This window comes from Marmota flaviventris, chromosome 1, assembly GCF_047511675.1.
Source record: "Marmota flaviventris isolate mMarFla1 chromosome 1, mMarFla1.hap1, whole genome shotgun sequence".
NCBI lineage: Eukaryota > Metazoa > Chordata > Mammalia > Rodentia > Sciuridae > Marmota > Marmota flaviventris.
Window position 1 is genome coordinate 17,625,159 of NC_092498.1, and position 288,358 is coordinate 17,913,516.

Below are 288,358 nucleotides of genomic sequence, written 5' to 3' on the forward strand. Positions count from 1 at the left end.
GGATTTTATGTTAAGGTCGGGCAATTTGATGGTATGGAGTTTAGTATATCTTAGCTTCTTTGGGGGTTGCTCAAATGCAGGAGGATATTAACAAGAGAATAGACAGGAGTACTTGGGGGTGGTTAAGGGCTTAGGCGGACTACAGACTGTCTCGTAATATTCATCTATTTGCATTTAGTAAATTACACATAATCGGAGTGGTCATGCTTGGGAGGAAAGATAGGGAAAAGGTAAGGAAGCAAACCAAGAAAGAGAGGGGAGAGAAGAAAGAAAGAGAAAAAAAATAGAAAAGAAAAAGAAGAAATGATAAAAAAAATAATAAAATAAAGTAAAATAAAAATTACAATTAAAAAAAAAAAGCACTGTTAGGCTTCTATTTTCTTCGCTTCCAGTAGGTGGAGCTGTGCCTTCTGGACCAAGATTTTGCCCTCGGGCTGTAGGAAACAATCCTTATGAGGCCGCTCCTTCCTCCCCCACCTGGTATCTCTCAAATCCTGTTCACTTAGGTTTATTCCTGGCCTCTAGTCTCCTTGCTTCTCCCGCCAGACAGGCCTTCCCCACTGTGATACCTCTCCGCAGTTCAAGCTACACTCTGGGCCTGCAGTTTCCTGGATGTGGAGCATGGCTATTGGGAACCAGCCCCCTATTGTTTCGATTCCCTCCGATAGCCACTCCTCCGGGAGCTGGCAAGACAGGTTTCGTTTTTGTCGCTGATGGGAGTGGGGAGTTGGAGGTCAGGTGCCTTTACCTTTCCCCACGCCTCTATTCACGCTCACTCTGATAATCATGCCCCCGGAAAGCCGGGGAGAGATTTTATGTGATTTCCTCGCTGTATGGGAGAAGGGCTAAATGTCACACACCTGTTTTATCGCTGAACTTGCTGTGATGGTGTCGGATCTGTCGGAAACTGGCAATGGTGACGTCAGCTCTCCAAGATGGTGACCACTGGCTTCCTCGGTGGGGTGTCCAGTGTGGAGGGCAGATCTGGACTGTTTCTCTCCCCTGTCTCAAACCCAGAACTCAGCCTGGAGCACTGTGAGGGCACAGTTGGCAGGACCCCACAGAATCCGTAGCACTGTTTCTCTGCGTGGCTGGCACGTCGGCGCGCAGGCTGCGGCTGCGGGGCGGGCCGTTGATCAATCAGCCTGAATCTCCAGGCACAGGGTTCACTCACGATTGAGCAGCAGTAAATGATCCTCGGGTGTAGAAATCCTTCTCTAGGTTTCAGTGCACCCCAATTTTGCTGGAAATTCCTAACAAGATAGCTTCTGGCCGATCTAACCTCGCTAATCACCTGCGCAGTGACACGGTACATGGGGGTGAAGCACTCTATTCGCCGCCATCTTCCTCTATGTGCCATTCTGATCATAGTGAGATGAAATCTCAGTGTGGTTTTAAATTGCATTTCTCTAATTGCTAGGGATGTTAAACATTTTTTTCTGATATTTGTTGACCATTCATATTTCTTCTGTGAAGTGTCTGTTCAGTTTTTTTTGTCATTTATTGATTGGGCTATTTTTTTTTCTGGTGTTAAGTGTTTATAGTTTTATATATATATATATATATATATATATATATATATATCTCCTGGAGATTAATGCTTTATCTGAGGTGCAGATGGCAAAAATTTTTTCTCATTCTGTAGACTCTCTTTTCATGTCCTTGATTGTTTTCTTTGCAATAAAAAAGCTTTTTAGTTTGATACACAGTCCCATTTATTGATTCTTGATTTTATTTTGTTATGCACCCAGCTATATGGGTAATGACTAAACAGACTCCATTTTATCCTGAGACTCCAGATCATATAAGAAATGCTTCTCCCATGGGAAAACCCCACCTCTACACTTGCTTAGCATAGCATATTAGCCACACAAAATGATAATTTTTTTCTTCTATTCTTACACACTGTACTTGTGCAATGTACCCTAATTATATAGAATGCTAATGTTTGCCTAGATGTTAGTAATCATTCTTTAACTTACACTCAACTGGGGTCATTTTGGCCCCCAACTGCTTATGACTTTATATCTTAGGATGTTTGTTTGTGGTTTTGAAACATAGCAACAACCGCTTATGCTTTACCTGTGGTATAAAAGGTGTATGCTAACCCTGGAGGGGGACAAAGGGTGTAGACTTGCAGCCTGCTACTTGCCCACCAGTTGATGAATCTGGAGCACTGGCTGGTGAATAAATGTTTCATGTCCTGCTTCAAGACTGACCTGGTGATTTATTACAATCTTGCCATAACATTTTCTTGCACTTTAGGAGTCTTATTGAGGAATCCAGTTCCTAAGCTGACATGATAGAAATTTAGGCCTACTTTTTCTTCTATTAGGTGCAGGGTCTCTGATATAATGCCTATGTCCTCGATACACTTGGAGTTGAATTTTTTTGAGGGGTGAAAGATAGGGGTCTATTTTCATTTTATTATATATGAATTTTCAGTTTTGCCAGTACTATTTGTTGAATAGGCTTTTCTCCAATGTATGTTTATGGCACCTTTGTCTAATGTGAGATAATTACATTTGTGTGGGTTTGCCTCTATGTCTTCTATTCTGTACCATTGGTCTTCATGTCTGTTTTGGTGCCAGTATCATGTTGGTTTTGTTACTATAGATCTTTGTATAATTTAAGGTCTATTATCATGATGCCTCCTGCTTCAGTTTTCTTGCTGAGGATTGCTTCGGCTATTATGGGCCTCTTATTTTTCCAAATAAATTTCATGACTGCTTTTTCTATTCATATGAAGAACATCATCAGAACCTTAACAGGTATTGCATTACATGTGTATAGTACTTTTGGTAGTATAGGCATTTTGATGATAATAATTCTGCCTATCCAAGAACATGAGAGATGGGATATCTTTTCATGTACTAAGAACTACTTTAGTTTCTTTTTTTCTTTCTTTCCTTCTTTCCTCCCTCCCTTGGGGGCATTTAACCACTGAGCCACATCCTCAGCACCCCTCTTTTTAAAAAAATATAGATAGATTTTATTCATAGACAGCTGTTCATAGGCTATATTTTTAAGTTACATTCATACCTGACAATTTCTATGGGTAAAACAGTACCTAAACCATACAAAAGAATTAAATATATCAATATGTGTCACAGAATTGTATAAATAGCATAACTGATGGGCACACCAGGGGTGACCTGGTTGACTCACTATTGACTCCATTTTCAGGAAGACACATGCAACAGGGGAACTAGATTATAAACACCATTGGTAAACTCAGCTCTTAAATCATTCCCTCCTATCTTCAAAAATATTACAAAAATAAAATAATGCCAGTTTCTAATTTTTACAATTAATAGAGAAAAAACATGTGTGATTACTTTTCCTTTTCTACCTGTCCCCTTGCCCCCCGCCCCCCCCCCCCCCCCCCACACACACACCCCAGGGTCTTACTGTGTTGTTCAGAATGGCCTTAAACTCCTGGATTCACATGATTCTCCTCAGTTTCACAAGGGGCTAGGACAACACAGATCACCATTCCTATCCCTTCCTTATACTTAATCAATTGCTTCAGTTCAGCAAAATTTATGAGCCACTTGAAACACCACTGAATCCCTTTATATATAGCCAAGCTCTGACTCTTGATGCTCAGTCCCAGAAAAACAAAATGGATATCAATATGTTGCTTCCTTAGGGAGGACTAGGGAGAGAAATAAACAAAATCTTTATTCTACTACCAAACAAACTTTTGTGGATTGTTTCGTCTTTTTCTCATTTCCTTTTTTATCCTTTTCTTCTGTTTCAACTTTCCTCCGTCTCTTTTTAATCCCTCATTTTTATTCCAAGTGCTTTGCTTCTCTTTTTGGTCTTTTAAAAAATATTTATTCTAATTTGTTATATATGGCAGCAGAATGCATTTTCATTCATAGTACACATATAGAGCACACATTTTCATGTCTCTGGTTGTACACAAAGTAGAGTCACACCATTCGTGTCTTCATATGTGTACGTAGGGTAATGATGCCCATCTCATTCCACCATCTTTCCTACTCACCTGCCCTCTCCCTTCATCTCTTCCCTTTCCTTATCTAGAGTTCCTCCATTCCTCCCATGATTCCCTCCATCCCCATTAAAGATCAGCATCCACATAACAGAGAGAACATTTGGCATTTGTTTTTTGGGGATTGGCTTACTTCACTTAGCATAATATTCTCCAACTCCACCATTTACCTGCAAATACCATGATTTTATTCTCTTTTTTTTTGCTTAGTAATATCCCATTGTGTGTGTGTGTGTGTGTATATATATATATATATATATATATATATATATATATATATCACAGTTTCTTTATCCATTCATCTACTAAAGGGCATCTAGGTTGGCTCCACAATTTAGCTATTGTAAATTGTGCTACTATAAACATTGATGTGGCTTTGTCATTATAGTATGCTATTTTTGAGTCTTTTGGACATAAACTGAGGAGTGGGACAGCTGGGTCAAATGGTGGGTCCATTCCAAGTTTTCCAAGGAATTTCCATACTGCTTTCCATATTGGTTGTACCAATTTGCAGCCCCACCAGCAAGGTATGAGTGTGCCTTTCTCCCCCATCCTTGCCAACACTTATTGTTGTTTGTATTCTTAGTAGCTATCATTCTGACTGTAGTTTTGATTTTCATTTCTCTAATTGCTAGATATGTTGAACATTTTATCATATATTTGTTGATTGATTGTATATTATCTTCTGAGAAGTGTCTGTTCTGTTCCTTGGCCATTTACTGACTGGATTATTTGTTTTTGTGGTGTTAAAAGTTTTGAGTGCTTTATATATCCTAGAGATTAGTGCTCTATCTGATGTGCAAGTAGTAAAAATTTGCTCCCATTCTGGAGGCTCTCTCTTCACCTCACTGATTGTTTCTTTTGCTGAGAAGAAGCTTTTTAGTTTGAATCCATCCCATTTATTGGTTTTTAATTTTATTTCTTGGGCTAAAATGGTGTTATTATGGAAGTCAGGGCCTAATCAGATATGATGAAGATTTGGGCCTACTTTTTCTTCTTTTAGGCACAGTGTCTCTGATTTAATTCCTTTAACAACTTTGAGTTGAGTTTTGTGCATGATGATAGGGGTTTAATTTCGTTTTGTTACATGTGGATTTCCAGTTTTCCCAGCACCATTTGTTGAAGAGGCTTATCTTTTCTCCAATATATGTTTTTGGCACTTTGTCTAATATGAGATAATTATATTTATGTGGATTTGTCTCTGGGTTCTCTATTCTGTACCATTGGTGTACAAGTCTATTGTGGCACTGATACCATGCTGTTTTTGTTACTATTGCTCTGTAGTAGTATAATTTAAGGTCTGGTATAGTGATCCTACCTACTTCACTCTCCTTGCTAAGGATTGCTTTAGCTATTCTGGGTCTCTTAGTTTTCCAGATGAATTTCATGACTGCTTTTTTTTTATTTCTATGAGTAATGTTGTTGATATTTTGATTGGAATTGCATTAAATCTGTATAGTACTTTTGGAAGTAGAGTCATTTTGACAATATTAATTCTGCTATCCAAGAAGAAGGGAGATCTTTCCATATTCTACAGTCTTCTTTAATTTCTTTCTTTGGAATTCTTAATTTTCATTGTAGAGGTCTTCCACCTCTTGTGTTAAGTTGATGCCTATGGGTTTTATTTTATTTTATTTTATTGTTTTGAGGCTATTATGAATGGGGTGGTTTTCCTAGTTTCTCTTTCAGAGGATTTGTCACTGATTTATAGAAATGACTTTGATTTGTAAGTGTTGATTTTATATCCTGCTACTTTGATAAATTCATTTATTAGTTCTAGAAGTTTTCTGGTGGAATTTTTTGGATATTTTAGATATAGAATCCTATTGTCAGCAAATAGTGATATTTTGAGTTCTTATTTTCCTATCCATATCCCTTTAGTTTCTTTCATCTCTCTAATTGCTCTGGACAGTGTTTCAAGAACTATGTTAAATAAAAGTGGTGAAAGAGAGCACCCCTCTCTTGTTCCAGTTTTTAGATAAAATGCTTTCGATTTTTCTCCATTTAGAATGATGTTACCCTGGGCTCAGAGCCATTTTTTTGTATTTTATTTAGAGACAGAGTTGCACTGATTTGCTTAATGCCTTGCAATTTTTGAGGTTGACTTTGAACTTGTGATCCTTCTGCCTCAGCTTCCTGAGCTGCTGGGATTATAGTTGTGTGCCACCTCTTTCTTTAGTGTTCTGTAGTTTTCATTGCAGAGGTCTTTCACCTCTTTTGTTAGATTGATTCCAAAATATTTTTTTTTATTTGAAGCTATTGTGAATAGGATAGGTTTCCTAATTTCTCATTCAGTTGATTCATCATGGATGTATAGGAACACAATTGGTATATGGGTTTTATTTTTATATCCTACCACTTGGCCAAATTTATTTATTAGTTCTAGAAATTTTCTGGTGGAGATTTATGCATCTTCTAAATATAGAATCATGTCATGAGCAAATAGGGATAGTTTGAGTTTTTCTTTTGCTATTTATATCCCTTTAACTTCTTTCTTTTATCTAATTTCTCTTGTTAGAATTTCAAGAACTATATTGAATAGAAGAAGTGAAAGAGGGCATCCCTGCCTTGTTCCAGTTTTTAGAGGTAATGCTTTCAACTTTTCTCCATTTAGAATGATAGTTTTATTATGTATAGATTTTATAATGTTGAGGTATATTCCTACTATCCCTCATTTTTCTAGTATTTTGAACCTGAATTGATGTTCTATTTTGTCAAATGCTTTTTTCTGCATCTGTTGAGATAATCATGTGATTCTTGTCTTTAAGTCTATTGATGTGAGGAATTACATTTATTTCCATATGTTGAACCAAACTTGAATCCCTGGGATGAACCCTACTTTATTATGGTGCGGTATCTTTTAAACAATTTTTGTATGCAATTTACCAGTATTTTATTTAAAAATTTTGCATCTATGTTCATCAGGGATGTTGATCTTTATTTTTTATTTTATTTATTTTTTGTTGTATCTTTGTCTGGTTTTGGTATCAGGGTGATACTAGCTTCATAGAATGATTTTGGAAGGGTTTCCTCCTTTTCTATTTCATGGAATAATTTGAGGAGGATTAGTGTTAGTTCTTTAAAAGTCTGGTATAACTGAGCTGAGAATTTCTCTGATCCTGGGTTTTTCTTTGTTGGTAGGCTTTTGATGGCATCGTCAATTCCATTCCTTGAAATTGATCTATGTAAATTTCTATGTGCTCCAGATTCAATTTGAGTGGTCATATATCTCTAGAAATTTGTCAATATCTTCAAGATTGTCTATTTTGTAAGAAAAAAATTTCAAAATAGATTCTGATTATCATGTGTATTTCAGTAGTGGCTGCTGTGTTATTTCCTTTTTCATTGCAAATTTTAGTAATTTTTTTCTCTTTCCTTTTTAGCTTGACTAAAAGTTTTTCAGTTTTATTGATTTTTTTTCAAAAACCCAACTTTTGGTCTTGTTTATTTTTAAAAATTGTTTCTTTTGCTTCAATTTCACTGACTTCAGCTCAGAGTTTAATTATTTCCTATCTTCAACTGCTTTTGTTGGTTTATTCTTCTTTTTGTATGGCTTTGAGATGTAATGTTTACTTGTTGACTTTATGTTCCTTTAATGAATGAGCTCAATGCAATGAACTTTCCTCTTAGCACTGCCTTGATATTGTCCCAGAAATTTTGATATGTTGTATTACTATCCTCATTTATGTCTAAATATTTTTTATTTTATTCCTGATTTCTTCTGCTATCCATTTGTCATTTAGTGGCATTTTATTTAGTCTCCAGGTGTTAGAGTAGCTTCTATTTTTTATTTTATTGTTAATTTCTAATTTCATTCCATTATGATCTAATAGGATAAACAATATCTCTATTTTTTTTATTTGCTTAAATTTGCTTTGTAGCCTCAGATATGGTGTATTTTAGAGAAAGATCCATGTGCTGCTGAGAAGAAAGTATATTCAGTTATTGAGGGATGAAATATTCTATATATATCTGTTAAGTCTAAATTATTAATTTTATTTTTAGTTCTATAGCTTCTTTATTTAGTTTTTGTTTGGAGGATCTATCCAATAGTGAGAGAGGTGTGTTAAAGTCACCCAGTATAATTATATTGTGGTCTATTTGCTTCTTGAAATTGAGAAGGGTTTGTTTTATGTAAATTCTCCATTGTTTGGGGCATAAATATTTACTATTGTTATGTCTTTTTGTCTTATTGATGTATAATTAAGCTTATTATAAGCAGCATGATATGTCCTTCTTTGACCCTTTTGAATAATATTGGCTGAAGTCCACTTTGTCTAATATGAGGATAGAACCCCTTGATTGTTTATGAGATCCATGTGAATGATATGTGTTTTCTCGTTCTTTTATCTTCAGTCTGTAGATTACTTTGCCTAGAAAGTGAGTCTCTTGGAGACAGAATATTATTAGGTCTTGTTTTTAATCCAACTTGTTAATCTATGCCTTTTTATTCATGAGTTTTGGCCATTTACATTCAGAGTTATTATTGAGATATGGTTTTTATTCACCATATTTTTATTTATTTCTGGTTTTTAATTTGAATTATTTTCTCCATTGATTCACTCTTCTTTTAGTGTAGTTCCTCCCTTTGCTGGTTTTCACTTTTATTTTCCATTTTTTCTTCATGAAATATCTTATTGAGTATGTTTATGTAGTGCAGGCTTCCCAGTTGTGAATTCTTCTAACTTTTGTTTATTGTGCAAAGTTTTCATCATCAATTCTAAAATTTATTTTTTCTTGGTATAGCATTCTTGGCTGGTATCCATTTTCTTTCAGAGCTTGCTATATATTATTTGAAGACCTCCTATCTTTGAGGGTCTAGGCTGAGAGATCAGCTGAGATCCAAATTGTTTTCCCTCTAAATGTTACCTGTAATTTTTCTATGACAGTCTTTAGCATTTTATCCTTATTCTGTATGTTAGTCATTTTCATAATAATGTGTCTTGGTGTGGGTCTGTTGTAATTTTGTATATTTGGGGTCCTGTAAGCCTCCTGTATTTGATTTTCATCTAATTCTTTAGGTTTGGGAAACTTTCTATTATTCTATTGAAAAGATTTTTCATTCCTTTTATTTGTATCTCTGAGCCTTCATGTATCCCATTAAATATTACATTTGGACTTTTCAGGTTATCCCACATATCTTTGAAGTTCTGTTCATGGTCTCCTACTGTCCTTTCTCCATGGTCAACTTTGTTTTCAAGATAATATACCTTATCTTCATTGCCTGAAATTCTGTCTTTGAAATGATCTGGTATGTTTGTGATGGTTTCAATTGAAGTTTTTATTTGGTTTATCTTCATTTTGAGGATTTCTGCTTGTTTGTTTTTTTCAGAATCTCTGTCTCTTTATTGAAGTGATCTTTCACTTCCTATATTATCTCTCTGATTTCACTCCTTTTACCATCTTTTATTTTTTTTTCACCTCAGTTTAACTGTGTACATTCTTAACTTCTTCTCTGACATTTCTTCCACTGTAGTGTTAATGGGTTATGTTATTGGAGTATTTTGGTTTGTTTCCAGCAATTTTTCCTTGCTTTTTCATGCAGTTTGTGTGTCTACCCATCTAACAGTATGGATCTGAGGCAGTAGAATTTCTATCCTGTGGACTTATAGTGTTCTGAATGGTTTCCAGTACCTCAATTCCTGAGGAGCTACCTGTTTGCTTTCTTGGTTTCACACCATGGAGTAGCCAGGAAAGCAACCTCCGCTATTCTGCCAATGAAAATCCTACATTCTTGACATGTGTGTTGTACACCTGTCCAGCTCATCCTTCAGTCCACTTCATACTGATATCTCAGTTCTTACACAGAATTGAGAAGGACATTATTAGTAGCTTCCCCCAGCTTTAGTTTAAGTAAGACTTGGATTCTTCCTGGGGATATGATCACAGAATTGTGCTAACACATTCTTGCTAATCATTTTGATGAGGCAGTGCAATTAAAATATATGAAATTCTCCAAGAGAAAAGCAATTTGAAATAACCAGGGGCATACATTTATAAATGCAAGAAATAAAATTATTAGGAAGAAAAGATTGAAGTATGGCAAGAGATAGGTTGCTATAATACTGTTGCTGTACATAAATTTATGGCATATGAAATCTCTAAAACTAACAAAAATAATGAATTATTTTTTCATTTATTTCACTTTTAATTTGTGCATTATACTTGTACTTGTTGACATAATTTATTGTTACATATTCATACATACACACTAAATCACAATATAATTTGGCCAAAATCAGTCACCAACATTTCCCTCTAAAATAATGAATTATTGAGGAAAAATCTCACTGAAAAAAAATAGAACAAAATTCTTAGGAAAAGTTACATGGATACCTATTTTTCTTGATGGAAAGAAATATTTGCTATAATTGGTGTTGGTGAAAATTAAATATTATTTTATGTGTGTGTGTGAGGGAGTATGTGAAGTCCTTTTCAAGGGAAATATAAAGTTGTTGACCAAATAATGGTAGGAAACATTTAATGATAAAAGAAATTTAATACCTTGATGTTTCCATAGTTTTATTGAAATATCATTCATATAAAATGAAATTCTCCCATGTTAGGTATGTAGTTAGATGAGCTTCATTTCAGTAAAGGAAGACAATCCTATAATTAAAATCTTACATCAGAATATAGAACTATTTGGTGTAGGTGAACCAGAAATAGACAGGAAGATAAGCAAGGGTCAGATCCAGAGAATGGGAGAATTAAAATGTTACTTCCTTCAGAGACCTTTTTCCAGCATTATCAAGATAACTTGCAAAGGCAAAACACTCTCACTTCTTGGGATGCTACAATACCAGCGATGGTCCCCTTTTCCCACCAGGGAAAAGTCTACGTTACCTCTTTTTAAATAAACCATGCTTTATATGCTTGCCTCAGCATGCTTCTCTAATGTTATACTTCAACATATGAGGGAGCAGAACTTGTCATCGATAACCAGTGTTATCATAGAAATTTCATGGATACCCTTTACCAGGTGACAGAAGTTATCTTGCTATGCTAGTTTGCTGAAGATTTCATGGAAGAAATAAAAGTTGAAATTGGTCTAATGCATTTCTTCATCCATTGGGAGTGTGTGTGTTTGTGTGTATAGGTATATATAATTTTTATATATTGTTAAATTTAATTTGTTTAAATTTTCGTTAGAATTTTGACATTTATACTAATAAGGGATTTTCTCTTTCCTATTCTAATATCTTTAGTTTTGGCATCAAGATAATCTTGTGTTTATAAATGACTTTCTAGGTAAGGATTGAATGTTTGTTTCCCACAAAAACCATCTATTGAGGTCCTAGGTCTGAATTTGTCAATATTTAGAAATGGGACCTTTGCAAGGTAAGTAGGGCTAGATGAGGTCATGAGGGTTGGGGTGCTCATAAATCAGTGTTCTCATAACAAGAGACAGAAGAGAGCTTGCTTATTTTCTTTCTTTTCTCTGCAAAATGCACAAAGGGTTCCCTATGAGCACAAGGAAAGATGGTGGTGACCTACAATTGAGAAGAGAGTTCAGAACGAAGCCTGTCTTTCTGGCACCTTGATCTTGCATTCCTACCCTCCAGAACTGTGAGAAATAAATGTCTGTTGTTTAAGCAACCTGTCTCTGGTAGTTTGTTGTGGCAGCCAAACCAAGTCAAGGAGAAAGTATTCTTTCTATTTCCATCTCTAAGAATCCATGTAGAGTGGGTACTGTTTCTTCCTGAAGTGTTTGGTTGAATTCCCTACTAAAGTTTTCTAGGTTTGGAGTTTCCCTTATAAGAAGGCTTTTTACTACAAATTTAACATCTTTAATAGATATTGGAATATTATTAATTTATAAATGAATATTTGAAGTTTATGTCTCACAAGAAATTTATCCATTTCATCTAAATGGATGATTTTATGGTCTTAAAGTTGTAAAAATGTGATATTCATTAGCTTCCTTCTAACATTTGCCAAATCTGCAGTGACATCATCTCCCTCATTCATGATGCATACAATTGGTTTCCCCTCATTTTCTTCTGATAAGTACGGCTGAAGGCTTATCAAATTTATTACTCTCTCTAAGAAATTGATTTTGGCTTCATTGATTTTTCTTACTTTTTTCTGGTTTCTAGTTTATCGTTGCCACTCCGGATTTTATATTATTTTTACCTCTTGATGGGTTTAATTTACTCTCCTTTTTTGAGTTTCTCAAGATAGAGGTGAGGTTACTGATTTGATATCTTCCTTCTAATCTCCTTCAAGTATTCAGTGACATAAATCCTCCCCACTAGTAAGTATGACGTTAGTGGTATCTCAGAAATTTCAGCATTTATGTTTTAATTTTTGTTTCTTTCAAAATATTCCTCTAATTTTTCTTTTGATTATTTCCTTTTTCCCTGGTTCTTTTTTTCTTAATTTTTAATTTGCTTTAATTAGTTATACATGACAGTAGAATGTATTTATCCACTTTGATATATCATACATAGATGGGATATAATTTCTTACTTTTCTGAGTGTACATGTTGCAGAATCATACTGGTCATGTAGTCACATAGATACATGTAGTGGTAATGTTTGTTTCACTCTACTATCTTTCCTATCCTCACATACCCTCCCCTCCCCTCTCATCACTTCCCTCTATCTAATCTAAGGTAACCCTATACTTCCCCAGTGCCCCCTGCCTTATTGTGAATTACCATCCACGTATTAGAGAAAACATTCAGTCTTTGGTTTTACTTATTCCTGTTAGCATGATATTCACTGACAAATGCCATAATTTCACTCTTCTTTAAAGCTGAGTAATATTCCACATTTTCTTTATCTATTCATCTATTGAAGGACACCTAGGTTGGTTCCATAGTCACCTATTGTGAATTGAGCAGGTATGAACATTGATGTGGCTGTGTCACTATGGTATATTGATTTTTAAGTCCTTTGGGTATAAACCAAGGAGTGGGATAACTGGGTCAAATGGTGGTTCTGTTCCCAGTTTTCTGAGGAATCTCCATATTGTTTTCCATAGTGGTTGCACCAATTTGCAGTCCCACCAGCGATGTACAGTATACCTTTCACCACATCCTTGCCAACATTTATTGTTCCCTGTATTCTTGATGATTGCCATTATGACAGGAGTGAGATGAAATCTTTGTGTAGTTTTGATTTTCATTTCTCTAAATACTAGAGATGTTGAACACTTTTTCATATATTTGTTGATTGATTGTATTTCTTTTTCTGTGAAATGTCGGTTCAGTTCCTTAGCTCATATATTGATTGGGTTATTTGTTTTATTTGGTGTTAAGTTTTTTGAGTTCTTTATATATCCTAGAGATTAATACTTGTTTGGAGGTGCGTGTGGTAAAGATTTTGTCCCAATCTATATGCTCTTTCCTCACATTATTGATTGTTTCCTTTGCTGAGAAGCTTTTTTAATTTGAATCCATCCCACTTATCGATTCTTGATTTTACTTCTTGTGCTTTAGGAATCTTGTTAAGGAAGTCAGATCCTAGGCTGATGTAGTGAAGATTTGGGCCTATTTTTTCTTCTATTAGGCACAGGGTCTCTGTTCTAATACCTAAGTCTTTGATCTACTTTGAGTTGATTTTTGTGCAGGGTGAAAGACAGAGGTTTAATTTCATTTTACTACATAGGATTTCCAGTTTGGCCAGCACCATTTGTTGGATAGGCTATCTTTTCTCCAGCGAATGTTTTTGGCAACTTTGTCTAGTATGAGATAACCATATTTATGTGGGTTTGTCTCTGTGTTCTCTATTCTGTATAATTGGTCTACAAGTCTACTTTAGTGCCAATACCATGATTACTTCTTTTACCGATATATTATTTAGTTTTCAAAATTTCAGGATTTTTTTCAATATCTTAATGTTATTGATTTCTAATTTTCTTTATCTCAGAGAATGTATACCGTATAAATTGAATGCTTTATAATTTATGAATAAAAGATCCATGTTCATTAATGTTTGGTGGGTTCTTGAAAAAGTTTGTGTATTCTCCTGTTATTGGGTGTTATGTTTGCTATGATTTTAATGTGGTTTTAGTTTGTCCCTCAAGGTGGCCTAGTCTTTAGCATGGCATTGTTAAAAGGTGGTTGGACCTTTAAGAGATAGGCCCTTGTGGGAGGTCCTCGAGGCAAATGTCCTCAAAACTGGCGTGCTTCTCCTGGGACTCTGGATAGTTCTCCTGAGAGGATAGTTATAAAAAGTGAGCCTGACCTTGAGTCATCTAACTTCCCTTCTTGCCATGTAATCTCTTCTTTTTGCATATGTTCTCACCATGAAGCCATCCGTCATGAGGTCTTCCCCAGAGTTGAGCCAAAGCCAGTGTCATACCTTGGAACCTCCAGAACCATGAGTTAATAAACTTTTTCTTATAATTTATTCAGGCTCAGGTATTTTCTTATAGCAACAAAAAATGAACTACCAGAGGGTTTTATAACTGTCAATTGAATTAGTTGTTTGCATTGCTCAAGTCTTCTATGTCATTAATTATTTTCTGTTTGTATTTATGTCAATTGTAATGGGACACATTAAAATATCTGATGATAATTGTAGATTTGTTTATTTTTCTTTGAAGTTCTATCAGTTTTTGCATCATATATTTTGAAGCTGTTATGAGGTGCATAAATTCTTAAAACTGTTAGTTTCAACTCATGATATTAGCTCATAATTTTCCTTTTTACCCCTGGTAATCTTTGATCTGAAATATGTTTTATCTGATATTTATAGCCTTTTGACTTTCACTTGATTAGGGTGAGCGTGGCTCAGCATTTTCATACTCTTACTTATAACCTGTTTTTGTCCTTTATTTGAAGTGTATCTTTTGCAAGAATCATATTATTTAGCCTTGCTTTTTATTCTGTTCTGACAATCTCTAAAAAATTGACATGGTTAAGGCTACATAGCTAAGGTGATTATTTATAAAATCATATTATAAATACATTTTTTTTACAATTTGCATTTTTAAAATTTATCTCAAGTAAATTTTATTTTTTCTCTTTAATGGATTTTGACTGGACTTCATTAATATTTTTATTATTCATTTTCTCTTTAATTGGTTTGTTGACTATAATTTAGTTTGTTATATTAGTGTTTAGTTTATATCATGGATTTGCCACAACCTATCTTCAAATGACATTCATTTCTGTATAAGGATCTCATAATAATACATTTATATTTCTCCATACCTGTTCTTTGTACTCTTATAAAGTCATTTATTTTACATTGACGTGTGATATAAAACCCAAACTGCATTATTATTATTTTTGTAAAGACTATTATTTTAAAGATGATATTTTAAAAATTATTTTAAAAATCTTACCTTCTGATCATTCAGTTGTCTTTCTGACCCTTTTCTTTTGCAGATCCATAGTTTCATCTACTCTCATTTATAATTCATTTTTTTGCCCCCAATTTTCCTTCAATGCTCCTGTGGCGTGGACCTGCTATGATGAATTCTTTTAAATATTTTAACTATAAAAATATTTATTTTATATTAAATTTTAAAATATATTTTGGCTGAGGATGGAATTTTAATTGATTTTTTTCCCAGTATATTAAAAATATTTTATCTTTTTACTTACATTATTTCCAATGGCACATCTGCTATCATTCTTTTCTTTTTAAGAAATTATATTTTTAAAAAAACATTTTTTAGTTGTCAATGGACCTTTATTTTATTTATTTATGTACAGTGCTTATAATCAAACCCAGTTGCCTCACATATGCTAGGCAAGTGCTCTACCACTGAGCCACAACTCCAGCTCCTTGTGAAGATTTTTAAAATGTCTTCCTAAATTTTCTTGTGGTTAGGAGGTTTTGAGTGTCTTGAATCTATAATTTATTGTTTTCATCAACTCAGTGTAAGTTCCCCTCATTCATGAGAAAATTTCACCCAGTGTCTCATAAATCATCAGATTCTCCAGTCTTGTTGGGGTGGGGCGGGGGAACAGGCATTCTTTGCCCTGTATGAAATGGGACACTCTTAACTCTTAGCCTTTTCAATGGTTTTCAGTGATTCCTTTCCCTGGCCACAGTAAAGTTGACTCACATGCATGTGCTGGTCAGTGCCCAGTTGAAGAGTGAAGGGGGCACACTATAGCTCTCCTTTCTGTGTTTGTATGTCCTGAAAATTTTCTTTGGACTCAGTTCTGCCTGTTCAGCTCAGCTCAGCAAGTCAAATAGGATTTTCCTGTGCTCTCCTACCTGTGCCAAAGCAAGGGAGTCTCTGAAGGTAATACTGTGTGACAATCAGTGGGCTCACTTTATATGTTTGATCTCCCCAGTAATACTGTCCTTTATTACCTGGTGTGCAGGATCTTGCAAAGTGAGAGGTTAGAATCCAAACCTTTTACTCCAACTTGACCTTCATACTCTGAATTTTGTTGAATTTCTGACTGGATAGGCTCAAATTATTAAGACTTTTTGAATGGGTCAGGATCTGATGTTAACTATAAGAAAAGGATAGGGGACCAGGAATTCCAAGTATTGAAGTAGAAAGACACAAGGATATTAAGATCATGAGATGCATGATACAATGTCACAAACAGAACTCGAGCTGTGTTCTTGTAATGTGTATGTATTTTAATTAAGCATTTGGTGACATTTGTTTTCCATAGAAAAGGAATCACAAATATGACTTGCAATCAAGAAAAATAATTTCTGCATTACTTTGGTGAGTAACGACATCAAGGCATTTTCAATGTGGAAATAGCACAAAGTAGGGAACTTACATTGACTCCTGATATGTCAATCTTTTGAAAAGCTCTTCATAGAGGGGTAGGGCTAGTTCATTCAATTCTAGGTATATATGCAGGGTGGTTGGAAGGGACAAACCTGATGACTAATTATCCAATAGCTTGTACATCTTGACTTTCTATAACTTAGAAGTAACATAAGGTGCCCTTTACTTTCCATGTGATTGAGAATATTTTTATTTCTATTGATGATGCAATAGATAGTGTGCAAGATTTAAATATAGTTGTGATGAACAGATGGAACTGTTTGGTTATGAGTTTGTAATGACCAAAACAGTGCAATTTGAGTCCTAACTTGACTTAACCATCAGAACTGAAACGCAACTATGTGTGAGTTCATGTAAGCAGAGTGAGGGACTAGACTTTCTTCTCTTCATATTTTAGTTTTAGTTAAACATAAATCTGGGGGAAATATGGGGAAAAGAACCAAACCTAGAAAATCTTCCCAATTATAGGGATACCCTATTATGGTAATCAGCCACCTCCTAATTTCCATATTAATCATGGCCACTCTCCTTTCAATCAAAATTTATTAGTGACTCTACTCAAAAGATCATTGCCAAAAATATTAAGAAGGATAATATGCCCAATCTTAATTTTTTGAAAAACAAAATTTCGCATTTAAAGTTCAGTTAAAACGTGACATGTTTCCACTGGGTGCAATGGCACATGCTGGTAATCCCAGCAGCTCAGGAGGCTGAGACAAGAGGATCTCGAGTCGAAAGCCAGCCTCAGCAATGGCAAGGTACTAAGTAACTCAGTGAGACCCTGTCTCTAAATAAAATACAAAATAGGACTGGGAATGTAGGTTAGTGGTTGAGTGCCCCTGAGTTCAATCCCTGGTACAAAAAAAAAAAAAAAAAAAAAAAAAATATATATATATATATATATATATATATATATATATATGTATGTATATATACACAGATGTATACATACATATTTACATATATACCCCTCCAATAATAATTTGCACTTAAAACTTTATTTAGTGACTTCTGTTTCTCAGAGGAGTACAGATTAAGTTAGCTTCTTAAGCATAAGTAATTGGAGTATGACATAACATAAACAGAAAACCAAAGTTATTTGTCCTTATCAGCACCTGATTTAAGTTTTATATATACTGTCAAGTCCAATTGTGCATTTTTAAAAATATTTTTCTTTAGTTGTAGATGGACACAATGACTTTGTTTTATTTACTTATTTTTATGTGGTATTGAGGATCAAACTCAGTGCCTCACACATGCTAGGCGAGCACTCGACCACTGAGTCACAACCCCAACTTTGTGCATTTGTATGTGTAATTAATAATATTGAAAATATAAACTTTTAGGTTTTTTTCACTTATCATTATATATTTGATATTTCCCATGCTGTTATATATTGTTGCAACTCCTTGTAATTTTTAGTGAATAGTGGTCCGTTGTTGATATTCTGTTATTGATAGGGCTATCTCTTAATACTTAGCATTGGGTTGTTTTTTCAAATCTTAAAGGTTGCATATAAGTTAGAGTGAGTGTCTTCATGTCACTGAATTCTTTAAGATTTTTTTCTAATATTTCCTATCCTTTGACTTCCTAGTCTTTGTCTAATAGCTTAGTGTAACATAAACTATAAGAACAAAGATCCTTTGTTTTACATGTGACCCTTACAAATACCCCCACAGTTGACCTTCCCAGCCTCATCTTCTGGATATCTCTTCCTTAACATTCTATTCGTCTCTCATCAGACTTTTCACTGTCTTTATATAGCTCTGGGCTTGGTGAAATCATACTATGGAATGCCATGCAATGGTAAGGAACAATGAATGATTATCTATCTATCTATCTATGTATCTATCTATCTACCCATACATTCATCCTTCCATCCATTTATCTCAAAAAGGTAACATTAAATGAGAAGAATAAATGAATTCAATGACATATTCTAGTACAATTAATGAAAAGGAAAAATCAAATAATAATGATTAATTTTTATCACAAGTAAGAACTCTTAAGAAAAATTATTGTAAACTTGGAGATAAGGAAAAAGATTATAATCTGACTTTCATGATTGTGCTGTGCTAATGAACCTGTGTCAGGACCTTCTGACTCTAAGTACATATAATTTCACTTGACTTACCATTGATTAGAGCAGGCATTTCACAACTTTTTAAAATTAGGTGTTAATTTATAACAAACTGATTAAATAAAATGTTTGTTTTTTTTTTCCAGAAAGAAGATAAGTCTAAAGATAAAGACTTTCCTCCTACAAGATGAACCTGTTTAGAATTTAACTAAGGAAGTAGCATTGTTTAATTTTATCATACCCATTTGGACCAGCTTTTTCACTAATCATTAAAAGATTAATAACATAGGGCTGGGCTTGTGGCTCAATGGTAGAGCATTTGCCTTGCATATGTGAGACACTGGATTCAGCACTACATAAAAATGAGTAAACTAAAGGTATTGTGCCCATCTACAACTAAAAAATAAAATAAAAATGATTAATGATATAAATGATAATTTTATTTACATTTATTTCAACATACACAAAAACATACATAAAATATTTAAGAAATAATACCATCAATTACTACTTTACATCTATCTTTAGAACATATGTTTATAAAATATATAAAATATTAGAATGTGCTTCTGTTAGTAGATGAAAATAGCAAGCAAGCAAACAACAACAAAAAACCTGATTAAAATACTTTCCAGGCTACTAATTTCCCAAAAGTATTCCACAGAATAATAATTCCTAAAGGTAAAGTACCCTATTACCAAAATTAGAGCTACTTTAGAGAACTAGTTTAGAGCCTGTATGATATTTTGCATGTCAAATGAATAACTATTGAATAAAACTAGATTGCAAACAACTGTTAATTTCATGTTATAGAATATTTTAAAAACAATTTAGTTCAGGACTTTTTTGTTTGTTTTAGTTTTGCATTCCTTTACATAATGATTTTGGGACCATGTTTTGGGAAACAAGACAATGATGAATTATTCAACCATTTTAGCATGATAGTAATATGACATTTATTCAAAACAATGTATAGTTAAGTATTCCTTTCCAGTCATGGTGAAGTAGCTTGCATCATATTAACACTCCTATAGAAAAATGAATATACACTCTGATCTAAATATTTTATTCAACTTTTTAAAGGCAAGCACAGAATAAAAGCAGGCAGAAACCAGCGGGGGGTCACCTTGAAGGCGATGTAGTGTGTCAGATGATCTTCACAGGTCATTGCTTTTTGCTTGAGGGTCCTCCCAATTGCCTTAGAATGGGATTAATTAGAACTGCAAGAGAAGACCATCACCTCACTGCCTGGACAGAAGATGTAGTTTTTGGCTCCCAGAGTAACTGGGAAATAAGGAGGAAAATCTGGAAAAGTAAGGAGCCATGTTAAAATGCAGGTAAACTCCCTATACAAGACTTTAGTGCACGCATGAGGGAGACAGACGCCAACAAGCTCAGAAAAAGCAACATAAGTCTACATGACCAAATAGAGATTTCAGTTGCTGATGACCTCAAGGGAATCAGCCAGGAGATGTCTCCAGCCAACTTAACTGCCAGCTAGAACAAAAGCCGATACTTCAAAGATTTAAAAACAAAAAAAAATCTGGGCTCTCTCTACAATGCATAACACTAACTGCATGTATATCTGGAATGTTCAGTAGTCTGTAAAATTGCCAAATATGTGAAGTAGAAGACAAAATGTAACCTATATTACAGAGAAAACATAGATGGTAGTAACCAAAGATGAGAACACACAGGTATTAGAACAGCTGACTAGGATTTTGATGCACGTATTATAGACAGGGCAAGGACATAAAACTGAAAATGGTATTAACGCATAAGCAAATTGCAATGTCAACAATGAAATTAAAACCAGATGAAAAGGAATTTCCATGTGGAAATTCTAGACCATAAATTTATAATATCAATATCTAAAATAAATTTACACTTCATATAGGTTAATGACAGGTTTCCAATTGTGGGTTTCTGTTTTGGCAATTGGTAAAAGATAATATATGGGATCTTAATAGCATGAGAGAAAAGAGGAGGAATACTTTTTTTTTTTTTTTTGGATTTTCTCTTTTTTGTTGTTTTTATCTTTTTTTTGTATGTGTGTGTGGGGGGGTTGTGTTTGTTTTGTTTTGGTAGCAGGGATGTGACCTAGGGACTCTTAACCACTGAGACACATCCTCAACCATTTTTTGTTTTGTTTTGTTTTTTTATTTTAAGATGTGGTCTTGCTAAGTTGCTTAGGGCCTCCCTTGTTGCTGAGGCTGGCTTGAATCTGAGATCCTCCTGCATTGGCCCTGCAAGTCACTGGGATCACAGGTATGTGCCACCACATCTGGCAAGGCATAGATTTTGAAGCGCAGATCATAATTAGACACTGAATATCCAAGAGAAGTTTCTAATAGGGGAATGAGTTATGGATCAAAATCTCAGGAAGAAGCCAGCATTCAAATTACAGACTGGAGAACTGGCCATTTTCTATCTAGACAGTGCTTGAATTCATAAAAACCAACAGTCACCCAGAGAATGTTTGCCATTTGAAAATAGAAAGATGGAAGATAGAAAGTTGAATAACACCAACTTCATGTGTATTTGTATTATTTAAAATATTAAAGTTATGCTTTAGAAATGATTTGTTGTAACTCTATTGACTTATAGTCAAAGTAACAAGATTCTTTTCTGCCTCATATTTCTGTTATAATTTATAATATTTATTTTCTGTTCCAATTACAAAGATCCCTGTAATGTTAGCCTTGGTTTTCCTTTGCCTACGTTTGACCTTCACCACTGATCTTCTTAGCATAGTTTCTACATTCATCTTAAAGTTACCTGCAGTTAATTCTTAACTAGTTGTTGCTGGTTTTGTGTTTCTTTTTTTTTTTTTTTTGGTTCATGGATGTGCATTTCTTTAGAACTTGTATATGCAGAACAGCCTACTACTGCTGCTCTTCTTTAGTGACAGGGTGGTTCAAGATGGAACACTTGGACCCACTGTTTTACGGCTGAGGAACGTTTGCTGTCCTGACCTTTCCCTCTTTGGAAATGATTGACGTTTCGTCAGGACACCTATTAGAGTTCTTTCTTTTAGGAACTCAGTACTGTTTCTGGACGATGTCTTTTTAAGGCGCTTTCTCTATTGAGGTATTCCTGGTACTTTATGGGACCTTTCATTTAATAAGCAAGCTTCCTTTTATTTCAAGAAATTAATCACTATACTCTTTCTCCTTTTAAGTGGTTCTGTTCTCTTCAGTAAAACCATGTATACTTTCTTTATGTGACCTCCATTTCTCTCCTTTTATATTTCTTTTCTATTTTACTTTCATTATGCTATTTTTCATATTCTTAACTGGTCCTTAAGTAATTGATTTTTTAAATTCCCTCTACTAATGTGATTCCATTTCCATAACAAGGATTTTAAATTTCTGTGCCTTCTGTTACTGTGACAGAATACCTGAGATAAATAAACTCTTAAAGAGGAAAATTTTATTTTGGCTGAAAATTTCATAGGTTTTAGTCCATGGTCACAGTAATTCATGGTGGGAGTGTGTGGCAGAGAAGGACTCTCCATCTCATAGCAACTTGGAAGCAAATGAAAGGAAGAAGAGGGTCGTCCAGGTTCCAATAGCCCCTTCACAGGTACATGCCCAATGACCTAACTTCCTCAATTACCCCCCATCTCCTAAAGTTTCCATCATCTGCCAATAGCACCACAGGCTGGGGACCACTTTTAGCTCATGGGTCTGTGAGGGAACATTCAAGACCCAAACTACAGTAATCTATTTCATTTTTTCCCCTAGATCTTTAGAAGTTAATTTTTTTTTAATTTGAGAGTTTGCACATATTTCTTATATGACTCAATAACTGTTCTGCTTCCCTAAGAATGAAAGATTTAACCCTGTAGACCCCTAACATTTAATAAGTATCATAATTTTCCCTCTACATCCTTTGAAGAAAAAAATTCTTTTATTTCTTAATTCTAAACTTTTCCTCTTGTTTCAATATCTCAAAATGTTTTGACTTACAAAAAAACTCCTAGTCTTTATTTTTCAGGAGCATAGGGACATATTTAATTTGGGTAGCATATTTCTTTTTTTTTCTTGTGATCCCAGTGGGGCCAAGATCATCATATTTTAACTTTCCGTGACTTTACATGGAGACCATTCTTTGAAGGAAACAGACATAGAAGTTCAGTGTAGAGCAAAGGAAAATGCAGGCATTTTATATCTTCCTGTATTGTCTCTGGACACACTTTCATTCATTTTGTTCCAGATACATGCCCTGTTACAAGCTGGAGAGAATGCCTCCTGACTTGCAGTGAATCTTTCTATGACAGGTATTTCATGTGAATATTTAGAATTGATTTATCATCAGTGGACCAATATAGCAAACTCAGACTTTCTGGAATCACTATTTTTTTCTACATATGGTTTCAGTATTAGCACACACACACATACACACACACACACACGTGTGTGTATGTGTGTGTGTGTGTGTGTGTGTGTGTATATATATATATATATATATATATAAATTTAATTTCTTTATAAAGATGTGATAGCAGTAAGTTTCTGTGTTTGTTTCTCTGCTTTCTTTGCCCATGCATTATGTCAGTAATGACTCAATAACTGTTCTGCTTCTCTAAAGAATGAAAGATTTAACCCTGTAGACCCCTAACATTTAATAAGTATCATAATTTTCCCTCTACATCCTTTGAAGGAAAAAAGAAATGCAAGATGCCTATTTGTTGTTGTTTTTTTTTCTTTCCAGGAAAATAGTTTCATGTATTCCTCAGATGAAAACAAAAATCTCAGGTTGATGTCCCTGCCTCTAGAGCTTTTAGTGGTTGTTTATCTCAAAATCTACTGCTTTTCTGGGTTTGCTTTCATCAGAGTGGCAGAGCTGTTCAGACCTGGTCTTGCTGACTCATGCTAAGGAATCTCACACACAATGTGAAAGCTGAATGCCGACTTAGTAAATTCTATTGGGAATTATGACTTGAAGGGACACAGTGTTGGTATCTCCCAAGCTGGTGAATTTTTCCTTGCAAGCAATTGATAGAAGATAATTTGGTGAGCCTGAATTGGAATAAAATGGGACTATTGTGATGTTGAGGATGTTTACTGGTTCAGGACTAAGACCTTGATGCTTCCATCTCTACAATCAGACCCATCTATCAGGAGGAGGGAATCTATAATTGAGTGGGGGGCTCCAGCACACACAGAAAAGGAACAATCTTAGTCGTTGATCACATCCAATTCTTTGTTTCCATATGTTTCAGCAGGTCAAAAGGAACAACACATTTTAAAATTTAGCACACACCATAAACATCATTATAATTTCTTTCTTTCCCTCCCACCATCCCTCCCTTACTGCGTGTATATTTGTATTATTTAAAATATTAAAACTATGCTTTAAAAATGATTTGTTGTAAATCTATTGACTTATAGTCAAAGTAACAAGATTCTTTTCTTCCTCATATTTCTGTTATGATTTATAATTTATAATTTATAATTCTGTTCCTATTACAAAGATCCCTGCAATTTTAGCCTTGGTTTTACCCTCCCTCCCTCTCTCCCTCCTTCCCTTCCTTCTTCCCTTCTTTATTTCCTTCCTTTCTTCCTTCTTTCCTTCCTTCCTTCCTTTCTTCTAGGCACGTGACAAGATTATTCTTCCCCACCCTGTTGAAGTTAGGTATTATCACACAATTTACTTTGGTGGAATACTTGAGAGTGGAAGTCACTAAGAGCCAGCATGTGGACTACAGTGTTCTCTTTATCCTACCAAATTGATTACAGAGGACTCCATGAGCCTGTGTGTCTAAGTGAGGACAGTTTGGAGAAAAGCTTCTGCCAACCCCAAATCATAAGCACAATGTAAATTTTTTTGTTTGTTTTTTGTTTAAACCACTAACATTTGGAGATTGTTGGCTACTGTGGCAAAGCTGGCTCATGCTGACTCGTACTTTTGACGTGGGGCACTATGAAACAACCTTGAACAGGTATTCTTCTTCTTCTTTTACATGAGCCTCCTTGGCTATATCTGAATTGGACATCAGCAATGAGTTACGTGGCTGTGTTAGTCAGCTTTTTATTACTGTGGCAAAATACCTGAGAAAACCAACTGTGTATTTGGTTCAAGACATTTCAGCCAGCTGGCTGGGAGCTGTGGTAAAGGAGAGCAGTGTGGCAGAAGGGTGTGGAGGAGCAAAATCGGTCACCTCTCGGCAGTCAGGAGGGAGAGAGAGGAAGGGGTCCGGTGCAGGTCCCCAGTGATCTACTTCTTCCAATATGTCTTACTTTCACATTCTCTATCACCTCCCAATAATGCCATCATATTATTGATCTGTCCCTCGATCAATCCACTGATGGGGTCACAGCCCTCATGATCCAATCACTTTCCCAAAGCCCTAGCTCTAAACTTGGCTGCTTTGAAGATCAAAGCTTCATTACATGAGACTTTGGAGGATATTTCGTATCCAAATGGTAACAATGGTAGGCAGCAAGAAACATCGAATATAGACTGAGAAGATGTGGATCTGTTACACAGTGGCTCAATACTTGGTAAAAGGGACAACTACAGCAAGTTAGCAGGCAAGATGAGCCCCTCGTACAGGATCAAGGTATTCATAGGTAAGCAGAGAGAGAGATGGGGGGAAAAAAGAGAGATAGCAAAGAAATATTTGAGATGAAAAAAAAAATATGACTCAAAAGAAACTTAGGTGTGGCCATTGCTCATAGAGCTGGTTGCAATAAAATAGAGAAGCAAAAATATGTTGGAGAGAATTGTGCTGTCAAAAAAATCAACAGCCTGGATTAAAATAGACTATGACTATCTGAGTCTTAAAAAGATCCTGGGGCTCTCAACCATCTCTAGGCAAGAAGTGAGCCGAGAGATGCTCAAGTTCCAAGAAGAACATCTTGCTGATGTCCAATTCAGATACAGCCAAGGAGGCTCGTGTAAAAAAAGAAGAACCATGTGAGGCGTGGATTCAGAGAAAAATTGGACAAGTTAGTTATTCCCAAGAAGAATCAGGGCCTGTTCAAAAATCATTCCCCCCAAATTTTGCCAGGGGAGATTTTTCAAAATGTATTTTCAGAAACTTTTCAGAATTGCTGCGCATAGGTCTTTGTTATGTGGGACCAGAGCATGTTGTGCAATTCCCATTTGTCCTCTTTCAGAATATCTGCTGCAGTTTTCTGTCCTGGATTCACTATTATATATTGAATTTTGGAAGATTTTGCAGGTCTTCACGTCAGGAAGATTTACATCTAGGTGTGATATCAAGATACTGAGCAAACCCATCCACCTTCCTTAGATATCTTGGGTTTTGAAATGAATGCTATGACAGGAATGGACTTTTGAACTGCTTCCCCTGATAGAAGGGAAGGTCGAACTTTGCATGTGGATAGGAGAGAGAACTAAATGCTTTCTTACCAGAAATGTGGACTGGGGTAACATGAGAACTACTCACAATCTTTCACTTATTTTCCATCTGCTAACCTGAGACTGATGCAATTCTTCTGTCTTTTGATGTTAGCAATGGCCATTCAGCTTTGCTTTTGTTGGTGAAATACAGTAGATAATGATAAGTGTGACTGCCAGAAGAAAAGTCTTTAAGAGCCAGTGCATGCTTTGTTATTTTCCTCCCTCCCTGGTGACTGGCAATTTCCCAGATGGTCAAAGCTCTTTTAATGTGAGTCCCTGTGTGACTGATGTGAGATGAAAATGTATCGTGAGCAATAAAGAAAACTATAATATTTCAGTCACTGAAATATTGGGAGTGCTTTTGCTATGGTAGCAATATAATCTCCCTGAATGATACAGCCCCAAACTGATAAAATAAAACAAAATATATAGTACAGTCCATTTTCCTCATGATTTCTAAGTCCTAAACAAAATATTAGCAAAGGAATCTCAATATTCACCAAAGATGTATCATAAAGAAGCTTAATGCATTCAAGGAATTCAGTGATGCTTTAGTAAAAGGAAACATAAATGTAATTCGTTGCATTAAGAAATTAAAGAAAAAGCCATATGTTCATATCAGTAGATGCCAAAAATTGATAATATTGTTTCACAGTAAAACTCTCAATAGACTGGAAATAGAAATATATCTGTATAACTTGATAAAACAGCAAAGAATCCCTAAAATATGCAGAATTATAAATGGGAAACACTGAAATTATAGATTATAGATGTTTAGAATTAGAAATAACACAGAGATTCTTATTTTCAACACTTCTATTTATCACTCTATTAGAAGCCCTAAATGGTTGAATAAGTAATTTAGATTATAAAGATTATGAAGAAAAAATAAGTATTTTAATTGCACATATAGTTATTTGCATAGGAAATTTAAAAGTATGTAGAGGTAATTCAGGAAAGTTCAACAAGGTTGCCAGACAAATATCAATTTAGTTACCAGCAGCAAACAATTTTTTTTTAAATTTTTTATTGTTGGTTGTTCAAAACATTACAAATTTCTTGACATATCATATTCCACACTTTGATTCAAGTGAGTTATGAACTCCCACCTTCACCCCATACACAGGTTGCAGAATCACATCAGTTACACATCCATTCAATTTTTAATAAGCACAGCAACAAATAAAAAGATATTACCAACATGTGCAGTTTTTATGTTTTGTGTATTAGTTAAATTTCAAAAAGAATATGACCATTTATAATAGCAATAATAATTATGAACTATGAATAAATACACTAATTGTGTTTGAAATGTATATATTAAAATTGTAAAACTTTATGAAAAAATGCTAACATATTTAAAGAGGAGGAGAGGCAGCATGTGTTAGTGAATAATAAGACCTGGTATTGTGATGATGAGAATATCCCCAAATTGATCTACAGGTTAAATTTAGCTTCAATTAGAACTTCAACAAGAACATTTTTTGAAAATTGCTCATTTGATCATGAAATATTTATGGGTGCCCAATGGGACCTCTGTCGTCAAAATAGGCAGCAAAAGTTTGAAGACAGAGAGACAGACTGTAACACAGACATTATAGAACAATAAGGAGGAAAATGAACTATTGGAACATGGGTAATTAATGAATGTAAGTGTAAACTCAATATCAGATATACCCATAAATGGAAAGGAGATACATTTCAGAGGAACGTTATAAAGCAAAAGAGAAATGGAGTCCTGATTGGTCCAGTGGCTATTCATATGGGAAAAAATGAAACTAGATCCTGTTGAGTGGCATACTGAAGATTAGTCTCAAAGGACAAAACCATCTAAGATCAAAAATGTAATTTAAGGGGCTGGGGTTGTGGCTCAGTGGCAGAGCACTTGCCTAGCACGTGTGAGACATTGGGTTCGGCTCTCATAATCACATATAAATAAACAAAGACCCATTGACAACTAAAAAAAACTTAAAAAAAACATAATGTAATACTTCTAGAAAAAATGCTTGAGCCAATTAAATAATGTATAAAAATTGTTAACTATAAGAGAAACAAAATTGTAAATTAGATCACATTAATTAAGGAAGGAATTCTCTCAATCAAAAAGCATCTTTAAAAAAGGTAAAATGCAAGTTACAGATTGGAAACTATTCTCATGAATAAAGTTAATGAAGAATTATTATCAATAATAGTAAATTAGTATCAATAATGCTAACAATATACTCAGGTGCAAGAAGTGCTGATGTGCTAAAAAATAAGTGATCCTAGAAATATGGCAACAGAAATGAGTGAATGAAATAAAAAGAAAAAGAACCCTTATAAATCACTAAACTCAAGACAGGAAACTTATCTTCAGGAGATTCAATGATCAATAAATAAAAATCACAACCTTAACAACAATTAATATACAAGTTGTCATCAAAATTAAGAAGTCTGAAAATATCAGGTTACAAAAATCATCAATGAGATCTCCTTAGATGTCAGTTGTTATTATGATCCACCTGGAAAAACTGTGTCTCACTTTTAAAGCAAAACACACATATCCCCCTACTCAGTGCCTGTGCTCTGCTGTACCTGCCCAGGAGAATTTTAGATTATATGCAGCAGGGTATGTGTATAAGAACTCGTAGCTGCCCTGCACAGAGTAGCAAAAACCTAATAAAAACAGGTTAAAGAAAATAAGGGTGATTTTTTATCCTAATGGAAGAGTGCATAGCACTGGAAATGAATGAACAATGACACGGATGGGTTTCACCTGTTTTATTCTGAGTGAAGAAAGCAAGCTCTCAAAGACATCATATGAGGTCCTTTCTGTCAACTTGCCAACCTCGTCACAAAACAACGTGTGCGTGTAAATTATAATACACAAAAATACTAAAAGCTGATGAACTCAAAATCCAGGTTGAAAGAGAGATAAGGAGATGAGCGATGGCAGGAACTGATAAGTAGATAAACACTATGGACGACACTTTAGTCCTTGGTGTAGACAGTGCATTTGAGATTTTTTTTTTCTTTTTTGTGGTGCTGGGGATTGAACTGAGGGCCTTGTGCATGCACAAAGCAAGCACTCCACCAACTGAACTATATCCCCAGCCACTAGACAGTGCATTTGAAACACTACAGATGACAATTTAGTCCTTGGTGTAGACAGTGCATTTGTAGATATTATGACTAACAAATAAAAAGTAAATTTGTACAAATAAAATGAAGAGGACTGACTCTCCATGGACCACGGACAATACACAATGAGCAAGAACTGTTTGATTTAATTCTGTGTATCTGTTTAATAAGTAACAACATATTATACAGAATATCTTATGTAAAATATTTATAATCAACATAAAATAGTCAATTCCTACAAGGTTTAAAGAGTAGGATTCTTTCCAATTCCCTTCACTCTCTTTCCTACTGCCCAAGGCATCAAAAGTAGTATCCTTTTTTTTTCTTTTTACCATGTCTCTTCCCCATTATCCATCTTTTTCTCTCCTTACAAAATTGTGCTAGTTCTCTCCTCTTGTTCATCTTCCCTTCCATTCTCTTTGTCCTTATGGGTTAGCACTATTTTTTAAAGTTCTTCTATTATCCTTTTGTTGGTCTTTTCAGAAGGTGAATTAAGTTTCTACCTCTTTCTGTGGCTTTCAACCAAGTATATCGAAATCATGTTTAGGAAATACCAAGCCAGTCCCTGCTTTTAAGGACCTTAGAATACATCTTTCATAGACTTTTCTTATTGTGTACATGTATTTAAAATATAAGTGGCAGTGTAAATGCAAAATCAACCTTTTATTTATAAGAAAAAAATAAACCAATGTAGTATCGGATGCATTTTCAACATTCAGAAGAGTGAATAATTCTGTCAGATTTAAAGATGCATTAAATATATGTACATGAATGCTAAAAAATAAATATAGGCACAGAAAGCTATACAATAAAAAGAAGCCTGTGATAATAAGCTTCCTGGCTCAATTACAAAGACTATTACTGTGGTTATAAGGTCATTAATATTGAAGGCTTATAAACAGAGTACTTTGATGTAAGCGTATTTTTTAACTGGAATCATCGTTGGTGTGGATTTAGTGGTTGAAATAAAGACATAAGTTCTCATATTTCATTATAGGAGAAAAATGAAAAATCATTATAGTCTTGTGGGTTATTTAAAGATAAGGATATAGATACTAAAAGTTTCTATAAGCTCTCTCAAGAAAAAGAATATTTGAGAGCATTAGGCTAAGTGAAATTCGTCAGACCCAGAAAGTCAAAGGTCCTATGTGTTCTCTCATGTGTGGAAACTAGAGAGGACAGAGGATGAAAAATGGGGGTAGGGAGAATATCTCATGAAAATGGAAGGGGGACCAGTAAATAACAGGAAGGGGACCAGGGCAGGGAGAAGGAGGTACCATGGGGTGAAGTTGACTGGATGGGGGTATGTGCACATGTAGGAATACATAACAACAAATCCCACTGTCAGACACCATAACAACACATCAATAAAAATAGATGCAGAATACCTGACATGTGAGGAAGGCACTGGAAAAACAAAACAGAGTTTAGTGCCCAATTTGTTTATGTGTTTATTTTAGTAAAACCTCCACTTGTGTCTTGCCACGGCTTGCAAGCCAGAGTCTCTTTTAGAGACTTTGCTCTCAGGAAGTTTTCATTTTCAGGGTTTTGCAAAATTCTCACAGTTGCCCAACATGCTGACTGCAGGGCTCATGCCTTTACTTCCTGAATCTAAAGTTAATGGCTATTGACTGGCCAACTGAGAACAAGGAGCAATGAGAGGTGGTTGTAAGATAGTTATTTCCACATGAAGAGGATGTGGAAACAGAACCAGAAATAATCCCCAAATGACTTCAGATATAACAAACCTGCATGGATACAGAGAAATAGACCCATGTGCAATACAATGTAAACAAGTGAATGTTAGAAAACCGTGCTCTTTGACTTATTATTTTGTGTTTAACTGCATATTACTTAAACAGATATACAATAAACTTTAAAAATAAGCTTACAAACCATAAAGGACTTATTTTATCTATATTTACATATCAGAAATTCACACACAATGAACATGCATATACGTACAGAGAGGACCATTTCTATGCACAAATATCCACACTCAAAGGAGTCTGCATAGTCCCCACATACAAATATATGCATGTTTCATGTGCACTGGTGGTTAAATATGATGGGGAAAATAGACTTCACATTGCATATCAGTTTGAAGTTGTATTCAGAGAGGTGGACAGATGGATAGACATTAATTTTTAACTTCTATATACAACAAAATATATGTATGAATGCCATGAGGCTAATACACACACACATATACACATACACACACACATACACACACACATACACTCACACATATACACACACACATACACTCACACATATATGCATACACACAAATACAGAAATAGAGAATTGTGTTTTGCCTTCAAGATCACTAAATTATGAATACTCATGGATGTGGAATGATAAGTAGGCATGGGGTGAATGATCAATAGATGAAATGAGGAGAAATCTACACCAAAAAGCAGTAGGGCAGGAGGGAGTGAAATCAGTAAGACATACAGAAAACAGTGTGTTATAAGATTTTCAGGGTAACCTCAGAAATTAGAATTGTTCTGTGTACAAAATTACCTTTCATCTGTGCAGATATTAATATATTCTTTTTTTTCTCTATCTCTATTGACTTTTTCAGCTTATAAAAACATGTGACCCCCAATCTAGGAAGTTGTGAAATAACAATCATCACTTCCGCAACGATAATTGGCATCAGTCTGGTGTAGTCCAGCCTGGGATTTCCTTCAAAGGAATCAAGCTAACCGTGTAGAACTTTGCAAAACCAAAGTGTGAATTTGCAGCCCCCGAAGGTCTAAGCCTAGAATGTGAGGTTCAAGGCAGACATTATCAGAAAGATCCAGGGTCCACCTTTCATGGTGGTTATTTACAGTGCCCTCTCACTGGCACATCAGTATATTGCTCCTTTTTCATTCTTTTGCTCTCTTGACAGAGAATATCTGCAATCATCTGTGATATAGACATGGCCCAGTGTACACAATGGGGCTGACAAACCCAAACACACAGAAATAAATCCTGCATCCACAGTCCTGTTCCGCAGGCTCCAGATAATGGTTGTACTTTGTCTCTTAATCCATAGTATTTGAAGTGGAATTGACCTAAAATGTGCCTATTAAATTCAGCAGGCAGAACTTCACAAGGCATTGGTGCCCTGAAGCATCCACATCTCTTTTTTCCTGAAGCACTTTCAGAGGGTTATGAGTCACCGTCAGCATGAGTGATATTACAACTGCAACTAGAAGTTATTTAAATGAAAACAATACGTGCACTTTGGATAAACCAGTAGTTTTTAATGTCAACTCTTGGAGGATATTTTGTGGAAGCAATTTTGGTTGTCATAATATTTTAGAAGGGGTTAAGAATATTAGACAGACATTCAAATAGCAAAGAAATGTGTGCTGATAGCAGGAAACAATTCTATGTACATGGGAGGAACTATTTCAAGGTTGCCAACTATTTAAGAAAAATAAAATTACCACAGAAATATTATTTATGGGATTGTCTTCACTATTTCAAACCTCCTTATTACTCAACATTTTTAACCATTTAATTCAGTGGTTCCGTATGTGACTGAAAATCTCCGTCTGGTTCATTATGTCTACTTAATTCAATCTTCACATTGTGAAATGCAAATTATTTTGCTTTACAAATTAATTTTCTTTTGATAGGCTTTCATTATCCAAAGATGGCAATTTCAACTTGTTAAAGCCCACCAAATATGTTTAAATACATGAATTCATAATATAATTTTTAAAAGCTTGATTGACTGCTTCTAATGGAGAGTGGGAAAATAACTCATTATCTTGAAAATTGTAAATAAAACAAAATAGTAAAGTGTTTATCTTCCTTTGTTATATGAACTGTGGCATTGTGTGACTAAACTGTAGATTAAAGAAAACATTTCTTTGTAAAATTATTTTAATTATAAAAACTAATCATAAAATTGCATGATCACAATTTTTCAACCCCAATTAATCATTGGACATAAGCATTGAACCTCAATAGCTGCTGCTATCATGAACAGTGAACAATCAGATACCCTGTGACACAAAGAACACAACATGCACAGTTTGGGTAAAGTTACTACAAAGGAGAGTGGCCAACTCCTGAATCTGACTGACAGTTTACCAGAAATTGGACATGCTTAGCAGAAAAAATGTGGACGTACACACGACTTAGCACAATCTCAACCAAATGTCAGCTGAATTTTTAATTGATAAAAGTTTTACAATATGGAAATTCAGAGCACAAAGAATAGAGAGGACATTCTTACAAAGAACAAAGTTTGAGAACTTACACCACATGACTTCAAGATTCACCTTAATCAAGAAACACAAGTCAGTATAACAGAACTGGTATTCCCCCAAACAGACTCACTCCTATACTTTCAGTTAACTTCCACAATGTTTCAACAACTCATGCTGCAGGTATGAACATCCATAAAGTAAAAAGTGCAATGGGAACAATATGTCATGTGTGTGTGTCATATACAGAGTTGATCAGATCATAACACAACTGTAAAAGACAACACTATCAAATTACGTGAAGATAGTAAGGAAAACCGTGCCACTTTGGGGTGAGGAAATATCTTAGCTACTAAGCTCCAAAGTATAAGTCATTAAAAAAAAAGATTAATTATACTTCAATAAAGTTAAGGTAACTGAGGCCATGCCCAGAGGAGATCTCCTGGCACAGCAGTGACTTCTGTGGCAGCCCAGAAAGATGACCTTCAGGTGACCTCAGGCTGGCAGCAGTTGAATCAGAGGCGGAAAATTGTGAATGAAACCACCATTTGACTCTGCTATCCCACTTCTTGCTTTATATCTAAAGGACTTAAAATCAGCATACTATAGTGACACAGCCACATCATTAGTTATAGAAGCTCAATTCACAATAGCTAGACTATAGAACCAATCTAGGTGTCCCTCAATAGATGAATACATAAAGAAAACGTGGTATTATAAAGTCAATGGAATATTACTCAGCTTTAAAGAAGAGTAAGTTATGGCATTTGCCAGTAAATGGTTGGAGTTGGAATACATCATGCTAAGCAAAATAAGCCAATTCCATAAAACTAAAGGTGGGATGTTTTCTCTAGTATACAGATACTACTTCACAATAAGGCGGGGGGCACTAGGGAAGAATATTGTTACCTAAGATTAGTAGAAGGGAGTGATGGGAGGGGAGGGGAGGGAATGTGGGTATAGAATATATAGTAGAATGAAACAGCCATTATTACTGTATGTATATATGTGACTGTATGACAAATAGGATTCTGCAACATGTAAACTCAGAAAAATGAGAAATTATATCCCATCTATGTATATCAAAGTGCATAAATACATTCTACTGTCATGTAATACTAATTAAAACAAATAAAAAAACTTAAAAAAATAAAGTTAAGGCCACTAAAATTCCAGAAGCATTAAGAAATTGAAAAGGCAAACTACAGACTTAGAGAAAATATCCATCACGTTTATGTTTAATTTGAAACCAGAATAAATAATTTTTAAAACTTTCTAAGAAGAATTCACATATTCAACAACAACAACAAAGTTGGACAAATATTTCTTGATTCACAAGATACAAAGAGACAACAGGTACAAGATGCTTAATATCTCGGTCACTAGGTAAATGTCAATTAAAACTACAGAACAATAAGTTTATGTAAAATGATTATTATCAAATCAGTAAATCAGTAAAATGATTATTATCAAAAATCTAACAAAGTCTAGTGTTGGAGAGAAGCTGGTGCTCTTGAAACTCTCAGATCATTGGTGGAATGCAAAGTGTTGTGGCTACATTAAAGACAGGCATGTTCTTAAAATTTAACCACATACTTGCACAGAACCCAAAAATCCTACTTCGAGATATTTATCTCAGTGGAATAAATCATATACCTACACAAAGACTTGCACACAAGTATTCATAGCACCTATAATCATAGTGGACCAAAACTGGGGAAAATTTCCATGAAGAGCTAAATAATTATTAAGTTATAATGTAATATTATTCAGCAGTGAATAATTTAATAATATTTCACATTATTCAATAATGAGTAATACTGAAACTAAGAAAATGGAAGAAATTGTTGATTGGAATAATTATTTGGAAGAGTCTTAAATGATGCTTCATTAAAGAAGCTAGACATAAAATAGCTCAAATTGTTTGCATTGGCATGAAATAACTGAAGAGACAAAACACATTTACAGTGAGAGGAAGCCAGTCAGTGGCTCCTTTGGGCTGTTGGTGGGGACCAGAACAACAGCAGGAGAGCAAGAAAGAAGGGTTTGGAGCCTAATGACATTTGATTATTTTATTAATTGAATGTATTTTTAAACTGATATGTTAAAACAGAAAATTGTACATATCAATGGGGTACCACATGACATAATGATACTTGTACCCATTGTAGAATGTCAAAAGAGATTAAATATATCTGTTTCCTCAAACATTCATCATTTCTTGGGATTGGTGATTTAGCTCAGTGGCAGAGTGCTCACCTAGCATGCACAAGGTCCTGGTTTCAATCCTTGGCCCTTAAAAAAATCAATTCTTTATGGAAAAAGTATTCAAAATCCTTTATTCTAGTTTTTTGAAATACACAGTCAATATTGTTACCTGTAGCCCCCCTACTGTGCAATAGCACACCAGAAAATCTTGTTTTTATCTAACTGTAACTTTGTACCCATTGATCAAGCTTCCCCATACTTTCCTCTCTCCTGTTTCCCCAGCCTCTGGTAAGCTCCTTTCTATTCACATAAGGGTGAGATCAAAAGGTACTTACTTGATTTTTCTATTCCTGGCTTATGTCACTTAACCTGAGGATCCCATGTTCTATCCATGTTGGAGCAATTGACAGGATCTCATGTCCATGGATGAAGAGCATTCCACTGTGTATTTGTACCACATTTCCTTTATCTATTCATCCATTCACAGATGCTTGGCTATTTCCATATCTTGGCAATTATGAACAGTGCTGCAATAAACATGGAGTGTGGATGTTAAAACAATTTAAACTCTTTGATTTTAAAACAATTTAAACTACTTTAAATTAATTGTTCTAATTAGTTATACATGACAACAGAATGCATTTAAATTTATTGTACACAAATGGAGTACAAGTTTTCATTTCTCTGGTTGTAAATGATGCAGAGTCACACTGTTCATGCAATCATACATGTGTATAGTGTAATAATGTCTGTCTCATTCCACCAACTTTCCCACCACCATACCCCCATCCATTCCCCTCACTCTCCTCTGCCCAATCAAATGTTCCTCCATTCCTCCCATGTCCCCCCCCCCCATTATAGATAAGCATCCACTTATAAGAGAAGACATTCTGCTTTAGGTTTTTTGGGATTGGCTTATTTTGCTTAGAATGATATTCTCCAACTTCATCCATTTACTGGCAAATGCCATAAATTCATTCTTCTTTAAGGCTGAGTAATATTCCATTGTGTAAATATACCACTGTTTGTTTATCCATTTATCTATTAAAGAACACCTAGGGTGGTTCCATAGTTTAGCTATTGTGAATTGAACTGCTATAAACATTGATGTGGCTACATTACTGTAGTATGCTGATTTTAAGTTCTTTGGGTATAAATGGAGGAGTGGGATAGCTGGGTCAAATGATGATTCCATTCCAAGTTTTCTGAGGAATCTCCATACTACTTTCCTTAGTGGTTGCACCAATTTTCAGTCTCACCAGCAATGTATGAAATAGACCTTTCCCCCCACATCCTTGCTAACATTTATTGTTACCTGTATTCTTGATGATTGCCATTCTGACAAGAGTGAGATGTTGATTTGCATTTCTCTAACTGCTAGAGATGTTGAACACTTTTTCATATATTTGTTGATCAATTGTATTTCTTCTTCTGTGAGTATCTGTTCAGTTCCTTAGCCCATTTACTGACTGGGTTATTTGGTTTTTTTGGTGTTAAGTTTTTTGAGTTCTTTATATATCCTAGAGATTAATGCTTTATCTGAGGTGCACGTGGTGAAGATTTTCTCTCAATCTGTAGACTCTCTCCTCACCTTATTGATTGTTTCATTTTCTGATAAGAAACTTTTTAGTTTGAATCTATGCCATTTATTGATTCTTGATTTTATTTCTTATACCTTAGGAGTCTTATTAAGGAAGTCAGATCCTAGGCCAACATGGTGAAGATTTGGGCCTACTTTTTCTTTTATTAGATGCAGGGCCTCTATTCTAGTGCCTAAGTCTTTGATAAACTTTGATTTTTGTGAGTTAATTTTTGTTCAGGGTGAGAGATAGAGGTTTAATTTCATTTTACTACATATGACTTCCACTTTTGTCAGCACCATTTTTTTAATAAGTTATTTTTTCTCCAGTGAATATTTTTGGCTCCTTTGTCTAGTATGACGTCAGTGCATTTATGTGGATTTTTTTCTGTGTCCTCTTTCTATACTATTGTTCTACAAGTCCATTTTGGTGCCAATACCATGCAGTTTTTGTTGCTATAGCTCTATAGTATAGTTTAAGGTCTGGTATTGTGATGCTTCCTGCTTCACTTTTCTTGCTAAGGATTGCTTTAGCTATTCTGGGTCTCTTGTTTTTCCAAATAAATTTCATGATTGCTTTTTCTATATCTATGAAGAATGTCATTGGGATTTTAGTTGGAATTGCATTAAATCTGTATAATGCTTTTGGTAGTATGGCCATTTTGACAATATTAATTCTGCCTATCCAGGAGCATGGGAGATCTTTCTATCTTCTGAGGTTTTCTTCAATTTATGTCTTCAGTGTTCTGTAGTTCTCGTTGTAGAGGTCTTTCACCTCTTTTGTTAGATTGATTTCCAGGGTTTTGTTTGTTTTTGTTTGAGGCTATTGTGAATGGGGTAGATTTTCTAATTTCTCATTCAGTGGATTCGTCACTGATGTAAAGAAATGTACTTGATTCATGGGTATTGATTTTATATCCTGCTACTTTGCTGAATTCTTTTATTAGTTTTAGAAGTCTTTTGGTAGAATTTTTTGAATCCTCTAAGTATAGAATCATGTCTTTAGCAAATAGTGACAGTTTGAGTTCTTCATTTCCTATCCATATCCTTTTAATTTCTTTCATCTATCTAATTGCTCTGGCTAGAGTTTCAAGAACTATGTTAAATAGGAGTTGTGACAGAGAGCATCCCTGTCTTGTTCTAGGTTTTAGAGGGAATACTTTCAATTTTTCTCCATTTGGAATGATGTTGGCCTTGGGTTTAGCATAGATAGCTTTTACAATGTTGAGATATGTTCCTGTTATCCATAGTTTTCCTAGTGTTTTGAACATAAAAGGGTGTTGTATTTTGTCAAATGGTTTTTCCCCATCTATTGAGATGATAATATTATTCTTATCTTAAAGACCATTGATGTGATGAATTACATCTCTTAATTTCTATATGTTGAACCAAACTTGCATCCCTGGGATGAACCCCACTTATCATGGTGCACTATCTGTTTAGTATGTTTTTGTATTTGATTTGCCAGAATTTTATTGAGAATGTTTGCATCTATGTTCATTTGAGATATTGGGCTGAAGTTTTCTTTCTTTGATGTGTCTTTGTCGGGTTTTGGAATCAGGGTGATATTGACCACATAGAATGAGCTTGGAAATGTTTTCTCTTTTTCTATTTCATGGAATAATTTGAGGAGTATTGGTATTAATTCTTCTTTGAAGGTTTTGTAGAACTCAGGTGTATATTCATCTGGTCCTGGGGTTTTCTTAGTTGGTAGGCTTCTGATGGCATCTTCTATTACCTTGCTTGAAATTGATGTGTTTAACTTGTGTATATCATCCTGATTCAGTTTGGGCAAATCATATGACTCTAGAAATTTGTCGATATCTTTCATATTTTCTATTTTATTAGAGTACAAATTTTCAAAATACTTTCTATCTTCTGTATTTCAATACTGTCCATCTTGATATTTCCTTTTTCATCCCAAATTTTAGTAATTTGAGTTTTCTCTCTCCTTCTCTTCATTAGCATGGCTAAAGATTAATCAATTTTATTTTATTTTTTCAAAGAACCAGGTTTTCATTTTGTCAATTTTTTCAGTTGTTTCTTTTGTTTCAATTTCATTGATTTCAGTTATATTTTAATGATTTCTTTCCTTCTACTAATTTTGGCGTTGGTTTGTTCTTCTTTTTCTAGGTCTTTGAGATGCAATGTTAGGTCACTTACTAGTTGACTTTTTTCTTCTTTTAATAAATGAACTCAATGAAACGAACTTTCCTCTTTGCACTGCTTTCATAGTGTCCCAGAGATTTTGATTTGTTGTACTGGTGTTCTCATTTACCTGTAAAATTTTTTTTATCTCCTCCTTTATGTCTTCTGCTATCTATTTTTCATTCAATAGAATTATTCAGTCTCCAGGTGTTGGAGTATCTTCCTTTTTTAAAATTTTATCATTGATTTCTAATTTCGTTCCATTATGATCTAATAGAATGCAAGGTAGAATCTCTACCTTTTTGTATTTGCTAAGAATTTCTTTGTGGCATAACATATGGTCTATTTTTTAAAAATAGGCCTTCTTTAGAAGGATCCATGTGCTGCTGAGAAGAAAATGTATTTGGTCATTGATGGATGAATATAAGTCTATTAAGTATAAGTTATTGATTATATTATTGAGTTCTATAGTTTCTTTGTTTAGTTTTTGTTTGGGAGATCTATCCAGTGGTGAGAGACGTGTGTGAAAGTCACCAGTATTATTATGTTGTGATCTATTTGATTTTTGAAATTGAGAAGGGTTTGTTTGGGGCATATATTTATGATTATTATGTCTTCTTGATGTTATGATTCCCTTAATTATTATGAAATGTCATTTTTTAAAAATCCTTTGTGACGAACTTTGGCTTGAATCCACTTTATCTTATTTGAGGATGGAAACCCCTGCTTGTTTATGCAATTTATTTATGTTTTTTCCCATCCTTCCATCTTCAGTATGTGCATGTCTTTTCTATGAGACTAGTCTATTGATGGCACCATATTTTGAGGTCTTTTTTTTAAAAAAAAAAAATCCAGTCTGCCTGTCTATTCTTTTGATTGACACATTTAGGCCATTAACATTCAAAGCTATTATTAAGACATGGTTTATTTCCCGTCACTTTGGTTTATTTTTTGTTTGACTTGGTTTCTCCTTTGATTGGCTTTTCCTTTACTGTAGTTCTTCCCTTTGATGATTTTCATTGTTGTTTTTCATTTTCTCCTCATGGAATTTTTTGCTGTGGATGTTCTATAGTGCACGCTTTCTGGTTATATATTCTTTTAACTTTAGTTTATTATGGAAGGTTTTTATTTTGTCATCAAATCTGAAGTTTAATTTTGCTGAATGTAAGATTCTTGGTTCTTGGGCTGGGGATGTGGCTGAAGCGGTAGCGCCCTCACCTGGCATTAACGGGGCACTGGGTTCGATCCTCAGCACCACATACAAATAAAATAAAGATGTTGTGTCCACTGAAAACTAAAAAAATAAATATTAAAAAATTCTTTCTCTCAAAAAAAAATTCTTGGTTCTTATTCGTTGTCTTTCAGAGCTTGGTATATGTTGTTCCAGAACCTCCTAGCTTTAAGGGTCTGAGTTGAGAAATCTGCTGTTATCTAAATTGGTTTTATACTTTTCTCTTTGCTCTTTAATATTCTATGCTTACTCTATATGCTAGGCATTTTCATTATAATGTGACTTTATGTAGAACTTTTGTGAATTTCTACATTTGGTGTCATGTAAACAAGTTGTATTTGATTTTCCATTTCATTTTTCAGATTTGGAAAATTTTATGATATTATTTCATTGAATAGATTGTTCATTCCTTTGATTTCTATCTCTTTGCTTTAGTCTATCCTGATAATTCTTAAATTTGATCTTTTCATGTGATCCCATAATTCTTGGAAGTTCTATTCATGGTTTCTTACCATCTTCACCATGTGGTCAACTTTATTTTCAAGATTACATATTTTGTCTTCATTGTTTGGGGTTCTTTCTTCTAAGTGATGTAGTCTGTTGGTGATGTTTCTAATGAGTTTTTAATTTGGTTTATTTCCATTTCAAGGATTTCTGTTTATTTTTATTCTATTTTATTTTTCAGAATCTCTATCTCTTTATTGAAGGTATCTTTTACTGTCTGCATTTGCTTTTATCTCTTTATTGACGTGATCTTTTGCTGCCTACACTTGCTCTGTCTATATCACCCTTTACTTTGTAGATCTTTCTAATTGTGTACATTCTGAACTTCTTCACTGACACTTCATCTACTGTGTTGTCAATGGATTCTATTATTATAGCATGTTGGTTGGTTTGGGCACTTTCTTCCTTTGTTATTTCATGCTGTCATGTGTCTTCCCCTCTAGCCATGCAGATCCTACTTTTTTAAATTATTAGTTACACATGACAGTACAATGATCTTGATATATCATACATTTGAATGAAATGGGGTATAATTTCTCATTTTTCTGAGTGTACAGGTTGCAGAATCACATTGGTCATGCAGTCACATATATACATACAGCAATACTAGTGTCTACAGTTTCTGCCCTATTGACTTATAGTGTCCCTGAAGGTTTCCAAAACCTTGCCTTTAAGAGGAAGATCAATATTAAAAGCACCTAGTGTGAATAATATGCAGCCTTAAACCAGATAGCTCCTGTGAAGACACTTACAGTTTTGTCACAATAAACAGAAGGATGTGTTAAATGATTATCTACAATATAAACAATAGATTTGTGAAAGGGCCTAGGGTTTTTAATGGTGAACAAAGAGAGAATGGGAAGTGTAAGATGAGATGTTTATGAGGCAGGGGAACATGGAGGTATGCGGAAGAAAAGAGAGAATGAGATTCCAGGGAGACAGATAAGTGAGAGGAAATATGTAGAGAGAGAATTTTTTAAAAAATTAAAAAGAAAAATGTAAAAATAAAATTATATACAACAAGATCATATTATACTATTCAGACATCTCAGTTTTTAGTAGCCTGGTGCAGGGAAAGTACTTGGGTTCACAAATGTTGAGGGTGTGAGGTGGGAAAAGAAAGAAAGAAAAATCTTGAAGGAAAATTGGACGGTTATTTGTGTTGGAGTTCAATATCTTCCCTGCTTCTCTTTTCCTCCAATATGCAGGGTTGTCTAAAGTTTGCTGGTATCTCCACCCTCAGGATGGTGAAGGTTTATAGGGTGAGAGGGTTAATCCTGGTAGTGGGACTCCTGGTTAATCCTGGTAGTGGAACTCCAGGGTATAGCAATTTCTGGTCCCCATTGAAAGAATAACCCCAGGAATTTCCTTTGGGGTCCACTCATGTGATGTAGGAGCCTGGTCTTAGCCCCTTACATTGCCTGTGGACCCCACAATACCTGGTCTCTAACTGTATCTCTCTTGCTCCCACCTTTTCAACTTCCTAATCAGGAACCTCTCTCTCTGGAGGTCCTGAGGGTTGAGTGCTGGGACTTACTGTCATGGAAAGCTGTTATATATTGGGCAGATTACACCAGTCGTTGAGACCTGTGGGCCAGCCACATAGCTGCAAGCACCAGGCCAGGTTGGTGGCTAGGGGTTGAGTTGGGAAACTGGAAATTGGGGCAGAGGGCCTTGTGGATTGCCAAACCAGTGAGACCAGGTGATTGGTGAATGCAGATAGGAGAGGGAGATGGGGACCAGGCTGGTGTCAGGTCTCAGCAAGTGCTGCCCAAGTTGTCCCTGGGCACCCAGTTGATGCTGAGCTGGTTGGCTAGGCAAGCCAGGATCAAGATGTCCTTACTCCCTCTTCCAACCTACTGACTCTGTGCAAGGCTCTCTCCTGCCTCTGCAGCAAGATGGTGGCTATTAGTACACCTAACAGGGCAACCTCAGATGTAATCAAGCCTGCAGGGACCTTGGTGATGGTCTACCAGGCCCTGGCTTTTGTCCCTAGATGGAAGTGGCCATGGCCCTAGTTGGTGAGGGTGGCAGCTGCTAACCTGAACATAACTTGGTGTTGGGCTTCCGGGCCTAGCTGATGTCCCAAGATGGAAGCTGACACAACTAAATATGGCAATGGTAGCAGCAGAGGTAATCCAAGATGGTGGTGGAGGTGTCTCAAGATGAAGGGGACTATTTTCAGACACGGGGCAGTGAGGGCTGGGCGGGCTGTGCAGTGGTATTGGGCAGTCTGTTCACAGATGTAGCACTGTGGTGGGTAGTGCTGTGGAGGCAGCTGCCTCCAGGCCCTGTCCCATGTCCCAAGGTGGAGGCTACCACATTGAGGGGACTATGGCAGCGGCTGCAGTGTCCTAAGATGGAGGTAGCCAGGGGAGCCCTGCGTTGGTAGATGGGGAGTCTGGTGTGGGGGTCTGGAGTGGCTGCAGTGGGGGTGGGAGTCCTTGATTTATATTATTAAGACAGGAAATGATTCAGCTTCTTTTTTATATCCTGGATATTATAAATAAATAAGTTACGACCCCTGGATCTAATTTTTTGAAACACCTAATAACAATTATTGATTGCTTAGTATTTATCCAGTGATGAGCTAAATGACCAAGAGATTTGTATAACATTAGTTTATCCTCATAACAATCTTTTTGATTTGGTAGCATTATTCTCACTTTATATTTAAGAAAACTGGAGCTCATGAATATTAAATAGCTAGGCCAAGTTCTCTTATTTAGTAAACATAGAGTAGGCAATCAGTTCCATCTCTGTTTATCTTCAGAGAGGATTGAATTATCATCCCTTGACCTTCTGGTTCTTAACCTTGAGCTTCTACATCTTGTTTTTTTTTTTTTTTTTTTTTTTAATTATTTTTGGAAACCACGAATGCTTCACCACTGAGCCACATTCCAGCCCTTTTAATGTTTTATATTAAGACAGGGTCTTACTAATGAGGCTTAGGGCCTCATTAAATTGCTGAGATTGGCTTTGAAACTGTAATCCTCCTGCCTCAGCCTCCCAAGCTGCTGGTATTACAGGTGTGCACCATTGCACGTTACTACATCTTAGTTCTTACAAGGACCTTAAGCAAGGACCTTAGGTTACTATGCTTTTAGTTTAGGTTAGTTTGTTTTCTGCACATCCATTCAATAAAAGTTACTGAGTGGGTCTTATGGAGGAGAAAAGAGAGTATATGAAAAAATACAGCAATGATATTAAAAATAATATCCAACTGCTTATTTTTTCCCCTATATTTCTTACTTTTTTACATTTGTAGCAAGATTGTTACATTCCTTTTGCAACTTAGTTGTTTGTTTGAATCAAAAAGTGGAGGGCTTACTATACCTTTGCAAAGCATCAGTCTTCCTGTATCTATTTTGAGTCTCACACTTTTGAGTTATGCAGCATAATTTTGATGTGGAAAGACAGGTGGGAGAGAATGCAAAGCTAGAGAGGAGGCAGTCCATATAAAGTTGGTGTCACAATCAAACTGTGTCCATGGTAGTGACAAGATATCACTCACAACTTGCTGTTGTTGACTGGCAAGTTTGCCGGCAGATCCTCCATCTACTTATCATCAAACTTTGCTAAAGTGTATGGCTTTTGTTAGCACAAAAGATTTCTAAACATTGATGTGGTCTTTACCATGTGGTTATTACCAACCAGTGGTTAACCCTATCTTTTAAGTCTGAGTCAAAACTTACCTCCTTCCAAAATATTTCTCCAAGCAACCAACCCCTTCTGAATCCTTTATTTAGCATGACCCAGGATTTAAGAAATAATCTTTTATATTGTTGACATCAAAATGCTTACTGATTTTGTTTTGTTTTCTTCAGGCTGTGTTTTGCCTTTTATTAATATTATCTATAATACTAGAATTCAGCCAACAATTTAATCACTGCAGAAATTTATTTATATGTATATATACACACAGATATGTGTGTACATGCATATATGAATCACATACATTTCAGAAAAAGTGTTATATATTTATGTGTATAGAATAGTCCATATATGATAAATAGTATATATACATATTTATTTATGTGTGTGTGTGTGTTTTAACTTAGACTATATGCAGACTGTTAGATTCCTTCTACAATCTTGCCTTTCTTTCCTTTCTATGTCACCTCTTGATCTGTGACGGATGGCTGGGTTTTGCTGCCTTAAATCCCAAACCACAACAGAAAGGATTGCCTCACTACACGGCCAAATGGCTCAATGTGTCAATGCCATTATAAATATTTCATAACTTCCGATGTGTACATACATTTCTACTCCTTGCCTTTTTTTAGTAACCTCTAAAATATCTACATGGTTCTCTTTGGGGCAATTTTTCTCCCATTTTCAATTTTCTCTCCTACTGTTTACCTACATATTATGAGATTTTTTTTTCCCCCTCCAGAAAATTGCTTCTGTGTACAAGATCCTGCTATCTTGGGCAAAACGGTCAGAAAGTACAAGCTGCAATCTGGTCCTTTCTAAGGGGAGATCTAATTACCCAGCTGGCACCAGAGAATACAAACATTTTTACTCTGGACAGTGCTTATCTATTTTTTGCAAGTGCATCACTTTGGAAAGCTACTTGCTCAGCTAATCTGTAACTGTCATGGAAATGTAATTTCTCCCTCCTTCAAACCAATAACAGGCACCTGGTAAGACTGCAGTATGCACCCATGCATTCAAGTCTCACTGTTGCCATGGAAACCTACAAAACCCAGGTGCAAGGTTCCCAGCCCCCTGCCACATTCCTTTTACTAATCTTTACTGGACTTGTGTGTCCTTGCTGTGAATTGCAACAACTCTGCAACTGACTTCTCTGCCATTCTTTTCCTTGTCAATGGCAGAGGACAGGGTGTGGGTCTGAGATGTGGAATTTCCTCGGTGCCTCGTCCAGTGCCTTAAATTTAAAGGACTCTTGAAGTTTATGGATTCAATCAAATTGAATTAAGAGCTTATTGTCTCAGTCAGTTTAAGTTTTGTGATATCTAGAACTTGCTTATCACGAGCTTCCTCAACAGAATGACTAAGAGCTTGTTGAGTGAATGCAGTATTTAAACCACCAATGTAGATATTTTCAAATTAAACTTGAATTTTCATCCGTCTCTTAAATCTTAACATTTTAAGTCTATACAACTTAGAAATGAGGGAAAGTGTACTAATACTTATTGAGCAATGGTTAAATATAAATTTTCATTTCCCTGGGAATGAAATGTTATTATCTATAACTTACAGCCACCAAACACAAAGACAAAATGTGGAATAACTTTTCAGAGATCACACAACTAGTAAATGAGAGAGTGCTTTTTAAAGCCATATATCAGGTGTTCCCTTATTTTCCTTTAGGTTTGCTTATATGCATATAAATATTGAGATCTTCAGTCTGAAAATATTTCAGGTCAGTGATAACACTTTCCTGTCACTCAGACATCAAGAACACACAATTATGCAGAACTTTGTCTAAAAAAGAGTAATTGAAAGGCAAAACATATGATTAAAAAGAAAGCCAAGTGATAAGTAATTGTCACAGTGAGAAAAGCCATTTTTGAATATTCTGTTTTATCTGGGTTGGAGTATAAGTGAATGGTTGGGATCATTGGTTGGGGCTATTATATCCAACAAGCAGCCAAAGTCTTGAACGGACGATACCAAAGTGGGAGGTATCCAGACAACTAAACATGGAGAGGTAGGGAGATAGAATAAAATGCTAATCAAATAACTAGAAGTGCCTATCCTCCGAGAGATTTTAGATTAAGGATGAAGAACTCCAAATAACTCATAAGTCTTCAAAATTGTTATTTCATCACAGCAAAGTATAAGAAATATTTTTAACAATGATTGCTCCAAAAATGGGCACACTGGGTGGCAAAAATTATAGGATTCTGGTGAGAATAACCTTTTAAAAAGCAGATTTCTCCTTTCTTTTTTTTTTTTTTTTGATCAACTATTTATTGTGCCTATCTTAAAGATAACACATGTGCCAGAAAGAGGAGAATCATAACAATGGAAAACTTACATACAGTTCCTCTTGTAGTCAGGCTAGAATTAGATTGGAGAAAATAAATATTGAAAAACACATCACTAAAGTAAACATAAAATTATAATAGCTCCCATTAGGGGGAAGTTCAAGATATTATGAGAGACTGTGTATTTGTTTGAAAGTTTAAGGTATTTATATCAAGACTTTAGTGAAGTATATGGCTTTACCAAAAACAATTTAAGAAAGAATTCCAAGCCAAAGGAACAGCATGAATTTGGAAAAAAGGAATGAAAAGATAAGCATATAAACACAAAATCACATGAATTTATTTACTTTCTCCAGATTCTTTGGAAACAATGCAGTTAACACTTCAATTTATTCTATTTTATGTCTTGTCTAATTTAATTAAATCTACTTTAATGAAGTCAATGACTTCATTAAGGGTCAAAGACTTCCATATACTATTAGGAAAATAAGATTGAAAGGGAGAATTCTTTTGGAATGGGGAATGTTCTCCAATGGCTCAGGAAACCCAATGTAAATATACAAGTTTCAGAGGGTGAGCATCAGCAATGTTATGTTCAAGTTAACAGAGACATGTGTTTCTCCAGGAACTCCATGGTTTCTCTATTTCTATCCTCTCTAAATCCTTTTCCAAAGTTTGTACTAGATGGAAAAAAGGTCAGTAGAGGAAAGGGAACGGGGACAGGGAGGAGGGTAGGGAAAACAGAAGTACTGGGGACTGAATTAGAGTAAACTGTATTCCATGTTTGTATAATTATGTCAACATGAGCTCTAATGTTATGCATAACTGAAATGAACTAATGATGTTTGTATTAGAGAATCATCAATGAATCCTTGTCTCTCTGTTTCTCTCTCTTTCTCTCTCACACACATACATAGATTGTTTTTATTGCAATAATTTATCAGGCAGTTCAAAAATTGTTCCTCTCTTGCCTTTAGAGGAAGAATTTCTATATTTGTTTTGTTTCCTTCCAGCTGTATGAAGAAATGAATAATTGAGGGCTAGGAATGTGATTCAGTGGTAGAGCACTTGTCTAGCATGCTCAAAGTCCTGGGTTGAGTCCCCAGAACCATACACCACACACACACACACACACACACACACACACACACACACACACAAATGGAATTCAGGAAGTAAATAATTCATGAAAGATAATTTCATCACAATTGATTTAATAGTCTAAATAATCAACCAATATTCTTAAATAACTTCTGGCAGTACATTATGATCTAGTAGGAACTTCTGTCTTTTGGGATGTGCTCGAGTGCCCTGACCAAACCTATACTAGATATAACTTTAAAATGCATCAATGATCTAGAATACTGGTGAGAAGCCCCAAACTAAGAAGAATAAAAACCTATTAGGTAAGTGTATGCCACACCTAGTGAACTTGAATTTTAGTTTCCATGATTCCAAATTAATGGAGAATGAAGGACAAAATATAGTATACTTAGGTGGGTGTCCTAGTTAAAACTCCTAATTAGAATTGGAACTTCAAACTACTATACCCTCAGGAAAAGAGTAAGTGAACCTGATTCCTGAGAGCGCTGCAGTGAAAATTAATGCCCCAAATTAGGCAGTTAGTGGAGAAGAAAAAAAATCATTTGTGCATATTCACAGCCATAAAGGTTTACAGCTACAAGTAACACATAAGTCATGAATTCAGTTTGGGTAAAGATTCTCTGAATGAAATTATCCACTAGTGTCAAAAAACTACCATACATAACTTTTGAAAAATATGTTGATATAGTAAAAATATTATTGAACATATAAGGGAATGTAGCATAAAGAAGCACAGCAGTCCTCCAAAAAAAAAAAAAAAAAAAAAAAAAAAAAAAAACCTTGAGAAATCAAACTTGCAAACTGAAATAAGTAGACATGGAATAATGAAGATGTATGCTTAAAGTAGTTAATGAAATGCAAATAATTTCAAAATCTCAGTATTAAGAGATTGTAAAATAAAGAAAGAAATAGATTAAGAACAAACTTCTAGAACTAAAAATACAGAATAACTAAACAGAATGGAAGATAGGTTTTAATAACATGTCAGACACAACTAAAGAGAGGAATAATAAAATGGAAGATAAGTTTGAAGATATGGTCCCCAAAGACAAAGAAATGGAAACAAGAAAGAAAATAATATGTGACAATGGGTATAGAGTAAGGTCTAATATGCCTTTTCATCAGAGTTGCAGGAAAGAGAGAGAAAGAATTTGCTGAGGCATTTATCTGAAAATCGAACATTTTCTACAACTTAGGAAAGATACCAAATCACATAATAAAGGCTCAAGATAAATCTCAAGCCATATAAAAATTAAACTAGAAAGTACATTGAAAGCAAATGGTTGATGTAAGAATTAAATATAGTCGTAAAGAGCATAAAAAAGAATAGTCATCAATTTGAATGCTAATTTTAAATAAAAGTAGAAGTCTGAAGAAAGTAGGATGAAGTAATATCTGTAGTATACTGAGAAGAAAAAGATCATATAACCAGTGGAAAAAATACTTAAGCAAAGAAAATAAAATTTTAATCAAGGAAATGATGATTGTGCAACCTAAAGACCAATTCTGAAAGCAAGAAAGAAAGAAAGAAAGAAAGAAAGAAAGAAAGAAAGAAAAAATAATATTATATATATATATATATATATATATATATATATATATATATATATCTCCACACAAAAGGATAGAAATCTAAATATACTAGTAGTTACCATACATACAGGTGGACCAGATTCATCTTCTTCACAGCATATCCTATATACCATGGTTGTAAACAGTTTTATACCTCAAAAACTGCCAATTATTTTCTTCTAGTTTTAAAAACACACCCCAGTCAACCTTTCCTCTTAATACTCTGCTGCTGTCCATGTTGTGAACACCATCACCTTGCCACACGCTAAGCTCCAGCCTCAGCCTCATCTCAGTTGAGTCATTATTAGCATTTAGCTAGCTATTAATCCCCCGTTGAAGCTTATTTTAATCTGACTTCTAGATGTTAGAATCACACATTTGTTATTGCATTTGTTTGTTTTGAACAAGTAGCTACTCCATTATGGGTTATCTGGCCTCTTGGTATTGGATTGGGAGCCTGTTAAAACTTTTTCTTTTCTACTTTTACTGCATTGAAGACCTTATCTAGTTTAATGAATTTAAAGTTCATATATATGCTGATGTCTTCCAATTTATATTTTGAATTAGAACCTTCTTTCAGAGACCTGACACAATATTCAGTTGCTCTTGCTTAGTATACACGTTTCACCAATCAGCAGTTAGGTTTACCTTTGCCCTGTGGGATCTCCTGCATGCCAACACACAGAGTAAACCCTCTTTCATTGGAAGGCCATATTTTGCAAACAAGAAAGTGGAAGTAAGGGTGAAATCTATTAAATAAGCTTAATAATCACATTATTTTCATAAATAATATTAATAACAGACATGAAACAGGATAGGTGATGCTCATTCACAAAGTAAATCAAGAAAAGTAAATTTAAGAATGCATATAAAAGTCACACCAGTACAAAATCACTTGAACTGGCCCCCAAATTTTTATAATGTAACTTGATGATTTTAGTTATATCAGGTTAAAATATGAAAAAATAAGTTACATGCTCATATACATGCATCTGTCTGTCTGTACATTTTTCTTGGTGTTCATACATTAAATTTTCAGCACAAGTACACAATTTATAACAGGAATTTCTTCTTAGACATGAGAGAACTGAGTGAGATTTCTGAGCTCACCTGGGACTTCAGTTCAATAGAACATTAAAAGTAAAAATGATTGAAATGATAACTTGTTTTGAAGAATGGAAAATGAATAGAATGGAGATAATAAGCTCTATCTGATTTTATGATGCTAGTATAATATTAATTGTGAAGTATAAGACAGTTTAAGAATATTGTCATTATTTTCAAATAATAGAAGTACCATTATCACTATAGGAAACCAAAGATAATCTATGAAGTCTCATCAGAAATAGTAGAGGAATTCAGAGAACTGCATGAATATAAAAATAAAATACAAAAAAAACTACAATCTTAAACATGAACAGGAACCATCAAAAGTAACAAAAGGTAATTCCCAATTACAACATAAATTACAGGACAGATACATTAATGTAACAAATTATATCATAAATTTCATGGTTCATTTTATATATATATATATATATATATATGAGCTACAATCTGTGTAGTTCTGAAGCTTTAGCACTGTTGAAGTAGACAAAAGCAAATTAGATGCCTCATGTAGCAGTATTAGTGTTTATACCGAATTGACACAAAACTAAAGCAGAACAAAATTACAAAAAAATAGTAAGTCATCACAGACTTAGAGATGACATTTGTATTCATGAATAACCCAAAACGGCTAACATTTAAATATGATTAAAATAGTTCATATAGATTAATAAGGAAAGAGGAACAAAACAATAGAGAGTGTGTAAAATGTGAATTGGTACTTCAAAGGAAAACAACACTTTGTTTAATGATTGTATGAAAATATTTCAATTTCACTCTTAATGAGAGACATATGAAAATTTGCGTAACAAAAAGTTTCTCATTATGCAAAAATTTGCAATTTAAAATATCCAGACGAATCTAAATGGTTTTATAAAAACACATATTTATTCATGGTATAAAGGTGTGCATGGATACAATAAAGATGAATTAAACATGGTTAGGCATTGAGGGAGAAACAACCCTGGGGAATTCACAACAGGTTTAGTGGAATTTATAGATATATTTCTAGACTGGTTAATGGTTAGGTAGATATTTATAATGTTCTTCTTCCTTTTTTTCATATTTTTAACTTCTCATGAAAAAGTGACATCAGCAGAAAAATCACTTGACCTTGCCTCCAAATTTTCATGACTTAAAATTAAGTAAACATATTTGTTCATGAAAAGAACATCATTTGTGTTTTCCTGCATCATGATTATGGAGCACTTTTTCTTTTCTATCTGTAGTTCTGATCTATTGTGAATATGCATGAGCCCATTTGTAAGATTTATTTGGATACATTGTAAAGCGAGAACGTCCATTATGTCAGGAAAGTAAATATTTTTTATATCTAGTGCATTTCTCTGTAAAGAATTGTCCTCAGTGCTTTGTGGATTGGAATGCAGATGTACGCCATCATTATACATGGTGATTACCTTTTCAATAACTGATTTATGCCAAGTTTTTAAGCAATTAATTTTAAATAGTGTTTTTTTTTCAGAATGGTGCTAAAATTATGTCCTTGTGATGCAGAGTTATTTTAAACTAATATTCTATTGAAGTAGAAGAAATTTAATGCAATATATCCTTGCCCTACTCCACATCATTTTTTTCTTAAAGAAATTTCAGATTTTAATTGTCAACTAGTCCCATAATTGGGCAAGGTCTAATTTATATAATAAAACCCATAACACTCTTAACTTCTCTGTTCCTGGATTAAACTTCCATTACTGACACTAGAAGTGTTTCCAGGGGAACATAACTTCAGGAAGGGCATCTGGGTTGGCTTTCTGACTGACACTTTAGTCATGCATGACCCTGTTGCTAATAAGATGTGGGACATTGACAGCTCTTGGCACAGGGTCATAAAATAGCTACTTATAGTCACCTACCAACAAGGGCCAATAAATGGCAAGGCTTTGTGTAACCAAGTAGTTAATGCCATAGAATTTTCAGTAAAGGAAAAATAAGTATTTAAAATCTCTGGGGTTTCTTAGTTGCTTCTAAATGCACTATAGAATTGAAAGAAACAAACTGATGATGATTGTACTGAATAGTCTCAGATCTCTTAAATAAATTTGAGTTTGTAGCTAAAAATTTTCCCACAAGAGATCTCGAGGCAAAGATAGCTTAACTAGTAAATATTACCAAACATTTAAGAACACAAATAGCATTTCTTGTCAACTGTTTCTAGAAAAACAGAAAAAGCAGCAAGCCTTCCCAACTCATACTATTACTCCTGCTATAGGAGGATACCAAACCAGACAAAGTCGTTATAAAAACAGAAAACCTTAAACCAGTATGCTTCTGAACACAGATTGTGAACAAGCTTTTACCAAATTAAGTCCAATCATATGTAAAATACTATAGCACATGGTCAGGGGAGGCTTATTTCAATAATGTGTTTGCTTTAATATGCAAAATTCAAACATTATAATTCAAAATATTAAGCTAAACTAAATGGAGTTAAAATTATCTTTATTATAATAAATATTGGTGAGAAGACCTAACATCTCTTTTTGATAAAAACTCTCAGAAACAAAACAAAACAAAAACAGTGGCAACAACGAAAAAAAACTAAAGGCAGAAGGAAACGTCCTCACCCTGATAAAAATAATCTAGGAAAATGCTATTCCTAATATTATTGGTGCAGAAAAAACAAATATTTTCCCTTTAAGATAAAGAACAAATCAAAATGGACATTCTCACTATTTATATTTCATCTTATGGTGAAGTTTCTTGCTAGTGAATCCAGGCTAGAAAAAGAAATAAATTGCATCTAGGAACAAGGAAAAATCTCTCTTTTCCATTGTCCATGGTTATTTAGTAGAGAAGTATGATGAAGTATAATGAAAAGCTTGCTACACTAATAAAAGAGTTTGGAAAATCAATATGTAAACATCAATAGCATTTATATTGACTGTGAACAAACTTGGAATTTAATAAAAATATAACCTTCAAAATAACAGAAAAAATATGATAGACATAGGGGACGATCTAACAAAAAACATGAGATGTCTATGCACACAACATTACAATGTACAGCTGAGAAACTAAAGAGGACTTTATGAAATGGAAAGATACCCTGGCCCATGGGTCAGGAGATTCATGCATTATTAACATATTAGTTATCTTCCCATGTATCTATAGATTTATCACAGAATGAACCAAACCCCTGCCTACATTTTGCTGTTTGTGCAGTTGAGAAACATGCTAAAATTCACATGGACATACAAAGCACTTAGAACACTAAAAGCAAAAAAAAAAAAAACAAAAAACCTTCAAAAAAAGAGAATAAGTTGGGGGATATAATAGTATCTTTTTTCAAGGCTTATTTTAAAGCTGTAGACAACAAGAACATGTGTTATTGGTACAAACATAGAAAAATAGAACAAAATAGAGAGCCAAGAAATACACCCACGTGAACATGTGTAACTGATTTACAAAAATGATGCCAAAGCAATTCAGTAAAGAAAGATTATTCTTTTCAATAAGTGTTTTGAGGGCAATTAGATACTCATACCTGAAAGAGAAATGGCTTCTATCCATCTCTCTTGCCATATACAAAATCAATTCAAATGAGATCATGGAACTAAATGTAAAATTGAAACATAATAAGGCATAAGGGGGAAAAACCTTATTAACATTAGGAAATATTTTTATTAGATATAACCCCCAAATCACAATATGTGATAGGACAAATTCAGTGGACTTCATAAAATTTAAGCACCAATGCTTTTCAAGGTACACTTAAGAAAATAAAAATTCATTCACTGAATGGGAGGGAATACTTACAATCATGCATTTTATAACAGAGTTGTATTAGGAATATAGAAAGATCGCTCAAAACTCAAAAATAGACTTCCAGTTTGGGGAAGATGGGGAAGATTTTCCTTTTCTTCCCATTATGTACAACCCTAGCCCTAGATGCTATGTCTAAAACCAACATCAGAAGACTCTGAACTGGAAATAATGAGGCACAGGAGCTGGGTATCTTGGGATCTAAGGAGCAACACAGTTTAATTCTTTGGGTTTTCTTTTTGCCTTGATTAGTATGCCCATACTTAAACTGATTAAATGATTTTTTTTTAAAAAAATTCCAAGATAATTCAGCAAAGAAAATGATCATTTCAACAAGTGTTGGTGGACAGTAACAAAATACCAGCCCCTGCCTTTTCACTGTGCTCTTACAGAGAACTTCTGGAAAGAAAACTTCTACCTGCACCCAGCTGTAATAACTTCTCCCCAGGATGCCATCAATGCAGAACTAGTGGAGAGTAAATATTTGTGTCTACTCAGCAGGATCAAGGGCACATCATCCATCAGGCATCAGTAGAGACCACATAGGGAAGGGTGGACTTGGAAAAAGGGATGTTAGAAGACGCCTAGTGGAGACTTGAGACTTCAGGGCAGCCATAAGGACATCCTCTGTATTAGGGGAGGGTAGGTGAGAATACTGATAAGGCCCCTTTCTTAGGCAGATTGGTATCAGCAGGAATGTAGAGTGCAGACTGGTCCCACACCCGCAATCCACAGAGACAAGAAACCCATCCACCCTAAGTGTCCACAGAGGCTGAGGAGACTGCTGATGTCCATCCCCATCTGGCAGGAAGTTGTTATAGGAGGGATGAGAAAACAGGAGATTTGATGCATAAAATAAATAAACTCAAATAAAGACCAGGGTCTTCTAATATCAAACTCCAATAATTCAGGTTTCAAGTGAAAATCACTTGTTTGTCCAAAGAAGCAAGATAATCAATTTGAATGAGGAAAGACAATCAATCACAGATACCAATACTGAAGAGATGTTAGGTTTGTCTAACAAGGGTTTAAAAGTGACCAACACAAAAATGTTTACTTAAACAATTACAAATATTTTGGAAACAAATGAAAAAATAGATAGTCTCAGGAAATAAATAGAAGAAGTAAAGAAAAACTAAGTAGGAATTTTATAACTAAAAATGAATAAGAAGTGACCATACCTAATATTGACAAGGAAGTAGAGAACTTGTAACTCTCATACATTGGTTATGGATAAATAAAATAACAAAACCACTTTGAAAAACAATTTATTTGTTTAAAAAGTTAAACATGCCTACCATATCAGTCTGTTCCCTTCCTAGATAATTACTAAGAGAAATAAAAACACATGTCCATACAAAGTTTTAAACACAAATGTTGTTAGCTGCTTTAAGTGGACTAGCCAATACTAGAAATAATACAAATGCCTATCAACATGTGAATGGATAAGCAAACGATTGTATGTCCATACAGTGAAATATTACTCAGCATTAAAAATTGTTTATTGATACATACTGCAACATAGATAGACTTAAGATGATTATTTTATGATAAAAGAAGCTGAACAAAAACTGGCAATACTGTTTGTTTTTATTTGTATAAAATCTGGAGAATGCAATGTCATACAAAGATCAAAGGCTTTTGGGGATAGGGGAATGAAGGAGTAAAAGAAGGAGGTGCTGCAAAGTAGCCAGGAGAAACTTTGCAGGTTGATGTATATGTGCACAGTCTTGATGTGGTGATAGTTTCACAGGCGCACTCATATTTCAAAACATCAGTTTGTAAATTTAAATACATGTAATTTATTATATGTCAACCACACCTTAATAAAACTGTTAACTATTTATATGGCTACAAAAGCCTCAATTTTTAAACTGAGCCATTTCTGATTAAATAAATTTCTTTTCTCTTTCTTATAGCCTTAGTAGAAATCTGATGGGACTTCCAATTTGAAATTATTCTATTATTTATAGACTTCTGCATATCAATGAATTAATTAATGTTTTCTTTTTATTCCAGGGATTCTTCTGCATATCTATTTTAAAGTTCCACTTAGATTTAACACTTTACCAAAATCAAAACTTCCTAAAGAGGCCATTGTAAATTAACATCATCTTGGTCATTAAAATTCCTTCTTTTGTAGATTTTGACAACTGTCATGGCCATAATGAGAAAACATTAAAAAACTCAGCTTGATTTTGCAGAGGACAAGAATAAAAAGAAGTTTTGATCTTTCAAATTAGAGAAATCCATATTGGCATAAACAAAGCAAAAATAGGAGATTTCCATTTTATGAATGGAAGGACAAATATGAATGACTTTCACCCCTATGTTTCCAAATGTCAAAATTATTAGAAGCATCAGTATAAACACACACAGACAATACATTTTTATCAACCAAATTCCCAGGCATCTGTCAGCTGACAGAGAATAAACCCCTGCTGTCCACCACCTGTTAGAGATCTCCAGATGGTCAGACTATAGAATCAAAGCCCAGGTTACTTACTTTTGCCATCTGGGGAAACAAACAATCTGCTGTGCACCAATAAGGCCATAATCAGAAACAAACTTAACTAAGAAATCTATGTAGCATGCTACAGCTGAAGTATTGAATTATTACCGAGGTGAGAGCCAAGGGAGACTGAGCCCCGCAAAGTGTACAGATTAGACTTCAGGGTCCACAACTTTATTGGCTACAATTGTATGATTCAGGCCAATCATTTTTCAGGGGAAATTTCAGACATGATTTATCAACTCAGAAATATTGAGGGAACAGAAATATTGAATTATTTAATGAATGTGATTAATTTACTTATGTATGTGAAGGAAGTTTGACTGCTCTCAATAATCTAAGTCAACAAAGAATTCACAGGAGAAAGTGGAAAGGGGGAGAGAAAGACTGGGAAGAGTGTTTTGTTTTTACAGATCTTATCTGAAGATAAGAGAGAGATTAGCTCTTGAGCAGGCTGATGAGAGTCCTCTAAAGAGGCTACTGTGGCTCTTCATGGATTCTTCAAAAAGGCTCAGGCATTAAGCCAGAGCATGTGCAGAAGATGGGGGAAGATACAGTTGAGACTTCTACCTTGAAGAGTTGGAAGGTGAGAGCCATTCTTTTTAGTCAATGAAATTAAGACATAATGATCAGCTAAAGCCTGGGTCATTCGGTGGATCTCATGAGCGAAGTATAGGAAAAAAATTGATCAGAAAAAGAACATGAGAAATAATCATACATGGTTAAAAAGTGCGTTCACTACTGGAATGTCATAGAATTAGAGAAAAGTTCCAAATAAAATGACATTTTAAAAAATACAAGTAAAGTTTGTTTTTCTTAGCATTCACTGGGAAGTCTGCATCTTTCCATTGGCTTAATTTGACATGCTATTTTTTAAAAAAATACCAAATGTGTAGATCATGCAAATACCCAGTGCTATTCTTCACATCTTCCCACCTTCCTCTCCCCAACCCTTCTCTCTGCAGGTGTTCTGTGGGCATCCTGCATCAGCTCTCCCTTAATATTGACTCTTAATTAAATGTCATTTTGTGATGTCCTTTTTCCTTTTATTTGTAAGCCTACTTGAATAAGTATTATAGAAAACTGACAACTAAGATCAAAAAGAACAAAAATGTGTTCCTATTTTCAGGCTTTAATTTTACCCTTTGAGGCAGTGGCTGTTATTATTTTCTTGTTATCTTTCTCAAATCAGCTTGGAACATATATGTGGATAGGTGTGTGTGTGTGTGTGTGTGTGAGAGAGAGAGAGAGAGAGAGAGAGAGAGAGAGAGAGAGAGAGAGAGAAATTTATATGTGTGAATGAACATAAACACTCCTATTAATAACATATGCAACAGGATACAAATATATAATGTTTGGCATTATCCAGGTGGAGGTGGGGGATGGGGAGATGTAGCTCAAATTACAACGTTTCAGGTAGGCAGGATGGATAAGTTTGGGAGATGCTATTGTAGAACAGGGTGACTATAGTGAATAATGTATTTATGTACTTGGTTTTCAGGATAACATTATGTCAAGTGATGTGTGTGCTAATTAGCTTGATTTAACCATTTCACAACAATTTCATAATGAATACATATATAGACATTTCACAGTAAATATATACAATTTCTATTTTTTAGTGTAGAAGTTTTTTAATTTTTTATTTATATATGATAGCAGAATACATTACAATTCTTATTACATATATAGAGCACAATTTTTCATACATCTGGTTGTATACATAGTATAGTCACACCAATTCATGTCTTCATACATGTGCTTTGGGATAATAATGATCATCACATTCCACCATCATTAATAACCCCATGCCCTCTCCCTTCCCCTCCAAACCCTCTGCCCTATCTAGAATTCATCTATTCCTCCCATGTTCCCACTCCCTGTCCAGCTATGAATCAGCCTCCTTATATCAAAGAAAACATTCAGTATTTGGTTTTTTGGGATTGGCTAACTTCACTAGCATTATCTTCTCTAACTCCATCCATTTACCTACAAATGCCATGATTTTTTTCTCTTTTATTGCCGAGTAATATTCCATTGTTTATATATGCCACATTTTTTTATCCATTCATCTATTGAAGGGAATCTAGGTTGGTTCTACAGTTTAGCTATTGTGAATTGTGCTTCTATAAACATTGATGTGACTGACCCTGTAGAATGCTGTTTTTAAATCTTTTGGGTATAGACTTAGGAGAGGGATAGCTGGGTCAAATAGATCAGTTTTCTAAGAAATCTCCATACTGCTTTCCATATTGGCTGCACCAATTTGCAGTCCCACCAGCAGTGTAAATATATACAATTTCATTTGTCAACTATATGTTTATACGTGTGTGTGTGTGTGTGTGTGTGCATGCCTGTGTGTATAAATCTCATTGTGACATAGGGAGCACAATAAAACCCTTAATCAACTGAAATTCAGGGTTGCATCATTGGGGTTTGTTTTAGTCATTTTTTTTTTTTTTTTTTTTGCTGCTGTAACTAAAAGACCTGACAAGAACAAGTTTAGAGGAGGAAAAGTTTATTTTGGGGGCTCACAGTCTCAAAGGTCTCTATTCATAGGCAGCAGGATGCATTCCCTGGGGCTCCCCGTGAGGCAGGACATCATGGCAGGAGAGTGTGGTAGAAGGAAGCAGCTCACATGATGACCAGACAGCAGAGAGAGGCTCCACTTGCCAGATACAAAGTATAGACCCCAAAGGTGCATCCCCAGTATTGGGGTTCCCCTCAGTGGAATAGGCTGTCTGAGAAATAAAAGCTAAGAAAAACAGAATGAAGAAAAAACCACAGGACACAGAGAATATTTGCAAAAAGCAGGGGTGGGATGGTCTAGCCAATTATATGGATCAAGCTTCTAGACTAATGGAAAAATGGAGCCTGCACCTGCTTTATCTATATCTGGAAACATCACAGGCCTTCATGGAATATACTTCACCAAAAAAAGTTAGATGTGTCCAGTTCCCAATATGTTACACCCATCTCCGGGGCCACCATAAGAGGTCTTCCTAGCAGAGCAAAGACAAAGGTCATGTGCTTTGGGAAATCTGTTGTATGGGAGAACCATGGATAGTTCCCAAGGTTAAAACCTGAAATCTTCCTGGCTTCATGCAGAGAGAGAAGATCCTCATGTGTTTTATTGTTTGTTTGTTTTGGTTTTTGTTTTGTTTTGTTTTAATTAGTTATACATGACAGTAGAATGCATTCATGCACTTTGATATATCATACATAGATGAGATATGATTTCTCATTTTTCTGTGTGTACATGTTGCAGAACCATATTGGTCATGGATTCACATATACACAAAAACTAATATTGTCTGCTTCATTCTACTATCTTTCATATCCCCATATCCACACCCCTCCCCTCCCTTCACTTCCCTCTATTAATCTAAGGTAACATTATTCTTCTCTAGTCCTGTTCCCCCACCTTATTGTGAATTAGCATCCGCATATTTGAGAAAACATTCCACTTTGGTTTTTTGGTATTGGCTTATTATTTTAGCATGATATTCTCCAATTCTATCCATTTACTGGCAAATGCCATAATTTCATTCTTCTTTAAGGCTGAGTAATATTCGATTGACTATAAATACCACATTTTCTTTATCCATTCATCTATTAAAGAACGCCTAGGTTGTTTCCATAGTTTAGCTACTGTGAATTGAACTGCTATAAACATTGATGTGGCTGCATTACTGTAGTATGCTGATTTTAACTTCTTTGGGTATAAATGGAAGAGTGGGATAGCTGGGTCAAATGATGGTTCCATCTCAAGTTTTCTGAGGAATCACCATACCCCTTTCCATAGTGTTTATACCAATTTGCAGTCCCACCAGCAATGTATGGAGTGCACCTTTCCCCCCACATCCTCATCAACATTTATTGTATTCTTGATGGTTGCCATTCTGACAGGAGTGAGAGGAAATCTTTGTTTAGTTTTGATTTGCATTTTTCTAATCGCTAGAGATGTTGAACACTTTTTCATATATTTGTTGATCAATTGCATTTCTTCTTCTGTGAAGTGTCTGCTAAGTTCGTTAGACCATTTATTGATTCCTTTGTTTTTTTGGTGTTAAGTTTTTTGAATTCTTTGTATATCCTAGAGATTAATACTTTCTTGGAGGTGCATATAGTAAAATTTTTCTCCCAATCTGTAGGCTCTCTCCTCACATTGTTGATTGTTTCATTTGCTGAGAAGAAGCTTTTTAAATTTGAATCCATCCCATTTATTGATTCTTGATTTTACTTCTTGTGCTTTAGGACTCTTTTTAAAGAAGTCAGATCCTAAGCCAACATGGTGAAGATTTGGGCCTACTTTTTCTTCTATTAGGCTAAGGGTCTCTGTTCTAGTGCCTAAGTCTTTGACCCACTTTGAGTTAATTTTTGTGCAGGGTGAGAGAGTTTTAAGTTTTAATTTCATTTTGCTACATATGGATTTCCCATTTTGCCAGCACCATTTGTTGAATAGGCTCTCTTTTCTCCAGCAAATGATTTTGGCACCTTTGTCTAGTATGACATAACTGAATTTATGTGGGTTTGTCTCTGTGTCCTCTGTTTTGTACCATTAGTGTACAAGTGTATTTTGGTGCCAATACCCTACAGTTTTTGTTACTATAGCTCTGTAGTATAGTTTGAGGTCTGGCATTTTTATGCCTCCTGCTTCACTTTTTTTTTTTTTTTTTTTGCTCAGGGTTGCTTTAGCTATTGTGTGTCTCTTATTTTCCCAAATAAATTTTATGGTTGCTTTTTCTATGTCTATGAAGAATGTCATAGGGACTTTAATTGGAATTGCATTAAATCTGTATAACACTTTGGTAGTATGGCCATTTTGACAATATTAATTCTGCCTATCCAGGAGCATGGGAGATCTTTTCATCAACTTATTTCTTTAGTGTTCTATGGTTTTCATTGTAGTGGTATTTCACATCTTTTGTTAGATTAAGTCCCAGGTATTTTATTTTATTTTTTGAGTCTCTTGTGAATGAGGTAGTTTTCCTAATTTCTCTTTCAGTGGATTCATCGTTGATGTATAGGAATGTATTTGACTTATGGGTGTTGATTTTATATCCTGCTACTTTGCTGAATTCATTTATTAGTTCTAGAAGTCTTCTGGTGGAATTTTTTGGATCTTCTAGTTATAGAATCATGTCATCAGCAAATAGCGATAGTATGAGTTCTTCTTTTCATATTTGTATCCCTTTAATTTCTTTCTTTTGTCTTATTGCTCTGGCAACAGTTTCAAGAATGATGTTGAATAGAAGTGGTGAAAGAGGACATCCTTGTCTTATTCCAGTTCTTAGAGGGAATTCTTTCATTTTTTCCCCCATTTAGAATAATGTTGGCCTTGGGTTTAGCATAGATAGCTTTTACAATGTTGAGGTATGTTTCTACTCTCCCTAGTTTTTCTAGTGTTTTGAACATGAAGGTATCTGTATTTTGTCAAATGCTTTTTCTGCATCTATTGAGATGATCATATGCTTCTTGTTTTTAAGTTTATTAATATGATGAGTTATGTTCATTGATTTCCGTATGTTGAACTAACCTTGCATGACTGGGATGAACTCCACTTGCTCATGGTGCACTATCTTTTTAATATTTTTTTGTATGTGATTTGCCAGAATTTTATTGAAAATTTTTGCATCTATGTGTTTTTCATGGATGGCTCCCTGCACCCAGTGACTCACCTCTTTAGCCACAGGCTACTTGCCTTCAGTTACCACTCAGTTAATCCCTATCAGGGGATTAATTCACTAATTGGACTAAGGCTTTCACAACCAAATCATTCCTTATCCAAACCTTCCTGCACTGTCACACACATGAGCTTTTGGGGGACACCTCACCTCCCAACCATAGCAGGATTATTAAGAAAATACTATGAGCAAGATGAGACTGATAAGCCTTCAGAGAGCAGGAGGTTAACATTCCTTGGTCACTATTGAGGTTTTTCACTGCCTTGTTGTCAGTTTTCAGTTTCCACTGAAATTTCTAAAAGAATATTCTTAATCTACCGGCCAGCAAAACTATTTACTAAAGCAGCGGGTACTCCTGCCATCTCTCTGGCTTCCATTTTGCCCACATGGTTTCACCTGTTTAGCTGAGAAAACACAGAGGCTGTGGGTACCTACTCCCCTGTGTCCCCTGATTAGAGTTGACTACCTTTTCTGTACCAGGAAACTTTCTTTTCACATTTTCCTTCCCCAAATAAGAACTTTAGTCCATTTGCATTTGGGCTAGTGGAAGGAGGGCAGTTGGTAAATTGATTGCCAATCAAGTTATCCAAATTATATTTCCCCAGGGCTCTTTATTACTGTTACTGTTATTTCTAACTCATAAAGGTTATTATTTCATATCAGTAAATAGAGATAGGCCTTGCTCTTTTTAAGGGCCATTTAGTTTCTCCATTGTACACCTGCAGCATGGGCAGCCAGCCAGATGAATTCTTTTTACTTTCCAGACAACCTTTCTAAGGATGATCAATAATGCAGATGCTTTCTAATGGTGCCAATTTCTCCAGGGCAGGGCTGGTTTTTAATATGCTCTGTGCACTTTGGCTGGAAATTCATGGGAGCGCTTCCACTGTGCTAAATGCAGAGCATCAACAGGCCATGCCTGTGTCAAAACTTATTTTATGTCCTCTGTCTCCCTGTTCCTATCTGGGCTGTTTTATCTCAGGTCTGTTCTTATAGCTGCCATCTTCAGACATCTTTTCACCACTCACTAGAATTAAGTTCATCTTTTTTAGACATCATTTATGTATCTCCTCTGACTTTGTAAACATTATTTTCAATATTTTCCTATGAATGTATTTATTAAAAGATTCAATTTTATAAATACTTATATGTCAAAGTGTCTTTTTTCTCCTCACACTTAATTAGTAGTTTGTTTGGATATAGGAATCTAGATGGAAAGTAGATTTCTCCCAGAATGTTTAAAGTACAATTCTATTATTGTTTCAGGTATGATCAGTTGGCATGTTTGTTTTATATTTTTCATTATTTTTAAAATCATATATATATATATAACCAAAATACTACTTGTGAATAATAGTTTAAAATATATAATTTTAATGGCGCTAGCAAAAAGAGTCTCCCCCTTCTCCATTCCTGTCAGCTCAATTCCTATTCTCCACAGTCAGCTACTTCCAATGCTGTTACTTGCTTTTTACTAATATTTATAGAAATATTCTCACACTGGACAGCCTCAGGAGGCCTTTGTGTCCATGAGGAACAGGGGAAACACTTCAGTTAGAACAGGGCTGCTGTGCTCATGATGGTGATCAGGCATTACTCAGAGAATAAACTGCAACAACTTCCAGTTAAAGTGCTGGCTCCCATGGAGATATTTGTTAATAGAAGATGCCAAGTAACAAATATGCTTACTCTGACTTGTTTAAAAAATGCAATACACTGACTTACAAAAAATAAGAGACCAGAACATCCTAGTCACACTCAAATCTACATGCTTAGATTTCCATCTTTTTCAAAACCACAGCAGTAACAAGCTCCTTCCTTTGTCCCATTATTCCCCTTATTGATTTATCTTAGTGTTAGTCTGCTATCTGCATGATCCTGTGCTTTTCCCATTTATTTTTGGTACTAATTTAAGCTCACTAATTTCAATTCTTATACTACCATACATCATTTAACTCTTTTTACTGAGTATCTTTAAAGCATATGCAAGCCAACTCATACTTCTATAATCAAAATTATACCCCAAATATATTGTTTATTTTTTATTATGTCCTATAGACACTAGTTACTATTGAATTATACTATATGTTGTTGTTGTTTGTTTGTTTGTTTGTTTTTTTCACAGCTTCTTTCGTCAATTATGCCAGTCCTGGTTGAACTCTTATATTTTCAAAAATTTCCTTCCTAACTTCCCAAACAGCAGGGCAGCAGAACCATAACTAGTGATATGGAGGAAAGCATATATCATGGAGATTTGATCTTCTGCTGTTGTAGGAGATCAAATATCTGTGAACGGCTGTGGTATTTGGAGTTCGTGGTGGTGCTGAATCACTGTGGGACAGAAAGGTGTGCAGAAACCCTGGGAGAAAGCTGAGTGAGAAGTATGAGATGTCTGGGAGTAACTAGAACTCATGAGGAAAAATTGTAACCTACAAGGACAAAGTGGATCTCATGGAGACAACCTTAAACTTGTATCTGATTCTAATCACCTCCCTACTCAATGACCTATCACCTTGCAGATATGCCCAGGCCAGGACTTGAAATTTTAAAGAGGAGATTCTATACAAACTGGAGTTTCTGTGGCCCAGCTAACAAGAGCCGCCCAGAGATCAGTGGAAACATGTGAGCTGCAGTTGCATTTGATACCTTACATTGACGCCACCTCTTGCCCAAGACAAGAGAGGAAGGGAATTCTGGGAAACATAATCTCAGTTTAACTTAATTGACAGTAAACACGGACCATGGGCACACAGAGATAAAACAAAACAAAAGACTGGATCCATGAAACAAGAACACAATGTAAAAGAAAAAAGTAAATTCAAAAAACTTATTCATGCTCTCTTTGAAATTGGTGTGAACCTACACTTAAAGGACATCTAAATTTGGCCCTAAGCCACATTTCAGTATTCAGTTGTCACAAACAGTTAGTGAGAACTGTAATAGAAAACTCATCAAAGAATTTGTGAAAAATAAAGAACTTCAGAAAAATTTAAATGTTATGGCAGATCTTTATAATTTAATGTAAGTTTATGAATTTTTGATGTGAAACTCTCTAATAGAATGGATCAAAAAGACAGAAAAAAATAGGATATAAAAAATTAGATATTTACTTTAAGTGAGGATTTCTAAACAATGCAATTTTTTTAGAGAGAGAACAGAAAAAATTGAAAGGAAGAAATCTTTGAACTACAGAAGAAAGCAACCACAGATCACATTAATGTTCAAGACTTCACATCCTCTACAGAGACAGGGAGCTTTGTGTATAAGAAATTTATGAATGATAGAAATGTAGCATTTTATCAATTAATATAACTTCATAAAACTCTAAAGAGTCATAACTTCATACTTGGCCCAAAAGATACAAAGTCTAGAGTGCAAATGAAATATCAAAGTCACGATCTGTGTGGCACTGGTCATACAAGAATGGCCACAGCAATCAAACACAGAAATAAAAAAAAAACAACCTATGCACCAATCTCCAGCAGAGAGAGATGCAGGGACTCTTATATAAGTGCATCAGGACCTCTTGCTTTTGATCTCAATGTCTCATAAACCATTGCTCTTCATTAGCCTCATGTCTCCTAGGATTCCAGCCACCCACTGAATTCCATGCATTTCAAAGTCAGTACCTGGTGTTGATTCCAATCTTCTTAGAGTATCTTCTGTGGGGTGATATTCTTTCAGACTAATTTCCCAATTGGTATCCCCTGCAGCCTCTTGGAACACTTATCACCATGCCCAGTGAATCAGACCCCTCCCAAATCTTAGAGCATATTAACACAGGTTATTTCAGAAATTGGCTCAGACTCATTGCTAGAATTTTATGTGAACTGTTTATACCAACAGTTATATTTCAGAATTTGGGATATATAACTCATAAACTCATGCCTAGATTCTCATTTATGACTTATATGGTAATGGCTACTAATTTCTGGCCCCCTAGTCAATGGGGGAAGCATCAAAGGTTTCAAGGGAAATAAGAAAGAAAAACAAGTATATTTAACTAGTTTCCCATAAAATTAAACGTACCTGATTTAAAGATTCTAAATAATTCTTCATAATATTTTGTCATGTTTTCCTTTGTTTTATGAAATGATAGAAGTAGTAGTTGATGATTTTACTGAACAGATCTTATTTGGCCAAATTAGTTTCTACCCCTAAAAAAGAAAAAAAGCAAATTAGTTACCATCATCATTTTGCAAATATTGAAATGAAAACACTGCTGACAATTGATTCAAATCATTGTGACAGGAAAAGCCATTTCTCTCAGTATATTACACTGTAGACTTCACTGTTACTTTCAAAACCACATAAATTAATTCTAAATATGCATCAATATTGGAAATTTAATTGAATGAAAAAAGTATATATGAAACAACTAGAATTTTGTTGGAACTTCTCATTGTTTAGCTTTATAATGTCTGTGAAAGTTTTTATCTTAATTATCAGGTTGTATTTTATCTCATTAGTTAGATGCGTGGGAGACGGAACCAGAGAGACATCCAGCTGTCAGTATCGGGCTCTGCCTGTTCATCAGGTTTATTTCACATGAATCTTTAGCAAATTAGAAACAGCAGTGACATAGGATTGCTTTCACATATTTGAGTACAGAATATCTGTCCCATTTGAGGGCCTTCCGTTTACATGAAGTATATATTTTTAAAACTAGTATAGATTCCTTTAGCAGCTTGCCTCTTTCCTGGTAGACAAATTATAGATATTTCTTAAATGAATAATTGAAATTTTGGTATGTGCCAATATACCAGCTAGCAAATGGATTAGAGAAAAAGTAAGAATGGCATTTTAACAGTGTAAAATCGGAAGGGGTGAAATTATAGGATTATTTCCCTATGTAAATAGAATATCAGGCATCATTTACCCTCGACTAAAATATACAGCTCTTCCTGTACTTAAATAATTGGAAGACATAGCAGCATAGGCTCATTTTTCTCCATATTTACATATTTCACCCAGAACCCTGTTGGAAATTCTTTTAAGAATTCCAGTTTTCCAGCAATGATTTTCCAAGCCCACAGTTTCTGCTCACACACGTTATAAATACTTTTAATGTCAAGCTCTAATCCTGAGCTAGATGACAATTTTACATCTCTAATCATGAGTCAGATGGAGGCATTTCACACGCCTGTGAGGCAGCAGTGGGTGTCCAAGCTGTTTAGCTTACTGATCCTTCAGCATTTATCTTCTTATGGAAATTTTGCAAAGCATAAAAATGCCAAAAAAGCTGACCTTTAGGTCTAGCGTGGTGATCTCTGACCTCAGATCTGACAATCATTCATGGGGAAGATTATGGTATGAATTGCTAGAGGCTTTCAAAAGACTCGCAACGTGATGAGTCCCTAAACCTTTTTCCTAGTTTCATGATGAGAAAGACAAGAAGGCATTTTTTCCAGGAGAAATTTCACAGCACCCCTAAAGTGCCAACACTTTAATTAGAACAATATTTCAAGTGTCAGTGGATAAGACTACTAAATAAAGCTGAAGGATAAGCTGATGGAGGTGAGAAAGTCCTTGAAGGCACTTCAAGCTCCATGGAGAAGGAGGAAATGTGTGCTATACATCATAGAGGAGACAACAATTAGATATAATTTATACCTCGAGATCTCAGTGTAATCAGATGTCATCGGATTTTCTCACTAATGGACTTGTGTTTTGTTTCCAAAGATCGTGTTGATGATACATTGCATTTCTTTAGAGACAGTGGAATGTTTAGTTTCTTTCTTTCACACATGACCACTCTCTGTACTGTATTTCTGCTGAATTTGACCTAGCCCATAGACAGGGAAGAAATATTCTCTCTGCTCTCTCTGGAACACCCATTCCTCTTTCCTCTCTGCTCCTTCACCAGACTAACCCTTACATGCTTTTTATGATTCAACTTAAATCTCCTCCACAAAGTCTCTACATGGTCCAGGAACACTGACATTGCTGTCCTTTCTCAAAAATACCACAACCCCTTGTGTTCCTTCGTGACATACCACTTGAGGATCTGTACCCCTTGATTTATTTGAGTTTCTACCAGGAAGCTACAAAGTTCTGTGTTGTTGTAGTTAAAAGCTTCAGTTCCACAGCTAATATATACCTGCATAATTAGCTTTACAGCGAGCTCTGTGGCCTTGGGTAGATGATTGAACCTCTTTGTGCGTTAATTCTTCATCTGCTGAATGGAAATGATAGTAATGATCGTTTTGCAGTTTTGCCATGATGATATAGTTTGGTAATGCATATAAAGAACTTAGAAGGTGCTTGGCAGAGAAACAGCCTGAAAGGTTTTTACTCCTGTCACTGTTATTTTCCATGGCAAGGATATGCTTTCTATCTATTATCTGATTCGTAGTAGGAGTAGAAACATATTGCATAAATAAGAAACGTTTATTTCCTATTTCCCATTCAGTAACTATGAAAGTTGTTTTATTTTTTAAAAGTCATTTTAAATTTAAAAAAAGAACTAGAAATAGGAAAACAAACAAAACCTTTCACTTCTGCTCTTAGTAAATGTGATAGTAAAATAGATTCTATCTTTATAGAGGTAAGATACTTACTTCAGATAAATCTTGCAAAATCCTCAATGCAGCAAAGACCTTTTCCAGGAAAAAAAACTATAACCAAGAACTCTGGTGGCATAGACAGGTTTTAATATATTAATAGTCCAATATCTTATTTCGTCTGAATTACTGATGGTTTCACAATAACAATATATCCAGATTCAAATATGCTGTATCATTTTAGAATATCTAGTATTTTAGATTTTCTATCTGCATGAATCAATTACTTCTTCTTAACACGAGAATCTGCTTGTCCACCCTAGGCAAGAAATCCTGAATCTGTGAGTCATTACTTTGAAGGTGCTTTGTAAATCAGTAATTATATACAACCGTGAACAATCATACCTGTTTGGGAGGAAAATTGTTTCCAAGCAAAAGAGAAACAAAAGAAAAATAGCATTTCTCATAGCATTCCTTGTCAGTATTTTTTGTTTCCTATTGGTTATTACATTAAATCTCAGATTCACCACCTGGCTTCCAAAGCCATGATGATAATGAAAATTATAGCACCTTGAATTTATATACTGCTTTGTCATTTACGATGTGTTTTCAACAATAGCCAATTCATTTCTCCTGCACCTTCTATCCTGGATGAAAACAAACCAATAGAATTCCAAAATTATCCTTTCAGAATTTCTTGGAATGCACCACAACAAGACACCATTAGAAAACTCAATTTACCAACACAGAACAAATTTCCTACAACCATAATCTAGAGAATGTTGGTGCTTGTCTTTAGGGTGTCAATCATATGGACATTGTATACGAGGACAGGAACTGATTTGATGTCCTTGTTATGTGTCAATTGGAAAAAATGATCAAATCTGATTTTATTGAAAACCAATAATTAGGGTACAGAACTGAGCCTCATTCTTGGCCACCTTACATGTCTCCATGACTTCTTTATTTCTCATCTGTTTCAAATGTATAGTAACTTGCTGTATTTATGTGACACCATAAACCACTTCAAGTCCCTTTTAAATAAGGCAGAGCATATATTATTAAAGTGTTTTCACATATAATATTCTATTTGATTCTTATATAAGCCCTGTGCCAAAGAGATATTACTAACCCAATTTTAACTATCCAACCATATATTTCACTATTTTCCCCCAAATTGCTAGATGTTTTATGCAAAATTTGAGACTGGCAGAGAACTATATTTGGAATTCTGTGCCCTGTAGCCCTGGATCCTACTTTGTAGAATAGATCCCAAAGCCATCTGATGCCAGCATGTGACCTGGAATCTATGCCAGCATCGTGTCTCTCCAGCACTGATTAATTTCTGTGCCTAAAAGCCGTGTGTTCTTTGTGAATGATAAGCTTGTTGCACAAACACAAGCTAACCACACTGAGTAAGTTTGGCATTAGTTTTGTACAAATCCCAGTGAGAAGGATATTTGCCAATAGGAATAAAAAATAATTGCTGCCATTTAGGCATGAATGAAATGTTTTGAGACATCTGTAGACTTTTATTACTAAAAAAAGAGAAAACATACATTTATAAAGCTGATTTCAATTTTTTTTTTCAACCAAGGATGCTTCACTGAGGAATCCTAGATTTAAGGCTTTGGAATTGGCCTGAACTTGTCCTTAGTAGCAGATGCATATAAACACAAGTAAATATAAAATCCTAAAAATCAAAACACGTTAACATGCTATTGTACTAATTCTCTTCAAAATACTCAGATTCAAAGAAAATAATGACACTATTCTGAAATGTACCAAAATGTGATTTCTGTGGTTGTAATTATAGAAACTTGAAAATTTCCAGATCAATTTTCTGCTCCTCCTCCCTTTAAGAACAGGACAAAGGAAAAAGAAATAAAATCTGTGGAGAAGCCCAAACAACCACAGGAACAATGCCATTGCAGATTGGATAACCTCAAGAATCATTGTTTTTTAGCTTTCCTTCTGGTTTTAACATAAGAAACATTCCATCTTTTTATTTTTCAAAAGGAGTTTTTTTTTTTCATATTTTTGGGAAAAGAAGGTCAAGCAAGGCCATGTGTAGATGACCAATTAGAAACAGAGATGGCAGCTGGTGGGAAACCTGGGGATCATTTCCTAGATTCTCCCACTCGGTGCCTCTGTGGCAACTCTGACAGATGGCCATGGAGCATCTGCTGGGAAACCCTGGTCCTGAGAAGCTCAGCACTCGCCCACTACTGCCCCCTCTGCCTGGGAGGAGGCTCCTTTTACCCTACGTGCACCTTTACTGAGCTCTCTTTTTGTGTTCTTGGTCCTTGGAGTATCAAAGGACAGGCACATTCTTCCTACTACAGAACAGTCCTACAAATTGGGAGAGGCTTACTGAGAGCCCCATTGTGATCCTAACTCAGACCCATGCATTTTCCTTGTCTGTTCCATACATGACTTCCAGAAGTTTCACTCATCTCATCCCTCTTCTCTGAAGAGAACCAACTTGTTTCTCTTTTCCCTAAAATGTAATTCTCCAGATAGGAGCTGGTCAGTTTAGGCTGTGGGGGAATGTGGACTTCCTGTGAGGAATTTGCACAGTATTTCCATTGGTCTGGCCTAGGACTGAAATAACATTTAACAGACACACTGACATTACTTGTGTTGGTAAGGATAATAGTTACATGTGTGCTCTAAAGTATCTAAAGATTTCTATTTAATGTCATTTTTAGCTCATTATAGTTAATTTTGCCAAATACTTGATGGAAGGATCATATGCTAAATCTAATAAAAATTTTTTCAGAACCTCGTGGAAACAACCTCTCAAACATGCTTTATTTTTGTGCTACAGATACATTATCCTGTTATAGGATATATATATATATATATATATATATATATATATATATATATATATATATATGTCTTATTCTGGATAATCTTTGTATGCCCTAAATATCCTAAATATTCCTATGTAGCTGGGGAATCTGAAATTTATATATTATCCAAACATGGTAGCAATAGTCATTTCTAACTATATTGTGTGTATAACCAGGATATTGAATGGAGACAATAATAGGGAGAAATTTTCCCTTTTTTTCCCTCATTTTCTTTTCTAAACTTACTCCAACAAATTCCTGTTTCCTTCTCGTGAACAACCCCATTGGCAATCTTTTATAGTCTTTCCAGTCATTTTAAATTAATATGCATTCACTTGAAAGCACTGTTTACTCTTACTTAAATGCCACCTCCTCTGCTGTCACTGGTGCCAGGTGGACCTCTGCCCTAGGACTTGGAGTGGGCAGAACGCTCCTTTGCTCTTCCTTAGTCCCCAGACAGGGACGGGGCATGGAGATAGCACTGTGATGGTTTGGTCCAGCTTTGGCTCCTAATTATCCAACTACATAAGTGCCTAACTCCTCTGGTGTTTAGAACTGTGATGGGGAGTTGAGGGGGGGATGTAAAGAATTATAACAAAGAGGAGACACAGACAAGGTGCAGGGGCAGGTAAGGTGGCAGATTGTCTCTTTGTCCAAGTGGCCACATTTATTTATAACAATAGGTTAAATTAGGTCATTAATATTATAACCACATTATTGTTTATAGTAGCAGTAAGGTTGCTTATTCTGCAGTTACATTTCATAGTTTCAATATGCAATGTTAAGAGCTTTGTGCTGTTCTCAAGAAGGTCCATTGTCTGAAGTTACTATTAGGTGGGCAGCACCAGAGCTTGACGAAACATTGCAGTTATCTATCAAACAAATTCTTCTATTCCCAGGAGCTATGTGCCTCAGATCAAGGTTGAAACCCTGGAGAAGAGCATGGCTGCAGTGGCCAGGCATCCCATGTCCTTGACAGGGTACTTTCCCAGTATCCAGGCATTCTGCATCTTTGCACAGAAACTTCCAAGCCACCACGCGTGCCACAATCACGGCGAGTATCAGAGACCCAATCCCAAACACAGGACTCCTACAGGGGAGGAGAGATGAAACTCTTGCCAACACTTTGCCCGACGTGGACTGCCACAGGATAGTCCTAGAAAGTGGTTGTCCACGTGCTGAATCCTCCATGGAAACCTTCACAGTTTCCTCTTCTCACTTGGAAGACCTCTATCCATCTGGACCTTTTTCTCCATGATTTCCTCATAGATCCCACCACTGGCAGAATGGCCCAGGCTCTTTTTGGCTCTCGCCTCTGCTTCTCCCTTGCTGTCTACATCTGAGGCGAAGTCATTCATTAGAGTTCTTCTAACTCTTAGCTGTGTGTGTGTGTGTGTGTGTGTGTGTGTGTGTGTGTGTTGCATTTCCCTTATCATGGGCGCTCCTTTGGATGTTGTAATGTACATGTCTCTTGATCTTCATCCGATAGCTTTTCTTGATAATTCCAGACAAACAGAAACCAACCAAATCTGTCTGATTTCCTGTTTCAATTCAGATTGGTCATAAGAATCTCTCATTGTACTCTATAAAAAAAAAAATCTAAAACTCCTTTGGTTCTGATTCATGGTTCTGAGGCCTAGAAATGTCTACAAACTCCTGTTTGCAGCGTCTCCATCACATAATTGTGGGGCAATCTGAGGATCATTGTAGCTGGAGATATTTATGCTTTACTTCTCAGGCTTTTTGTTAGATGCAGGGCAGCTTTGCCTGTTAATCTCCTTTGCTCTGTTCTGAGAATCTAGGCCAAGGCTTTTCTTCTCTGGGAACCCCTCTATCTTTCAGAGAACCACTGGTGTTCCACTCTCACTACTCACATCCCTTTTCCTTGGACTCACAGAGGAGGAGAACTAGTCTTTCTGATTGAGACACCTTGAGGGCAGTGAATACTGAAAGCCCAGTCTGCTGCAGTCTATTTTAGTGGGAGAAATAGAAGTTAGGTTTAAAGTCAGATGAGCGGCACTAACCATAATGACAGTAAACAAACATGCAAGATGAACATTTCCCTCATATCTGTGTAACCTTTTTCTGTGGTCATAAACCTCACTCTCTCCAGATGTAGATAGATCCTAAATACATATGTGGTCAGATGTTTATTGTGAGCATTCATAACAGAAAGTGAGAAGATCTCCCACTTGGATCCCCTCAATGCAGACAGCTATGACATCAATATTGATACATCCATACTCCACATCTGATTATTCCTGTTGTTACTAGCAGCCTCTCTTTATCCTTTAAATCTTCTTACAGGAAAATAATCATTTAATAATAACAGCAGTGAAAAATTGTTTGAATCATAAATTATAAATCAAACTCACCAAGCATAAGATCAAGAGTTGGAATGGGGAGTTAGAGTAAATATAAATTTAAACTTATTGATATCTGCTTTATATCCAAGAATGTAATTTTACATTGCTTATTGAGAAATGAAAATGACCTTACTACATTTCAAATACTAGATGGACCAGGATTGAAGAAAGATCAGTCAGGTAGAAATAGATATAAGGCAGGGAAGAAAACTGTATGGAGATATTTTGAGCAAATAATGCATAGACTTTATAAGTGTAAATACGAGTGTGTCCCCATTAGCCAGATCTTTCAGGGTACTTACAGATTTCACCGGGTTAGGTGTCTTACAATGATTGCTAAGTTGTGGCATCCCCATCCTTTGAAGGAATAGAAAGATTTAGGGATAATTGGGAAAATGAAAGAATTTTGATGTGATTATCTCAAGTACCTGAAAGGTGGTTGCTACCCATTCAGTTGAAGACAGTTTATGGACAGTATAGAAAAGGATACAGAAAAAAAAAAGACCTAGAACACTTTCTTTTAGATTCAGGATGTAAAGAAATATTATTGGAAAGGATAGTCAAACTCTCTGGTGTCTACTGGTGAATAGGACAGAAAGAGACTTGTTCCTGTCATTGTGTGGGTGAATAATTTCCACTTTCATTAACAGGGTTTTCTTCATCAACTTGGTCCTCTTACATTGGAACAGAATCTATTCTCTGGCCTGGACCCTTTCCCCATCAGACCCAGTGAGGGGCACACTGGTCTTTGGGGAGTGAGGTCTGCTTGAATAACCCCGAGGTGCATATGGAATGCCATTCCTTCATTCCTTAAGCTTCTTCCCTGTGCTGGTCCTTTCCTTGTGTCTGATGCAGTCTTGGCCCAAAGTGAGACTCTTGTTGTACACACAAGGAATGATTTTCGGTGTTCTGACATTCAAGACGCTATGATGTACATTCTGTCTTGTCCTGATGCCTTTCCTTTTGCTCAGAGAATTTCAACCTATCAGAAGATGGTAACTTTCCATTAGAGTGAGCAATTATCTCCAGCAAAACCCCACAATTTTGAAACAAATTTACTCTTTACAGAAAATTAGCCTAAAGCAATTTTGAAATAGCTTCAAAATTTAGGTGGAACAGTTTTCTTTTTCACTTGTATCCTGGTAATCTTATTCTGTGAACTTCTTTTTGATCTTTTTTTGTTTGTTTTAATGTATTATTAGACCTAAAGCATTAGCTGTAGCATCCTGGTATAATTAGTTTAAATGTCTGTTACCTTAAAAGAAAGTAGTATAAAAAGTAATAACCTAATTTGAGCCCTAAACTACCTTTCTTTTAAGATAAGTTCAAGACCCTGCTTAAATACAGCTTAAATATATTCTCAATGGAATATTCAAACTGGTGAATTTAAAATCACCAAACACTGAAAAAAAATCGCAATACTGGCATTTAAGCTGAATCGTGCTAATGAATAAAATTACTTATAATAAAGGATAAGAAAATTTAGATTTAAAAAATATTTCGTTTAAAGTAATTGACTTATTTTATTGCTTAGAAGAAGATGCTATTTGAAAGGCAGTTGTAGAGTTGGTCGTTACTCTGATTTGAGCCTCAAATATACACAGACTTTAAATAATTATTCACCCACAAAATGACTTGTTACTGTCTATGATATTAACTCATTCATACCAAGAGTTAATTCAATTGTTTAAATAAAGCAAATTATATCCAAGCAATTTCTTCATTCTACATGAGATGGGGACTCTGTATTTCATTTCACTGAATAAAGTTTCCTCTAAGCAATGCTATATTTCTTTCCCATGGTGGGTGAATAGGAAGCCACCCTTTTCTTTTATGCACTGATATATTATCTAACCTTATCTAGTAGATTAGATAATAAAGAATTATTCATGAATTTTCCAAGAAAGACCTAGGCTGTTATTGGTTAAACAACTAGTTCATAATTCTTTGTATCCTCAGAAATGTGCAATTTGTTGAAACTTCCTTTCTAATCCAACAGCCACCATCAAAGTTGACATGAGGATGCGACAATATCAACTCTTTGCCTTGAGTCATTGCAGAAGCAGGGGAAGCTATTTTTATTGGTGAAAGTCAACTCTAAAGTTGTGTTCATCTATCATACATTCCTGAGCAGGCATGGAAGAAGCATTCTTAATGTTTGCTCACCTTCTTGTATTCCAAGCTTGATTTCCTGAGAGGGACATATGTGACATGCCCACCATTTAATATTATTCAGTTAAGTCCTTCTGAGAAACTTGGATGGTGATGGATATATCAAATATAACCTATCCTACAGCCAGCTATACCTGCTTGAATTCCAAATTCAGGATCCTTTCTTTGTTTGTGTTTGTTTTATTTTAACCCTACACAACTCAAGACTCTGATTAAAATAAAACAAAGACAGAAGAAAAACCTCTTAGCCTTAAATGTGCCTTCATTACCCAACTGGAATGGTTTCCTAAAGGATCCCCAAAGTTTCTATAACACCATACAAAGCGTGAGTATCCCATGCTTTCACATAACCACCAACTTTATTCTTCAGGTTAAGGTCCTGTCCTAGGTTTATAACTTTGCAGTCTTGGTGCCACTCTTTCTTCCTCTTGGAAGCCTTCCATCCTTTTGGAGCCTGGGTTTAGATGATATAAAGGTGGAAAAAGAGTATATAGACTGCACATGGAGCCATTTAGCACTATTGCTGAATTCCACAACTGCAGAATCCCATCTAGTGTGAAGGTAAATACTGAATTAAGAAAACATTATTGAGTAAAGTGAATTTAGTTTTAATGAGTCAGACATCAAAATCTGTAACACCCAGAGGCTATGAGCCAATCTCAAGACATTTCTCAAGAATTCTTTATGACAAATGTCCAAATCATACAGTAGGGAGATGTTTTTCTTAAGTCTGGAAACAAATAGAATACTTCTAATGTTTTTTTTAAGTTTCTTGCTCAGATCTGCAAATAACATATTCAAAAAAATCACCATGAGATTATAACAATTCTCATCAAGAAAAAGAAGGATAAATGGAGAAAACACTTTCAAAATTTTCAGTATTTCCTTACCTTTTTGCATTCAACTGTCCATTTTCAAAATAGAGAGCTGTGTAATGATGGAGTGATAATTATAGCATGAAGATAATTGGCCAAATAAAATCTGCTAAGCACAAAGGTAATTTTAATTTCACCCTTAGATTGATTTTAAACCAGATTATAATTATAGTTTTACCAGGAAATACTAATTTATTATTCACATAGCATTTTGCATGCACAAAGCTTGACTCTCCAATTAGTGTTTTTGAGATGGAGTACTTCCACCTAACAAATATTCAAAACTGACTACAGATAGTAGCATGCTAGATAGAAAAGCCTCCTAGGCTTCATATTCACATACTCAATGCTCCTTGTATGAAATGGAAGTAAGTACAAGGATACCTGGGTTTGCCCTCTTTCAGTTGGAAGAGTAAGGATCCATGAATTATCTGGCAGTCACTGGGGATTCCAAACTGACGTGGGGAACTCATTGAAATATATGGGTCCTGAGACAGAGTAGGCATCATCTGATTTTAAATTGAATGTTGCCATTTTCTGAACTTCAGGGTAGAAAGGAGGTAAGATTACAAGGTGGCAAAGATGAATATTTTGCCTGAACACAAAGACAGATTTTGTATTATCACAACTAAGGTAGAAAAACATTCTGATTTGGAGTTCCTAGAAACACAGAAGTCTGTTATGTCTTAATAACCTTAGGTTACTGCATAAGTCATGTGTACTGAAGGGTTTCTTGGCTCATTCCTGAAGCTTGGCTCCTATCCTAGGAGAAAAGGTATCTCTGTGATGGCTGCTTCCTGTCTGGACCCAGACACACACACACACACACACACACACACAACTCTAGTCAGCCTGGCATAATAACATAGAAGATAGGGAAAATATAAAAGCTTGAAATCACACTAAATAACAAAAATGTCAGAAAAATATGAGTCACTCTTTCAGAAACAGTACACTAGAACCTGAAAGAAGGCTTACTAATGGCAATACTTCTAAGGGATCTTAGGGAAATTTTATATGTTTTATCCCAGCTTTTCCTCCTGAGTGGAATATATACTTGTGAAAAAACAGTGGAAGAAGGATATTGTATTAGTTAGCTTGAGATACTATAACAAAACCCTGGAGTAGATTGCTTTATAGTGCTGGAGCCTGGAAATCAGAGATCAGCATGCCAGCATGGTCAAGTTCTGGTGAGGGCTCTTGCTTTCTTCTTGCTGTATGCTGTGTCCTCAGAGGGCTTTTTCTTGGGATGTATGTGTGGACATCATTTCTCCATCCCTTATGACTGCATTTAGCTTTGATTTTATTTTGAAAACCTTAATGCCATATAGTTTATAGGTTAGAGCTTAATTGGATGAGTTTTGGGGGATCAAAATTAAGTAATTAAGTATATAGCAAATGTAGTGATGGTTTAATATTTAAAAGAGTGGAGTAAATTTTTATTTATTCAGCAAAAAATAAGAAAATAAAATTTACTGAAAGACATAAGAAATATGACCTTCTATATAGCTATAAATATAGTGGGTATAACTGGGTTCTCTCAGTAATCGATAGACTAAAAACTTATTACAACAAACAAAAATGCCAAAAAAACAATGTTTTCTATGAGACACATCAATACACATACATGCATGTAAACACACAGACACACATACACCTTAAAAATAGAAAGATGAGAAAATATTTGCCAGGCAAGAATGAACCAGAAGAAATCTTAAGTGGCAATATTAATCTCTAAAAAATAAAAATAATTAGCAAAGATCTTAAGTAACAAAGAAGGCTCTTCCATATTAGTACAAAGAACAATCAGAAAATGACCATATTCATAAAAAATACATACTCATGTATCCACCAACTAATGTAGGTTGAACATAATATGAAGCAATGACTGACCCAGCTATGAACTGATTTATATAAAAATATTAAGATTTCTATATCTATTAAATTACTCTTCCATTCATATATTTTTTTCAATTGTATATATTTTTTTTAAAAATCATTTTATTATTCTTGGAGTATGAATTATCTGGAGATTGTGGCACATGAATTTTATTTGCACTAGATTCTTTCTGTTATATATATTTGCATATGAGAATTTTTTGCAAAGTATTTTATACCATCTTTACCAAGTTTTAATTAAAAATGTGATGCTCCTAGTAGATAAACTAATAAAAATTTCCATCTTTCTTATGGTCTACTTTATTAGAACTACTCATTTACTCTTGGTTATCTATGGTCTCAGAAACCTTTTATTTGTGATTCCTTCCTTGATAGATATCCACATCTTGTTTTATAAGCCTTTTAAGGTTTTAATATTCTTTTGTTTGTTTGTTTGTTTTTGCTTTGAGTTTATTTTATAAATACTTATTTTGATTAAAAAAATCCTTTTTCTTTGGTTTTCAAATTAGTTTGCAACAAGTTGCCTATGTCATGCTTGAGTTTTCTTTAAATTTTTCTGTTTTTAATTTTGGTTTCCATCTTCATATGCCATCTTGAATATTTTTACTCTCTCTAGTGGTCTCTCTCTCTCCTTCTCTCTTGCCCCTCCTCTCCCTTTTCCGTATCTTCTCCTTTTCCTTTTCCTTCCTCCTTATTTCCTTCCTCCTTCCTCCTTATTCACATGGGTCCAGATAATGATAGGGATTTAGAGAGACACCTGTGTGACCTGAAGCAGTCTGGGGATCACTTTCCCCTCCTAGTGCTTATCTATCAGGGATCAGGCAGGGAAGCGTCTTAGCTGAATGTTCTTGAGCATGTCAATCTTCAGTGCTTAGGACTTTAGGTACACACTCAAAGTTACAGATGTTCCTAATCTGCCTAGCGCAATGTCATTCATGTTGATTTCATTTTACTCAGCTTTTCAAGAATATATATGAGCATGAATTATCTTACTCCAGGAAAAATGGTGAGATTTCATTGTATTTTCAAAAGGTCACAATTTACTTTTCTAGGCAATGAAATGCTTATTTTATCATTGTTTTCATTCAATATTTGATAAGATCTATCCCTGCTTCTCACTGTCTCACTTCCCACAGTAGCAATAGGAGAAGAAAGCACACCTGTGAGCACCACATTTCTGAGTTGTGTCATGTGAATAGCAACTTGCCAAGGCAGGGAATTCTTGTTCACCCTGAAAAGCCTGTAGTCTGCCTTGTTTTGCACTGATACCTATGGCTTTGCAGGAAAGCTGTAATTCTCACAGATCTCTAGTGTTGCTCTTCTGGTGATAGGGCCCTTCTCTGCTTACATCCCAACAAGTCTGATGAGCAAAACTGTCACAAAAATATTGACCATTAGTAAAAAGAAAAGAGACATAGTCACAGGCACAGAAGTTATGGATTTGTTGCACACCAAAATATTATATGGAAATCTACTGTAATACTAAAGAAAATCTAGCAGAAATAAATACTTTTCTAAGAAAATATCTTTGTCAAAATTGATCCAGACAGAAAAAAGGAAGCCTTAAATGGATCAATTTCATACAAAAGATGAAAAGGAGGTTATGATTAAGAAGTTTATGCAGAGTAGACTTCCCGCCAGGACTATCTTGCAGGAAGTGGAAATTATTCACACAGAATTGTGATGCAGTAAATTCAATGATATGTACAAGGAGGCTCTTAGGATTCTGGAATTTCAGAAACCAGGTTTTAGCCACAAAGATATTTGAAAAAACAGAGCAATTGAGGTAACCAAAGGTAAGAATTTTTTAAAGGCAAGAGTCTTTTTATTGGTGCATTATACTTAATAGTGATATTCATTTGACATAATCATGCATGCATGGGATATATTTGCTCCTTTTCATTCTCCAGTCCTTCCTCTTTCCCTCCCCACTGCTTCACCCTTTCCCCTTCTTTGACCCTACTGGTCTTCCTTCTATTTATTAGTTTATTTAATTTTAATTGTGAATTATATATAATATTGGGGTTCATTTTGACATATTTATGCAAGCATGGAATACAGTTTGATCTAATTCAGTTCCTAGTTCTTTCCCTTTACTTCTCCCCTTTCCACTATTCTACTGATCTTTCATATATTTATATATATATATATATATATATATATATATATATATATATATAGAGAGAGAGAGAGAGAGAGAGAGAGAGATGCTGTTCCACTTATTCATTCTTGATTTTATTTCTTGAGTTTCAGGAGTCTTATTAAGGAAGTTAGTGCTTGCACCAATAGGTGAGAGTGTTGAGCTTATGTTTTTAAAAAAAATGTATCACACACACACACACACACACACACACACACACACATATATATGAACGATGAAATTCAGGGTATATTCATATATGTACATAGCATAATTTGGTTAATTTAATTCTCCTGCTCCTCCCTTGTCTCATCTCTTCTCCCTCATGCTATATATCTTTCCTCTACTTCACTAATCTCCCTTCTATTTTCACGGACACCCCATTCCCCACCCCCCCTTATTTTATTCTAGCTTCTGCATATGAGAAAACATCCAAACTTGAATTTCTGAGTCTGACGTTTTTTTGTTCAGCATGATGTTCTCCAGTTTCAACCATTTATTAGCAAATGCCATAATTTCATTCTTTATGGGTGAGTAAAACTCCATTGTATGTACTCACCAAATTTTCTTTATACACTCACCTGTTTGTAGGCACCTGAGTTTGTTCCATAACTTAGCTATTATGAATTGTGCTACTATAAACATTGGTGTGTCGGTAACACTAAAGTTTTATTCTTTCACATAAATACCAAGACGTGACATAGAAGGGTCATATGGTAGTTTCATTTCTAATCTTTTGTGGGCTCTCCATACTGCTTTCCAAATTGATTGCACCAATTTTCAGTCCCACAAATAATGGGGGACTTCCCAAATATCTTTGCCAACATTTATCATTATTTGTATTCTTGATGGATTGTCATTCTAACTGGAATCAGATGACATCTCCATGTAGTTTTAATTTGCATTTTCTTGATTGCTAGGGATGATGACCAGTTTTTCATGCATTTATTGGCTATTTGTATTTCTTCTTTTGAGAAATATCTGTTTAGTTCTTTTACCCATTTATTGATTGGGTTTTTGTCTTGTTTTTTTCAGTTCTTTATATATTCTGAATATGAATCACCTTTTAGAGGAATAGCTGGCAAAGATTATCATTCTGTAGGTTCTCTCTTCATGCTCTCGTTTCTTTTGCTGTGTAGAAGTTTTTAAATTTGATGCTGTTCCACTTATTCATTCTTGATTTTATTTCTTGAGTTTCAGGAGTCTTATTAAGGAAGTCAGTGCTTGCACCAATAGGTGAGAGTGTTGAGCTTATGTTTTCTCCTAGCAGTTATGAAGTTTCTGGATAATTCCTAGGTATTCTATCCACTCTGATTTGACTTTTGTGCATGGATATAGGAATCTATCATCATTATTCTACATATGAATATCTAGTTTTCCCACAGACAGATCATCCTTTGTTTTGTATCCTAATGTTGTGGGTGGCCCTGACCTAAAGTATTGAAGGACACCTTCTTTGTTGGGGGCACTGAAACAGGCCAGGGACTTTCAGTGGCTCCCACTTATCTCAGGATGTTGCATCCCCAGTGCAGTGTACAGCTGCTCTTGAAAACTGCAAGTGAGAAAAGGGGAGAAAACGGGGTCAGTCCAAGGAGACTCAGAGAATGTCCTGTAAAAGTGAAGTTATGTGGTAGAGAAGGTCAGGACAACCTTCAGTTGCCAAACAAGAGGAAAATCATCCTTTCTCAGCCCAAGCTGTAAGCCAACAAATGGTACTAGAGATTGAACCCAGGGGCATTTAACCACTGAGCAACATCCCCAGCCCTTTTATATGTTATTTTGAGACAGAATCTTGCTAAGTTGCTTAGGGCCTCACTAAGTTGCTGAGGCTGGCTTTGAACTTGTAATCCTCCTGCATCACTCTCCCAAGCTGAGCTGCTGGGATCACAGGTGTGTACCACTGAGCCCAACTGATACAGTGGTTTTGAGATTTTTTTCCCCCAAAATGACTTTCTTGAGGTAGGTTTTTCAACATTTTTTTCAGAAGAAGAATTATTATAATTACAATAGTATCTATAGTTAAACATTATTGAACTTCTAATCTGCTTATAGTTTAGTACATTGTTAACATGGGGTGTCATCGAATATTCACAAAACTCTAAACCAGTTGTTATCATCATCTTCAGTTTCACATATGAGGAAACAAAGGATGTAGAAAAGTTAAATGCCTAACTTAAGGTGACAAAGGAGTCTGATGCTAGATCTTCTGCCTCATGCAAAGCTCTTCACCTGTATTTTTTCAATACGGGTTTCCAAGTTTCTTATGTGAACAAAATGGGACATCCTACTTATGAGTTAGATCTTTTAGACTATTCAGTTATCTGTATAATATTTTCTCTCCCATCTTCCTATTTAGGTGGATATCTAGGTCAGGTCATTGTGATTTTATTTCCCAATATTCTTTCTGACTTTTAAATATCTACATTTTATTTTATTTTATGCATGTAATTTTCAAGAGCTATCACATGACTTTACTCCTTTATTTATTTTTTTAGTTGTGGTTGGATACAGTATCATTAATTAATTAATTAATTTTTATGTGGTGCTGAGGATGGAACCCAGCACCTCACCCGTGCTAGGTGAGTGCTCTACTGCTGAGCCACAACCCCAGACCCTTATCATGTGATTTTTAAAATCACCTTCAGTGCTTGTGAAATCTCTCTGCCCCTATTGAAACAATGGTGGTGTTAACAATGGCTTGCCTTCCTAATATTGCTCCTCTTGGACCTGGTGCTTATCACCTTCAGTGATCGAATTTGACTCATGAATTATTATTAAAATTTATAATCCTAATAGGATGCAATATGCACCCAAAACAATATAACCTACAGAGGAGACCTGTATTCACAAAACACAAGAAATATCTAAATAAGTCAAATGACATAGTGATGAAATCCAGAATGTGTCAAGTTATGTTAGATAAAGACAACTGGCCCAGACTCCTTGCAATATTAATGCCAGGAAAAACAAAAGACATAATCTATATTAAATAATATATATTAAGAATTAAAAGAGACACACAAAAATGTATGTGCATGAAATCTGATTGTATTAAGGAATAAAAATGAAGGGCCAGTAAAAAATCACTTGGGGAACAGACAATTAAACTTTAGAAAGCAAATGATAACACATGGAACTGCTATTGATTTTATTAGTGGTGAAAATGGCATTATATAGGGAAAACCATTATTTTTTTATGAGATATATATTGAGTTATTTAGGAATGATGCTGCATTTGAGAGGGAGATCATTGCAGGACAGTGACCATTCAGCATTCCATTCATCTTCTTTAAGGTAAATCATTTTCAAAATGTGTAAAGGAGCTTCCCCCCCCCCCCCAAAGAGTTTATTACTCCTAAATTATTTCTTTCTCTATTTCCTTTAATGTTTAGAGGATTTCTGCAGATTCTTTATCTGCTCGGCTATTAGAGAGATAAAAGGCTGATCCTAAGGTTTGAATGTGGGTGAGGCTTGCTCACTTGGTTTAACTGTCTGGTGATTTTTTTGTAGAGGTCTCTACTGTAAATATTGTCCTGTATTTCCTCCTGGGCAGGTCCAATTCTCTAGAGAATTGTTTTTATTTATTCCTTTATTTGTTCTAATCAGTTATACATGACAGCAGAATGCTCTTTGGTTCATTGTACACAAATATAACATAATTTTTCACTTCTCTGGTTATACATGAAGTAGTGTTACCCCATTTGTGCAATCATACACGTACCTAGGGTATTGGTGTCCATCTCATTCCACTATTTTTCCTAACGTCATGCTCTCTCCCCCTCCCCCAGTCCAAAGTTCCTCCACTCATCCCATGCCCCCACCCCTGCCCCATTATGTATTAGCATCCACTTATCAGAGACAACATTGGCCTTTGGTTTTGGGGGACTGGCTTACTTACTTACTTAGCATGATATTCTCCAATTTAGAGAATTGTTTTTTGACCTGCTCTCTGGGGCTGGGTATTTACTTAAAGGTAGAGCCCTTGCCTATCATACATGAAACCCTGGGTTCAATCCCCACTATTGAAAGAAAAAGAAAAAAAAACCCTAAAGGTGATATGGGTTCTAGCAAGGAAAGGAGCTATAAACCTACATCAAATTCTAAATTTCCACTTTTGCATGCTATTCTTCCAGCACCCTGGTGCGGAGACAGACCTTCTAATTTATTCTCTTCAGAGCATAATTCTCAAGAAATGAAGAGACAGTTGTGTTTAACTGTGAGGCAGAGCAGACAAGGGGCTGAAGCAGACCTTCTTGACACACGCCTGTTGCTTGAATTCCGCCCTCACTTCTGTTCAGAGGCACTTGGCACTGTCGAGGTGTGTGACTATTTGGGATTCCCCATTGTCTCACCAGTTTTCTTATATTTGCTATTTCAATTACAACTCATCCATATGCTTTCAGCTTCCAAAAGTTTGCTGCATTTGCCTTTTTTTTTTTTTTTTTTTTTTTTTTTTTTGCTATAGATTCCTGATTGCTTTTCCTGAAAATCTTTTCAAGAATTTTAGTAGAATTTTGGGGATAAGCAAGAATATAGGTGTGTCTGTAACTCCTCAATCGCAACCAAGTTTCCCCAAAATATATGTGGATATAGAAAAACATTGAAGATAAGTTTGTGTGTGTGTGTGCGCGCGCACATGTATGTTTGCAAATTTTTGTTTGTAAAAGCTGGTATTTAGTAATCCTAGTTTTTAATGGTTTACTTTTATATGCACAGAAAATGTATGGACAGTACAAAAGTCATAATTGTACTAATAGAAATTGTCCATATTGAATTTAGGTGAACTTTAAAAAATTTATTTCTGATCTTGGTCACTAAATTCTTAAAATGGCAAATATTAGTATTGTAAAAAGAAAAACACATGTAAGTGCTACACTGAAAGAAAATAGTAGTATTTTCCTGTACATTATTGTGTTTTTTTGTGTATGTGTGTGTTACCAGAATACCAAAATTCAAAACAATTACTAAGAATATGAAATGGAATTTATGCTTTCAAATAATGCTCCCAGTTTGAACTATTTGCATGTTATTCTTTTAAAAATATTTTAGTTGTATATTGACCCAATATCCTTATTTTTATTTATTTAGCTATTTTTATGTGGTGCTGAGGATCACACCTGGTGCCTCAAACATGCTAGGAAAGTGCTCTACCACTGAGCCACAACCCCAGCCCTGCGTGTTATTCTTTAATGACAAGTCACTTCCTGTAAGCGAATGTATTTTATAGTTGCCATAAAGAAATAAATCCTTCATAACTCTGTTCAAAGATTGGATTGTTATCCCTGTCCACAATAGTCATCAGACTAGTCTTATTAGGAAGACCAACTTACTATCATTTCCAAATGAGCAATAAGCTTTCCTCCAATGCAAACCAGAGACACCAAACCAGGGTTTCTAGGTAGAATAGATGAAAGCAGTGTTGGCCTAAAGTCCATGAGACACCACTGAATCTGATTTTGAATAAATCTGCATTTATAAGGAATTCAGGAACACACTTCAGATGAAGGAAGGGAATCATGAGATCTTTATTTAAAAGCTTTCAGAGGACTTGATGGCATCCACTTCTGCTCTTTGATTATCTTCCAAAAAAGAGGCCAGTCCCAGAGGGACATGGGAGTCATGTTCACTTGGCCTCTTCTTTTTAGAGTGAGTTGGCCAGAGGCAGGCTTGTAAGGCACACAGTTTCAAGAATTCACGTTTTGAATTTCATTATATCAAATTTACATTAAAACTGGAGAATGATAGGACACTTGGTGAATTGTAAATTTCCAAAAGCAAAGGATGCTAGGAAATTGAGTTTTCAGCCAGGAAATATAGATTGTGCAGACCTGTGTCATGAATGATGTTGCTTTTTAACTTTTTGTCTTTCAAATTTTACTCCATAGGTTATTCTGAAATCCATGTTTAGACCATCTGACCTTGGATGGGGAGGAAAATTCTGATTCACAGACTTTTCAGTTGAACATCAATTTTCCTTTCCTCTATTAATGTCCTGTACTTCCTCTGAAGTCTCTGAATAAGAAGTTGATCTTTTCTTGTACCAAATTTTCTGTCAGGTTGCTAATATTTTAGCTTCCATTCTCCACTCAGGTTCCCACTCCAGGCTACCAATTCTCCCTACTTTGGAACTCTTGAAGACTTAAACCTAATCCACGTACTTGTTACTCTCCCTTAGCTGATTATGAACAGAATCCTAGAGTTGCTTTGCTTACCGAATCATTACTAAAAGTGGCAATCTCTGTCATTTAAGTTTTTTTTTTTTACTTAAACAATTTTAATTGGCATATGAAAACTGCATCTATGTTGTAATACATTACAGTTTGATATGTACACATTGTAGAATACCAAAGCTAGGATAATCAATGCATGTCCTCCTTTACATATTAATCATGTCTTCACAGCAAGAACACTTAAAATTTACTTTCCTAACAATTTTCAGGTTGCAATATATCTTATTAACAATACTCACCATGATGAACAATAGATCACATGAATTTATTCTTCTTGTGTAACTGAAGTGTTACATCCTCTGACCAATATCTCCATAATCCTCCCATCCCTTAGCCTCTGATAACCAAGTCCTACTTTCTGACTTTTTTTAGATTCCATGTACAAGTGAGATGACCAGGTATTTGTCTGTCTGTGCCTGTTTTATTTAAGGTCACATAATATCACTTGGGCTCATTTATGTTGTCATAAATTATAGCATTGCTTCTTTTTGTGAAGGTTGAAAAGTATTCTGTTGTGTGTATAGATCTCATTTTCTCTACTCATTCATCTACTGATAAATAAATCTTGAGGTTGATTCCATATCTGGGCTATTGTGGCTCGTGCTATAATGGGCATGGGAGTGCAAAACTCCTTCAACATACTGGTTCATTTTCGTAGCTATAAACCCAGAAGTGGGATTGCTGGATCAGATGGTAGTTCTATTTTAATATTTTGAGGAACCTCCACACTGTTTTCCATATGGCAACACCAATTATTCTCCCACTAACACTGCATAAGGGTTCCTTTTATTTCCTCCACATTCTGTCCAGCATTTACTAATTTTAAAAATAATAGACATTCTAACCCAGGTAAGATAGTATCTCGTTGTAGTTTTGATTGTATTTCCCTAATGGCTCATGATACTGAGCATTTTACCATATATTTGTTGGTCATTTGCTTTTCTTCTTTTGAGAAGTGTCTATTCAGATCACATTCCTGTATTTTTATGGTGTTATTTATTTTTGTTGTTAAGTTTTTTGAGTTTCTCACATATTCTGGATATTAACCCTCTGTCAAATGAATGCTTGGCAAATAGTTTCCCCTGTTCCGTCTGCTGGCTTCACTTTCTTGATTGCTTCCTTTGCTGTGCAGAAGTCATTTACTTTGATGACATTCCATTTGTCAATTTTTGCTTTTGTTTCCTGTACCTTTAGGGTCCTATCCAAAAAATCATTACCTATACCAACGTCTTGAATTGCTTGCCCTATTTCTTCTTCTGGTGGTTTTAAAGTGTCAGGACTTAGATCAATATTTGATCCATTTGGAGTTGATTTTTGTCTGAGGTGTTTTGTTTTGCTTACTATCCTGTTGTCCCAGGTCTTTTGCTCTTACAAAGTTCCAGTCTCTCTTGGTACTTTCCCGTGTTCTCCCATATTCATTCACCCTACCATGCAGTTATACACCTGTTTTTTTTTTTTGTTGTTGTTGTTGTTATTTGTCGAGGAGGAGTCTAGGCTTGATTCCCTTTACTATAATTATTCTTAACTTGAAAATTATTACTTATATCTTTTATGGAGTCTCAAAAATGGAACTGCTGGGTCAAAATATCTGCATGGTATTGATTTTAATAGATGGGCATTCATATATTCAGCAACAAATGAAAGTACCGATTATCACACAAATTTCTTGCTAATATGTATGAAAGCTATTTGTTTAATTTTTGTTATTACATTAAGTGAAAAGCAATATCTTATCACTCTTTTTATATTTTGAAGAATTAGTTACATATAATTTGAACAATAAAACCACTTATTTTAAGAGCACAGTTTGATGAATTTGCTAAATTAAGATCACTACAAAAACAAAGTCTACATAATTTCCAGTGCCCAGGGCAATATAAATGTGGGTCTTTTTGTTCAAATATAATTGTAACAAGTATTATTAATATTACATAATGTGAAATTATATTCATAATAATGCTTAATAATATTTTAAGACTTTCTAAGAAGAGACTGCAGAATATTAGATGAAATTCAGGGTTCTTCTGAACATAGGGCTTCATGGACTGCACAGGTCAAACATCAATGAAACTGACCCTACTTCTATCTCAAAAAGATTCCTTTTTGTATTAATACCATTTTTTAGTATTATTATGGCTATATTTTTACTAAGCTATGACATTTTACTATTATTGTTTGATTTGACTTCTTTCTCACTCCTCTCAGGTTCTTCTATTGCCTAACTTTGTGTTAAACACATACATGTTTTTAAATCTTTTGGTATATCAGTGACATATCTTTGTGTTATTTTTAAATGATCACTCTGGTGATTACAATATGTTCCTTTAACTTTTCAAAACATACTTCATGTTGTCTGACTTATTTTTGATAAAACATGGGGAATTTGCACCAAAAGAGCTCCACTGCCTTCCGTTTGTCATATTGTAATCTGACTGGAACATTGTATGAAACTGTAATATATACATATATTATATTTACATATCTAAAGACATGATAAACCCCAAAATACATTGTTATAATTTTCATCTAAAATGTCTTTTTAATAAATTATTAAAATAGCATTAAAACTTTCATAATTTTTTGATATCTACTAACATAGTAATTAGTTCTGACAATTTTCACTTTTTCTTCTGTTTGCTCTCTTTTCCTTCAGTCTTTTTTGTACATTCATTATAATATAGGTATTGGAGGACATGATTGCTAAGATTTGCACCTCATGTTGTTCATACATGTAGAAATGTCTATGTCACCTTAATGTTTGAAGTATAATTTAACTAGAAATAGAATTCTGTATTGACAACTATTTCTTTTTCTCAGTACTTGGAGTACACAGATGCCTCTTGTCTTATGATGGGGCGAAGTCTTGATAAACACATTATAGCTTGGATGTGAGGTGTTCCCCAAAAGCTCACATGTGAGACAATGCAAGAATGTTCAGAGGAGAAATGATTGGGTTATAAGAGTCTTAACCCAACCAGTGAATTAATCCCCTGATAGACATTAAATGAGTGGTAACTGAAGTGGTAGGGTGTGGCTGGAGGAGGTGGGGCTGAAGGGCATGGCTTTGAGATATATATATTTTATATATGGAGAGTAGAAATTCACTCTCTCTGCTTTCAAATCATCATGTGAGCTGTTTCCCTCTGCTGCACTCTTCAGCCATGATGTCCTGACTCACCATGAGCCCCAAGGAATGAAGCTGGCCTTCTATGGACTAAGAACTCTGAACCCGTGAGACCTCAAATAAACTTTTCCTCCTGTACAATTGTTATGGTTGGGTCTTTTAGTCACAGCAGTGAAAAAGCTGACTAAAAACACAAATCATAAGTCAAAAATATGTGAATTGACAACACATCTAACACACAAGACCCTCTAGACGTCATAGCTTAATAACACCACACACTGTAGAGTATGGATTGTTCATTGTCAGGATCATGGGCTAATGGGCACTGTGACTCACTGCTATTGTCCAGCACTTCAGGAGAACATCATACTCTACATCAGTAACATAGGTGAGATATCAAAATTCAAAATTCAATGTATGATTTCTACTGAACATGTATAAGTTTTATAATATTGTAAAGTTGAAAACTCAAGTTGAACAATTATAATTGGGTCCCTGCTGGTATTATTCCATTGTCTTCTAGGTCTATTATATCTGATAAGAAGTCAGCTGTTGAACATATTATGATTCCCTTGGAGGTGGTATGTTATTGTTTCCTCTTGTTTCTTATAAAAATTTCTGTTTATTCTCTGTTAATGTATTTTCCTATGCTATTTACAGAGGGCTTATCTTTAGGCTTATCCCACTAGTAGTTTGTCTCAATTCCTTAGTCTGTGAATTAAAATTTTTAAAAATATTATTGGAGGGCTGAGGTTGTGACTCAGCGGTAGAACATTCGCCTAGCACGTATTAGCCTCTGGGTTCAATCCTCATAAAAATAAATAAATAAAATAAAAGGTATTGTGTCCAACTACAACTAAAATACATAAATATTTATATATATATATATATATATATATATATATATATATATATATATATGGTTGGAAACATTTTAGGTATCATTTCCTAAAATAATCCTCTCCTGCGTGAGCTTCTGGAAATGTCATTTACATATATTGATACACTTGATATTGACCCATAAATTTGAAGCATTTAATTTTTTTTTTTCCTCATCAACCATTCCCAATTCATTATACGCATGGGTCATTTCTATTGATATACCATGATGTTTACTGATGCCTTATAATGTCTGAAATCTACTAATGATTCCATTTAGCAATTTCTATTTTTGTTATTGTATTTTTAAGGTTTACAATTTAGACTTTTTCTTCTTTATAATATTCATTTATCTCTTAAGATGTTTCTGTATTTAGGAAAATCACACTGACAATGAAACTGATAATATTTCATTATATTATTTAATATAATATTATTTATTAAAAATGTTGAATTATATTATTTAATTCGTGTATTTTCCCAAAATTATTTGGCTTTTTTCTTAGTATAAGCCACAATTGTCTATTTTTTCATGTGCAGTAAATTTTGGTTGGAAGCACGTTATTGTATGTGAAGTGTTTTATTGAACTTCATTATGGTTTTGTCTTTCTGAAGATTACATTTTTTTTGTTGTGTTAATAGACAACCTGTCTGAATAATTTGTGAGATCTGTATCTAGCACAGTGTGTAGCGGATACCTGTCACTTTTTAAAAAGAAATTTGCCTTTGACTTAGTACCTCACACATCTGATGGAAATAATGTTTTCATCTTCTGCTGCCTGAATAAGGAAGAAATTCAAAGACATAGAAAGTCTGTAAGATTCCCTAGACCTTTAATTTATTCCAGCCTCCATGGGGTCCACTGCATATGAATATAGTTTTATCAGTAGCCAGAAATGTGGAATAGCTGTTATCTCAGCTTTCAAAATCTTCCCCCTATATTAACAGCTCCAGTGACATCTGCAATAAACTTAGCCTGCCAACTTCAGTTAAAGCTAGAGGTGAAGGTGACACCCTGAAGCGAAGAGGTCACAAAATCGCATTGTTAGCAGCAGTAGGTTAATTTTCTTAATAAGCAAACCCTTCTCATTTGGTTGCCTGTATTTGATCATTTTCCCACTTCCCATGCTTGTTTTAAGATTTTTGTTTGGTTTGTGGTATTTTTCTTCAGAAAAGAAGCATATAACTTAATCCATCTAGATTAAAAAACTATTTTTTAATAATTTTTTAAAAAGTTAAAAATATTTTCTTCCTTGTCTCTGAACTCTCTCTCCATAACTTTGCACTTTTTCCTTCTAAGCTATTTGCTTTTATCTTTAAAAAAATACATAATATAATTCTTATTATTTTAAAAATTAACAATTTAACAATTTCTATCTCCATTGTAAATCTGTGTTCTGATTCAGTATTCTCTTACTGATATTGCCTTTTTTATCAAAGAAAAAATTAAAAAATAATTTTTATCTACTTTATTGTGCGTTTTTCCTTTTTTGATTTCTGAATTTCTTTTATTGTTTAAGGAGTTTCATCAATGCACTAATGGCGCTATTATATTTTTCTAAAAACTTTTTTTTTTACTTTTTAAATTAACTTCCTGATGCATTTGAAATTTATTTTTCAAAATCTTCACAAACTTTCATTTCAATTTTTGTATGTTAGCTCCATTTATATAATATTGATGTATTACCTATTGAACTGAGCTACCACATTTAATATAAATTAACTTTTTATATATATCATAACAGCCCCATAGAATGTCCCTGAGGACCTTCAGTGGAAAGACAAGCAGGAGGAGGCAGAGATGCTGTTCCTGACACTGTGTAGGCCAAGAGTACTGTGTATGTTTGTGTTGTTTTGACAGAGAAGCTTAAGAAGTTATTAAGAGAAAAAAGAAATCTCTAAATAGAAAAAAAAACCTTATAGAATAAACATATGAGGAAAGAAAATATTTTTGTTTGGCTGTAAATTGTTTGCGCTTTCTCATAAGTATTATCACCAGTAGTTGAAAAAGTTAAAAAAGTACAACGTTATGAAGACAAAGGTTACAGTTAAACTAAGGTTAATTTATTGATGAAAAATTTCAATCAATCAAGTGCAGTTTAAGGGTATAGTTTATAAAGCCTGCAGTGGTGTACCTCAGTGTCCAAGGCTTTGACATTCACTCAGTACTTGCTCATTCACTCTTCCAGGGACACTTCCAGTCCTACAAGACCCACTCATATAAGTGTCAAATACAAACGTATCAGTTTTGGTTCATTAGACTTATATTTTCTATTTTAGGTATGTTTATATAGACAAATATTTATCATTGTTACAGTTGTATATTATATTCAATACGTAATAAAGGGCAAAGCTGTTTTTTTTGCAGACTCTTTAACAAATTAAATACTATTTATATATTTTGTGTCAGAACTTTGGGATTTCCTAGGATTTCAATCTTATCATCCATAAGGATTCTTATCTCTTCTTTACTGACATTTACTCCTCATTATTAATATTCATATTTTTGAACTTTGATAATCCATTCAAAACAGTATTAAATGATAATCATGCCAGTAAGTATTCCTATCTAATCACTAATCTTATTTGTAAAACATTTCAAACAAGTATTCAAATAAGTATTATGATATTTACTTTAGGTTTCAGATTTAAAAAAAAAGTTTATCACATTTAAGTAACTTTTTTCTCATTTTTGGGATGTTTATTTAGAATGATTGTCAAAATATATTAAATGTTTTTAAGGCATTTATCAATGTAATCATATTTATTTTTCTACCATGGTTTATTGATATAAGAGATTACAGTGAATGTTTCCTGATGACAAATTATTTTTACATTGCTTGAATAAACCTTAATGGATCATGCTACTTTATTCTTTTGGTACACAATGGAAAACTATTCAGTAAGCCTCTATTTAAATTCCATGCCTCATTTTTTACAAATGAAGAAAAATATAAACAAATTGAGTCAATCTATGGGCATAGGTTAAGAGACTCAATGCTTTTAATATGGCAGCTTTTGCCCACTGGACCATTAGGTTAAATACAATATCAACATTGCAGCAGACATTTTAACTTATACTAACAAAGAAGTTCAAAACCATAAGGAGAAGGCAAAACATTTAGACAAAAAAAATTTTGAAAGGGAAAAATTTCATAAATTTTATTTTTTATTTCAAAAATTACTTTAAATCTATAATTATTAAGACAGAATTGTCCAGTCATAAGAGTCATACAAATCAATGTAACAAAATGGAGACTCCAAAAGTGAATCTTTGTATTTGTAGTCAATTGATTTTTGTCAAATATACAAGGCAATTCAGAGGATATTTTGTTTCTGGGACCACTAGATAGCCACAAGACAAAATATGCACTTTCCTCAACACATTCCATACACAAATATGGATTCAAAATGGGTCACAGATTTAACTATAAGAAAGAACACAGTCACACTTCTAGAAGAGAACAGGAGAAATTTTTGAGACCTTGGGTTAGGCAAATACAATACCAAAGCATGACCCATGAAAGAAAAATAACTGATGAATTTTACCTCATCCAAATTCAAAATTTTTGCACTTTGAGGGAAAGCATTAAGAAAACGGAAAGACAAACCATAAATTAGGGGAACATATATGCTGCACACACACACCCATGCATTTTACGTGGAATTGAATATTATAGTAAATAAGACACAATAACAAATGTTGGCAAGGGTGTGCACAGAAAAGCAACACTCATTCATTAAAAGTGAAAATGGTGTAGTAATTTGAAATATGGTGTAGTAACTTGAAAAAGTCAGACACAAGAGACCACCTATATGAATGCATTTACATGAGATGTCCCGAAAAGACAAATTGAGAAAGATGAAAAGTACATTAGTGGTTAACTGAGAACTGCAATGAGAATGGGATTAATGTAAATGGTATAAACTACTTTTTTTTCTTTTTGGTGGGGAGGTAAATTAAAATGCTCTAAAGAGATTTGATGGTTGTATCACTCAGGAAAGTTACTAAAAGCACTTGGAACAGATGGGTTTTATGATAAATAAAATATATCACAATAAAATTGCTTTAAAATGCAATGGTCATACCAACAGGTGTATTAAAAATGCTAAATATCAATAACCATCAGGGAAATTGAATTCACACTGAGATGTAACCTTACTCCAATAAGAATGTCTATTACAAAAGAGGCAAAACTAACAAGTGCTGATAAGAAAATGTGGGGGAAAAGAGACCCTCATACACTGTGGATACCCATGTAAATTAGTTCAGCCTTTTGGGAACCCAGCTTGGAGAGAGATTCCTCAAAAAAATTTTAAAATAGAGCTACCATTTGATTCGCACCATCCCAGGTCTGGGTGCACATTCAAAAGAAAGGAAATGGGTCTATTGGAGAGACACCCACATGCCCATGTTAATTGGGATGGGAAAAGAGAAGTCCATATTAACTGATGAATATATTTTTTTAAAAAATGTGAGACATTTATACCATGAAAGAATATTCAGGCAGAAAAAAAATGAAATCTTGTCATTGGCAAGAACATGGATGGGACTGGAGATCACTCTATTAAGTGAAATAAGTCAGGCACAGAAAGATAAACCACCTGTATAGTCACTCATGTGTAGAATATAAAAATACGGTTCTCACAGAAGTTGAGAGTAGAACAGTGGTTACCAGAGAGGGAGACTCCTGAAGGGCGAGAGATGGGGAAGGTTGATCATGGGTACTAAGGTACAGTTAGAGGAAAGTAAGATGTTCAGGTTGGTACTGCACACCAGGTCACTATGAACAACAGTCATATAATGTTATTTCAAAAAGCTGCAACAAAGTATTTTGGGGAATTTACACCATAAGAAGTGATAAATAAGAGATAGATCCATTTAACCTGATTTAAACATTCCACAATGTTTATGTGCATTGAAATATCAAATGGTACACTATTAATATGTATAATTTTTATTTATCTGTGCGTCAGTTAAAGCAAATTTGATTTTTAAAATACTGGCAGGCTGAGGGAGGAGGATCACAACTTCAAAGCCAATCTCAGCAACTTAGTGAGGCCCTAAACAACTTAGCAAGACTCTGTTTCTAAAAAAAATATTAAAATGGGGATGTGGTTCAGTAGTTAAATGGTCCTGAGTTCATTCCCCAGTACCAATACATAAATAAATAAATAAATAAATAAATAAATAAATAAATACTATCCACATATAAAAATTAATTTCTAGTTTCTACATTCTTGCTCATAAATTCATGTTTTACTTACTTTGATTTGTTTTTTTTTTAATTTCTTTTTTAGTTATAAATGGACACAATACCTCCATTTTATTTATTTTTATGTGGTAGTGATGATCGAATCCAGCACTTCACACATGCTGGGGAAGCACTCTGCCACTGAGCTACAACCCCAGCCCCTACTTTGATTTTTTTCCTTAGTATTTAAAGCTATTTTGTTATTTTAGGTCATTTGCCTTTACACAATAAATTTGGAAAGAAAACCCTATTAGGATTGTCATTTTGAATGCATTAAATCTTTAGATCAATTTTGGCAGAACTGACAATTCAGTGACATTGAACATTCCTAAATGATACTATGAGGCAGTTATGCTGATACCCAAACCAGACAAAGATATCACTAGGAACCTATAGAGCAATAACTCTCAAGACAATACATGAAACAACCTTTAAAATATTAAGTAGATATTCAAAGGAATATTACTCAGCTTTAAAGAAAAATGAAATTATGGCATTTTCCAGTAAATGGATAGAACTGAAGAATATCATGCTAAGTTAAATAAGTCAGTCCCCCAAAACCAAAGCCTCAATGTTTTCTCTAATATGTGGATGCTAATCCACAATAAGGAGGGGGGCACTAGGGAAGAATTAGGTAGAGATTAGGTAGAGGGGAGTGAAGGGAGGGTAGGGGGGGTATGGGGATAAGAAGGATAGTAGAATGAAACAGACACTATTACTTTATGTTTATATATGACTGCATGACCAATGTGATTCTTCAACTTGTACAATCAGAAAAATGAGATACTATACCCCATCTATGTATGTATGTTATATCAAAGTGTGTAAATGCATTCTACTGTCATGTATAACTAATTAAAATAAGTAAAAAAATATTAAGTAGATAGATAACAAAAATTCAGCAGTGGGTGAAAACAACGATACTTCATGTTAAGTAGCATATATTCAAGGAGTACTGAGCAGGTTTAATATTTCAGTTTCAATCTATGCAATTTATCATATTCACAGATTTAAAATATCTCATTAAATATTATTACATACTCATGTGAGGTTATGTAAGACTCTTCAGAGGTGAAATAATTGGGTTATGAGAGTTTTAACCTCATCAGTGCACTTATCTGCTGATAGAGATTATCTGGGCAGTAAATGTAGGCAGGGAGGGTGAGGCTGGAGAAGACAGGTCATTGGGGGCGTGGATCATTGGGGATGTATATTTTGTCTCTGATGAGTGAAACACTCTCTGCTTCCCAAGGACCATGTCCTGTGATCCTTTCCTCCACCACAGTCTTCTGCCATGATGTCGGGCATGACTGTAGGCCCAGAACAATGGAGCCAGCTGTCTATGGACTGAGGCCTCTGACACTGTGAATCCTAAATAAACTTCTCTTCTGTGTTGTATCTCATTGGGTCTTTAGGTCCCACCAAGCAGACTGGAATAATTGTATCTTGGGTGTTTAGACTTCTTCCCTCCCTTCTATATACAACTGTTGTCTTTTCCATTTTTAATGTCATTTTACTCTTTTCGATGGATTTAGAAATTTCTAGTAAATCTCTAATATTATACAGTAATTTTATTTGCATCTGGGTTTGAAACAAATTTAAACAGAATTAAAATAAATATACATAAATAAGGAGTCAATGGAAAAACATATTGCCCATTTTATCAATGGACTTAAGCTCAGATCATGGTATACACGGGACAAGTGGGCTTTCTACACAGTTTGCACAGGACACCAGAGGTTGAATTACCCACCAGTCAGAAATCACATCTTATTAGAATGAAACTGCCAAATGGAGACATGGTGAGAAGGCCTAGTTTGTAGATAGAGCAGATATCTTTGAAGGCAGCTGCCTCACAGTGCAGGATGAGGGTCTCTGAGGAAGCCACTGCTGTCCATCCATGGAATGGAAAGGGGACGAGGTCAAGCATGTCATAGCTGCATTTGGACGGACTCATAAGATTTGAAGACACAGAACTTCTCATGACATAGGGGAAAATATCTCTAAATTATTTGTAAGGAAGTAAATGATGTGTGTGTTTAAATTTTTCTTTGTTTCCTAAATTATCTATGATTGCTTTATGCTTTTCATTTCTTTCTTATTTTTCCTTTTTTCCCCTATTTGCTTAGCTGCTTCTTTCTGTCCATGTTCTTGCATTACTCTGATGTCTGTCATTCTCTATCAATCATTCATCATTCATTTCCTAGAATGAGGCAAAGAACCAGCCAATGCCTCTTGAATAGAGAGCTTCTCTTCCCACTCTGTCTGCTCCTCTTATCTTTATTTAATGATGCACAGGGAGGGAAATTCTTTTTCTTAGATTTATGTAAAGATAGCAGAGTTTAAGATCATGAACTCTCAGGGCTAAAATAGAATATCAGAGAAAATATTTAATCATATTTTAATTTTGAGCAGATCTATAGTTTACAGTTTTGAGAAGTTAAAATACACTTTCTTTTGAAAAAATCTCAATTTAGGGGTAAATAGATCTATCCATTAAAACAGGTTATTCTTACATGACAAATTAAAATAACATCAACTTTTTAGACAATTTAGAATTTATCATTTTGAACAATAGATTTCTTATTCTAGTGAATCAACTAGTAAATTTTCCTGAAGTATTCTCTCAATTCTGCAGCATATGCATGTGTGTTTAACATAGCTACAATTTTAAAATGGAGAAAATATCTAGGTGAGTGATTCTCCAAAAATATATTGCAGAAGAGTAATCCCAGGAGATAATCCTTAAAAGAAATATTTCCCTAAGCAATTTACTTTGTTTTCCTCTTGGGACTCACTCTGCATACTAACACACTTTAAGAAGCCATTAGTAAATAAACCCATATCACTTTTAAACTCCATCCTAATGGTTTACCATAATAATCTTTTACTCTTTAAAACCCTTGGATTTGTCCAGGACCCTAATGGCAAGCAGAGCATACTTTAGAAAGGTACCTGTTATGTATTAGTTAGTTATAAATGTGTGATTATTAATTATAGTACATAGAATTCAAGAGAGAGCACAGTTATTATAGTATGTTTTTGCTGAAGACAAATTTTTTAAATTTGTGCTCCTTTAGTCAAATCATGTGGGAAATGATTATCAATGACTTAAGAAAAGATATTTGCACCTGGGCTTTCCTTCAACAATTCAGGCCCTTACCCTGTGGTTGAAAATATTTGAAACTATTTAAATAATATTTCAGAATCCTCAAAAGAAAGTCATTTGCCAAAAAATGAGCAAAAGTATCTCCTTTATGCAGGAGATAAATATTTCACTGTCAAAATATGAGTAAATTTTTGCTGTTTTATACATCAGAGACATTGTTTTTAAAACATGCATCTGGAAAAAGATGACTAAACATAATAAATATATAAAATATTAAATGTTCTAGCATCAGACCAGGACAGATTGCAAAAATTCTTGTCAAAGTAGCTTGTGGCAATCCCAGTTTTATTTGGTAGAGATAACATTTAGAATGGAATTAAAGCCATCCTGCCCATTGATGTTCACATTTATTGTGAAGAAGCAATAAATGTTATTATCTTATAAATGGTTCTCACTTATAATATTTAAAACTGACCAAGGTTTTGTTTGGCTTATTAGAGTCAAGTGTCCACCAGGTTCCCTGGTTCACCCTCAGCAAGGATTCAATAGTATCATTATGAGGAGACTTTTTGCAAATAGATTCCTATACCTCTTGGGAGATGACTCTTAGAGTCCCAGGGAACAGACTAATTTAATGTAAATTGAGCTCTTTTCTGAAGACCCCTTTGGTTCAAATATTTCCCTTTTTGGAAATCTGCCTTAATATGAGTCTAAGAAGTTCTTCCAGTGTATTTTCCTAACTGCCCTACTTATAGATTCCACTGTGCTTTTCCTTGCAGTACATTCCCCTAGGCTGTGTGACGTTATGATATCTTTATGTATTTCATTTGTGACTCACCAAGAAATAAAAAGGATAATGACTTCCTAAGCATTACCGAATTCTAATCTTCACCTTCACAAACTCGTTTGAGAATTTCTGCTAGAATGAAATTCAGTCTTTCTTATTTTCCCCTCACTTTTTTTTTTCTGTTATAACTTTTGAGTTCCATTTTTTTTTTCCATACTGATGTGTTTGAAGGGCTTGGTATACCCATGAGTCTGGGGAAATCTTCATTAGAAACCTTGACTTTCCATTTCTTTTATGTCTTTCTTAACACAGAATAGAAAAATAATAGCAATGCTGATCAACTGATGTAGTCATATAGGGTAGTGGATTACCCTAAGTGATCCATTAATAGAAAGTGGATCACACAGTGGAAACATAGCATAAGAATATCAAAAGGCCCAAGGAAATTTCTTAGCATTTTGCAAATGGAAATATTCCCCAAAAGATTCCTATTAATTAATTGGGAACATCAAGTTTTATGCCAAGAGTACTAGGACAATTCAACTCTTGGAGTTGAACTTTCCTGGAAAGTCTTTGAGAAAAGTAACAAGCCCCTGTTTTATCTTGATTATTTTGTATTTTTACTTATCAGGATTTTGTTCGAGCAAAACCCATTTCTTCATGGCAACGGGAAGGTGATAAACAGAAAAAAAGAAGGACTAGAAATGAACTGATCTTCCTACTAACATCATAAAAAGATTAGATGAGCACCTTCCTCGCCCTCCCTCTCCTTTGTATTCTCTTTCTCTGTTTCCTCCTCTTATTGATTCTTCTTTTCTTCTTCTGTATTTATTTAGAATACATTTAGACTAAAAGATTCTTTCTTTGCCAGTTGGCTCCTTAGCATGAGAAGATGGACCCACTTTCCAAAGGGTGTGTGTGTGCAAATGTGTGTAAACTGTTCCTGGTTGTCATGTCCAGTAAAGATTTTAAAATCATAAAGAAAGCTTTGTAGCCATATCATTACACAATTAGAAAGCGCTATGTTTGTCCATTAGTGAACAAGTGTTTTCAGAGCACCTGTCACACCAAGATGAATAAGAAACTGGAAAAAAAGAATCAACTTCTGGGAAAGAAAAAGAAAACAAACCACAAAATACATTTTCTCACTTTGACAGTTTCTTGTGTGTGTCCGAAGATGAATTATGAACTTTACTCTTTTTGGATAGTTTTCATTATTTTCTTTCAACATTCATTTCCCTCATTAAGAAATACTTTTGTTGCTTGAGGAATTTTTAAAACAGATTTATGCATCCTCATCTCACAGTTATAAAAATCCATGTAAATGATTTTAATAGATCATTCCATGGCATATTGTAATAATTTTGTTTTCTGCTAAACAATTGAAATAAAGATCACAGAAGAACTTTTAAGCTGTTCATCATAGTTGCTATTTTTTTTTTTACTCTAAGAAATATGGTATTATAGTTTTGAACAATTTTCTTTCTTCAGAGCCTTTTAGCTCACATTCCTACACAACCTGTCTTCCATACAGTGTCATGGGGAAAAGGGAAGTGGGCACAGTGGCTCTGTAGCAGGGCTCACCACTTCTCCCTTGGATGTTCTTACCTTTGAATTGCTACAGACACTTATTGAGGTGCTCTGATAGCACACCTGTCCTGGACCTAAATCCCCAGCAAAGCCTTCATTTTCCTTTTCTAGGAAGTACCTTCTGGCACTATGTTGCAATTTAATGGTCAGGACTGAATTTTTTCATTGAGTACTGTTGGAGTGGCAGCTCCAAATGCTATAGCAACTAAAGGGACCCACACTCAGATCCATGCAGTCTCAGGACAACCCCAACCAGAAACAGCCACTGCATGCTGAATGAGTAAAGTTCTTTTGAAATAAGAAAGGACAGATACATAATTTTATTATAAAATCTAATCACTAAAATATGGTGCTCTTGAGAGTGGGTTCTAGAGGTGGGGTAATTCAGCCTCCAGCTCTTTAGATATTCAACTATAAGAAAACAAGGAGTTAAAGAAGGTCTTTACATACAAAATGTTTTTCTGGGGATAGATAGTTGAATTTCATGCTCAAGCAAACATATAAATCTATCCTGTGCCTGACAAAAATCTGGGATGCAAGGAAACTATGGAGGTCAAATAACTTTATTAAACCAGTAATAAAAATTTATGGAAAAGATAGCCAGGATCTTAACAATACCCCAAGACCAGATTCAGATAGAGATTTTGCATTCCCCATTTACCATGATTCTTATTTCTAATTTAATGTGTAGGTTCTGAAGGATTCTATAGTTCTCTAAGAAGGACAATGTAGATATGAATGCCAAGTAAAAAGGAAAACAATTTTTAAAAGCTTACCAGTGTGACACCTCAGTAGTATTGAACACACTCAATGCCTAGATTTAAATTTCTCCATGCCATTTTCCAAGAAAAGACCAGGACTCATTGGAGAAACGGAAGATTCTAGGTCTATGATATTGAGAATATAAGATAGACCTGGAACATCTTGTAGTGTTAGAAAGTAAGAGCATCCTCAAACAAAACAAATAATGGGGTAAGTCAAACTGACACAGGAACCAATTACAAAGAGCATCAATAGCCAAAGCTAAATAAGAATGATGGTACTGAATAATATTGCAAAGAATAAATATTCATGAGCATATAAAAATAAGTAACATTGATATAATCATTATTGATTTAAATAAATAATTTTTAGGTATTTTTGTTAGTAAATACCTAAAACATAGACATAAAGAAACTAAATCAATAAATAGGTAAAAAACAAAAAAAAAGGATGGATTATTCTTAAAGAAGAATTCCAAATAATATTTAATTTCCCTCCATTTTACTTTGGACCAGAGTTTGTGATTCATTTCCACAGAATTCAGAAAGTGGGAAATTCCTGGTGTGCAAACTTGACAGACATGACCTTTGCCACTTGATCAAGGTTAATGTCAGTGGTCGGTCATGTCCATATCATATGTTCTCTTAATAGCTGATGCATCAAGGGGCTGGGGTTGTGGCTCAGAGGTAGAGCACTCACCTAGCACGTGCAAGGTGCTGGGTTCCATTCTCGACACAACGTAAAAATAAATAAATAAAATAAAAGGTATAAAAAATAGTTGATGCATCAAGAGGATTTCTTATATTTGTGATACTTTTCTTCAAATCCCATAACCCTAGTTGCTATGGTTGGTTGTGTCCACCCCCAATTCTTATGTTGAAATTTAACCACCTGAGATGATGGTTCTGAACTGGGCTTCGGGTGAAGATGAGGTTTTGGGGATGAACAGCTCATGAATGGGTTGAATTCCCTTATAAAGAGGTTGCAGAGAGCTGCCTAGGCCATTGTCCCTCCCACCATGAGGACTCAGTGGGAAGGTGCCCTTCAGGAACCAGGAGATGGGCCCTCCTCACCAGACCCCAGACACTTAGTCTTAGGGTATCTTGATCGTGCATTTTTCAGCCTGTGGAACTGTGAGAAATACATCTCTGTTATTTCAGCTCATGATATTTGGCTACAGCAGCTTCAATGCACTGACATTAGTCTAATCACAAGGAAACTTCATGCAACCCCAAATGAGGTGTAGTCTACAAAGCCAACGTTATGAGTAATCTTCACAAGTGCCGATGTCAAGAAGACAAAACCATGCAAGCTTCAGGAGACTCAGGAAACACTGGGACAGAATATTGTATCCTGAATTTTTTCCTGGAACAGAAGAGGGACAGTAATGTAATATCTGAAAAAGTCTAAATTAAGTCTGTTGTTTAATTACTAGGATTGTAACAATATTAACATTTTTTATTTTGACAAAGTATTATGGTTAAATAAGATGCTAACATTTGGAACAAGTGGTTGAAGAGTTTATAGAAACTCCATAACTGTTCATCTAAAATTATTCAAAATCAGAAGCTAAAAAACTTTAAGGTAGTGTTCTTATATAAAATATTATACTGTGGTTCCAATATTAAAATAACAGCATCTCCTATAAGATGGAAAAATATTCACTCCATCCAGTAACTTGTAATCCTACCCACATCATGTCCTAAAATATGTGTTTTAAGGATAAGACTGATGTTTATAGCATTAGAAAGGATCATAACTGTGACTGTAGCAAATGATAATTAATTCTTGCTGTGTGTTAAGCCCCTCTGGGGTTTAAAAAAAAAACAGGCTGGGGCTACATCTTCAGAAATCCAGAATCCATTGTTGTTAGGTAAAACCAAGATATCATTGTTATGTCAAGGTCTTCCTTAAATGATTCTGTTATGCAGCTAGTTTTGAGACCCACTGTATCTAACCTATTGAGGCATGTATGCATTGAGATTCAAAAAAGAAATTAAAAAGAGTTAGAGAGAGAGAGAAAGAGAGAGAGAGAGAGAGAGAATAAATATTATCTTAAATCTCTAAAAGGTTCCATTGGATAATTTCATGGGGCAGCAAGTCAAATAGGATTCCACTAGTAGGCTAATCATCCATATATCATGATTGTGGGATAGATAAGAAAAACAGCAGAGATATCAGGATTGAACACAGAACTGTCTCATAAGTGCATGCTTTTTCTATCTTGAATGGAAGATAAAGAAAGAGGAAGAGGTGAGGCACAGCAGGGTGAAGGAGAAGGAAAATAAAGATCTGCCACTGATTTTGTTCAAGGCTCTCTTATTAGCCTTATGTAATCAGAGTGGCTGGCTTTCCTTTATGGCTGGCATCCCTTCCCATTAGTATTCATAGATTGCATTGTTATTGGTAAGTGACTTTCATAGCATATTAGCTATTATGCATACTAATTGAGACCCATGGAAGAGTGCTAATGTCAGAAAGAATTCACACTTGAGTTTCTGCCATTTTAAGCTGACTTCATGGCACTTCTGAATGTCAAGGACCAGAGTGCGGGAGGGGGAAGAGTAGGAGAGAGAAGGCAAGCTACAGCAATTGAAAATGAGGGAGACAGAGTGAAAGAGAGAGAGGGAAGAGAAAAATGATTTTTATGGAGGTTGGAGGTAGAGTCAGAGTTCTCCTCTGCGGTGCTTCTTAATCGGCCTGAATAGATTCTTAATAGAAGGGCAACTATCCCCTCCCTGTCTCCTCTTGTATTTTACAGTTCAGAATTTATTACTTGGCCACAGGGATTGGGAATCCTCACAGCTCAAAACACACCCTGATTTCTACCACAGACCCCAGTATGAATCAGGAAGCAGAACCTCCCAGCCACAAGTGGCTTGTGGTCTAGGGTCCCAGTGCTTTGGTCTAGGGTCCCCAGCTTCCAGAACTTTAAGAAACAGATAGCTGCTATATATTAGCCACTCAGTCTACTGTAGTTTATTTAAGCAGCCTGAACAAAGATACTGCCCAACATATATTTATTGAGCAACTGCTACATGTCAGGCCCATTGCAAGTTCATGGAGTTAGAAATGTACTAAATAGACAAATTGTTATCAATGATTAGTTTATAATCAAAACCAAATAAAAATGAGACATTCAACTCACATAATAGTTATTGATAATTTCAGAATAGTAACTTTGTTTTTCTTTAAAATGATTGTCTCTATTATCACTTCCTATATAAATAGTTATTGATAATTTCAGAATAATAACTTTGTTTTTCTTTAAAATGATTGTCTCTATTATCACTTCCTATATAAAAGGTTCCTAGTTATCAACTTCCTCATTTAGTTATTAATTCCTTCCTGGATAATCTGTGTCACCAAATATTTACAGAACTTCTGCCAGAGCATGAGGGTTCGATGAGGGCATGGGGTATGCTCTAGTTTTCTTTCTACCATCTGGCACAATGTTTATATATTGTTATATGCTAAACAAATGTGAAAAGACGGAACGTGTGCTGTATATTGGATTAATCAATATGAAAACAGGCTCTGGACCATCTCCATCAGCAGTCTGGGCTTCTGACCTTAATTAAAATTTTATGTTTGTTTTTAATCTCATCTCCACATCAGTATTTATATCCATCCTTTAAAATATATTATTTTTATGGAGTATTATCTCTAAATATACTTCCAGAGTATTCCCTGAAATCCTGCAATCGTGAAAATAATTGAGATTGATTTAGTGGGAATTTAAAAATCAAATTACGTGTAGTTTTATATCATGAGTCTCATAATAAATTTTTATTGTGCTTTGTTTGTAATTGTAGTTTTCCCCTGAGATTTATATTTTAAATATCATTTACATCTGTGTTTAAATTAAATTCTGTACATATGGTCTTTGAAAAGAAACATGCAGAACTCTGAGATATGTAAGAAGCTATCATTTCATTGGTTAATTTTTTTTTTCTAGAATTTAAAGGTAGGAACAATACTACCATTGGCCCCGATGGAGAGGTAAGGGAACAGACACTTAGCCTAATTTGAATTATAGTATCATTGTCTTCTTCTTCTTCTTCTTCTTCTTCTTTCTTCTCTTTAAAGAGTAAAGTCATTTTCAAATGGAATAATTAATATTGATCTGTTAATTAGTTAGTTCTAACTTACTAATAATTATAGGAAGTATATCATAAGGGTCTAAATAATTTTTTAATGTAGGTTTATTCCTTATATCTGAGGCAATCATTTGAAATTGTGAGCAGAATTTATATCCTGAAAACTACAGGAAAAGAAACCTTCCTTTACAGATGATATAAACACTATGGTTTTAGAGTGGGGAGGACAGAGGGAATTGGGTATTTTTTTAGATTATTTCCACATATCATTGCAGAATGTTTGGGGAGAAATGTAACAGTACTTTCCACTTTTCTGTTTGAAATAAACTCCTTTATATTAAAATTATAGTGCCTTTGAGGATCGAACCTCCTCAATAAGGTTATTGAGGACATTTATTATTAAATCCAAACACAATTGAAGTCTTCATTTTTAATTACATAATTCTCTTTCCAGGGGATTAAGCTTCTAAATTATTGTTGAAAACTGAGCATTTGAGGTTATTTGAATAAAATTATATTCTGTATTCTCTATTACTAAAGAGCTACAGAGGATTTTGATGTGAATGATGTGTCCTAAATTCTACAATATCCCTGAAAATGGTGGGTCAGGATGTCAAAAAATAAATTCATGGAACAATAGCCCCAAGAGTCATGAAGTACTAAAAGACAGGGAGAGATGAACTTGAACATGCCAATCAACATTCCTCAGTGGTTAAGCATTGTATCCAGATGGTGTCTTCTAAATGTCCTTGTTCTAGTACATTTGACCAACCCACTCCTTCAGCCCCAAAAGCCATGAAAAAGGCAATCAGGTACTATCCCCTGATTCAGAGCTTTGATTCTCAGGTAGAATTTTTGTAGAGTACTTTATGGAGCTTGTGATTTTCAGGGAAACTACACAGCATAGGTTTCTTAGCTTTTTGTCACTGTGAACAAAATGCCTGACAAGAACAATGTAGAGGATAAAAGATTTATTTTGGCTCACAGTTTCAGAGGTCCAGTCAATGGTGGGCTGGCTCTATTTTTCTGGGCCTGAGACTAGGCAGAATGTCATGGCCTAAAAGGGGGGTGGGAGAAAGCTGCTCAGCTCCTCGTAGCCAGGAAACAGAGAGCAAAGAGCCAGGAACAACATATGTAGTTTCAGGATACACACCCAATGACCAACTTCCTCCATCCATGTTGCACATACCTACAGGTACCACCATGAAACCACTCAAATTATTAATCCATTAATATGGATTAAACCACTGATGAGGTTGTAACTCTCATAATCCAATCTTCTCACTTCTGCATTGCCTAACACAAGAGCTCTTTGGGTGGCATTTTTAGATCCAAACCTTAACAATAGGAAATAGATACAAACCTGAGGTTATTTCCTGAAACACTTTGCTCCCTCCGAAAGAGGCAATGAATCCACAAAAATAATTTCATTAAAAAAAAAGCTCAGCAAAAATGATAGCATATTATTACTCTAGAATCACATGTTCTTGAAATAAGTTAGGGGATTTTTCATTCATGAAGACAGATTACAATGGCCAGTAACTGATCACTGTTTAAAACCTGTGATCTTTTCAGTTTTAGATCTTCCTTTCATATTTTATACATGAATGAGTAAATGACTAATGTAAAATGATTAGCAAACTAATAATTAAAAATAAGTTGATCTATCTTACTTTACCCTGTTTATATTTACTTTCATTCCTGTTTCTCTCAATTTTATGTGAGAAGAGGAGAACCAAAAAGAGCTTGGCTTCTTCAATTCCTCATAAACTTCAAGGTGCTTGCTCTGTCTCCCAAAAGACTTACTTCTGCTTTTTAAAGTATCGGTGAAATCTGAGTCCTTAGGATAAATTCTCCATCCCTTGAGACAGCTTAAGAAGTTTTCTGTTTCTCAAAAGAAAATAATAATCTACAACTAGGATATTGTTCTTTTCTGTAAACTGCTCCTTATTTAACCAGAGGGCTTTAACAACCGTCTGTGTCAAGGAAATCCATCAAGGTTTTAATGGGATAGAACTGCCTTTTATGCAGCACTGTAATTTATTTTCCTTAAAATGTTTTGTGCATTTGAAAACTTTAGATATGCAAATATATTCCTGAAAAACACAGAGAAATACTAAGTAGAGCAAAGAAAATAAAAACACAGCCACAATTTGACCACCCAGGGTCCATTATTAACTTGTCGATGTATTTCCAGTCCAGCTGTTATTGTTGTTAGTTGTTTCATTTCTTTTAAGCCCCTCAAGTTATATATATATATTTAAGCCCCTCAAGTTTTATATATATATATTGTTGTTGTTTGTTTGTTTTGTTTTTTTTGCTTAAGAAATCAAACATCAGTGGCTGTGTCTCGCTCTGAAGATAGCCAGCCTTCTCCCTTGAATGTGCATTGCTTACTTTACCCCAAGATATCTCTTCCTTGAGAGAATCTATGTTTTCCCTTGTATGTTGATTTGCTTTTCTAAATAAACGTGTCTCTGAAAAAAAGAAATTGCCCAAAACACCAAAGTCTCCCATGACAATCATTCCCAATTCCGACTGTTCAGTCATTGGAAGACTGTTTTTTGGTTTATTGTAGAACTTCACATATGTTTCCCATACATTTAAACATGGCAAATAAAATTATAAAATATCACTTGTGCCTGAATAGCTTATCTATAAATGTTTTATTATCCTGTGCATAGTATTTGACAACTTTTTTCATGTGTAGTTATTTAGTTTATTTCTTTAAACGTTTCCTTGAATTTCATATTTGTAGTAAATTATGCCTTTTCCACTGATAAATGTTTTGATATTAAACAATACCCACAATTATAAACAATGCAGTAATGAAACTTCTTGTGCATGCCTCTTCATACACTTATACAAGGGTCATTTAAGGTAAGTGCATTTTTACTTTAATACTTTCCAATGCACCTTGATGTTACACAGAGTCTGTGTGTCAGAGAATGGCCAGTTCTTCACCCATCTGGGTCCTTAGTACTAGAAACACAGAAAGCTAAACTCCCAAGCCCTCTTAGTGTGAACCTTCTTCCACCCATCCACATGACCTAAGACTTAAAATTCTGGATTAGTGATATCACAGAGCTAAGGAATCACTACTTAAGTCACTCTGGAAGTGAACTAAGAGAAGTCCCCACCATGCCTATGCTCTTCCATGTAACTGAGATCTACAACAATTCATGCCACCAGTAGAGATATTTACATCTTGTAGAGCAAACCAAAACCGTCACCTACACAATGTGACTTTGGTTAGTGAAAATCCTGACAGCAGGGTCAGGAAAGAGAGAGGGATACTTGCAGTAAGCTGGGAGGCGAACAACCCACAGCTCCAGGGGAAATCTGCAGAGAATTAAAACATGTTTGACAATTATTGTGATGCATTTCTAGAAAAAAAAAATGTTTTTTTTTTTTTTTTTTTTTTTTTTTTTTTTTTTTTTACAGTGCTGCATAAAAGGCAGTTCTATCCCATTAAAACCTTGATGGATTTCCTTGACACAGACAGTTGTTAAAGCCTTCTGGTTAAATAAGGAGCAGTTTATAGAAAAGAACAATATCCTAGTTGTAGATTATTATTTACTTTTGAGAAACAGAAAACTTCTCAATAGCTAGCGTGTAAGCAAGAATGCAAGGGAAGCCAAGTGGCAATTCAGGACATGGCAGGCTGAAAAAGCTGACTGATGTTAGAACCTCAAATGGAAAGAAATAACATTTTTAAGAGCTCTGAGTGGTGAAATCCCAGAATGTCTCACCTGTGTACAGTGACTTAGAACAAATATAAGACGTGATCTTTTCACCTATTTTCCCAAAGAGTTTAAACTAAGCTGCTATTTAGTAGAGAAAGCAAAGACCATGGGGTTAGAGTGGCGAAGGAAAAAAAAAATTAAAAAGCAGAATAGGTTTGTCTTTGAAGCCCCCAAAGAATGCTGGGTGTGTACTGTAGCATAGAAATGATAATCCAACAGAGCAGAAACTCTGTGCAGAAGCAATTGCAGTTTTAAAGAACAGTTTTTAATACCAGACACAAAAGTCTTTGTTCAAAGCAAAAATAAAAACATGGAAGCAAAGTGACTAATCCCTCTGCCAATACCAGAGGGTTTTGGTTGCTGTAGCTGTGCAAGTCCTGAAATCAGGTAGAATTGATTCCTCACAATTTATTCTCCTTTTTCAAAATTAGCTATTCTAGTTTCTTTTTTCCCATATAATTTTAGAATAAACTTATATGCACCTTAAAATGTCTTACTGGGATTTTCATAAGAATTATATTAATCCTTTATATAACATAAGGAAAACTGACATCTTTACAATGTTTAATCAAACTCCAGGTCATGAACATTTTATTTCTCTGTATTTAAATCTTTTTTTTTTAAGGAAAATGTTTCTTCATCATTGTTTACTTTCTAGCATAAACCCTATATATGTTTACTAGATTTACACCTAACTATAATTTTTGAGCAACTGTCAAAAGTATTATATTTCTATGTTGTGGTCCTTAAGTTTATTGGTATTCTACAGAAATACAACTGATCTCTGTGTATTTATATTATATCCTGTTACTTACTGAACTCACTTAGTGGAGGAATTTTTAGGATTTTTTGTTTGTTTGTAAATTTCTTGGGATTTTCTATGTGATTTGCATCCCTAGAAGGGAATATTTTTATCTCTTCCTTTGGAATCTGTGTACTTTTCTTTCCTTTCTTGCCTTATGCACTAGATGGTACCTCAAGCAATAAGTGACTCAGTGTAGAGGGCAGATATCCTTGGATTGGTCTTGACAACATGGAGAAACATGAGGTCTTTCAGCATGAAACATAACATTATCTGTATGGTTTTGTAGATGTTCTTTATCATGTTGAGAAAGTTCACACTATTTTTGTTTTTTCTCAATGTTTTTTCCATGAACAAGTTTTGACTTGTGTCAAATTCTTTTTCTAGTGTCACATCATCACATTATTTTTTTCTTTGTTTTTTGGCCATGGTGGATTACATGGTACATTTTTCAAATATCAAACCAGTTTTATATCCCTGAAATAAAGGCCAATGATCATAGTATGCAATTTTCTTAATTTATTGCTGAATATATTGCTAAGGATCTGTGCTCCTGTATTCTTGAAGAGTATCCTCACCTCTATTATTATTATTATTATTTTCTACTAAGGCACTTAACCACTGAGCCACATCTATAGCCTTTTTATTTTTTATTTTGAGAGAAGGTTTCATTGAGTAGCTTGAAGCCTTGCTAAATTGCTGAGTCTGGCTTTGAACTGGCAATCCCCCTGTCTCCGCCTCTCCAGCCACTGGAATTACAGGTATGCACCACCACACCTGGCACCCACCTCTTATTTATTTATCTATTTATCTATTTATTTATTTTCTGGAGGAGATTATATAGAATTGGCATTCATCATTTTAAAATGATTGATAGGATTTTTCCAGTGAAATGATCTGGCCTAGAGATTTTTTACCTTTTGGGGGGATAGATAGGTTAGAATTACTAATTCAGTTTCCTTAATAGTTGTACAGCTATTGACAGTAACTAATATTGAGTGAAATGTGGTTATTTGTGCTTTCCAAGAAGGTAGTCCGTCTTAGCTAAGTTGTCAATTTGGCAGATGTAGAGATTTCATTGCATTTTCTAGTCATCCTTGGAGATATCTGAAAACTGCATAGGTATATACCCCTTTTAGTTCCTCACATTGGAAATTTATATCTTCTCTTTTTATTTTCCCATATTTTTTAAGGTTTATCAATTTTGTTGGAGTTTCCAAACAACCAGTCAGTTGTTTCCCTGGTTTTCTCTGGGATAGACTAATACTCATTTGCAGAGTTTTATTATACATTGTCAAATTTCTCATAAAAGCAAAAATATACTAACAAGTTCACAAGCAGTCTGGAAGGAAAACTCAGACTTCTATTGAGATAAATGTTGTATTTTTAAAAGCATTGAATCATTATGATATAAAGAAGGAATCTTATTATTGCTTTAATTTGCATTTTTATTAATAATGATAACGCAAACTATTACATATTGATTAGTGTTCAATTTGTATTTCTGTTTTTGTGGGGGCTAGTTTTTCATTTCTTTGGCCAATCTTTTGTCAATCTCTTCTTTTTGGAAAATCTCTTTTTATACTAATAAATATTTTTTTAGATTACATATATGTATTTTAAATATATATATATATTGCAAATGTATATATACACCTTCATATTCATTGCAATTAAAAAGTCTATTTTTGCTTCAATCTTTGTTGAAGGGAATTTTGGAATTTAGATATTTTAAACATTTATCTCAAAGATATATGAAAATGTTTCTTTTATGATTTCTGTTTATGGTATCAAAACCTTAAGTTTCATAAAGTATCTTTTTCAGATATGTGACATACAAAACAGGGGGACAGAAAACAAAGCCATTCAATTTGCAGAGTTCATCCAATTGGCATTATATGTAAAGAATTTTTCTTTTTGAGATAAAGAAGTATCTTCTTTGAAGTGGACATTATAATATATTTTAAAGTCTCTAATCTAGTGCATTTTAAACACAATGAAATAAAGTAAAAAAAAATAAACAAATTTAGCAAGGAATATATTAAAATTAAAATTCCATTTTTTTGAAAGCTCTGGCAATGGTGCCAGAAACAGTAGAAACAAGAAGTTAGGAAACCCCAGAAATACTAGAATAGTTAAATTTTTATCACAAATTGTTTGGCATCTAATTATGAAAGACACTTTTCCAAGAAAATACTTCTAAATTTCCAAAGCAATACAATTATCATCCCTGTTTTAGATGAGGAAAATAAACATGCCTCTATGTAGAAACTAGTTTATTACCTGTATAAGATAATACCTTCAAATTCTCAAAACCCAAATTTCTTGATGATTTCATCTAATGATTTTCATTGATCTGTTCAACATTCCAATCAACACAGCTGGTAATATGTCTTTTAGATTACCAGTAAATATTTTAGGAATGGCCTACGATTTGTTTCTTTTTATTCATTTTTATTCATTATTTATGTAGAGCCTAGTGTATTCTTTATCATCTGTTGTTGGAAAATATGTTAATCTCATGTGATTTCAAGTTCTAACAGTGAGTGAATATTTCATAATAGTCCTATAAATAATCACCCGTACACTTTGTTTAAAATAACCAATGTGATTCTGCAATCTGTATATGGGGTAAAAATGGGAGTTCATAACCCACTTGAATCTAATGTATGAAATATGATATGTCAAGAGCTTTGTAATGTTTTGAACAACCAATAAAAAAAGAAAAAAAATTCTCTTTGTATTTCCTTAAAGTTTGTTCACATAGAATAACATTCAGAATGATACTTAACTTAAAAATTAAGTCCTTTATTTCTTTTCAATAATACATTTTTCATAGTAGCCAAAGAGAGCTGAAGCCATCATGGTTGGTGATTAAGTTATAGATGTCTCTTTGAGCATGAGTCCTAAGAAAATACATTAATTATGCCAGTAAATAGTCAGAAATCTTGACTAGTGCAAGAATCCCATCACTCTGTGTCTCCTTCTACCCCATTCTCTACATTGCTATGAGAACAGTACTTTAAAATCTCAGTTCTGAACATATTCCATCCCTCTTCAAAAGCCATTAACAGCTTGGGGTTATTTTGAGCATCTTTTGTACGCCTTGTCCATAATCATCTTCCAAACTTCCATCACTCTGCCTAAGTCATATGGATTATGTGATAGTGACACATGAAGATTATTGGTTCTTTGTCTTGTGAATTCAAAGACTGAGATCCACAGACATGTCTCTATAAAAGAAATGGATTGACAATTTTTCTCTAATTCCTTTGCTCTTGTTTTGGTTTAGATATGAGGGGTCCTTTAGATATGAGGGGTCCTCTAAAAGCTGATGTGTGAGACAATGCAAGAATTTTCAGAGCTGAAATGATTAGATTATGAGAGGTGTAATCTCTCTTATCAGAGTATTAATCCACTGATATAGGTTAGCTAAGCAGTAAGTGTAAATTAGAGTGTGGCTGAAGGAAGTAGGTCACTGGGGGTCTGACTTTGGGGTTTATATGTTGTCCCTGTTGAACAGAGCCTTCTCTTTGCTTCCTGGTTGCCAAGCCCTGAACTCCTTCTGTCCACCACGCCCTTCCTCCATGATGTTCTTCCTCACCTCAGGCTCAGAGCTATAGATGGAGACATCTGAAACTGTGAGCCAAAACAAACTTGTTCTGCTCTGCTTTGTTCTTGGTGATGAAAAGCTGGCTAAAATAGTCCTTCTTCTGAAATTCTGAATTTTGTAAAAAAAAAAAAAATGTTTTTAGTTGTCCATGAACCTTTATTGAATTTATTTATATGTGGTGCTGAGAATCAAATCCAGTACTTCACACATGCTAAGCAAGCTGCTCTACCATTGAGCCACAACTCCAGCTATCAAAATTCTTATTTGTTTTTAGCCCAATTGTTTAATAGGTGGAACCTTAAATTACTTTTTTTTAAAAATTCTTGGTACTGGGGATTTAACCAGGGGCACTCAACCAATGAACCACAACCCCAGCCCTTTTATTTTATTTATTTATTTATTTATTTATTTTGGAGACAAAGTCTCATTAAGTTCCTTAGGGCCTAAGTTGCTGAGGCTGGTTTGAACTTGCGATTGCCTGCCTCAGCCTTCGGAATCACTGGGATTACAGGTGTGCACCACCATGCCCAGCCTAAATTACTTTTTAAAAGTATTTCTTGGAAGGACAAAAAGAATTCCATATTTGTGTCCCAAAATCCGTCCGTTCGCTGGAGGAAAGTTTTCAAAAACTGGAAAGATTCCCTCCACACCCAGCCCATCAAGCAGTGCTCTAGAAACACCAAGCTTGGCTTCCTTCTACCCAGCACTTTAGGAATTTTAGAAATGCAGACCAGAGGGCAGGAAGCATAGCCTGCACATTCTCCATCTGGAAGACACAGAAAGTGACATGGAATGATCCAAAGGGCAGAGCTGGAGTATTCACTTATTTGCACTGAAATTTGTATTTACCTGCACCTTGTTGGCATTCTTTCCTAGAGTGCCCAGTACCACCCTGAGGCTGATTTCCAAGATATCCACCAATATGTTCTAAACATGATGAACCATTGTTTACAAAAAAACAAAATCTTTTATTTTTGTATTTGTTGTATTTTCTTAGTGCTGTAATGCTTCTTTAAGGAATATAGTTAGGAAAAGATACATCTATGGACATGGCATGTGATTGTTATTTTCCAGCTCTCTCTGGGACTTGGCACCACCAGGTCCTCTGCCCCGGATCTGAAATGTCTTTGCACACATACATGCTCCCTCAACTCTGCAGCCCACACTCCTTTGGTATGTTGAGTATTTTCCACTGTCCGTACCTCATTCCTTGTTTTTGTAAATTATTTTCCATTAAGTTCTAGTACCATCCTTTTAAAAATGTTCCTGTCTTTGTATACATAAAATGTGTCATATGAATATATTTATACAAACTTGTATAAATATATGTGAATAAATATATGCAATTTATAGGAATACTGTATATATCTAATCAAATTTAAGTGTAAATTTGGATCATCTTTAAAGACCTTATCAAAAATTACACTTGGACACTTTATGAAATATAAAACATTGCTTCCTTAAGAATATGCATTCTTAAATTATTCTAGTGTGTACATTCCACTTATTAAATAATCTTTCTATGTGATTTAGAATTCATATCCACTTAATATTGCCTTCTAAGATTTTTTTCAGTATACTTTTTATTAGGATACTTTCTTTTTTTATTGGAGCATTATCGTTAGGATCCTATGTGTTTTTTTATATTATATATGTATCTTTTCAATGAATCTTTTTTGCTTTTAAGAAGTCAGTGTTGTGGAAGCAAATAAATATATGTTTCCTTTGTCATAACAGGTTTCTAGAAATCATTATAGCTAGTATAATTTGATAACCCTCATTTGTCAGTTACATAAAATATCTAATCTATACATGGCCAAGAAATGTTATTTATCTGTTACAATTTTCTTCCTAATAGCTATATGTACACTAAGTATAAATATTAGCTTTTTTATCATGCCCAAAATTTTCAATAATTTTGTCATTCTTCTGTTCTCTCAAGCTTATGATACAGCAGAGTTTTCTCACACACTCTGTGTTCAACAAAGGTGTGGCAACCTTTCTGTTTTTGATTTTGGATCAGTAATTACTCATGACAAGTTTTTGACTGATAATAATGCATGCTCATATTCCCCTAAGGCCTTATTTAACACTGCTGTAATATGTCCAGTCTTCATGGGGGTGACCATAGACCAATGTCCTCCACAATGTAAGCAAGCTGTGAGAGAGCCCACAAGACCACAGAGGAAATCACTGTATGTTATTCAGAAATAATTGCATATGGAAACCATCATGTTCACAGAATCACTTTTTAAATTAAAGTTGTATTTTTGCTACATTTTGTTTTGATATTAAAGCATATTGTGTCATTATTCTTAGGTTTTTTGGTGTAGTTTTAAAAATCACTTTTGCTTTATGGAATGGCAATATGAACTAGAACAAAAGTTATAAACAAACCCAAGGGAACAACAATGTCTGTATTTTCCTTTCAAAATATTTATAAAAATTACTTTTAAGTACCATTAGTAAGACTTCTGCAAAAATCCCTGAAGGAGAAGAATTAAGTGAACATAGAAAAAAATAAAGCCAATTTAGAAAAAGAGCTCTATTAAACCTTTTTCATCATTTCTTTGAAAAAGAATTTCAGGATAATGTTATTCTTCTCTCCACTTGGACTACATATTTTTGGTTTTGGGTTTTGGATTTTGAGGTGCTGAGAGATTTCATATTTTTATTATTCATGTTTCATTCTTTATTTTATTCTTTATGGATTTTGTCCTGTTTAAATGTAAAATCATTCAAATTAGAGTTTTTCTGTAAGTTGACAAATGCTGTTGAGAAAAATAAGATAACTTTATTCAACCACTTGATAGCTGACCTTTAAATGATGTTATTTCTTTATTAAAAATCCAAAATAATGAGATTCAGAAAAACATAAAACAAAAATAATCTGACCAGTAATCTCAGGTGTTCTGCAAAATCGCAGATCCATGCCTGGCTTCCTTATTATAACTCAGGACCCCAGACATTTTGACCATTGCATATTCAGGGTATATATCATTTCTAAATTCCTCTAACATCCATGGGTAGAAGGGGTTATAAGCCAGAAACATGTCTAAGAGGGATTTTGGAAGAAATAGGTTGAGGCATCATCCTCTTTCCCCACCCCTCTGCTCTCAAGATGGTTGATCTGATATGAAAAACACTGTATTATGTAGCTGCCTGGTGTTGAGGCCACTATGAGGGTGTGCATCTATGCACTGGTCCTCTGTGCGGTATGACATATTTCTCTGATGTAGGCATGTTCTCTCTCCCTGACCTACTGTAATCACTGGCATTCAGTGAAGAGATGGCCTGAGATGGCTGGAAGGATGTTGGTGGAAGACACTGGCTAAAACTCCTGTGACCCTAACAACTGTAAGAAAATTCGTAGTAAACTGACCATATGCAAAGAGGAGAGAGTGACTTTTTGTTGTTTTTATTATTATTATTTTTAACATTGCTCCATTGAAACCTAGAATTCTGTAGTAAAATTCCCAGCGTTTTTGAAAGTTGTAGAAGGGTTACGCTTCTGGGGATTGTCAAGAAACACAAGGTGAGGCTTGTATGTTTATATGTATGTTTGTGTCTGTGTGCATTTTTATGTGTACATGTGTGTTTATGTGCCTGAGTATGTGTTTTATATATGTGATTGTGAGTGTGTATAAGATCAGGTTGATGAATTGCTTTTTAAGTACAAATATTTTGATTCTATCATAATTTCAAATAGAAAAATAATGAAATGATTCATTTTCTATATGCATATGAAGAGAATATGTGGCATACACCACCTATGGAAAAATATATCATGAAGGTCATGATAGAAAAATCTATATTTAAGTATCTTTTAGTGGAGATATTATAGATAAAATTCAATTAACTCTTCAAGTACATTTATCCCACAGCTATTTTGAATAGCTGGTGTTGACAGTATGAGACCCAAAGTTTTCCAAGAAAGACGATATGAGGAGCTTATTTGTCAATGTTATGGTTTGGATATGAGGTGTCCCCACAAAGCTCCTATGTAACTCAGGAATATTCAGAGGTGAAGTGATTGAACAGTGAGAGCTGTCAATCAGTCTATCCTGGTTCAAATGGACTGACTGGATGGCAACTATAGGCAGGTGGGGTGTGGCTGGAGGAGGTGGGTCCCTGGGGGTGTGCCCTGGAAGTGTTCATGCCTGCTGGACTTCCTGGCCACCAGAAGTGAGCTGCTCTCCTTTGCCATGTCCTTCTCTCATGACGTACTGCCTCATCTTGGGCTTAGAGCAATGGTCTCCACCAAGGACTATGAACTAAAGCTATGAATCATGAACCAAAATAAAGTCTTCCTCCTCTAAATTGTTTTTGTCAGGTTTTGTAGTTATAGCTACTCAAAGCTGATTAACATAGTCGGCAAGCCTCAAATTTTATGTCTAAGAAAATTTTCCCTTTCCTCTGGATTATGTTTTTTTTTCCATCAAGAGTAGAGGTCTTGCTAATTATCAGGATGCTTGGTGGAATTCTTCACGGGACTATTAAGTCAGTCAAAATGTGGTCTGCATAAGATGGCCTGAGAAGTCGCTAGAAACACAAGTTCCCAGACCTCACCTCCAAACTACTGGAGGCCTGGGAGAAAGGCTCCACAATGTGTGTTTCAGTAAGGCCCCAAGTGATTCTTTTACGTACTATTGTTGTAGAATCACTGACATGTAGTGTAATAGAATATATACTCTTAGTGAACTTACACCAACACAAACCCACAAGCTCCTGCTTCCTACACAGAGGCAGTGAGGAGCAAAGACAATGTTGAATAAATTAGAGTGAATTATGATGTTTGCTTTTTATACAAAGAGTGAAGCTATTATCTAGATTTGAATTAGCCACCTCTGCAATCCATTGTACTTCCAGACACAGACATACTGTGATTCACTTATGTCTTCCATTATTTTATTATAATTTTTAAAAAGATGCATAGTTTTGAAAAATCTTGTACTAAGACCTCAGAAGTATACCCATTTTCAGCAAGTGAATAGTTGATGAATTTATATAACTTGCTGGGTATGTGATACAAGTAGAGATGATGGATACCTTTTTTTTTTTTCCTGTGCAATTTCCCATGACCATGTGAGTGTGTTTTAGATTTTATGTAATGTGACCTATTTAATAAATACCTTGGAGTTCCACAACTTATCACACTGTGTTTCCTCCATTTGGGGCTGAAAGAAAAAAAACTGATACAAGTTATATGGTAGAAGATTATTAAGGAATAATGACAAGATGCTTTTTGTTTCAGTGTTAGCAAATATCCTGTCAAAAAGAGCATTTAACTCTTTATTGATACAGGTTTCATTCTCAAAAATGAAATGGGACTAGTTCACTGGAACAAAATGAAACCAATGGGACTTGATAGAATCCTCAGAGTGTTTTCTTTGGTGTATAGGACCCCAGTTCACCAGTGGGTGAATGGCATCATAGGGGGTAAAATATAAGAAGGATATAGACATCAAGTTTGTCACAAGTAATATAAAGAAAACTAGAATTAATTGAAAAATATCTCTACCATTGTATACCTTAGTACCTAAGGACCATAATAATAATCTTTCAAAGGCTCAGTGTTAATGCTTTTTGTATTAAAATGTAAGCATCTCCTGGGACAGCTTGCCTGATCTCAACTAATTACAACAAGATTGTGCTAATGGACCAAAGGAAATGTTCCTAGGAGAGTGTGGACCAAAGGAAATGTTCCTAGGAGAGTGGGCAGTTGAGTGTAACAGGGAGAGGAAGAGGCTGTGTGGAGAAAATGTAGGACACTTGAGAACAAGCCATCTGTTTCATAATTTCATGGGGAAACTTGCAATTTTATACTTCATTAAAAATTTTTGGTGTTTAATGTATGGGAGGCTGTATTGGAGCCCAGTTGAAAGAGTGGTTTATAAAATACAGTGCTTGTACAATTTTTTTACCTTGTTTGTCAGAATAAAAAAGATGTTCTGAAGGTCATCCTTTTCTCCCAGTATGATTATTTTTTATTTCACTAAAATCAGTTAATTTGGAAGAGAGTGAAACTTTCTGAGAACGAGTTGGGTGCAGCCTCATCAGGCAATCAGACACAAGATCAACACAGCTGTTGGGACTGCACCAGCTGGAAGATTCTCATCACAAGCCCGTCAGAGTGCAGGAGAAGAAAGCATGGTTGTCATGTGGGGTGATACCAGCAAGATTTATTAATTGACTCCTCTAAGAGATATTTAAAATCACTGCCAGGCTTCTTGAAGATTATAAAGCATTGAATTTTAATATAAGCAGGATTTGGGCTGTTCTAAAATTTCTTTCTTCAAATGCAAACACTGCTTTTCTTGAAAATGGGGCACATAAAATCTACTTTTTTTCTGAAAAAAACATACACCATACCACAAACCAAGATTTTGTGTATAATATATTTATTTGCATACAGAAATATGTATTTCTATGGTACATTTTATTATTGTATTTATAGTATGTATATATATAAGCATACAGCATATTCCAGATAGATATATTAAATATGCACACAGTTCATGCTACAGCGTGCACCCTTTTAAGAGAAGCTTTTATTGAAGGGGCATGATATTGTATATACATGCTGAAAATACACAGGTCCATCCAGCTGTGGGTGCTTTCCTAATCTATTTGCAACACCAGTACTATGGTTGTTGAAAAGGATATTATTAATCTGGATAGGGGAGGCAACTATCAGTGAACTCAATAGAAGAAAACAAGTAGACTGCATTACTAAGTAACTGTTGCCATCATGTTGAACACCCATCTGTCAAAATGTCATCTCTTCAAGACCAAAAAGCAGCGAGTGGACAAAGGGCAGAGTACGTGGGACCTCCAGCTTCCACATGTCAACCCAGAGAGCTTATTTCTTGTGACTTATTATATTGACAACTTTGTCTTACAATAGGGATCTGGGATTAAATTAAGGATGAACTGGTGAAAAGTGAATTATTTCTTTTTTCAGGAAATGTACTGGTCCTTTTCATATTCTTAATCTCATCTTCTTATAAGACCACTCTGGGATATTTACATTATTGCTACGAGGAAAGAAGCAATAAAGACTTAACAGATATGGATGTTCCCAGCAAAAGCTAAGGAGACGAATTGTATTGTCTCATTATTCTGAAAAGAAAAATGGTAGCTTTGATACAAATTGACCATATGAACTACAAATATTTTTGATGGTTAACAACTGCAACCTTCTGACTAGACTCCATGACAATCACGATCAAACATTAAGATGTTAGAAATAATGAACTATATGCATGAATTGGTGACTTTGAATACATACATAGGACCTGTGTTCCCAGTCTTTGAATCATAAATACTCCAGAGTCAGTAGAGGAATGTTTCTTATATGTTGTTGATTAATATTACTTTTATTTTCCAACAGGTGAGCAATTTGCAATAATTTTCTATAAGTGAGATATTTCTCCACTCACAGAAAGTTAACTCTAGGAATTCCTTTATAAAAAAAATGAGTTTCTTAGCCATGGCAGTATGTACATTTCAAAATAAATAAATTTAGTTTGGAGGGGATGGGAGCCTGTCCTGTGCATGGTGACCTGTTCAGCCGTATTCCTGGCCTTACCCATTAAATACAAGTGTCTTCCTCCAACTTATGGCAGCAAAAAATGTCTCTATACATTGCTCAAAATGCTAAATGTTCCCCTAGGGAAAAAAGGGCCCTGGTGGGGAGTCACCAAAATAGGCAAATCCAACAATAGTTAACATAAATTTTTGATACAGTTTCCATATTTCTCCAATCACCTTCAGTGTTCCTTCCATTTTTCTGATTCTAGTTTCCATGGTATGGCAGTCTCACTTGGATTCTTTTCTTTAATTTGGCAGTTTCTTTTTCAATGAAGTTGTGGTGGCTGGGGTGTATATCAAGAACAAAAGGAAGATGCATACAATGGCAATGGATAGTTAGATACAGTTTGACTCACATACTTTGGGTTGTTAGAGCAAACAAAACAGAAGCCCCTCATAAATCTTGGGATCCAAAGGGTTAATCCCAACTAAACTAAGTCTACATCATGGTGATACAACCAATGAAAAAGCGAACTAGTAGGAAAAGGAAACAAGGAGCCCATTGACTTGATGTTCTTTCCACTCAATTGATTTTAGCCAATGTGAAGAGATGCTATGTAAAAAACTATGTGAATTTAAAATGAAAAAGTTTACACTGAATTATTTATAGACAAAAATAATTATTTATAGACTAAAATAGCCCATATGAATGGATAATATGAAGTTACACATGAAATATTGGGTGGGGGTAGACAAATGGAATTGTTCAACCAAAGAGTTATTTTTATAAATAATGTTACCTACAATATTGTGGGCAATTTTCTTCTTATTAATTCACAACTTTTGTTGTTGCCTTTGTGCTTCTTCTTCTTCTTTTTCTTCTTCCTGTTCTCCTTCTTCAACTCTCCAAATTGATGAGAAAAGTTATATAAAATAACAGTAGTAAGTTCCAGGGTTTAAGGCTGACAAATTTGTCATGTAACTCACATGACCTACCACATCATATCGGGGCAAGATATTGTGTAGTCATGAATCATAAATGCAATATATGACATTTGAAATAAAATTTACAAATTTAATTTCTATCCATTGGGTCATCTGTATAAAATATGGTTGGAAGACTATAGAGAATAATGTAAGAAAATATATGAAAGTTTAAAATAACTAATGAAATGTGAATCAATTTATACTACACTTTTTGTGCTACAAAATAACATGTTTGTACATGGACAAGTTTCATGTAATACCAGTATAATTATTCCTGACCTGACTTTTTTATGGTCTAGAATTAGTGAGAAGAGACAGGGAATATCCACCTACATTCTTCTGTCATGTTCGGAGAGTTTGTTGGTTAACTGCTACATTTGGATCACAAAGAGTACTTCAATTCTACTAAAACCAGAGAATTTTGTGTTAAATAATCTTAGGGAAAGTTGGCAAGTTGAGGAATATGAAATATGTACTTTCAGATAAGTATTTCTGATTTTTTTCTCCTTCCAACAGGTACTAGTATAGTTACGCAACCTAATTTGATAATAATTTGAATATCCACCATGATTGGGCAATGAATTGAAGATTTGACTCTTCTGAGACTAAGTAAACTAGCCTTGTTTAGAAATCTCAATGAAAAAAGCTGCTGAAAATATCAGGAGTTTGTATTATACAAGTTAACATTTCATACTTGGGTCAGGCAGATTCAGGTTCAAACAGAAAACAACTCTAACCTTCTGTCTTCTCATCTCAAAATTCATCTGGCATCTGTACACTTTCTCCAGCTGGACTGTCCATTTTTTAATTTGAGGAAATCTCAACTTTAGGATGACTTTGATTTCTCAAGAATGTTTATGTGTTAGGGAGACTATTCTGTTAAAATAAAAGGCTACTGTAGAAGGAAATGTTCTACACATAGGATCATAAGTGAATTAAAGCCTTATAGAATTTCTGACTCCCAGGAAGGCCAAAGATGCAGTGAGGAGGGGTGAAGTGCCCGTGTTCCAGCTGTCTCTGGATGGATTGGATGAAAGTCCTACAGGTACTACCATTATGCCATGTAGAATGGACAAGTGCAAACCTAGACCATAATAAAAATAAATGGTGTCATCTAGATGGGTTTTTGTTTGTTTGCTTTGCATGGATGGAAAAAGAGACAGGTGGGGGAAAAAAAAAGCGCTGATTGTAGTGTGGTCCTCCAAATAATATCATACCAAAAGAAGAGAATCTGCTTAACACTCTGGAGACTGTTTCTGCAGCCTTTTGGATTTCTTTTCTTCACTTGCCCGTTGTATAAAGTCCATTTCTCTATACTGAAGTCTCCACATTAGTGTGTATTCTGGCATTTCGTCCTCACAGGGACACATGAGAACAAAAGGAAAGAGAAACAACAAAAATGAATAGGTTTTTCTTTTGTGCAGAGACTGACAGATTTGTAGATTCAGAAGCCCTTCTTCAAGAGAGTACGGCAGCCTAGATTGTTCCTTAAATGCACAGTTCCAACATGTCTCTTTTATTGTCTCGTTGCTCCTAAACTGACAGTGTTTATAAGGTGAAAGTTTTTTTTTTGTTTTTTTTTTCAAACTGGAGCTATGGCATGAAAAGAGGGTCACTGTGGAGCTCCTTATTTTCCATTCCATAATAAGACCATAAAGTGCAAGGGCAGAGATTTTAATAGTAGGAGCTCTTTTATCCTCTTTATACTTCCCAAGCTCCCCTGACCATTTCCCTTCTTTTCAAAGGTGTTTTACCTTGTTGCACCTATGTTCTTGTAATGACACATGAGAAGGTGTTTAAAGGTCTTCTTGAAGGTGGCATTACACAGTGCATAGCAGGCGGGGTTGATAGTACTGTTGATGTAACAGAGCCAATAACCAATGGTCCACACTGTGTTGGGGATGCATGGTGCACAGAAGGTGTTAATGAGCACCATGACATTGTATGGGGCCCAGGTGATGATGAAAGCCAACAGGATAGCCAAGATTGTCCTGGTCACTTTCTTTTCCCGGGAAGGAGGAGGCTTCTTCTTTGCAGGCTGCTTGGTCATCTTCACAATCTTGCGGGCTACAATGTTCTGTTTTTCTTCTCCGTTCTGACCAGAAGACCCAACTAGCTCCACAGTGGTATTAGTTGGCGCACAGGAGTCACCTTTTTGGGTCTTGGTGACAATTTTGATGCATGTTTGCTTCGAGTTCTCATCTTTGGAATGGCCCAAGGAAGTGGAAACTGTGTTTTCATCCTGGGTTATTTCATCATCTCTCATATTGGAAGCCACAGCACTGACCGAGGTGGAATCGTTGGAGCTCTCTTTCTCTTCCCCCTGGACGCAGTTCTCGGTCACAGCATCTCTGGTGGCCTTGCCATTCTGGATTCTGTTGTGTTCCAGGCCACCATCGTTGCCAGGCATGTTGTTATTATTTGGCTTCACTATTCTTCCTTGTACCAGACTTGGAGAAACTGGATCTTGGTTGGCCACGGGCTCCTTCTTCTCCTTCTTTATCCTGCTCTTGCTGGCTCGGGATATATGCCAATACAGCACAGTCATGATGATCACTGGCAGATAGAAGGCTGCAATGGCGGTACCAAAGGTGACGGCGGCATTGGAGAAGAACTGAATGTAGCATTCCCCATCCTCCACAGTTCTCACCCCTACAATGAACTGCCAGAAGAGAATGGCCGGAGCCCAGAGGATAAAGGACAGGACCCAAGCGGCTGCGATCATCATCCCTGCCATTTTCGTGGTCCGCTTAACGGGGTAGGTCAGAGGTTTGGTGACACAGAAGTACCTGTCAAAGCTGATGATGAGCAGATTCATGACGGAGGCATTGCTGACCACATAGTCCAAGGCTAGCCAAAGGTCACACACCACAGGTCCTAGAGGCCAGTAGCCGATCACAGTGTAGAGGGTGTACAAGTTCATGGAGAAAACACCTATGATGAGGTCAGCACAGGCCAAACTGAACAAAAAGTAGTTGTTGACTGTCTGGAGGTGGCGGTTGACTTTAATGGAAACCATGACCAGGATATTTCCAATAATAGTCACCAAGCTGAGGGATCCAGCCACAAGGACAATAAAAACCACTTCAAATGTCTTATAAGGACTGGTAATAGCCAGGCCATTATTAGAGGAGTTTGTTGAGTTATTCATTTTGTGTTCAGTAGCCAAGTAGCCAAATCAACATTTAAGCCTGCAGGGAAATAGGATAAAATTAAGAATTATAACATAAATATGATTTAAAATACTTTAGATTTCTGTCTTTTGAGTTTTACTTCCCCCTACTGCCATCTTGCTTCTCCTGCATGATCATTGTGCCTGCCTGTATGAGTTCCCCACAAAAAGGTCAAAAGCTTCGTAAGGGAGATTTAAGAGGTCCTCTCAGGGTGGCCATGAACTTGAAGGCCAAGAACATTTTGAATGTTTCCTTATAGGGATGTGAGGTAGCTATCTATGTATCATCTTTTCATCTCACGAATCAAGTAAACAGAGCATAATTCTGATAAATTGAACTAAATACACCAAAGCTACCAAAGCATCAAGGGACTTCTAGAATGTACATACAGATTAATAATCCAGTGGGAAGACAATATTATGGGAGAAAGCATGAAACTGCATGTGTGGCTTCTCCAGTCAATAGCACCTGCCTCCCTGGTAGCTCTAAGCCTTTTTCATAATTATATTAAGGAGAGGGATAGTAAAGACAACATAATGATATTTTATTAATCAATATAATTCCCCCCAAAGAACAATTTTCTTTGACCTCTGTTTTATGAGGTCAGAAAAAATTGTTCTTTGAGGGGAATTATCACCTAGCATTAAAATTTCCAATATTCCATATTGCTTATTAAATGCATATTGATATAATTGTACCAATTTTCAGAATGTTTTTTTTTTCTTTCAAACCACTATGAACTCTGTTTTTTACTGTGCTTTCTGCTAAACCTTTTGCTTTGCAGAAAATGAAACCGTGGTCCAGAAAGCTGAGAAACTGGTATCAGGTCACATTTAGAATCAGTGACAGGGATGAGACTGTGAACCTGTTTGCACAATCCTTCATTTGTTTACCTCGTACTCATCCTGTGGAGCAGCTTCACTCCATTAGGCATTGCAATATAGTCTGAGCATTCGGTGATGATGAGGACAGGGTTCCTGCTTGTGAGAGGCATGAGTTCTGGCAGCTAAGATAGCTTGGATAGAGAATTGATTATATAAGCTGTGTGCACTCTCTGCTGCCTAACCCTGTTGCACTAAAGTAAATACATCATTGCCATTTTTCCACACAATTCTGCCAAAGTCTGATGACCACCAAGTGATCTTTCATAAGGGAGAACATATGGTGGCCTTTAGGACAGAAAGTTAAGAGTTCATCAAGAAATATGTTTCCGGAGAAAAGCATCTAAGAGAAAATGTAATCCAACTTCTGCCTCTTTTTGAAAAAAAATGCTGCGAGCTGTGTGTGTCAGAAAATAAGAATACTGAGAAATTATTTGGTGTCACTTCAAAATGCAGAAATCTCTATTGATTCTAAAACCACTTATTTCCAAGTAATGGTATGAGATTTAGTGGGGGCAGTGGTTTGCTCTTGAAATTCATGTAGAAAATTTTTTAAGTAGCTTCACAGCAGAAATAGCATTTGAACAAATGGTTTATTCTGCTTAAGAGAACAAATTATCTTCAAGCATTTTAATAATAAAAACCTTAATAATAGAGTAGGATTTTGACCCTAATAGATCAGATCATAAATTCAATAGCCATAAAAATATTCAGTAAGTACTGCATGCATCATTTTTGCAGAGAAAAATAAATTAATATAGAAAAAATATTTGTAAGCACATAACAGAAAATCGCCTATTTCCCTTAATACAAAATAGTTTGGGGGGAAAAATAAAGGAAAGATAAAAGACTAACAACCTAAAACACTGAAGTACAAGTTACATTAAAAAATAAATTAAATATAAGTGACTTTTACATATAAAAGAAATATTCAACTTCATAATTTAAAAATAAAAACCCATATATATGAGGCTACAGTCTAGTTTTAAGAAAATATTTGGTGATTTCCATCAGAGGATAATGTATAACATTTACTTATAAAAGCAGGCTTTTGAAATCAACTGATTTGATTCTTTATTTGAAAGATTACAGAAAGCACTGGAAGAGTAAATAGGGGATTTGTCCTTGATTTTTTGATTCTTGTCATAATTGTTGCTAATTAATAATTATAATTATTATTATTGTAGAATTGATATTAACACAGTCATATAATCCTCACTCTGTCCTCTACTTATTTTTTTTTATTTTTTTATTTCCTCTCTTCTCACTCATCCTTCTTCTGTTTACCAGTAGCATGCATTTTTTTTCAATAGAAAAAATAATTAAAGGAAAATGTAGCCTTAGGTCTCCCAAACATGTACACCTTATAGAAATGCTAACAGCTATACAAATACACAGGGCAGATTCTATCACCCCCTTTATGTGAAGAAAATTGAAATTATAAAAAAAGGTTAAGAAACCTGTCCTTTCAGCCCAAGGCTGGTGAGCAAATGATTTACAACTAAACCTACCATCCTTCCCGGCAGGTTACTCTTTCCCCTTGAAAGAATTGTAATTCATCCAGTAACAAAGAAAACTGTTAGGCAGCAGCAAGAAGATGAACTATACCCAAAGATTTCTAGCTGATGGACTGTTATGGGGAACTTGGGATGCTTATTGAGGTAGAACACGTTGTACTAACAGAGTTAGTTACTATTTCATCCCCTAAAATTTTAGTTGTATTATTTTCTTAGTTCTGCTAATGCTCTGTGTAAAAATGGAAAACATTCTGCTTAGAAGCAGGCACAAGTATTTGAAGGGTGGCCTTCCTGTCTTCTAGTGTAAGCACAGAGTAGTTACGCATGTTCCTCCTCCATGAAAGAAAGCTTCCGTTCGTCAAGTCCATCAACCCCTCGCTGCTTCTTCTGTTTAAATTTCTACAAAAGCTTTTACTTCTAGTGTGGCACCACAGGGTGTCATTAAGGCAACAATAGTTACATCATTGATGAAACAACATAATCACAACAGACTAAATGATGAAGATGACCTTCAAAGGGCTCTGCATCTTAATATGGCAAGTGTGTAATAACCGTCCATCTGGTATTTTACAGTTTGTTTTCTGACTAAGTTCTGGAAGGGCTATGGAAACTGATGAGAAGAAAATTTTTCTGCCCTTAGTTTCTTTGCTACTTGAGTCCCTACACATAGCAGAGAGGAATGTAACTGTGATTCAATATTTTCTTCACAAAGTTATGTGTGCTAATCTCTGCTCTCATTTATTAGCTGGGTGACGCTGAACCTCTAAATCAAATTCTAAAACCTTAATTTTTTTTCTCTCAAATGGGAATAATAATCCTCCTTTTATTTCAGAGTGATGGCAAGGCTCATAGTGACATAATGCCTTTGAACCATGATCTATAAATGTTAATAGTAAAGAAATGCTAGTAATTTTCAAACCTGTCAAATGGGTATAAATTATTCACCTTTCCTAATAGCTAACAGAAAGTCATGTGTGTGTATGTGTCTTTGAACCATGTCAAGAGTGGGAAGGTGCAGGGTGTAGAGGCTGAAGTAATACTAAATTTTCATTATCAATGATGTAAATTACTAATAACACTAGTACCAACAAAAATTATGATGATAAAACATTTAAAGGATAATAACTCTTCAGAGCAACTCATAAGGTGATTGGTATTTTTATTATACACCTTTATAAATGTTAAAGATCAAAGAATTAGGTTATTTGACACTCAAACGGAAGTCACCCAACTCTAGACTATGCTAGAAGCACGGTCTAAGGACTGGTCTCAATAGTTAAAATCACTCACAAACACAGTGACCTGCCATACCTGAACCCTATGCTCAAACATCAAGTTAGTGTCTCGATGAGGAAAACTAAGTAAAGGTCATCATATCTGGTCAATATTGCATCTTTGGGTGGAGATATTCACAGCAAGATAAAAAATCAGTAAGTGGAGTTCTGCATAAGAAAATATGTGATATTTGAGATTCAAAAAATTTTACTGAAAACCCATCAAAAACTGTAATTTTTGATTTGTAAGAGAGCTGGGAATGTAGCTCAGTGAGATAAGCAAGATATGCAAAATACCCTGGTTTTGATCCCAGCACTGGAAAGATAGCTATATGCATATATCACCATGTGAGCTGATAAATAGCCCCTCACAAAAACACTCATACTGATGGCATACATTTTCTAAATACTAACAATAATGGATTTTTACGAATTGTTAAAGAGAGAATACTAATTAATTTTTTAAATATTCTGAAATAAATTCACAAGTTGATAATTAAATAAAATAAATGGGATTTTCTTCAAACCCTTCCCAGCTCAAGCAGCATGCCTAATGAACATATGAAGAACACTTACATAGGTGCATCTGTGGTATAGTAAGTTAACGACCTGTGAGTAGCCTAAGTGCTAGACTTTTTTTTTTTTTTTTGCATGTCATTTCATTTAATTCTCACAATAACCCTAACATGATTATTATTCTCTTTTCCTGTTTTATAGATGATTATAATCAGAGAGCCAGCAACTGCTGGGGCCATGATTCAAATTTAGGTCTGTGTGACTCCTAGGAATACATTATTTCCACTAATGTTCTAACATGTAATAGAAAGTAAATCACAAAAAATGTGTTCTAGAGGAATTAGAAAGTCAAGGGGAAAAATGAATCTGTGATAGGAAATCATTAAATCTGGAGGGAGATGATATGTGATCGTAAAATAAAATTTAGAACAAGAAGGGAGTTTGGAAATCAAGAGGGACTTACATAAAGTTGAATTTATAATTGCTTATATTTCTTTAACTTTTGTTTTTAAAATGTAATCTTACTGAATACACTTCTAGTTTTTGCTGCCATTTGAACACATTATTAATAGTAGCAAGATGTTCTGGATGATCTTCCTCCATCTCTTTCAGCTATTGAGATCTAAAAAGCAGCATATTCACTGAGCAAACACAGTAACAGAATCATAAGCCTTGCCAGAGTTGCCTGAAATTCCCACAAATGACAGGGCAGCAATAAGGTCATGTTAACCTTTAACTTATGGTTATTAGAACTAAACACCATCCTATGTTCTGAGACAATTAAATTTTTTTTCAATCATATTATACTTAGGTATATAGCTTTCAATATGTATGTAAAATACTATCATAAGAAACAAGAAAGATATAAATTTGATTGGCACAATGTGGCAATACAGGGAAATATCAGAGTATTGTAGAAAATAAAACTCTACCTACTCAGGGAGTAGCAGATATTGGTGGAGAGAATGCAAACATTCTCTTTCTTCTTTTTAGAATGACTTGTGGTGATCTTGTGCTATGTTATCCTTGATTAGGAAGCAAATTAAGCACATTTATTTGTAATTGCACATAATATTTATAAATAAATGTGGTATAATTCATCTGATAAGTGAGATTCTGAGTGTAATTTTTTTCACAGAAGATGTGACTTTTGAGGTATATATAATCTGTTTTTGATACTTTTAATATTCAATTAATCCCAGTAATCTGTAAACCACATTGGTACAGGTATTAAGTAGGATTCAAGATGATCAATAATCATTCACTCCTTCTATCAATAATTTGGGAGAGAAAATTTAGAAAAAAATATGGGAAGAGAGTTTTTCAAGGAAGTTTTGAGGAGCAAAACCCCTTTCTCTAAAGGAAAATTTTGTTGTATGCAGATTTTAATGTTGATACAGCTGATAATATAGATTGCTTGTATTACAATGGGCCTTGCAAATCATGAATGTCTTTAAATTTTACTGACAGGGAAAGAGGAGTCCTTGCCTGGGACTCAGGAGACATTCCAACATTCACAGATGACAATATTGACATTCTACCTTCTGACTGCTTTGACAGCCTCACACAGAAATGGAGTGAGTCTTTACATTTTTTCCCTTTTAATCAGGATTTCCTTTGAGTTGAGCTGAGCTGCATGTGATGACTTAGTCAACATTTCTAGTGCTTCTTTGTGTGCTCCTGAATCTCAGTGCAATAGCAGTTCTGGTGGGGGGTGGTGTCTGTAGGGAGGAGTAGGATCCTTGCTAAAAAATTAGGGTTGTTGCTTTTTCATTACAAAATTGCTATTGAAGTGGCCTTGTGAACTGATGACCTGATCTTCCTATGAGATCAAGAGTTGCTGGGGTGGAAGTGAAGAGGAATGGGTGCTCAGAGACACATTCTTGTCCACAAGGAATTCATAATGCAGGTAGACACAAATTGCTGAGAAACTTCCGGTTTTCTAAATCAATTCTGGATCAATTTAATGTCAGGTGCCAGGGCTAGGAATCTATGGAGGAGGTCTGCTCAGAGTGGGATGAAATAAATAGATAGATAGACACAGAAAGTTCCCTGGAAATCTTTCCTAAGATTTGAACCATTAGGTTCAGAAACATGGAACAAGAACACAGTACAAGGCTTACTCACCTACACTGAGTTTTTCATGTTATCCAAAATTATGTGTCAAAAGTATTTTGGAAGCAACCCGTGAGTTTTTCCCATTTTGGAAACTGTGGCATAGAACAGCAGACTTTACTAAATGTGCAGTAAGTAAAATATTAGGGGACAAAATAGCCACACTGCAAACAGTTTGCATTTTCCAAGGGGCACATTTATAGGGTCTGCGCATTACTATGCAGAGGCTGCACTTTGACAAAAAAAAAAAAAAAAAAAAAGAAGAAGAAGAAGAAGAAAATGCAAAAGCAAATGATAGAAGAGTGAAAATAGCTGAAACAGCAATCTGATCCTCACAGTAGTACACATGGAAGAGAATTCATGAATTTTCACAGTGTGAAAAACATCAGGATTATGCAAGGCCTTGTTATATAGTGCAAACACGTGTGCTGTGCGGCTTTGGCTGCCTGTCAAGTATAACACTATGCTTAGTGATTCTGGGACAAATCTCCACTCCATGACAGCCAAGCCATCCTTTCCCTTCTTGCGAACACAACACCACTTACCCTAAATAATATCATGACTAATGGGGAAAGAGTCGTAAACACGATTTAACTAGGATCCTGTCTTTCTTCTGACAACCATGGCACATTTTAGTCATCGGCTCGCACAACACACCTCCTGCTGGAAAGGAAAAGAGATCTGGACAATTTGAAACCAGACGAAACCTGGAAACACCCAAACTTTTGACTTTTAAAAGTCAAATTCCATCTGAGTAAGCCCTGCGGCACCTACCCTTCCCTGTGCCAGGAATTTGACAGAACTCAAGACAGATGATGAATGCATCCAAGGAGAGAGTGTAGGCTAATCAGTGCGCTCCAGAGCACACAGCCCTTGAGCTGAGGAAGCTCTCTGTCCAAAGGTTGTTCTGTCCTCCCAGGGAAGACTAGTGAAAGGGAGTGGAAACAGTTCCCACAGAGCTGCTGAAAGTTGCGTTTGATTAGGCAGCTGTATTTGAATCAAAGTCTGCATCTTTCTACCATCTTGAGGAGCTGAAAATATATAGTCGGCTTTTTTGTTTTTGTTTTATTTTTTTTTCCCCATGAAGTTGGCAGACTGCTGGTTTAATAACTCTAAATTAGTTAATTCATTGCTTTGAATTAAAAATGTGAATCAAATTTGCAGAGGCATTGAGGCTTGTTAAGACTCTGATGGAATATTCTAGAATGAAAGCTGTTGTTCTCTGTAGAAGCTGATCAATCCAAACAATGCTTCCCGCTAGGGAGTCTTTTCAATGGTACACGTGCTTTCCCTTGGAAGCTGAGCACGTGGCAACACAAGTTGGGTACAGCAGGTCAAGGACAGCTTGGGAGAAAGGAAGAAAAATCAGTTTACGAGAAGAGAGTTCAAAGAGGAAGTTACTGTGTTTTCTCTGAAGGGTAGACCAGGATACTCAGAGTAAACTAAATGGATCAGAAGTGGGAGGTGCACACAGATGTGAAATTTCTTCTTCCAAGTATAAAGAAAATAAACATTCAGATAATGCAATTTACAATAGTTAACCAGAGCCAAGAACACTTAGTGGTACGTAGCAATGTACAGTTGTTTATTTATGATACTGGGGATTGAACCCAGGGACGCTTAACCACTAAGCCAACATCACCAGTCCCCCACTCCTTATTTTTTAAATTTTGAAACTGCATCTTCCTAAAGCGCTCACTAGGTTGCCCGGGATGGCCTTGAACTTGAAACTTGAGATCCTCCTGCCTCATCCTCTGGAGTTACTGTGATTGCAGGCATGAGATATTGTGTATGATTGACATAGACATTTATTTTAAGTTGTTCTCTACTTTAGGCTGCATTGGTGAAGAAAAGAAAGAAAAAGATCATCATCAATGCAGGTGTTACTCTTCATTAAAAATCACATTTGCATGAAAAATAGATATAATTAGATTATTTTATAGATATAAGTTTACTGGCTACCTCCCATTAAGGCACATGCACCTATAAGGGTAACTTAATAGATACCCCCTAATCTGGTAGCAAAAACTATAACATAGGTACTCATAACCCAGGGAAGCAAATTTACCTCCATGAACTTTGAATCCCCTCAGTTTTCAATGACAGAAATGATACAGGCCTCATATACTTATGATTCATACCAGATTCAACGAAGCTATAAAAAAATAGTAAGGAAGTGTAGAAAGTAATGGGCAGCAAACTATTTTTATTGTTTCCAATCGAAAAAGAATGATTGTTTGCCCAGAGTCTGATTGCAGACTATTTCTAGAACTGAGTAAAATGACCACAGTGTTATCTCACTAAAACTTTAAAAATCAGGGAAGGGAGAAGATGAAAGTCTTCGCTAAATGATCAGACGGCAACTGAGATGAGGGGACATAAAAATCTGCATCAACTCATCAAAGATTTGTGAATCTGAGGCACTGATTTAGAGTTAAAATAAAGCAAGTTGGTCAGAAAGAATGAAGAGGTTTATGTGGAAAATCAGAACAGTCAACTTTACCTGCTTGAAATAAACCACTTCTTGTTGATAACTCCAGGTACATCACAACATAATTATGTGATACCTGTCATTTCACACTGCCAATCCTCTCTTCCTGCAGTCCTTTCCCTTTTGGGTCCCATCACCTTTAAAATCTATTTAACTATTTAAACATCCCTTCTCTCCTTCAGTCACAGCCTCTCCACACAGGAAAAGTATATCTCTCATGCAGACTGAGTGATAGCTCTGACAAAAGTGACACTTCTCATCCTCAGTTGTACCATCTTGGTTTGGAAATGGCATCATCCTACTTTATCTGCCTCCATCTTCACCATGTCATCTAATAAAAAGTAGCTAAAGTTTGAGCAGTTCATACATGGAGATGCTTAAATACAGTTTCCATTCCTAAATCATGCATGAGAAGGGAATATCTTCTAATGGAGAGATGACCAACAGATTGAGACTTATGCACAAATCTGGTAGGTAGGATGTTTGCCCAGAAACACCACTGTGTTCCTATTAGCAGAGCAATTTTAGTATGTATTGTTTGCTGGGAGAAGTATATGCATAGTTGGACCTCTAAGAGGATGTAGGATTCTGAGTAATTATCAAATCACTGGAAGATCTCAAGTTGGAAGGAGGCAGGAAGCTGAGGGATTTTGTCCTGGATTCTTCACCTAATCACCATGTCAGTCAAGCATGCCAGTTGAGGAGGAAGGAATGATAACACCTATGAGAAGATAAGAAAGACAATATTTCTTCTGCTAAAAGCAGGCACGTTAAGGAGAATTTCTGATGAAGGATTAGTACAAAGTGACAATATGTTACACAGAGACTTGCAAGTTCAAAACTGGACTGGTGTGCACAATTGTCCAAACATGAAGAATGGCAACCTTCTTGTTGACACTTGTGGAGGGAGACAGTAGCGAAGGTCCTGGGTACACATCTGAGGGATGGACCAGCAGAAAGTTGGCTTCTTGCTCTGTAAGAGTGAGCCATCTCTCCTTCCTGTAACTTTCACACACAGATAACTGTGAAATGTCAGTGGAATCAATAAACCTGAAAATGAGGCCTATCTTTGCTGTTTTCTGGTTGTGTGAACTTAAATACGTTGAAACCTTTTCCATTTGTGCAAGATCTAATAGTCATGGAAAATAGCATGTGCCATTCACAAATTCTTCTATATGAACTCAATATACTGGGCTCTTTGCAGGCGCTCTATAAGCACTTGCTATGACAGAGTTCATTATAATTGACAGGTGGTTCTTACAAGCAAGTAGAGCATGAAGAAAAAAAAAATAACAGAAAGGAACAAATCATACTCTTCATATTTCTCCCAAAATATAAGAAGGCAATTTGACTAATTTTTATTTTATATGAGTCAATTCTATATGAATTTTATTATTTAATTCCATTCATCTTAAGGATTCCAGAAATCGCACTATCATTCTGTGGTATCCAGGTGCTCATGCTAAAGTGGAATCATCATTCTAAACTTCAATAACAGTTCTGTGAAAATTAGCAACTACTTTTCCTAAACAAAGGGACACAGACAAGTGAGCCTCCAATCACAATTCTTGCTGTAGATTCATAAACAATTATTTTGTAATTCTAAACTGATATATTAGCTCAAAGTAGTGAATCTTGGAAAAGATAATCTTTCTGAGGTTTTTCTGAAGAAAAAACTTTAGCTGTTCACAAACACAGATCCATTCCCAAAATGAAGATTTCTTATTGACAAAGATAAAAACAGAAGAAAAATTGAATACTGCAAATGCTTAGTGCATGCTGTATGAGTAGGCATAAAAATGAATTTGTGACTTCTATTTTACAGATCACTCCGGGTGCTGCCTTCAAAGAAACAACTGAATTTAAAGTCTCATTTTAGTAGTTTTACTAATTGAAAGAAGAGGCCTGTGACAAATAGAAGTCAAGAACCTTCTTTCATCCAAAGGCCTGTTGACCTGAGTGGCTTACCTCAAGCCTTTTGTCACTTAATCATGAGAATTTCTCTTGACAATTTCATTTCCTTTATCCAAGTCCTTTTCTTTCAAATATTTATTCACTTTCTCCCTTACCATCCTAACTTCAACAAGTGCAGCATGTATGAGATGGCATCAGCTGTTTGAGAACCACAGAAAGAGGGATGACTACCTAGTCTTTCATGCCATGTTACTCTTCTGGTATGACTGTCTAGAAGGAAGAAAGGAACTTTATTTATGGATGTGGAGGCTAAAAAACATGATCTGGAAATGGTATTCCACTAGACAATGGAGATATCCTCACCATCCTAGAACCCAGGAGTCAAAACTAGTTCAGAGCTGAATTCCAGTAGCAAGACAGGAATCAGCCCTTTGGGGATAAAATGGTCCATAGCCACTAGCTGAACCCTATCTGATGGGCCACACCCAGTTCTCATGGTTGTCTTGGAGAGCAGCTGTATGCTCTTATCCCTCAGTTGGTCTTCACTCCGGTTTATGGGTGGCTAGTGGGACAGATATGCTTAGTTAAAATGTTCCAAGGATGGATTCATTTGCAGACCTCCTCATAGTCCTAGTTCTTCATGATAAAACATCCTCTGGTCTGTGTGAGCATTTAGAAATGCAACTTGTGAGCAGCTGCCTCCGTCTTTGCTCTTGTTTGGTTGCTTTCAAAGTCCATTGGAAAACTGAAACCCAGCCTGATGTTTTTCTTCTTTTCCTTTTAGTGTTGTTATTAAAATTTAAAAAATGATACTGTGAACAAAGTTGACCTCTTTCAACAGGGACTAAATAGTAAGTCACAGTGGGATGGCCCTGTCTAGGGATTGAAGAAGTAACTGAACTACAAAAAAAACCTAAAAACACATTGTGGGGGGCAGGGATGATGGGAAGAGACTTCATTACGCTTGCCAGAATGTCCAGTACATGCTCAAATTTCCAAACTGTGCTTTAAAATAAAGATTTGGGAATCACTGAACCATAACTAACTTCTGTGTTCTTAAAATGAATTGCACATTCCTTCTCAAGCAAACATAAACCCTTGAGTGGTTTACCATAAAAGACTCAATGGATTTATACACCTCAAACAATATTTTCATACACTGAGGTTAAATGAATTGGAAAATTGTGAATTACTGTCAACGAAATACACAAAGATATAAAAGACAGATTTTTTTTTTTAAAATGGTAAATAGTTCTGGTTACATTAACAGTAGTATGCAAAGTTGGATCAGTAACAAAATAAAAATGTGAACAGACTGATCCTTGATTTGTGCCTTGAGAATAAAGCAAATCAGAAAAGTGAAGTCATTTAAAATAAAAGTAGGTTAAGTGAGGCCTTTATATCTGGTTTAGGGCTGAGGATGTAGCTCGGTGGTAGAACACTTGCCTAGCATGTGTAAGGATTGGAGTTCACTTTCCACAAATGACAATGGATAAATAAAATAAGAAATATTTGGTTTAGTTGCCTTTTTAAAAAGTAAGTAGGAATTATTAAAGATAGTGAAGAGAAAAAGCATCCAAAAAACTTAAGAGCAATAGTCATCTCTGGTTAGGCAAGACCTAAAGAAAGCAAAAGAGAATGGATCTGGAGACATGGAGAGAGAAGAACCCCAGAATTAATCTCACAAACAGAAGAGAAGGGGAGAAAGATCACAGTGGGTTAAATTAGTTCCAGAGATGCCGATGAATTGCATGTTTAGGAAAATTTCCTTGAACCCTTTATTGAGGATGAAGAGGGTAGTAGTCAGAGGACTTAAAGAGAAATGGAGTCTGGGATCCCCAGGGCAATGAAGCCCACTTGAGTTAGAAACTATCAAAAGCTGTTTGTCATCAACCAAACTGGCAGTAAGAGCTCTCTCAGCAGAGTCTTGGCTCAGGTTTCAGTTTCAATGTGCCCATCTTCATTGCTTAGATTGTTGCCTCTCTGGGTTTGAGTCCCTGTGTGACCTGGTCCCTCAGCTGTGATCTTGTGAAGGATCTCAGTAGCACTTTGGAAATGCCCCACTCCAGTCTGTGCACATGAGCACTCTCCTAAAACTTTTGTTGTCTCCTAATCCTTCAAGAATAAGTTCATGTTGAGATGACCACTGCTAAGCTGGTTGTTAATTTCATAAATGAAATGATGCTCATAAAGGTATTTAAACCCAGTTCAGGCTCTGAATCCTTTATTTATAGACTTACGCAAAGGCTTAAAATTGACTCTGGCTAGGTCAGGAGGAGAAGTAAGAAGAGAATCACTTGTACAATTTGCAGAATGGCCAAACGTATGCTATATCTGTTTGAGATGTTGTTCTAATACTTTCTGTTATTTACAAAGCAGATTCTTAGATATTTTAATATTGGAAGAATGATAAAGCTTTGTCTTACTTATTCTGATCAATAACCATTGACCTGAAGTCATAACCTCTCACATTCAAATAATCACTATTTATTATTGAACTCTGTGTAAGTCTATAATAGATCAATTTGCTAATAACTGTTTCCTGTCACTAATGTTATCCAGAATTGGATCCTTTCTTGTCACATAACAGGAACATGTGTATGGGGAGGTTGGCAAACACTGTTCCTTCTGTTTACTTGTATTATGTGTAGAACAAACTGCAACAGATTATGGATGTAATCGGAGCATACATCATGACTTCTCCTTAACTATTAATCCATTTTTTTTCATGGGATGGCACCCAGGGGCACTTAAGCACTGAGACACATCCCCAACCCCTTTTAATTTTATATTTAGAGACAGAGTCTCGCTGAGTTGCTTAGGACCTCTGTGAGTTGCTGAGGCTGGCTTTGAACTTGTAATCCTCCTACCTCCTGAGCCACTGGGATTACAGTTATGCATCACTATGCCTGGTTTATCAATAGATTTTTAAAAAATTTTTAAATTTCTTTTAATTAGTTATACATTATCAATACATTTTTGAATCATTATAATGACATCATTTAATGACTCCAGTGATTTACATCTTTAGGTTACATGATGAAAAACAAGTAAATAGGTAAAAAAGGGAGGTATGAATTGTAAATAGTGTCCCTGGGCCAATTACTAATAAACTTTCCATGCAAATGGGCATCAGTCTCAAATTATTAAATTATCCAGGTGAGGATTTTCTGATGAAAACAATTGAATGAATTCGAGAATATCTCCTTGCTGTCTTTAATTTTGTGCAAGCCATCCACTGAACTGTCTTGCCTGAATGGTAGCTGCTCTTATCTTTTTCTCCTCCTGAGAATGTGTGTGTGTGTGTGTGTGTGTTTTAATTTAAGACTTCGTGAGCACTATCAGAGAGAGGATTTTGATTTGAATCTCTTTTATCTCAAAAATAAGTTGTTTAATTTTGAGAACATCTTCCTCAGGAGTTCAAGCATATTGAACTCCTATGTAGGCCCATGGCCTACCCACACTACCTCTCCAGTTCTTATGTGGATCTATCTGTTTTTAAACAGTAGTGTTGTTCTAAGCTCCTGGAAAGAGCAGGGGTCTGCGATGGTAAAATATTTGCCTTCTCATCTGGGAGGTGCTATTTAACCTCTCTGTGTTTGGTGTTTGTCCTCTGTGGCAGGGAGGACTTCTGAACTAATATCCCCTTTTGTTCTAAAATTCTAATTTTACTTTAATTCTCTTAGGACCTCCATGATGCTGACTGAGAGGTCAGAGACGATGTCACTCACGTCTCCCTTAGATCTGCATTTTTCTAAATACAATATCTCACTTACTTATGGTGAGAAAACAGCAGTCTCTCTAGTGAATCTACACTCCCCGGGCCTTGCTGCCTCACTGCAGAGCCCTGTGCTCCGTGTCAGCTAAGTCTCTTTGTCATGATCCATTCCTCCCACCCCCAATGTCCTGGTACGTCTCAGCTTCCTTCTGTGATCTTTCATCCATGCAAGCTTGGAAATTAGATTCAAATTGCTATCTGTATCTTCATTTCGCTCTCAATATTGAAAATGTACAAGCGCAAAAGAATTCTCTCAATCGATCTCCATATTTACCTACCAACTCATTAAATAGTGGCTTCAGTGCAGGGGCAGGAGATCATATATTAGAGAAGGAAAGCAATTTCGTCAGCAAGTTCATTTGTGCATTCTCTGGAATGTCAGCGCAAAGGCTCGTCCTTGGAATAAGGGTATTCTCTCACCCGGTCTCATCTCTCCGGCTGTCTGATTCCTCAATTAACTGACACCTCTGGGCCAGTGATTTCATTCTGGACGTACTTAGTGGACAGACTAGAAATAGTCATCCAATGACTTACATCCTCTTTTATAGCATCACTATAATCACTGCCTAAGTAGCCCTGCAAAGAGGGAGGGAAGTGAAGAGAAGTCTCCTGGAAAGAGTGTGTTTAAGTGATGCAATAATTTGCAAAGGGTAAGGAAGGGTATTTTGACAATTTCTACTGGAAGCCTGAAATTTGAACAAAATTCCAAAGATCAGACAAGAATAAATTGGCTCATGTATTATGTTTTGAGTTATGGAGCAGAACTCATTGCCAAGGATTATCTATATTAAGTCTCAACTAAAAATGGTGTATTTTTTCTTTTAAATTAAAAAAAAAATGAGGCTTATTTGTGATATGATTTTGTTCTGCTCCCAAACTCTTCTCCGCCTTTAAATATTAAAAAGTAGAAATGATTGCAAATGTCTTTTTCTAATTTTCAAATTAGAACTTGAGAGAAGCAAGCCAAAGGGGGAAAGAGGTAGAATCATTCGTACCTGACCCACAAACAAGAGCTCTCTCTTTAATGCCTATGTAACACATAGATTTGTGTTTTTGTTTTGTTTTTAGTTAATTTCAGGAGGCAAAACTATGAGCAGTATCTATTTGTTGTCAAATAACTTATAGCATGGTTGGGAGCACTTGTGGACTTTCGGAATTTTGTTGTCTCTCTTCCCAGGCACAAGCAGGAGCATGCAAGGACCTCACTCTCAGACACATACAATATTTTAAAAGTTTTAGATCACACAGCATGTCAATGCACTGTTTCCCTATGACCAGGCCAGAAAATGAAAGACAATCTACACTTTGGATGGTGGGTAGGCTTAGACCTGCAGAGAACCATCATAGCTTTCAGCTTTGGTCACAGAGTTGACAGACATTTGGAATTATTAAACAGTACTGATAATCTGGATTTTTATGCATATTCTCTCAATTGTTATATACTTTAGCTCAAAGCTATAAATACTGACAAAGGAACAAAATATATAGATGGACTGGGTCTGTAGGCCCATACTTCATGAACTCTGGGATTTACTACTTTACAACATTTCCAAGTAAAGATAATCATGGATATAGGTAATCTTCTAGTACATAATTTTAATGGGTACAATATTGAGTTTTGTGGACATACAATAAATTCATTAAATAATTCTCTCTTTATGGCATTTACAATTTTACACTTTAACAAATAATGGTGCAGCAAACTTCTTCACACATGTATCCTGTTTATAGATTTGGGTATGTTTTCTGAGAAGAAATTTCTGTAAATTGGCTCATTGACCAAGGTTACATAAATTGCTCTTTGCGATAGTAAAATTGCAAGAGCAATTGATAGTTCTGATATATTCCTATAACTCATAACAAAAACAATAATTATTTTTAAAACACTTCACAAATCAATATATGAGCTTATCAGTAAGGATAGTTTTAGTTATCATTTTATTGCTTTGAAATTTTTTTTTTATTTTTCATGCTATTGATCACTGATATTTTTAAAAGTCTCATGGTCATACTGACTGAGCTAGCTGGGCTCATTGGCATTTTTTTAATTTGTCTTTTTTCTTTGGACAGGGACTTTTCATACATGTGCTTTATCTGTTGATATTTAACCTTATAGTGTTATTGAAAAACAATTTGTCTATCCCAAAGAAGTAAATATTTCATGATAATTTTCTTTAACATGTATATATTTTATACTCAAACCTGTAATTTATATGGACCATATATAGAATAAGGTGTGAATATATCTAATATTGACTTTCTTCCAAATAATTTAAAAATCACCCCAGAAACATTTATGGTATAATTTACATCTTTTGCAATAATTTGCTCTACCATCTAATGAATATTTTTGTACCTCTGGGGCTATTCATGGGAGTTATGGTTTTTTCCAATTTTTTCTTGAGTGACAAATATTTAATAAATTAAATTATTGGGAAAATAAGTAATATGCAAATATGTGGTAAACAATCCAAACAAAAGGGAATTTTCTGGTTTTTTTTTTTTTTTTTTTTTTTTTGTTGTTGTTTTTTTGGTACTGGGCATTGAACTCACAGACACTCAACCACTGAGCCACATCCCCAGCCCTATTTTGTATTTTATTCAGAGACAGGGTATCACCGAGTTGCTTAACACCTCACTTTTGCTGAGGCTGTCCTTGAACTTGTGATTCTCCTGCCTCAGCCTCCCCAGACACTGGGATTACATGAGCCACACCTGTGGGAATTTTATTTTATCCTTATTCCCATTTTAAATTTCCCTTCATAGAGACTACCACAGAATACAGTTCTCTGCATCTTCTAGTCTTTTTTGTTCATCGAATATATAGAGATATATATTGTATTTTTCTATTAACCTAATGATTGAACATATTTACAATATTGGCCATTTATACTTCTTTTCCAATAATTTGTCTCTGCATAATATTTTGCCTATTTGTGGCTTGTCTATTCTATTCTGTTCTGTTCTATTCTATTCCTCTATCTGTCTCTTCTTGCACTAACAAAAAACATTTTTTCTTATTGTAATTTTATGACATATTTTAAAGTCTTAATTATATATATATATATATATGTGTGTGTGTGTGTGTGTGTGTGTGTATGATCTTATATATAAAATTTTTATACATTTGGGACTTCATATTATATTTGTTTGCGTTTTGCTAAGTTAGACCTTGTTTAGTTTTGGATACACAGTGAAGGAGTATTTTTGTCCCTGTATTTCTAATTGTGATATAGCATATGTACATAATTCAAGTAAACTACAGGGAATATGTCAAAAAAACTAAAATCATTAATTTTATGTTTGGCCACCTCTAAATAATAGTATAGGGCATATTAATATATGAAAGTTATTATTTTACAAATGACTCTTTTCCATATATAAATGAATGATATATTAATTAAAATTATTCTTATATAAAAGTATGCTCAGATGAACTTTATCTTATTTCACAGACTTCTCACCTCTGAATAAGGATTGGTGGCCACTCTCTTGCTTCTAAATTTATCCTGTATAGAACTAAAAGTTTTCCAAAACAAAGAATATAAAACATAAATCTGCATACCCCGTTTCCTATTAAGCAGACCCAATCTATACTCAATTGAGACACGTGGGTTCTACTCTCACTCATAAGTTAGTTTTTATCAAATAATTTAATATATTTACAAATTAAAAATACATATCTAATATATTTGCTTTACTCATTTAGAACCTGAAAAATAACTTAACAATTGACAGTTATTTGAATTAAGGCCACAATGCTGAGTTTGTTTTTTGTTGTTATAAAGCAGAGAAGGAACTTTAGAAAGTAAATGTTTTACAACAAAATAAATACAAATACAAAATAAAAACAAAATAAAATAAATACCTCTATGTTAAAACTGATGTGGCTTATGTCGTGTGGCCCAGTGAGGGGAAGCTGTGAGGTGGAAATAATACTTTTAAGGCAAAGACATAATATTGATGATTCTGTTACAAAGCCAGAACAACTCAAAAATAACTCTTATGTGGAATAGCCACTAAATGTCAGTAAGCATGGGTCCAAAATACATTACTGACTTTTCTGAATTACCATTGATGTCTGAGCTCTGACACTTTTGATTATAAAATGACAGCTTTATTTTTGCTTTAGAATGTCCCCTGATTCTTCCCAAGGTCTGTCACATTATGATGCAGAGGTCAGGGACAGGGTTGGATCAAGGGAGCAGGTACACTCAGGCAGAGAGCCTTTGCAAGAGCAAGGTCTTGATTTCACCTTCCACAATTAGTCTCCTGTCTTTGGCTGGTATGACTACACTCACACACCAGCGAGCAACCTTTAAACAAAACAGTAGAAACACGGTCACACGGCTTTTTCTTTTAGTATTGTATATAGGAGCTAATTAACTAAAGCTTTTCACTGGGTGGCTGTGACCTCTATGTGACTGAATTTGTGAGTGGTTTCTGCTTTGGGAAAGAAAATGGTATCAAAGGCATTGGGAATCTGTATTTTGTCCGTAGCATACTTTTTCTTTCTGCTGTGGGATTGGCTTCTTTGATCAGAGAAAGCAGAAATGAGTGCCTAGGCTAATGTATTTGAAAGCTTTTCTTTCTTGATGATACAGGGTCAAAACCATGCACCTGCCCCATTCCATGTTCTTCCTAGCCTGAGCTGATCTTTCTGACACACAGGAGGTCTTTGGGCTTCAGCAGGCACTTTCCTGCAGAGAACCTGGCACTTGTCTGCCTGCTCTGCATTAGGGGAGTTTGTGCCTGGGTACTCCCCTGCATCTGTCTCCACAGTTGCCAGGATCCAGAGCTGGGAAGAGCTAACATTGTTGGAATATCTATTTTAAAAGTCCAGATGTCAAGGGTGGTGCTATTTTCATCCTCACATTTATAGATAAGGCACATTAGTTGGGTAAATGGATAAAATTTTCCGTGCCAGCTAGTGAATGGTTGATGCTCAGTCTTGAAGTTCAGGGGGTGTCAGAGAAAAATTTTGTTCCCAATTATGTGGACATCTCACTTGGAGCAGGAACATATTGGATCTTGCTTTCTCTTTCTACCTGTCTAGATATAGTTAGGACTCAGTCTTATAAATAAAAACACCACTCAGTTAACTGGCCTTACTGTAAGTACCTCAATATCTATCATGATTATGTGACTATGACAATTGATTTTATGAGTCGAGTTAGTTAGGCCATGGTATTCAGTCATTTGTCCAAACATGAATCTAAGCGTTGCTCTGAAGTTATTCTGTCGACATGGTTAGCATCTAGCATCAGTTGAATTTAAGTAAACAAGATTTTTGGTAATCATGAAGGTGGGCCTCATCTAATATGTTGAAGCCCTAAAGCAAACACTAAGGTTTCTGGTAAGATTTTTTGCCCCAAGGCTGCAGCATTCACTTCTGCCTAAATTTCTCACCTATTGGCCTGGTCAGCAGATTTCAGGCTTGCCAGTCTCTGTGATTTCACAACCCAGCCCCTTACTGTGAGTCTCAATAGAGTCAGTTCTTGTTATTCACAAGGATTGTTCCATGAAATCAGTATGAAAACCAAACTTGAAAATACTACATTCAGTTTTTTGTTTGTTTACTCATATTTTGGTGCTGGGATTGAGCCCAGGGCCTTGGAACATGCTAAGAACATGATCTACCAGGGAACTATACAATTCCAAGGAACTGACTGAAAATTCTAAGTCATTGCTGCTAGGAGAAATATAGGGCTAGGTTCAAAAAAGTCTGATATTTAAAAAAAATTAAACTAAGAAAAAATTGACATATTAAGCTATGTGCTTAAGGTAGAATATGCCTCTTCTTTCTGATAACCTAAATCTACCAAGTTTGGAATAGCAGACATATGTTAACTAATAATTTGACTTTGGTTTGTGGTTGAACTTTAAACTAGAGTTCATAAAAATATTCTAACTTGACCATATAGATTAATTACCTTTTAACAAAAGTATCAGATATCCAATTTGACCTGATGTATCTGCCTTTCCAAAAGTCTATTTTGACTTCTTAGCAAATTATGTTATGTCCGTAAAATGTATTAATCCATTTAAAGGTTTACTGAGCACTTACTATATGAGTTGACTTAGTTAGGCCAGGCATTGGGCGCTGGAGATACACTCTTGAACAGGTAAGATCCAGACCCTGCTCTCATGTTGCTAACAACCTGGTAGGAAAGAGAGACAAACAATGTATGGAAAAGAGTAAAAAGAATTACAAACTTGCCCCCAGACAGGAAAATGCTGCATATCTGTCTTCGTAAGAACAGAGTTTGCACTGGAATCCTTGGGAGAGAAGGTTGAGGATACACAAGTTAGAACCAAAAGCTTGAAGTATGTATGTGCACCCTGGAATTGATCAAGCCAAAACTCCACTTTTGCAGGAATGTGGGGTATTGGCATGTCCTCTAGGCCTGAGAATAGAATCCCGGGTACTAAAGGGCATGACTCTGAGAAACACGGCCTGAGCAAAGGCTGCAGCCTAGGAGCAGTGTGGTAATAGGGGTAGTAAAACCTGGCTGCCATTAAGAAATGGGAATTCATGACCATGATGTGCTCCCAGGACACAGCATGTGTGCTGAGTTCCCACACACAGAATGATTGAAAATATATTATGCGTATGATTCTATCAGGCAGACATGGAAGAAGGATTTTCATCAGAGAAACAGAGAACCCCAGATATCACCCAAGAAAATTACCGCAAACCTGGCAAGGCTCTGAAATGGAATACTACGGTACCTACTTCAAATTGTTTGTAAAGATTAGATACAACTAATTTCGATAATATGGCATTGGCAAGAGACAAGTCAAATAAGTCAATGAAAAAGACGAGGGATCCCGGAAAGAGACCAACAGAACAGGATGAAGATGGCCTTCAACAAATGGACTGGGAGCTGTACACCCACATGCAAAACTTGAATCTAGACACTGACATTCCACCTTTCTGAAAATTATCTCAAATGCATGATAGATCTAAATGTAAACTGTAAAACTCCTTGAAGATAACACAGGAGAAAATCTGCAGGACTTTGAGAATGGCAACGATTTTCACATGCAACACCAAAGGCATAATCCATGAATAAATGATAAGATGGGTGTCACTAAACTTAAAGATATCTAAGTCTGAAGGGAAGAGTCAAGACAATCAGAAGACAAGTCACAAATGGAGAGAAAATATTTTTAAATGACATCTCTGATAAAGAACTGTTATCCTCAATTTGCAAAGAGCTCTCAAAACTCAATACTAAGAAAACAACCTGATTTAAAAACCAGCCAAAGGCATGAACCAGATACCTCATCAAAGAAGATAACCAGGTGGAAAATTAACATATGGAAAGATACTGCATATCACATGTTCCCAGAGAAATGCAAATTAAAACATCAAGAAGACCATTACACACCTATTAAAATGACCAAACTCCGGAACACCAAATCCCGTGAAGGATGGAGGGCAACACTACCTCTTGTACACTGTTGTTGGGAATTCAACATGGTACAGCCGTTTTTGAAGATAGTTTGGCATTTTTCTATAAACTAAACATGCTCTTACCATATGATCAAGCAATCGTGTTTCTTCGTATTTTTCAAAGGAGTTGAAAACTTATGTTCATAAAATACTTTGAACATAAATGTTTGTAGCAGCTTTGTTCATAACAGCTTCCCCAAACTGGGAAGCAACCAAGATGTCTTTTAGGAGGTGAGTGGATAAATAAACAGTGGTACATCCAGACAATGAACTATTATTCAGCACCATAAAGAACGGAGCTAACAAACCATAAAAAGGCACTGAATAACCTTAAATGCATGTTCTTAAGTAAAAGAATTGAACGTGAAGAGGCTACCAACAGTATGATTCCTGCTACACGACATTCCAGAAAAGGCAAAACTGTGGAGAGAGTAAAAGATCAATGGTTGCCAAAAGTTGGAAGATTTTGAATAGGCAAAGCACCGAGGACTTTTAGGGCAAGGAAATAAACCGGTTTGCCACTGTCATGACAGATGTATCCCAACACACATTGGTTCAAACCCACAGAATACAGAACACAAAGAGTAACTCCTAATGTAAACTGAGTACTTTGGGTGGTTATGGTAGGTCTAGTGGGGAAGCTATGCATAGGCTACGTTAAGAAGTTTATGGGGAGTCTCTCCAACTTCCTGTTAATTTTTCTGTGCATCTAAAACTGTTCTGAAGAGAAGACTTAAGCAATAAATATGATCACAATGATGTGGTAGAGTAGTCTGAGAAAATGTAGAGAAGCAAGACATTTCAGTGAACATAAATTAAATGGTGCTGGGAAGGCAATTGTTTTTTCCTGGGAGAATTGAAAGAAGATGGCTAAGAGAGGGGAGTTGTGAAATATTCATAAATTGTGCTTAAGAAACTCAAACCTTATCCCATAATTGGAATCTGATGAAGAATTCTAAAAAGGATCTACTCCAAATAAATTTGTAGTTTAAGTAGATCTCTTCGATCACTGTGAAGGAGATGAATTTGAAAAGACAAGACCAATGACAAGAAGATTAATACCTAGGTCGGGACAGTGATTTATGACCCTGAACATTTCTAAAAATTATAAGAGTCGAAAATACACACACTGGAATGTATGATTGTATGTGCGGACTAGGGAGGAGGGATTGAAGATGACATACACATTTCTGTCATGAAGTGTTAACTCCAAAGAGCAGAGGGGATCACATTCCTTATAAAATATGTGCATCAGAAATGTCCACTGTGGTGGCTATTACAATGAGCTTGCAAGACAATATAAATTTTATTCTCATTAAGTAATCTGCTTCTCAAATAAGCATCTGAATTTACATAGTTCAGGGCATAGTACTGAAACAGAAAATCCATGGGGCCTGATGACTTAAAGTTTGAGTCCTCCTTTAGTCATTAATTATTGTGTGACCTTGAATTAGTTACTTAAATACCTTAATCCTCATCCATTTAAATATTTAAATATTAAATAAAAACAAGGAAAAGCTATGAAGTGGGAGGAGATATATGAAGGCAAAATGCAAAAATTGCAAACCATAAGAGTGATAATATTTACCCTGGCATGTATTTCCTCCTAACATGTATAGAGATGGATACATAAAATATGGAATCGATACAACTTGGGGTCAAGAGAATGAGGCCTAAAATCAGACTAGTGAGGGACAGATGGTAGCCCTGTCATAACTGGTGACATTTAACAAGAAATATAATCTCTCCATGCCTTAGTTTCCTTTTATAAGATGGGCAAAATAAAGTCACCAACCTCATAAGTTTGGTGGAAAGACTGTGTAAAACTATGAATGTAAAGTATTTAGAATATTTCCTTAAACTCGATATGTCTAGAAGAAATATTAATTACTAGTGTGAACATGTAAACTTATTTGCATAAATATGAAGTGCATGTATGTATGCAAACATACTTATTAGGCTGAATTATATAATTGCCCGTGTTCAACCATTTTGACTCATAAAAATGGCAATGTCCTATAGTTTGACTATATGTGTGTGTGTGTGTGTGCGCGTATGTGTGCATGTGTGTGTGCATGTAGATAGATAGATAGATATATAATATACTAATTTAATTATCTATTTTCTGATAATTTTTTTAGGTAAGCAATAAAGATTACATTCTAGGGCAGAGAGTACTTCTGGATTCCAAATCAGAGCTGTGTAACCTTGGACAATCGACTTAACCTCTCTAAGCCTCTCACCTCCTCTCTACAATGAGAAGAATAGAAATTTATTAGAAATATTAAAGGAGATAACATATGTGGTGTGCATAGCAAATAAGCCAGTAGATAACAAATATTTAAATATGTTAGCTCTTAATGCATGAATCATTAATTATTTACTTAAATCCCGTTTTTTGCAGATGACCACATTATATTTTCTGTCCTTCAACTTCTTTCTTTTTTCTTCTCTTCCATTTTCTTTTCCCCTTCTTTGTCATCCTTTTTCTTTCCCTCCCTGTCTTCCCTTTTTAAATTCTTTTCCTTTTTTCCCCTTTCCCTTAATTTCCTTTTTAGTAAGTTTTCTAGATACATTATAACTTCCTGGAATATAATCCAGTATGTGTGTGTGTGTGTGTGTAAATTTGAGGGCAGTGGTGAGATTCCTATGAAATTAATTGTGTAAGCAGAGTTTAGACACACAATATTCCTTCTCATCCTAGAAGAGAGCCTACTAATGCCAATCCATGAACCTTCTTTATTTGCTTGTAAGAATATCTAATGAAATAAGAAAATGTTGGAACTCTTGTGATCAATAAAGAATGTCCTACACATTCTCCTGAAAGACAGAAGGACTTAATTAATATCTGAATGTGTTTACAAGAATATTTAAGTGGCCCTAGACAGAGCAATGACTGAAAAAGGAGGGATATTAATTTAGAAGGATGTGCTCCCGGAAATAGTCCTTGGTAGCTCTGATTTATGCATGCTCACCTGTGTAAATTTACCTGTTTGCCCTACCTGGGGCCATTGGAACTGCTGTGGTCCATGTGAAGGGCAGAGACAAAAATGATCCCTAAGCTGCTTTGAGAATTTGTATTCTCATGCCAGGACCACGTAAGTAAAAATTGGCTGTGCCATAAATACCATTAAATGACAAGAGGGGCTCTAGGAAAATCTTTGAGAGAAGCGCTTTACAGATCCACCTTCTGACCTCTAATCTGAAGAGCAAGGGGAAACCCTGGTTTTGAAAGGTGCAAATGAAGGCCCAGTAGTAGGCAGCCCATTAGTGCAGCCCTGTCTCCGGGAAGACAGGGCACATGAGGGAGAAGGTCTGGAGGTGGTCGCTGCTCTCCCACACAGCCTTGCTGCTGCTGTATCAGCCACTGAGGAAAGGTGATTGTGAGCCTGGACTTGAGGGAAGAGAGAAGTGGAGAAAGGAGGAGAAAAAGAAACGGAAATAAAGAAGTGTACCCAGGAGCAGTACCTGACTATGTCAACGACATTGAAAATGCATTCAGTTTCCCATTTAGAAGAGTTCTTGTTGGTTTGTATTGGTTTTGTCAGTTTGTTTCAATTTTACCAAATACAAAGGTGTAAAACATTTTGCATCGGATTACAGGTAGAAATTAAGCTAATAAGTAAATGAAGGAATGAATGCATATATAAACCAATTAAGTCTAGTATAGGTTGGGAATATTTCACCTATAGTCAGAATTAATTTCAACTAAAATCCTCTACTCAACCTAGAACCAGGCAGGGTCCCCATAGATAAGGGAGGTCTAGCTTAGGTATATATTATGCAGGTGCTCCTGGTTGAATATGCACAAGTATGGGCCTGCCCTTGGGCTTGAGGGGAATGTTTTATTAGCTCTTTGTAAAAAAAAAAAAAAAGATATTTAAACCAATTTTTAAAATATTTTTAAAATTATAACTAGGAAAATTATGGACGAAGAAAAATGGCTGATCCTAACTGGGCAAACACATCTCAATGGATAAAACACAGATGTGAGAAGGAAGGAGAATTCTTTCCAGAGAGCAGTTAGCAGTTCACAGTGAACTGGGAGTCCTCATGACCACGTGGGATCAGTGCATACACTGCATTCCTTTGCTCTCAGGCTAGAGTGAGAACTTCTAGCTCAGAATCTATGGGTAATGGGGTTGGTCCCATAAGTATACATAGTATATTGCTTACATTTTTTAAACAATGATTTAAGAAGCAGGAAAGTATTAATGTAAATAGTCTCATCTTGGGGAAAAACATATCTCAATAAGTAAAGGTATTAGGATGATTAATACTTACTGAAAAAAAAAAAAACTACCAAAATAAAGGAATACTTTGGTGCTTCCTACTCAAGGTTTTAATATAAGACATAGTTATGGAGTGGGTTTAGGAGCCGATGAGAAGAGCAATCTTTTTCAGTTTTATCCATGCTGAAATATGAGTCATAAATCAGCTGATTGGATTCTCATATATTTCTAGGATGACAGAAGAAAGCAACACTGGATTTAGTTATTGAGAACTTATCCATTTATATCAAAGAAAATGAGAAAGAGCTCTCATTGTCCTCAAAATTCACCTCCCTTCTGCTTTTAACCCTTTGTGATATGGAAAAGTAGTAGGAGATTTTGTGTGTGTTACTTGCTTGTTAAGAAATTTGTAATGTTTTGAACAACCAACAATAAAAAATTAAAAAAAAAAACCTGAAAATAAATATAATTATTAATTAAACATTAAAAGCATTTCCTTTAAAGTTAGGAATTAGTAAGAGTGATCATTATCATTCCTTGTAATCAATATTTTATCTGAGGTTGTAGTAAATGTAATAAGTCAGTAAATATTGAGGGTAAATTATCTTAATACAAAAATAAGTTTATTTTAAAATATGATATTCTAAATAAAAAAGAAAGTATACAGATGATCACAATTTATAATAAATTTCTTTGAGATGAAACAAAAAAAAAGAAATTTTCTCAATGTGAAAGCTGATCATTGCAAAATTAATATGAAAAATCAATGGCAATCATAGATGTCAATTTCCCATGAAGGTCTGCCTGCTTAGCAATCAAGTTTATATAACTCATTAAACATACCTACATATTGGTTTTGTGCAGTAGAACACTACATAGGAAACTGAAGGAAATGTTCAAGTTACAATAGGTCCTCAACATAAGACAAACATATCTGGACAACACGAGAAATAACTAAGATGCTAATCTAGGACATTTCTTAAAAGCACTCTTGGAATATTGAAATATAATCCTGCCTCATATTGGTACAAACTCCATTAGTTTCTTCAGTGTCATGGTTCAGATTATTTTGGATATCAGAGGCAGCTTTCACATGTAATTCTAGCAATCTACAGAATGCTAGTAGCTGGTAAAAAGTAACATAGTTAAAGTACACACATTTTCGCATCTGTAAAGTTTATGTCAATGCTGTTTGTTGAAACTTTGGCATCAGAGTTTCCCCGCAAACTTACTATGATATTAAACCAGCATTTACAAAGTTGCTCCGTGAAACTTTAGATCCAAGAGTAAGTAAAAATGTTCTCACCCTCAGTTCCTTGCTATCTGAGCTACAATGTACACTGGTATAGTAAAAGATGTAAAACAAAGCAACCAATTTATCTTCAATTATTTCAGTATACCTCAAAATTATTTTATTAGAGAATAGTATCTTCTAATGGTATATGTATCAACATCTTATAGAAAAAAAATCATACCATGGAACACACTATGCTAAATGAATCCAGAAATTGATCTGGCATTTGAATTGAAATAAGTAAGGTTTCCTGGATGGTGATTCTTTTACCTTCTTACATTTGTGCACACTGGTTCTTCTCTCTGCAATAAGAGACTAACTTTAGCCACCCACCCATTCCCATGACTTTCCCATGTTGGATTGGATCATTCAAATCCTAGATGAAAAGTAATTATCTATGATATTTTTCCTGATAAGCTCACGTCTGCCTTGGTTGTCTCACCTCTCACTTTTCCTAAAAAAAAAGTGTGCTAGCCTTCTCACAGCACATAGAACTCTTCTGACTCCTCTCTTACTTAAAGGGATTGGCTGTGTCTCACTCCATATTGTAAACCTTGTGCCTCTGAAAAGACCCTGCATATAGAAAGTGAAGAGCAAATACTTGATAAATGCAGGCATGGGATGAAAGGAAAAAAGATCCAGGGAAGCATATTCTTAGGTCGGTTTGACGGATCAGAAAGAGATCTAAAATCCTAAGCAAAAGGCTTTAGGGAATCAGAGGAAACTACCTTGTACTATAAAAATCTATCCCAGAGAGAGTGGATCCCATGTAACCGCTAAAATGATGGAATCAGTTGTAAGGGACATTTAACTCCTACTCTTATGGGTAAGAAAGATCCTTAAGATAATTTATTCACAAGTTGCTTACTAATTTGCTTTAGAAGGAAGCCATGTGAGGAGCTTCTTTTGGATTCTAAAGCAAACAGATGTTCTTTCTCCCACAATGGTGCTAAGCTACTTACATCCCCCCCACCCCAACCACCACAGAAAGCCAATAGTAGTACACACAGCGCAATAGGAATTTTATGCATTTTCATGGAAAGGCAACTACATCATTTACATAGTCAATAGACTGCAACATTTTCAGAAACAAAACCCTATGAATGGAAGGAAGGAAATAAATATCCTTGAAGGAAAGCAAATACCACTTGTGAACTAGGCAGAGAATTAGGGGCATTGTTTCAGGAACCCAGTTGACAGGGGCCTGGCTGAGAGATCCGTCTCTACTACAAGGGTAAGAGTGGCTCTCTCTAAACAAGCATGACAGCGTAGACATCTTGCTTGGAGTGACAGTACAACCACAGGCTCACCTGCAACCTCTTCTGTCCTGAGGATTGTTCAGTCCCTAGAGTCTCTGACTTAATCCTTGAGACCAGACCCTGAACACTTCCTTGGCTTTTCTTCCCCCTGCATTTTGACAGGCCAACAGTAATCTTGATGGAGAGGCTGAGGTCCTATCCTGGGCCAGGTTCACATATCTGCTCTATCATGTGTCACTGATGCTATTTATACATGGTCCCTACACATTTCACTCCTCAGTTTATAAGTCTGGAAGATGGGGAGATGAAAATCTTACCTACATCCATGGATATTATTAGGACCAAAGTAGGTATTGTCTGGCACTTGTAATAAGCACTCAGAAAGTGTTAGCTGTTTGTTCATTTTATTAGTATTAATAATATTAATATGTTATCATTTATAAAGCAGTAAATTTACAACTGCTCCTTCCATTCAAAATCTGCTAACTTCTTCCCAAGTCTAAACTTCTAAACTTGGAAGGCTTCTGTCTCATATAATACTTCCTAGGCCACTATTCCTCACAATTCTAAAATTCATCCTGGAGACCTACTACAAATACCCCAAACCTGCTCAGCCCAAAGCCATGCATTGAGGTTTTGTACATGTGGTTCCATTTTCATAATGCAAAAAATCTTGCCTTCCTTCTGATGAGCTGATTTCTAATCATCCCTCAAGATCTTGTTCCAATCTAACTTCACTGAAGAGATCATGCTCCTCTGCTGTACTTCTCTTCTGTCCCTAACAACACTTGGCATTGTGTCACGTAAGGGCATTGATGAGAATTTCACGAGGATATCATCCAGAATATTTTTCTTGAAAATATGATCAAGAACCCTATTATTCTTGATAGTATTGGAATTACCCTGATACACTAACAATGTGATTGGAGAAGGCGATAAATTCTCCTACTTTATTTTCTTGTTTTGTTTTTGTCATTTGATTCTTTTATTATGGGCACTAATCTTATAGGCTTTGTTCCAAGTTCCTACCAACTTGCACAAAAAGAAGCCAATAAGAGGACATGAAACAAATAGAAATATTATAGCCTCCCTAATAAAAGAGCAAATATCTGTCCCTTGATATTATAGACCTTGCTTGAGGGCAATGAAAAATGACATCTTAATATTTGAAAATGTCAGCATGATGACTTTACTATTGAATTTTATTTTGTTTTATTGGACATGTCAGGTCAGATTTTCCAACCTGAAAAGTAAAATCTTACTCTCTACTTTCCCATGTTCGTAAGAATAATTATTAGTTATTCCCCCTTTTCTTCTTTCCTCTTCTTCTGTCCTTCTTTACTAATATTTGTGACGGAGAATTTTACATATTTCTCCAATTAGAAATATAATTTTATTTGGAGAAAGATATGGGTCCAGAGACTCTGGAACATAATAGGAAATAGAAAGTGAATTCTAAGTCATTTAGGAAAATTGTATTTTCTTACAGAGTGTTGCATGTACCATTTCATGGATACCTCACTTCTATCCTGATACTTCTGCAAGTAGTCCTTTCTAATTACATTTCCTTCTATGAACTTGAACTTAATTATTTTTGAAACTGAAAAATTTAGCAAAAAATTACACATTATTTGGCATTTTTCATTCCCATGTAGTAAACAAATAACTTGGAAATCATCCTATTCCTTCCCATATTTTAAAATGTTTTTTTACCCACTAAGATACTAATTCTTTTCTGTTCTATACATCAATCCCCTCATTCGCTTTGCTACTGTCCTTGTATTAGTTGAGAGTTTCAATCTGCTCTCACCTTCAAAGTCCACCCACTCACTCTAATCTGTCTCCTACCTTGACTTCTCCAAGAGCTTTCTAACAGCTAAACATGTCATTAAACTTAGTTGATAGAAGATAAAACCTTCACATAGAAAGGCCTATAAGAACTTCCATGTGATGTGGTCTGCTTGACTCCTACTGCTGTCTGAAATCAGAAATATTTTTCTCCCACACTCCACTGCTCCAGAGCAATGCTGGAGTTGCTGCAGTTATTCTAAAACAGCCATATGCACTCACGCCAATATACTCTTATGGATTCTGTTTCTTCTATTTGAAAAGGTTTTTCTGCTTAAATTTTCCCTTGAAGTCGTAGCTAAAATGATCTCTTCACAAATAAAACCTTGCCTGCCCACTAAGTGACACTTAGATGTTCTTTCCTCCTGTTTTTATGTACCTCACGGAAGTCTATTTTAATAAATTTCTTACTGTTCTGTGAAGTTTGCAATTCTATGTCACCCATTAGTATTTAAGATAAACACTGTTTCTCCTCTGCTTGATTCACATATACCACATAAAAAGGCATTCAATAAACATTCAGGATAAGTGAATATCATAAGTTCTCACTAAAATACTTCAACCTATAGGCAAGACCAGCTTCCCTTAAATCTGTCCAGTAACTTCCCAGTGCCAAAATAAGCTCTGAATGCTTGAGAGAAGTTTTGGGAGAATGTTTAGTAAGCAATTTCTGGCAAATAGACTAATTTACTCAGGTGGCATAAACATTAGATACTATCTAATTTAATTATATTTGCAAATAGCTCTCATATAAAAGAGAGTGATGCAAACATGAAACTGCAGCCAGGGCAGAAGTAAAAGTGAAATATTGTTGAATGTTTTATTCTCAGCACAGGCAACTGAATTATTTTCCAGTCTTAAGATTATCAGTCAAATAATAGAACATTGACTGTACTTATTTGATGTCACTTTAGCCTATTAAAGTTTTGCTATATTTTTCTCCATTATTCTACAATTGGATCAAATTATCCCCCAAACTCCTGACTCTTCAGAAGGAAAAGCACACAGACCAACAAATAGGGATCATAAGCATCATGTCCCCTCACCATCACCACCACCATCCCCATCCCCATCCTCATCCTCATCATCACCATCAACACCACCACCATCACCATTACCAGTAGCACCACCACCAATACCATCAATACCACCACCATGGCCACCATTATCGCCATCACCATTACCTACAACCATCATGACCACACTAACATCTTCATCAACAGTCTCGATATCAGACACAGGATTTTTCCAAGGTCCAGCCTAATTTATTCAAAGCTGAGCTCCAGTTTGACAGAACTATCAACCATATTCTTTTTTTCTTTGCAAGAAATTAAATCCGAGAAAATGCTGGAGGGAATGGAATCACTGGTCTGGAAAAGCAGAGTTCTTGGCAAGCAGCAGACCGTTGTGTCACTGACAGAAGGAGAGAGAATAAATAATGGAAGTGCCACAGGCTATTGTTTCTGGAAACAAGATATATAAAGTAATAGAGGCTGTTATCCTGTAGTTTGGACAAAACGAGGTAGAGATTCAAAGAAGGTGGACAGATTCAAGGGAAGCTTAAAATGAACACAGGGACCAAAACTTTGCCCAAGGCAAAAGGCAAAGGAGATTTTTAAAAAATGAATAAACATTTCACTCTCACCTAAAGAGAATAAATCCTTTTGTTGTGTTGTTATCTGTAAGTGGATTTATGTGATTCTGAAAGACGGCCTTTATTGAACTTCAGGAGAAAAGCCAGAGAATATAAAAAAAGTCATGCTGACAATCCCCCAAATGGCTAGGCTGCTTGGCTATTCCTCCAAGGCTCAGTGTGCATGATGTCCAAATATCAGATCAATCAGGAAAAAGACCGTCAAACCATTTTGCCCTTTTCAGAATCATGTAAACAAAGCAGCAGTTTTCACATAGTTATTTTGGTTCAACATCAGTTAGAGGGTTCAGAGATTTTACCACTTGACTGCTCCCTTCAAAGATTAACACCGAAAATACTGGTGCAAGTGGTGGATGTGAAAAGATCCTCTAGCCTGTGAGAAATTCAAGATGCTTTTTAGTTTGTCTTTTAGTTCATATTCAGATCTTTACCAAATCCATGAAAGCAAGGTAGGAAACCCTCTGTACTTCTTTCCTCCTCCTTTTAGTTATTAAGCAAATCTATCCTCTTCTCTTTAATGTTTTTCTTTCTGGTTTTTTATTACTACCTTTTTTGTTATGATTTTCCTAAACTCCTTAAGCATGTCTTTTAAGTTATCCCCCTCAACTCACTAAAGCTGTGTGTCTAAAATATGGCATGTAGGTAAGTCTGAGGTGGGTGGTGTAGGGTCAGTAGATAGTATTTAATTTATGGTCACTTTATTACTTGAGGGCAAAAATGTTAACCTCTACTATAGACTTCTAAGCCATCACTGGGAAACAGAACAAATGGGTAAATTGATCTAGGCAGTATCTGAGATCTGAGATATGTTTCTAATTCTACCATTTTCAGTTTCTGTGCTGGCAGATATCAGCAATTGTCCTTGAGAATTATTTCATTCTGCATTTGAGCTAATTATTCAGTGCATATGATTGCCAGAAACTGAAGTCAGAGGATAAAGAGAAGTAAGTAACTTATTTTGTCTTATTTTACCAATTATTTCCTTTGGATGTTTTGAAATTTGGGGAAGTTAAAAGGACACCATAATCTCTCTATTTACGTTTTTCTCAGTGGAACCTGGAGAGAAAATGTTGACAGGCTTGGGCACTAAGAACATCGCCCGAGAGTCTCCAGTGAGCCAGAGTGAAGCAGAGTTTGACTGTGTAAAGTTAAAAAGAAAAAGAAGAAAAGAGAGATGGACTTTTTCCTCTAAGGTATTCACATAGAAGTTTGAGAGAAAGTTGAAATTTTAAGAATCAAATGACCAATTTAAAAATCAAATCAGTGGAGAATTATATTTAACCTGCTACTTCATGTACATGCTCATTAAATGCTGTTGAATGAAGAAAAGTCTGAAGATGAATCACATCAGCAATTACTTTTTTAGAAACCTGTATGCTCAGTACAAAGAAATCCACGATATGGTTTTAGTATGAAAAAGAATGGCAATGTAATTGTGGAAGCATCAATACAACCATGATTAGTGCTGTTGCCACTCCATGTGGAAAGTTACGTAAAATGAGAAATTGAAATAGGTAAAAAGAAAAATAGAAATACAATACAATAAACTAATGATGGGTAAACTTTGAATAAATGAGAGGGGGCAGATCTTTAAGAAAGAGAAAATGAGAGCTAAAAGAGTATCAGGAAGGAATACAGATGCAGTTGAAGCAGAGAGGCTTTTTAAGGGAACACAAAGAAATGAAGCTAGAAATACGATTTGGAACCACATCGTCATGTGATTATATAACAGTTTGTTATAGGTTGAATGAATGTTTATGTCTTCCCAAAATTTATACATTGAAGCTCTACCTCCTGTGAGATGGTATTTGAGATAGTGTCTTTGGGAGGTGACTTGGGTTCTATGACTTCATGATGGTGGGGAACTCTTGAAGGAATCAGTGCCTCTCTAAGGAAAGACACCAAAGACTCGGTCTGTTTTCCATGTGAAGACAGGGCTATAAGGCAGTCTTCCGCCAGCCAGGAAGAGAACCCTCACCAGCACCTGTATTGGCCAAAACCTTGATCAAAACCAGCCAGACTCTAGAAATGTAAGCATATAAATTTTGGTTGTTTAAACCACCCAGCCTGTGGTATTTTGTTGTGGCAGCCAGAGCTGACGAATCCTCACTGCATCCCATAACTATTGGCAAACATTGGTTTTGAGACAGTGATTTTGAAAGAAGACAAGCAATCATTAAAGTAGCAGTATGGCAGGCTAGTGTACGAGGGGGACTTGTGTTAGTTTATGAGGAATGAAAGGGCATAAAGCCACAGGAAAATGGAAGGAAATCAGAGCCCAGTCAGAGGTTCTTAAGACAGTAAGTGTGCTGAGGCAACTCTTTTCAGAAACCAAGACATGGTAGAAAACACCAAGCAGAAGACAACCAGGAGAGCCAGGCACAGTCAGAACAATCCATGGACCTGGTGGTGATTTAGGGATGAAGTTTGGAATCATGTAAGAAATTCAAAGTGGGATGATTTTAGTAACAGGAGGCTATCAAGCACAACGTCAAAATTGGAAAAGTAGCAAGAATTTGGAGATGCATGGAACCAAGATTTCAGATCAAGGTCATGGGTCATACCAAGTAGATAACCATGAACCATGTGGATCCAAATAAGAGAAAGCGAATTTTAATCTAATGCCAGATAAAATATATGAAACCCAAAGAAACAGAAAAAGAGTGTAAATTTACAGGGTATTAATAGATAAATAAATGTCTGATTCTTGAAAATATTCATAATAAGTCATCATTTTTTTCTCTGCATAATTCTAGTGCTGGGAAACTTCCAACTATGAAATAGTTCCTTCATCCTTTCAGTAGGTCTTATTTTATTTATTAACAAATTATTATTAATTATGAAACAAATCCTACTATGATGTCTTTTTAAACTTGACCCTAGGTCTTTTTCCTGTAGCTATTTAAGATATGATTAACTTCCCATAACATTTCTTGAACAACTGAAGATGACTATCGCTGCCTCTTTCCAAGCAAAACATCTTTCTTTATGCATTTTTCATATGACTTTGTTTTTACATTATTATGCATAGAATGAATATAATATTCAAATAGGCTTTGTTGAGTAGAACTATTGATGCTCTTTTCCTGAGTGCAAAATTGCCATTATCACTCATGATTATGTAACACACTTAATGTTTGGTAGTTTATGTTAGTGGTTATTGGATCAAAATAGGTATTGTTTGTCTTTTAGTTCCTGGTTTATTTCACTTAGCATAATATCCTCCAGTTTCATCCGTGTTGTTGCAAATGATAGGCTATTCTTCTTTTTAAAGGTTGAGTGGTATTCCATTGTGTATGTATGCTACATTTGTTATTTACTCTAATCCACTAGTGGAAATTTAGGTTGATTCCATATCTTAGCTGTTGTGAATAGTTCTACAATAAACATGGGAATGCAGATCTCTCTTCAACATATTGATTTTAGTTTCTTTGGATATATGCACCAAATCCAGGGATTCTGGATCATATGGTGATTCTATTTTCAGGTTTTAGTTTGGAGAAACTCAATACTGTTTTCCAATGTCCCTATTCCAATTTACATTCTTGCCAACAGTGTGTGAGGAAGGGGTTCATAACTTAAGCAAAACTTGTTATCTTTAGTCCTTTTCATAAGAGATATTCTGAGGTGCTGTCCCTTTTAAATTTTTATTTTCCTGATGATCAGTAATGTACACTTTTTCCTATTCTGTTGGCTATTTGATAGGTTTTGATGAGACTGGATGGGCAGGGAAATCTGTGGTGAAAGGCTATAAATTTCCAGTTAAATAGGAGAAATTAATTTCTGAGATCCATTGCAGAAAAAAAATGATAAGTTTGTGATCTGAAGGATATGTTAGTTTGATTTAATAATCCCGCAATGCATACATACATATAAGAATCATATGTAAGGCTGGGGATGTGGCTCAAGCGGTAGCGTGCTCGCCCGGCATGCGTGCGGCCCAGGTTCAATCCTCACCACCACATACAAACAAAGAATCATATGTACCATAAATATGAAGAATTAACATTTTTAATAATAAATTATTAATTGAAAGAAAGATAAAACATTAAATCCAATGTGTACTTTTCTTCCTTCTCAAATTACCACAATGTCTCATGCACGTGTGTGTGAAGAAAATTCTCAACAGAATAAGAATAGTACAGAAGTTATTTTAAAAGATAGACATGCATGGGATTATATCATGAAAGAACATCATAGAAGATCACTCAGCATAACTATAGTTTCATAGAAACACTAAGCACTGGATATGGACGTGAACAGGGGCAAAGGAACTAAAAGGTAGAAGGTTTAATAGAAATGATAGCAAATGAAAAACAAGGGCAGACATACTAGAAGAAAAAAGAGAACTTTTATCTCTAAAGTCTCAATATTCAAACCAGAAGGGTTTAATGTGTTTCAAAGAATATATTTGCGATTAACTTGAATAATACTCGACTTTTCTCTATCTGAATCATTAACTTAGATCCACTTTCATAAACTTGGATAGTCAATGGTTTGAATCTCCTTAAAATTTAATTTTGTTTTAATTTGCTTATTGTCTTATAATGCCAAGATCTTCTCTAATTTGGACTCCTATGTTTTCCCTCTCCTTTTCGCGTTATTTGCAAACTTGCCAATCATAACCTCTTTGCCCTCAATGCATTGATAAAATGCTAACAGGTAAAAACTTACCCTTAAAATTGGGTAAGAAATCTCTAAGAGGTAATTAATTAATCTTAAATATAGACAAAATTGTTCAATAGGGTTTGAGCTGCTCTTTATCCTACTACTATCCATATGTTGCACAAACACACATCCTAAAAAATTTTGCCACTTGACTAGTTACAATCAAAATGTATAAGGATCTATGATATTCTTATGCTGTAGCCATTTAGAAAACTAGATGAGGTTTTTATTGATTTATTCTTAGGAACTCTTGTATATACCTGGTCATTATCACATCCTAATTTTCAACCTCTCCCTAAGCCATTGATCTCAACATAGAACTTGTGTCTGGTATCAAGCTCACAGGTATATACGTTTCAAATCATTCTCTTTTTTGCTTTGTAAAATATTGAATCAACATTTTCCTGTTTCATTCTATAAGATCTCATACTCCAAGACATTTCAAGAAATTTCCACATCGATTCTGTAAATACAACAATTAATCATTTTAATATCTATATGTAAGTTTAATTCAAAAGACAATCAAGATAATGGTTCCCAAGTCCCGAGAGATAGATGGATAAACATACAAAACACACACACACACACACAGAATGTTTTGAGGTAAAAGCAATTGTGTTCGTTACATTTGTAAAAAAAAAAAAAAAAAAAAAAAAAAAAAGACATCCTTTTGCAAATTGCGGAATTTGTGCAGATTTATATAGACAATTCAGTAAAATTATAATGCTTATCTTTCTTTAGAGAAACTGAAAGGACAAGAAGCTAAAAGACAAGGACAAACAAAATATTCTGCCACTATATGTACCTTTTCTACTTTGTGTCATGTCCTGCTGGTATTCAAAGAGAATTTTAAAAATTAAAAAGAAAATTCTAGTTACTTGGGATTTTGGATTCTATGAACCAATAAAACAATATTTGTAAGCAATATAACATTACCAGTTTTTTATTTCATCATATAATGATATCACAAATAGCTCTCTTCTACCACTGTCATCATTTCACCAAAAACAAAGCAAACAACGGATCGTACTGTAGCTCATGGTAGAGGGCTTGCATAGTATTTGTGAGGCACTGGGTTCAATCCTCAGCTCCATATAGAAATAAATAAATTAAATAAGGTATAAAAAAACAGAAAAATATGTGAAATCTGCAAAAACAAATGAAATAAATAATGGCAGAAGAAAGAACACTTTTAAATTAAATAAACTTTTATGAAGTAAAGTCACTGCATTATTTTTATTTTTCTTATTTTGTAAATTATGAACATTTATAAGCCAGTGATTCAAACCACCCAAGTTCTTCTATGCCAACTTTTCCTTTTTTGGCATCATGATTATTCTGCCCTTTCTAGTTTAAAGTACACCCTACCTCACAGAAAAATGTAGCAGCAAAACAAAGTTATCTGAGTTCCCTTTGGTACTCTGTCAACATTGTAGCATATTCTAAAGGGAGGGAAAAAGGGTTTCTTTCTGCCCTTTCTCCAAGTAAAGGCTGAGTGTTACTTTGACACACTCTTTAGGCTCTTTTACCTAGATATATTTCCTATCAAATATTATTCTGCCAACCTCATGTGTCATCCATTTATTTTTCATTAATCTGTCATCTGTGTGGATTTTTGTCTATGTGTTCCATACCCAAATTTGCATTTGTAGCCCTTTGATACATGTCCTCATCATACCATGGTTTTTGCAGTTCACCACCTGGAAGCTGGGTTTCAAGGACTATATGGTGATATCCACTCCAGTGAAAATACTTTTTGCATTTATTTTTGTGTCTATAGGAACTTCTCTTTCTCTTTCTTCAAAATTGTTTGCAATTATACTATCAGCAATTTATTTTTTAATTCCCTCCATTTATTTTAAGTTATTTTCCCTTACAGATTACATGGACCTGAAGTCTTGTGTAGGCCTATTGGGTTTTGAAATTTCTTTTGCAAGATGTTATGGTTATTGTGCAAAATAAAATGGGCTGGCCATTCTCTCTGACAACTTCCTTTTGCCTTAATTTTACTAATTTGCTTTCATCAATCATAGTATTCACTACTTTCTTGACTTCTGAACCATGGAATTCACACTAAAACAAAATATTGCCTTTTAGATTTCAGATGATCTCTATTTAGAAAACATTGCCTTCTAACCAATATATGAAGATCTGAATTCTCTCACCATTAACGTGTTTTTTTTTTTTTTCTGCATCAGCTTGAATATCAGAATTAAAAGAGGCTTTTACCAGGAAGTCTATAAGGATGGGAATATAGCTCAGTTGGTAGAGTGCTTGCCTTGCATGTACAAGGCCCTGGGTTCAACCCCCAGCTCACAAAGGAAAAAAAAAATCATCCTAAACACCATTTCTTCTTTTTATCTAATATTTTATTGTAATGTAAAGGCCCACCACAATATTTTATGTATTAGTTCACGCATTGCTGTAGTTAATTCTTTACACAGACATTCCACTATTTATATTATAAATGCATTATTTAAACAGAGTATAACTTCCACAGCATTATGTCAATCATGAGTCCGTCTCAACAAATTTTTCATTATTTCTAAGGCTTTGTAGAAACTAGAAGGTCATCCATTAAAATTATGTTTAAAAACTCAGAAGGGAAAAAGTCTTAAGGTAGAAACTTGATAGTTTTATTTATTTTAAATAGACTGTTTTCAATTATTTTATTAAATATAGTTGTTCCACTGTTCAGAAAAGGGAGTCAAAGGAAGGAAACTGAGATGATGTCATATAGTGGAAAGAGAATAGGTCCTTGCTGCATGTGTCACAGACATCTGGGGACAGTGTGCTGTCCTTAATAGCCTGCAAAGGCAGAGCTGATTCTGGCTTACTGGACTTTGCAGCTTCTGTTTTTCTGTCTGCAAAGGAAAAGGAGGTAGGAATCCATTATTTCCTTTGGGAGACTGGACACAAAGAAAGAAGAAAGTGATTTGGCAAAGCTGACTAGTCTTGTAATATTTTCTGATATTTTGCAGGCCAGCAACTAAGAACTGTTTTGCTCCCAGCCCTTAAACTGCCAAAGCTGACTGAGGACCGTAACACAAAGGTTCCAGACACCATTCAAGAGGCATCCAGAGGTCATAGAGTGTTAAGATTTGGGCTATTCTTCATTACTTACAAAATCTGTAAGCATTGGAACAAGTTGAAGTAAAAGTATTCTGCTAACTGGCAGTAATACATTTAGAAAAAAGGTTTCAATTTCTCTCTTAATTTTTAAAGAATATATTGATATAAGCCACGTAGTGCATACCTGTAATCCCAGCAACTGAGGAGGCTAAGGCAGGAGAATATCAAGTTCAAGACCAGTCTGGGCAAATTAGCAAGACCCTATCTCAAAATTAAAAAAAAAAAAAAAGTAAAAAGAGGCAGGGATGTAGCTCAATGGTAAAGTGCCCCTGTGTTCAATCCTCAGTATCAACAAATAAATAAACATATAAAATAGTATATATGTATGTATTTATAGATATAGACATATTTAACTTTTGCTTAGTGAAATTAGCTAATACTACTTTTTTAAAATTACATATTAATAAAAATGTTATACTCTCAGAATTTACTTTTTCCCCTCTGGCACAACTTAGGAAAGAATTACTTGGCTGGCCCTTTCACAAAAACATATGACTCAGCAGCAAATTGCCACATTTTTAAAACAAGAATGTCCTGTGAATAAAATCGACATCATCAGTGATCGAATGCCATATAAATTCAACCCATCAGTACAGTGTGCAAATGGCAAGTATAATAAGAAGACCTAAGTGTCAACAAAAGAAAAGCTGCTTCTGTCCCATTTGGAATCAACCAGAAACCTTAGCTGGGCCGCTGCTATAGCAGAAGTCAGTGCAAAACTCCATGTATGAACTAGTGGGTCTAGATGACTCCAAAAGCATGTTGGAGTCATCTGGAGAAGTCTTATAATCAATGCCTCTGTCTAAGTCCCACTTGAGTGACACATATGTGTATATGTATGTGTGTGTGTGTATATCTATCTATCTATCTATATCTGTATCTATCTATCTATCTATCTATCTATATATATATATATCTTCCCCCCCCTCAGGTTTGTGCCTTTCTCATTTTTCTACATACAAAATACAAATCCAGATCTTATATTTTAGTAGCTTTCCTTCTTTGTAAATATTAAATACTTAATCACAACTGTATCAAATCTTCTTTATAATTTCTGTTTTCAATTTATCTACAAGTGCATGACTTTTTTTCAAATCAAGACTGTATCTGCCATAATTCCTACTACCCTAGGGACCATATGATCATATTTTAAGCCCTTAATAAATATTTGTTGCCTTGGGGGTATTAATTATTTTTCTGTGAGTGAACCTGAGTCACGCTGAGCTTTTTCAGTAGTTCTATTTTCAAGTTCTATTTTCACTAGAACTTTTTGGATTCATACAATAGGGCTGTTGGCTGTTTATTCCAAATATAATGTCATTCTCTGGCAGGTGAAACATATCTTTTAAATTTGTACTGGATATTTTCCAAACTGATGTAAAGTAAATAAAATTCTTGCTTTTTCAAAAAATTACATTTCCTTATTTTTTCCACTTTGAATTAAAGGGACAGTTTAATATTTGAATTTGGAAAAAAAAAAGAATGCTAACCAAAATTAATAGGGGTGAATTTGTGATACCATGTGGAGGAATGAGAGAAGAGAGTAAAACCCAGGTCCTGCTCTGCTTGCTATCTGCCCTCCACCTACAGCCTCAGGGAGCCCTGGGTAGCAACTGCGCTGTGTGAAGTTTCTGGAAACCGGGAGAAGGCCTTGAACCCAGTTCTTAACGTACACTCTACCCCCTTATCATGCACTGCATAAATATCCAGCCTGGAAAATGTGGACACTGGTTTCTGCCTTCACATTGAAGCACATCCTTCACATTCTGAGAATATTATTAATCTCTCCCAATAACTGTCTCATCAACCTTTCCATTTTCCACCTGTCAGGGATCTGCTGCATCTACATACTGCAGCTACAGGCTGCTCTGCACGTTTGTCAGGCACTCTGTCCCAGTAAGCAAATTTCTCCTTATTCTCCTTCAGCAATCTCTTTATTTGATTTGGGACAGAAGGGCAAAACCTCCTTTAAAAATATACTTTGAAATATAGTGTGAAAATGAATACAGTAGCACCTGCACATTTAGTTATAATGTATAAACTTATTGATGAGTATATTCTCCAACTTCTTTTTTTAAACTGAGTGAGGTATCCAGAGACTATTATCAAAGGGAAGAGGCAGTGAAAGAGGTCTGGAAAGCAAGGAGAAAGGAAAGTAGAAGAAAGAAAGGGGAAAGGAGTGTGGGAGAGGAGAGGGCCATTCCACGTGGAGAAGAGAGGAGAGACCAGAAGAGCTGGGGGCGGGGGGAGGCAATAAGACTAGGACCAGTGGCAATGGCAGAGGTACCCTTGTCATTGTTCTCAGGATACCAGAGCCTATCTCAGAAGGCATGCAGTCTCCAGGACCCACCCCAAGCACATGGTCTCTCAGCCACCTTTCCAGATATCTGTAAAGGCAGGAGGTCAACTGGTCGGCCTCAGACAGATGATATGGAGGGGCATCGGGTCAAGTTTTAGAACTTTGGTAACCCACTGTGTTGAGGACAGAGCTGGTGGCCTGATTACTTCCTACCTCCACTGACGGGTCTGAGATCTCTTGCCGTCCCCACAGCTCCTTATCCAGTCTCACCCTGGACAGATGACCTTGATCCCTCCTCTTCCAAAGAAACATAGAAATGAAAAAAGAAAGGTCACATGCTCTCCATGTGGACTCCAGTACAGAGGGACGGGTCGCAGAGCCCACAGACTGCTGGCTGCTGCTGGCTGGGATGTCTTCACATCTGGCAGCATCTCAGCCTGTCCACTGGATGCCTTCCTCTCTCGCCTACTCACAGTCCTCATCCTCCCACGCATCTGGCCAGGGTCCTCTCCCCTCTCAACTGCTCCTTCCCATCAGCACACAGGTGTGCAGTACATTAAGAATTTGCCAAATTCTCATTAGAAATATTGAAATTTGTAAAATGATGGCAGTGTAACCAGCCACATAATGGATCCCCAAATTGAATAGATTCGATAATTTCAAGTAGCCACAGTGAGTGATTGCTATTTTTCTATATCAGAAGATTAAATAGTAAATATTCAGCCTTTAAACTATGTTGGTTTATAAAAAGTTAAAATTTCAATTGTATTTTCTTAGTACATTGATTGGAGGAGCGGGGGTTACTCAGGGGCACTAGACCACTGAGCCATGTTCCCAGCCCTATTTTGTATTTTATTTAGAGACAGGATCTCACTGAATTGCTTAGTGCCTTGCTTTTGCTGAGGCTGGCTTTGAACTCACGATCTTCTTCTCCTGCCTCAGCCTTCCGAGCGGCTGGGATTATAGGTGTGCACCACCACGCCCAGCAGTGAATTGATTTTTAGGAATTCCTAAATTGACAAAATGTTTTAACTGATTAGAGATGTGCCTTCAATAAAATACTCCCCTTATATTCTAAATATGAGGATTTTTTTATTTAGTAAATGAAGTTACTGAGAAGTCATAATATTTTAATCTTGCTTGCAGAATTCTACATCACATCTAGTCCATTCAGTAATAAAACCAAACAAAATTTTTAAGTTGACTGAGAAATGAATGGACACCAGATGCTTTAATACCACACAGAGGAACAGAAGTCCTGGCCTTTGCCTTGTGGCTTTTTTAGCTACATATGTCCTCCCCTGGTGGCTCTCCATTTGTTAGTGATCCTAACTCATTTCTCAGGTATCCCTAAGCAATAGCCAAAAAAGAATAATCTAATATGGTTCAGGATATTAAGGATTTCATTGCACAATAAATAAATAAGCTCATTTTTTTTCTCCGACTTGTGTGTCCATCAGCTGAATACTTCCAATTCATTTGCAAAGGCATCAGATCAGTAAGTAATAACTTGAAAACTGGAACCCACTGAACACTTTACCAATAGTGAAACTACCTGATTCCTCAGTTACTAGATCTATCTTAGGAAAATAAACAAAGCAGTGACAATGAAAACATTGTGACAAGTTTTGTACCAGCAGGAGTGGGCTATCTCCAAAAGACATGCTGGGCAAGGAACAGAAATGGCCATTCATATCCCTGGCCTCCTGCTTGGGGTGAGCTCCTGACTTCCTGTGAACCTATCTAGCACAAATCAAAGTAGGATTCTGCCTTTCACCCTATAGGGTCAGCTTACATGGTTGCCAACCGAGGCCAAAGAAACTGCTTCTTCCACTAGGTGTTCCCGAGGGGAGTTGGAAGCAGGAGAGTCACATCACAACTGGGCCTCAAGTCCAGCATGCCTATTGTCTGCTGAGGGGTCAGGGCACAAAGAGGTCATCCTTCTGTCTCTGGCAAAACAAGTGTCATAATAATACCAACATGAAAAAAGAACCTTCCTATGATCCCATTCCCTTCTCCCTTCTCCTGTGTGTGTTGTTTCATTGCTTTGGTTTACGTTTAAAAATTCTCTCAGCAACTGACTGTACAGCTGTAGGCAAAGGGATTTGGATTAAAGGTGATGTATTGGCAGTCCCCATTTCTTTAATAATAAAAGATAATATTAAGATGCTTATCAACAGAAGAACAAGTCTAACCATGTTCAAATGCTGTTGGCAGAGGGGAGTGGGAAGGTGGGTTATGTGGGGAGACTTCCTGTCTTCCTTTGCAATGGCTAAGCCCCATGGCCAACTATTTTATATATTGGTGTTCCATGATGGAGGATTCAGAAACCAGTTCTATTTTCAATCTGGGCTTCCTGTTGCTATCTATACTTATCTATATGTGTTAATCTTAGGTCAGAATGGAGTGGGTTTTTGTATTGTTGTTGTTGTTTTTCCTAGATGACTAAGAGTTGGCATTTCCCATTAAACAGTATATTTATATTAAAGATCATCTAAAAAACAGCTCCAACAGAAAAGAAACAATATATATAAAAAGAAAGTGCAAAACCCAAAGAAGAATCAAAACAAAAAGGCCACTGGCTAACAATCCTTTCCCTTTCTTCTCTCATAAAGACCATATGTTATAGTCTGTGCCAATCCAGAGTCCTGAAATAGACTCTCTCCTTTCTCGAGATCATCCTCCCTTTGCTTGTTCAAAATTATTTTTAAATTCTACTCTCTGTGTTGCAATAGTAAAATGGTGACAATTATAGTCCCTTTCATTTCATCACCAAAAATACACATCAGGGTGGACTAGAATTTAGAGAGTTTACTTTTGAATTATTTCTAACATCAGGATAAGTATAAGGATAAGAGAGGGTTTTTTATAATTACCAGTTAGTGCATCTACACAAATTTATTCAGGTAAAATAAAATAAAGAAGAATCTCAAATACATACTTCACACATGCAGTCAACCAGTGCAGTGGATGTTGAGATCGTGATGTGTTTAACACTTTATACACCTGTGAAACAGGCCAACTGGGAGATCAGGTATCAAGAGAATAGCACTGCATTAGTTGTTATCAACTGAGCTTTACAATAATATTTTTCAAAGTTGGAACCAAATGATACAGGAAATGTTCAATCTTCAGTGTATGAGGGTAGTTCATCTGAAATTATGCAAAACCAACTGCTCAGACTAATGACCCTTTTCTAGGACTCCAGCTGTTTAACAGGATGAAGTGTGTCTCCTTGAGAAGATAGAACAAGGCCAGAACACTCATGGTGATGGATGGTAGAGCTGAATTGGGTAGCCATGATGTGACTGCTTATGTTCTCTCCAGTATTCATGGGTTGAAACTTCATCCCCAGTGTGACAGTGCTGGGAGGGAGGTGGGGTTTTTCAGAGGTACTTAAGTCACAAGGCAGAACTCTCATGAATGAATTAATACCATCACTTAATGGGCTCACTGAAGTGAGTTCTTGTTTGACCTTTCTACCTTCTACCAAATGACAATGCAACAAGAAATCTCTCACTAAACACCTTGATCTTGTACTTCCCAGCCTCCAGAACTGTGGGAAATAACTTTCTGCGGATTGTAAGTTACCAAAGTCTCAGGTGTTTTGTTACAGCAGCACAGAGTGGACTAATAAACATGCTTGTCATGTCCATGGATGCATAGGACATTCACTTCGTGGTTGGACTTTGTTGCACAATATGCTGACAAAGCCTGAGGTACAAGATATTCCATTTTATTCTGTCACTGGAATTCAGACTTTGCCATTAGGGAAATAATAAAGAGCCATGTAGGAGACTGAAGACAGGAATATTCCAAAGAAGTAAACAAATATCAAGTAGAAACCTCAATGGAATAGTTACTTACAGTGCCATTTTCACTCACATTATTATTATTTATGTCAGTCATGTTATTTATAAAAAACTGAATTAATTAATGCACTGGTATTATGGGATTATATAATGCCTTGACTCTTGAAGGAAGTAGTCAGGACATATTTTAGAATTTGGCCATGAGAAAATAAACAGAAAGGTGAATGTTTTTCTCAAAAGGATTGGTCTAATGTTAAAGAAAACATAGGGAAATGGCTGGGGAGAGAGGGCTAAGAATGCTACAAGAAGACCCTGAGGTCTTTTGTGGCTAAATGGAAATGGAGACTAGTAGAGTGAGAAGGGTAACTGTGAGAAATGGTTTGTCCTGGGGTTCCCCTATCTGTGAAAATAATTAACGTCCAACTAAATGAAAATTATCACAGGGACCAAGGCCTGCTCCATTTAAATTAATGTGCTGGAAAGGAGAGAAAACCACTTGAAGCAGCTGTGAGACCTGTTCTTATTGAAAAGGGAGTCTAGCTGAAGTATTTTTTCCCTTTGTAATAAATACACGGCATATGTTAAAGAATTTATAAAACTTGTTGTTATGCAGATTCTGATACACCATGACTTACTGTTACATACTACGATTTTAAAAAGTATTTCATTTATGATTTTGCTGATTAAGGAATAACCTCTTTTTTCCTGGCTACTACTTAGCCTTTAAATATTCCTTAATGAAGGAAATTCTCATGGACAGAGGTCAAGGAAAGGGATCAGTGTGACAAGCATACTCAGAGAAATGTTCCTCGGGGTCTTCTTGTAGCATTCTTAGCCCTCTCTCCCCAGCCTTTTCCCTTTCTTGATTTGTACAGTTATTTTAGAAACCTTTCCTTTTTCATCTCCTGGTGCCTCTCATTGGTGCTGGAGGGTAGGCGAATCCAGAATGTTGTCCAGAGCTGTGTGCACTAAGCGTGGTCAGAGAGTGGAGAATGAGATGTGTCCAGCTCACCCAAAGGTCTGTCTTGTATATTTCCATTGTTTATTTACCCATCTTTTCAAGACTTACATGTTTCCCCTTGTTTCTGGTCTATGGTTTTAATTGTCCCATGAACTCACTGTTCATGGCAGGGAATTTTTTTTTTTTCAAAGATACTTCAAAACAGGAAATCCGCTGAACACAGAAAAGAAAAACATGTAAGCCTGAGTCAAAAGAAATAAAATAAAATGAGAATTTATAATGGATTTAGATGAAAATGAACAAGTCCCTGGAACCTTAAGGAAAGACAGGGAATGGGGAAGAAAGCCGTGGCGAGATTCGGAGACTTTCCACGTGGAGACACGGGCCTGGGTGGCCTCGGATCCCTTGCTCTTCTCTTCTCCAGCTCATCAGGGTGCCAGCTCAGAGTCTGTTTTGGCACCAAGTTTCTGACTGGTATTTGCAGCTGAGCTCTGGATGTTCTCCTTGTGCTAAGTCCATTTCTCCACTGATTCAATCCCCATTATTTAGTTGACTAGTCCAGGTCAGTTCCACGCTCCAGTGTCACCAAGATGGGGAAGGAATGGGAGAAACTGGCAGGGAGATGTCAGAATGCATGTGCTTGTGTGAGACTTGTCCTTCTCCTCTGATTAATCTTCTAGTCCCCACTGTCAGTCAACATTTTTGATAGACTCGCTCTAGAGAGGAAGTAGGAGTACAACCCGGGGCCGGAGATGCAGGCACTGTATCTCTATTTATTTATGTATTATGTATTTTTTCCTCTTGCCTAAAAAGACTTGACTCATTCTCTAAATCTTAAAGATTCAAACTTTTGATTTCCCTGTCTATTTCAGCCACTGCCTCTATCTTTCTGAGGGGAAAATAGGTCTGTCTTGTATATTTTCATTGCCTATCAGAATATACATGGCAGGCATTCAACAAATGGATGTTGGGTGAATGTTGTGTATGTGCAATAATTAAATGTTCCATGGATGTGATATTTTACTAAGTATGGGTTCCCAAGGATAAGTAAAATATATTAACTATGCATATAGGTGAGATATTTGTGACCTTGGGAAAAAAAATTCATTAAAAAAATGCACCAGAAAAGCTATCTGTATGTAACTGCATTTTGGTAGGTTGTTACAGAGGGCAACTTCTCTATTTAAGAGTCTTCCAGGTCCACTTGGCAAAACCACAGAGTCAGTGGTATTGATATAGGCAACTGATTTTGGAGAATGTGGGTATTTAGATGCTCAGTCTCTGAACACTCAAACTGTACTTAGCTTTACTGAAGTGAAATAGAAAACAAAGATAATAATTAATATTTGACATAATTGTGATTCAGTACTTATCTTAATATTTATCAAGAAAAGTAATCACATGTAACAGATTAGGATTTGTGATGTTAATATAGATGCTATGGAAGATTTCTGGGAGGTAGTTTACTGGAGTTGCACTCTGGTCACAGAGGGTGGAGAATATCAATTTAGGACCCAGAAGACCAGACTTCCTGGTTGAAAATGGTTTAAGAACATAAGCAAGCTGAAAACTACCCTTGGCACTCAATTCCTCCTGTGTAAAGCAATAGGGCTGAGTTATAACATCTCTGGCAACAGCTCAATTAAGTCTGTAAATCAATAAAGTAAACACATGAACAATAGCAGAAAGAAGGAGAGGCAAAAAATGAACAAAGGCAAAGAAGAAATTAAACGATTGCTTTTAGCAGAATATTTTGTGACTTGTAGTGATAGGACATGACACAGTTACCAATATTATATTTTATATTGTCACATGAGAATTGCAGAGCTATTTGTCCTGTGCTAAATATTGGAAAAGGATCAGCGATGCCTTCAAAGTTTCCCTATGGTCTGTTTGCCCCTTTCTCTTCCCCAGCCCCCCTAAGCCTTCCCATATATTCCTGCCCTGTCCTAGCAATCTGTCCACACACCACAGGGTCCTTCTCCTAAGCTATCCCTGCTTCTTTCCACACTGAGGATCTATGGTTTCAGTTCAGTGCGTAGGAATCTGCAGGGCTGGACCCTGTGCATCTGACAGGGGAGTGAGCCAAGGCTGCATGGAAATCAGGGACACTCCAGGGACACCAAAGTCTCCTCCTTCTGAGAGATACCGAAGAAAAGAGAAAGAGGAGAGAGCAAGAAGGAAAGATGGACGGCAGAACCTGGGAAGCTAATAACAAGAAGAAAGGGAAAGAATGCATATAGACCATAGGAGGCCATTTCAGTTAAAGAATAGGACTATCTTCCCCAGTTCTACTCAGCATGTTGTTCAAGGAACATGATCTGGTGCTCACAGAATGAATGAGCAGAGTAAGGAAATGAGGGAAGGAATAAATTCAGTGAAATATTACACTTTATAGGTTTCTCTGATACCAGGTCCCAGGGATCCTTTGAAGCCATTATTAGGAATGACAGCAAGTCATCTTCAGTCCACTTCTCTTATGCCAACCCCCAACTCCCTCTTTTCTCATATGCAATCAGAGGGGGGAGAATAGCAAACTGTCAAGTGTGTTATACATAAAGTGAAACCAAAGGGAGAAGCTTCAGTAATATAACCTCCTCTCGCTGGCCTGCCAGCCAGCCAGGCTCTGGAGCCAGTCACATTTTATTACTTTCTATTCCAAGTGTCCCCTCTCTGGTGCCTGTCATGTATCAAACACAAAGTTGCAACTCAAATCTACATTCTCCCTCCTTTCTTCTGATTACCTTTTCTATGCCAGTAGTAGCTTGACAACAAATTTCATATATCATCACGGTTGACAGGGTTCCCTTACATTTGATGTGCCTGGTGCATTTCTGTTTCATTTCTATTGGAAGGAAGAAGCTGAAGTAACAAGAACATTTCTAGATAGATATTCTGTGTACTCCTGGGCAAAAAGCTTCACCCAGGCACCCACTTGAGAGGATGAGGACTCTCAATTGTTCTGAGTGTCAAGCTTGCTCAGTTCTAGCACAGTCTTTTCCATCAAATCCTTGTGTCAATTTGAGCACCTTACTTCATGTTATTGATACAAAGTCTACACTTATCAAATGAAGTGGTCTAGGAGAAAAGTGCAATCATCCCAATAGAAAAATATGCAAAAATGATATGAATAAATATTTCACAGGACATATCTAAGTAAGTAAATAAATAAATAATCTCAGCACCATTACTAATTATACTAGTAATTATAAGCATCATTACTAATTATACTAGTAATCAGATAAATGCAGGTGAGGATCACCATAAATCATTTTCATTGCACTAGATATGTGACAACAAATAAATATCACAATACCAGGTGCTGAAAATAAGATGAACGAACATGATAACTTTTACCACAGAAATTCCTGGAGAACTGTAAATTCCAGCAACTTGGAAGGCTGGGGCAGGAGGATCACAAGTTCAATGACAGCCTTAGAAACTTAGGCCCTAGGCAACTTAGCAAGATACTCTCTCAAAAAAAAAAAAAAACAGAGAGCGAGATGGGATGTGGCTCAGTGGTTAAAAATAAAAAAAGAAATTGCCAGAGAAATTTTCCATTATATAAAACAATGTGGTCTAATAAAGGGGAATATTTCTATTTCCTGCATCTTATTCCTCATTGTATAAACTTACATAACAGAAAAACATTACATTTAAAGTTCGTGGATGAATGTGTAAGTGTATTTACCTATATTGGTAAGACTTGAAGGGTCTAAAAATTAGGAGTTATGAAAGAAGGAATCAATATGTGCATGTACAGTTTTCTATATTTATTTTAGCTTGTTTTACAAATATCTCACTTGATCATTTAAAATGTCAAAGAATGTTAGGTAAAGTGGATACTTTTGCTTTTTTCTTTCTTTTTTGAGATAAAGAACTAGACTCAAAAACTAACTGACTCACCAATTAATCCAGAAGGTATGAATATGGAACTAGATATCATCAATTATTTCCAGTTGATAGAAGAGAAAGAATGCTTGGAAAGATGTGGGTTTGGAGTTTGTTCTAAGCATATCTGTATTAATAACTGAAGAAGAATTACTGCATCTCTGAGGTTCTATCTTGCTCTCTTAAAAAAAACTAAGGATACTGATATGTCCACATTCTGGAGTCATTCTGATGACTAAATGAGATACCTACACTGTGATAAATATTAGTTCCTGACTTCTTTTTCTTGTCATATTAATACAAGCTTCTTTGCAATAAGACATAGGTGAAAAATTCCATCTTGCCAGAGAAATTATCCCTTGTCTCCATGGTCTAAGCACGGACAACCACTGATCTAGAAGGTCATTCTGTTTTGCTCCCTGTCCTTGATGTCCTTCATCTCTTGCTTGCCTTCCACAGCTGCTTTCCTTCCCTTCTTGTGCTGGGAGCTCTGTGGGGCCACTGTGGATGGACTTGCCTCTGCGTCACCAGTTGGAGACTGCTCACCCTCTCGTTCTCTCTGCATCCCCAAGTTGTGGTACAGAGAAGACACACTTCTCTGTAATTGTTCAAACCATTCCCTCTTAGCCAAATAAAAACAATGTGACATTCTGGCCATTGAATCCTCCCTCTGCCCTTTCACCAAGTCTCTGGTCCCTCACTCACTTTCTCAGAATCTATTGGCCTTGACTTGTGGTAGTTTCCTGTGCTTCTGCTACCACTAAGCACACAGTTGATCTAATGATCCACAGAGTAGATCCCATGAATGGCTAAACTAGCATTTCTTGGCCTCTTCAACTCCATTTACCTTCATTCCCACTCACTTTCTTTGAACTGCTCTCACTGGTACTAGTCTTACCTACTTATAAATCAAAATTATTCTCTCCTTGAGATCCTTAATATTCCCCTTTCTGTCTCCAATTTATAGTTCTGGTTCCCCATTTTCTTTATTCCGTTATACTGACTTCTTAACTGTAGAAACACCTCATTGCTAAGCCATCCACTTAGTAATTTTCCCACGAGTTCTTTCAATTACCTCCGTCTCCACCGAGGCAATACTCTAAAGCTTGTTTCCTTACCCATCAGTGGACTTGGATCACTTGCTCCTCGCAGTCATATAGAATGTATTCTGCACCCAATATCATTTTAGATGCTCTAGTGCAGGATTAACCCAGCCTACTGCTGTGGAGAGTTACCTAGCCTCAAGACTGGAACCAGGATTAAGATAAGAAGAATCCTCCTCAGTCATCTCTCCATCCAAGTGTTCTTAGCAGCTGTTTCAAATCTTCACTATTTGTCTCATGTTTTTGTAGTTCTCACAAGTGTTTCGTGACTCCTGTATTATTAGGAATTGAGGTTATCAAGAGAAGGTCCTAATCATCCTTTCATGACACCGATGACGTCCCTCTAATTGAACCCAACTTTTTCTCTTGGCTCCTTGGAAGGCAACTTCTCTTAGCAACACTTAACCCCACCACCTGGTCCCACCTGCTTCTAGTTCCTTAATCCCTGTATCCTGACCTTTAAGTTATAAATAATACTACTGTTAATGGAGATAATCACTTTCTTCAAAGAAGCAGAGCTTCCTAGCAGAAGTCCCAAGCCGGAGGAATTCCTATCAGGTTAACAGGTACATGATAAAGTCGAAAAGGCCTCCTGGGCAGATGGCCAAACCAGCAATGATGAAAGGGACATAATAATTTTTCCATGGTGAAAAATGTGTTATCACTTAGAGAAAAAACAGTAATAATAATTATTTTACAGCATGTCTACATTAACCTCTGTTATGAAATTAAGAAACAAACTCATATATCTCAGCTACTGTATTCTTTCCCACAATTTCACCTTTTGACTGTGACATTATTTCTGTCTTTCAAATTGACTCTCCATCCCTAGGTCTTAAGGAAATGAGAAGATATAAGGAAAAGAGGCACATAGATACTTTTAATGTACATCATATATTTATCTATTTTTATTTTTTTCTTCCTAATACACACACACACACACACACACACACACACAAGACCAAAAACCCACAGCTGAATTTTTTTACATGATGCTCCAAATTACTTGCTGGCCTTGGACATGAGACTAGTCAAATCCATCCTCAGTTTGCTAGAGACAATGATGGTTTGATTGACATATTACTGGGGATGAGAAGAAAAATGATTTTGTTAATATAAAATGGAAGATTTTATTTGGGCAGAACTTCAATAGAAGGAGTCCAGGAATCGCTTCTTCAGGCATATAGGCTACCAGGGAAAGTAATTATAAGAGTCCTTTGGTTGCCATTCTCTAGGTCTGGAACTGAGGACCCAGAATCTGACAGAATGAACTAGAAAGTGGCCGTTGAGGTTGTTTCCTTTCTCTGTGAAGGAAAATGCTACCTCCTGAAAGGTTTCCTACTTCTGCCTTAGTGTAGTCCTAGATCCCAGACTAAGTATAAAAGTCTTTTGCCTTTCCACGTTCAAGTGATTTGGAAATGGGTACAACATTCTACCTGCAGTAAGTTTGAATATAATACAGAGTGGAGAATACAGGTACCAAGCCACAGCACATATTCTGTATTGGGAGTGAATGAAAACACTTGACTTCCTCCACTGTACTTTTAATCACAAGAAATCTAAGGATGAGGACAGTGTTTCACAAATAAATACATGCTGAAAATAAAATTAAATTTTCTGAAACTTAGCAATAACACCAATGTAGCTTTTAAGACTATAAACCTTTTGAGGGAAGGGCTTTGTCTCATATGTACCCTTGGACCTCCTGCTACTCTGTACAGTGTATTGATTTGCTTTACAAATTTTAATTTTTTAATCAACTTATATCATCTATTTGAATACTTTTTCCAACATCAGACTCCCTAATTTTTTCTGTTTATATATTCCAAGTATTTTACATTCATACATTTCTTGAAATCTTACAGCAGTTTGATATATATTATGTAACCTGATATGCAGAATGACACCCTAATTAGGTTGGTCTTCCCATTTGCCATTCAAGGCCAGTGAGTTTAAATAGAGTTGAATGATTTGCATGTTGCAAATTTATCTAGAATCAAAGCTGGAACAAATATTTCTGCCTCAAAATCTTCAGGCTGGTTCTCATTCCATCTCAACAAGCTGGTATTTTTTTATTCCATGATCATACAATCTATGCAAGATAAAAAATAATTGAGCCAACTGTTGGAGGTTATTTGGGCCACTGTAGAATAGCTGGTCACCCTCATGGGACAGTGTTCACATCTTTTGATCTTATTTCTAGCTGGGTTCGAATCTTGAATTAGTAGTAGTATAATCTTGATTATTATTTCATCATTCTGATATTGTCTTTCTCCTCACAAACAACAAAATTATAATATTTATCTTATACAATTGTGAGGATTAACTGAGAAACTATATAAAGTGTTTAGTATTTGGCCAGGCACACAGTAAGTTGAGGTGAGAAAGTCTTCTGGAAGATTTCCCACATTACATATGTGGCTGAGAACAGACAGTGTCAAGTCTTGATTTCCCCCTAATACTCCTATTATAAATATCTCTTAGTCAGCCTTTCCTGCCCAATCACACACCACCCCTCACACTTGACACCCCATGGTATGCATCTTCCTCTTATACCTCCCGTTTACGCATCTGAACCTAGATATTCATGCCAAGACAGTGTCAATGCAGCGCCTGCTCAACAGCCTGGCAATTGTAACTGCTTCTCTACCTGCTTCTCCCATTCCCTACTGACAGAGGACCCTGTTTCAAGGTAGAAAACTGACTTGAAGGGTCATGTTGGTCCTGTTTCTGCAGCTGTGTTCAGTAAGTGCACAGCCACACATCTGATAGTCCTGCTGGCTGCCACAGGGCTGTGAGTCATGTTCAATTTTGTCCTGCACTGCTGTCTGAATATGTGCCCAGGTTTCCCCTTTTGTGCACATGGACAGGTGGTATCTCCATGTATTCCACTGAGAGAAGTCTGTCAGCCAACGTTTTGGCTAGTGTTCATGAATACGCATGTTCTCTTCTGCTGTGGTGTTTATTTTAAGACATTTTGTGCCTCCATAAGAAGCTTATGGACATCTAAACCTCTGTTCCATTATCATACCAAGTTCCTATCAGGCCATGTAACACTATTTCAGGTAGAAACATGATCCTACCTTGAAAGTGTAATTGATGCTAGTCCCCAGTTTTTGGTCTTTGAGAGAACCTCTTCTATTCTTGCTCTAAAATATTTCCAGAAGATAATATCAAGTTAAAGAACCATCAGTTCAGGAAAAAAAAAAAAAAAAACTTTTGGTCAATAAGATATTAGTTATCAACTCTTATAAACCTAATAAGAACATGATGTATCATGGATGCATAAATTAATGCAATCTTAGAATTCATATTGTAATGGAAAAGGTAATAGTAGTAGAAACAAAAGTGCTATTTCAGTGACAGAAAGCTATACTTCCATTCTCAATTTTTGGGAAAAATATGATGGAGAGTTCAGTTTCCAACAGAAATCAAAGAAACAGCAAGGAAACCAAATATACCAGGAAAGGTTAAAGGCATGAAATAAAATGAACACATGAGAAGAGATAGCTTGTCTAAGAGATGATAGATTTCTTTGGTACATCTCCAGAGACAATTTCAGTAATGGTTAGATGTCACCAAGAGACAGATGACAGCTAAAAAAAAAAAAAAAGAAAGAAAAAAAAAAAGAAAAGAGAGAGCCCTGATGATACTATGTTCCTGTAATGGGATGGGCTGTAGTGTCAGAGAGACTCCTGACATTGGAACACTCTAAAGGAAGGGTCAAGGCTGCCTGTTGCATGAGCTGAAGATGGAGTAGTCCCTGTGTGAGCTGGGCTTGGCGACCTCTAAGTTTCCCTCCAACCAGTGCAGGTCACGATTAAAATGGAAATGTGAGCGAACGCGCAACTCCTAGTCAGGGATGAAAATTCTGACAGTCAGAGGTTAGAAAAGGATGTGAAGGACAAAGACACGTTATCAAGGGGACAAAGAAGGAGAAGAAAAGAGCTAAATTAAAAACAAACTCTTTTGTGCATCGTCTGTGGTCACCCAGTGCGTGCCTGCAAACCAGCAAAGCATGTGCAAAATCAAAGAGGATAAAGACTTTTGGGAAAAACGAAATTATTTCTCTGCATCCTCTGCACCGCAGAGGCTGATGAGAAAGCAGCCTGCCCTGGGGTTATTCTTCCCCGACAGTGAAGGTGAGCCTCTGTCAAGGAGTGATGTGTTAAACGAAAGGGCAAAAGGACAAGAGGAGAACTAAAAACGCCAGACATCACAGAGAAAGGATGCCAATTCTGGAAGAATGAGAGAACAGCACTTTGGGCTTCCTGACAAAACTGTGTTTTATCTTTCAAAATAGGCACGCTAAAAATTGAGTCCTGCAGGGGCGCCCTGTTTGTTATTGAGTTTTAGTAATAGGACTGACATGGGTCCTGGGGACAGGCAGCCAGGAGCATTTCCCAAGGGAAAGAAGAGGATGAGCTTGCAGAAACTGCTGGAACCCAAAACCTTGCTCTACCCAGTCCATGATGCAGAAGTTAGGAAAATGCTTGCTGAGGTTTTCTTGAACTGGATCCTTCTCATGGAGCTTCCCAGCTGCTGCAGAGATTGGGGACCTTCCAGGAGATGACAGTGGGTTCCAATGAGAGAAAGACAACAGACCTCAAATACTCTACGTTTAATGTCTTCATCCTTTAAATGTGCAAAAACCAACACTGGGTTTTCATAAGATTGATTCTAATAATGGCCCACCTCCTCTGAGACTCAGTTCTAATTCCAAAGGCTGAGCAGTTGTTCAATTATTTCCCTGAGACTGTACAAGGATGTAAAAGTAAGATATGAAGGTCCCTGTTTAGACCTAGGAAACCAAGGCTCAGAGAGGTGTTCTTACTACCCCTAGGTCACATAGTAGCTGGACATAGACTTAGACTGCTGACTGTAGAATTTGAACTTAATCCTCTAAATCATGAACTTGTTCATTACAACTGGGTTTTCTCTTCTTCCTTACAATGGTCTCAAAATTAGCAATGGCAAATAATCAAACAAGAAGCAAAACAATCTCAGAAACATCAAGAGCCTCAGTCTACCTCACTCCTCACTTGACTTTGCCCACTGTGACATATGTATGTTTCAGCACATTTGAATATATTTATAGGTTTGAAGAAAACTACAGAAGGCACTATTTATAGATGGTGGAAAGATAAACCTCTCTCTGGGCTGCATGGAAGAAATAATGTCCTGCCTTGTGGTCCAGGCCAATGCACTTTGCTTTGCTTTGCTTTAGTTGTGGATGTCTTGTCCACAGTCGTGATGGAGAGACTCGGATAATAATCCATGGTCCTCTCGTCTACTTAGAGGTTTTTGATAAATCATGAAACATTTCAGAGCCTTTTTTACCCCAGTTGATAATGAGAGCTCTACGTCATGTCTGAGTTACCTTTTGATCCTAAAAGCGGTGATTCTAAATGTTGGTTGCCATAGGTCATGGAAGAGCTTGAATGCCAAGTTGACTTTATCCTGAAAACTATGGAGAAACCACTGCAGAGTCTTAAGCAGAGGGCTGATATAATGGTGGCAGCACTTTGGAAAGATTAATCTTGTAATGGGATGCAGGATGGATTGTACTAAGAAAAGCTTAGTGGAATGAGGTTCAGATAAGAGGTTAATGCAGTAAACTCAGGACTGAACAGATAAGGGGATGAACTGGAGCCCTGGCCTGGAAACTTTCTGTAGGACTATATTATTAGCCAGGCAAGGTCAAAGCCCTGTTGTACTTGACAGTCCTTCAAATGTAAGGAGACAATGTGCTTTTATTTGGCCATTGCTTGTCCAGGTTTAACTTCAGTTTGTCAGCCTACCCTCAAATAAGCATTATTTAAATTAATAGAAAATGGTATTTCAAAACCAAGTAGGTTTCTATCACTTAGTTGTGTTATATAATCTATCTAATTCAGTTTTTACATATGCAAAATCAAAATAATAAACCTAGTTTTTAGGAGATTAAATATAAATGTTACTTCTTGCTTTAGAGCTTACTATATGTTCAATAAATAGCAATTTATTATCATCTTAATGCCATCCTTCTTGCCTCTTTGGACATGTTCCAGGGTGCAGGCACCATGCCCCATTCTTGGTTTGTGATTCCAGATTTTCACACTGATAACCATAAAGCCTCACTTTGTGCCAGGCAGGGCCGGTATTGCACACCTGGGGTAGAATCTTAAGCCTTATAATGCCTCAGTCAGCTATGAACTGATGGTAACTCCATTTTATAGTTGAAGAGATGAAGGTAGAAGATGATTAAGTTACTTTTCTAAAGTCACCAAACTAGCAGACAGTTGCAAAGCCAGTATTTAGCCAGGTGATCTAATTCTACTGTCTATGTGTTTAATTTGTCCATAAAATTTCCTCTGAGGGGCTCTCCATCAAAGAGATAGACATTACTGCTACTGCTCCCTACTCAGGCTACCTCCTGAGATTGTATTCATGTTTTAAAGCATGTGAATCAGCCAGGTACAGTGGCTAATCGCACACCTATGATCCCAGCAACTCAGGAGGGTGAGGCAAGAGGACTTCAAATTAAAGTCTTGACAATGCAGCAAAACCCTGTCTTAAAAAAAAAATTCATTCACACTACTGACTTGTTAATTTTGCTGTCACCTTCATTGATTCTTTCAATAAAAATTACTATATAAAATTTTCCTATTTGGTTTAATTTTTGAAACAGTGTATAATATTGTACTTGCTAACTTAATATTACCTGGTTATTCTTTTAAAAATATTTTTAGTTGTAGTTGGACATAATGACTTTATTTTATTTGTATATATTTTTTTGATGTGGTGCTGAGAATTGAACCATTGCCTCGCATGTGCTAAGCAAATGCTCTCCCACTGAGCCACAACCCCAGCTCTCACCTGGTTATTTTGGCTCATTAGTAAACCTACTGATGTGACTTACATTTATTATTGTAAAATTAATTTATTAATTATTTTTTTTTCTGGTACTGGCTATAAAACTCAGGGCTTTGAGCATGCTAGGCAAATTCTTTATAGCTGAGCCACATGCCCAATCCAACTGGATTCAAATTTTTAAAAATATCCTATTCAACTGTTATTATTTTACAGATTTCATCTGGGAAATTTTTAAAAATGTATTAAAAAGTGCAAGAATCAAGTACAACATAAAATCACAACTTGTAACCTCTCGATAGACCAACACAGATAGACAATCAATATTCACCTGATATACTTATTTAACTGGCTATTCATTTCTTTACATGAATTTTCTTACATTTCACAACATTTAATTTTCATTTTAAGTAGACTTTCTCCTGTGAAACTTCATCAAATGCTCAGTTAAAATATATTAAAAAAATGTGTTTTATTTCTCCCAACGTAGCAGCGATATGACCTTTCTTAACTTATTTGATTTTCATGAAGCACTTTCTTCTCATTTGAAAACCATAGATAGTAAGCCCTTTTAGTAGTATTTTAATTATTTTTGTTAGAGTCAAATTATTGAACATCTAAAATTAATTACTTGATGTTTCCATTCCAATCTTATTTTAAAAGAGAAAATAAATAATATTTGCATAGATTGTGTAATTTTTCTCCTCTACCTTTCACAATTGCACATGAGTTCAGTAAATAACATTGTCCTGCTTTACAGATAAAAAGCACTGAAGCTTAAGAAGCATTTTCCCTAAATTCTCTTGAGTTGATTGGAACATTGGAACTAGAATCTGTTTAACTCAAGTTCATATTATTGTTATTAAGACCAGTAAAACCCTGAATAAAGCTGCAAGTTAATGGAGCCACACCTAGATAAGCCTATAAAAGCAGAGATAAAATAACAATTCTTTCTAAAACCAAACACAACTACTGTTAGAGGGAACATGGGACCATCATTGTCCTGTAAGAGACCTCTTGGCAGTTTTCCTCCGGTGCTACATCCTCATGGGGACAAGTAAGTTGCCATCTGTGATGGCTAAGTGGAACCCATATTAGGAGGTGTCCTCTGAATGTGGCTGTGAATGGAAACAGGCAGAGTTCCTAAGCTAAAATCCTTGTCTTTAATTACTCTACCTCTTCAAATAGGAATTATTTAAATTTTGGATTGCTTCCTGAGCACTTTCCTTTTAAAAGTTTCTGAATCCATTAGCTTCATAATAACCTGCAAGAGAACCACCTCTGTAATTGGCTTTTCTAGAGTAGTGTGCAGAGGCAGTATTCAGATTTGGACAGGAAGAGGAGGCTTGGGCCAGGTCACCTAACTCCATCCCACCTAGCTGGCCTGTTCCCAACTCTGGAAACACCCACCTATCCCTCATGAAGAGTGAAGCCCAAGGATCCAATTATGCTAATGCACTTGCTTTTGGTGAGCCATCAGACTTGATTCCTCTTCCTTACTAGGAAAAACTCAATTAGAAGTAACTGCAGGAGACCCTTTCCTATTAAATCTAAGCTCAAAATGTCATGGACCATGTGATGAAAGAAAATGGGCTTCACTTCCCCTTTCTAAGTGAGATGTAACGGTCATGTTTGATGTCAAAACCATGAAACTCTTATCTCAAGACTTGATTGTCTGTTTTTTCAAGCCTATTACATATATTTATGTCAATCAAAAGAAAATTCTTCTCATCAACCAACTTGAAAACCTAATTATATTGAAGCAGATGTTGTGTTTAACACCAATTGATGTGGCAAGCAGTTGGTTTTTGACAATGACACAAATGTCAATTCAAATTGCTTACAATCTATCCTGGGGGCTGGATTCCAGTGCAGTCTCAGTCATTGCTTCATCTCTTATTTTTAGCTTATTCAATTGAAAGGGTGACCAAATGGAGAATGTACCATAACATAATGAAGCTTTATGCAAGAGAGATCGGAGAAAAATCCCTGATATTCAATGAAATCAATTGAGAAAAGGTGGCTGGCATATTAGAATCATTAAATTCTGAAGTGCATTTTTCCATTCAGTTTGGCTTCTTGTTCACATATAAGAATTAAGAGTGAGGATAAAATAATTTTTTATAGGACCCAGAATCCTCCCTAATTTTGTAAGTTATTTTAACCATCCTAAGCCCATATGTTCAAGTCACTAAGGATGATAACTTCACTTATGTGGCCATGGAAAACTGTGATCACTCTTTCTGTAGATCCTAGGTAAATCAGAAAAAGTATTGAAAGCTATCTATTTTTATTCTATTCAAAACTTATGTCGTTGGGCCTAGAGACAATAAGAAAAGCTGAAGTACATTAGTATTCAGGATGTAATGAAATGCAATGCCTCCTGGTTTAAGACACTGTGCTTATAAGAAACTCTATTTATGTGAATGGTTTGATAGGAATGGTGTGATCTTGAGACTTGAAGGCATGTGTGACCTTGATTTCTTTGAAACAGAGCAGATTACAGGAGGACAGCAGTGCAAAGTCTGCAGCTTTATCCAGATGCCTTCAGAGCCTTTTCACTTAAAGAGAAAACAAACAGAGCGGTAAAGGATGATATGGAAGAAAATGCTAATTTGTGCTGGTAAAACATATGTAAAACGTTGAAAACTATCATTGGTTTTGTTTCTGATTACGAGGTAGTGCCAAATAATTGTAGAAAATCTAGAAAATTCAGAAAAGCAAAACAAAGAAAATGAGACTGTATTTAAAGTCTATATTACCTCACCCTTTATTTCTGTGTATAAGTAGAACTCAGGCACAGACATATCTTTCCAACATTCCACTCAAACAGACACACACACACACACACACACACACACACACACACACAGGATGGTTTTAAACTACTTACCTATGACTGATGTATAATCTGCTATTTCTGATTCGTAGTTAGAATTACCACTCATTTAAAGACAATTTCTACATTGGTCAATCAACAGACCTTTTAGTAGATGACTATTAACCACTTATTACATTTAATTACAGTACAAGGTGATGTGACACTTGTAGTTTTTACTTTTTGTTCTTGTTGGTGGGACTGCAAATTAGTGCCACCACTCTGAAAAGCAGTATGCCAGTAACTAAAAAGCCTAGGGATGGAACCACCCAGCTATTCCACTCCTTGGCATTTATCCAAAATAACTAAAATCACCATACTTTAGCAATACAGTGCACATCAATATTTACAGCATCACAACCCACAACAGCCAAGTTATGAAACCATCCCAGATGCCCAAAGTAGATGAGTGAAAGAACATATTGTATATATACACAATGGAGTTTTACTCAGCCATAAAGAAGAATGAAATTATGGCTTTTTGGTAAATGGATGGAACTGAAAAACATCATGCTGTGTGAAATAAGCCAGACTAAAAAATCTAAGAGTCAGATGTTTCCTCTCATATGCAGAAGCTAGACCTGAACATGGGAGACATTTTATTATTCCCTTTGCTCTACTTTTCTCAATTTGAGTAGAAACTTATTTTAATCTACAGTACATTTAAACAATCAACAATCGCAATCACTTCATGTTAGGGTAGTACGCAGTAATGGAAAGGTGTACTAGTTCATATATGTAGGTGTATTGGATAGCAATTTGTATTGTGTGGCTAAACTAACAATGGGAAATCCTCACCCTACCCAAACATTGTGAAGTTGTAATATAAGATGGAATTAATCACTACTTCCCCAAGATTAGAGGGCAGGTGGGAGGGACAGTGGGAACACCTTGGTTGTAGGTCAATGTGAATATCAGTGAGGATTAACCCTGTGAAGCCTGACTTTGGGTTAAATCCATTCTCCTTTCTCAGGAAAGACAAGGTCTACAGAAGGCTAATGTTTAGGGGAAGAAGAAATTGGCTGCTCCCTAGAATTAACTAGATGAATTTCTCATAGTCTCTAAGGATAAGAACACATACGTGGATACTTGTACCAACTCCAGCTCCTATATAATAAAAAATAATAATACATGTTAAGAATTGAGGAAATCTCTCTGCCTCCAATGTAACTTGTCTCCCATCAGAATATGAGAATTGCAAGGTGGGGTGATCCAGGCAGGCGAACAGTACAACCAAGGCTGCCGCCTAACACCTGCTCCCTGAGAGAACAACCCAAGAGCAGAAGACTGACAATTTGCATACATTTTATTGTCATTTCAATTTTGCCATCAGGTGTCCAGGTGCCTGTTACTACCTACTATTTAATCAAACTCAGCTCAATTTTAAATTGTCTAATTTACTGGTTCCCACCAGAGCTCTACATACTTCCCCAATTTTAGTAACTCATCTAGCCCCTGAGTTATGCGGCTTCTTTCATAATTGATGCACACCATCTATAAGAAAAAAAGCTATCCAAATATGTACAGTTCTGTCTCTGAGGTGTCAGTTTTATTCTTTCTCACTAATTTGTTTATGCTTACATAGGAATACAGTGCCTTAATTCATATAACTTCATAATAAATCTTAATATATGGTAGAGCAAAAGTCTTTGGTTTCTCTGGTCCTTTATTCTTCCATGAAGTTTTAGATTTTTCTTTATTAAGTCCATAAAAATTCCTATTAGATATTGGAGGGCTCCGAGTTGACCTGGCTGCAGCCATCTTGAGTCATAACTGCCACGCTTACCCCAAAGCAACCTTGGTCAGTTTTCCCCACACAGTTTCCCGTCATGCTTAAATAAACAAAATCATCACAGTGGTATGTGGAGCTTTATGAGCAGACCCTGGCACCATCCTTGCCAGGAATGTGCCTGATGTCATGATATTAATTTGAGATAGACCAGGTACGTTCTGGCTTGGATGAAGTCACTTTTGCCCTGACATTATGTAAGCCCCCTCCCTCTGACCTACATCGTGGGGATCCACCTTGTCTTGCTGCCACCCAAGCTACACTTCTGTATAAGGTCCCCAATAAGTTCCCTCTTGGCAAACCCGCATGCGTCTGCCTCACTCTTTCAACTCTCAACCCCTCACAGCCACTTCTCATGGCTGAAACTATTTTTTTTTTCTCCAGAACAGAGGTTTTAATTAGAGTTGTACTGGGTGTAAAGCACAACTAAGGGAGAAATGGTATGTTTAAAATACTGTCTCCCTAGCCAGGAATGCAATCTGATTCCCATTTATTTTGGTCTTCATTAATGCCTCTCACAATTATATAATTTTGCCTATTCATGTCCTTCCAATTTTTAACAACTTATTTACAATTTATTGATATATTTGACATGATAGCAATTAATGTCTTCTTGGCAATTAAACTTTTGGTTATTTGTTTCTAGGGAATAGAAAGGCAATTTGACTTTGGGATTTTAATTTTTGGTTAGGCACCTTTCAAAATTCTTTATTATTTCTAATAATTTATCTGGCGATTATATTCTGTTTTTCTGTAAAGGATCACATTATAATAATGACAATTTTACTTATACTTTTCCAAACCTGATCTTTCAAGTATGATTTTGTGTTTTATTTTGCTGGCCCTCCCACACTGTCAAAGGGATTGTGATGGTAATGGGCATTCCTAATACTGAATAGGACACTTCCAGTGTCAGAGATATCACTAATAAAACAGGATGCTGGCAGAAACCTGGCTCATTAAATTTTACTTCAGCTACCAAATTGCAGCCCCATTTAAGACAAGAGCTGTTGCTTGTATGTTCTTATTTCTACATTACATAACATAGGGGGGAAATGTTGATAGAACTAGGAACCGATGCCCCCAAGAGATGACTCTGTCTCCAGAAAGTGTCCCTGGTAAATAATGTCAGTATCAATTGAAATGTGACTATTCACTTCTTCCTGTGCAGGGATTTGGCAGAGTACTACAAAGCCAAATCCTGCGACTTTACTTTTATGTCAACATCACATTTTTCAAAATTTCAAATCTAATCATTTTTATTTCTTTAAAATATAATCAAAGGGATAATGAAGGACAAAGATTTATAATAAAGGAATGGTTGTTCAACTATTATTAAGCTGGTTTCATTTTAGGTATTCTGCAGAGTGCTAAGTTTCTGATGAATCACAGAGTGAGTCTAAGTTGCAAAGAATTTACTATTAGGGTAAGGTTCTTAAAACTTGATTGCACATTAAAATCATCTGGAGAACTTTCAGAATGCCCAGTATGCACTCCATACTGATGACATCAGAAGCTTTGAATCTCAGGCTTATAATGGACTTTGGGAGGAGACTAATGATTTCAAGGTCCAAACAAGGTTCATAACCACCAAGCTAGGGAGTTTGGGCACATCAACACATGGCATTTATCAACTCTAGACTGCATAATTAACATGCCAGGGGATTGCGGAGATGAAAAATGGTAGGATTAAATTGTTTAAATAGGAAAAATTTGGATGTGGCTAGAAATAAATATCATTTAAGACAGCTGACAGAAGTCAAAGATAGGCAAAAATACAAATTTGAATCTTATTCCAATGGGGATATGCTTAAGATATTTGAAAAGTGATTAGATTCTGGAAAAGTCCTTAGGAGGATGAGGCTAATTAAAAAGAGGAAGACTATAGAAGGTAGTTAGAAAACAACTGTGTCATCAATTTAAGAAGTAATCATGTAATAAGTGAATACAATTTATTTGGAAGAATAAAAAATCCAAAACACTCAAAGCAATTCTAAGCCAGGAAAGCAATGCTTAAGACATCATCATACCAGACTTCAAATTATACTGCAGAGCTACAGTAACAAAAACTGCATGGCCCAGTGGTACAGAATAGAAGACACAGGGACAAACTTACACATATACAATCATATGATCCTTGACAAAGGTGTCAACAACATACATCAGACAAAAGACAGCCTTTTTAACAAATAGTGCTGAGAAAACTGGTTATCCATATGTAGAATGATGAAACTAGATCATTCTCTCTCACCCTGCTCAAAAATCAACTAAAAGTGGATCAAACACCTAGGATCAGAAACTATGCAACTTCTTGAAGAAAACAGGGGCCACAACACTCCAACATATAAGTAGAGGCAATGACTTTCTCACTAGGAACTCCTAAAGCTCAGAAATAATGCCAAGAGTTAATAAATGGGATGCCATCTAATTAAAAAGCTTCTGTACAGCAAACAAAACAAATAAGAATATGAAGAGACAACTAGTGAATAGGAGAAAATCTTTGTTATATAATCTTCTGACATAAGATTAATATCCAGAAAATATAAAGAACTCAAACACCTCAAACACCCCAAATAACCCAGTTAAGAAATGGGCAAATGAGAATGTATGTTTGATAAACACTTCACAAAAGAAGAAATACAAATGGTCAACCAATATGTAAAATACATTCAACATCGTTAGCAATTAGGGAAATACAAATCAAAACTACAATGAGATTTCATCTCACTCTAGTTAGAATGGCAGCCATCAAGAGTACAAACAACAATAAATGCTGGAAAGGATATAGGGGATGTAGGAGATGTACTGTTGGTAGGATTATAAATTAATGCAACCACTTTGGAAATGAGTATGGAAGTTTCTTAAAAGACTACGCATGGGACCTTCATTTGATCTAGGTATACCATTCGTCAGTATTTATCCTAAAGAATTAAAGTCATTGCATTACAGGGATACATGCATAGCCATGTTTATAGCAACACAATTTACAATAGCCAAACCATGGAAACTGCCTAGATGTCTGTCAATGATTAAATGGATAAAGACAATGGGGGATATATACACAATGGAGTTTTATTCAGCCTTAAAGAAAAATAAAATTATGTCATTTGTAGAACATGGATGAAACTTGAAAACATTACATAAAGCAAAAAAAGCCGAACTCAGAATATCATGTCATATGTTTCCTTTCATACATGGAAGTTAAAGAGAAAAAAAAGGAAAAGAAAGTTGACATGAAAATCAAAGGGAGATAAGTAGATTAAAGGAAAAGGAGGGAGGAGAGGAGAGAGGAAATACTAGGAAATTATAATGGCCAAACTATACTTTTCTATTGTGTGCATGAACAAATATGTAACAACAAATGCCATCATTATGTACAACTGTAAAGCACCAATAAAATTATAAAAAAGAGTTATAAAAAAGGAGTGATAATGGCATTAAATATTACTGTGGACATATAAATGAAAAGTAAGAAAGGGGTTTAAAGTATTATTCAAAAAGATTGACTTACTTTAGTAAAAGAAAGGAAAGGAGAGGAGGGATATAAAAGGACCTAAAATTTAAGGTTTGATGACTAGAATAATGATACCGACAGAGAAATATAAAAAGCTATAGGAAATGATTTAGATGCATTTTTTCAAACCAACCAGTCTATTCAACCATTACTCTGCTTTCTGTCTCTATGGCTGACTGCCCTGGAATTTAACATAAATAGAATTACATTGAAGTGGTCCTTTTGTGTCGGGCTTCTTGCACTGAGCTCACTGTTTTCAAGATTAATCCATGCTGCAGCATGCATCAGCACTGTGTTTGTTTATACTGATGAATAATATTCCACTGCATGGAGGTGTCAGGCTTTATTTATTCATTAGTTGATGGACAGTTGGGTAATTTCCACTTTTTAGCAATGAACAAAACTGCCATGAATATTCATGGATCATCTTCTGTTTGGACATGCATCTTCACTTCACTAGGAGTAGAATTACTGAGTCATATGGTGACTCTATATTTAAGTTTTTGAGGAAATACCAAAATGTTTTACAAAGCTGCTGTAAATTTTTCATTCCCACCAACAACATATGATGGCTTAAATTTCTCTACCTTCAGCATGTGTGGAACAGTATCTTCTTGTGGTTTTGATTTCTATTTCTCTCGTGTTTGATGACATTGATCATCATTATTACTTATGATTATGACAGTCAGCTTATTGACCATTGTATTCCTTCTTTAGAGAAATATCTCTTCAGATCCTTTGCCTATCTTTTCATTAGGCTATTTATCTTTTCATCAATAAATTGTAAGAATTATTTATATAGTCTCTATATAACTTCCTTGGGAAATATATGATCTATAATATTTCCTCTGAGTTTATGTATATATTTATTTGTTTTGAAATAAATATTTCTTTTCAATTTGAAGAAAAGAGATTTTTTCTGTTTTTTTTTGTGGGTTGTTTTTTTTTGCATCATATCTAAGAAATTATTGCCTAACTCACAGTACTCTAATGTTTTCCTCTGGGTTTTAGAGTTATAACTTTCATATTTAGTCTATGACCAGTTTAAGTTTTTGTAGGTGGTGTGAGGAATGACATGAATACAGTGTTTTGTGTGTGAATGTCCAGTTGTCCCAGCACATTTGGTAAGTAGAACATTCTTTCCCCAGTGAACTCTCCTGGCATCATTGTCAAAACCAATTAAACATAAATCTAAAGGTTTATTCTGGCCTCAGAGAAAGGGTTAGATAATATACTCTCCACTTTCAATTTTTAAGATTTGGTTTTAAAAAAATGGTATTGATTCTTTAAGGATTTGATGAAATTTAACTGTGAAGCTATCTGGGTCAGGGATTTTTTTTTTTGTGGAAAATTTTAATTACCATTAAATCTCTTTACTTATCACGTATCTACTCAAATTTTCTAGTTCTTCTTTAATCAGTTTCATTAATTTATCTTTCTAGGATCTGTTCCCTTTGGTCTGTTATTTATCTTGTTCAGTGTACATTTATAATCCTTTTTATTTCTATAGCTTTCTTAATTTGGGACCAGATTACTATATCTGTTATTATTATTATTATTATTATTATTATTGGTATTTTACCAAATGCAATCTACGTAGATTGCCAATATATAAAATAGGTGAAAAGGAAGCTCCTGGAAAAAAAACCTCCTAGAGTTTGGTTCCTTGTCCTCTGTGGCGCCTCCACAGAGGGTCCTGAGACCAACAATAAGGAAGCTGAGACACCACTGAACACAAATTCCAAGTTAGGGCTGAGCATTGAGAGGGAGTTTGTTTCTGATCAACCTACTGAATGTTAGTTGTATCCTGGCTATTTTCTTGGGAGTCAGGCATCTGGACTTGTGATCTGTCTTTCAGTCACCTCTCCAGGTGTGATAATTGAAGCAGCTCAACAAAGTGGTTAAGAAGAAAAACACAGTCTTCCATGATCAGATCCGGGAGGTGAGTCTAGACTATGTGAGCCAAAGGAGAAAGCGGAGGCTTGTCCAGGAGTGGAGGGACCCCAGAGGGAACAGTGAGCGATTTTTGAAAGGATCTTTGGATTCAGTGGAGGTGCTAGGAACTGTCTGAGTGCCGTATGGTGCTTGGTGTGATCTATAATCAAATGTCACTGGTCAGCTGTTTCTATTGGATGTACCTGGCCTCTTCTCTAGCAGTACCCAAAGGATCTTCACAGCTCCGGGAGGTCTGCCATTTCTGTTTGCTGCCTTAAGCTGTGCCTGCTGCTCAAGAGGCCTGGGGCTGGCTCAAGGAGTCCAACTCCTTATCACCTAACTGCTGTCCTTAGTGCCTTATCTCTCCCTGGGTTTCAGCTGTTCCCACTGTGCATTTGCTGGAACAAAGATCTTTTTTTGTCTTTGTGCCCAAAGTAGTTTAACCCAGAGCAGTTTGGAATAAAAATCTAAAGTAATGCTGCTTCCCCATATCCTAAATTGTCTTACCAAAAGAAACCCATTTTTGAAATTTTTGGTTATTTGTACTTATTCCAAAAGAGTTCTAAAAGTCGTTATATTAACCATGTACATGTCTACGCCATTGAGAAACAAAACAAAATAAATTTAAATGATCTTAGTAACAAACTTAGGATAATTCCTGTAACTGACACCCTATTAAATGCCCAGAGATCTGGAATATGGGGTAAAGACATTTTTGATTACTTTTTATTGTTTTTGTTTGTTTGTCTTTTTATTTTATTTACAAATAAGGTACTGACTACTTTAGTTGCACCATTAATATATCAGCTAAAGTAAAACTTTCCAGAGAAGAGTTTCTCAAATTGTAATGTAGAAATAAATCAGCAGAGGAACATATTACCCTGCAGAGTATGATTCAGAGAGTCTGGGAGCTGATCCTCTGCATTGCCAACTAGATTCCAGAAGAAGCGGACACACAACTTTTGGAATCTTTACTGCCGACTATCAATATGGCAATTCAGCAATGTACAATAGCAAATGTATTTTTTTTTCAAATATTAAGAGAAAATTTTAGCTGTAAGACTAAAGATAATAAAAAGTAACCAGCAAATAATCTGGAATTTTAATTTCTGAGTTAATAATACCATTTTCATTCAAAAATCTATTTTAGGTTCTAAATATATATTTGTCATAAAATTTTTTTGCATGGTTTGTACAAAAATAAAAGTCAGGGCTGGGTATGTGTCTCAAGCAGTAGCGCACTTGCCTGGCATGCGCAGGGCACTGGGTTCGATCCTCAGCACCACATAAAAAAATAAAATAAAATAAAGATGTTGTGTCCACCGAAAACTAAAAAATAAATATTAAAAATTCTCTCTCTCTTTTTCTCTTTTTTAAAAAAGTAAAAGTCAGTAGGCAGAGCATATTGAGATATAACTTCAGCTCAAATAGATTCTAACTACACCTCTGAGGCAGAAGAGTGAATAAAGAAAGGCTGTGATAAGAATCTAAAAGAATCACAGTTGTATCTACGATTAGTTCTCACTTAACCACTTTATATAGTTTTGTCTCTGGAAAGTGAGTTCCACTATACTTATTCAATATAATTATAAATGCATCAATGTAAAACATGAAGCATACAGATCAGAAATTCTATAGGCCAGATACCCCAGGGCTGTGTTCCTTCCAATATACATTATAAGAACAGAATCATATTTTTTAAGAAACTGAAATTCAACTGGATTATAGGTGCCCCTGGTGCCCATTCTTTATTATCAAGCTTTATCTTTGTTTATCATACAAGCAGGTATTAGCCTCTCTTTCAAATACAATCTGACAATCTCTGATTTTAATGGGCTATTCAGTCTACTCATACTTCGTATAATGACTAACAAACTTGATATTAATCCTTCCGTTTTATTTGATGATTATTTATTCTTCTTTTTGATTTTTTTCTTTATTCCTTTCTCACTTTCACTGACATGGTCATGATTTTAATCACGAAATTTCTCCTGGCTAACTTGGAATTTCATTACCTCACTCTCATTAATAAATGTTTCTCTTATATTTCTCATTTTTCTATTATTTGAAAAAAATTACCAAATATTCTACTTATGCCCCAGTTTGTTCAATTAATCCACGAATTAACATCTCCCACCTACTAGACCCTTCTATTTCATGCTGACATCTGATTGGCAGCTCTGATTTGATAAGAATGTAGATCAGAATGACAAGAAGGAAGAAATAAATGGAGTAAAAAAAGTAAGAGTGGTCAAAGAGGGTCTCCCTCTTCTTCAGAGGCCTAATCCTAGGATAGGGTAAGAGGCAACTGCTGTATGTCTTTGTCTCCTCCAGCTTCCATGGGTTGGAAAGTTTGGTGGGTCAGGCAGAACGTATCACCTCCTTCTCCAGTGAATAGCTGTGTCCACAAAAATTATGCAGCAAAATACCCATTAGATGTCTGGCTGATTCAATTAGTAAGTTTGGAGCTGCTTTCAGAGAGCAAGTTAGTGAAGAGAGGGTAAAGCAAGGTGTCCTTCATCTCATGATTTATGAACACAGGGAACCTAGGAGGGGGAACAGCCCTTTCCTTGAGGTCCTCCCTCAATGGCAATGATCACTATCAATGTTTCAAAGCCTTGCCTCCTCATGAAATGCCTCCTAATACATCCTCTCATTTCAGCCTCTCAGCAGTGCTTTGGATTGGAACTACTTTTGTTTTTTATTCCCATCTCAAGTTACACATTCTCAAAGGTTAAATGTTTTACCCCCGTCACAGAGGCCAATAAATTGTTCACTTAGTATTTCAATGAGATATCTGATTTAAAACCATGAGCTCTTTCCAACATAGAATACCATCAAGCATGGTGGAGCTGCAGACCATTTGCACTACAGTCTTGAAATCATGAGTGAATTCTTCTCCAAAGAATATTTACTAAATAATCTCACTGAGAAAAAATAGCAGCTGGATTAGCTTGCTGCTAACTCAATCACTTCCATTATTTACAGTGAATACAAGTAAAGTAGCTGAATATTAAAAACATTGTTTCCTCTGCTGTTTTGAAGTGCTCTGAAGCACGTGTCCATGCTCCAGGATCAACATAGTATCCAGCATGCAAACCTCACCCCCTCACATTCAGGAAATATTCATTATAAATTACTGATAATCCACATCCTTCAAGTCTTTATGTCAGATATTTCCAATATTTCATTTGCTTTATAGTCTCTTAAAGAAGATATTGTATTCTCAACATACTCATGGGAACTACAAGACTCAGAGAGGTTAACTAAATTATCCAAGGTCACATAGGCAAAAAGTTGGGATTTGATACCAGGTTCAACCATTATAGCAACTTGTTCCTCTTTCTTTTTCTTCTCCTTCTTCTTCCACTGTGTGCAAAGCTCTTTCCAGCAACACCATAGAATAAGAAACAGCTTTGTTTCTGGAAAAAGAACTGAGATATAAAATGAAGAGCCAGATCTCTACTCAGACTACTGAGAATCGTTTGTATCACAGACAGTAGAGTACATCAGAAAAATAGCCTAAATTTCATCATTCTGTTTACCAGGCTCATTTTATAAGCCTAGAAGTAAATAATTTAAAGATCACGGTCACCTGAATTACACCATGTAAAAAGGTATCTATCATCTTTGTGACATGGCAAAATTCTCTGCACAGATTTTTGGAATTCCCAGTCCAATAGTTTTACTTAAATTTGCTACTAGTAATGGAAGCTTCAAGGGTATACCTGCTTCCTCCAAGCAAGAGAACTTGATCCCAGACCACTTCAAATGGCTTGTCACTTGAGTAAAACATTATCTTGGAAATTCTATCCACAGATGCCTCGTTCTGGGTTATTTATTTTATAATTTGTATTTTCTGACATTAGAACTTCCTATGACCTTAATGCTTCCTTGAGCAATCTTTTAAAATACAATTTCCATAAGACTGCATCTGTTCTTTTTTTTTTTTTCTATTCATCTAGGGACCCATCAACTGGTGGAGATAACCTTTGGAGCTAAAAGAAACTATAACATTTAAAATAATAACACATGCACACCCCCCATTTTACACACCAGGAAACCGAGGCTCAGAGAAGTCCCACTATTTTCCCAATAGTTTAATGGCATATCTGATATTGTAATCTGGATGTTAAGGCTTCTGTTCCAGAGAGCTGTATGCAGGCAGTTTTAAAAGTTTTACATAATATAGAATTTGTAATCCTCATTCTTAACACTGTAAGTAGAGACTTTTTATTTTCATTTAACCGACGAAGCAGTTGATTAACCTGTTTAAGATCCTATTCCTCAATAAAGTCAAACTTGGAACCCAGGTTGTTGGACCTGAAAAGCTAGACTCCTGCACCACTGTAAGCAAGCACATGCCAAGGTGTGAAACAACTAATAACAAACGTCAAGGCAAACAAAACTTTGGTCCCTGGTTGGTAGAGATTGCAATTAGGGGATCCACTAAATATGCTAGTTGGGAGCATGGCTTGGTTTTCTAAGTTTATCCTTGGATATAAATAGAATTTCATCAATTACATCTCCATACATCTGACAGCTGCGGCAGGAGCACCATCAGGAGGCATTGCAAGCGCCATAACTGCCTTTTTCCTGGATGCTCACAGCAGAGGACAATCTAACCAGTGCAAAGGAACAGGGACAGATGCCACAGACTCCTGGAGCGCTCTTCTCTTCCACAGATAGTTCATTTCCTGCACATAACCCAATCCCATCACCTCCTTTGCAATGTTTCATGCTACAGCTTTCACCATAGCTCCAACCCCACTACCTAGTTATGAGACAGGAAACTATGGGCTCTCAGCTTATTTACGGTCATGTGTGGACAGAAGAACTCAAAGGTGCAGAGTCCAAGAGCTGAGAGTTATAAAGACTGATTTGTGTGACAGAATGCATGGATTTCTACCTTGGGACAGATATTGGTCATTAGTTTCATCCCATGCACTGATACCAAAATATTGTCTGATTTTACAGGTTCATGAACAGCATCAGTGTATCCCCACAATTTTAGACTTTGTGTGTTAAGAAAATTAGTCTGAGTTAGTTTATAAATAAGGAATAGGGGAACTAGATCAAAGCCTGGAACCAGGATTTAAAAATTGCAGGCACTTTCCTTCTAGGAGACAAGGAAAAGGGGCATTCACCTGTGGCAAGCCCTCAATGAAAGTTTTAAGAGAAAACAAGGGAATATTAAAAGTCAGGCATGACATCGGGAGAGAAAAAAGAGATGTTAGGAGCTGAAGTCAGACCTAAAAGTAAGGCAAAAATGTCTTTAAAAAGTCAAAAGTCAATGGGCTGGGGTTGTGACTCAGCGGTAGAGCGCTTGCCTAGCACATGCAAGGCCTTGGGTTCGATCCTCAGCACCACATTTAAAAAAAAAAATGGATAAAATAAAGGTATTGTGTCCAACTACAACTTTAAAAAAAAGTCTAAAGTCCTGTATGTTTTGCTGCTACAAGGGGTGACAATGGTTAGTTTCCCAGCATTCAGTCCATGAATGGGATCTTGCCATTCTTAGTAGATATTGGAGGTTCATGAGTGGCTATGTGAAAACACAACTATTTATTATTATTATGTTGTGAAGCTGTTTCGACTTTTTAAATTGTTGTACTTTTTTGAACAAAATAAAAGAATCATTAATTGACATATCATGAGATACAAGATTACCTTTTAGTAACCACTAAATTTGTTCTAAGATGTTATGTCTGTGATATTTTATTGCGCCATAAATTCCCGAAGTTACATGGAATTAATAACGCCTGTATGGTTAGACATACTTTAAGAACAGAATCTAGTTCATCTGAGATAAAGAGAGGCATGAGTTTTATTTGACTAGCAGCCTGATGTCTAACAAGGCAAGGATAAAGCCAACACAAACACAGCCCTTGTTAATAGAAATAAAGACGCCAGGTCCCTAGGAACAGTGGTCTTACTGTAGTCAGCATTGCTCAGAGCACAGAGGAGTGATACATTTCACTCAGACTCACACATTTTAAGAGGGACTTTAATAAATGGCTGCATATTAGCCACTTACAGGAAGAGATCATCAGGTCTAATGTGCCTTTATCCCTTACAACTTCATACACAATACCCTGTATTTAGTAAAAGCTTGATAAATGTTTGCTGGATGGATGAGTGCACAAATGATTACAAAATGATGGCAGAGTAGGTCCAAATACAGAGGCTGAGTTGGGGAATAATAAATAAAATATTAATAGGTTTTTTTTCCAGAAATACTTTGCATTATTCCAGAAAGTGAAACCATGGCATTTAGGTGAAAATAGTCACAAACAAGATACACCTCACCATAAAAAAGAGTTTCACAACAATTAGAGCGGTCTGGAACTGAATGTGAGCACTAATGAAACTGCCCTGGAGGTGGCCAGCAGCCAGGGAAGGTCCACTGCTCAGAGCTGACAGAGGGGTTATCATGCTGTATGGGAACTCTACCTACATAAATGCTTGGGTTTTTTTCCACTGATAAATCTATGAATTTATGATAATCAACCACAAGGTATAAAAGTAAATGTAAACATAAAACCTCATGTCAAAATATCACTGGGGGTGGGGGGGATTTCATAGGAGTATTATATGTACACACACAAATACATAAATGTCTTTTCTTAGGAAACTTGTATTTAGGTGAATGGATTAGAAATTATTTACAACTTGTCTATTGACAGGAGGCGAGAATTTCAGTGTTTGAATTTATGAAAGTCTTTTGTGTAAGAATACAAGTCATTGTCAACACTAATAAAGATGTCATTGGGACACCTGTCACAGGCACATACCAGTTGAATGCTAGAGCATACATCCTACTCTGTAGCTTCTGTTCCTTAATTCAGTGCCAATCAGTTTGTGTTTAGATCTGGGGCCAGTTCTTTCTAAGTATCCACTCATTTTTCTGTGCCTAACATTGGCTGAGCAACTGGTTATACTGAAAATCTCATCAAGTACATGACCAACAAGGAAATTCTACACCAGGATCTTCCAATCAGTTTGTGCAGAGGGAGCAGGGAGCATCCTCCTGGAACAGAGGAGAGTGAACAGTCCATACCATGCTACTTTGGTTAACAGAACTTGAAATTTGGTAGAGATTTCACCTTTTTCCTGACATTAGCAGGAAAAAAAAATGGCAATTTGTTTGGCTATTAGCTTTTATTTGTTTACTTGTTCACTTATGACCTCTGTTTTTATGAAGTTGCCAGATGCATAGGCTGATAACAAAGAAAGCATCTTTCAAACCCATTTTCAGACTTGTAATAATGATCTAATGACCCTCTGCTCTACTAGATGTACCAAATGACATTGTAATTAAGGTTCACAAGGGTGATATATGCCAGGAAGTTAGTATGTGATAGCTCATTTAATCATACCATTTCTCTGAGACAGATCCTATTGTAATCCCTATTTGATAGATAAGTACATTGAGGCTCAGATGATTCAGAAAATATATAAAAGAGTCACTTTCCATTATCCTTTTGTAAAGTATAAAACCCCAGACAGTCTTTTATTAGGCTATCTATCAGGATAAAGATGCAAGGAAAGAAGAATCAACTCAACAGACGGAGCCTTTGGTAATAAGATCACAGTGCCAACACAAGTTTCTAATTGCTCCCAGTTACTGAGGTCAGGGCTAGGGATTGATTCTCAGGAGAGTAACATCAAATTGAATGATTGAAAGATAAACTGTGGATATCTAGGCCAGCTGGAGAGAGTGTAAGGGAAAGCCAGGTTGCAGAGGAAAGCCAGGACATGGTAGGGGTAGAGTCCACAAAGGAAAGAGAAGGTAAACTGTAGAGAGTGCATTGGATGGACAGAGTGTAGAAAGACACAGATGAGGTCAGTAAGCTGTGGCAGAAGAGCCTACAGGATGTTGAATGTTATATAAAGGAGTCTCAGATCTTTTTCTAAGAAGTACAGAAGAATGTCTTTAATCTGGTGAACAGATTTTCACTTTCAAAAGATCATGCTAGTTACTCTGTGGAAAAGAGCAGGTCCAGGAGATAGCCTGGAAATATGTAATGTAGGGGAAATACGGTGTGGGGCCAGATCAAGGCAGTGGCAGTATAAATGCACAGGAATTTGAGAAATATTTGTGAGGCAAAATTTACCAGGACTTCTGCGTTGCGTGAAAAAATCAAAAAGTCAATCAAAAAGACACCAAAGTTGCTGCTTGAGCAAATGAGCTTTTGGAGAGAAGAGGCAGCAATTCTGACCCCAGGACACCTCCCAGGGCTCAGGAGAGGCTGGAGAACATGACTTCAATGGTCTGATTTGCATGGATGGGAACCACTTGGCAGAGTAGGAGCAGCATCTGAGAAGAGAGACTGGTTTTTATTTAGGAAAAAAAGGGACTTTTAAATGACAATGTATAGAACGCAGTTGGGACAATGATTTGAAGTAATACAAGAATATTGAACTTGTTTTCTCTGATATAAGGTGGGTGACTCAAAGTGGGGTAGGGAGGGAGAGCATGAGAGGAAGATTATTTCTAGATAGGAAAGAGGGGTGGGAGGGAAAGGGAGGGAGAAGGGGAAGAGCAAGGATGGTGGAAGGAGACGGTCATCATTATACAAAATACATGCATGAAGATGTGAATTTGGTGTCAGCATAGCTTATAAACAAACAGAGATGTGATAAATTGTGGTATAAAGGTGTATTAAGAATTGTAATGCAAAAAAAATCAATAAGAGAGCTCATATATAATGGCGTAATTTGGCATGAGAGGAATGTAATAACCCAGGCGATGTCTAATTCTGCTGGCTCTTGTTTCTATGTAAGAAAGTATGATTCTCTACTATACTTTTTAATCTGTCACAGAAGACAAAATTAAATTAAATGAAAAAGTTGAATTCTTCTTTTCAAAATGTGTCTCCATATGGAAATCCTAACCCTTGTTTGCTGTATTGTTTGCTGTCAGGCTACACAGAATTCACTGAGGACAGCACACCTACAGTGTGGACAGGAGTTCCACCATGAATAACAATGATAAGTACTCCTCTGTCAACCTCCCTCCCTGAATCCCTGAGATTTTTGCATGTTTCTACCAACATAATCCTTTCTTGATTTCCTTGTGACCGGAAGTTGGAAATTGAAGCTAATTGATGTGTGTGGGTTTAGAGGAGAAATTCTGGTTTAGAGGTTATAAGATTTTTCAGTTTCCCCATAGAGAAAAACATGATCCAGTCCTTCAGAAGTCTTGAGATTGTTTAAATAATATCCATGACATAAAGTGAGATCAATATGCTCAAATTAGTGATCATTTCAATTTAAAACCAATCAGTCAATTCAGGGGAGGTAAATTAGTCACATCAATGTTTCATTATAGTCTCAGCGTTTGAAAATTGGCCAGACTTTTCTCAGTGAATTATTCAGTAAATTAATCTGATGGTATGCATGTACAGCCTTGGTTCATTAATCCCATTCAACCTGAGACTGAATGCATAACTGAACCGTGTGACTCTAAGCAAGTTACTTGACTTTACCATTTCTCCTGGTATTTTTCTTTCCCTACACTATAGAAATGAACCTTACCTTAGCTATACATACCTCTTACTGAATATATCCCTTTTCTCCCAAACTAATTTTTGTACAAATGGAGTCAATATTGTAGTAGATGCCTGTACGTGAATTAATGGTGCCAGCAACTCCCAAAGGGTTTGGAAGTCATACTCTACATATAGTGTGGATACAGGAGTGGGTACATCAATATCTCTCTCTAGTCCTCATAATTAAAATTATAGGACCACAGCTCTTTCTGTGCCCAGAAATCATCCAATTATCTAAAAGAACCAATTTCCTTCTTGAAGAACTAAAAGCACCCAAGAACTTAGTCTGCCATTCACTTAGCAACGTCTACTTCTTTTATAATAACAAATGTTTGTATATAATTTACAAATTACCAAAATCTATTATTTGAATTTTTCCTTTGTTCCCCTTAAAAAGGTAGGTTTGATTAATATTTCAGTTTTATAAATGAGGAAACAGGCTGAAAAATCCCATTGCTTCTTAAAAGTATTCAACATATCTTCAAGGTAGCACTTGAATCAAGAAATATCGTGTTCCCTTTCTTTATTAACTCTGTCTCATTTCCTTTATTTTTAAAGGGCTCTTTCTGATTCTGTTCATGGGCTGCTCCAGGTGCAGGTCATGATGCCCCTTTTGGAAGTGAGGGGGATAAAGTCATTCCCAGGTGTGCACCAGCGTGAAAGCCCGGCAGCACCCCAAAGAGGCCCACTCTGCCTTTTTGAAGTAAGCAGGCTGACAGTGTTTATTCCTTCACTAACCACTCTAATATGCAATAATGAATAAAAACTGTAATTGTTTTTTGTTCAGCTATAACCTTTCCTTAGATGCTGTTTTATGAATCTTTTGCAATCAACTGGAGAGTAGGTGAGCTGGAAATTGCCATTTCAGTGATTGCATAATCAATGGAGAAAAATGGTATGAAAACCAGGAAAGGAGATGAACAATTGGAACAATAATGAAATGAAATAAAAGGAAGAGGTGGTAAGCAATTTTATGTGTATTTTTGGAACCCTGATGCAAAACAGGAGAAGGAGTTAGGAGGAAGGGAAAAGAAGTTAATCTCAGATTTCACCTGTCATATTTGTGGATTTTTTGCAATAACAGCAAGACTTTTCATTCAGTACAATAACATAATAATTAATGATAACCAGCCCTGTTTTGGCATAACACCCTACTAGTCTCAATAGTAACTATAATACCTATATTTGGAAATTTAGCTTTGAGAAATAAACCTGATGTGGGGGGCAGTTAACTATGAAAGGAAATGAAAGGCGTTAACAGTCAGAACTCCAGATCTGCCATTTACATGTTTTATCATTTCTCTGGACTTCAGCTTTGTTCATAATACCAGCTTCATAGCATTGTTTGGACAAGTAAATGCCACCAAGGTGATAAGCCCTAGGAGGCACACAGAAATGGGAGCTAGTTCTTACGTGTTCAACAAAGTGACTTTTTATAGGTCTCCAATCTTTGGGGACAGAGATAGCTCAGCTGTATTTGCTGTGGATATCAGCTGAGACAGAATCTCTCCTCAAAACCAGAGAAATGTGCTGTTGAGACCTCCTAGAGAAACTGAGAGATTACTTTTGCAAGGTTTCCAAAGAAGTTTTCTCTTCTGAAAATGGATTTCTTTGAATAACTTTTTTTTTTCTGTAGAAAATAGAAAACTGATATACTGCCACCTTGAATAATAACTAGGCTAATACATTATTTATTTTATTTTTAGTCTGAAATTTTCAATCAGGAAGATGCCAGCTACAAATAAGATGCTTAAAAACATTTATCATCCAGATTAATAGAATAATCTGCTTTGTATATGGAATTATTTGGATAAATATTGAATATTCATTAAGTTTGACATTTTGTCAAGAATTTCATATATTATAAATGTATTACTTATAAATTTATTTTCTATAAGATATAAAAAGCAGTTTCACATTTAAATTCTAGATTTTACCCTGTCTTTTCTCTTCCACATAATAGAGATGAGCTAAATAAACTATAACAATTACATCGTAACATTTATTGTGCCTCAAGTCTCACATTGAACTTGTCAGATTAGTTCATTGCACACCACAACTCTATGAGACAGGCATCATTTATTGCCCATTTCACAGAGGATATATTAAAACTTTTTAAATAAATTAATACTATGTATGTTAGTAGTACATTTATTTAAGATCTATTAGCAATGTCATGATATCCATGGAATGCTTTAGGTTTTAGTCTTATTCTTATTGTTTTAGCCACCTAATGAGCTATGCCAAGAGCCAGACATTCTGGGCTTAAATAGCAACTGCATTCCTACTGGGAGGAAAAAGAAGAGACCTTTTACATGTATTATAATTAATTCCCACCGACATAGAGTGACAGTTCTGTGAGGTGGGATGAAGAGAGTTCAGTGTGGAGACTGGAAGAAGGCAGAGGGTCACAGTACTCTCAGGACAGGGAGCAGGATTTACTACCTTTATATCTCTCCAAGCAACACTTCTGTTCCTGCCTGATGCATTCAGATGGGTAAAGGATCACTTGGGTATAGTTGGAAATTAATGAGCAATAGATATAATTACACTTTTTTCTTCTCCCTCCAGTGAATAGGCTAAATTTCTAGCCACTATGATTAAAAAACATATGCTCTAACTTACTGAAGAAGAAAAGCATTCATAGATTTTTATCCTTTAAATATTAGTGTCAATAAATTACTTGTAAAACATGTCAAAATCAATGGAACTACAAAAGGGAATCTAAGATAACTGATTATATATATCAATAAATTTTTTTTGTATTGGCCAACGTAGAAGGATGGAAACAAGTCAAATTACCACTCTTTCCTTGACCACATCCAATATTGAGAAGTAAATATTTAGACACATCTTGCTTAAAGAAAACCATAAAAATTATTGAAGGAGAAGAGGTTAAAAACTTTCAGTTATATTTTTTATAATATTAAAAATATTTTCCCATTGAAACGACTGCCTTAGCAGCTTTCCCTTAGAAATGTATAAAAAATTAAGATCTGTCTTTAATCACATTTCTATTGTGAGGACAAAATTGTAACAAAGAAAATACTACAACAAAAATGAGTATTCACTATTAGCCAATTATTTATAACTTTATTTTTAAAATATTTGCCCATAAGGGTAGTTATTTTAATATGATTGTATTATATTTAGAAATATGGGAGAATATTATGGATGACCACTTAGGAATTCAGTGCAATCTATTGAAAAAGATTTTCTACTCTTGCGCACAGTGTCTACTAAGTTTCCTTAAGGCTTTTGCTAGTCCATATTGATGAGAATATTATAGACTGTATAAATAAGAAAAGATAAATAAATAAAGTCCTAAGTACTATGCAAAAAGGAAAAGAAAATTGAACACATAAAATAGGTCTTTTTAAAAAAAAAAAGAAAATTGACTACACTGAGACATGTTATAGTTAGAGAGCAACTACTTGCTAAGTGCTTTCTGAAACCCAATATAACTCGCCACTTACTTCTCTTCTTTCAACTGCTGTGTACATGAAGATATTGCCTGGGGATTCAATAAATCAGACTCAGCTCATTGTGGTAGAAAGGGTTTGGGTTCTGGCCTTGACAGAGACTAGTCATATAACTTTGGGCAAGTTATTTAGCTCATATTCAGATCCTTAGTTCCTCAAATACAAATGAGTACAATAATAGTATCTAATTCCTAGAATACTTTTATCTCTAGAATACATAGCCAAGTGTAAGTATACAGCAAACACTAAATATCCCTGTCTCTTTGTTTATTTTGCTAAGATATTATTAAAGATATTATTATATAAGATATATTAGATTTTATATTTGCTATGGTGTTAGTTCTATGAACTAACACAACACTACATTCATCCACATCATTGCTAAAATCTAATTCTTAATTTGCTGTATAAAATCAATTTTATCCTCACATAAGTAACTTAGGATCATTATAAATAAAGTTTGTTGTTGTTTTGTTCCTTCTTTAAGGCTATTTGAATGGAATTGATGAGAAATAACCAGTTTTCTCTAGAAGTGACAGAAATCATACAAGGTCAGCTCCACTACTCAAGAATAGAATTTCTATATTGAGTCAACTAAATTATGAAGTAACAATTTACATATTGGATCCACTAAATTATGAAGTAGCAAGTAAATTTCAAATGCCATTTGGAATGACCATGGAGTGACAATAATTTGAATGATTTCATTTGGCACCAAAATGCTCTCTCTCTCCTATATACACACACCACTTAAATTTAATAAATTACACCAAAACTTAAGAATGATGCAATCAGGAGTTAGAAACTACTCATCACTCACAGAACATTAGTGGCCTTGAAAAATAGTAACAATGACAAGACAGACACAAGAGAGGATGCGACAGTAGTTTTAGCTGTGCCTGAGCATCCACACACCTCCAATCATGCTCCTTTTCATGTCCCACTTTAGCAAACATGGAAGGCTTTATTCTGGGAATCTCAATGATGAAAAGAGAGTCATAGTTCTCACATCTTACAAAGCTGACAGGTGACAGATGTACTAGCTGAGCCAATAAACAATCAATGCTTTCATATGAGGGCCTTAAAGTTCTGAGAGATGATTCAAAATCCTGACAGAGAATCTATCTTATTGCAACAATAATTATTTGGCTTCAGTTCAAACTCCCAGGGAGAAAAGGCAGCACTAAGCTCACATACACAGAGAATGTTACTAATTTACTATGTTAATCAAAACCATAAGTAATCAATATCTGCTGAGTAGTTATCAAGTAATAACACTATATACCAGGAAGGGACAACACTTTAGATATTAAGAACAAAATTATTATACAGATGTCTTTTGTGTGCTCTAATTATCTCAACAAACTAAATACAATATTGTCTTTGCTCTTTTGTACTAAAACTTCTTCTCTGACCATAGCACCAACTCGACCTCTTGACTTGGCTTAAAAAAAAAAATTGCCAGTATTCACCTACATACTGAACATACATGAATTTTAGTGTGTGTGTAGGGATACAGATGCATGTATAAAATGTATTACGTATTTTTACATATTGTGTGTATATATCTCTATATATAATTTTATCTTGGAAAGAATGTTTTTTTTCTCTACATGATTTTTGTATCTTAAATCACCCCTTCTCTGACAAAAATTGCATGCTATAATGTAGTTTTCCATGAATGTTGGTAATTTGTGTCAGCTACATAAAAGGGCTTAAATAGCAACTCCATTCCCACTGGGAAGAAAAAGAAGAGAATTTTTTCATGTATTAAAATTAATTCCCACCGACACGGAGTGACAGTTCTGTGAGGTGGGATGAAGAGATTCAGTGAGGAGACTGGAAGAAGGCAGAGACTCACAATAATGTATGCTTGACTTGAAGGAGGAAGTACCTCTAAAAGAATGTGCTTGGATAGGTTTGCACATGAGCCTCTATGTAAACATGCTCAAAGAGCCAGAGAAGTCAAGGATACATTTACTCTGCCGGGGTATATATGTATGTGCATGTTCATGAATGGATACATACATTGTGGTTCTTCTTGGGATAAAGTTTATCATAAATAAGAAGCTGACCTCTGCAGGTGAATTTTCTGCATTCAAATCCTTGGACCAACATTTATAAGCAGTGTGACCTTGAGCAAGTCATTTAAACACTTTTTGTTTAGTTTAATCATCTATAAAGAGGGCATAAAATTGTACCTGTTTCATTGAGTTATATCGAGGGTTAAGTATGGTAACTTTTTAGAAAGCTGGGACCTGGCACATTTTTAAAAATATAATCAGTAAATATTATTATCTATTATTCTGTCCTCAAAAAGGAGTACATATCTGTACAACATAACTGGATGTATCATGAATGATTTATAAAACAAGATTGTGTCCCTGTGTATGTGTTATCGTCTCCTTTTCTCTCCCTACAAAGGCTGACATGTATGCCATATGAATAAAATAATAATAGTTGGAAGCAATTATTGAGCCCAGAAACATGCCTGAGTCAATGAGATGAAATTCCAGTGGGATTCCTGTGTGCTTCTGGCTGATCAGCATGTTAAGCATGTTATTACACAATTAGCACACAAAAAGATGGAGCAGAAAAATCAAGGCAAAGACTTGTCAACTCCTTGGGAAAACAAACTCGAAAATTTAAAATTCAAAAGAATTTAAAATTCTCTCTGTTGTTCCATGCTGTTGTAAGTAGGTGATAAAGCATTTTGAGTTCTGAGTCTACTAATACACTCTCGCCTATATTTTAGATGCAGGCTTATCTTAGATCCCGCAAGTTTATTCTCTCATATTTATTTCACCTCTTTCTTTCACTAACATGTGAAAGATTTGTAGATCTTGAGAATCGATGTTCTGGTTATATTTTTAGAAGATATTCATAAATAAGATAACTTCAATTTCCAGATAAACAGATGGATTTTGTTGGAAATTCAACCTTGAATGTCAGAACAGTTCCATTCATTTTGAACAAGTCATTAACACTTGATCATTCAAAACTTAGCTAATGCACAGAAGCAGACTGCCAGGGTTAAAGAGAAGAGAGAAAACTTTTTGACAAGTCTTAGGATGTTCCTTTCTGCCAGCTGTGTAAGGGAGAGTGGCCTCACCCCTACCAGTCAGCTGCTTCAGCTACCCACTTTGCAAACTTGTAAAAGTTTTCCCACCCTCTATAACTAAAAACCCAATTTATAAATCTATCACAATCATAGGGTATAAATATGAATTCATTTATGAATAAACCCAGGTACTTATGTCCCATCTTGCTCTGTCCTTAGTCCAAAAGTGTTAAACTGTTGAGGATGTATGGCATAGTACTTGCATGTAAGCACCCTGCAACTGTTGCTATCACTTCACAGGTGTGTGGTCTCGAGCAAACAACTGGAGACAATTTTCTTGACTCCCCAAAAAAGGATGATGATTCTAACAGTCATCTCCCACAGTAAATACTAAGATAGTAAATGTAAATGACCTAGAGTTTCAGGAATATATGAAGTCTTCAAACATGTAATAGCTATTATTTTTATGATTCTCTATGTGTACAATGCTCTTTTACTATCTCCCAACTAGAAAGATGATAATCATGCTTCAATCATAAACTCAAGTAATTCTTTTATAAACCCTTCCTGTCATCTCCAAGGAAGTCAAGCAAATCTCCCCTGGGGAGAGATGAAGAAACACCCAAAGAAAGGCAGAAGGTGGTTGGGGTAGTAGAACTGGGTGAGGGATGGAATGACCCAGCCCTGCACCAGAGCTTGGGGACTTCTGTTTCCCTCTCAGGGGGCATCTGCTTAGTCTGGGGAGATTGAACTCCCAGAATGGAAAATAGAAATGAGGTGTTGTTTGTTTGTTTGTTTTATTGGAACTTTAGATTTTTTGTTGTCTTCATTTTTATTGGCCTGGTAATGCCTATTTTTAAGTATCTTGGTTGAAATAGAGTTTATTGCACAAACATATTACACAGGCTGGGTCTAGGCTCAAGAGAGAGACACAATGGGAAACTTTCAATTTCATTTTTTAAAATATTACTCTTTCCTGGATAAAAAAGAATTAGAGATTTAGGGTGAAAAGTGGAAATGAAAACACTTCTCGCATATGTCAGAACCTCCTTCATTGTTACTTCTTGGTAACTCGACTGACAGGTGAAGGGAAGCGCTTGAAATGTTTTGTAAAGACACCCACTAGATTGAATGACCCATTCCCATGTTCTTTCAAGACCATTTATCCTACTTTGTGGCCAGAGACACAGTGAAGCAATTGATGTTCTGCCTCCACTTTCACAAACTGGTTATGAAACCCTTGTTGTCCTCAAGATAGAAAACTTTGGATTCAAGATTTTTGTAGTCATCTAAGCATTCATGGGTGAGAACAAGAAAAAGATATATACACATGCCTTGGCTCAGGAAGTACTAAGTTCGTGAAAATTAAACTAAATGTTGAAATCATTTACAAGAAGTTGAATCAGAGAAAAAGAATTTAGAATTCAATCCTGCTATATAAAGACTTGTGATCACAGAAACCTATGAGACAAGAAGTAAAAATCATCGTACAGTATTAAGAGTTGCTTGAAAATATTGGAATAAAGGAAATCACATGTATATATAAATAATGAAGTATTAAAAATTAACAGTAATAATTTCACTCTTTCATATTATATCACCAAAAACATAAAATTGAATGTGAAATAAATGAATGCTAATTTTAAAAAATTTACCCAAAGATATTTTAGATAGTTGCCAGGAAAATAATGATGAAATATAGTTTTTCTAAGTAAAATTAAGAACAAATTAAATTTTCAAATGGATATATAATCTTCAAACCACTATTTTGAGGAAGAGAAAGAGAATTCATTACACAATAATGGAGAAGAAATGAAACATAAAAGACGTACAAAATGAAAGCAAAGCAAGAGAGATGGGGGGGGAGATAAGCTATCAATCTAAAAGCAAAGATTTAAGGTCAAATAAATAATTTTAATTGTATAACTATTCTGAACTAAATAGCAAAAAAAAAAAATTTAAATGAAAAGGTAGTAAATTTTTGCCAGGCAAATGAAATGGAAGAAATAGGAGATACAAATATAGTTTTAAATAAATGGGAATTATAAGCAATATGCATTAAAGAGAACATAAAAATGGCAATAATTATGTATAAAATTCAAAATATGCTTAAAAAACAGAATTTGACTCAAATACAGTGACTGCAAGGACCAAAAATACAGCAACCATGCAGGCACATTTATTTTAAAAAAACAAGAACTAAAAGAAATGAATAATATAATGCATATGAGAAATGAATATGCATGACATATGTATACTTTTGTGGCTGCACATGTATGTATGTTCATGTGTGTGCATAATTTGGTGGTCCACAATAAAGAAATGAATTTTCAGTTATCCAACTAAGACTGAAACAGAGACAATCTCAAACAATTGATGTCATAAGAACACATTCTCTGGACAAAATAAAATAAAATTTAAAATTTATGAGAAAATTTTAAATGAGGATCACCTAAGCAACAAACACCTGGAATTTGAGATTTTAATAATTAAAATAATTAACAGGGCTAAAGAAAAAACAAACCATAAATATTGCTATTTGTGTTGAACATTTGATTTTGCTATAAGTGAATTATACATTTTCGAATATATTATCTCATTTAATCTTACCAAGAACTATAAGGTAGGTGTGTTTACTCTAAATCATAAATGAAGAAATGGTAGCAAAAGTTCCTTGCACATTATGTGTGACAGAGTCAGAATTCAAACCTAATCCCATTTCATTCTAAGACTATGTTTTTATTAATCAGGCTACATTTTAAACTTTTGGTTGAGACCAAAGTAATTGTCAAAAGAGTAACATGCCTCTTAATGTTTTCAATATTAAACAAAGAATAAAGGAAGAAGAAAAGTAAGAGAAGGAAGAGGGAGTAAGCATTCGATTGAAAAAAAAGTTACAAAAAGAAGAGGAAAAAATCCCAATGGAATTATATTATAATAAAGGAACTTAAAATGTCACAAAATTCTGGAAACCTTACTAAAAAGCATGAGAAAAATAGAAAATTAGGAAAATAAAAAGGAGTAAAGTTGGAAAATAATCAATTTAACGGTCATATGCACAATTATTTGAGAAAAATGTAAATCTATTATTTGCCAAAATTAACAAATAAACACAAAATTCAAATAAGGAAATGACTTAGAAAAATGGAAGGATTCTCTTTTAAAATTTCTGTAAGAACTAGTTTGCACTTTTTCCCCTAATGTTTATAGATTGGGGCATTCAAATATTTATGATCAATTTCATTTTATGGAAACTCTTTAACAGCATAAGGAAAAAGGAGGAGCCACTGATTAATTTTACATATGTGTCTCTGATAGAGATATAAGTCAAATATAACACAAAATTAAAACAAACACTTTATCTCAATCCCACTGGTAAATGTAGATGCACGAAGCTGTAATAAAGTAGCAGCAAATGGAATTCAACAGTACATTAAAGAAGTAACATAACAAAAAAATTAAACCATGGAATTAAGAAATGTGTTAATATTAGGGAAATTAATATCAGATCACACAACAATCCCAATGAGAAAAATATCTTATATATAAGACAATCCTCAAACATTAACCCCCAAACTTTTGACAAAAGTCATTCTAACATATATAACACCTACCTTAAACCAAATATCAATGCCATATTACTGTTGAAAGACAAATAGAATTCTTATTAAATCATCACAAAAATGATTGTTTTAACTTATTAAATGTCACAGTTGTCCCCCCTGTCCGGGGTTTCACTTTCCACTGTCCCAGTTACCCACACTAACTCCAGGGTAACCATGGTCTGAACATATTAACTAGAAAAATTGTAGAAATAAATAATTCATATGTCTTAAATAACCAACACATTGTTATAGCTATTTTATTTTATTATTAGTTATTTTTGTTTATCTCTTACTATGCCAAATTTTTAAATTAAAATTCATCATTGCAAGATTTAAATAGGAAAAATCATAGTGTATATGGGATTTGGTACTTATCTGCCATTTCAGGCATTATAGAACATTCTAATCTCTGTGGGAAAGAGGGGACTACTGTATTATAAACCATATGTAGCAAAAAATATTTAAATAGATGTTAAATGAAAATAAAAAGACATATTTACTTATGAACAATATGCTGACATACCAACTTTAGAAGTCCAATACATTGAAATTCTAGAAAAAAATCAATTATTTTATATGCTTATTACTCACCTATTACTAAAATTCATTCTATTATTAATTAAAATTCACAAGTTAATATTTCAATTATACTTCTATCATTTCTAATCAGCTCTTAAACAGATAAATCATTTTACACTTATTTTCATCTTGATAGAGTACAGCGTGACATGAGTTTTAATCATATCCACAAAAATAACATTTATTATTTTGATGCACAGGTATGAAGTTTGTTTGTCCCCAGTTTTGAAAGAGGGAGGAGTAAGCTTTCTTTTGAAGGAGATGTGCTTACACACTATGGATGATGCCAATTTAGTTCCTGGGGAGATGGAGTTGGAAGTGTCCGCTGCTTGTGAACAGCTCAACAGCATGGAGTCCTCCAGGTTGGTGTATCTCTAAACGTGACCCACCTGGAGATCCATGGTGTCGAACAATGAACTTTCCAAACAGGCCAGGCCTCCATAAAGTGAGGGGGTTTCCTCTTCACCATCGTTGGTTGAAGAACACACAGCCTGCACCTACTCTAACCCAAATGAGTTCTGCCATTTGTCTTCTCTGTCAGAACTTCCTCCAGCCGTTGGCCATTTCTGGCCTGTTGTTTAAGCTTCTGGATATGAAATTTATTTTGCAGACTCCAGATTAATCCCAGGCTTGGACATTTTGCCTTTGGTTAAGAAGAATGATCAAGAAAACTGGCAAAAATTTACAAGTAGTGTCTATCTTACCATAATGGTTTAAAGAGTACAAAATTGTTTTCCATATGGCTGGTGTACAGCAAACAGAAAATTGCACTAGGTGGCCAAACATTTACATCTTGCTATGGAATTTCAAAATCCAACATCTATAGATCTCATTGCACTTATCATACTTTCACGATAGAGAAAGGATGCCTGGCTAAGAATGGGACTGAACCCAATTTTTAAGGATCTAATTGTTTACAATTTACCCTTCCACATTACATATGGAAAGTACCTACATATATGGTGTGAAATCTTAAGATCTGAAAATAATTGCATTTAATACTTACTTCCCACCTACTTCCAATTGCTAGATGTGTTTAACCATCTGTTAGTTTTCAATTAACGAAAGAGAGAAAAAAAATTAAAATGTGTATATCCAGAGCTAAGGGAATATCTCAGTGGTAGAGCATTTGCTTAGCATGCATGAGGCCCTGGGTTCAATCCCAAGCATTGCAAAAAACCAACCAACCAACCAACAAAAAAATCAAGGCATATCCTTAGAAGACATCACAGCTTACTTTCTTACTTCTTATGAAGTTGCTACCTAAATCGAAACTCTCAAAATTCATGTCAATTATTATTCTGAAAATAATCCTGATTATTTTAATAAATAATAATTCACTGCAAAATTAGATAGATGATAATGTATGTAGGAAGATGAGAGAAATATAGACCATAGAAAGATAGACAAAGAGACCAAGTTTAAAAAGATGATAAATAAGTCATAGTATGAATGTTAGAACTTCCTATTTTGAGCTGAGAATAGGCTTTGGTACAGGGAAATCATGAAGTCTGATAAAAGCCATGGAAAGAATGATCTGATAAGTTGAAATGTTAAAGACAACTTTTTGTTTATCTGATTCAGTATGACCAAGAATAGTATTTTATTAAAGAGAAAGAGATTAATCATAATCTATCTGGAGTCCTCCTGACCTGGTTGGGTTACAACTTAGCATAGTTAGAGATGAGCACACACTCCTACACCAAAAAACTTGGACTAAAAGTCGCATCTTGAGGCTCTCACAATTGATAAACAGGATCATCTTGACAAATCGTTTAGCTTCTGAGCCCATGCTTCTCCATGTATTATTTGGAAGTGACAATATTTTTTTGTGAGGTGTATATATGATGATGTGCACATCTTTATAAATTTTTAAAGCTTATAGTTTTAAGACATTATTAATATTATTTTAGTGAATAGAACTGATCAAAAAGCCAAAGGGCTAGGTTCTTACAATAAATGGATCAAAAAAGTATTTGGATGTTTCTAAAGAAGGAGAAAATGATGGAAGAGAATGGCCAAAGTTGGGTTTGGAGGGATCCAAGGATCAGAGATATTTGTGTCACTACATGACATGTGAGCAGCCAGCTGGCTTGTTTGACCCACTGTAGTGCAGGGCCCAGCACGTGAGGAATGCTACATAAGTATGTGTAAGATGAACAATGGAATATTTTTCTTCTCTTTTGGTCAGCATTTGTCTGTATGTTTTCAAACCTTCCTAGATGGCAAAGCCACATTGACTTTGAAAACCTGCCTCTTCAAGATCCTGTGGATCTGAATCACCTTAATCTTCTTCCACTTGAATGCAGGTGTAAACCCCATACCTTCTACTTTTACGAGAATCAGGGCCACCATGCTATGTCTTTTATTTCATGCAAATCTGTAGTGCCTGGTTCTTGAAAGGGGCATTTTCACTCTCTCCAGGCACCAGTCTTCATATTAAGATACCAGACTCCAGCCAGGGGTTGGAAAGACCACTGGCTTTTTAAAAGAAAATATTTAAAACTCTGTTCTTATTTATATTTATCTTCTTTTATAAAATAAAGTTGTCTCTATACACTACAACAAATGAAACCAAAAAATATCTGGTTCTATCTATACAATAAAACAATAAATATCTACATATTGATCGTAGCTCAAATTATATTTGTGAGGGACTAGGGATGTCACTCACTGGTTGAGGGCTTGCCTAACATGAGTGAGCTCTGGGTTTGATCCCTAATATCACACAAACAAAATGAAACAAAACTGAAAAATTATTGTTATGATTAGAAGTATGTAGCTAATGTTCTCAGTAGCCCACAGCCCTGTATCTTCCAGATCTTTTATCATGCTTGACTTCAATATGCCAGTACCAGTTTCTCCACATCTGAGAGCTTTCTCAGAAACCTAGGAAGCCTTGTCTGCCTTCTGCTAATCAAAGCTGGAAATAGCCCCCAAATTTATAGCCCCTAGGAGCAACCTTTAAATAATGATTGTTTCAAATAATAATCATTTCCGCAGTTGGCAAGATGATTATGAGTGATTTGAAACCATTTCATACAGTTTCTCCAGTCTGTAGCTCCGTCACCCTCTAAGGTACCCAGCTTTCATTGAAAAACCTTTTTCTGGCTGCCTCCCTTTTCCTGTTGGTGTTCTCTTTTCTCTAGTTGGCTTCTTACATTTCCCAAACGAAAGTGGGATCTTGCTTCTGGGAGAACCCAAGGTAAAGGAAAGTGGGGGGCCAAAGTCATTTGATGCTACTACTCCACAGTGTGACGCCCATTTTATTGCTTTTCAAGGCAACCTGCTTGTAATCATTGATAAGAGCAGCGCCATCCTGGTTTGACTCCTCTCTGTGGCTTAGGTTAGAAGGGTTGTGTGGTATGAAGGTGTCAAATCACATAGGTTGGTCTTAAGAGTTGTTCAGGGATCCTTGTTTCCTTCTACATATTACAGCTGTGCAGCCCTGACTGCTCTCAGGTCCTCAGAGTCAAGGAATAGGGGGATACTAATGTCCATGGCAATGATAGTACCAGAAAGAACCCTGCCTTTTTGTTTTAGAATTGCTTTTCTTCTGTTCATTCATGCACACAAAATTCTGCTCCCTAGGATTCTGAGTTTGTTGGTGTTCATTTAAACAGTCTTCAGTGCCTCCTGGGAAACTAAAAGGAAAAATAATGACAAAAATAAAAACTAAACATTCCTGTTTAGAGGAGATTATTCTTCTTGATCAGATAATTTTCAGTTATTTATTTTGCCGCAGGAATTTGCTAGAGATATTTGCATGAAAACAAGCTTTTTAAGAGACAAAGAAATGTGCCCGTATCTACTGCTTGTCACCTAATCCATAACACTCCAAATCTTCCCTTCCATATATTGACTTAGAAGAAGGTCCTGACTTTCTTAAAAATAGATTGTTGAGTCAAAGAAAGGAATATGGCTAAAGATGAATTGTAATATTCTCTACATAAAATCACTAGGGAAAAAGACACAGAATCTAATATTCTATATAAAAGTCTGCTTCAGTGTTTCCTAAGGCAGTAATGGAATATACCACAAACCACTTTTACTGATATAAATAAATTTACATCAAATTTATATCTTTAATTTCTTAAATTTAATGGAGTTATGAATATTCTGATTCTAACAATTATACAAAGATGCAGTATAGCTAGAAAATCTTCCATATTATATAACTCATTTGGATATTAGATAGAAATGATGCAGATCAATATGGATTCCCTGTTAGCTTCCCTACAAAAAAAAAATTGGATTTGAAATTAATGACTGAGAGCCTTCTGACATTAAATCTATTATTCACATTAATACGGTGCTAAACATGCTCCAGGGTTAGTGCTGTACTACAACAGGAAGAACTCTCATGATGCCCAATTGTGGGGTATTTTTTAGTTTGCTAAATGATGAAATTTCAACACAAAATCTGTTTACTTTTGTTATGGTTGATGAGGTATTCCCCAAAAGCTCATGTGTGACACACTGTTCAGAGAAGAAGTGATCAGATTATGAGAACTATGACCCAATCAGCAGATTTATCCACTGCTATGAACTCACTGGGTGGGAACTGTTGGCAGGAGGTAATGTGGCTAGAGAAAGAAGGTCACTGCAAGTATGGCTTTAGGGTTCATATTTATTCTGAGCTGCTTCCCTCGGTCATACCCTTCTGCCATGATGTTCTGTCTCACTTCATGCTCAGAACTATGGAGTTGGCTGATCATGGACTGAAGCCATGAGCCCAAACAAACTTTTCCTCCTCTAAGTTGTTCTCTTCAGGTCTTGTGGTCACAGATGAAAAGCTGACTAAAGCATTATTTAAACAATTTATAAGAACAACATATCTATATAATGAAATTTCCAAAATGAAATTGTCCTCTTGTTGAGAACAGTGGACTATGCCCACTAAGATGCTATTGAAATGACACAGATTGTAAGTTATGAGGGATCACGAGAAATAAAAGCACAACATTGAAATTCTAATTATCTAATATTCCTTAGTATAAGTTTGCTGAGAATGATGACTGTCACAATCTGAATTTTTATAGAACCATAAATTAAACATAAATCACGAATCAGGCAAATTAACTTATGGCACATAAAATTAGCTTCATGTACAATATTTTTATAAGCTTATTAACTCTTTCACATTTTCTATTCTTCCATAATTGTTTTATGTATGTTTTTATTTTAACAAACAAATTTGAACCTCTTTGAAATCTTTCATTATGTCCGTCTTGATAGTTTCTTTAACAATTAAAATAAATGATGTTTAGTCTTTTAATTTACTACTTTGTGTAGTCATCATAGCATCATTTCTGTACCTTCAGAACCCACTTCACTCAATATGTACTGAGTGAATCCTTTATCCAACTTTCTATTTATCACGTATCAAGATTGGGTTAACCCTTTCTAGTCAGCTACTCCTTTCTCTAACCTTGAAAATGAACTGGTCACTGCATGTTAGTCTCCTCTCTCCCTAACAGAGTCACGGACAGAATAACACACACACACACACACACACACACACACACACATCAATTTTAGAGAATTAACGATGCAAAACAATTCACGGTTCAACCCACAATTTTAGAGAATTAACAAGGCAAAATAATTAACCGCATGCATTAAAATCAATGTAATAAAAATCAGTTATTGATATGGCCTATACAATCTTATAAATGCTTGTATTTAGTACTTGACTTTGGAGATAATCTGTTATCAAGTTATGAGTCGTTTCTAGATGTGACACTTTAATAAGAGGGCATTGATAAATCTTTGTTTTTAATTTGAAATCCAAGTAATGCTTACATGAGATTACCAGATAAAAATTTTCATAACCATTGGTATGGACCATAATAAATATGTAAATTTTGAGAAAATTATTTCATAAACTTCAATGTTAATTCTAAGTGAGTCTTGTTTTTCTGTTAAATTTCACTTTCAACCCTTCTGCTATACCATATGATAACCAGAAATAAAATTACTTAGAATTCATTTATTGCTATTACAGAGTGGCCATTGCTGACATCAGTAGCTATACCAAAGTATTGGAGAGAAATACATACCTCCAGGTAAGCTGGCCCATGATTGCATTAGACATAATGCAAGTGGACATAAAACTTAAGAGTGCATGTTGAGCTTAGTTACAGATGACATTTACTTTCTTTTGATCAGCATTCTTATTTTTTAAAAAAGTTAAAAACCACAATAGGAGAGACATAAACAAAAGACCCAAAGTGAAGAAAAATAGTGATTCAGGTTACACAGAAGTAAAAATGAAGATGAGCAGATATGCAAATATAAGCTCTCCCCTGAGAAACACCACAAAGGCCGTGTCTGTTTTTACTTCTCATGACTGTTATTAATGCTTGCTAAAAATGGCTCTAATAATGGTGTGATCCACTGCTCTTTAATTATACTTTGGGTTATACCTATAGTATTCAAAAGGCAAAGACATAAAACAAAAAGCAGGGAAATGAATAAAAGATAAACTGTTTTCAATTAAGAAAAATGGCCTAACACTGCTTTCTACTTCAGGACCTCATTTATTACAAATCTGCCTTTGTTCATCACTACTTGGCAATTTTACTTCTTAAAGAGATCCAGCAAGAGAGTTGTTGAGTTGGTAACAAGTATGAGTTGAAAATAAATTGCTCACATATGAATACACAAATTCAATAGCAATTTGCTCTTTGTGTACAGTTGGTCCTCCATATCCGTGATGTGACCATGCCCAGATTGAATATAAAATTAAATTCTGTTTTACTGAACATGCATAGACTTTTTCCTTACCATTACTTTCTAAATAATACAGTACAACAACTATTTACATATAACTTACCTGGTGTTAGATATTATCAGTACTCTAGAGATGATTTAAAATGTGAAAGAATGTGTGTAGGTTTTTATGCCATTTTATAGAAAGGACTTAGGCATTTGAGGGTTTGGGTATCTGGGACCAATCCTTTGCAGATACCGAGAGCTGATTTTACTGGCAAATAGTACATGTATGTCCTCCATCCAGATCTCTCTACTGAGACTTGAACATCCAATAACTTACACTACTCTCCTCTTAGATATGCTTTAGTTTACTCAACCCCACACTTACAAGTAACCTAATGATCCTTCTTAAGAGACCTGAACTATCTCCATCTGCACAGTTACCTATTGTAGAAATCTGTTCCTCAGGTCCAATCTACCACTATAACCACACATACTTAATAGCCGCAGCCAGTCAGTTCTGCTGTTTAATATTTCTCTAATCTGTCCGGGCCTTGCCAACTGCATTGGCATTAATTTAGCTTGGAAGCCATCACCCAGTTTAACCTCAGTTCTTCATTTTGCTTTGCTCTTTTCAATCTTTACAAATGATTTTGCATTCCCAAAATAGAATCATTTCTCATACACATAAGTCAATCTTTTTTCTTCCTTGATTAGCCCTTTAATGATGTTCCACTTCCCAAAACTTGACCTTGTTAAGTTTTATCCGAGTCTCTTGGTAATCTGCCATGGCCCACCTGCCCAGCTACATGGCCCTGCTTCACCATGCCTCCCCTACCATCCTTGTCTGGTCACACTCAGCTACTTTAACCTGGCAAACACTTCATGTTCCTCTGAATGATTCTTCAGTCTCTTTTGAGACTGTAGGCTCTCACTGTGCTCTTGAATTCTTTCATTTAAGCTAGAACCACTCTGAGTTCACCTGTTAGCCTGCACACCCTGTTCACACACTACACAAGGTAGACTCACTACACATAACAGCAACAAGACCTCATTTCTCTTTGGGTTGAGGGGGCTCACAGTTTAATCAATGAGATTCCAGCTTGGAAAGTACCACTTTCTACCTAAAACAAAATAATCCATCAGAATGAGGAAGGCATTGCTTTTGGATACATAGGAAAACATTGCCATAATGCTTTCTCGACCCATAAAATTTAGGAAAAAATGTTTACCATAACCTCTGACAGCCACTGAAAAATTAGGTTTCATCTCTCAAATAATTGTAGGATAGGGCTTTTCTTTGCAATAGAAAACCGAAACTGACTTTCCAAATGCCTCTGAAGGATATCATCTCATAGATCTTTTGAAAGTTACCTATTCAGCCCCCTTATTTTTGGTGAAGGAGACTGAAGCCAAGATGAATGTGCTGTCTCTCTGCAGAAGTCTACTGTTGTTGTTATTTTCTTTTTAGAAAGACATAAAGGAAAATTTCCCATTGCTCAAATGTTTTCATTTTCTTGTACTAACTGCAAAGGGAAAAAAAAATCAGTTTTCATTACACCACTGAAGCCCTTGCATGTAGGAAGCATAGGCTATGTCCCAGAAATGACATGTTCAAGAATTCATCTCAGAAACATTGTTCAGGAAGTCCCCCTGCCCACCAGACTTACATCATCCATCCCTCCAGCTCTCTGAAAAATTATCCAATTAATTTTCTCAGTGGTGGTTCACAACATCAAGACTTGCATGGGCAGAAGCACTACTCCATGTTCCCAGACTTTCTGGCATTATATCCATGCTTCCTATGGTAGTAACCATACTAAAGAAAAAGGGATTTCCCAAGGGAATATCATTTTAGGGATGAGAGGTAAGGTAAAGAGCATATAGCAGAAGGAATACTTGACTGGGTTAAATCTTGCTATTGCAATCAAGGAAGAGAAAGGAGAGTGGGCAAGCTAAGACTAGAACCCCATTTTTTTAAAACTAATTCACATTTAATTCCAGAGAATCCATGTGAAGAGCTGTAAACTAAATTTAGATAGAAACAACTGGCTAGTCAGGTGGAAACATTAAAAAGATTCATAAAATCATCAATTCTCTACACTAAATAGAACTCCTGGGCCAATGGAAGTAGGAATGGAATGATCTGGAATGGTTACAACTCAAAATGTGTATCAAGAAGAAAACTTAGGTCTTGGATTGCTAGCAACTGGAGGATTTTAAAATATATTTTATTTTAAGAGCACTTTGCAAAGTTATCAGGACTTAGATTCTTATTAAGCATATTCAAAATTATGCATTATAGAACACATAAATTTTATCAAACTTGAGATGAGACCTGTTTAAGAACATAGTATTAGATTTCTAATCACAGATAGAAATTTGAGTTTCTACATTTGAATCCATAAAGATAATGTAATCTTCCCCAATTTTCTTTGCTAGTCCTAGAAAAATCTTATAGCCCCAACATACAAAGAGATAAATGGATACCCCAAAGTGTGGAATAGTTACTTGGGGAAAAAAGGAACAAGAGAAAACAAATTTTAAGCAAGCTTAAATGTATAACAGACCCATTCAATAACCTTCACATTGTTAATTTGGTGTGTTCCCAATGAACAATAATGACATCAATGTTTATTGAAAAATTAAAGTCTTTTCTGGAAAATTTCTAAAGATAAGTAAATATCCATACAATTTTTGAAGATTTACATGATATAGTAGAATACATAATATTTAGAATTTTAGTAGTTATGATCACTAATTTTTCTGATTGAAAAATAAGTCCATATATGTTATACATGTTTAAAAATAAATACAGAATTCTAAAAAAAATGTATAAAGAGAAAGTTCATTATGTTTAACTCTGAGGGTAAATGTAAATCTAATATTACATTTCCTATATACTATTTGGGATTGATTTTATTCACATGCCACCCTTTAGACACCTCTTATGATGTTGGTTTATCATTGATATTATTTCATATAGAGAATAGTCACAAGGGATCTTTAGAGATTAGATGCTTTTCATATATATATATATATATATATATATATATATATATATATATATATATATATATATATAATATTTTTAGGTGTAGATGGATGCAACACAATGCTTTTATTTTTATGTGGTGCTGAGGATGGAACCCGCGTGCCGCCCGTGCTAGGCGAGCACTCCACCACTGAGCCACAATCCCAGCCCCAGATGCTTTTCTTTTTAACTTTCTAAAATGATTTGCATTTGCCTATGGTCTTCGCTAATGATTCATATGAAGGGATGTCACCTCCAAACTGAGGACAGTTTGGTTATGATAGAACAAAGAAGCCAAAAGCCCTCTGTAAATAAGATTACAGTTCTAGGGTAAAAGAAAAGGTATAATGGGCTGACCCCTGACTTAAAAGCCAAGATAAGGGGAAGCACATAGTTGGAAAAAAAAAAAAGAAAAAGAAAGTTTGAAGATGTAGAATGAAAAGGAAAAAAATCAGGAAAAAAATAATAAGGACTATTTGTAAGGACGAGTAGTCTGGGACCAGTGACTGATTACAATCACTTCATGGAAGACAGAGAGCCCACAAATACACAACCCCATCCGCCCATCTCCTCTTTCCCTCAGCTCAGAAGATAGTGGAAACTAAGCTGAGCACAACACATGGAAACTAAGCAGAGGTGGTTATGTGATCAGGTGAAAGGCTTCCTTAAAATGCTTACACCTCCGTTCATGGAGGACTGCAGGAAAGCAGTCTTCTACAGACCTGGATTCAAGGTTGGATCCAGCAGTCAAGATCCTTAGTGATCTAGGTGGTTAAATACAACCTCTTGATGAAGTAAAAATGCTACAGAGGGCAACCCCTCAGGCAGCAATTAGCTTGGGTAACCATGACGGCTGACTCCATGGCCTCCATATGAACCAGTGGCAGAAGGACATGGATTTACAGCCTCCTCTCAACTCCATGTCATTTTGATCAACCACTGATGATAACATCATTTTAACTCAGGCAATAGACTATTCCAACGAGTCTTTGAAGATATGCTGAGGTATAGTTAAAGTAGGATACCTGCTTCCTGCCTCTTCAGATAAGTCACTGCAGGATTCCTGCTCCCCTCCTCAATCAAAAATGAAGCAGCCCAAGACCACTGAATTAAGAAAAATATAGCTACACTTTTGGTAGAGTTGGGAAGGACAGTGGTCAGATCCTAAATGGCAATGAGCAGAGGAGACCCTTAGACATTTTTAAGTATGTTCAACGTTTCCCTTTCTTGGTATTTGGGTCCTTATCATATCTGAGTCCAGATGACCTCAAGGGCACCTGTTTATTTGCTCTGTTTGGTATGTAGGTCTGACTTCCTCCTTGTTCTTATGCCAGGCACCTTTATTTTCTTCCCCTTGAGCTTCATCTATTTGTATGATTTTTTTTTCTGTTCAGGGATCATCAAGTATGACAACCCAGAGGGGGTCTCTAGTGACCAATATCATCTTTTTTTTTTTTTTTCCGGCACAGGGGATGGAATTCAGGGGCACTCGACCACTGAGCCACATCCTCAGCCCTATTTTGTATCTTATTTAGAGACGGGGTCTCACTGAGTTGCTTAGCACCTGGCTTTTGCTGAGGCTGGCTTTGAAATCACGATCTTCCTGCCTCTGCCTCCTGAGCTACTGGGATTACAGGCCTGTGTGAACACATCTAACCTCAATACCACCTTATGGAAGAGTTATAGGATGATTTTCCTTTATTTTTCACAGAAAGTAAATCTTGTTTTCTCTATCTTCTTAAAATACCCTCTCAATTCATTTATCCAACAAAGCAAGGAGGAGAGATGGCATTAAATGTATTAAATGAAGCACAATTTACCAACTTAATAACTGAGGCCAAAGAGATTTTTCCTAAATAGAAGGTATCATCAGAAATACCCAGTGCAAGTGGCTTTTCCTTCATTTTTCAATTGCAAGTTTGTTGTTTATTTTAATCTAAGATGCTGCAATTGGTTCATTCAGTCAAGTGATATTAATACCTAATGTATCAGACATGATTTTAGAACACATTGGTAAATTAGACAGCTATTGTGCCTGTCTCTTACTGAGATTCAAAAACATAAAGTGAAAGTTAGGTAAATACCTGTATTAAATTCTAGGAAGTAAACAGACAAGGTGCTAAAGGCTCCTAAACCAAGGTTATGATTTTAGACCAGATTCACTAGAAAGGCTTTCTGATGAGTGGCAGATGATCCAACTGAAAATGAAGATGTTTGCCATGGCACTCATGTAGAGGTGGCAAGATGGAATGTTCCACCGGAGGAACAACATAAACCATATACTCTAAATAGAAGCCTTAATGAAGAAAAGGGAAAATCATGCCCACGAAGCTCAGAGACAAATAAGTGTGGCTGAAATCTGGTTTAAGCAGCAACAGTCCAAGTTAAGATAGGAGAGGTGAAAAGTTCTCAGTCATGCACTGAAGGCCACAATAAGGAGCATGGCGGCAGAGTCAAATATGAGTCACAGTGAGCACTGCAGTCAGGGGTCAGACTTAAACATCATCAAGTGATAGATCCCGTGGAGAGCAGGTACCCCCGATTGATCTTCCTTCTTGAAGCTCCATCCTCCCAGTCTCACCACGAGAAAATCATCGGACAAACCCAAATTGAAGGACAGTCTACAAAATTTCAGTCCAGAACACCTCAAAGCTGTCAAGGTTATCCAAAACAAAGAAGGTCAGTTATGATGAAACAGTCATAGTGTCTAAGAGCCTGAGGGGAGAGACACAAGGACTAAACTTATTGTAGTATCTGGATAGGATCCCAAACCGAATGAGGATATTTAGTAGCAACTAAAAATCTGAATGAAGTACAGATTCTAACAATGTTTCAATATTGATTCATGAGTGTTAACTATATCATAGTATCACAATAGCTTAACAGAGGAAACTAGGTGATGGGTACATGGGAAGCCTTTGTACTATCTTTGCTGTAATTTCAAAACTATACTAAAATGAGAAAGTTTTTTTTTCAAGAAATAGGTTCTAAGTTTTATAGAAAATTAGTGGATGGTGGTGCCATTTCTTGACGTGAGAGAGGTAAAGAGACAGAGTGGGGACAAATGCAGAGGAAGGGCTACTTTGAGGATATGCACACACACCCACAGCACAGTGGTATTTTAATATGTACTCAGTAAAGGGCAGTTTTAATTGCTCTAAACTGTCTTTGCATAAAACCAGGGGTCAGAGCCTCCCTCATGTGCATAGAGCTGGGGTAGTGACCCGGCTTCTTTTGGGGGCCAGAAGCCACCACCATACAGTTCTGTTACTCACTGGAGCAGAACCTGTGGTTTCTGGCTACCAGAATGAAGGCAGCCTTCTGGGGCTTCTCCTTAGAACACCCCGGTAAACAGACCGTTTCTATTCATGATCTTTCTGCCTCTGAGTCACAAGTTCTCACAACTGCAGAACATGGCAATTTTCTTTTGAGCACTGGCATTCTTTGGGGATTCTGCAAAGGAAAACTACTTAATTTGAAATGTAGCCAACGGTAACAGAATACTCTTTGTCCAGACACTTTGTTATCCCCAGAATACCTGATCAATATATTGGTTATTCTTAGCCGCACACACACAGAAGCATGTTCCCGTGTCAGAGTAGTGACATGAAGCACTGTCAAGGAGACATCATGGTTCTGACGCCCTGTGCCCACACCTTTCCCTAGATCACATTTCAGTTGCCTCCTTTCTAACCCTTATCAGCAAGATATAAGTCAGCACTTACCAAAAATCATATTTAAATGCAAAATAGACATTTCTTAATTCTCTTCAAGATTAGGAGCATGTTATCTCAGTTTTGAAGGGATTTCCTTGGTAATTTGGAAATAACTTTAACCTACAACCCTGAGTTAGAAAAGATACAGAAACATTAATTGTAAAGTTCATGCTGGACACGAGCAGAAAACAATTAGGAACGGCTGGACGTGGCAAGTTCCTCTACAGCAAGGAGATGGTTTTATTCTTCATTGACAATCTTGGTTAAATGGGAAGGAAGCCATGACCTCCTGCCCATGTCTTATATTTGTGAAATGTCTCTGGGTCTACCAGGAAGGAGTATGTCTAACAAGACAAGGAACATAATTTTAAAATGTAATCAACACAGAGAAAATGGCATCCTTATAATGGTGCTATTATCTAAACAAACCAAATAAACATCACCAGAGGTTTCATCCAAAGCTGAATCACTGTAAGTAGCAATTACAGTTGTAGTATGCTTCATGCATGTAGCACGTAGTTATTAAAAAATGTTTTCAATGTCTTTTATCCATGAAAAACCTCAAAGTAAGAGGTACAGATAATAATACAGTCCATCATAGAAATGAGGAAGCTTCAGGATGAGTGTTGGCCTGAAACTCGCTCTTTATTGGAGAACTGTTCCTCATTTGAGTTGGGAAAACTGAGTTGGAGGTGAGATTGGGCAAATTCTTAATTACTCTTGTCTCTCACCTGGAAATCAGTCTTAATCCTTATCTTCCATGATTATCAAGACAAAACAGATACAAAAATGTGAAAGTCATAAATGTTAAGAAATATAAGAGGGTTGTTCTCTTCCTCAGCTCAACAGGAGCTTGAAATCTTTTGTACATGCCCCCAGAACACTGAAAGCCACTCATTGAAATCTGACCATGCCACCTCTCACACCAACATAAAACATCTCTCCTTCAATATGGAGTATTGCATTCATATTGGAGAACAATAATTTTGAAGGAAATGGGGACACTGCAAACTGGGTTATAAGACTGAATAGTTGTTTTTTTTAATAAATAATTACTTTCAATTGATATTGGCATATCAACATTCCTTTGCAATTTCTGAGCCATTTTTTTTTAAACAAGAATAACCTTTCTTGAGATTTTCCTGCTGGAGGAAATAAAAGAAGTCATAACCCATGCTAAATAAAAGGAAACTGTAGCATAGTTATTGTCAACAGAGTCTGAGCAGGAAATGCTAATATCTCATTTCTCAAAATTCATTCCCTACCCCAGAGACCTTTTATGTGCAATGTCGAATGCAGATTATTTGAGTTGAAAAATGTTATTGCGACTCATATACATAATTATATTCTGGAAAACTGCTATAACATTTCTCAATGAATTCTCACAACTCCCAACATCACAGGTCAACTGCTCACTTTAGGCTGAAGAACGGATTGATCCAGGAAATTTCCCAAATCTTATTCCCCCATGCAGAAAAGAGCAGGGACTGGGATGTGTACTGATAGCCGAAGCAGAGGGAAGAGGGGTAATTTGGCTTCTCTCTATTTTAAGAGAGTAAGACCTTTCTTAGGTTTCATATAAGGGACTCATAGACAAAGCTATGACTTGACGCTATGCTTATCTGTGAGGAATGACAGCTCATTGATAAAATTCTGTTTAAATTCTGTAGAATAAAGAAGCACACCTAACAGAGCCAGAGCAAGTAAGAAAGATCTGGAAAGTTTACCATGGCCTGGAGAAAAGAGGCGTCTGGTGGACTGTCCCAAAGATCCCCAAGTTTGAGTTGTCTCTGTAAATCAAGAGTAGCCATCAAAACACTCCCAAGACAAAGAACATTTCCTCCCCACATCTGCTTCTTCTAGTGTAAATCGGGACGTATCAGATCACAAGTTATTTTCAAGTAAAATAAAACAAAATGCTTTATGTATCTCCCACAAGGGAATTGCTTCACAGAGATCAAGCACCAGAGACTTTCTCTACTCTTCAGGTAGATCCTCTTTCTCCTCAGGAGGGAAGGCAAAATAGTTACCTTGAGGCAGGGTCAGTGAGGTTTGAATTTTACCATGAAATTCTCTGATTTTTTTTTTTTGAGGGGTTAGAGAAAAGTTTGGGGGGGTGGTTCAAGGGAAAAGCTCAGAGTCATTACTCTTAATTAACTTCTCCAAAATTCATCTACAGGATTTATCACAGATGAGCAGCCAGTTAATTTTGTCATACATTCAGGGCATTTCTGTCAATGACAGTGTCAATGAGACTGCATCTAGGCTGTGTCACCTTGGACAAGTCATGAGATGTTAGTAATTTTGATTTTCCTCAATTCTTTATTACCACCCTTTGGGTTTTTTGTAAAAATGAAAAGAGGAAATGAATGTATTGTTCCATAGCAAATTATAGCTTTTTAAAAAATGAAGTCTTATTTTAACCCATATTTAACCCACAAATATCACTTTTCAAGTGGATAGCACAAGAATGGAATGGTGGACATGTATTCTGAAACCCAACTGAGACACCTGATTGAGGAGGGATTCTTGCAGGACAATGGGAGGCAAGATTCGTTTATTAGAACTACCAAAGTAAAGCAAGTTCCCTTTATCCATACCACATGATGTCAGGGCACATTGCTTCTCAATTTTGAAATTATTCCTCAAAGTGCATCAGAGGCAGTTATCTGTGCACCTACTTCTCCAAAGGGATCAGAAACAATGGGATACATTTTCTGCTTCCTTCAATACCTTGGCCATTTGTTTTAGGATACACATAGGAATGGTCCCAGTGATCTAGCCAGATCACTTGACGTCAGATCATTTGACGCTATGAGTGGTGAAATCATAGGAATAGAAAACTTGCATTGTGTTTTCATGTGTTTCACTGTGCGGTTGGCAGATATCAGGCTAGGTGTTGCTATTTACCAGTCTAACTAATCCTCTCTGTCATGATTCTTTTCAGATTTTCTATGACTGTCTTAGGTGAGTGTCAAATGAAATAGAATAGTGAAGGGCATATCACTTAGGTAAAATGTTTCCTTTAGATGAAGGAGTTTGCACATAGTAACTGACAGGGCAACTCCAGACCTTTGGAATTGTTTACTATCTTATGATCTGACCATCCTAATGTTCTGCTCTCCTCCTGATGACCCTAGGCTGTGATAAAAATGTGCAGGACTTGCAATGTTCCATTCTTATGCTATGGCACCATGCATCACCCTCTTCTGAGAGGTCCTTCTTGCTTCCTGTCAATTCAGTAAGACCCTACTCACGCTTTACTGCTTTATTAAACCAAGCTTCAGCTGGCTTAGTCCCACCCTCTCCTCCGTGATTTCGTAGTTCCCTCTAGCATCCATATATTATGTTTCATTTATTTTTCTCCTTATCTTCTAGGATAGACTATAAGGCATAGAATTACTATGCCTCATCTTGAATTCTAGATGTCTAGCAAGAGTACCTGGATGCACCTAATTTTGCAGCGATAAATGTTGGAGAACAAGTGAATAACCAAATATTTCTAATGCAGAAATATCTATCGCTTACAAACCTTGTGCTTTCCATACTCTAATGGACTGACTGAATATAGCAAGAAAAAGGAAAATAAGCTTTAAAATGAAGAGTAACAACATGAGTGAAAATGATACTGACATGAAAGATAATCTTTTTAGGTTTAAGTATAGATGATAGCCTCCTTATTTATATTCACATAAGCTACCTCTGGATTGGAAGCTATTTTTCCAGGTAGAGATGGAGTTGGAGGGGGCTTCCCAGACTGCTCCCCTTTGCAAGCAAGCTGCACCCCAATTGTCTTTGGATCCTTGTGCTTTCATAGACCAAAAAAAAAAAGGTTAACTTTGAGTTATGTTTGTTTCTTTTGCTCCATTGTTAAAGAGGCTCAATCTTCCAAGGAAGAACTGCCATTCCTGTCCAAATCCTCTTTCCTGTGGACTTATATTAAGATGAATGAAACATTTTCCTTAAAAAAGATGGCAGCAAATTAACTTTCAGTCTCTTCAAATGCAGTTTCTCTGAAAACAAAGTCCTATATGTCTTCTGTTGGATTACTGGTACCTTTTAATGTCACAAGCCAGTATATAAGTTGGGAGCTCATGTAAGAAACACAGAAAACAAATAAACAGAAAAACAAATTTCCTGCCATTCATTGAAATGTTTCAATTTTAATTTTCAGGCTTCATTGAGTGTGGAATTCTCTCCTAGTGAGTCAAGATAAGCAGCTTTACTTCCTGGCAAGCTTTCCCTTTTGGTTTTGCTACAGAGTAGCCCTTAAAGAGAATACAGTATTTACAAACAAGGTTTCTGGCATATTCTCCCATACTTCCCTATCCTCTCACAGTTCCACACGCCTCTTAAAATAGCTTTACAAGTGCCTTCCCAACATTCCCCAGAAGCACATCACGTTCCCAGGGTAAGTGACAGGGGCTGGGAGAGCCATCTATCACCTCACTGTGAATGTCTATGAACCATGAAATACTCAGTGTCTCAGACACCACCAGATCTTCAACTCATCACCAATTGCTTCTCCTTTCCCATTCCCCAGATCAAAAGCAAAGCAAAAAGATGACCCAAAATACAAACATTTCATTTTGAAAAGATTAATGGCAAAACTAATTATATGTATGGTTACAGGACTCATGGAAGAAATCATCTGCTATTCAAAAGAAAACATACATTGAAAGAATTAAGAGAGGTGACATCAAAATACTGCATTCCAGTTTGTCTCCTTTGCTCACTGCAAAGATAGTGCATGGACAATTTTTACAAATGGGCCAGTAGAAGTGATAACAGCTTCCTAACAATTTTTGAAATGAGAAAGTAGAAGAAAGAACTTGAATTTGATATAGTTTTATAAGAGTTAGTCTATTATCCTTCCTTAGGATTTCTGAAACAGTAATACATCTACAGGGAACAAGTATATTGTGTGGTTTTCAATTATTCTTGATTTCATGAAACTAAAGTGAACTAAAAGTTCTTATGGTTTGTTTTTTTTTTTTAGCACCAATATTATTTTTTAAATTATTGGTCCAAATACTATAATGATTAATAAAAACTCTAATTATTTACATGTAAATCAATAACAAAAAAAATGACTACATGATATCTCCAAAACCATAGAATTTTGCTTGCTGAACCAGGGATGGTTTAGTGGCTCACACATGTTCCAAGGGATCAGCACCATTTCAAAGCTGTCACTGAAATTTTGAAAATCTCTTAGTTTTGAATCCCAGCTTTTCCAAAAAATATTAGTTCTAAATCATGGAATACCTTGATGAAATATCAGTGGGGGGAAAAAAAAAACATAAGAGTTGGAAAAAGAATAAAAAATCCCAGAAAAAATAAGGAGGATTTATAGAATCAGGTCTTGCTCAGGAGGAATTAAATTCTAAGATTAGCTTAGTCATGGTGGATGATGAAATTAAGGTTAGGAATCAGGATGTTCAGGCTCAGCTCCTGACTCTATCACCTTGAATCATGGTAACCTTCCTGACAACTCACCACTGTTTCTTGGTCAACATCTCCTTAGGTGTAGAGCAGAGGTCTCAAACAATACAATGATGAACACTCCACTAAACCATTGAGACTGTGAGGGCAGAGGGAAAAGATAAACTAACAGTGATCAAATTCTCTTTGAAGTAGCCTGGGAAAGGGGTTGTTGAAACCTTCTCTCTCTAAGCTCCTAAAAAGTGGTGGCCAATGGAAGTCACCCTGCAAGGGAGCACAGGTCCACCATAGCTATGGGATAGCAGTAGTGCTATTATCAAGTAGTGTTAAGTCTGTGTTTGCAGGAGTTAGTGGGCCTTCTCTTCCCTAGTGATAGGAAGATAGCAAGCATCCCCAGCAGAAAGGACAAGGTGGGACACAAACACACTGTTAGGAAGAAAATGTTCAGAAAATACTGAGTGAATTAGTAAATAAAAGGACAAATAAATCCATACTCCAGGTTTTATTCTTAAGGCTACACATGGCAAGTTATTCAGAATGGTACGTAGTTTCATAATGTAAATTTCTTTTCATCTTTTGTCACATATCTCTTAGATAGGGTCAAGTAAGAAGAGAAAATGTAGTAAATTTATCCCTAATATGTGGAAAGATCTATTTAAATCATATGTGATTAGTTTCTGGCTAGATTTCTTTCAATATATGTTATATATAAAAATTAGAGTTTGCTGTCTTTGGAAGTTCATGTGCTTGAGATTAATCGGATTCAGTTTAACCAGAATAACGCTACATAAGCAGCCTGAGGAAACTCTGCTGAAGTTTAGATGCAGTGATGCTTTCAAAAGTGAGAAAATGTTTCAGAAGGAAAGATTAATTCTGAAAGGTAAATTTTACCTAGAAAGAGTTTCTTTGAATTATTTCAGAAAACATCAACTTAGGAAATGAACAGAAGTAGTTTGGAATAGTAGGAAACTTGAAACTGTTAGCAGAACACCATTTAAAATCATCATTAAATAATGTTTATTGTGCCAAGAATAAGATTCAAAACTGAAAAGAAGAAAGAAAAAGAAAATGAGAAGGAGAAATAAAAGGAGAGAAAGAAAAATAAATGACATTGAAATCCAGCTCTCATGACATAGGCTTCTCCTAATGAAATCAGAGTATATCAGGAGAACTTTGCTGTGTAAAGGAGCTGAAATATCAAGTACGTGTGTAAGATAAAGAACAGGCCCAAGTGAAGATGTTAAAGTCAAGTTAAATAGGGGGTATCATTAGCTATCCTGTGCATACCCCGTGTCTAAACAGCTGGGATGACTAGATCAACACACTAAATAACATCAATTTTCCTAAAGGTAGAGGGAAGAGAAAAGGGCACACCCCAGGGGACACTAAGTGACCTAGTAGGATTTCTCTTACTTCTCAAATAGAAAGCAGAGTTCCCTATCTGCTGTTGGTAAAGTGTTCTCATTTAGGGGTCAGTGTGCTGTTTCATGCAATGGTCTTGGCCTCTAGGTCGCCAGCATTTTTAACCTGGCCTCATCATGACCATGACTACTGAGTCTTGGGAGATCAACTGAGGAGGAGAAATGGAAAAGAAACAGCTCCCTGACATCCTCTCCTCCCCTCCTCTTGAATTTAGATTCAAGGGAGCAGAAAAGTTTGCCCAAATTGGGTAAACAGACCATTTAAATCCTTCAACACAAAGGTAAAGAATTTTATTGCCTGAATTACTCTAAAAACTTATAAAAACAACAATAACAACAACATCCTCATGAGGAAATAAAGCTAGTTTAATGAACACTATGTAATTCCAAATGAGAGTGCTCCCTCTAAGTACTGAAGTAGGCAGAGGGTATATTAAAGGAAGAGGAAGAAGAGATAGAATTAAAATATTCAGGACACCAGTTATGTGATTATTTTTGGAACGTTACAGAATTTAAGAACATGGAAATTAAAGATTAGAGGAAAATCTAGTACAAGAATGAAATAATATGCATGCTGAAAGGAAACACATTTTTCTAATATACAGTTAAAATATACCCTCAAGGAACAAGGGAAACCCATTACTGATTAAAAAAAAAAGAATATTATTCAGTTCTAAAAAGAGATGAACCATGAAGCCGTGAAAAGACACAGAACAGACTTAAATGTTTATTACTAAGTGCAAGAAGCCAGTCTGACATCTAAGACTTTCTAGAGAAGACTAACCTGTGGAGAAGGTAAAAGGATTTAATAAGGGATGTCAGGGGTTAGGGAAGTGGAAAGACACTTATTCACATCATCATGTGGATAAACAAATGCCATTATACATTGTTCAAATGCATACAATGTACAACACCAAGAGTGAACCCTAGGTGGACTCAGTGGCATACGCCTGTCATGCCAGGTACTCATGAGGCTGAAGCAGGAGGACCACTTAAAGGCAGAAGACCAGCCTGGGGTGAAGTCCCATCTTCAACCAAAAAGAGAGAAAAAGAATCAGGAAGAATGAGCCCTCAAGTAAACAATGGGCTCTGAGGGGTGATGACATGTCAAGGTGGGTTCAGGGACTGTGAACAAATATACTAGGGCACAGTGATCATAGGGGACACTTTTGCATGCATGGGAACAGGCAGTCTATGAAAGTCTGTGTCTTTCACTGTATTTTTCTGTAAATTTAAAACTGCTCCAAAAAAAAAATTAAGTCTATTTTTGTAAAAAGAAAGTGCAAAAAGATGTCTTTCCATAATTACATAGAAGGGGAAATTTTTGAACATTAGATAACTGACCTCTCGGTATCAAGTCTCATTTCAATTGTATTAGAAATGTGAAGTAAGAACACATGAGTTTGGGAGAAATAATAATTTTAGAATGTGGTCAAATGCTTGCTACGAGGGAAACGAAAAAGTCGCACTAATTTAATTAAAAGAAGCAAACAGGAATGACCTTTAGAAAATCTGACCAATATATAGTGCAGAGATTTCAAGGCTCTGGATTCCCCAGACTTAGGGAAATCAGCTCATATATTTGGCAGTGCCATCCGTTATTTCTGAAAATGCATTTCAGATACCAAGAGGTGCCAAAAGATGGGAGTGAGAGCAACATCTATTAAAGGAGAAGAGGGCAGGGCTGCTGATGATAGACAGCATCTAGATTTGGTGTCTCCTAAATTGATGAGACCAACACAGACAGGAAAATTTAAGAAAACCTTACGTGCACACTGAAAAAACTAAAAAGAGGCAGGGCCAATTAAGTAGCTGAGGACTGGGATACGGAAAAACACCCAGAAGAAATGGGCCGTGGGAACTTGCACTGTAGTAAAGAACCGAAAAGAAGCTAGAGAACATCAAAGTGGGAGACACTGACTACCACTCTGTCTTCTATGAAAATGACTCTTGGGATTCAATCAGAACACTTCAATGATAGAAAGATGTCATTTTATTTTGTTTGAATGTGGAAACTCACTGGAAAATAAACATGACCTCCTTTCTGTACCACTGGTAGAAAATTAAAACAAAAAAAACCAAATAATTTGAATTTTCAGTAAATTCTTAAGGAGGTAGAGCTGAAGAATCTTTTTAAAAATGGGGAAATTTTAAAAAGGAATGTTAAAGATGTGAATTTCCTGCAGAATGTGTTATGTAACTAACAAACTGCGAGGGAGAGAGAAGCAATTATCACTTTAATTAATTAGGGCCCTGTTGTAGCTCCCTTGTGAAAGATAATCCTTGATTAAAAGTGTCAGTATGTAAAAATATTGACTGATATTGAAGTGTAAGAGTGTGAAATTTCAATTAATTGTAAAAAATTAGCTGGTATTATCATTTACCAATAGACACTAATGATTCTCAGGAGACCTGGGGTATACAAACAAATGGAGTTGACAATGGACATGTAAACAGGGGCAGAATTTGTCTGCTGATGGTTTAACCCTTAGAACAATTAGGTCCTTTAGTCTTCTGTTCGTGTGTCTGCAATGTAGAGGTTAGCATTAAGTAAGAGAGATTAATTTAGACAACAACAGAACTGATAAAGCTATATGAAATAGAAAGAGATTAAACAATAACATTTTACCCACACTTGGTGGTTTTCTATTCAACAGAAACATCCTATATATATGAGACAACTCGGCTCATCTCCATGCCCAGAAAGAGCTCCCAGGAGACCCTGAAGCCTGTCAAACTTTCAAATGTGAAGTCTGTAAAGTGGACTCTGTCAGGAGGTTTGTGGCCAAGACGGTGGTTTTAAACCTCACCTGAGACACATCCCTCCCAAACAAACTCTGCTTTTCCCAATTCCTTTCTCTGAACACTGAGGGAGAGTGAGACTTACCTTCATTTCATTTAATTCCCTGTTTTTCCTTGACTTTATCAAAATTAAATATCAAACAATATAATGACATTAAACAGCTTCTCTTAAAGAAGCTGTTTGTGATAAGTAAAGTAAACCGATACCATTTAAAAACTGATTTTTAACATTCTATGTGGGTCTGATGCCCAAGTTACAAACTCACTCTAAAACTGAGACCCTGATATTTACTGTGAAAGAGCCCCAAAGTCCAGATTCCAGAAGCAAAATAAACAAACATCACTAAGACTGGGTGGGAGGGACAGGGGCAATATGTGTAAAGAATTGGCAATGACCCTAAATTTTGTCGACATGAGAAACAGTTTAGATGCCATTTCGTCTTTCTTTGGTCCTTGTTATTGTCACAGAAAATTTTCTTGTTCAAAATTCTGAAATTTCCCTTTATATGGAAATATCTAGTCACACAAAATATCCATCCATGCTCCCTTTAAACTAAAGGCAAACTTGGGCCTCTTTGTTTACCTTTGAGTGACACCTATTCGCCAGAGACAAGAGAACTTCAACCTGCATCAGCCAGAACTCTCCTTTCCTTCAGCATCTCCGTACTCAGTACTAAGGACAGAAAGAAAGAAAGAAAGAGAGAGAGAGAGAGAGAGAGAAAGAAAGAGGAAAAGTTCTAATATTTCGACTTACATGTGAAGACACAACTGCACACTCCACTGATAAAGTCTGGTAGAAAAGTAATTTTGAGGATAAAGCAAGAAAGCAGCAGACCTACCTGGGAAACATGCTTTGGCCCCAGGGTTGCTCTTTATCTTCTCCCTAAAATAAAACCAGAAGTCCTCAAAAGAATACAATTAAGTGCAATTTCTCTCTTTCCCTGTTTTCATGCTGGTTTTGGTAGAAACTTTTTCCACAGTCAACAGTGCTGAGGAAGGTACAAGTTCAACAACATGAAATTGTGTATGAAATTTATTTAATTTCTCCTATCGATCAAATTGTTCTGTGCTTAGCTTTTGTGAAAAGTGAGGGAAATTATCCTTCAGGTAATTCTTTAGCTCCACGTCTTGACCCTTGTAAAGAGTTCCTTAGTAGTTAATTAAATAATCAAGAAACAAGAAGCTTGCCTTCCTACAGAATTTCATCCTGTTTATTGGCATGCATGGATGGTGAGGTAGGAAAAAGCTTCTTTTCTTTTATTAAAACAGAAGAATCATCCTGATGATTAAGAGTAAACAATAACATCAGGAAAAGTTATTACAATGTTCTGATTCATAGAGGAGATTTGATATTATATCAATGTGTTATTCAGGTTAATCATGGTGCTCCAACATTTTGCAATACTAACAGCCAAATGCATCCCTTTTCACCTTTAATACAGTTGTCTCAGATACACTGTCCCTCCCCTATCTGAGGCTGAGAGAGAGAAGGAGGAAGAGGGCCAGATGCTCCATTCAACTAGGTCTCCCAGAAAATCTAGACAGAACGTTGTATAGAAGAAAACACAGAGGAGCTTCAAAGTCATGAAGATATTTATGATCTGAGAAGATACACAAAGAAGAGGACTGTGAAAGAGAAAAGATGAATCAAGTCTTAGAAAAGAAAAGGGCATACTTATTTCTTAAGCGGTTAGGACTAAGGACATAAGGTATGCAGGTGGCATTGTGCTCCAGTCAAACAAATAGGTATGTAGGTTCCATAGAAAATGGAAGAGAAGCATCTTTATTTATGGCTGCCCTCCTGAACTGTGATTCATCACTGACACTAGAATCTGCCTAGGGAATCAAAGAGTCTCCGGCCACAACTCAGTACTCTCTCTCTGGGCCTTGGTGCACCTGGGGATGGAGAACCCACATGGAGCTGAGCTTTCTGTTTTCCTCCTCAATGCCCCTTAGCTTCCAATTTTTCATTCTACAATTATGTAAAATATGATTATCCACTTCATGATCATGTCAGGTGCTTGTTAAAAATCTAGATTCCTGGGAGTCATCTTCAACTTGCTGACTCATAATCTCTGCAAGAGCAATAAAGTATTTTAGCTACTTAACCTGTGAATTAATCTGTTTTTTAAAGACTTCTTAGAAGATAGTGGGGACTTCACTAATTCAAAATCTTGTCATTTAAACTACTATGAATATTGACTGTTAAGGAGAATCTTCATTCCTGTAAGATGTCACCATTCAAGGATATGTAGCAAGAGAGGTCTTGCTTTTATGAGCCAAATAAATACAGATAGCTTCAAAACATTGCCCTGTTGCCATGCTTTTATTATTTATTTTTATTTATCTGAAAGATTTAGGTCTTCAGTTTTGTTGTTGCTGTTCCATTTTCCATGGAAATCTGACCTTAAACTAGTATTTAACCCATGAAGAAGCTTATACCTTCTCTGATACAAAAAAAAAGGGAAATATGAATACTAATGGAATTATAAACTGTGACAAAAAATGGGGAAAAGACAGTGAAATGTTAAAAAAAAAAAGTCAATTCTCCCTACTGCTGATACATTTAAATAAATAGTGCTATCATTTGTAAAACATGTGGCCTCTGCTTTCACTTGAGACCGCCTCTATATCCCTCACAACTTCTAGTTATTATCTGTTATCAGCATCAGATAAAATCATCTAAGTTGCCTAGAATTGGTATTTTGTGAATAATTTAGTTTAATCCAGGAATATGATTCACCCAAATCCCCAGAGCTCATTAAAATAAAAAAAGAAACTCACATTTTCACTTTCCAAAAGACTTCTTTGTATATTAAATGCCAGCAAAGCTACATTATACCGATTATATATATATGTATATATGTGTATATCTATCTATATATATATATATATATATATTAGCAAGAATGCAGTTTATCATTGCTTTTTGATACAGTGAGCACACAAAGTTACATGAAAAAGAAGAAGGAGAAGAGGAGGAGAATAAAAAGAAATATTTTGACATATGTACCAATCATTATACTCGTATAGCTATTTATGAGTATTCCCTCCTGTGCAGTTGAAGAATGAAGAAATGGTGGGTGAGATCCATCAGGCAAATAGCTTTACTCAATTATGGCAGATCTTGAGAGAGTTACATCAGGGTTTATCCAAAACAGTCAAGAAACCCTGAAGTTTTTCCCAAGAAAATTACATGTTCAGATTTGCATTTTAGAAAGGTCACTCTAGCATTGAGAGACTAGATTGTACTAGAGAAAGACAGAAGGGCAGGAGACCAGTTAGAAACATATGGCTCTGGTAATAGTCCATTCGAGAGGTGCTAAAGGTCTGAAAAGACGTGCCGATGGAGTGGAGGGGATAGATCCTATAGAGATCTCAGGGATAGACTTACTGGATTGGAGGAATATAGACTTTGGTGTGAGGAAGAATGAAAAGCTGTTGGTAGTACATTTGCCTCATTCCCAGTTCATTATATCTTTAGTAATTAAAAATAATGTGAAATTGAAATTAGAGTTCATATTGTTCATATAATCATAGAAAAAATAAAGCTTCCAAATATTTCCCGCAAGAAAAATGGTTTGCATTCTAAAGAGAGAAGACTTCCATTTTGAAGTCTTAAAGACTGAAACATATAGAATATTCTATTGGGTTCTCTAAGAGATATCTCAGTGGAATCTCTTATTTCTTCCATAGACACATTTTTCACAATGTTAGGTATAAAAGGATACAAATATCCCTCCCTTTGCAATAACTGTCTAGAATGCTGCACAGTACATAACACTAAACAATGCAAAAACAAATACTTCATTGTAATCTCCTTGCTTCAATTATATTAATTAAAAATCTTTCTTACTTATGTCCATTTCAAATTGTAATTGAAATTTGAATCCGCACCCCCCACCCCGCAATCCCCGACACACACAAAGATTTAAAAATAATGTCCTTATCCTGTCCAAATCAGTGTGCTTCCTGTTACTGAACACCAGAGGGCATCAGTCAGCGAAAGCTTGACTGTAGGGGGAAGGGGTGGGGTGAGAAAGAATTCCATTACTAATGAAAGAAACTGGTTTTTTAGTGTATACCCTTATCTACCATGAAACATTACCATGGTAACAGCACCAGTTAAGATGATTGTATATTTAGGTCATAGTATAAAAGGAGCTTGAACATGTGAATAACGAAAGAAGAAAATGAAATAAAGTAAGACAAAAATATATAAGGAGTAGAAGGAGGCAAACGAACTGGAACCCACCTCATCTTTTGTTAGTAGCAATTCACAAAGTCATGTTATGCCTTTCAAAGTAAAGGTGGACAAGAATGTCTAATTAAAAGTAAATGAAGCCACTGAAGTTCAGAACTTTAAATGCCCCCAAAAGAAGGAGATGCTCATTCAGCATGGCCAAATGAAGAGGCAGTAGACTGGAAGCTGGCATGTGGGTGTTCTTGCCCAGCTCTTGGTTAGCTGTGTCACCTTGGGAAACTCTATTTGTCCACTTCAACACCTGTCATGAGTTCGACTGGATGATACCAAAATCCCTCTTTTTTTTTTTTTTTTTTTTTTTTTTTTTGCTTCAGACAAAACAAAATCCATTTAGTAATATCTCAGTATAGCTGAGAAGTGGAAATGGCATCTGCCAAAATGTCAGGTAATTTGGGTGCCTTTGTTTTCCCCTGCCTGAGGCAATCACTGACTAAACAGAATAAGCATGTTGTGCCAACTAAGAATCTTGTTGGCACTGAATCTTCTTTGCTTAGGGTTTAGGGGATCCAACAAGAACATGCAAAGTTGAATTAAACAGATGGGTAGAACGTCATTGAACTCTGAATACAACAGTTTGCATTCCCTAAACATAGGGAGAAACAAATGATACAGCTATGTATAGAGAGCCAATCAGCACAGTACAGGAGTGAAGACTGGAGTCTGACAGGCTTGCGTTTGCATGCAGGGGCTGGATCATACAGGCTGTATGATCTAGGACCCTTTGAATGCTGGTTTCCTCTCCTACAAAACCAGAAAAATAGCAGCTGCTTCATATTTTGTTGCAATGATGAAATGAGAAAAATCAAATAATCTATTTACTCAGTGAACAAAGATAAAATAAGTCCCTAGGATGTGCCTGGCACTATCTTAAGTTGTGAAGATAAAGAAATATAGAGCACTAACAAAACACATAATATAATACGTGTAAGCTGATTGGGATGGTACCAGAGACTTATGACATACTCTGAAGATACCTGCCCAATGAAAGATGACCTGTTTCCCATCCCCCCATAAAACAAACACCACCAAAACCACAACACAACCCAGTTAAGCTTGGGAATGCAGAGAAGCTTGGGGATGTAGTCCTCACACTTGAATTGATGACCCTTAATGAAAGGAGTCCTAACATTTTCTCAGTGAGCCAAAGGGAAACAGAATGGGAACAGATGATAGGAAACAAAAGCCAGTTGTTAATAGCCACAAGGAAGATATTGACAGTGTTCAACACAAGGAGGCGTGTGGCAGAGACCCCACATCATAAAATAATGGATCAACTCCAGTATCAGTTTCAATGAAGAAGATCAGCCCTTCAAGCAAACCGTGTAATAAAATGTTTATCTATCTCTATGTCGCTGAGTAAAAGGAAGAAATTTTAAGATTAAGTATGGGGGAGCTGGGGTTGTGGCTCAGAGGAAGAGCGCTTGTCTAACATGTGTGAGGCATTGGGCTAGATCCTCAGCACCACATAAAGTAAAATAAAGACATTGTTTCCACCTATAACTAAAAAATAAATATTAAAACAATGGGTCTTCACACAATAACCTAAAGAAGGCCAACATTAGGGACAGAAGATGATCCCTGCACTGTGAAAAAACAGCACACACCCCCACAGATTCTTGCTCTCCTTCCCCCATTTCCCGTTTGTTCCCTCCTCTTTTCTCTCTCATTCTATTCTGTATTCTCTTCTTCCTCCTCCTTTGTACTTGTTTTAACTTTATTCATTGCCAAGGGTCAGAGGGTGACTTCTAATTAGCCAGCTTATTCTCCACTGATGGTTGTGCCATTTATACCTTCCATGTCTTCCCTCTCCGCCAGCAGGCTGGTGACTGTGCTATTTTCTTCCTACCTCTGAAACTGCCCATCCATTCCTCTTGTGCCCTTGGTCCTGGGGGCTGGCTGCTGAGGATTGGAATTGGGAAACTGCCTAGTGGACATATATACAGCTGCATGACTTTGGGGATTGTCTGGAAGATGCCAACATCACATTTAGAGCAATGTAGTCTGTTGGTTGTTGGTGGGGGGGGTTTTGGTGTTTTTTTTTTTTTTCCTTTCTTTTTTTCCTGGGGATTGAACCCAGGGCCTTGTGCATGCAATGCAATCACTTTACCAACTGAGCTATATCCCCAGCCTGTTGTTGTTTTTAATGTAATGATAGCCATCTCTGTCTTCCCAAATTGAGAGAATCTGGGAAATCATTCCCAAAGGAATTTTACCTGGGTTTGAACTGCTGGTTTCTTCCACATCTGTCTCTGAAGTCAGTTAAGAGCTGCAAACATGTTCTTTGAGTTCGCTTGTACTTGAACTATGATAGGGATATTCAAATCCACTTACTTTCTCATTCCATTTCCCCTCCAGGCACCCTCAGGCACACATATATAAACAAACATTGCCTTTTGCTTTTATCAGAAGACAAAGCATCTGTCAGGCATTCTACTCTGAATTTTGAGTCCTAGGACTTTCAACCAAGCCCAGCTCACCTCATTCACAGAGCTTTCAAACAAACCAACCTGGCTGGAGTCCCTATATCTTTTAAGGATAAGTCTTATTTTTAAGTGTAGTTGGAACTGTTATTTAGTACAGTAAAGCAAACAGAGTAAATGGGAAGCTGCTTATCTTTCATATTTCCACAACTGAAGCACCTCTATTAATAATCTTAATAACAATAGAAAACTATTATGGCATTAGCATTACTTCTTGAGATCTTAACTGCCCAGCCTGCAAAGCTGCGATATTGCTGGCACAGAATTTTACCATCCATTTGACCAGAGTCTCAAAAGTCCACTCTCTGAATTGCAGCCTAATGGAGTTCCCAGCATGAAACTGTTTCTTGGCCAAATCAAGTTTTACTTCTACAATCATCAGTGCCTTGGTTATCATCCCCCAACAATGATGATACACATATGCCTAATGTCTAATTGTTACTGGTTTGTACTGGTTCCTAGTATCATCATCCCTATTATTTACTTAAAAATGAAAATTCTTATTTTATACACACACGCACACCTTCTACCATATCCTTATCATGACTGTTTATACACATATCCCCATTAAAAGCAAACTACAATGTGAAGGGCTTCGCCTTACAATCCAGAATTAGTTAACCTGGAGTTTATGACCTGCTTTATTTTTAGAGCTTCTTCAATCCAGGGACACAGGATTGCAAAGAGTGAAGAGAGGTTCTGGCGCACCCCAGCACTAGGTCATTGGACTTCCCTGGGCAGGCTAGAGTAAGGATGCTGCCCCTGTCCGGTGGGCTTCTGTGGGGACAACCAGTGGCCTGTGCAGTAGGGACAGAGGCCTGAGGTACAGCAGCCTCTGGAGCACTCAAAGCTCTACATAGGGGAAGTGCAGAGTCTTCCTCCCAGAGCCTCCCCCACCACACTCCCCATCCAAATATAGTTTTACTGCAGGCCTTTCTAGTCGTTCCAGAGTTACTTCTGGAGTCAGCTGGCTCCCCTCTGCTGTGCGGGGCTCAGTCTGAAACCATGCCGGTGCCCTGGCCACAGATGCCCCGGGCTGTCCAGACTGTGAGCAGAGCGCTGGTGTGTATGAGACAAAGCGTGGGGATGGGGACGTGTGTTTTTGTCTCTGGTTGAGTGTACTAGGGGACAGACACACCACAAGCCTGCCAAAGTACTCTTAGACACCCAATGCTAAGAAAAAAGCAAGAAAAACAAAACAAAACAAAAGGAAAAGAAAAGAAAGAAAAAAACCAGAAGGTAATGGAAAAAGAAAGTCAATGTGGGGGGATTCCATTTCAAGCTTGAGGACCGGGAGGCGCCACTCTCTGGCAGGGCTCGCCGCTCCTGGGCGGGCACTTGGAGCCCTGGATAGCTGCAGTCACAAACATGCCATGGCCGTGAACTGACATAAGGACACAAGAGGGCGGCTTGGGTGACATGTCAGCGGGAAGTTCTATTTGCCTTAAGCGTTTACCTCCATTTTTTTGCTCTCCTCCTTCCTCTCAAGCGATTCTCTCCGCGGATATTTCCATATATGCAAGAGTCTTGGAATCACAGACAGGGACTGGCGGGTTGGTCGACCCTCCCTTGGATGATTTGATGGCTCAGAGCAGCCTCGAGGACAGCTACTTGCAGGAAGTAGAGACAGGTTTGCGGTGCTGAAGGAGCACGGAAGCTCGGGGTGTGTGCCCACTCTGAGTCAATAACTTGGGTGAATTTCACTACAGGAGCTCTCTGCTAGGCAAACCTCCACCTACTCCACGGGGGTCACACCAGGGGCGCGGGGCAGAGAGCACAGGTGGAATTTCTACGTGTTCTACGCGCCACTGCGCTTGGACCGTCCGCACCTCGCGGGTTCCGAAAGCTACAAGTTAGCGGGGATTGCCCAGGTCCAGCGAGGAACATTCAGGGCACGCAGCTTCCTATCTACGACCTCATGGCCCTGTGGGCTGATCCATTCCCCACCGCGAGTTGGGTGGCAAAGCCCAGGCACTATCTTGCACCTCACCAGTTCGGAGCTGGGACCCTGTCTTACAGTGGCGGCGGGCCGCCAACCTTGTGCGCCTGTCACAAATTGGATTGGGTGGCTGAACGCTTCCTTCTCTTTTGTCCTGGAAACCGTGCCCCATTCTTATTCACCTGCCCCTTTGCCTTGATACAGGGACCGCAATGCCAACCCTCTCTCCTGCGCTGAAGGGGCTGCTCCGAAGGCGGAGTCAGGGACAACACCGAGAGAAGAGCAGCAGGGCCTCCACCCTAACGCACAGACGACGTGGTCAGACCCCGAGCAGAAAGGAGCTTGAGGACGGAAGAAGCAAAGCTCTCCTAGTCTTTTCCATGAAGGCATCTGGGCTGAGGGGTTGACTGGGAGAAGGTTCAGTGACAGTGGAGAGAATGACATGCTCTAAGGAGTGATGCTGCGGGGCAGCGCGTCTCCCACGCTGCTTTCGCCACATTCCTCCGGTCTCCGTGACCCGCGTAATCGCGCCCCCACCCTGCGCTGTGCCTCATTTCCCCCTTCTTTCTAGACCGACCATCGCTGCCCTCATAACTCCAAGCCTCAGGGGCTAAAGTTTCCTTTGGAAAATATGCAAGTGTCAGGGACCCCCCCTCCATTTCCCCGAAAACCGCGACCTCTCAGTGTACAGGGTAGGGAGATTGGGAGGAAACCCCTCGCACCAGGGTCCCTGGTGTGGGCAAGCGGAGAATTGGGTAGCAGGGCGCTCTTACCTGCTGTTGGTTTAGCTCCTGTGGTCACCCCTGGCTGCGATTTGGCTAGCTGGAGCGAGGAGGAACCCTTCGCGGGTTCTGGGTCGGCCACTCCGGCGCGAGCTGCGCACCGCTTAGAGTCCAAAGCCAGCCTCCGCCTTGCTTTCTCCCTTGATCTTGAAAGAGAAAAGGCAAAGATTAGTTGGCGCCGCGACACTGGAGGGGTGGGGCGGGGGAGGCGGGGAGACTACGGACCCAAAGGCTCTGGCAGGAGCTGCGGGGCTTGCGCGCGCGCAAGCACAGTCGCGCACCCCACACCGGCCCAAGTCACTTGGACACTGTGGGACAGGTTCGCGATTTAGACTGGAGTTAAATTGATGCTGCCCCCACCCTCCACACCAAACCACCAAAAAAGAAGCAAATGAGACTTTCAAACCTGGACTTCACGAAGATAACTCTGGAGACCAAAATAGAACCGAGACCTGGATGTGCCGGCGAGCTGGGCGGGATTCATTTCTTCACTAAAGTGCCTGGGGAAGTAGTAATTAGTGTGGGGAGAGCAACACTTATTCCAATCCCTTGGCGAGTTCCTAGTGGAATCTGAGACTCCAAGGCTCTGGCCAACCCCGCAAGCTGGTGTGTGTGTGTGTGTGTGTGTGTGTGTGTGTGTGTGTGTCTGCGCGCGCGCTCACTGTAGTAGGTCTCTGTGCCTGGCTGTCTTCGGCTTGGGTACAGCAGGAGCGTGTCTGTATTCATGTGTTTGTGTTCGATTAGCTGCAATGGACGGACAATTTCTGGAGAGAACATTTACAATTTGCTTTCAATATGACAGGATTAGTTGCCGTTGACGGAGCTCCTCCAATGAAATCTTCTCTGCTCTCTGATTTGGCGGTTCTTCCAAGCAAATATGACAGCCTTTTCTCCAGGCTCTTTTCTGCTTCTTTCCATGTCCATCCCCAGAGCCCCGCTCTCCATCTGCAATTTCTACATCAGAACCTTTGCAATCACCATCACCACTCCCAAGTCCCATTCCAGCAAGTGTCTGATTGCTACAAAGGTGACATGGCATTTTGGGACGAATGCAGTGTTGCTTGTTGATTACCGAAGATACTTAAGCCCAGTTTTTCCAGGTGGGGAAATGTTAGAATAAATGTACTGTACTTTGTAGTAAATATATAATCATGCTGACTTAGATTGTTATTTCTTTGGGACATTGGTAAATGCTTCCCCCCCCCCCCTTTTTTTCATTTAATGAGAAGTAGCCTACAAAATGTGTAAGATGCTTTGGTGAATTTATGATGTCCATGAAAAAAAAATAGTATGCAAACTTTTTTGTATTAGGACTAGCCTTAGGTTTTTATTTATTTTAATGAGAAGTTCCTTCCAGAAATTTTACCCATTATCTTTAGTTACTAACCAAACTGATAAAGGTACAATGATATGATTTTTCTAAAGTATAGCTGAGAGCAAGTCTTGCTTTTGTGAAAATATTTTGTATATGAAGTTAATATTAATACATGATGTGTCATGTAGTTTGCATTTTCTCTCATTCAACTTAAATTAAATGAAAAGTGGTTGAAACCTTAAATTGAATAACACAGACAGGGACACATCACCTTTCAGATCACAAAAACAGACAAAGAGCAATTAATGATTTAACATATTACAATTGAATTCAGTTTAATTATTGATGTCCATGTTTTGCTGGGTGTTAAAGGGCACAGAATAGTGGTAGCCACTGTTCTTGTTTTCTAGACGCTTCTAATCTTATCAGTGAGAGAAGACATGCATATGAAACACCTACATAGATGGAGTTATACAGTAATACAGATTCAATGATTCATGGAAATTCTACACTAAAATGTTTGGCTCTTTCTGTTAACTCATGGCTATCACCCAAGAATCTGACAGACTCTTGATTTTGCTTAGTTAATGCTATCCTGAAATAAAATATCACATTATACCTACTATCAATGTCCACACTCATATCCTACCATAACAGGAAGATGTTAAGAGCCATATGAAAAAGTAAGGACAACTCTGATCAATCTTATCCCCAGCCTCTCCCAGTGCAGGTCCACAGCATAATCTGATTGTGTCACACACACACACACACACACACACACACACACACTTGATTCACTTTTGAAAATAAATCCATGATTTCACTTCTTATTCCACTGTTTCTATTTACTAAGCCTCCATAAACCTATGTCGTTGCCTGAATCTGAACACACACACACACACACACACACACACACACACACATCCCAAAGCAAAATCAAAACAAAAGGAACTGATTCCTGATCAGTAAATAGAGAGGAAAATCCAGTGATTTGTTGCTATTATGTTCTTTCTCATCATTAATGCCATATTACTAACAGGTGGTACCTATTCCAAAAAATTAATAGCCGATGAAGGCTAATAAATATGTTCCTAGCTGAAGTACAATGTTCAATAGAAGTGACTATACCTAAGGTCTTTGGGGAAGCACTGCAGACTGAATCATCAATACTGCTCATTTTCTTCTCCTACATCCTCATTAAGAACAATTTTACTTTACATACTTGGATCCCTGCCACTTACTGCATGATTTTGGAAAAATCATTTAACTGCTTGGTACCTCAGTTACTTAACCTGTAAAATGGATACAGTGATATCTGTATGGTTTTATAAATGATGATAATATAATTAATTCACATGAAGTTCTCAGCAGAGTGCCTGGCAAAGAACAAATTAGTTCTAAAATGTCAGGCAATTGGGGATGTGGCTCAGTGATAGAGTGTTTCTATCCCTAGCTCAACACACACACACACACACACACACACATACACACGAAAATGTGTGAAAAACATTTATTGCTGCTGAGTCTAAAATATTTAAAATACGAAGCTCTTTTTTCAAACAGGGGTTTAAGATTTTAAAATAAAGCTATCTGGGTCATGGTCATGATCTACTGACACAAAGTATTTAGTAGTGAGTCATGCCCCTGGAACCATGCCACTCATTAACATCATGAACTAGGTGTGTTAAACATAATTCATCACAACTTGACTCCAGGGAGCCCCATTCTTTTTCTTTCTGGTTTCTTCCTATACAAGAAATAATCATAATCATGCATGTTCTGGAACATTTTATATTCATATCTTAAGCAACTTTAGTTTCTGAGATAAAAGAGTTCTCCTTCACCCTAGGAATATAGCATTTACATTTATTAGTAACTCTCAGTGTGGAACATTTTCAAAAGTGCTTTTTAAAGATTTTGTAGAATGCATCTATGGGTTTTCCTTTATCTACATGCCTATTTTCCATCTCAAAGAACTCTAATAAATTAGTAATTTCCACTTGTGAAGCCTAACTTCATTACCCACCTTCTCACAACACCCATTTTAGGCTTGCGCTTAAGATGCCTGTAAGGGATGACTTTGAATCTCTGACAAAGTTTGCTTTTGAACAAGACTGTAAATAAGGTCACCACTAACATGAAAAGAAGGAGACCAATGGGTCTTATTCCTGGGAATGTGGCACATATTTTCTTGTGCCAAGTTGATTTCTGTGCAGCAATAATTAGGCTTCGGTAATTAGATGTACAAATCAGCGCTCTATCATCTTAAAAGGATTAAGAGGGTGACAAGTTCAACTCCAGTGCTTTCCCACCAGGTATGGCAGGGATGGCTTTTTTGTTTTTCTATTTTCAAGGAACTAAGAAATGAAGGTGACGGCTAGATGGGGAAAATGAGACTAGAGTAGGAGATCTTGCCTTGTCCTTCATCTCCCACTCTCACAAACTGTTTAAGAGTTGAACCAGGGAAACACAGGATTTATCAGCAGGAGGTTTGGCAAAGGCAGCCTGATTTATCTGACGCATGCCAAAAGGACCTTTCATTTTCTTGACCTTGGTTTGAAATAAAACTATCTTGGGTTAAAAGTGGATCTCCACTAGATGACAATCACCACTTAAACTGGGTTCTGCAGTATCCTTCCTTGTTTTTTGAAATCTTAATAACAGCCGCCTAATAGACATGCCATTCTTCTTAGAGTTATTTATTTTCCCTATAAACCTTCCCGGGGAATAATCTAAAAGCTTCTATTCTTTAGCTAGAAAAGATGATCTCTCTCTCTTTTTTTTTCCCTAGAAAATCCTAAGCTTTTCTTTTTCAGACCCTGCAATAGAGATTTTCATTTACAAATGGGACTGATTCTGAGTGACAATGTTTAGTGACAGTCTGACAAACAATGCTTTGCTGTTTTTTTTTTTTCTTTTCCTTTTTCTTGAAGTTTGGCATCACAGATGTTTTAAACTCTTCCTGTCTTAGCAGTAGTACTGTTATCCAAAGCCTGAAAACACTAATTGCTGCTGAGTCTAAAATATTTAAAATATGAAGCTCTTTTTTTCAAACAGGGAATATTGGGAAGGGAGAAAAGGACAGGGGAGCAGGGGTACCACCCTGAAAAATATGAAGCAATTGCAATGGTCATAAATCGGTGTTAAGACTACAAAAAAAGGAAAGGCTTCAAGGTATGCAGATTTTCTTAGAGAAGCATTGAATGTGGATGAGTTTCCCCTACCATGAGGTAAAGCTCAGGTCTCCTTCTGAGGTGAAGCCCTAAGATAGGGTGAACTGAAAAGTTCCAACATCTATCTCTGGGTATATGTTCATAGACGGCTTAAATTTCCCCTTTTCACAATCTCAGTTAGATGCTGGAATCCCAGATGGAGATAATGTTCTAGCAAGTTCAAAGTGAAGGTCCTATCAGACTCTTTTATATGCATGAGCCTCCAAATTATTTGATTTAGTACTTCTTTGTGCAAGAAGGAGTCATCCAGGAATACTTAAAATCTTAGTCTGTAGGGAAACCTGCTTTACTTGGAGTTGAGAGTGAACTAATCACTCATGAGAATTCCTGTAATGTCTTAGATCATATAGCACACTAGTTAGTTTTAAAATGGCTATGCCAAAGAATGTGTCCTGTGAGCCATCATAGTACATGACAGCGTTCTTACTAAATGTGATCCAATCCCCTATTTATTGAAAGTGACTGTGATCATTGTGATACAGAAAGTACCATTTTGCCAAGTAAGACTCAACTGAGGGTGACTGCTAATATCAATTCATATAGATTGTTTCACTTTTAAAACAGACTCTTTCCTCTAATCATGCCAAAGGAAGTGGCCTCTAAAGAATTCGCTGATTTACTGTGCCTAATAAGACACAGCCTGGACATTCTGTTCTTTCTTCCTCATTTAATCAGCAAGGTGACTAGGTGTTGGGCTTAAGGACCTCATTTACAAAACCTCAAAGGCAGTAGTCTATGTATCACCACAGAAGGGGACAAAGCCAGGCCCTAGTCACAATTAAAATATGCGTGCCATTCCTACAAGGCTTTTATTGACAAATATTTTCTTAGACAGTGAGTTCATTTTAAAAGGTTGCAACAAAATCTTGCATTGGTAATCATTAAATGCTTTCAATAGCAACTGAAAAACCTATCCTTAGGGCTCCACAGATGACGTAATGCACTCTCCTTTCATTGATGCCAGGATATCGGGTAGACAGTTTCTCTTGCTGGATGGTAGCACTCTGGAAGTACTTCTTTCTTGAACAACTCTTGGTGTCAATAAGCAGCCATTGCTTTACTTTCCTTTATTTGTGGCATGAATTGCAAAGTGAGGTTCTGAGAATACCAGTTCCAGTCTCTGAGAATGAGTATTTCTAAAGAGCCTACCCTAAATCTGAAGCATTGGGATTAGTTTAACAGATATTTATACACTGCTTAATATTCTCTTTGACACTAGGGCTACAAAAGCAATAAGGAAGATTTCCTGCCACTCAGAAGCTAAAGATCCAACTGAGGAGAAAAATGTAAACAAAGATGTTGCTTTGAGGTATCTTTTATAAAACCCTTGATGTAACCCATGGAGGGTTCAGGAAAGGGCCCTGATACTTCCACATCAGAGGGCTGATACCGGAGGTGGATTCTAGCTGACTTACACTCTACCTTTGGAAGCTACAACAAGTTGGATTTTGTGGGTAAAATCTCTGGATGATGAAGTGATCCTTAAAATACTTAAAGATTTTTATCAGGAAAATACTTCCAATATTGAAAATATTATCAATGACCATATTTCAAAAGGTTGGGTACCCTTTACAGCACACATGGAATCTCAGATCACTGAGTACCATGTCTACTTTCTGCAGGATAGCCATATTCCTACAAGCGCTTTGTGCAGGATGCAATGCTTTAGGCTGTATTTCCAATCTTCCAACCTCCTTGTAATTCTTTCTTTTCTTTTATTATTACTTTAAAAATTGTATGTTTTAGAAGTAATAAGCCAACTTGCTTACCAGTGAGTGTCTCTGGCACATGGACATTGTAATTTCTTGAGAAAACTCTTGGCTATGGTCCTTACAGCTTGTTCTAATTATGTAATGGCTTTGGGGGGACTGGAACTGGATGTGGTCTCTGAGGACAGGATGAACCTGAGAAATGAGCTATAGTAGATGCCTTTAGTTTGCTGGCTAATCCCTAGGGGTGCCCTCTCAGGTTCCTACGCATCTTGCAACAGAATTTGCCCATAGAAATAAGTGAAAAAAATGAGGAAAGGGAAGGGATGCAAATTTCAAGGTGAACATGGAAAAATAAGCCACCCAGATCCTACAAACAGTGCTGGGGAGAAAGCATCTGTGTCATCATCTCAAAAGCAGGATCGTCTTGGCAAGGGGCAGGAGGTAGAAGACTGCAAAGGTTTAAATAGTAGACTTGCTTTTAGGGCCCAAACATGGGAAAGATGTGATTCAAAACTCTGCATACAGCAAAGCCATGTTTAGGCTCAAATTTCACCAATCACTACACACATGACTTTAGAGAAAATGTTTACCCACTTTATGCCTTAGTTCCATAAAAGGTAAATAATATAAAAATTTTGTCCCAGCATTGTAATGTTGATTAAATAAAATCCTGTTTGTCAAAACATTTGTAAATAATTGACACATTATTATTGATATGCATTATTATTGATGATAAACATGTGACTAAATTGGCCTATGGCTGATTTCTTTCACCTGTGTCAAATCCCAATGCCTTGCTAAAATATGAGTAGTGTTCATCATAGAGTTTATTACTTTAGACCAGACACCAATATACACATTAACATAAAATACATTATTCACATATTATTTTTTTAAAATCCCACCACATTAAAATCTATTTTTTTTTTTGCTTTACTATGACTTCTTAGGGAAGATGTCACTTTAGGAATGTGAGAGTTGCTATGTCGTCTTGTTTTATTCTTTCCTTTTTGCAGAACTGATGATTGACGATTTTGTTTGTAATCCTTAGTGAGTGTAACCTGTGAACTCAGAGGAAAGCATTGAATTAAAAACTAGTGAAAACAGTAAAATAGGAATAAATTCTAATCATGACTGCATCAGATGGAAAGAGATTGGAGTAGAGAGAGGGAACATGGGAAGAAATTATGGAAAGGCATCTACTGAGTGAAAGTGGATGTCCTAATGAAGCTGGTGCTCATGATCTAAGAGAGCCACCAAAGAACCAGCTCCTCATGGCCACCCAAGTACGCCCATGGGAGATGGGAAAGTAGATGAAGAACAGCCAGGGAAAGACAAGGAGCCATTGCTGTTTTGTGTTCCTTCATTAAACTACAGCACAGACATCAGCTCCTCAAGATGCAGATTGTAAACCTCTTGCATATAGCTCTTAAGGAAGGGAAGTATTAAAAACAAAAATAGTCCATAAAATCTTCTAGTTCTTTCTTTTCTTTTGCTCACTGTCTCCCTGGTGTAGTGACAATACAGCCTCTTTAGAAACCTGATGATACAGACAAAAAGAATGTACCCAAAATAATCTGGGGGTGTTGAGACAAAGTGGAAGAGAGGATTGGAATACACAGCCATTGAGTAGCTGAGGATGAGGGTCAGACTCTAATACCCCAGACCAGGGCGCCCCAATCTCTCTCAAAATGGATCCGTGGTGAACTGTAAAAATTAATCTAAATGCTTTATTAAAGATATAAATAGCATCTCCCATGCCTGTTTTACAAAGCACAACAGAGCTAGGGAGACAGCATATTTTAAGCAATTTTATGTGACTGTATATAAACACGCAAAGTATTTGTTTAGCTTTCAGTTAGCCCCAAAGAATAAATGTGGCTCTCTAGCCTAGATAATACTCCGTAATATAATTTCAAACAACACAGATTTGAAGATGAATGATATTCAGGAGTAGATCTCAAGCCTCCATTCACCTGCTCCTATATTTGCCTCCATCCTCACAAATGTTGATATTTTTCCTCAATAGTTATCATCTGGAATCATTTAAAAATAACTCCTCAAACATGTGTCTATTTATGTGCTCTCCTGGGAAGGAGACAGACTTCAAATGGTGAGCTTTGGCTTCTCATAGAAAGGATGTACTTTGCAAACAGTACTGCCCCGCTATAGTGGCAACTATATACTTACCCACACCTGGGAACATGAAGTTCTTGTAACTAGGCCACCTGGAGCATTGGGATACTCCTTATATTACATCTTACATTACATACTTGTAGGAATGCTCTTTTGGCCAGCATCAAAGAATGAACTTATTCTACACTGTCAAATTACCTTTGTAATGTAAATTATAGCTTTGAGACTTTTTTTTTTGGCTTAACCAATGAGCCACATCTCTAGTCATTTTCATCTTTTTATTTTGAGACAGGGTCTTGCTAAGTTGCTGAGGCTGGCTTTGAACATGTGATCCTCCTGCCTCAGCCTCCCGAGTCACTAGGATTACAGGTGTGTATCACCGCACCTGGCTAACTTAAACCTTTATGAATTAAAACAAAAAGTACTACTTTATAGGCTTGTGGTGATTGTTTTTAAAATAAATTCTCTTCCTAAATGGAATGCAACAAGAATCTCAAATACCCTGGATCCCAGTTTCAATTCTTCGATATTATATAGCAATGGATAAGTCATTTAACTTATCCCTGCCTCACTTATTTTTAATCTATAAAAAAACATTATGTTCATCCTAATATCCTAAGTAATTCTAGATGTTCAGAAATATCTGAGAACAGAAATAAGTTATTCATTGTGCTTCTTTGACCATTTTTATCATAGATTTTATAATCTGCAATATTTCTATTCATCAGCTATTTGAGGGGGAGGGGATACCAGAGACTGAACTCAGGGGCACTCGACCACTGAGCCACATCCCCAGCCCTATTTTGTATTTTATTTAGTGCCAGGGTCTTACTGAGTTGCTTTTGCTGAGGCTGTCTTTGAACTTGTGATCCTCCTGCCTCAGCCTCCTGAGCCACTGGGATTACAGGTGTTCCCTATCCTTCTCGGCTGTTCATCAGCTTTGGGAGGCAGAGTAATGCCTCCCCAAGATGTCCACATTCCTAATTCCTCAAAACTGAATATGTTTCCGGCTTCTCTCAAAAATAGCAAACAAGAAATTTAGGTGACAATTAGAATAAAGCCTGCTAACCAGCTAACCTTAAGTTAGAGAGATCATTTCACATTATTGAAGGGGGTGCTATGCAGTCCTAAGAAACCTTAAAAGTGGGCATCCAAGCAGACAGCTGAATATTGAAGTTATGTGAGGTGAGAAGCCTGGCCATCCATAACCTTGAAAATGGAGGGGGCTGGTGACCCAAGAATTCATGCAGCCTCTAGAAGTTAGAAAATATAAGAAAACTGATTTTTCTCTCCTACAGCCTACAAAAGGAACATAGTCTTACTGACACCTTGATTTTAGCCTAGTGACATTTATGTAGGACTTCTGAACTACTGAGCTAAATAAATTTGCATTGCTTTGAGTCACCAAGTTTATGGCCATAAATGTTGTTGCAGTAACCATAGGAAACTAGCACATGAGACTCATGTCAAAGGAATGATTTCAGTACTACAAGCTGAACCGTAATTTATCTAAATCTCCAGGTATATTAATGGTACTATAATTGTGCCAAATATTTTGTCCAAAACTCTCAGTCAATTATGGTGACTACAGTAACCACCTAACAGAGCAAGAAGGATACAGAAGGAAAGAAATTTGCTGACACTAAACATTCAGCACTAGGGACAGTTCAGGTATATTTCCCAGTTTTGAGTCAGAACCTTGGAGAGAGGTTGGGACATATGCCTCCACAGCAGATTATCAGGATAAGGCCAGCAGGTCTCAATTATTCTATGATGTCAGCCTCTGCCAACATCTCTGAGATTTGGGGAGTGATTGTGCTAATTAGAAACTGAGGAGAAAATACAAATCCCCCTCCATTTTAGCTCATCCCTCAACATCAAGTCCCCCCAATAGCAAAGTGGCCTTTGCTAAAGCCACGTGGAGACACCCTGTGAGGTGATCTTTGACTCTGCACTGATTACTACATGAAGCTCCTGGGAGCCTTCTAGTCTTATTCCACAAATAGTTTTTTCCTTACAGATTATTCTATTCTGACTGGTAAAGATTAGGCAGGGAAGACATGACTCTCAAGAACTGACTCTCAGGCAAAGACTGGATGATGATAATAAGTGAGAGAGGTTAAGTCCAGAGAAGTAATGTTTCAGACACAGGAAAGGGCTGGTGAGAAGCTTGAGGTAGGTGCCATTCAGGCCCTAAGATAGTGCCACACAACTTGAACCAGTCTGCACATGAATTTTTGCTCTGACAAGGAGTGTTTTCCCTGTCCTATTTCTTGCATAATAATTTCTGTTTCTTCAAATCCTGATATTAATTTTGAAAGTCAAAGTACATGTTGGAAGCAGTTCTGATATCCTACAAATCCAACCCTAAACTTCCAACAAAGGACCCACCTTATTTCTTAACTCTACAATTAGTTTTTTTTCAGGTTCTTGGCACTATCTTTATACCCTAACAGAAGTTCCCATGATTCTATTTACAACATTGAAGCCAATGCTTAGGGACCTCTCATTCATTAAAATCTCATCTTGTTGCATTTTTCTCAATAAATATTTATTCAACAACTACAATATTCCTGATCTTGAGACTATAATAAACACCCAGGATAAAATGGCAATCAAAGATAGAAATTACATTGGAAAGGAAGATAAAATATTAGCTAGTAATCATACTGATTCAAAGGAAAATTAAAAATGCAATGAATGTGATAGAATTGTTATTTTGCTCTGGGTGTACACAGCAAGGTGATTTGAACCTGCCAGGGGAGTCATGGAAGATATGCTTGAATGAATGAAGCTTCAATTAAATCTCAAAGATGGGTAGGAATCCATTGGGTAAAGAATAGGAATAAATGTTGCCGTAGTGGCAGAACACATGAACAGTAGAAAAGGCAAGGACAACCGAGAGATGCAGTGGGGGTGAAGGAATGAGATTTAAATGATTCTTCATGAAAGAAGATGGGTCAGGTAGGCTTGGATGAGTGAGGCCCTGCATGACTCTATAACCAGGAATAGGAATTCTGTCTCATCAATGAAAATAGTGGGAATCCACTGGAGGATTAAAGTGGGTGTGGGAAGGATGACTATAATCAAGTGCATTTCAAAAATATTTTCTGGCCTTCAGTGAGAAGGAAAGGGCTGGAAGAATTCATAAACAAATGTGGATAGATAAATGTGGCATTGCTCAAGTCCAACTGACAGGTCATGTCGACTCTGACCCAGAGCACAATGGTAGGAAGAAGGCAGCAAACTCCAAGGTGGTTGATGAGGTGGATTTTATGAAATTTGGTGAAGCTTGAATATGATTGGCAGAAGAGGGAGGTTTTGAGGATGACACCATACAGTGGTGATGTCATTCTATGGAACTAGAAACACAGGAAGAGAATAAAACTCTCAAGAGGAGGTTTCATGTTGGACGTATTGAATATGAAGGACTTTTGAGACAAACAAGGAGGGGTGACAAGAAGACAGTTGAAAATACAGATCTGGAACTCGAAGTAAAGGTCTAAGCTAGATATATAACCTTGTGAGTCATTTGCTCCTAGGTGGTAATTGAAGCCGTGGGCAAGGCTGCGACTGCCTAGGGAGCAATCATAGAAGAGGAGGAGCAAAGGGCAGGAAGCCGGGGAGACAAATGGCGGATCAACAGAGCGAGCAGGGAGGGCATAGCAGGTGCAGGGCTGGAGCTAGAGCTGGATCAGGACAAACATCAGGAAATGTGGAGTCTGCCCCTACCGAAATCCAATCCAGAGATAAGGCTTTAAAGACTTTGTATCCCAAGATAGAAATTCTTTACAAGAGACTTTTCTATATGAATTAAACGTTCACAGAATTAGATAAGAAAGAGCAGTTCTCCAAAATCAGCTACTGCTCTTTTCCCCTTAAGTTATTCCAAATCTGCATGTTCATAAACAAGAGGCACATTCCACAGACACATCTTAAATCTGCAGGGCACACAGACATGCAGCAGATGATTTACATTCTTGTGGGAACAGGACACTGGCTACCCGTATGTGCCAGGTCTAAAGGAAAGCAGTGGTTTTCTTTATCAGAAGACAGACTCCCAACAAATGCAAGACTTGGAGCATATCTATAAACCCAGAAGAGCAAATAAGCAAGCAGACATCTGCTGAGCATTAAAAATAGATGCTTAAAAATAATAAAATATATGTTTTGTTGGGGGGGGGATTCTTCAGGTATTAACACAGACCCATTTTTTTCTTCTTTTTATATAAAACTTTTACCGATTCTACTGTTTCCCAACCAACAGACAATTAACTGTGTCTGGTGATAAGGACTAAGGAGCTTCTGGAAGCAGGCATGCAGACACTGAGGTTAATAGATGACTAGAATGCTGGCAAGAGGGAATAAAAAACAAAACAACAACAATGATTAAAAGTTACCCTAAGCAACTCAGGAAGCAGAGATGTCTAAGGCCATAACCTGAACGCACACTTTCTCAGCCCCATGGCCCTAAAGCCCTAGGCTGTATTTCAAGATGGTGAAACACTTTGAGTCATGCTAATAATCCCGAGTTTGAATTATATTAATTAAATTTCGATTACACCTTTAATATTAATTTCTTTAATTAAAAAAAGAATACAGCACTTGAGGGGATCAACTTCGGTCATCTTGAAATGAAGTTTGCCAAACCTCTCATTTCTGTGTGAGCTAGATAAATGTATGAGTTTGAATTAATCATTGCACTAGCCAATTAGTTCTTTTCTTCCTTAAGACATTAGCTGGGAACATATTTAAACGAGAATATTAGTTCTTTGGGATGCTGTACCTACAAAACACAAATGGGTGACCCAAACAGCAGAAACATATTGTCTTATAGTACTAGAGTCCAAAACTCCAAAATTAAGGTGCTGGCAGGATTGGTTCCTCTTGAGGAAGTGAGAGAAGGGTCCACTCCAGGCTTCTGCCTTGGCTTATATCCATGGTTGTCTTCAGGTTCACTGTATGAGAGTCTCTCTCCAATTTTTTCCCTTTTTTATGAGAATGCCAATCATTGGTTTGGGGCTTCCCTTATTGACCTCATTTTATCTTGGTAAAAACCCCAACCCTAGAAAAGGTCACAATCTGAAATACCGGGCATTAAATCTTCAATTTTGGGCGAAGGGGAACATAATTTAATCCACAATAGTTGGTATCTGTGCAAAAAGAATTAGAAAATAAATTCATAAATGTCCTATTTTCCACCTACTGATAGTTTCTGCCAAAGGAATCCTCTTTAAAGTTTAGTATAGCTAATGGGTCATCTTAAATTCATTGCCTTATTTTCTTTATGATCAAAAGCATTGTCTAATAATTAAAGACTAGTCACTGTACTTCCATAATATTTATCATAGTCAATCTGGTGCCCTATTCTTTCTAAAATATACTTACCTTCTCTAATCTTCTGATAATGTTCTTGGGAACAAGAACCATATATTAATCATCTTAGTATACTTGTTGTACAGCATTGTTTTTTAAACATGATACATCATTAATAAGCATTTTCGAGATGAATTGAATTGGAATGTTAGTTTGGATTATCAATTTTCTCAGTGACTCTGGAACTTTGTGAAGTTAATTGACTCACATAGGATATTGCCTTAGTCTCACTCACCAAGTTCTAATTAAGTAAACTAATGAAAAATTGACAAATGGTGGCTCAATTAGACCTATTCCATCTGTCTTATTCACTGGACATTCACTGGCCTTGCATTCCTAGAATGAATGTAATTAATTGGGATACATTAAGACTCTGGTCTCATCCCCTGAAAAACGTAAACCCCAGAATTTGTTGGGCTTTCTTCAAGAGTCATGTCAGTAGGATCTTGTAGCCAGCTAATGAGGTTGTCACAATTACTGATCAAATTTTCCCACAGGCTACATTCTACTAATTGAGACAAAAGTTCATAGGTGTGAATGGAATGAAATTTCTACATTGTTCAATAATTTACATGCAGTTATGATGTCATTTTCAGACACCAGTCTCAGTCTTATGACCTTTTCAAATATATCTCCCTGATAATGCAAACTAAAGATACCTGTTTACCCCATTCATTTTCTATTTTTATCCTTTCAGAAATTATCTTTTTAGTGCTGAGCATAATTGAAAATAAATTCTTTATATTTGTTTTCACTCATATATTCCACCCACACCCCTACTGGAGTATAAACCCAGGAGTTCAGGAGTTTAGACACTCTCTCTTGCTAGCTCACCAAGGCCTGGCTGCAGGAGGAAATCACAATAGTTGGTAGGTATGACTATGTAACACAATCTCTGCCCTTACCAGCTCTCTGATGTCTCACAAATTAACCTTCTATTCATGTGACTCAGCTCTTACAGGTCTCCTTGCTATTATTTCAAGTGTCTTCTCAACATATAATATTGCCTTTTCTCTATGAAATCCCCCTCCATGCCTCAGACTTTCTAATGCTTGGATTTGCATTGCTTGTTTCATGGCATACACCATGAGACAGAGCATATATTCATTTTCCCTACTGGTTGCTGTGATCCACCACTCAGAAAACCCTGCAAGACTGAGGCATTCATTCTCCAACCTGTGAGGAAGGTTTCTTGCCCACCATTACAGTTTACAAATTCACTCTTCTAGAAATTTCCCTGGCTATGAGAAGCTGCAGCCCACATCAAATACCTGGTCAGTGGAGAGGCCATTCGTGCTCCAGAATCACCTCTGGGTTTTGCAGAGTTCTTTGTTACAACTGAGTCTCCATTTAACCTTTCCGTCTGCCCTTTCTTGTTCCACTATCGCCTTCACACTGATGATTCTTAATAAAACTTCCTATACACAAACTTTTATTTAAGAATGCATTTCCTGTGAACACAAGCTAACCCACCAATGTAGAATTATCTGGAGTGCACAGTTCATGAGAACAAAGACTCTGCCTAGCAGATCCTTACTCACTCTTGTGCACCAGAGGTCAAGAACAGTTCCTGAAGGGTTATCTCTCCTCCTGGAAGTTAATGTGTACACATGGTGAATTCTATGTATGTTTTACTTGAAGACAATACAGATCAGCTTTGAGGAGGCTGTTCAACTCTTTGAAGGAAAAATGCTACCACATCATGAATAACCGCTAAGGATGGTGTATCTTGCCTATCACCATTTCTAGTTATTGTCTTCTCATAGACATTCACAGGCACTCCAAGGTGACCTCACAGCTCATTTGACCTTTTTTGAAACATGAAGAAACCATATGAGTAATTCTTTATTTTCTAAGTGAAGAAACTGAAGATTAAAAGTTAAAATGACTCATTTAAGACCACCTGTTACTAGACCTCAACAGAACTAGCCCCTAGACCTTTGCTGTGTTCATTTTCATTCAAGAACAAGTCTGGCTACTAATAACTAAGCTTAAATTTTATGTAAGTATACTTTTTACACACATGTGCATGTGTGTGTGCTCATGCATGCGTGCGCACACGCGCGCACACACACACACAAACACACCCTACTAGATTACCCAAGCATTATTTTAAACTTGATTTTGTTCTTTAAAAGACTAGATATCCCTCTTTGATTATGACTCAGAGGTTCCTCTGTAGTGTTGAAACAAGAAAAAAAATAAGTAAAAAGAAACTATTGCTTTTAAAATTTATTTGTGAAGCTCTTAATAAACACTGCGAGAAATGATAATCGTTATGCCATTGATCTTAAGAAGTCTTCCAAGAGCCACTGACTAGTCCTGATACTATAGAGATTTCAATATGGCTTGTCAAGATAACTTTATTATATAAAGTCTGAGTTTTAACAAATGATAGGCACAATGTATTTAATATATTAGGATATATTTGATGTTTTTATAGAGATTTGTCTTATGTATCCATGTATAGATATCAAAAATGAATAGTAAATTTTAATTGACATGCATAATAATTCCAGCTAATTTGCTTTAAAAATGGCACATTTGATTTAATATATGGTCCACTTGAACCTCATGGTCAGTAAGATGAGAACAACTAAGAATATAAAAATTTCAAATATTTCAGAGCAACTTCTTTTAGGGGAATGAAGAACACCACCACAGTAGGACCCACAAAGATGTTCTTCTCTGCTGCACACATTGACTGGTGACCTTAGCTGCTCTCTCTGTCTGGATCCATGCAGTCCATGGTTCACATAGACTCTTCCTGATGAACAGCAAAAGGTGCCGAGTAGGCCCATGCTGGTGAAATGACAGACTGCTCCAGCAGGTGGCATTGGTTTAAGGACTCCAGATTAACCTGGAAGAACCATTTGTACAACTGTGCTACAGTCCAAGATTCTTTTTACCTAATTTTCCTAAATTTCACCTCTCACCTTCCAAAAATATTGCATGTTCATTCCTGTCTAAAAGAAGGCATTTATAACTTCCCTTACTTCCTCCCCCAATAAATTTTACATACTCATCCAAATACATATGAGTATCTGCTTCTTGGCAGATCTAGTCTAATGCAAATGAAAAAGATTATGTGCACCGTGAGATGTTTCACCCAACTTCACCACTTCCTAAACTGAAAGACAACATTTAGCATAACTTCCAAAGTAATGATTCCTTTGCCTAGCGTGTATGAGAACCTGGGTTTGGTCCCCAGCACTGCAGAAAATGAAAGCAAACAACAAAATAACTATTCCTCATTAAGTTTCCAGGAGACATCTAGAAATATCAACCATCACACAGCTTCATCCATTCTCTGGAGGTATAGATGTGACAAAGTTTCATGATTAGTTTTGACATCATGTGAAAAATTGCTGTGCTATGGTTGAGTTTCTAGAAATTGTTCTATGATATACATCAAAATGGACAAAAGTATAATCTTAAGAAGGAAAGATGATATTGAATTATAAATAAATGAAATAAGGTATGGGAGAACGATGACACTATGTCTGCCATTACAGCCTAGGAAAGCAGTCAGTACCATAGACAGCTATCCTTGCTGGGCATGCCCAAGGGAGCAATACATCGTCTATGAGCCTGAATCTGCACAGACAGACACACACAGGAGCTATGATATGCAGTTAGTTACATAAACTTCATAATGCAATCATAAATTTTTCTGGAAAGCATATGTGTTAATTCTGATGTGCTATGAAATGATTTATGAGGGACTATCACTTGACAGTCATTACATATTGGTACATATTGAGTAAGTACACAGAAAGAGACCTGGGCTCCACCAGATCTGCCAGTAACCAGCCATGAGACTTTGGGTCTATCACCTGGGCTCTGAGTTAAAGCCGCCTGATGGGCAACAATGTTGTCAACCTCTGTATCCTCAGCTAAAAAGATTGTGCATATTCAAAGGAGTCAACATATCTAGAAGGACTTTGTAAATGAGAAAGAATAACAAGAATAAAACATACTATTTTTCATTAAAATAGAAGTCTATACTGCAAATTTTTCAGAATTTCAGCTCTGCTGTATTGTTTCACTTGTTAGAACCAAAATCATACAATGTAAGTATGAAGAATAGAGGTGCTTCCTGTGAACTTTCCCGTATATTGCTGTCATTTGTGGTTTTCAACTCTTAATGCAGTGGGATGGTATTGGCTAATGTTGGGTCAATCATCCTATTTCCACTTATAGGCAGGAAATATAGATTTTTAAATGTAACTCATAAAGTTTATTAATCAGTGACCAAGACACAAATAAACATTTTACCCAGCATATAATTGAATCCCTTTTAATTCCCACAACAAGGTTCTTTAGTGACATTTATGTTTCTGATCGATGGGCTCTTTATTACACAAACTGAAATATCAGGGAAAAAATCATCCAGACTCCAGTCATCTCCCGTCATCTACGATCTATTGTAATACTAGGTCTTAGAGGTTTTGTTGTTTTTTTTTTTTCTATTCCTATGACTAGTATATATTATAGGATACTTTTACTTCACTTGTACATGTTGACAAGACCTCCAAATGGAATCCCAAAGGCTTCTAGTCCCTTCTTCCTTCATGTCACTTCCAATTTGGCAATGTGTCTTCTGCTCTAAACTCATCTGTGGCTTCTTGTTGGGTGATATTCGTCCTGTTTAGACTGACACTCAAAGCCATCTGCAGTGTGATTCAGACCCACCTCCTCAGACATGTTCCCCATTATTCATCTCTACTCAACTTTTACTCTTGGGGGGAAGTGGTTTACTCACTGATTTCAGAATTAAGGTTGTACTTTTCAGCTTCTTTTTCCTCCTTTTTTCCACATGCATTCCTCCTTCAATATCACATAGTGCTTGAACAGGAAAGCCTTCAAGAGATATCTGTTTAAAGCCTTTAAAAACCAAAAGATCAACCAGATCCAATTCCATCAGTTAATGAAAACTCTATATTCCCAGACCACAGCTCAAATTTCTGACATTTATATGTCCACTGTGCCCAGCAACATGCAGTGAGTCAGTCATGGAGAGGAGGGTAACACCAGGGGACCAGGAATTCTAAAGCAGCGTTGTCTGACATCTACCTTAAACGGTACTCCTTTGGTTGATCCTTCAAGATTGAGTCAAATCAGGAGTTAGCTCTATCTATTTTGAATCTCTGTATTACTTTTATTGTCTACATAAAATTTACCTGAATACTAACCATAGGGCACTTTATGATCTTTTAGTTTTTCTTAATGATTTTTAAACTGCAAAGGTACTACCTACTTGCCATTATACATTCAAACTTTACAAAGAAACATAAAGAAAAAAATGGAAAGGCTACTCTCTTTTTATAAGTCCCCTATCCAGAGTAACTACTGCTAAGAAATTATTATCCTATGCACCTTGTAATATGTACATAGAGCTGGTATACCTAGAAAAAGTTCTAGTTTTTTCTTCAAAGAGCTCACATTTAATCTTTCTTGTGCTTTCTTGTTCTTCTTACCCAGTGTGAACACATGGGCACACACACATTATTGTACTAATGCTATTTATATTAACCTTAAATTTAAATACATATAATCTAAATTTAATTATATTAATAATTCAATTTCTCATTGATACCTTTTTTGCTTCAAATTATGAGTACACATCTACTGTTTTCCCAGTGAGCCTCTCTTTAGTACTTACTCCTTTTGACAACTGTATAAGATTTTGAGAGAGAAAGAGAGAGAGAGAGAGCATGTACTCATATAGAGCACATATAATAATTATGTATGTAATTTATCAAAAATAAATTGTTATTTCAAATGCACATGTACTTAAAATTTTATAAGTTTCCATATGTATGCATTTTTTGAAGGTAACCAGATATATGGCCTTCAAAAATTCATCAACTGGATATAAAAGTTTATTTTCCTCATCTTCAGCACTCAATATGTTTCCACTTTTTATGCATTTGATGGATTAAAAATGCTAGCATGTTATTACAATATGAATGTATATATGTATATGTGTATTTGCTTACCTTTTCAGTTACTTTTAGAATTTTTTTTCTGAACAGTTTCCTATTTCCCATTTCAATATTTCTTCTATCTTCTTTCTTTTATTTAATTTGCTATGATTTCATTTTGCTAAATGTCTTTTTTCTTGTTTAAATTCAATGAGAACTTAAGGCCAAGACTTTCTTTCCAGCTTTGTTTCATCATAAGTTTTCAACACAGAATTTTCTAGGACCAATAATTCAGTAAGTGCTTAGAGTTTGGATTCTCTGTAGCATGTTGTCTAGCTATCGATCTTAAAATTTAACTTAAACAGAGATAAGGGCTAATTAAGCCAGATGCATTTGCATAATGGGCTTCAGAATATTGGCTGACTTTGATGCACTTTTTCCCCAATCTAACAGGTGTCAGTAAAGCCAGGTATGCAGAGATCTTGAACGTGATATCTATATGCAAATGGGCTACAGAGTTAAGCATACTTATCTCCTTTACTGATCTGTGAGATGGTGCCACATAGAAAATGATAATCTTCATAGTTTTTATTCTACCACACATACCGCTCTATACCTCATTTTCATGTACATTCAAGGCTCCTACTCTGTCCTCATATTTTAGGTTTATATCATGTTTTCAAACAATTATTTATCACTTGGCATCAATTGATAAGAATCAAAGTTACATGCCTGGTTTACTTCATTTCCTTCTGATCAAATGAGAATATGTCCCAATCTTTACCTCTAGGAGAATGAAAATATAGTAATAAAATATTCTTATTGAGTAGAAAGAAAGGAGGGAAACATGATCTGAATCCTCTTCATGACCATGTGATGCTTGCATCTCACTCAGGAAGGGACTTTCTCTCATAGTGCCAAATGTCCCTATAGCTCGAGTAAACTCACTTCTTTGTACAGATTGAGGAAGCAGCTACCCATCAGCTGTCCAATGGGGGAAAAAATCCATCAAATCTTACCCAAGCATTGAATATTATTATTTCAAATTGAATATTCTTTCTGTTTTGTCAATGGAAAGTATGTAAAGATCTTGGAAAGAGTTCTGTCTTTCAACTATCAGACATTTGGAACACTCCAACACTCTCGAGGGCACCTAAGTAACTTGCTCTCTCACCGTCTTCCCAGGGAGTATAGACACACATCACTGCACTTCCCCTCCATAATTTCTTCTACATCCCCACTCCCACATGACTAATTTCTGCCATTCCATAATATGAACCGCTGCCTAATTACTCCCCCACTCATTACCTTGCCTTCCTGTCTCTTTTCTGTCATATAGCCCAACAATCCATGGATGGAAATTGGTAGGTGTGAATCTCCATGCTTTATTTATTTATCAAGAATATTTCAGGAAACTTTGTAGCCCTTCTGTTGCCAGAGTGAACTCAGTTTTACTTCTGCAGCCTGAACCTGTTCTTCTCTCCATGTTGTGATCTCTTTCACTCTTTTCCTGCGTCACATCTTTACCACTGCATGAAAGAGTAGCCTGTCATACGTATCCTGTCTTACTGTAACATTTGTCTGTATTTTCCTCTTACTCATCTCTTTTTTCCCAACTATCTGCATATTTTGCTTTGATCAAGTTCCCCTTTCTTCCTTTTCTCACTTCAGTGCCTTGGGTCTGGTTTTTGTTTCTGTATTATACATCCTTTTTTTTGTTTCTGAATTATACATCCTTACCTTTCTTCCCAGAGGCCCTTTAAAGAAGCAGCCCTTGCTGTTTCTTAGGCTGGTTTGTTTCATAAGGATTTCTAAAAGAGTTGTTAGGGAGCCAGTGATCCCTGTGATTTATGAGTATTGCTCAAGCAGTAGCATAGCTGGAAGAATTGAGCAAAACACAAGGATCCAGAGGGAAACAGAAAGCTAATGTAAAATGCCATAGACCTCTAGTTTCAAATGAATCCTGGCAATATTCTAGTCAAGCCTCAGTACCTTATAGAAGAGCATACTGACTTTCAAAGATGGTGAGTAATTTACAGAAGGCCATACCTCTAATGGGCAGCAAGATTGAGAAAAGGGAACCATACCCAAGGTTCCTGTTTGCTACTTGGGTTCCTTCCTCTACCCCTTCCATTACCATCACTTCACCATTTTTAAAGTTTCAGAATTAAGTACCAGCTATGTAAACCCTCTCTCATTAATCTAGGGGTACAGATCTCTGGCATACATCAAGGGAGTTACTTTCCATGGAAGGGAAGTCAGTCTGACAACAGCTCGGGAACTCACAATTGCATTGTTTTAAGAGCAAACTGCCTCTCTGATCTGCCTTCTAAATTATAGGGGAGGAAGGATCCAAGCTCCTAATAAAGTTTTAAATAGACTGCATCGAGCGGCATGCTAACTTTGAATAACGGTGCTATCCTGGAGAGCCTCGTCCTCATTCTGGGAGGCAGAGACTTGGCCCTAGTACCAGAAGGGAGTTAATGATGCTCAGGGTAATCCAAAGAGAAAAGCAATAGAGTCTCCAGTTATCTTCCCTTGATACCTTTATCAGTTTTATGCTTAGAGAAAGGAGAAGGAACTCCTCACCCTGGGTAGGTCATGCTGTTTTTTTGCAAGCAATGTTGTTGTCTTTGCAAAGTTGCTGTCTCCAGATTTATGTCAAAATTGACATACTGTAGGAAAAGGGGAGAAGGCAATTGTGGAAAAAAGAATGCCCCCAACACACTGTTTTATGCATTTCAAGAGGCATGGTCCATATTTATGAGTTCTTCTTTCCATGTTATACATTCCAGGATTGGTGCCTTGATATTTTGTTCTTTTCCCCTTTGAAGTATTTGGGAGGGGGGATTAGTAAAATGGGCTCCTGGAGGAGGAAAGAAAACATTTTTAATTGCAGACTTTAGATGTTCTTTTTATACAAACAAACCCAGTAAGCATTATTTGTAATAATGGCTTATGTTTTTATTTGCCTGGGACACCCTGGATTATTTCTCATCGGGGAGAAGTCTCTGAAACTACACTGCTTCAGTTTAGGTTTGAGTTACTAGATCCAATACAGGACAGCCAGTTAAATTTTAATTTCAAATGAACACTAAATATTTTTTTTAGTATTAGTTGCCCCAAATATTTCATGATGCATAAATACACTAAAAATGTCTTTGTTTTTCAATTAAAATACAAGTTTAAAAATGCATCCTTGCATTTTTCTTTGCTAAATATGGCAACCCTATTTAAGATTTCAGTATTGAGCCAACTGTGGATATCTCTGCCTCCGCAATTATAGAGAAGTCTGAAGTTACAGGAATTGTTAGAGTGAAAAGGGAAAGGGGGAGAAAAAAGCGAAGAATGCCAAAATACTATGGAAATGATAACAATTTCAAAGTGTTTCTTGGATATGCTAAAAATCATAGGTTGAAATAATGAAATTATGATTTTTTTATTTCATTGAAGGGTTTTGTTTTATAAATGTAGCAGTTAGGAATATTCTTTTATCATTTGTCACCACAGTGGTGAAAAACTATAGAAGCAAATGGTTTCAGGCTTTTGGGGGTGAGTAAAGGAGGAGTATTTCATGGTTCTTCAAATCTGGGGCACCGTATTAATACAGTGAATGTTAACGCTCGGGATCAACCACTTATTAGGAATACAGTGTTGTGTGAGTCTTTTATGTGTTCTGTGCCACAGTTATTTCAATTTTAAATTCAGAGCAAAAGCAGTTTCTCTCTCAGAGGTTCTCCATGGGGACCTGTGAACATAATGCATATAAACTGCCAAGCATTGTGCTTGGCTAACCAATGTCCAGTAATTAGGAATGACTGTTCTTCCACCTTCCTCTCCATCTTTGAAAAATAGCTATCAAGATTTTAAAAGAGGATAAAAATGTGGTATATCCAACAATTGACTTTGACTCAACAATAAAAAGAAATGTGCTCAGCAACATACACTAAGAGTTTTATCTAATACCATGAGTACAATTTTGAGCAAAAATAGCCAGGTAAATGAGACTAAATTTTTTATTTGTGGCATATTTGACATAAGGAGAGGACCATTTTTAACATATCTGTTCTATGTAACAAAAATATCCTCAATGATAATCCTAAAATAAATGCAGATAACAACTGACTGAGGAAACAAGGTGAACAGCAAAAATTTGAAACTGTTAGTAGAATCACTTAAAATAACTATTATAGTATAAAAAGGAAAAAAAAAAAACTGATGACAAAGGTATTTGACTTTATTTTTATAAATGCTCATATGTGTTTTCATAATTGTATGGGAACATTTCTTGAAAAAGTTCCATTCTAAATGGTGACTGTGATTATTATTTTGTTGTGGCATATTGGGGATATCTTTCTTTATTATAGTTAATTTCAACATTATTAGAATGGAAGTGTAAAGAATTGGTGTATAAAAAGAATTATGTGATTATTTTTTCTTTTGATTGTAAGAAAAAGTAATAAACGATAAAACTAGTTTTTAAAAAGGCAAGACTGATCCTTCTTATTGTCTGAGATCAGAATTCAGTATTAACAGGCAATATGTGATGCCTCTCTATTGACCTCATGGTTTATGTGTCCACATTCCCCACTGTTAGGTTTACTGAAGAACAGGAGTGCGAAGAATCAGTTAAAGAGCTGATTACAGGAAGGTGGTGGGATTCTGCTTTAATTATCAACAAAGCATAGACATTATCATGAAGTAATTACATATGAATAAGTATTCTCAGGCAAAATATTTCCCCCTTTTCCAGATCTTTATGTATCAGCTATTATTTTTACCTTCTAAGTTTTCCATCCAAATGTGACTAGCTTTTGTTTCTTCACTGAATCAAAACTTTTAGAGAACTCCTTAAAGACTCCATCTTGGATTCCTACCTTTGAATAAAAATCACAGACAACTTGACACAGGGTTATTAATTTTTCAAAAATAATAGCTGTCAATCATTATGGGGAATCAACATCTCCTATAGAGTTTTTTTTAAAAATCCAGGTATCTGGACAGGATGTGAGTCTCATTGCTTCAGAACCTCTGTTGGTACATTTCTGAATTGTCTTCTTTTTAAAATTTAATTCCACACTGCATGTGAATGGATAGCCAGGTTAAATTCTATTGCTCCAGTCATGGAAAGCTGCTCTCTGTACAAGAAATAAAATCAAAGAAAAGACATTAGTTACATTGCTTTAATTCTAAATCAGCTATAATTGAGCAGTGAATTCCTGGCAACTTCGATTCATAGGTAGAAGCTAAAAGAAGATTAATTTTCCTCATAGCATATTTACATCAGCAAAAGCATTTCTTGGGAATTGACCTTTTCTCAAATCAGACTTTTTTGATCTTTTCTTTTCACATAATTGAATCTCTCATTTATAACAATTTGACTTTCACACCTTACAAACAGCAGAATCAAGAATTACTTTATGTATTTGAAAATTTAGATTGGATTTTTGTTTCCTTAATTTTGCACTTCAAAGTCCATTAACAAATGCAGCATTTATAATATTTGCTGGCTAAGAATCAATCAATACAGATTTCATTTGCAAATTGACTTGTAAAGGAATATACCTTTTTAAAAAATGAGATTATTGAGGGATAATTGGTGCTTAATAAACTGCATCATATATGTTTAAAGTATAAAATTTATTTAATTTTGAAATCTTTATACACTTTAAAACCATTACCACAATTAACATAATATTTTTATTACTCCTAAAGTTTTCTCATGTCTCTGTAATATATCTCAATCTACATCTCTGTTCCTAGGCAACCATTTATCTATTTTCCATCACTAAAATAGTTTTGTTATCTAGAATTTTTAAAATATGACATTATACACATATACCTTTAGGTCTGATTTCTTTGACTCATCATTTTTAAAATATTTTTTGAATCTTTTAATCAGTGATTTTAAGTTTTCAGTGTATGCAAGTATTTTGTTAATCTATACATAAAGTTTCATGTTTCTGAATGCTATTGTATGTTTTTTCTCCACCTCAATTTATAATTATAGTTTATAGACCCTGTATTCTGTGTCTTTGCCACCTTAAATTAGTAGTTCTAGAATTTTTGATGCAGAATATAAAATTATTTTATAAAAGCTGCCAATTACATTCAAAAGAAATTTTATTTTTTAATCTAAAATTTTCATGCATTTACTTCTTTTTTTCCTCTGATTGCATTGGATAGTAGATGGAACACATTCAGTCTCTCATAATCGAATTTTATGTATTTATTTTATGTGTGTGTGTGTGTGTGTGTGTGTGTGTGTGTATACCCACACACACACACACACACACTTTTATCAAGTTGAGGAAATTCTCTTCCAAGTTTATTGAGTTTTACTTTTGATGAATGTTGAATATGTTAAATGACTTTTCTGCACTTACTGAGATGATTAAACTTTTTTCTATTTATGTTGATATGTTGAATTACATGAAATGGTTCTCTCTCTCCCTTTCATGGTAGTTAGATTTTAATTAATTAATCATTATTTTGGGTGCATATTAATTATACAGAATGATGATTTTCACTGTGGCACATTAGTAGATACATGAAAACATAACTTTGATCAATTTCCTTTTACCAGACTTGGATTTCCATAAATATGCTATGTGCTCCTTTTCTTATTTCTTTATTTCTCATTTTTGTTCCTGAAAGCTTTTGGATTAATTTTCTGTCCATAAGATTTCACATAATCTCTGTCACCGGGTCATTATTGATACTTCTTTAAGCAATTAATGGTTACCTTAAGTTTTACAATATGCAGCTTTAATTAATTATAATATAGCTTCTTTCAAATAATCTATCAACATTTTCAAATAATACTATGTGGTTTTGTATGTATAAGAATCTTACTGATGTCTTTGGATTCCTTCCTTCTATTTTTATCCTATTGTCATGTTATTTCTTCATAATTTTAAACTCTAAATGTATTACTATTATCTATATATTATGCAAGTAAATATCTTTTATAGCAACTAAAGCATTTTAAAACATATTTATATTTATATTCATATTAACCATTTCCAGGATTTTTTTTGTATGTGTATAGATGTAAGTTTTTATCAGTTACATTCAGGCTTTCCTGAAAATCATATTACAAAGCATTTCTGTGGCACAAGTCTGCTGGCGGTGAACTCCCTATTTTTGTTTGTCTAAAGAATGTCATGTCTCTTGCACTTACATAAGTATTTTCACTGTGTATAAATTTTGGGTTGACAACATTTTACTTTCAGTGCTGTAGACATGATGATCACTTTTCTTTGGACTTGCATAATTTCTGACAAGAATCCTGCTATATTTCTCTCCTTACTCTGTAAATATGTATCATTCTGACCTCTCACTATCTTCAGGATATAGGGTTTATTTTTTATTTTGAACTAATGGAATTTGAAGTATATTGGTAAGTATGTGAGCATCTTATTTCCTTTGTTTATAACCTTCTTGGTTTTAACCAAAGTTTCTTGTATATCTAGTTAAAATTATCATGTTTTTGTGGTTGTTGTTGTTTTTGTTTTATTTTCTTTTTGGTAAATTATCAGCCATTTTCTCTTAAACTATTTCCTCTACCCTGTGCTCTTTCCTTTCTTTTTTTGGAAGAATTGCATGTTTTCTTTTGACATTGTCTCACAACTTCAGTTGCTCTATTTTTGATCTTTTGATTTTTCACTCTCTTTCTTTCTCCTAGTTTCCATTTGGGTAATTTCAATTGATAAATCCATAAATTCAAAGATGCTTCTCTGAGTTTTGGGGGTCTGGACTGACTCTGTCCCAAGTCTTTATATCTATTTCTTTGGTTTTTATTTCTAGCATTTCTTTTTGATTTTTTTCTTATGGTTTTGGTTGCTCTGTTTAAATTCTGTGTGCATTATTGCATTTTATCAGCTTTGTCTACTAGAGTCTTGAACATATCAATCATTATTATTTAAAACACCTACCTGAAATTTCAACTCCATCTCTAAGTCCAGTTTTGTTGATTGCTTTGTCTCTTGACCATGTTTTGCTTTTCTGTTTGCAATTTTCAGGAGTCCCATAAGTTTTCATTGAGTATTGAGAATAGTTTTCAGAAGAGTGGAGCTGAAATAATTGAATAACTGAAATGAGCATTTTTCTATTGTTGAACATTCAGGGTGGAATATTGAAAGTATGGGCAAGTGTGAAGTATTTTGGGATTTTGTTTTCATTATTACTTTCACTGACATCAAAATCCTTTAGTGTTACCATGTGCTTAACGTGAGAAGTATGCTATTGCATACAATGTTTTACTGAATAGAAATATTACTTAAGCTGCATCCAACACAGTTTTTGATTTTACAATTTTATTTTCATTTTTAGTTGATTCAAAATATTTTAATTTAAATTTTTATTTCATCTATTACCCATAAATTATGCAAAACACATTATGTTACTTCTAAATATTTGGAACATTCCAAATATTATTAATTTATAATTCAATACTTTTATGGTCAGAGGACACATTTTGCATGAATTCAATCACTTCAGATCTATTGAACCCTGTTTCATGGGCAAGCTCATTGTCTGTCTTGGCAAATGTTCTGAAAAGAATATAAATATGCTATTCTCTTAAGTCATTTTGCTTGATAATTTGTATTATCTATAATTTCTCAATTATTTTCTTGATTTATCAGTTATTGAAAGAAAATTGTTGAAATCTCCAAATATAGTTATAGATATGTTCATTTCTCCTTTCAGATCTATCTGTTTTGCTGGATATATTTTGAAGGCTTATTATTAGGTGCATAAAAATTTTGAATTATGTCCTGATGAACTTTTATTTTGAAATCACAGTCTTCATCCCTAGTAATATTCCTTATTCCGTGTTATATATTGATAGTAGCAAAACTAGACTACCTTATTAGATTAAGCAAAACCAATATAAATTCTTTAAATTTATATTAGCATAACATGTATTTTCATCATTTTTTATAAAATGTGTATTTACATTTATTTATATCTAAATGGGTTTTTATACACATGTAGCTATACAAGATGCTATTTATATTTAAGTGAGTTTTGCAATAGATTCTAATGAGGTCTAGCTTATTTATCCATTTGGAACATCTTTGCCTTTTATTGGTTAATTTAGACTACTGACAATTGTTAATTGTTATAGTAAGGTTAATTCTACCAACTTAATAGTTCTTTTCATCTGTTTTTCTTCTTTTTCTTTTTAGACCTTTACATTGATTGACTTTCATGATTTAATTTCATAGTCTGTATTATCTTATTATATATACCTCACTATTTAATTTTCCTAACAGGTACTTTCAGGTTTACAATATACCGCTCTATGTATACCAACTCAGGTATAGTGTAAGGATCCTACACTTATATATTTCTCTATCTGTAATTGCACAATTGTCACATATTATGTAAAAAAATAATTTTTATTGTTAAATAATTTCATACTTACATATATTTATCAGAAACACTACAGAGAGACCCTGTGTAACATATATAGTTTTCCCCAATGGCACTATTTTGAAATATTATAGTACAAGATCACAAGCAGAACATTGACATAGATACACTCAAGACACAAAACACTTCATCACCACCAGGTCCTTCATGGTGCCCTCATAGACTCACTCACTTTCCTCCCATCCGTGGTCCCCTCTTTGATCCCCAGCAATTGTTAATCTATTCTTTGTTTCTATAATTTTGCCATTTCAAGGATGATATATAGATTAATCATATAATCTGTGATCATTTGGGATTGGATTTTATTTTACTCAGTGTAGTTCTCTGGAAATTTACCAGACTGTTCTTGTGCATTTGGATAGTAGATAACATAGCTAGCACAGTTAGCACAGTTAATTAAGCTAGCTTAGCTCAGTTAGCACAGTTCAGTTAAGCATTAAACCACTGAAGGACATCTGGATTCTTTTAAGCTTCTTTATATTACAAATAAAGTTACTATATACATTTGCATCAGATGAACAGGTCTTCATTTTTCTGGGATAGATGCCAGAAGTGCTATTGTTAGGTCATATGGTGGTTGTATGTCATCTTTCAAAGACATTGTCAAGCAATTGTTTTACAAACAGTCTCCAAATGATTGTACATTTTCATCAAAACATGGATGAGCCAGTTTCTCTGCATCTTCATCAGCACTTGCTCTTCTTACAAATTTTCATTTAAACATTTTTCTAGGCATGTAGTCATACCTCATTGAATGTTCCCAAATGATGATGATGTTAACAAATATTCATGTAATGTTTGCTATGTGACATTTCATTTTTTGGTGGAATGATTTTTGTGCATTTTGACAATTTTCTAATAGTATTGCATATCTTTTACTGTTTAAGTTTGATAAGTCTTTTTGTAGTATAGATATTAGTCCTTTGTTGTATATGAGTTTGTAAATATTTTCTTCTAGCCTATAGCTTATCTTTTCATCCACGAGAGGATATTTTGAAGATCAATTTTTAAAGCCTGGATTAACACCAATTCATTAATTACTCTTTTTATGGATAAAAATTTTTAAAAACTCCACCTAACACTAGATACAGGTTAATTTTCTCTTATATTCTTTATCTAAAGCTTTTACAGTTGACAGTTTTACACTTTACATTTAAGTCTGTGATCCATTCAGATTTAGTTTTTGTATAAGTTGTGAGACTGAGGTTGAAATATATGTTTTGCCTATGTATGCACAATTGCTAAAGTACCATTTGTTGCAAAAACTTTCTTAAATTAGTTAGGCATATACCTAAGTGCTCAATTCTTTTTCATTGATCTTTACATACTACAAATATGCAATGAGTACTGACCCTGAATAGACTGTTTCCTCCTACTCATTTTTTAAAAAAATAATTTTAGCTATTTTTTCCATTTTAACTTTATAATAATTTTGCTTATATTCACACAAGTCATTTTGGGGCTTTGAAGTAAATTGTATTAAACATGTAAATACATTTGGGGGAGAATTGTCACCTTTACTGTTTTGAGCCTTCCAAATAAAGAACACCGTACATTTACCTGTTTATTTAGGCCTTCTATTAGAATTTTATATTTTTTACCACACAAATGTCTACCTTTTATTTTAAAACTTACATGTGTTTTTCTTTTCAGAGCAATTATAAAGTATATTGCATTTAAAAGGACATGTCCAAATGTTCATTTTTAGTATGTAGAATCAAAATTGATCTTTTACATTATTATTATTATTATTATTATTATTTTTGCATCCTGCAGCCTTGTTGAACTTACTTAGTTCTGGGATAAGTTTAAGTTAAATGGAAACAGTTTAACCCACTTCACAGTTGTTTTTCTAAGCTTTGTTCCCTGGGTCTCTGGAAGAATCCTTGGATTATGGTTAATTTTTTCCCACTATATAGGACTAAATTTGCTGAAGTTTCCATTTGATATCCCAAGCATTATGGAGTCATTACACTGTGACTGCTTCTTTTCTTCTAGTGGCTTTCTCTCTGTGCTAAAATTTCCTCACGGGTCTTCTCTTATGAGATCTTAACAGAAAACAGGATGGTATCAGATGAATGTATCTGTAGGGCTCTCTCTCTCTCTCTCTCTCTCTCTTTCTCTCTCTCTCTCTCTCTCTCTCTCTCTCTCTCTCTCTCACACACACACACACACACACACACAAACAGACACACACACACACTACAAATTCTACTAATCGTGTCCCTTATGACCTCTGAGTTCTGTTTAATCGTACAAGGAGGCCACTGAGTTCTGATTGGGTTTCCCTACAATGTGTTGTTATCTGAGTACTCTTTAGGAAGTATTTGGGTGCAATCATAAGGCTCACCTGGTTTATTTTACTCTCTCTGGGATAATTGGGTTGCCTCATGTTCACTATCTGAAACAGAAATATTGAATATATATATATATATATATATATATATGTACATATTTACAAATATATATATATATATATGTCCAATTTTGTAGTTGCTTGATAGAGAGTAAATTAAGTCCCTGTTACTATATTAATTACTATATTCATTAATTCTAATTCTACACAATTTCCCTCAGATAATAGCAGAGAATTGGACACTTTCTAACTCATATAATGAGTTCTATATTACCCCCAAACCCAAACTAGACAAATAAATTACAAAAAAGAAAATTAGACCAATATGTCTCATGAACATATATTTTAAAATGTCCTAAACAAAATAGCAAGTCAAATTCAGCAACATATATAAAATGGTTGATACACAACAAAAAAGTGGGGTTTGCCCTTGAAGTAAATGCTTAGTTCAACATTTGTAATCCAGAGAACAAGGAATTGCTAAAAAAAAAAAAAAAAAAAAAAAAAAAAAAAAAAAAAATTGACAGAGCCCTCCAAAAGACACAGGAATATATACATTTTGTAAAGAACTACAGAAAGAGTTCAAAGGCTCCCAACCCAGAGAATTGATAAATGTTTAAGGAAATGGAAATGCTAATCACCCTGATTTTATCATTACAAGTCACAAACATGTATTTTATAACATCTCATAAAGATATACAATCTTTACTTGTCAATTAAAATAAAATAACATGTATTGAATTATATCATCCCATAAATATGTATAATCATTAATTTTCAATTAAAATAAAAAGTAAAGTAAAAAGAAAACATCCTCTGGGAAACAAATATAGACCTAGGAAACAACCTAGAAGAGTTCACAAGAGCTAAGAAAGTATATAAAGATAGTGTTGTATATATATAGAGTTCACCTGAGCAAGAAAGTATATAAAGATAGTGTTGATTATAACTTTAAAGATAAGACAAATATTCCCTGTGTCTATGCTTATTTAAGCAAATGGCTGAATAAGTAAATAACTGGGGGAGAAGGAACACATTTTTATAGAAGAATTCAGAAGAATAATTATAAAAGGAATAGGAAAATAAACATTTGCCACAAAAATAAGTACTCCAAGTGAAGTTTACTAATACACACTAAAATGCATGGATAACACTTCAAGAATCAAGATCATTCTGCAACTTCAAAGCTTTCCTCCAAATTTCCATTCACTGCTGTGGATGTTTTAAACATTGTCCAAAAAGTATTTGATGTTTCTTTCTCTAAGAAGGTTTAATGTATGCTACTACATTAATAAAGTGATCAAACTTAATATCATCAGTGTTGTCATACTAGTATCATGCATCTCTTCATATGATGCCAGGTTAAAAAGACTGCTTTATAGAATATTTTCCCCAAATCCATAACCTCATTCTAGTGGGAAGAAAACACCAACAAATTAAATAGAGGAAACACTCTACAAAATACCTGATCAGCCGTCTTCAAAAGAGCCAAGGTCATAAAGGAAAACAAAAACTCACAAACTCTCACAGTCTAGAGATCAATAATACCCCATGATTAAAAACCAAGGCACCCTGGTTTGGATTTTGAAGTATACAAAGAGCATTGGTGGAAAAATTATTAAAATCTAAAAAAGTCCTCCAGTTGAGTCAATCACATTGTGCTGATGTTCATTTCCTAAGTTTTTAAATAATGTTGATCCTAGTCTCTAGATTTTTAAAAGTATATATTTAGTTGCAGATGAACACAAAGCATCTCCATTTATTTTTATGTGGTACTGAGGATTGAATACAGTGCCTCACACATGTGAGGCAAGCACTTTACCACTGAGCTACAGCCCCAGCCCCTCATTTCCTATTTTTAATCAATGCATCATGATTCTATAGCATGGGACATTAGGGAGTCCTGAGTGAAAGAAAATAGGAGTTTTCTGTATTATGTTTAAATCTTTCCTATAAGCCTCAAATTGTTTCTAAATAAAAATTACAAAAATGGGGGCTGGGGATAGAGCTCAGTTGGTAGAGTGCATCTCCAGCACTTACACACACACACACAAGAAAAAAAATTACAAAAACGAAGTTCCCTAACACTTGCCTGCATAGCAAAAGCTACCTCTGTCGCTCTCAGTCTTCCTGCTTCAATCAGCATGGTGTTCCTTCAATCTCTAGTGCTAGAGATGCTCCCTCCTACCCAAGGGATTTTACACAGGACTCACAAGTTCTTCCTCTGGCCTTAATTCAATCTTTGATGTCCTATTCTATAATAATAATCCCTTATTTGCTCTGCAGATCTCCGATGAAGAATCTCTTACTCACTTTTGCTAGAACAAATTCTTCAGGTGTAAGTTCTCATGTGTCAAGGACCACTCCTCCATAGCCCTACACCCAGCTGCAATGTCTCTGTGTGAGTATTTATTAATCCTTGTCTTTTCTACCACACGGTAAGCTGTATTGTCAGGGACTATCCACAGTTCAGTCTACCCAGTGCTTAGCACAAACTCTGACATAGTGTAGCCACTCAATGCTAGTTCAGTAAATAATGTTGTTTCTTCACCTATCTGAAACATTTGAAATTGTTCTTCCACTTGCCCACAGAAGGAAGAGGGGCCACTTCTCTTTCTATCAAGCATGTTGGCATGCAAAATATCCCAGTTATAAACATTGTATAGGGAAATCATTTAAAGGAAGCAGCTCCCAGTTCCTCTCTGTCCAATCTCTCACCCCAGAAAAATTTCAGGCAGCTCTGCCATGCAGGGTGAGATCTTCCAGCTCCTTCAACAGTAACTTTCACTCACTAGATAAAGAATGAAAGGATTCTCACCAGCCTACAGTGCCAGCCAAGGAAGCCTCTGTCTCTCTTTATTTCTTTTCTTTCTTCTTCTGCTTTTTACTTTTTATTGTTAATTGAGAGGCATTAAAATCCAGTTTGTGAGTTACTGTTTATCAGATAAATGATTCTTTGAGGCAAACCCCTGTGGGACGTGCTTTACATTTTGGGGACATTCCAGTTCAGTGACAGCAGATGGAATATCATAGTAAGAATTTTAAAAAGAGACAGTGGAATAAGTTCTGGAGAGGTAATAAGATTGCAGTTAGTTACACAAGGGGGAATATAGCTAGAAAAAAATTATGTTTAGAATTAAAACCTATACCCAGGTGAGAGATAAGAGAATGTGAAGGGATGTGAACTTTTGGTGTCAGGTATAAAGTCCTCCTTGTCACTGACTACCTGAGAATGGAATCCTTATGCTGATCCAATTTCCTGCAGTGTCCAGTGTTCCATCTAGGGGGTTAGGGGAGTAATAAGAGGAATTCAAGTCCATCAGATACTTGGTACAGACCCTTGGTCTGGATGTGTTATTTATTATTTGCTTCTCTATGGGATTATTTTTGGACATTATTAACCCAAAATATAGAACAACATTAGTCCTGTATTAAAACACTATCAGGTATTAAGAAATTGACAGGAAGAATTCCGGGTGATGAGTGTTCCCTTATCTCATGGCCAACAACCGATAGATACTTAAGACTCAGCTAGTTTCATACATGAGTTGTGTTGAATCATATATACAAGAACTGCTCATTGAATGGATAATGAAGTGCAGGAATTTATCTGAAACCAACATTTCTTTTATAGTAAAAGGCCATTCATGCACCATTTTATGTTCATGTTTAGAAAGTTGAGAGAATAAACATAACTAACCTATAATCATCCACCCAGAGATCATGCCTGTACCATGGATCTTTTTAATAATTATAATCATTAAGAACAATGAAAACACTGGTTATTCCTATTTATTTGCTATATCCTAAGAATTTTCTCTTATTACTAATGGTTTCTCCCAAATAAAATGGTATGCAATAGTTCAACAGCTAAAAAAAATAGGAAAAAAAAATTATTTAAAAAAATCATTAAAAAATAAGACTCAAACCTCTAAGAGATTTCCAAACATAATCTGATGTATATATTGGGTGAGGTTATCTAAAAAGACCCCCATATATGGTTGTGTCTCCTACCACATGCCAGGGTCATAAACTGAGAATATGACTGCCCGAAGCAGTTTTTAGAAACCGGCACAGTCATGATCTGGTAAGAATTAACTTCACCAGAGATCTCATCATCCATCTGTGAATTTGCCAAGGACCTCCCTTACAGCCAAAGAGACATTCTACACTTTGGATGCATTTGGGTGATACCAGATGACTGTTATGTCTCCAAATTATTTCAATGTTGTCCTGGATGATTTTATTTAAAATTATCAGTCTTGTATGGGTGTCTGATCAGTTATTGGCTACTCTAAGGAACTATGTCAATACCATGGCACAAGGAGTGGAGCACTGAGCATCTCAAGTGATGGCTAATGACCATGCATTACAAAAGTCCCTGTATTGATGCATCTGAACTGGCCCAGGAGGTGGGATAAAGGGCATAGATGAACAGAGCATAATGGAGCTCTGAGACATGGAGTAGCAGCCAGCAAAAGTGGACTAGAATGGTAGTGATCATTGGGAAGTCATTTGAAAACTGACTCAAGGGACTTGTAGAGATGGAGGGAGTAGGTATGTGATAAAAAGAAAAAAAAAGGTTTAGGCAGGAAGACTTGAAACTTGCTGTTAATGAAGAATCTTAGGAGTTATGAAGCATTCGAGTTTAATAAAGTCAAGGTCAAGATATTTTTAAGCTTTGTTTTTTTTCTTTGTTTATTTTAATCTGCCACTGGAATGTAGCATAGTTATTACTTACATATTAAACAGCGGACACTACCTGACTTTTTGGTCTTGTTGAATGTTACATAAACCAATTTCATGTTTTTAGTTTATCTGGCAGAAGAGACAATTCTGAGGAGGGTGGTAGATGAGGTATCAGGTATCTCAGAATGCTTCCACCAGAGCCTTCATCAGGTGCAACTTTCTGTTTATGACAGTCAATATGTTCTCATACAATATTGCAATTCTGCATAATATAGTCTCACTTATAATGAATTCCTAGCCTACAGAGGAGAAATGCTGCTTATCCATACTTTACTGAGACATTTTTAATTACCTAAATATATCCTCATATTAACAACAAAACAAATAAACATAACATTTAGAAAATGGAAACAATGCTTGCTCATGCATAACTTGGAAAAACACAGAAGGTGGGTATTAATTAAGAAAGCAGGATTTTTTCAAGGGCATCACTTGAGATTCATAAGTCAGGAAGCATCTATGGTATAGTACCTTCTTATGGTAAATACACTTGGGTAAATCATATGTGCAAGAACATAATTTACTACAATGACAACTGATTTATCTTCTTTTCCTGTCTTATAAAAATCTTATGTGGGGGCTGAGGTTGTGACTCAGAGGTACAGCGCTCATCTAGCATGTGCGAGGCCCTGGATTCCATCCTCAACACTACATAAAAATAAATAAAATAAAGGTATTGTGTGCAGCTACAATTAAAAAAAATAAATATTTAGAAAAAATATGCATAAACTGGGTGCTGTGGCACACTCCTGTAATCTCTGAAGCTCAGGAGGTTGAGGCAGAAGTACTGCAAGTTCAAAGCCAGCCTCAGCAAATTATCAAGGCACTAAGCAACTTAGTGAAGCCCTGTTTCAAAAAAAAAAATTAAAGGGGCTGCGGGAGTGGCTCAGTGGTTAAGTGCCTCTGGGTTCAATCCCTGGTTAAAACAAAACAAAACAACACCAAATCTTATCCATAGATTTGTTACAGATTTACTGAGAAAAGGGAATCACCCAACTGTAAAGCTTCCTATTATTTGCCTCAAACTTTGAAACTAAGAATAGTTTGAAATTCATTTTTTAATACCTAAAGCTAATGATCGCTGGGGAAGTTTCCATGGCTAGCTCTGTGGGGTTGAAGAGGAAACCTTATTTGTAGATTTTGTTGATTTCTTTGGTGCAAATATTCCCATCATGGTCAATGTCAAGTTAACAATATAATATCAACTAGCTCTCAAAATTCCTGAAGATTTAGTGGTTGTCTCTTCTGAGTTACCATCATCATCTTTTCACAGTCATATTTAAGAAGGATTTTCTTCCCATAGGTAAAAATTCAGAGAAGTGAATCTGTTTTCCATTCTTCCTCTTTGCCACATGAGTCAAAATAAATCACCAAGAGAAAAGCCTGGGCCTCAGAGGCCAGGTAGCTGAGCCCCTTCCTACTGGGTCTCCCACACACTTTGTGTTTCACTGATCCATAATCCTGTCTGGGATGAGGCAGTCAAGAGAAAAACCAGAATCACTCAAGAAAAAAAAAATAGTGGGTCCTTTTTAATATGTGGATATAAAGAAGATTGTAGATGAGCTTTAAATTACATCCCAGCTTTGAGAACTCACAGTAGCAATTCTCCACTCTGGATGAGTATTAACATGAGCTGGTGGAGGTTTTAAAAATGCCCAAATGCTCCAATCCCCAGAGATTATGATTCCATCGGGCTGGTGTGAAGCCCAGGCATTAATTCAGTTTGAAATCTCTCAAGGTGACACATTGAAAAATCACTGGTTCATAGGTAGCTGACAGTTATATTCCTAGACAGATGACAATGAGCAGACACAAATGTGTAGAGAAGCTATCAGTGGTACTTGTGAAGGTTTTAAGGTGTCTATTTAGGTTTTGAAAAGATATTCTTTCAGTGCAAAGTGGCGCATTCCTGTATTCCCAGCAACTTGGGAGGCTGGGGCAGGAAGCTCTCAAGTCCCAGGCCAGTTTCTGCAATTTAATTAGACCCTTTCCTAAGATAGAAAGTGCTGGAAATGTAGCTACATGGTAAAAGAGAGAGAGAGAGAGAGAGAGAGAGAGAGAGAGAGAGAGAGAGAGAGAAGATACTCAGTATATTGTTGAAACATCTAATAATGAAAATTAAATAGTATAGTAACATTTTGGCAAACTTATGTAAAAGGAGCCAGGTTATTGTAGATGTTTACTTATGTTTCAATTTGGTTGAAAGCTGTGCTTCTAAAAATCTAGGATTAAAACTCACAAGTGTTAAATCTTCAGTTAGACTTCTGAATATCAAGAAAAGAAGGAGGATTGTTTTTTTCTGTCTAGATTTTATTGTGGCTCCCAAGTAAAAAAGAAAAAGGAAACAATAAAGGCCAACTAATTACAGTATTCCCAGGGGGCACTTATCCAGGACTTGCAAGAGGGATCTACAAAAAATGGTTTAGTGACACATGTTTCCCACCTCTGGGCTAGAAAAAAGAAATTATGATTCTTCTTAGAGAGGATTTTCTCAAACTCAAATTTTAAGACAATTGTGGCATTTTCCCTCATTGCCTCACTTCAAAAGAATGAGAGGGTTTTTAAAGAGGGTCCCTTCTAGACCTTGAGCTACATCCCTTACAAATTGGGAGGACATAAGGGACAGATTTTTGTCCTGTGTCTCAGAAATATGAAGGCAGAAGTTGAGGCTGGAGGTGAATGCTTGATGGGAAAGGGAAGGGGAAGTCTGTATGGAAATCATCAGAGCCTCCTGTGGCCACAAG

General features: G+C 35.9%; 1 protein-coding gene across 1 annotated transcript; it reads right to left on the reverse strand.

Annotated features, from left to right (window-relative positions):
- Positions 1–125,999: 125,999 nt before the first annotated feature.
- Chrm2 (cholinergic receptor muscarinic 2) lies at positions 126,000–127,400 on the reverse strand. Its single transcript, XM_027952210.2, has one exon. The coding sequence runs from the start codon at positions 127,398–127,400 to the stop codon at positions 126,000–126,002; it is 1,401 nt and encodes a 466-aa protein (XP_027808011.1).
- Positions 127,401–288,358: the final 160,958 nt, after the last annotated feature.

Bases quoted from the DNA above. Each gene is read 5' to 3' on its own strand.
- Chrm2 (XM_027952210.2), bottom strand. From the start codon at position 127,400: ATGAATAACTCAACAAACTCCTCTAATAATGGCCTGGCTATTACCAGT.